We start from the raw sequence: 288,358 nt of genomic DNA on the forward strand, positions 1-288,358 counted from the left end.
CCTAATTATTTTTTCAACTTTTTTCTTATACTGATTTATTATTTAGAATAGTATATGAACAGTTTGGACAGGGGTCCTCTCTGCAGGAGCCTTGAGGTCAGAGATGGTTTGTCAAGGAGAGTCAGGCTCACTGTATGATTAATGTATGAGGTAGTGGGAGTCATCCGCTCCCCCTCCTCAGAATTTCTGCTTTTGTTAAATGTCTCTTTTGGTAAAGGAACAACAACAACTCCCCACCTTTGGCGACCTTGACTCAGATTGTAACACATACATTTGCCAGGAAATATATTTCTTGGATCCCAATGTATACGGTTGTTGACATTCGGGGATTGGCTAACTGTCACTGGAAACCTAAAATGTAACTTCCATCAGCTTATTTGAACAATGTGATCACATGATTCCTTCCAATAGTAGGGAGAGCGGGGTATTGTGAGACATCGGGTAATGTGAGACACCCCCTGTATCTAGGCAACGGAACACAATTGTGGTCATGTGACCATTATGTTTTCAAGCCCCTCCCATTCCCCCCTTGCCAGGAAGGTGAAGTTGGTGCTGGTGCTGTGGTAAGTACGTTTTTTCACAAAAATGTGTTTTTTGCATGTAAAAGTAAATTTTCTTGCTATGAACTTAATCAACTATTGTGTCAAAGCAAATTGATTCAGGTAGAAAAACTTATATCATACATGTTGATGAACTTCCAACATATAAAACCATGTGATTGATGCTAGTTGAAGATTAGCCTGAATTGCTAGAGATGTTGTTTTTTCTAAAATGGTGGCTGTGGGGTTAAGTGAGACAAATGCTGTGGGGTAAAGTGAGACAGTGTCTCACTTTACCCCACCATGAAGCACAAGTTAAGTTTAGTCTTACGCAGAGAGAAACAATATCTCTGTCCCTGCCAATTGGACAGAGAAACAATGTGCAGGTAGGCTAGGGTGTGCAAGATGTCACATGATTCTGTAGGTTAACTTAGAACAAATGATCTTGCCACAAAGCTAAATCTTATAATAATGAATTCTCTACTCTTTAGGAATAGAGTGGTTTGGCAGGTTCCTAGCACGTCGCCATCTCTCTGTCCGAACTCCGGAGGCAACATCCCTGGGAAGGGCTACAGCCTTCAATAAAACTACAGTGGGGGAGTTCTTCGGAAATCTGGCTGTAGTGATGGACAGGTGACAGAATTAATTTTTTAGTTGCAAATGTTTTATGGACCTGTAAGATTTGGTTTTGATTCTGATAAGGTTCTTCCCTTGCCTCTCTTCTTTAACAGGCACAAATTCCCTCCACACATGATTTACAATGTGGATGAAACAGGCGTCGTTACAGTTCAAAAGCCACGGCAGGTAAGCTACACATGATACACTAGAGAGCACCAGACTGATGCTGAGTGGCTTGTGATAATGACCAGTGAACCTGTGAACTGGGAAAAACGAATGGACTGAAATGAAATACAATGTACCTTTAGACCAATAGTAGCCTACTGATTGCACATGCCATTGATTCTAAACTTTCTATTTGATTCAGGTTGTGACAGAGAAAGGAAAAAAGCAAGTTGGTGAGAGAGGAGAACTGGTGACTGTGGTGTGTGCAGTGAATGCTGCTGGGAATGCCATACCTCCCATGTTTGTCTTCCCCAGAGTTAGGTTTAAGGATGACTTCATGATAGGAGCACCTCCAGGAGCCAAAGGTGCCTCCACCAGAACAGGATGGATGAATGAAGACACCTGGCCTGAGTTCCTTGATCACCTGATACAGCACACTCAGTGCACTCCTGACCGTCCCATGCTGCTAATCCTTGATAATCTTAAAGCTCACATCTCACTCAAGGCAGTAGAAAAAGCAAAGAGCAACAGTATTGTTATGCTCACCCTTCCACCCCACACATCCCATCGCATGCAGCCTCTCGACGTGACCGTGTATGGCCCGTTAAAGACCCTATACAACCGAGCTCTTGATGGGTGGATGAGGTCTAACCCTGGCAAAACAGTCTCCATCTACCAGATTGCAGGACTTGTGAATGAGGCCTTCTTGTCAGCAGTGACACCACGGAATATCACTTCTGGATTCAAGTCCACTGGGATTTTCCCATATAACAGAGATATTTTCCCTGAGGAAGCGTTTGCACCATCCATGGTGTCAGACCGGCCAAACCCTGAGCTGCAGCATGCATCCACTGGTCCACTGGTCCACTCCCTGCAGATGAACCACCTGCTGCAGATGCTAATCCATCCACTCCGCGTGGTCCACATGGATGTGCCTCGCCAGCTGGTCCTATGTTTAGAGCCCCAGACTGTTTACTAGCTGGTTCTGATTATGGGTCCATGTTCTGACCCCCAGACTGTGCACTAGCTGGTTCTGATTGTCCTTTGCTCTGACCCCCAGACACTGGCTCTAAAGGTCCTGTGTTCTGACTCCCACACTGTGAATGTTAATTAAAACATTTTGAATTATATTATGTTGTATTTGATTTACTTTTTAGTACTTTGGGTTACTTTCAAGTGTTTAAAAAAAATGTGCTTAATTGACCAATCCTCATGATTCTGATACTAGTCCGACATTAGTTTTGGAATGTGTGGTTGTCAATCTAGCTATCAGGTTTCTAATTGTTACAACATGTGTTGTTATGGTAGTTTTAAAGTGGAAAACGTAAGTGGATCAGCTTACCCCCAACTGGTTCACTTTACCCCCTTGATTTCTCTGGTCTGTCTAAGTTTACCCCTGAGCTGGGGTGAAGTGAGACACAAGACCACTTTTTTTTAAACAATCATATTTTCATTGCCCTTTGTCCTGAAAACATTCTGATAATTTCCATAGCTAGGAAACATCCGGAATTAATAGGAAATGTGTAAATGTTACTGATATATAATTTTAGCTCGGCTAGAGGGGAGCAAATGTAAAAAATGTCTCACATTACCCCACTCTCCCTATTGCAGATTTCCTGTAAGCTAGCTAGCTCACGTAGCTAACCTAGTCATTTCAAATATACTAACAAAACACTTACAATTATGAAAGACTAACTCTGCCAACAGGGATTTGTGGCCAACTTTATAATGTTTTTTGAAATTGGTGAAGATGTTTCTTCATTTGCATGTGTTTTGGCTCATCTACTTTTTTTTAATATTTGCATCGTTTCTGAAGCTGCAGCTCATTTCTCCTAATGGAGGTGTTTGGGGCCGTTGTAGGGCGATTGCCCGTGTCGCCCGTGTCGCCCAATAGCTTCACAATAACATACGATCAAGAAAGAAAAAAAAGCTACAAATTGAAAGGCAAAGTTGTAAATCAAGTTCTCTAACTCTCCAGTCAGAAGGCTCTGCTCGCTGTGACCTTATTCCCTTCACTCCTCACCATAAATCTCTTGTCACCAGCATTTGTCAGAGCCCGTGTCCTGCGGCCTCTTTCCTCCTCAGTGCCCTTCCCCACACTTTGCCCCATCCGGCTGCATAAATGAAACCCGAACAACCCCTCACGGACCCCCTCTCCTTCCCATTCGCCCAGTCGTCAGCCTCTGCAGGGCCATTTCCAGGCCAGAGCGGTGCCTTTTCCGAAAGACACTGGGGGGGTCATTTGTCTTAAGCTCCACCACAGCTCTTTCTAACAGAGGAAGGAGCTCAAACGGTGGAAGATAATAAGAAGCCTTCCAGCTCTAATCCTGCTGAGGGTAAACCGCAGCAGACCCAGTGAATCATCCCTTAATGCGAAGTGGAAAAACACACTCCGCTCTGCTGGAAATTGAGAAGCGGAAAGAAAAGGCAAACTCCAGGCCCGGGGAGGGAAGAGCAGGTCCAACCCATTTGACATGTGGAGTTAGAGAGCGAAACATACACACCCACATGGCTGCTGGGCTTTCTCTCTCTGATCCTCTTCTCTAGTTCATCCTCCTTCTGTGTGTCTCCTTCAGTCCAACACTTGCTTCTTTCTCTCAAACAAAACGCCCTTCGTGTCTTTCTCTCTCCTCTCCATCTTTGTCTTCACCCCTCCTCGTCCTCCTCTGAGCCCGGCTCATGAGTGCAGCGATGGGTTACTTCAGCGTTATCTCTTTAAGCTGCAGAAGAACACCAGCTTTGGCCGTCAGGGTCTTTGCTGCGGGAACAGAGGATCTCCTGAGCGGCGAATCATCAGCGTCTCAAAGAGGTTCACAGGAACTTCACACCCAGCTGCAGATGCTAATGCAGCTTTACTTTGCAATAATCTTCTAATTTCTTTTGTTTTTCTTCTTCTTGCTTTTGGAAAGGCTGCTAGGCGGCCATTACTGAAGGGTTAGTCTAAGGTTCGTTACAACTGTTTTTTTTCCGAACCGAATATTTAAAATCCAGCCATTACACATACTTTAAACAAATAGTTATGCTTTAAACAGCCTTACATGTTATATAAGGAGCATTTGCATCTAACTTTTGTGGATTTTAGCATTTTTGAAGACATAGAATAAAATAGAAAAACTCAAAAGGTTTTAACGCTTAGCATGGATGAATCTATTAGAAGCCTTATCAGCCAAACCCCTAAATTGGATAAATAGATATGGAAAAAAACCGGAAACTCAGATAATGAATACACACAGTATACACATCTGTAGATATTTCAAATATACGCAAGATGCTGCCGTTGTTGGTTAATGATAGAAAAATGTAATTCCTGTCATATGACGTCTTATGTCATGGAGCCACATCAAAAAGAGCCAAAATCAAGCAACACAGCATCCCACCCACTTCCTGAGTAACAACACAAGACATAGGAGACACTGTATGTACTATGCCGGTAAAGATGACAACAACATGACAGAGGAACACTAGAACATGTTGTGCTTTATATGTGACACCAAGATAGAATTATTCAATTATTTATTTTTTTCCTTCTGCACTTCACAGAGAGATGTGTCCCAGTCCTGCCTGCTTTGCACGTGTTCTTATCAATGGCAGTGACAGACACCTCCGTCTTTGAGCCTACATTATGTGAATTGAAATGAAGCAGTAGGGGGGATGAGGTGGGAAGACATTATGTACGTGCTAACTACAGTTCTGAACAGAGAAGGCTTCATTTAAATGATAAAACCCGACGCTCGCCCTCCACTTATCCTCCTTGCAATGACCAATGTGTTTGTTTGTCATGCCCAGGAGAATAACTCTAATGCCTGTTTGTGCTTTGACAAAAGTGATAACACAAAATGGATCTGACAAATTGAGCCTGGCACACAATTAGGATCCCAGGCTCTGCCCGTGGAAGCCACTTCCTCCAAATGGGAAAACAGCGAAGGGACTGGCTGGGATGTGATGGAGGAGCAGAGAGAGAGCGTGTTGGGAGGAAGTGTTTGTCAAATTAGAGCTGGGTGGGGATATGGCCACAGCACTCTTGGTTCTCTCTGTGATAGTTTTCTTATTGGGCTGACAGAGAATCCCAGCAGGACTGTTTGTTTACCAGCCTCCGTTATTTTGTCCGATTGCTAAGATGAAGGATGGCCAACCCAGTCTCACAAAAGCATGTGTAACAGTTGTAAATATGCAGTGGTGTTTATTTGTAAATCATTTAGTATAATCACACAAATTCTGTGTTTTATATTTAATAATTCTGTGTTCTTTATTTATTGAATGTTCAATACCTGACAAGGCCGGAGATGAAAAACTTTGGTCGCAGGTTCCTCAACAGTGCATTACAAGACATCTATCAATATGTGTGTACCTCCACCATTAAACTGTCGTATTCTGCACATTTCTTATACTATCTACATACATCTTATATAAGAGTATAATACATATGTATAATATCAGTTAAAATAAGTGCTTCAACATAGTTAACATTGCTGGAGGTATACACAAAGTTTTTCATTCATTGCATAACTACACCGTTTGTGAATATGTTATGTCAATAAACCTTAGAAAATCTTGAAATCTTGAAAGGGATGTGCAAAATAGTCATTATATACAGTCTTTAATTAACTATTAGTAGAGAATAACGAGTAATGAATATACTTTATAGGGATCCTATTAATATCTAATAATAAAAATAATGAAATTCAATAACATGCTTTAACCACTAGGTGTCCCTTTATATCAGCTGTGCACCTTTATGGTGTAAATACAGCCTATCTACCAATTGGATCAAATATAAAAGTCAGCCGAATTAGTGTTGATACTTCAAGGAGACGTATTGTGTGAAAAGAAATGTAAGATGTTGTTTAATGGCTGATATATTTATGATCCACGTCACGTTTTCAGTTCCTCATGTTTGTCTATAAGTCTTCTCATCAAGGCTCTATAAATACAGAACTACGGCAGATATGTAATATTTAATGCAGCCGAACCGTGTATTACAATGCCGTTATGTGATGACTTTCAAAGAGAAAAGCAAGAACACTCGGAAATAAAGTGTTTTCGGTCTGTTTTCTATGGGCTCAGAACAGTCTCATAATACACACATGCGCACAGAAGGATTCACACTTGTATTTCCGGATCCACACTTGTGTTTTTCAATGCACACACAAATGTATTCCGTTTCATATACATGTAAATAAAATCCAAATACAGAAAAAAGTTTTACATATGTATTTTTGATCCTCACATATTTGTTTTCCGTTTAAATCCTCTGAACCTGCAAACACGAACAGCTTTCTGTGCACGGATCGCTGTGCATTCGTGTGTGGGTTTTTTGAGACTCCACTATGGGCTCAGAATAGTCTCATAATACACAAATGCACACAGAAGGATTCAAACTTGTATTTCCGGATCCACACTTGTGTTTTTCAATGCACACACAAATGTATTCCGTTTCATATACATGTAAATAAAATCCAAATACATAAAAAAGTTTTACATATGTATTTTTGATCCTCACATATTTGTTTTCCGTTTAAATCTCCTGAACCTGCAAACACAAACAGCTTTCTGTGCACGGATCGCTGTGCATTCGTGTGTGGGTTTTTTGAGACTCTCCTGACGGTCAGCCGATTCGTCCTCAATTCTAAGCCAATCATATGAGCGCGCCCCCACGAGGGTAGATTTCTTGCGTTCATGACGTAGCGCTTCATGTACGCATTTTGCTCAGTCCGGAGCTGACAGCTCCATGGAGCCTGCCTGCAGGCGCTAATGTGTCAGGACCTATGGTCAGGACGCCTCCACTCTCAGTACATTGACACTTTCCGAACAGGAAATGCACGCAAATACAAGCCTTTATATTAATAAGGTACAGCGCCACTTTCCAAACCATTGATGAATGCTTGTGTACACAAAAATGGCAGGCAAAACCGTTTTAAATGTGTGTTTCCTGTATGGCGAATACAGCTGCTTTATTTATGTCTGTATGAAGTTGTTGTGAGTGTGGAGGGAGCAGCTACAGGTTAGCTTAGCCTAATCGATCAGTGCACTACGAAGCCTGTGCTAGACAGTGACCTGTTAACGGGGGGGAGCCCCGCCGGTCATTATCGGCCGATATTCACTCTTAATAGTTTGATCGGTGCTCTCTATAAAGGCCGATCAGGAGAGCTGGATCTGATCGATATGGACATAAACGCGAGTGAAGTATAACCGGACGTAAGAGAGAGATCAGATCAGCTGCTGAGTCTGATGGAGACACGCTGCTCTGCATGATCACCTGATGCTCCGCCCTCTGTTTAGCGAGCTGACCGGCATGCGCAAAATGCGTATATGAAGTAATCTTACCCTCGTGGGGGCGCGCTCATATGATTGGCTTAGAATGAAGGAGACATCTGATTGGCTATAGATAGAAACAATTACAAGTACGAATCGGCTGACCGTCAGGGGAGTCTAAAAAAACCCACACACGAATGCAAAGCGATCCGTGCACAGAAAGCTGTTTGTGTTTGCAGGTTCAGAGGATTTAAACGGGAAAGTAATAAGTGAGGATCAAAAATACATATGTAAAACTTTTTTCTGTATTTGGATTTTATTTACATGTATATGAAACGGAATACATTTGTGTGTGCATTGAAAAACACAAGTATGGATCCGGAAATACAAGTTTGAATCCTTCTGTGTGCATGTGTGTATTATGAGACTGTTCTGAGCCCATAGTTTCCGGTATTTGTGTATGTGAGATGTGAGACTGGAATTGCACAGGGGAAAATAATGTATGCCACAATTTTAGATGCGGATTTTGTTAAACTAATACGTTTGCGCTGTGGACCAACACTATACATTGACGGGGAAGGGGGTAGCAATAAAGATTACACCATTAAACTGTTACACAACATAACAGAAATAATATCGATGGCAGCGTCCCTAGCAACCACCTTGGTAACAATGAAAACGTTGTATCGACACAATTTCCTGAAGTAATCTTCGTAATAACTAGCAAACTAAAGATCATGTACATCCACTGCACACATAATCTGAAATAACAACTCATATTTCTCGCATCAAATGACATCAAAACGCATTTTAATGGCCAAACTAACTTTAAAATAGGCATTTTCCACCGAGAATAAAACGAAGTTCGGCCATGTTTTTTTTTCTGCAGGGAGAAATGTGAAGATCATGTGACATAGACGCCAGCCATTGGAATGAATGGTGAAAAAAAACGTAGAGATTTTACAATTTCAGAGGCGTTTTTGTAGAAATACTACGTCCTACGTTGTGGACCAACGTAGTTATTACACGTTTTTTTTATGAGACTGGGTTGGGATGGCTGTGACTTCTGTACGTCCTGTTATATTGCCTTAACTACTTTTTATTTTTTAACTATTTGGTCTTTTTTAACATATTTAAAAAAGGGACACTCAATAAAAGGTGTTAAGTAAACACATTATTTTTTTTGTGAAGGGAAACTCAGTCATAATATCAATTAAATTGTTATTTGCTGTTTGCTTGTGATCACATACAGATGTATCTTCCTGTCATCTCCCAGGTTTATCGTCTTACGCTTTTAAGGGCCTTGACCCACATGTGAGTCCATCCAAAGAACATAATCATTATCATATTAATCTGATTTGGACACCTGGGAAGGGCAATCACGCCCCCCGTTGGCAGCGAGCCCCCCTGAGTCTGCAGTGTTTCACCTCCGCTGGTGATTTCCCTGAAGGGGATTTCTGCTATCTGAGAAATCAGCAGGTGGAGTCTTTGGGTTCAATTAAGTCGTGCAGACTTTCAGCACCTCAGGGCACATGATGTCCATCCCCAGAGGCTAAAGCCACCTCACATAAGGCTGAAGATAGACAAGACATGTGACTTCTGTGCATCCAGTCACGCACACGTGTAGCCCCAGCTGTGCAGACACAGGCTGCAGTAAAGCAGGGAGTGATGCACCTGTGAGCGTGACCACTACATCACGACACAGCGGCAAAAGTAAACTATGCAGCAAGTTTATTTAAGTCAAGTCATGTTAAAAGTAATTTGGAGATGTTCTACATTGTATCTTAAAGAGAAGAACTTTTTTTCGTGTTGCTATAATCGGTACCTGCATGTCCAATGAGTTTTAAATGCATTTAAGCATCCTCTGCTTCTTTTATTTCTTGATTACCAATTGCATCTTTAAATCTGAATTGGCAAAGTAACCTGCAACTTAAGTAAACAAGTCCATTTAGTAGAGTATTATACAATATTTCCCTGTGAAATGTAGTAGTATAGAAGTAAGACATTTAGTAAGTTAAGTACAGTTCTTTTGTAAAGTTCCACAAGAGGTGTTTGGCATTCTGAAAGATCTACATTGTATTCTCACCAGGGAGCACCGAGCATCTGTTTCACACATCTGCAGCATAATGAAGGCTCATATTTACTTTATATAAATGCATCTCATCTTGTTTAATTAGGAAGTCACCTAATTACATTATTAACAGACATGTGGAAGCCAATCTGAATATTGAGAAGAAGATGTTACATGTATCCAGAGGAGTTTTCGAAAAGATCTTGAGAAGCCATTTCTCCTTGACACAGCATCAGAGGTCAGTCATGACAAGCTCCCACTTCCACGTCCTCAGGTGGGGCTTTGAACGCCTCGGGCTGCAGGGATTGATGGAGAGCGAGGGATTGATAGAGAGCGAGGGCTATCATAATCAGTCCGGGCTTTAAGTGTGAAAAAGCTGGGCCTGAGTTCGATGCATCATGGGAGCTGCCAGCGTTCATCACTCATCGACAGGGAGATTCAGCCATGTGAGTGAAGAGCAGCTGCCTCCGTAAGGTTCTACCAGCCGGATACTTAACCTACTGAAGACTGTCCGATAGGGTGTACATCTTCATTCATAACACAGGTTCAGATGTGTTAAAAAAAAGCTGATGTAATGCTGCAGGAACAAATATTGTGATTTTGTAACATTACTCAAAAGGATATGATATTTCTGAGTAGGTTTTTAGAATAGGTTGTTTCCAAGGCTTTTAACCAAGTCTTAGGCATTTAACTGTGTATTCATGGTTGCCTTAAATACAAGGAATTGTTATTTTGCTGTCTAAAGAGAAATAAGTTGTTAAAACATGTTAGGTCATGAGAAGCTCTATTTTCAGACAGGGTTCTTGGGTTTTTCTTTGAACTTCAGAAAACTGACAAACCAGCAACCACAGTCTCAGTATTTAGACGTATACAAGAACAGTGCTTCAAAATGCAGGATTCTAAATATAGGACACAAAACATCACTGCCAACGGCTCAAAACTATTACCAAAACTTTCATCCACACAAACCGGTCTCTTTTTTCTGAAACCATAGACCATAGCATAGCTGAAGCATGCAATGATTCTCCACCTTTGACTTAAACAGGGGTCTGTCCAATATACCTCCCCATGGCTGAACACTCTTTCCTCCTCAGGTTGCCCTAGGTATTATCCCCAATCCCCCCACAGCAAATCCCTTTCAAAACAAAATAATTTCAGCTTCTTAAAGCACGGTCGAGGGCTTCTGCTCATTTACACAAGTAGCAATAAGTTCAGGGGATAGCATTTTAAAAACTGCCTTAACACAAATCAGCTCACAAAGAATGTCAAGAGCATCAGCTTTAGCAGCTGAGCACCTGTGAAAATTGGAATCCAAATCACCAACAGACTCCACATTTGTTTACTTATCCCCCTTTACCCAATGGCTGAACTTCTGGGGATATGCTTCAGGGACCAGCTCCTATGCATTTAACACAGCCGATTTCACAGTATCATAATCCAAATCCTGCTCAGCATAGATACACCACCTGAGCTCTCCTGGGGAGGACACACTGAAGCATGAGACAGTGTCCACATCTGGACAATTTGCAATGGGTAGGCCTACATGTTTAAAGAGAGTAAATAAAGTATCAGTCTCATATTGAAACTAACCTGAGACAACCCAAGCGAAAAAATCCTTGTAGAGCGTATCAAGACACTTAGCTCCTGAACGGCATATGAAAATCCAACATTGGGTCACAGACCAATGCTTCCATGAAAGATTTAAACAGCCCTAGCAACATAGCATGTAGCCAAACCAGCACACAGCTGCACCTAATCAGTGTTCACAATCAACCCCATGCACCTACTGGAACCTGAAGCACAACACTTCAACAACAAAAGGGAGACAAACCAAGAGTAACAAGTGACATACATCAGAAAGGGCAGTGGTGTGATGTGCAAGACAAAGCATGAAGATAAACTGAGGAAACATAACCAAACCTGGACAGGTGTTCCTGGAGATGAGCACAATGAGAGCAGGGTTGCCAACTCTCACGCATCTGGCGTGTGACACACGCTTTCACTCTCAATCTCACGCTCTCACGCTGCCCAAACTATTCTCACGCCAAAAACAAGAATACCGAAGACTAGAAACGGTTTTGAAAACTGTTGTCACGTAGTGATCGTCTTCTCAATAGAACATCTTTGATAATGTCTTCTGGACAATCAGAATCAAGATAACGGCGTGGTGTTGTTGCAGGAAGTCCCGACGGAGAATACTTTTGCTGTAGTAGGCTACATCTCTATATACATCGATACAATATTACGTGTTGATAGAAATCAACACGTAATGAAATAAGACCCCACGGTTTGATGATTGATAGGTGTGTGGGCTGTCTTTCATTTTGACACACAGAACAATGGGGGCTATCCACCCTTATCCACAAAGTAAAGTCATTCACAGCCTCTTCTCTCTGTGAGGAGCAGCAGGTTCAGCTTTCAGAACAAAGTAACAAAAAACTAAAATGGCATTCCTTTTTTAAATATGTCGGGTAGTAATAGATTTATTTATTTTTCTTCTCAAGAGAGTACCAGAATGTGTATTTTATGTTAGTATTTCAAAAAATCTCGTGGGGTAGAATCTCCCCAGACCCCCTGCAGGGGTTGGGTTTTCAGCATGTCAACTCTTTCACCTGTGGGGAAATTGCAGGATTGGCTCCAGGTCGCCCTTTTTATGTACTACAAGACAAATGTGCCTTTTTATAAAATACAGTTCAATTTGGATTGAGACAGGGAAATAATCTAACCCTCACGCGTGGCGTTTCACTGTCAAGGGGAGCGTGTAATTACATTGCAAATATTGATTTGTGCCCCACCACTGTACTAGGCCAAAATAGAGTCAAAGAGTATATGAGAGTGAGAGTGTGTTAATTAATATATTTGGCAGTTTGGAGTAAGTCTGTAGATTTGTTTGTGTGTGTGTGTGTTTCATGTAGCCTACAGTATAGGCCTCTCACGATAATTAATTTTGTTGGATACATTTTCCCGGAAATTATTGTCGGCACCGGTGTATGACCATTTTAGACCACTGACATAATGATAATATTAGCAGTGGCGTTTCTATATGTACAAAAGTGGTGGGGCACAAAAAACGTAGATGTCTATATTAGGGCTGTCAAACGATTACAATTTTTAATCAGATTAATCACAGTTTAAAAATGAATTAATCATGATTAATCACCATTCGAACTATGTCCAAAATATGCCATTTATTTATGTATATTGTTGTGGGAATGGAAAGATAAATGAAAGAAGGCGGATATATCCATTTAACATACAGTATCTATGTTTATTATAACATTTTTCTGCGTGTCAAAATGAAAGACAACCCACACACCTATCAATCATCAAACCGTGGGGTCTTAATTCATTACAGTGTTGATTTCTATCAACGGGGGAGTACTTCAGGAAAGTCGACAGAGGGGGGGGGGGCGGCTCGTGGAGTACTTCTTGACCACAGAGTGTGAACGTTGTGATCAGCTGTTTTAGCACAGTTCTCAAGTGAAGGGGGGGAAGTCTCCCTCCGCAGCCGGTTGGCGTAGTTTTGGCACAATTCCGTTGTACAGACCGACGTTAACAGCAGCCCTGTCTGTGCACACGGAGACCGACTCTGTCGTCCGGTGATCTAACCGCCTTCTGGAAAAGCTTCACAAGTACCTCGGTACGCAAATGCGCTTTGTGACACAAGTGACGGTACGCATTTCAGATTACGCACATAACCTGCGTACCAGTTATGTGCACCCCTGTACTACAGCAAAAGTATTCTCCGTCGGGACTTCCTGCAACAACACCACGCCGTTATCTTGATTCTGATTGGCCAGAAGACATTATCAAAGATGTTCTATTGAGAAGACGATCATTACGTGACAAAAGTTTTCAAAACCGTGGCTACTGAAATCAATCTTACTAACTGCTGTCTGTGCAATTTACTCCGCGCGAGTTGGCAGACTTTATTTTGCTTACTTTAACATCATTTTTCATGGTGGGGCTAAGCCATTTCTTGGTATGGGTGTAGCCTACCCCAGCCATACCCTGGCGCTGCCACTGGTGGCACGTATGGGACGGGCCATTCTGCACATGCGTTAAATGCGTTAAATATTTTAACGCAATTAATTCAAAAAATTTATTACCGCCGTTAACGCGATAATTTTGACAGCACTAGTCTATATATAAGCTTCTGCAGTGAGGTTCATGGCTGGTGAGGCTCTGACTCTTCAGGTTTACAAATATTATATTTTGACCTAAATCAAATATAATATTATTTTCAAAAGCTTTTTTTTATCTGATGCTTCAATTAATTTTAAACAGACAGTTCAACAAAAGGATACCCAAAAGATGTAATTTTATCATTTACATATTTAATTGTTCTCTCTTAGTAAGATCCCATTTTCAATAAAATTGCAGTCTTACCTTGACATGAAGATTAAGTCCAGTTGCCTATCCTTCTGTACAAAAATCTCTTACTTTTTTGTAAAAGTCCTCCTTATCTTCTTGTAGTTTCAAAAGTCTATCATAAATCTAATCTAATCAATAGATTTATGATTCGAAAATTATAAAAGTAGGGTAGACATGTGGATATTATCCGGCTGAACAAAACGTGCATTTATCTAACAGGTTTGTTTCCCACAGATCTTATTTTGAGCTATTTTCTAAAATTCTATGGAGAAATATCATTGCTTTTTTGTCGAGGGAAGCCATGCGCAGTGTACTTCCGGGTTTTAGGACGCGTCACTGCAGCTCTCCTCTTCACACACCACACTTTTCGCGGCACACGTACTTACAGCCAATCAGCTCTGAATTATGTGAGATGACGTATGGTGGGGATGGCAGCTCTATGCCCCTATGGTCATTATTTTTTTGCCACACACATTACATAGGACAATACTCTGAGCATGCGCAGTGTAGTTTTTACAGTCACCATTGATTAAACAGGGAGAGGGAGGGGCAGGATCGGGTTTTGTCCCACATGGCTCTAAACAGCACAATAGGCACACACTGTAGACACTAATTAGAAGAACACTGACTAAAACAGCAATGTACAGACGAATCAGATGATTAAACATGATCTTAAAATATATTTTATATTTTAATTTCTTTTTTGCATTTTTTCTTAATCATTTTGTTTAATACTTTCTGCTGACACTAGGTGGGGCTGTGCCCCACCTGCCCCTAATGACCAGTCGCCACTGAATATTAGGGCTGTCAAACGATTAAAAATGTTAATCAGATTAATCACAGCTTTAAAATTAATTAATCATGATTAATCACCATTCGAACTATGTCCAAAATATGCCATTTATTTATGTATATTTTTGTGGGAATGGAAAGATTAATGAAAGAAGGCGGATATATCCATTTAACATACAGTATCTATGTTTATTAAAAAAAAATTCTGCGTGTCAAAATGAAAGACAACCCACACACCTATCAATCATCAAACCGTGGGGTCTTAATTCATTACGTGTTGATTTCTATCAACGGGGGAGTACTTCAGGAAAGTCGACAGAGGGGGGGGGGCGGCGGGGGCTAGTGGAGTACTTCGTGACCACAGAGTGTGAACGTTGTGATCAGCTGTTTTAGCGCAGTTCTCCTGTGAAGGGGGGGAAGTCTCCCTCCGCAGCCGGTTGGCGTAGTTTTGGCACAATTCCGTTGTACAGACCGACGTTAACAGCAGCCCTGTCTGTGCACACGGAGACCGACTCTGTCGTCCGGTGATCTAACCGCCTTCTGGAAAAGCTTCACAAGTACGTCGGTACGCAAATGCGCTTTGTGACACAAGTGACGGTACGCATTCAGATTACGCACATAACCTGCGTACCAGTTATGTGCACCCCGTACTACAGCAAAAGTATTCTCCGTCGGGACTTCCTGCAACAACACCACGCCGTTATCAAAGATGTTCTATTGAGAAGACGATCACTACGTGACAAAAGTTTTCAAAACCGTGGCTGCTGAAATCAATCTTACTAACTGCTGTCTGTGCAATTTACTCCGCGTGAGTTGGCAGACTTTATTTTGCTTACTTTAACATCATTTTTCATGGTGGGGCTAAGCCATTTCTTGGTATGGGTGTAGCCTACCCCAGCCATACCCTGGCGCTGCCACTGGTGGCACGTATGGGGCGGGCCATTCTGCACATGCGTTAAATGCGTTAAATATTTTAACGCAATTAATTCAAAAAATTAATTACCGCCGTTAACGCGATAATTTTGACAGCAATCGATAATATATAATAATAATTCAAGTACATCCTTTCAAACTGCTAGTCATATCCTCATGTAAATGGCAATTTATCGAGTTCATTTTTATTTATCGTACGATAAGTCAATTAATTGCTTATCGCGACAGGCACACAATAAAACAGTGGAAACAAACATGTGTTTGACTTTCATTAGTGAATGAAACTGTGTGTCCTTTATAGTCTGTGTCCAATATTGTGTATTTGTATATATTGTATATATCCTGTATATATGCTAAGGTCCCGCTGCTGACACGATAGCAGTCATGTTGTGCGCATATGTGTAATTAAACCCATGATATCAAAATCTCACTCCAGCCAGGTACCCAAAGTTGGCAACCCTGAGTGATTGGACTGCAGCCAGGGCTACGGTAACCTAGAAACGCAGGTGTTCCCCATCATGCTAATCAGCCACCTGCAGAACATACAGGTTGGTACCGGATCACACCACAAGAGGGCACCAGGGGTCACAGCTAGCTTACTGGCTAACAAGCTAGGCCTACAACAGGTGGATAAGTGAAGCATTTTTCTTTTGTTGTTGTGTGTTGTTTTTTTACTTCTGTACCTGAAGCTAATACTTACATCATGGACCTATTTCTATATTGCTTGTACATTGATGAATTGTTCTCATCTAATTCCCACTGAGACAGCAGAAAGACTTAAAGTATCAAGTATTTAAAATCAAAGTTAACTGCTTTATGCTAATGCTAATGTCACAGTGTTCCAAATGCACAAGTGTCAGTTTGATTAACAACATTTTTCATTTAATATTTCTTTTTATTGCAATCATGAACTGACATAAACTGTCATCTGCCTCAACACCTTCAAATTCACAATCTTGAATGTTCATGTAAATTACTTAGCATCGATGATTAATGCCAAAAAAAACGTTTTCCTTCTCCGACCGTCAAGGGTTTTTGCTCAAGGGCAACACAGCAGTTTCAATAGTTGTATAACTTTCAAAATCAAGTCAGAAGCTAGTCTTTATCCAGTGTGAGTCAAGATGAAGGTGGATTTAGGTAGACAGAAACGGGTGCATCATGAGAAAGCATCTTGTCAGGTCACAGCGTACACAAGAAGCATCATGATGCATATTCCCAGGATTAGACACATTTGTTTTAAATTGAGTATGACCTCCTTTAATCCGTCATGCCACCTCCTCAGCCTCCCCGGTGCATTCATTAAGGCCGAGAGGCGTAAACAGATCGATGGATTCAGAACAGGTAGAAGTGGAGTCTCAAACGGGGTCAAATGCAGCTGCTGCTTACATGTCGAACCACATGAAATAACCACAAATATCATCCATTATATTTCCATTCAAAAATATATTTGAAGAAAATTGGCCTTATTGTTTTCATCAAAAACTGGCTGAGGATGTTTTGTCTCAAGCTTTTGTTGAGTTCAGATTTTTTTTTCAAATTGTATTTTCTCTTTTCTTCTTATCTCTCCAGTGATGCTGGCGGCTGTTAGCTTTGTCTGTGTTGCTCTCAGATCAAAGGATAATTACAGGCTTTCCCGGCAGTCTTGAAATAGTGTTTGTGTTCGTTCTGATGTGTCTTTTGAAGGAGGAAACTCATAAATGCACATTTCCTGCATTCCAGACGAAAGAACTACTGATAATAACGTTCGTCCTGTTCAAAGCGACTGAAACAGAAGCTGAGAGACATTTCACTTTTCCCTTGTGACAATTTTCCGTATAACAACCCTAACTGAATTTATAACTCTTTGAAAGGATGTCTGGACATTTATAATGGTACAATTGAGATTATCATAGAAGAAAAAGTGTTACATTCAACAACATGCAAACATATTTGTATTGTGGCGCAATATAAGTCAGCCTCTACAATTAATTCTTACATATGTTAAATATAACCATGATTTAAATCCTCAAAGGGTGTTACGTAAAAATTAAATGACGGTTAGGTTTTTAAAATACTGGTAATGGCATTGTTTCTGACAATATGCAGTGTAAAGACAAACAAAAAACCTGAGGGAGAAAGCTGCAGCAAAATCTCCCAGAAATAAGTCAAACAGTGACACTTAACCTATGATGTGTTTGTTCACCTTCAAAACTCTTTGGTGTGTTTGTTTATGGTTAAGTAGTTTCAGTAAATGCAAGGTGTGTGGCATATCTACGACGACAACCCTGAACTTGATATTATTAAAGGTCCTTAAATGGTGTTTTTAGTGTGACCCACACAAAGTGTGTGATCACAATTTTATGTTTATATTTAATATCATTTTATATTACCTGTTTAACAATGGACAGCAGGGGGCAGTAGATGGCAGAGTAACACTGCCGTAAAGGGGTTTGTTATTATTTACGCGTCTACCGTAAAATGTCTGACGTGATGACGGAGCTGTCGTTAGCTTGCCATTCTGGCAAGATCCGCCAAACGAGCAGTAAAAGGAATTCTCTGCTCATAATTTCTCGTGTTTTACAGGTCAGTAATGTGTACAGATTGTCACAAATGTTATAAATCACAATGTCTTAAGTTTGAAGTGGTGTTTAGATGTTGTTTATTATGTTTAATGCCGTGTAGAAGACCACCTCGTGGTGGCTGTGTGTTTATGTGTAATGGCGGTCGCTAGTGATACAAGTGAATTGTTTATAGCTAAGAATCACAGAATGTTGAACCTAGCTCTGGATCTCAGCGAAACACAGATGGTCCGAAAAGGGTACCTGAACCACATAGATATAGAGTGCCATCGAGATATCATACACCAGAACAACATGGAGTTGTTACACCTGAGAGAGAAACCAGACAAGAACAACCAGAAGAACGGACTGATGAGGAAGACCTGCCTGTGGATTCTGAAGCACCGGAAGAGCATGAGTATGTACAAGTACCCTATGGCTATGACCGACCTGTGACACCTCAGGATGAGCCAGTGAGGAAATCCACACGGGACAGGAGACCTCCTCAAACGCTGACATATGACTCCCTTGGGCAGCCATCCTCCAGATCATGTGGGTCTACAGACCCAGCAAGACTCTATACTGTACAAGCCATGCCATTCTGAGGAATGCAGCCTGTTCCTATGCCACATTACACTACACACCAGACACTGCCTTACACTACACACCAGACACTGCCTTACACTACACACCAGACACTGCCTTACACTACACACCAGACACTGCCTTACACTGTAATTCTACCATACATACATGCATATTGAGAAGGAAAGATTGTTACACCCACTCTCATCCATATTGTACAGTATTCACCTGTACATTTAAAGAAGTGCCCTTATGAGAGTGTGTATAAGTGTTTTAAGTTCAAAGAGAAGGGGCACAAGTTAAGATGTTGATGGTTAATGTCGGGAGCCATTTTTCTTTGTCGGAGAGTGTGTGACCCACACAAAGTGTGTGATCACAATTTTATGTTTATATTTAATATCATTTTATATTACCTGTTTAACAATGGACAGCAGGGGGCAGTAGATGGCAGAGTAACACTGCCGTAAAGGGGTTTGTTATTGTTTACGCGTCTACCGTAAAATGTCTGACGTGATGACGGAGCTGTCGTTAGCTTGCCATTCTGGCAAGATCCGCAAAACGAGCAATAAAAGGAATTCTCTGCTCATAATTTCTCGTGTTTTACAGGTCAGTAATGTGTACAGATTGTCACAAATGTTATAAATCACAATGTCTTAAGTTTGAAGTGGTGTTTAGATGTTGTTTATTATGTTTAATGCCGTGTAGAAGACCACCTCGTGGTGGCTGTGTGTGTATGTGTAATGGCGGTCGCTAGTGATACAAGTGAATTGTTTATAGCTAAGAAGTGTTTTTGGTGTGTTTTGTATGGTCTATGGGTGCTATGGTCAGTCATAATTTAATTATTATAAATGCGTGTTGCTTGATGCTAATGCTAGCATATATTAGACCAATGCTAATACTTTGCCTGAAAAGGTAATTAACAGTGTTTGAATACAGCACCAATATCTGTTTTGAAGCAGTACATGCTTATTTGGAGTCATGATGTTAATGACACTTGGTTATACACAAATGTGTTTATTTTTGAATACTTCAAGCATACAAGTATATTTTGAAGACATGAACATGTGTTTATATTGAGAGCAGTAAAGGGCAAGGACAATTGTGTTTTGTGCCAATTGTTAATAAATTCTGGCAAGATCCGCCAAACGAGCAGTAAAAGGAATTCTCTGCTCATAATTTTCTCGTGTTTTACAGGAAATACTATCTGTCATCGCGCCCTGCATAGCGGGGCCTGTTACAGATTGTGGGGGCTCGTCCGGGATCAGCATCGTTTGAGACGACCACATGCTGATCCAGTGATATTGGACCTAAAGGACCGGACTGACGACGTGTTGCCGGAGTGAAGGTGCTTCCAGTTAGCGACTCAAGAGGTAGAGAGACCAGGTTGAAGGGGATCTACGCCTAGGAGTGCAGAACTGTTTGCCACAGTTGCCCACAACACACAGGATGGCTGACAACGAGAGGAAGAGACTAAGCTGGTCCATCAAGAAAAGACTTCATCAGCTAACAGCAGATGAAGCGTATGAAGTTGCCACACATCTCGATCCAGTGGAAGGACTTGACGCATCAAAGCTAAACAGGGACGACGAGGAGGGCTGTGTTGAGTATATTGCTGCGAATATGAACAGTATGACTCTACTAAACCTAGAAGATGAGGGAATGTCAATGTTGTTGTGTCTACAAGATACTGTTGATTTGATTATTGCAAACCGTAGCAGTGGTACCGTGTGTTCCAAAGAGGGTGAAATTGATACTTCTGTTAAGTCACCTCTGATGTTATCTGCTACTGTTAACGCTAACCAACAACTTGAGCCATTAGACAATCCAACTGAGACTGGCATTCATGACGCAGACATACAGAAACTGTTAAGGGGCTTAGAGGAGGTGCAAAACAAACTTCAACACAGTGTCACCACTCCTAGTTCAGACACACCGCAACCTCACTCTAGCCAACCCAGTAAGCAGCATACACCTAACTCACCACATACATCTACAGAAGGACTCTCTAATCCCACCCGAGAGAGCATGATTTCCCTTAAAGATCTTTCATTTCTGCATAGAAGGGAGTTTAAGATTCATGGAGGGCAGATAACTGACACTTCATCAGACATTAGCTTTAACAGCTTATGTAAACAGATTGAGGAAGGCTGCAGAGAGCAACACACTGATGACGAGATCATTAGAGGGGTGTCACGCATAATAAAAGGTGGAAACTTTAAAGACATGCTGACAAACAAGGAAGATCTTACAGTCACCGAGCTGAAGAGTTTCCTGCAGTCCCACCTTGGCGAGAAGAGCAGCACAGAGGTCTTCCAGGAATTGATGTGTGCTAGACAGCATGAAAATGAAGCTCCACAGCAATTCCTATACCGCATGATAGGACTGAAACAAAAAATAATGTTCACCTCCAGGCAGGAAAATGCACTTATTAAGTATGATGCGTCTACACTGCAGGGTGTGTTTTTGAATGCAGTCTATCAAGGCATGGGAGAGAGACATGAGGATGTCAGACGGGAGCTGAAACCTCTGCTTGCTGACCCCACTGTGTCTGATGAAACTCTGTTAAGGCCGGTTATCAAGACTACGATGGAAGAAAGTGAAAGAAAGCGCAGACTGGGACGCAGTTCCAACCGCAAGTTAACTCAAGCACACAGCATACTCGCTGAACCTGAAGAGATACTCAGCAGTGTGGGAGAGACTAAAAGTAAGGATAATGTCATCCTGAGATTGAGTGCTCAGGTTGAGGCTTTAACACAGGCAATGGAAACACTGAAACAGCTATCAACAACAACCCAGATGCCTGAGGGGCTACATCAAACCACTCACCAGTGTTGCTCTGACAAAACCAGACCAGAGAAGAAGACCAGGAGACCGTATGGGTGCCCACAATGCATAGCTCAGGCTCAACCAAACTGTAGCCACTGCTTTTTCTGTGGGGAGGAGGGTCATCGTGCATGGGCTGCTTGAAAAGACAGAAGCAGGCGGGAAACGGGCACCGGTCAGGGCAACGGGACGACCACTGACCGACCCAAAGGAAAAGTCCCACCCCCAGGAGGTTGCAGCAGCAAGACAAAGCACTGGTCATACACCTATCAACACGCAGAAAAATAACGAACAACACCCAATCAAAAAGATAGCTCCGCTAATTGGTCGAAAGTCGCTATTGAGATGTAGCATGAACGGTTACGCCATAACCGCTCTTTTAGACTCTGGGGCCAATGTGAGCATAATAGACAATGCTTGGAAAGACAGATACTTACCTGGACAAGATATTAGACCCCTCAGTGAACTCATGGAGGATGATCTCTACGTGACGGCTGTCACAGGAGATGCAGTACCTTATGAAGGATGGATTGAAGTGGTAGTAAACCTGCAGGGAAACGATGATCCAGACTTATCTATTCGAGTGCCTTTCCTAGTGAGTCGAATAAAAATAGACAGACCGATAGTTGGTTTTAATGTCATCCAGGAACTCTTTAGGAGTCATGAAAGTAGACCCAAAGTGATATCTATCCTTGTCAACTTGCTTACGGGTGCTTTGGAGATGGACAGTGCAATGGCAGAAGCTATGGTGAGTTTCATAAAGACTGAGCAAAAACAGAAACAACAGAATGCTGCAGTAAAGATAGGCAGGAAAGAAGTCACTATTTATCCTGGCCAGGTAGCTTATATTAAGTGCAGGGTACCAGTAGATATTAGTGAATCTGACTCACTTGTGCTTTTCGAACCCAATCTAGAAGCTACACCCCTGGCACAGCTGAGTGTTGGAGAAGGACTAATGGCGATCCAACAGACAGCGAGACCTTTCGTAAAGGTGCCTGTGTCAAACCATTCCAGAAGTGCTGTGACTCTGCCCAGCGGTACTGTTCTAGGCAACATCGAAACCATTGACAGAGTGATAGATAGAGACAGACAACCAAAGCAGCAAGGACAATCAAGCCCAGGCAAATATAGCCAGTTCTTCCACATCACCACACTCTAACAGTGACAAACCCACTTCTGCATTGTGGCACCCACCTGTGGATGTCAGCCACCTGAGTGATGAGCAACAGATGAAGGTGGAACAGATGTTACACGAGGAATCGGCAGCCTTTGCTAAAGATGATGGGGACATAGGTTGCATTCCCAACCTGCAAATGTCCATCAACTTAAAGGACAACATCCCAGTTCAGCGCACATACAGTGCAGTACCCAAGCCCCTTTATAAAGAGGTTAAAGAGTACATCCAAGACCTGCTTGTAAAAGGGTGGATAGTTAAGTCCAAATCTCCGTACTCAGCACCTGTTGTCTGCGTCAGGAAAAAGGATGGGTCCCTAAGGTTATGCATCGATTATAGAATGTTAAACCAGAAAACAGTACCAGACCGTCACCCATTGCCTCGTATCCAGGAACTCATCGACACCCTAAAAGGCCAAAGCTGGTTCAGCATTTTAGACCAAGGCAAGGCCTACCACCAAGGCTACATTGCTGAAGGATCCAGACACATGACGGCGTTCATCACCCCTTGGGGGCTGTATGAGTGGGTGAGGATACCTTTTGGACTCTCCAACGCCCCTGCTGCTTTTCAGCGCAGCATGGAGGAAATGTTGGACTCTCTGCGTGACAACTGCTGTATCCCTTACCTCGATGACATCCTCTGCTACTCCGACTCCTTCACTAGCCATGTTGAGGGAGTACGTCAAGTCCTGAGAGCCTTGCAGTCCCATGGTGTCAAGCTTCGACCAACAAAGTGTGAGCTGTTCCAGAAAGAGGTCAGGTATGTTGGGAGGCTGGTCTCTGCAGACGGTGTCAGGATTGACCCAAAAGACATTGATGCCATTATGTCTCTGAAAGAGAAGAGGCCAAGCACAGTTGGAGAAGTGCGGAAGTTACTGGGTTTCCTAAGCTACTATAGAGCCTATATTCAAAACTTCTCAAGCATTGCAAAACCAGTTTATGATCTGTTAAAAATTAAAGGAAATTCTACCGTGACACAGGGGAAACATAAGGTGGGAAAAGGAGCTCAGATGCCCTCAAGGACACCTGTCCTGTGGACTGATGATCACCAAAGGATTCTTGAACAGCTGATTGACACGCTTTCACACCCACCTGTGTTGGCCTATCCGGATTTCGAACTGCCATTTGTGCTCCACACTGACGCCTCTCAGCAGGGACTCGGCGCTGTGTTGTATCAACGACAGGATGGAAAAACGAGAGTCATCGCCTATGGTTCAAGAACTCTGTCTCCCGCTGAGAAGAATTACAACATGCACTCAGGGAAACTGGAGTTTCTTGCTCTTAAGTGGGCGATATGTGTGAAATTTAGGGATTACCTGTTCTATGCACCCCATTTCACAGTATACACAGACAATAATCCCCTCACATACATGATGAGTACTGCCAAGCTGAATGCTGTGGGCCACCGATGGGTAGGTGAGCTAGCAGACTTTAGGTTTGATGTCAAATACAGGCCAGGAAGAGTGAACATAGACGCAGACACGCTCTCTCGTCTCTCTTGACATTGACACCTACGTTAGAGAGTGTACTGAGGAACTCACAAGAGAAACCATCCAAACCACATGGGATGGTTGTGAGTCTGCAAAGAGGCAGGATGTTGCTTATGTTGCTGCATTGGACCTGGCTTCATGCTCAGTCACCTGTGAATGTGTCACCCCTTACCATTGACCACAGTGAGCTAGTCAATGCCCAAAGGGAGGACCATGCAATCGGTGAGCTTATCAAACTTAAAGAGGCCAAGGCAGTATTGACCAATGAGGACAAGAAGAGAGCCAGTGGTACACTCAGAAAGCTCATGCACGAGTGGGGAAAACTGCACATGGAAAATCAACTGTTGTACCGGACGGCCAGTCAGCGGCAGCAGCTCGTCTTACCATCACGATACCACCCCCTGGTACTAAAGCATCTCCATGACGACATGGGACATGTTGGGGCTGAGAGGGTCATCCACCTGGCTCGAGACCGTTTCTACTGGCCTTTCATGAAAAAGGACATTGAAACCTATGTAACCAGAAAGTGTCCCTGTATCAAACAAAAGAAACCTGTGACACACGTCAGAGCACCAATGGGCAGCATCACTTCATCTGCACCACTTGAGCTTGTGTCTATAGACTATATGCATCTGGAAACTAGCAAAGGGGGCTACGAGTACATTTTAGTAGTTATTGACCATTTTACCAGATTTGCTCAAGTCTACGCAACAAAAAATAAATCTGGCAGAACAGCTGCTGAAAAAATCTATAATGACTTTATTCCAAGATTCGGCTACCCGGCCAGGCTACACCACGACCAAGGCAGAGAGTTCGAAAATGACCTGTTCAAGACCCTGAGGCATCTGGCTGGAGTTGCTCATTCAAGGACAACCCCATACCACCCCCAAGGAAACCCAGCTGAGAGGTTCAATAGAACACTGCTCCAAATGTTGAGGACCCTGGGAGAAAAAGAAAAGAGCAACTGGAAAGAACACTTATCCCTGGTTGTACATGCATACAACTGCACCAGGCATGAGGCAACAAGCTTCTCACCCCACTACCTCATGTTTGGACGGCACCCGTGTCTCCCAGTAGATTTAATGTTTGGCCTGTCAGCCAAAGGTCAGACTGAAACAACACAGGGCTATGCTAAGAAATGGTCTCTGAGAATGAAAGAGGCTTACCGGATTGCATCTGAAAACAGTCAACACTCCAGTGCAAGAAACAAGAAGTACTATGACTGTCACATCAAGGGAGTTGTGCTCCAACCTGGTGATAGAGTCCTAGTCCGCAACATGAGTGAGAGAGGTGGACCTGGATAATTGAGGTCCTACTGGGAACAAACTGTGTATGTCGTCAAAGAACAAGATGGTGAAATTCCTGTGTACAAAGTGTGCCCTGAGACAGGTGGTGATAAGATCCGTACCCTCCATCGAAATCTCCTACACGTTGTCAATGACCTACCTGTAAACTTGCCTGAACTAACAGGAAATCCGCTACCACCTAGAGGGAAAAGCAAGAGTCATCATGTTGAGAAACAACGACAGAGAGAGACATCACAAAGCAGTGACTCAGAAAACTCTGATGATGAGGCACCTAGAGTACGATACTGGCTAAGAGTACCTCCACAAGCTGGACTTCACTCACAGAATGTTGAACCAGGATGAGCCAGTGAGGAAATCCACACGGGACAGGAGACCTCCTCAAACGCTGACATATGACTCCCTTAGGCAGCCATCCTCCAGATCATGTGGGTCTACAGACCCAGCAAGACTCTATACTGTACAAGCCATGCCATTCTGGGGAATGCAGCCTGTTCCTATGCCACATTACACTACACACCAGACACTGCCTTACACTACACACCAGACACTGCCTTACACTACACACCAGACACTGCCTTACACTACACACCAGACACTGCCTTACACTACACACCAGACACTGCCTTACACTACACACCAGACACTGCCTTACACTGTAATTCTACCATACATACATGCATATTGAGAAGGAAAGATTGTTACACCCACTCTTATCCATATTGTACAGTATTCACCTGTACATTTAAAGAAGTGCCCTTATGAGAGTGTGTATAAGTGTTTTAAGTTCAAAGAGAAGGGGCACAAGTTAAGAGGTTGATGGTTAATGTCGGGAGCCATTTTTCTTTGTCGGGGAGTGTGTGACCCACACAAAGTGTGTGATCACAATTTTATGTTTATATTTAATATCATTTTATATTACCTGTTTAACAATGGACAGCAGAAGGCAGTAGATGGCAGAGTAACACTGCCGTAAAGGGGTTTGTTATTATTTACGCGTCTACCGTAAAATGTCTGACGTGATGACGGAGCTGTCGTTAGCTTGCCATTCTGGCAAGATCCGCCAAACGAGCAGTAAAAGGAATTCTCTGCTCATAATTTCTCGTGTTTTACAGGTCAGTAATGTGTACAGATTGTCACAAATGTTATAAATCACAATGTCTTATGTTTGAAGTGGTGTTTAGATGTTGTTTATTATGTTTAATGCCGTGTAGAAGACCACCTCGTGGTGGCTGTGTGTGTATGTGTAATGGCGGTCGCTAGTGATACAAGTGAATTGTTTATAGCTAAGAAGTGTTTTAGGTGTGTTTTGTATGGTCTATGGGTGCTATGGTCAGTCATAATTTAATTATTATAAATGCGTGTTGCTTGATGCTAATGCTAGCATATATTAGACCAATGCTAATACTTTGCCTGAAAAGGTAATTAACAGTGTTTGAATACAGCACCAATATCTGTTTTGAAGCAGTACATGCTTATTTGGAGTCATGATGTTAATGACACTTGGTTATACACAAATGTGTTTATTTTTGAATACTTCAAGCATACAAGTATATTTTGAAGACATGAACATGTGTTTTCTCCGCAGGGTGGCTGGTGTCTCCCTTAGGGATAAGGTGAGAAGTTCGGTCATCAGGGAGGGACTCGGAGTTGAGCCGCTCCTCCTTCGCGTCGAAAGGAGCCAGTTGAGGTGGTTCGGGCACCTAGTTAGGATGCCACCTGGGCGCCTCCCTAGGGAGGTGTTCCAGGCACGTCCAGCTGGGAAGAGACTAAGGGGTAGACCTAGGACCAGGTGGAGGGATTATATCTCTTCGCTGGCCTGGGAGCGCCTTGGGATCCCCCAGTCAGAGCTGGTTGATGTCGCCAGGGAAAAGAAAGTTTGGGGCTCTCTGCTGGAACTGCTACCCCCGCGACCCGACCACGGATAAGCGGGAGAAGATGGATGGATGGACATGTGTTTATATTGAGAGCAGTAAAGGGCAAGGACAATTGTGTTTTGTGCCAATTGTTAATAAATTCTGGCAAGATCCGCCAAACGAGCAGTAAAAGGAATTCTCTGCTCATAATTTCTCGTGTTTTACAGGAAATACTATCTGTCATCGCGCCCTGCATAGCGGGGCCTGTTACATTAGCACTAAAATCATTCCAACCCACTGTTAAAGCTTGAATGTTCTCCCCATATGTGGTTCCCTCCTAAAGTGCAGTAAAACAAAACAAAAGCCGTAACAATGTGTGTGCAAGGTTACAATCTTCACAGGGCCTGGGTTGGGGACAGGCAGGCAGCTGATGACTTTGACGGGGGGGGGGGGGGGAGGATTTACTGAAATCGGCTATAGCCTAGCGCTTTCTCCACATCTGATGGATTAGACAAGCTGCAGCAGGGCTGTGAAGAAAAGCAACCCGTCTCACTCTGAGCAGGTGTGTGTGTGTGTGTGTGTGTGTGTGTGTGTGTGTGTGTGTGTGTGTGTGTGTGTGTGTGTGTGTGTGTGTGTGTGTGTGTGTGTGTGTGTGTGTGTGTGTGTGTGTGTGTGTGTGTGTGTGTGTGTGTGTGTGTCTTTTTATTTTTTTGCCTGTCTGCCTTTTTGATTGTGAGCATAAAAAATGCACTGCTTGCATAAATCGGCTCGCAGGCCCGTGTGATGATGGCACAATAAAGATTTCTACAGTCAATACTCCAGTATAGGCCAATAATTTGCACAGGGCCATGCATCGCTGGGAACTATCTGAATCAATAAGTGGGTAAATAAATTAAACCGGCGATGGGACAGTCGAGGAAATACATCGGCGAATGGTTAAACTGTCAGGGAAATTAAGAGAGCAAGCGAGCTGCAGAATTAATTTCAGTTTATGCCTCTTAGAACTATCCAGACAGGCTGTTAGGAGCGTGTAGGTGGGAGAGAGAACACAAACTCAATCCAGAACCATATTCCTGATGTAAAAATATGCAAATGTACATTTCTACCACCTGCAGCAAGTGCCTCCTCCACACAACATCGATCCAGCTCATTCTACAGCCCTGTCACCACTGACAACAAATAATATTTGCCACAAATCTAATTAATAAACCATCTAATTGAGGATGAAGTGTTTTGCCGGCAGAAAAATACACTCAAGCACCCTCCTGAGACCGGGGGGGGATCAATGTTGTCTACAATGGGTTTGCAAGCTAATGCTGAATTCAGGAGGAACACATTTGATGTGGCACCTTTCTGAGGCAGGAAAATCAAGATGAGTGGATAAGACGCAGAAGGAAGAAATCTATAACGGTTGTCAGGAGCAATATTAGTCGGGGGATTGTGTCTTTCCATCAACAGATTCTCAGAAAGATGGCTGAAACGTATTCCCAGTTGGACGTCTGGTTGAAGAGACTGAAGAAGACAAGGGGACTCCGTCTCAGATCAGAGTGGAGCAGCAGTGATTTGAGCGATTACCGGCGCAGTGGGAAAAGAGTTAGCCATTCTGGGTGGACTGCCAGGAATGAAAAGCTGTCTTTATTGTGTCAGGAGGAGGTCATCTGGCTGAGGAGACAAAACAGCCGAGGAGAAATAAGTGAGCCCCCTGCAGCAGCGCCATAATAAAAATGTCTGTCTACTGGGTTACATAATACTAACGATCCAACACATCCTCACTCCCAGGTCGGCCTATGTTGACGTTATGTCAAGTCCCCTGTCGGCTTTTTCCAACGCAAGGGGGGGGGCTTAGCGTCCATTTTCAACGCAAGGGGGGGCCCTTAGCGTCCATTTTCAGCTTTCCGGGATGTCCATATGCTTCTATGGACGCTCATGGAAGCACGGCATTCGTTTGTGTCGGCTGCCCTTAAAGGCAATGTGAGCGTCCATTCTCATTGGATAACGGAGAATTGTACACCCGGAAGTAAGTATTCCCCTTACTGTCGATTGATTTTACAGTGATATCTGCACTACTCATCGACTAAAAAACACCAGATTATCCTTGTTAATTACACAACATTGATTGGTTTAAATTGTGTGCAATGCTTTTGTATTTTTCCCCTTCGATTCGGAGAAACAAATATGTTTTCGGAGTAAAGGATGGCAGAAGACACTACACTACCCAGAATCCCCAGCTATCGTTTGGACTACACCATGTGCTCTGTTTGACGTCATGTGATCTTCAAATTTCTCACTGCAGAAAAAAAAAACATGGCCGAACTTCGTTTTATTCTCGATGGAAAATGCCTATTTTAAAGTTAGTTTGGCCATTAAAATACGTTTTGATGTAATTTGATGCGAGAAATATGAGTTGTTATTTCAGATTATGTGTGCAGTGGATGTACATGATCTTTAGTTTGCTAGTTATTACGAAGATTACTTCAGGAAATTGCGTCCATAACGTTTTCATTGTTACCAAGGTGGTTGCTAGGGACGCTGCTATCGATATTATTTCTGTTATGTTGTGTAACTGTTTAATGGTGTTATCTTTATTGCTACCCCCTTCCCCGTCAATGTATAGTGTTGGTCCACAGCGCAAACATATTAGTTTAACAAAATCCGCATCTAAAGATAGCCTACGTTATTTTCCCCTGTGCAATTCCAGTCTCACATCTCACAGCACATCGTCATTAACAAATAACGGAAACAGACCGAAAACATTAAAAAAAAATACAATAATACTTATTCCGAGTGTGCTTGCTTTTCTCTTTGGACGTCATCACATAACGGCATTGTAATACACGGTTCAGCTGCATTAAATATTACATATCTGCCGTAGTTCTGTATTTATAGAGCCCTGATGAGAAGACTTCTAGACAAACATGAGGAACTGAAAACGTGACGTGGATCATAAATATATCAGCCATTAAACAACATCTTACATTTCTTTTCACACAATACGTCTCCTTGCAGTATCAACACTAATTCGGCTGACTTTTATATTTGATCCAATTGGTAGATAGGCTGTATTTACACCATAAAGGTGCACAGCTGATATAAAGGGACACCTAGTGGTTAAAGCATGTTATTGAATTTCATTATTTTTATTATTAGATATTAATAGGATCCGTATAAAGTATATTAATTACTCGTTATTCTCTACTAATAGTTAATTAAAGACTGTATATAATGACTATTTTGCACATCCCTTTCAAGATTTTCTAAGGTTTATTGACATATCATATAGGCCCTACACAACTATGGTGTAGTTATGCATTGAATGAAAAACTTGGGTCGCAGGTTCCTCAATAGTGCATTACAAGACATCTATCAATATTTGTGCATACCTCCAGCGATGTTAACTATGTTGAAGCACTTATTTTAACTGATATTATACATAATGTATTATACTCTTATAAGATGTATGTAGATATTTAATCTCCGGCCTTGTCAGGTATTGAACAATCAATAAATAAAGAACACAGAATTGTTGAATATAAAACACAGAATTTGTGTGATTATACTAAATGATTTACAAATAAACACCACTGCATATTTAACTGTTACACATGCTGATGTAACGCAAATGTTCCAACTTGAGATCAATAAAGTATATCTTATCTTAAGCTGATCAATGGCTACTGCCATATTTGCAAAATGTGCCTCTGAACCTTAACAAGTGCATGTTTCAGGCTTATCAATTAATGTAATGTAATGTAATGTCATCAATTAACAACAGGGGTCACCAAACATAAGACCAGCTGTTAAATAAAGCTCTTCTGACCTTAGCTGGTATGTGTGTATATATATATATATTAATGCTGCCCATTATGGGTACAAGCAATTTTCACCCATTTATTAATTATATGTTTTAAATGTGAGTGTTTCCTATCCCCTAAACCTCCAGGGATGTACACAGTTTAATACTGGCAACTTCTTATTATGGGAAATACGAAAACGTCTTTTAAAACTACAACTCCCAGTAGAGACGTGCCATAGATACAGAACATGTTGCGAAACAGAATAGCCAGCATTTGTAGTTCTGGGGAGGGGGGGACCGGGACGCGGTGGACCCGTTCAAATCCAGTTTTGGACAGTCTGCCGTGATTCCATCCCATTTCAAGTGCTGTTCGAGGCTCGGCGTAACCCTCGGAGCACACTCTCCAATCACAGAGCTTGAGGACTATCACGAGGTTTGTCAAACAGAGCACATGGTGTAGTCCAAACGATAGATGGGGATTCTGGGTAGTGTAGTGTCTTCTGCCATCCTTTACTCCGAAAAAACATTTGTTTCTCCGAATCGAAGGGGAAAAATACAAAAGCATTGCACACAATTTAAACCAATCAATGTTGTGTAATTAACAAGGATAATCTGGTGTTTTTTAGTCGATGAGTAGTGCAGATATCACTGTAAAATCAATCGACAGTAAAGGGAATACTTACTTCCGGGTGTACAATTCTCCGTTATCCAATGAGAATGGACGCTCACATTGCCTTTAAGGGCAGTCGACACAAACGAATGCCGTGCTTCCATGAGCGTCCATAGAAGCATATGGACATCCCGGAAAGCTGAAAATGGACGCTAAGGGGCCCCCCCCTTGCGTTGAAAATGGACGCTAAGGGCCCCCCCCCTTGCGTTGGAAAAAGCCGACAGGGGACTTGACATAACGTCAACATAGGCCGACCTGGGAGTGAGGATGTGTTGAACGATCCACTATGAACGTATTATGTCTCCTCAAGCTGTTTTGTATATCTATGAATAAACAACACTGGATCAATTTGCCGAACCTCTTCATAAACAAACGTGTCAAAGAAGTGCACAAGTGTGCTCTCTCCAAACCGCTTACGGTTTGTTTACTCCACAATCATTGTCATCTGCAGAGGCACATTATTGAAGCGAGGAAGGACGTCACAAACACTGACAACGGCAATTGAGTGTTTCACTCTCCAAACCACAGAGGTCACGCTGAAACAAGCCACTCAGCTCTTCACATCAAAAGAGAGACCCCAAAGAGTGTGTGGGTGGGTGTGTGTGTGAGATACACTTGTCAGGCATATAATTATTATCCTGTATCCGTTAGCAGCATCCACCTCCATCAATCCCTCCCAAGGATTGACAGAGAACTCAAAACAAAAGGGCCATTTCTTACCAAAGCAATGCTCTCGGCTGTCCTAGCTCCTAATGAAACCTTCTCTTAACGGGTCTCTCTGTGATCCTCCAAGATAAGAAGACACTGATGGGCTCGGAGAGACACACAATGAGGGAAACCATGTCTATTAAATCAGTAATTAAGTCGGAGCCGGGGAGTCAATTGGAGAGGTAAAAACCCAGAGAATCCATGGGGCAGAAAAAAGGCGGCTGGTGTCAACTGGTGTTATTAAGTCCTTGAAGCGTAATTGCACGAGGGAATCAGGGTATTGTTGGCGTCAGAGAGGGATTTCCAGGCCTGGAGCAGGAGGGAAGGGATGGGAAATGACTGCATGTACACACTTAAGGTCGTGGAGCTAAGGGAGGAAGGAAGCCGGTCAGGGCCAGACTTGAAGCAAACAATACTTAAAGGGGACCTATCATGCAAAATGCACTTTTGTACGTCTTTTATACATGATGTGTGTCCCCGGTGTGTCAGGGAACTCACCAAGTGTCAGAAAACACAACCCTCTCTCTTTTCCTCCAGACCCAAATCTCTAAAAACGGGGCTGCAACGGAACTGATTATTATTAGAATTTTTCTGACGTCAGAAAAGGGGTGCTCCGCCTATATGGGCAACTCCCCACCTATCAGGGGAATGAGAGACCGCTCGAAAGCGCTGGAGACGCTGTAGTACATATGCCAGGCCTGTAAGTGGCGCTGTAGTCTGCCACAAAAGCAGAATCAGCCCGATGCTCCAAATATCTGGAACAAACTCCCAGAAACCGGCAGGTCCGCTGCAACTCTGACTACTTTTAAATCCTGGCTGAAGACTTTTCTTTTTGTCGCTGCTTTTAATTGAACTATTCATATCTTAGACTGCACTGTAACTTTTATCCATGTACTTTTTCTTTTAATGTTTATTTTATTAGCTTTTCTTTTTAATGACTGATTTTAAATGCCTTTTTCTTAATGTCTTTCATTTTTTGTAAAGCGCTTTGAATTGCCTTGTGTTGAAAACTGCTATATAAATAAACTTGCCTTGCCTTGCAAAAACAGGGCTGGAAAAGAGCAAATAGAGCGAAATGAGGCATGGCTAAAATGCATGATCTGTTTGGTATTTGGAAAAAAAAACTTCACAGACATGTTTTATATAGGTATGGCCCTACAATATATGTTTCAAATATAGCATGATAGGTCCACTTTAAGTTGAGAGAATTGCACGAGAGCTGAGGAGTTGAGCGCTCGCTGTTGATAAAGCGTACCATCTGTTGTTTATACCCCAACGCTACCTCGTGGGCATCCTCTGTGAAGAAAATGAGAGAAACACTTTGGAGCCGGTACATCCATTCAAATTTCTACTTTTACCATCCCCCGATGAGCTCTTGGTTACCTCTCGTGCGAACATGAATTATATTGTGCAGTTAGCAGCATACGCAAAACAACATCTTAACTTCCCACACTTGTTTTTCACAGCAGGTGTGGCCTGTCGAGAGTGAGCTGGAAGCTGGAAAACATTGGAAGTGGTTCAGGATCAGTTTGGCCATCTGCAAAGGCCACATTAAGAATATGTCTGAGCAAAAGGTCTGCCGCGGATTGGAAGGTGGCCTCGGTGCAGATGGCCACGTGTGGGTGTATATAAGCACCACTCAGTGTTTCAGTGGTGGACGTGCAGGAAATGAAGAAGCAGCTAATTTCCTGTCAATTAAACTAGATAGATATCAGAGTGTATCTCAAATGCATGACTTCCCAATTCGTTTCGGGGTTAGTGAGTAACACAGTTTTAGTACTCTGCATCAAAACATCATGAATTCTTTAAATCACCTGGCTAGGTCATTATTTCTCTGGCATGGGAAAAATGTTGACCTTCAGCGCTTTTGAATACATTCGATACGGACGGAAAATCTATTTACTTTAGTTATCATGAGGACTGCTGAAAACAGCTTTATCCAGCCGGAGAACATAACTTTGATGCTGTAACCGGGGAAATAAGCCTGGACTTCACGAGATTCAAACAGAAAGACTGAATGTAAAGACTTAAAATCATATGGTTTAGGACAGGGGTGTCAAACTCAAGGCCCGGGGGCCAAATCCGGCCCCATGACTTAATTTTCTGTGGCCCCACAAGCGCTTGCAAAGAATATAATACGTTTATTATACGGTTACGTGCCGATTTACAGAAGCACGTTGCCCATAAACTACATGTCCCACAGTGCATCTCAAATATGCCTTTTTTCTCAGAATGTTGCTGTTTTTTCTTCAAAATATGCCTTTTTCTCAGAATTGTTCTTTTTTTTCAAAATGTTACTTTTTTTTCAAAATGTCACTTCTTTTTTTTCCTTTTTACTTTTTTTCCAGAATTTTGCTTTTCTTTTTAAATCATTTTGTGACATTCTCACTGAAGAGACTTGCAATTATTTGCCCTAGACTTCTGCTTTCAGACGTAGTTAATTATGAAGTTATTACCCTATCTGATAATAATCCAATGCAGAGGCAATAATGTAATATAATACATTATTTTATATATATTAAATAGTTATATATGTATTCTTATATAGTCTTAAAGTTACAACCGGCCCTTTGAGTGCAACCATAATGCTGATGTGGCCCTCGATGAAATTGAGTTTGACATCCCTGGTTTAGGAGGTATGGCTGTTCTTATAAAAAACGCTATTAAAATGCATAACAGGAAATTAAGGACCCATCCATCAGTTAAACTATCCGTCTCTTGGGAATGAAACACTTTAAAACAAAATGTGTTCATAATCATTTCCCATTCATTGATTACCTTGTCCTCCATTTTTGTAGTCATGTCATGTAGACTCCTGAGTGTGTCCCTGTGTTTTGAACAATCTTTATAATGACTCAGTTCATTGATTTGATGTCAAATGTTACACTTTGCATTCATTTGTGATGTGTCAATCACATTTTCTAACAATACAATTATTATTAATGTCATGTAAATGTCTTACCCCCAAAACACACCAGGAGCGTCTGCGTCGCGTTACGGCCGCGCCGCGGCGGTCGTAAGGATCGCGGCCACTCTAGTCAATGGGTGCTATTACACCACACGCGCCGGGTTACGGCTCACACGCGCCGTGTTACGGCTCAGACGCGTCCCAGAAGCGGCTCGGCGCAGCGCTTCTCTAAAATTAGGATGAATCCTATTGTTGCCGCGGCGCAGCCGTAAGGTAAACTCCTCCCCCCATCCCCCCGTAGTCTTTCAAGTAGGAGAATACATGCCAGCGTTCTCCTCCGGTTTACAGGCACTGTAAATGATATATATAGAATAATTATGATGATGAATGCATATTTTTTTACCACTAAAATACAGCAACACATCTTTGATTCATGTCGTTTATAACTGGAATATTACAATTATTATTAACTGTGTCTGTAGTCTACAACACAACAAAATAGGAAATAACAACAATAAACACGATTTAAAGAGACACAAACATAAACCATTTAACTACGTATAGCCTACTTACTTGTAGAAGTACAAATGTCCAGGAAATATTCCAAAATCAACAACAACTGCGAGGCTGCACACACGACGCTCCGCTTCCGCAACGTTTTGAAACGCGTCTGGTGTGTGTTGACGCAGGAGGAGGTCGCAGCGTGGCGTAGCCGCAACGTAACGCGGCGCAGACGCTCCTGGTGTGTTTTGGGGGTTAACATTAGGCATCATCTTTAAAAACAACCCAAATGTGTTTTACTTTCATGCCAGCAGTAGTAGGAAACTCATTTTGCTCTGCTCATTTAAATCTCCCTGGGAGGTATATTCAACATGATAACGTGAGGTTTAATGATCTGCTTTAAAACTGGAGACATTTAATTCACCTTTAGAGGTACATATTTTTCCAAATGTAATCTGGCATTGGCCTCCAGAAGAAGATTAGCTTCTGGATTTCATGCACATGGGAGTAATGTTCTCCTGCATGCTTGGACCCGGACGCTATCAAAATGCTAATGAAGGCCTTCGTACTCTGAAAACCCAGCGGCCATGAGTTACTGTGCAGAATGAGGGACGCATGTATGCACAGTATACCCCCCCCCCCCCCCCCCCACACACACACACATACTAATTAACTTGTCATAACCTGCGCCGAGGGAACAATCGTGAGAGGGACAGAATAGATGTTCCTCTTCGCCTGTACGCTGAATTCGTCTGCTAAGTGAGGGTAGTTTTCTTTGGCTGTCATATTTCAATTTGTTTGATCATCCTGGTGTCGAAGCAGCTCCTGATCTGGAAGCAGAGCTCACGCACACACACATGTAAATTGTAAGGATACATTATCACTAAATAATTATGTGAGGTATACGAACAGTGGGAGGATTTCACTATTGGTGGGACATTGGGATTAAAGTTAGAGATTAAAAACTTGTAAATACTTCTTGTAAGAGTTTTACATTTTATCAGCGAATTTGATGACCATTGTTATCACACCAGACGTGGCAAAAAATACGACATTCACCTTTACACATGTTGCAATGTGTTGCATACTGAATTTTTTCAATATTATAGTTATTATCTAAGGCAGGGGCGGTTCTAGGGGGGCCAGTGCCCCCCTAACACTGACATTTGACCCCCCTGTGGCCCCCCTAACAATGAACTTTTTAAAAAAAATGTATATTTTCTGGTACTCGGTTTGCCAAAAACCGAAGGATTTTGTTGCTGTAATGTGAGATTGTGCAGACACCCTTATGTAAAGTAGAGATGTAACTGTTCATTGCCTTTATTTTTATATAAATATGGTGTGAGTGCAAACATTGCACTATAAACTAAGCTGAAGCTAACAGTAATAACTATAAGATCTATCTGAAATAAATAAGTGTACTGAAACAAATACCAATAACTGTATTGCATTGTTTTCTTATGCGCAATTACTTCATACTGTCTAGTTCTCTTTTTCGTCCTGCATTTATTGTGCCCCCCTCAGAAAATAACTGGCCCCCCAGTGGCCCCCCCAGTCAAATTGGTCTAGAACCGCCACTGATCTAAGGTACCTTGATGTTGCAGCTGGTAAAAGTGGAGATACATTGGTTCAATGTAATTAATTTACCCATATTAATACTGTTTATCATAGTTTATTTCTTGCCTTACATTTTGTATTAATAATCTGAATCTGTAAATGTAGTCAAATAAATGTAGGAAAGAAAAACGTACATATTGACATATTTGTAATGCTATGTAAAGTAACATGTATACAGGAAAGAGTATTGACTAGCATCACATGGATAATACATAAGTTGAGTACAAGTGCCTCAAAACTTAAGTACAGTACTTGAGTAAAAGTTACTTCCCACTGGTTCTGGTCCGTAAAGACTTGAGTAATGAAAATAGTTGGCTTTATCCTCTTCATGTCGCTCCAGGTCAGAATACTCCATTTTTGTAAACCTAGCAATTTTTTGCCAACACAGAACTTTGTCCTCTAATCCGTTCAAATATTTAAAGTTTGCAGTTGCCTGACACACTGTAGGAGTGTTCCCTGAAAAATTGATATTGCTTTTATTCACTCTGTTGCACACTGTCACCCAACAGTGCTTCCTACAAATAGGAACCATAACTTTTTTTTTTTTCCAGCAGGAGGAAAAGAAGTCTCATCTGCTGCCAGGCTTAAACAGATGACGGTCTCCAAAGCTTATTCCAAGAATCCATGATACATCCTCCAGAGCGCTCACATAATATGGTGACGCGAGAAAGCGGTCACTGCGACAAACTTGGACTTAAATACTGGGTGAATTTCTGACTTCCTGACTTGGATAAAAACCTGCATATTATCAGCCATGCAGGTAGGAATTAGAAAATACGTTAGCGAGTTGCATATGGTAAATGGACTGTACTTATATAGCGCTTTATCCAGTCTTTACGACCCCTCAAAGCGCTTTACATACTACATGTCATTCACCCATTCACACCCATTCATACAGAGCAGTACCACTTGCTCTAGGACCTAACATTCACACACATTCACACACACCGTTGGCCATGCCATCGGGAGCAACTCAGGGTTAAGTATCTTGCCCAAGGATACATTGACATGTTGGCTGCATGGGCTGGGATCGAACCCACAACCTTCTGGTTGAAAGACGACCGCACTCCCTCGCAGCCACAGTCGTATAGAAATGTCACTTAATTTCAAAAGTAAAGGAGCTGTGTGTAAAAGTATACTGGAGCCAGTTGTGCTATTAAATCAAAGCTGCAGATGCACACAAACAAGCTTCAATATAACACTGTTTCTTGGCTGCATGAATAGTAAAGAGAATGAAAACAGTGTGGAAATCTGAAGAGCCTTTTGCCTGTTTTGGTTGCATGTGTGGGAAGAGTTTATGTGGCGAAACACTGAATCACCACGGGTCTCCAAGGTGCCTTATATTCTGCCTGTGTGCATGAGTGGAATCTAATCATTGATCCCCTCTGGTAATCCATCCAGCAAATACTTAAACTTTGAATATTCAAAAGCTGCTCAAAATGCAGCAGTAAACATGATAGTTAAAAAAAGGAACAGCTTCTGACTAAGGAAATGATTTGTTTAAAGAGGCCCTATTATGCTTTTTGAAGATGTCTCTTTCCTGTGTGATTTGTGTGCATGTAAATGGTCTGAAAAGGCTCAAATCCCAAAGTCTCTCCAACACATTGTACGTGATTTGCCATGGGACATTTCTGACACATCTCTAAGCGGTTGACCAATCACAACAGAGACAGCCAGCTAACCAATCAGAGCAGACTGGGCTCTGGTTTCAAACAGAGGGTGAAAAGAGGTGCTGCAGCACAGGCAGTATGAGAACAAATTATATATTCACTCTAAAAACTTCAGAATAGGGACAAAATCATTGAATGGCTGTCGCAATAAAAAAAGGCAGAGCATTGAGGAAATGGCATCAACAATTTGGTTTTATCATTAGTATTCCTCAAATGGAATACATTATTGTAAGGGTCATTTGTTTGGGAGCTTTCATTTTTAAAAAAGGACCAGAAATTAATTTCCATTTCAGCTTTTCAAAAATGCAATGTACTATTGTACTGCAATGTACTATTAATCTAAATTTAAAATGTGCTGTTGTTTTTCAACAGCACATTTTAAATTTAGATTAATATGCAAAACTTTATCAAGAATAAGCTACTACGCATACATTTAAGTCATAAGCAGAACGGCAGCGTAACGCCTTTTGCAAACGCTGTAAAACGAGCAATGTTGGAGTCACGATGGTGTCCACACTTTCTCATTGATGCACTCTGAATAAAAAGCCATTCTGTGGTCATTAAAGAGAAGAAGGCATCATTAGCGGTGGCAGGTTGTGGCAGAGCGCTGCATGATGAGTGTGCAGCCTGCCACTCCGCCTGTGAGCCATAGAGCTGTTTTTCTGCAGTAAAGCCAGCTGCAATTGGTCCCTGTAGAGAGTTAATTACCTCCCTGACACCATATCAATACATATTTGAGGAGAAAAGAGGTTCCCGGGGGTAAACAAAGAGAGCCTGCTTCCTTCAACCATGAAATATGGGAGAAATAAAGCTGCAAGGAAAGCGTTTTTTAGAATCTCTTAGTGGAGATAAAAAAATAGGAAAATGAAAGAGTGTTTTTCAGGCAGTAAATGTCATGCATCCTGGACAAGTGGACGTTTGTGGTAAAGGTGAAAAGATCGATAATGGACGGAATAAAACGAAGAGTCCTTGTGATTCAGATTCAGAGCGTTTTTCTTTAATAGTTCACCAAAAACAGCTGCTGCTTGCGTCGCCATTCCACCCGACACAAACAGGAAACTACGACAGGAACTTCACGGCAGTTTTACAAACACACAGGCACAGAAATGACAAGCCTCCTTTCGTTTCTAAGCTTCTCTAGGTGTTCTTCAGAAATGTTGTACGGGGCAACTTTGGACAGAAGAGGGAAAATAAACATTACAGAGGACACGAAGGAGATTCAGAGGCCGGTTATATTCTCTCAAATCACAGATAAAAGGATGATTTATGACAGGAGCTGACCTTAGAGTTAAAGACCAAGCAGTTAAGAATAATCTCTCTTATCATGAGTGATCTTTTATGGGAGAATGTTTAATATAACAGTGAACAATACGAAAAGCAATAACCATAACAGTCTTGTACATCCTTGTTTTTTGGCAAGACATGCATTTTACAGTGTTTGATGGGATTTGACCACCTTCAGATCAATAATCTCATATATCTGCAGGGTACAGACACAAAGGGTGAAAAAAAAAAAGGTACAAACGAGGTGCATTGATTAATTACATTAACGACATTTGATTTTTGCAGAATATCAGTTGCATTTATGCCATGACAGTGATCTGTGCCCCCTGTGGAAGCAGTTTTTCGGGGTCTCATCATCTTTTGGCTGTGAGTCAAAGAACATGGGAAATATAGAAGAATGTTGTGGTGAAAGCTACAACAATCCCAGGACCTCTGGATATTCTCTTCCTTCTTTTTACCATTTTGATTCACTTAAACTAAAGGGTTTGTTGAAACAGAGTGGAAGGGGAGAACCAGCCAAAAACATTTTTACAATATAAAAAGATGTTTCTTTAAATGGTTCATTACTGATTCATAAAGCATTGAGTAATCATTTAATATAACCTTCTTTAAAGATTTCATAAAAAGTCTTCATGCTGCTTTTATATTTTAACTGGGATTTCCTTTATCTCAGAGTTATCTGGGGCCAAGGCAGACGACCACTTATACCTCAAGTGCTGAGAATGAGCACGTTTCCGCTGAGTGTTCGGAGCTACAAATATTTCAACTTTCAGCTAAGCAGAAAAACACAACGTCCAGTATCGTCCCATAGCAACAGCAGAACATGTCCCGCATGACCCATTTTATCCTAAGTTAACTCAGTGCATCTGCAAAACAAATATTTGCTCTATTGACGCGCAAACATCATAACAGAAAACATTTCTCCGGGAAGCCTAAATAACTGAAGTGTGTTTTGATTTAATCCAACAGTCTGATTTAAAAGTCCAAAATCTCTTTTCTGTTTATGAGGGAAGAAATGTCGGACTTTTCGTTGGTGAGGGAAGTTAAATTATGCTAGTATGAGATGCAAAACCAAAATAAATTAAAATCAAAAACAGAATTGGCTTATTTTTTTTAAGAAAAACATCGCTTTTCTTTTGAGCACAATAAACCGTCAGACTTTGGTTCTAGATGGTCAGAAAGAAAATCAACAACACATAATACAAATGATAAAAAATCTGTTTAAACAACAAATATCTTTCTTTTTTTAACATTCAGTCATCCATAGCTTTGATAAATAAACAAAGGAATGTATTTAAACAGGTGGATGATCATATATATACACACATCATTTTGGTAAATAACATATATTTTTATATACTAAATACCAAAATATCAAACACTGTCCTTCCTTGTTTTGTGTCACTAGCGTGTCACGCCATCTCTTAGTGCCCTGAAGTGTTCTGAATAATCAGTTTCTTTTAGAGCAAACGCACACAGAGAAAGCCTCTTCATCTCAAACCTTAACCATGTCAACAAAAGAAAGGTTATCAGAAACAAAGACATTACAATCATTCTGTACATGGCCATGCTGCAATACAAAAGAGTTCACCCTGTTTGTGTGTAACGATACAGTAAACAGACAAATTGCTTGCCTCAACATATAAAAGTGGAAAAAAAGACAGAAGCATCCATCTCTGCGGACACGAGAGATATTCAAAAGCGGATAAATCGATACAGCCGTTATTAACTGGAACCCTGCAGCGCACGCCCACTCCTGACCCGCTACTGACCCATTACTCTCTCTCTCTCTCTCTCACACACACACACACACACTCGAGCCCGTATCCAACCGGTTTTTAAATTAGGGAGGTATTAGGATGAAGGGAGGGCAATGTGTGTGGGCTGTGGTCAGGTCTTTAAAGGACGAGGGTCTGCAGGTCAGGGTGAAAAGTAGATGGAGAGTTCGATGAAAGCAACCGTGGGAAAACAAAGGCTACTGCAGAAAGAAGGGAAAAGTACAAACAAGACTGTTGCCTGCAATGTCTATTTTTCATTATGTTTATCCAAAGAAGCAGTTTGGCATTTTTGGCGTTCAATGTTCTTAGTTAACCGTCGTTCAGAATGCAAGCAGATATAGTTCCCGAAATGTCAAATTAGTTCATTTTTGACCCCGTCATTCAGTTCTAAACACAGCATTTTGAGACATTTCATGGTAGCATTCTACTTAAAAAGGAAACACAACATTTTCATAACCAATTAATGAATTATTACAATCGCAAGACAAAGTGACGTCTTCGCATTTGGTTTAAACCAGCAGTCCAAATCCCAATGAGATAAGATTTACAAAAATATCAACAGGAAATAAAGAACATCAACAAAAACTTTTTTTGCTCAACACTAAAATCATCAACTGTTTCAGCAACCTCTTAAGACTTAATAAAGAAACTTCCTGTAACATGACAGCATGAATGAACAATGCAATCCTTGGTTAGTCCTTTTTTTGACAATCCTTTCTCAAACTGCATAACAGCAACAGTTGGTTCTGAACAGGAACAGATTGTATGAAAGGGGGGGGGAAAGTCTTTTGATTTTGAGTTTCCCAGACTGCACAGTTAATTCCTGCAGCATCAGAAAAACGGCGAGCAGCCAAGTCCGAACTCTTTGTACTGCAGCACCAGCTGGAGAGACGCCGCCTGGAACCGACACTCAGCGAAACAACACTATGATAACTGATGCACTTCTACAAACCACAGAATAAACAGGCAATCCAACGGCTGGAGTCTGAGTGCCACATCGGCCCCGCGCCAAAAAACAAATCAGCTGGCCAAAAAACATTTCTGGAGTAAATCCCAAAGCGTTCGTTCAAAGGAAATGGAAGGGCAGTAAAAGGACGGGAGAGCAAAGTGAATGTTTGTTTCTGTATCCTTTTTCATTTCAGTCTCCCAAATAAAAGAAAAAACAGGTCACAATGGCAGACCGTTAGTGGATCTCCTCCCTGCCCTCTTCTTCATCACTTTCTCTCTTTGTATTTTCCGCCCATGATGTGAGTTTCCCCTCAGCAGAGTCCCATTCTGAGGAGAGGCCGGGCCGGTGGGGGGAATCCAGGGGGGGGGGGGGGGTCCGCGGCAGTCCGAGCATCCTCCTCCCTCGCTCTCAGCCGCAGGAGATGACCGTGAAGCGTTTGGAGATGCAGGACATGTTGTGCAGCACGATGCCCAGGAGGAAGAGCAGCACGCAGGCCACCAGGATCACCGTGCACACGCCCGACCACGTGGAGCCCTTCCCCGCTCCCCCCCCCGGGCCGGTGACTCTCCTCTCGCCCTCGCCTCCGTCCAGCCCCATCCCCACCGCCTCCAGCCCCATAGCCAGGCCCAGGGGCTGCTGCTCGGGCATGGTCACCACCGTCACCCCCTTCTGCTGGCTGCCGGGCAGGAAGCGGCACCCCAGCTCCCCCGACAGCCCCAGAGCCCGCTCCTTGGCGAGGGGCAGCGGCAGCATGTAGCAGCCGTTGCTCGGGAGGCGGATGAAGACGGGCGTGTGCTCCGAGGCGTGAGGGATGGCGATGACGGTGATGATGTCGGGGTCGTCGGGGAGCTGGGAGACAGACAGGCCCGGGGGGAGCTTGGTGACGCAGCGGCACCAGGGGCAGCGGATCTCCTTCTGGCTGGTGCGCATCTGGGTCAGACACACGGAGCAGCACGTGTGCCGGCAGTCCAGGAGCTTGGGCCGCCGGCGGGGGCTGTAGTAGTTAAAGCAGATCTGGCACTCCAGAATGGAATCTTGGGAAAGAGTTTCCATTTTGAAGAATATGGGAAGGTGGTCTCTTGTTGTATAAGCAATTGTTCTAGAGAGGTATGCACAACAGGTTAAGAGAAAGTCCAGGTGAAGTTAAGAAAGAAAACTGTCAACAAACGTCCACAACTCCACAGTGATGTCACAGCTTTGTGGTGGCAACATAGTCATCCATCTGCAACAGAAGAGAGAGAAAGCATGGTTGAGACACTTGAAGACAAACATCTTTAAAGACTGCAGTAAAAAATGTTTAGTACTATACGATATATTTTTTCTTTCATTAATAGAATTAGTCCTGACATGCATTTGTTGACATGAGGATGAACTGGGCAACATGTTGGTGAGTAAAGTCACACAGCATTCTTCTTAATATTTAACAGAAAGCTATATCCATCTTAGCAAATCTGGACATTATAACGAATGTCACATCTAGTCAGAAATACAAGTTCTGAAAAGGATGTGTAACAAGTTCAATACAAATTCTCCTCGATCTGAAACCGTAAAAGGACAGCAAAAACAAGTTCTCCAACACTCAAAATTGCAAAATACATGTTCAAACTTAAATCTGACAGGGTCGTTCAAAACTAAGTGTGTGCACGTATCAGCACTTTGCATTTGAAAAATACAAATGCAACACTTGAATTGAAAGAGCTAAAACTTGTTATTGATGCAAAACGTCCAAAACCTTTTTACAACTGAACTGAAACGACCCTCAGGGAGCTGCAGCGGTCAGCAATGCATCATGGATGATAGGCTCATTTTTATGTACAGCACAGCGTACATCTCCGCCGCCAGTTGGCTGCTGAGGGGCGAGTTCACGAGACCCCTGGCCTCCGTATCCGTGGTAAGTACGGTTAATTCTTTTAACTGTCTCCTTCAGGCCACAGACTCCATAAACAATTCCTGCCTCCTCCCACTCCTCTTGCATAATCACATCTTCCGTGTTAATCCATGCGGAAGTCGTGATCGTTTCCTTTTACAGATGATTAAACACCGTCAAAATAGCAGCGAGGAAACAATGAATACCAAACAGGGCCCTGCCGACATTTCGCTTTATTTTTTCCATCCAAATTGTCAAGTGTGAAAACTGCTGAAGAGGGAAGATGATTTTTTTTTGCGCTGCCATCGCAACAGAGCCGGTGTCCCTCCGGGGCTCGACTGTGTGGAGACAGGGAGAGTGAAGAGGGGGACAGATGGAGGCTAGAGATGGAGAGAAATAGTGATATAAATGGAAGAAAGGTGACCAGTGATTGTCTTGCAACACCGTACATCGCAGTCCATTATCAAAAACAAGATCTCAGGCAATTAGAGTCGTCATGGCGCCCTGTGGGGACACAGACGTGGCAATGACAGATAAGAGTGTGCTCACACCAGACGTGATGGAGCGGTTTATTCAGTCTGGACTCCTTTAGTCTGCTTTATATCGATGAGACGGCTGATCAAATTCGACCTTGGGCAGTGGTAAATAAATGCAATATGATAGGTTTGATTGCATTTTATCGAAGTGAAATCCCACATAGAATCCGCTTATCAAAACCTGAATGCTTTGCAAAGCGTTTTATCGATCGACCCATCAAATATCTAGGTCCACAACTTCATTGCAGCAGCTTTAAGGTATCCAAGATGCCCTTGTCCGCAGCCGCGTCCTCCAGCTCTGCCCGGGGGGTTCCGAGGCATTTTCAGGCCATATGGGATACTCCCTGAGGGTCTGCCCTAAGGTTTTCTCCAGGTTGCCCAGAAAACCTCCTTGGTAGGCATCCAGCAGGCATCTTGTTTAGAAGCCAACACTTTTCTTTCAGAGGATTTACTAGTTTTGACTACTATGACTAGTTTTAAGAGAGTTTATAGGAATGCATCCCCTCGTTCGCCCGTCTAGATTCTGACTTTGTTAAGTAGCTATGATCAAGTTATCCACAAAAAACTATAACATTGTCATCAAAATGTAGTGTTTCTGCAATCAGTGTCAGACTTACTCATAATTAGTTCAACGTCCTATCAAATAAAGGCTTAAAATGTGTACAAAATAGCACTTTTATTCAGTTGAGGTATAGGAATCTGTATTGATACAGAAAACACATGGCTATAGCAACCACCTAGTCTTGTAATGTTTCAATATTTTTTGATGAACTAGAATGTATTAACGAAAAAGTGATTCTTCATTTATCCAGTAAAAATCGCCAAAAATGTAAAACAATATATAACAGTAAGTCTCACTAGGATGCCTCATCAAGGTGGAATATGTGTGTGTCCATTTAGCAGTAAGACAACAGGAAGTGACCTCAGAGTTTCCTTTACAGTCATGTCAAGCGATCAATGGTAGTCTTCCTCATGTACGTCTCCTTCCTTCTCCCTCAGCAGCACCCCCAGCCCTCCCTCAGGGCCAAACATCTCCTCTCCAGACCCTCTGCCTCCTCACCCTGCCTTCCTCTGCTGACCTAGTTTCTCCGCACTGATACCGCGTCAAAGTCAATGGGAAAGTGCAGAAAAACCTGGCAGTTTCACGAAGGAGTGAGGAGAGAGGAGCGCACAGGAGAGGGAAGCAGAGACAGGGAGCTGCCCTTGAGGGGGAAGACAGCCCTGGGTATTACTGAATCCTTTTCCAAAAGATAAGGATTAGCTTTGATCTGACATAAATGCTTTGTGGCTCAATATTCCCATACACCCAGTCACTCTTCCCTTCTTCATCCTTCCCTTCTCCTGGATAAGCTTTTCCTCTTCTTCACCGGGTGTATTATTTCCCTTTTCCTAACCTCAATTTTCTTTCTTTCCACCAGTACATTTTCAGTGATTTCCTTCATTTCAAGGAGTAAAGTAAAACTGAAGAATACATACAAAAGAATATTATCAAATCACAAGAGGAAGTGATTTTTTACGTGTTACACAAGTGAACTTGGTGCTATGCAAAAATCATAACTCCAGAAATGAGCTGTATTTTCAAAAAGATTCACTCAAAATGAGCAATACGTGCATGAATTACCTCACATCAATGTGTCCAAAACAAGAGACATTATGCAGGAATAGTAGCTGCAGGGCTGCAAATGACAATTTCATTCACTTTATCAGTTATTAATTTTCTATTTTATTGATTGATTAATTATTTGATCCACGAAAAGACAAAGAATGCCCACTAGTATTTCCAAAATTGCCACGCCTTTAATAGAAAACTAAGAGAAATGTAGCAAGTATTTCTCTTTGAAATCTATTTTGGAAGATTTGTTCTATCATTATCACCGAGCTGCCATCCGAGGATGTCTTTTACAGTTTTCATTGCTGCTCACACAGAGGTGAGTGGGATGGAAGAGATCTTCTGAGGTTACGATGAAAACAAGGTCCTTCAGGGTCACTTTTCTCTGAATCCAAAGAAAGTGCATGTGCTCTTCAGGAGCCACCACGACTCCACAATATGATTTATTGGTATAACTCAGCTGTAACCAGGGCAACGTGGCTTTTCTGACCCATTTTCTATCACACCTTGAGAAACACAACCAAATACCCCTCCATTAAAGTCCGGTAGCAGCTTTAAACCAGTGATTCTGGACTGGAGACAAACATGGTCACGATATACAATAATAACTATTTGACGGAAGATGTAGGGTTTATTTTAGATGCTCTATCTGGTTTATTTTTGTAAAAGCGTGACATTTAGAGTGATTTTGTGGCTTCATCAGGAGACCAGGGAAGGACATGTGACTTGGTAATGACGCAGAGTGACCGAGCGGAGGACTAACCCACCCCTCTGGTCCACCAGGAGTAACCAACAGAAAACACACACACACTGAACGCACTGCAAGGAAACACACACGTTCCCTCAGGGCCTCCAAACACAATCAGCCGAGGAGAAAGTGCACTCGTCCTCGCAGACAGAAGTTAAAAATAACTGCCCCAGCCAGAAGTCCACACATACGCACACTTTGTACACACAATGTCCTCACAAACACACACACTCCACCCAGCTCGCTATATTAAACTACCTGCTATCGGCGGGAGGTAGGCTATGAGCAGCATGCAGGGAAAACTTGTTAATCTGCAAACCCTCAGGTGGATTGAACCGGTGAAATGTCAGCGAGACGATGATGCACAGTGTGATGTCTGCTCATATAATGCATGCGCATGCTGGGTCATCATTGGACTTGTGTGAACATCGAAGTGGAAAGCCTAAATTATGTAGCGCTTTATAGACTATATATCAAATCAGACTGATGCAGGAGTTTTGCGGCGACCATGCATATTAGAATTTCAGAAAACCTAAACAAATATATAAATACAGGGGATAATAACTACTATTTTGTTTGTTTTTTATGGTTTATCATACTTGACCTTGAAATCAAAATTCAAGTCCAAATCAGGCTGTATGCTTGTTTTTTCCAAAATGTGGTGAAAAGCTGTGGGAAAACAACTAAGTGGACCTTGAGTTAGGTTTGTTGTCATATTATTCATCTAAATTAATAAAAATAGAACAGTAAATAGTACATATCATTGGAGTGATGGTCCATGTGAAATATATTAGATTCTACTGTTACGACCCTGGTCGTTATGTGTATTGTGTGTAGAGATTTTTCCCTCCTCCTGTGTGTGTGTGTGTGTGTGTGTGTGTGTGTGTGTGTGTGTGTGTGTGTGTGTGTGTGTGTGTGTGTGTGTGTGTGTGTGAGCAAGCAGGTGGTGCCCGTTAGCTGATTAGCTACCTTCAACAGGCTGATTGGTCCACCTGAAGAAGAGGAGAGCATTTAAGCTGCAGCCATGCTGTCACTCTGCCCTCTCTCTGACTCAGCTTCTCCTGCTCCCAACTGTTGCATATTTGTATCTGTCCTTTTGTACTTCTGTCCTTGAATATTTTGTAAAACTTGAAAGGATAGACATAACTTTGACCTGTCCTTGTTGGACACGCCGTAAGTCTACGTGAAAGTGTGAAGCCCTTTTCCTTTTGGTTGATTCTCGTTCTCTCCTGTTTTTACGTCAGTGTAGGAAAGAGTCCTGTATGTTTATTTTCTTATTTGTTAGGCAAGATTTTTGTGTTCAGAGATTTGTTTGTTTTGTGGGTTGTTGCACTTATTTGTTAAAAAGAAAACTTTGGTAATTAAATTGACCAAACAGCATTCACTGTCTCATTGTCTATGTTCTTGGGAGTGGGAAAAGAGGAGAGAGTGCACACTTTGTGTTGCGCCTGGGCGTAACACTACACTTACAAACCATGAAAGTTATATCTTTAACTCGATGTGTGTACTGTACATACACATTGAATATCTTTTGAAAATATGTAGTAGTGACACCAATGTGCTCCTTTGTCCTTGGCTGAACATTAATTGAAGTAGAACGTTGGCAGGCTCTATAACATATATCAAACACACAAACACATAAACAGGACAGAAAACTCAGTGGCAGCAGTACAAATCATTTCTGGATTGATGCCCATGTTCACCTCTTCATGAGACTTTAACAGAGTCCATCAACATTTAAATTCATCACTCAACTCCAATCCACTATGCCATCTTCTATTCCCCAAACAAGCCATCTCTCCTCTATCAGATATTAAAACAGCGGTAGAGGAAAATGAGCAGCACATTTCATATGTTAAATAAAGCAGAGAGATGAAACTCCATTTGATTCGAGTCTGTCAATGTGATTTGTGGCCCGTCCATTATGCACCGAGGGACGTTCACTCATTTCCAGTTGACAGATAAGTGCACTGTGCTGGGATGCAGGGTTGCTTGTTGTGATGTTGAGCTAATTGCTTGTCAACTATGCATGCTAAAGTATGAAATGTATCTCAATATCCTTTTACTTTTCCATCAGCAAATAACAGCTGAGGTGGTAACAGAACGGTCGATAAATCCTGACATGTTTCGATCATTTCGGTCATCATTTGGCAGCAACATAAACTTTACAGCACAATATGCCAAATTAAATGTTTCCCTGCTAAGTCTTGATTGTGTGCCAGTGTGCTGAGCCAGCGTTTGCATATACTTGGTGTGCAGATTTCCTCACCCACACATTTTGGATGAGTGAACATGTATTTCTAAGTACTTGTAGGACACAGCTAAAGTATTCATGCAGGAGCGGCTGGGGTTAAAGGGCAACAGCAGCTGCTTTTCAGGCCCCACAGTTCGCCTGGGTGCTAATCCAGAACTCATCAATTAACTCGGACTGCGGCTCATTTGTCATGTACGCTCATGCTAACTGCACAGGCGAGAAGGACAGAGAGCAGTCTGTCCTTGACTGAGGGTGCAGCATGGATTCATAATAAAGTGCTGATCCTCACTTCTACTAATGTTGATGACGTTTTGATTTAAGTTTAAAGGAAAGATGCATATTGGAGGTTAGGGGAAAGCAAGTACTGTAACCAATTTCAATTCATTAAGAGATATCTCCAAAGTTAAAGAGGCCCTTTTATGCTTTTGGGAGTTTTCACTTTGCCTGTAGTTTCTTATATAGGTTTCTGTTTCTGTCTGCAATGACTAAAATCCCAAACATCGCGACATCACTAAGTAACACTCTATTGGCTACTGCTCAAACAGAGCCGGCCAGCTAACCAATCAGAGCAGACTCTGTTCTGGTTTTTGAACTTTAAACATGTCACAGTAGAGGCACAAACCACTATTATTAACATGTAAGTGAGCATGGTATGTTGCTATCTTTTTCACAATTCGACCATTGTTATAGAGCAAACGTAAGTGGGAGTAATCCCATTTATCCAGGAAATCCAAAAAACTTGAGTGGATGCTGTCAATGCTCATGGTAACATACAGTATATGTTCTTGTGTTCATGAAATGGAGTGCATTTCATGTTGTTTGACGTGTGATGCATTGTATGTGTGTGTGCAGGCTCCGCACAGATGGAGCCTCTGATAGACGCCTGTGCAGCCGACCACTGCAGGACACATTATGGCAATTTCCAGCTTGAGGAGCCAGCGAGTGTCAGGCTGCTGGATGAGCGCCGCACCGACGATCTGCCCGAGCGTGACACCAAGTCCTGCACCGCCGGGACCAACGGCCAACAGGAGGAGTGGGCTGGTGTTTATCCACTACATTTCTCCAGGTATTTGGTTTCAGCTAATCCTAAACTACAGAAGAACTTTTCTACGCTACACAACAATTTCACCCAGGGGAAAAAGAAGCGAGAGGTGGTGCAGAATGAATCACCTCAGGATGTTCTTAAACACACTTCACACAGTCCACTACCAAAGGAGATTGAACTAATATCCCAACGCTCGTATTTCACTTCTTTAGCTACACTATGTATATTTATTTTCATGTATTAGAGTAGTATATTTGTACACCTGTATGCATGTGCATTCTGTTAAACTATCCAATCAATCCTGGGCGAGGTCACACTGAGTCCAAAAACTCTCAAAACAAATCACACTTCCTCCTCGCTCTTTGATGAAAGGCATCTTCTGCTTTGAGAAATGTTCAATTTTTCCAAAAGCAGATGAAAGGAGGCCTGATCTCCATCTACAGATTCAAATAATAAATAAATAAAGCTCCTGGAGGCCTGAGATAAAGGCGAGCACAGCAGTGCTGCCAAAACTTCAAACAAACACTGACACTTTTAATTAAGCTACAAGGCTGCTTATGGAAATGAGGATTATTTAAAAACTATTAATAACTGGCAGACAATGGCGCTGTCAACATGTTGTTATTTCCGTTTCGACTAACACTCCTGAAAAGTTGAACTGAAGACAAAGACGGTTTGATGAGTGGAAGGGATATTTAGGTGACTCAGAATGCTAGCTGTAGAACATACTGTGCTTTTTTTAATGGGAAAACGTGTTTTCTTTCAAATGGAGTTCATCCCTACAGAAGAGGATTAGGGCCACTTGAGGAAAACATTTTGGGATGTGACCAAAAGTAAAGAATTCAGAGATTAAAGTCTAAAGTTAAAAACTCTTTTTGTTACTTTTGGTCACAAACCTACAAATGTTTCTCATGTTATCCTCTTACGAATTTCCCACTGTGGAACTAAACAATTGGATTTACTTAATAAATAAAAGAGTTTGCCACAGAGCCCAGGGGGACTGCTACAGAAGAGAGGTCTTACCGTTTCTCCAGAGGCTTTAATAAGACATTAGGAAATATATTTTAGAAAATAGCATGTGTTTTTTCTACCTGTGCTGGGTTGCTGCTCGTTGAGTCTGACAGGAGGCGGTAAGTAAAAACCATTCCTGGCGAGGGGGCTACCTGAGAAGACAGGTTTTAACATTGCGCATCTTTCTGCAGCTGCTCGAGTCTATGGGGCGACGCAGCAGGCAGCGACGCAGCAGGCAGCGACGCAGCAGGCAGCGACGCAGCGAACGCACCACGACCCCTGCTCCTGTGACTGAGCGTGAGATCATTCGCACATCAGCGAGCAGCACAGCGTGTTGTGTGTATGCCAGTGTGCTTGAATGTGTGTTTAGGATAAGACCCATCTACAGTTTTAAAGAACTCAGCAGGAAAGCGTTCAGGTTAAAATCACTTTCAATGGATGCTCCAAAACAGCCAGATTTCAGATTCATCACACGCACTCTCTCCTGTTCCTCTCCACTCGCACATCCATCTCACTCGTGGCGACGCTGAGAGCGAACTCTTTCAAGAGTCTCGCAGTCAATTTGAAACGCAGGCGGGTGATCTAGCATGAAGGAGACAGGAATTGTCATATCGCTGCGGTTTTGTCAAAACCACGCTCCGAGGGACTCGGGTTAGGCTAAAAGACCAGAGATGGGAGAAGTGATGAGGTGAGGGTGTATTTTTAGAGTCGTGCCCTCAAACTGTTTCATGTCACTTTGTCAGCCTTAACACCTCGATGTCTTTCACCGACATGTTAATTATGGGAAAACCCACTCATCTACTTCACAAAGCAATCTCTCCTACACACACGTCTGTTTTTCCAGGAGGAAAGTAAGTTGTCAGGCGAAGAGAATCAGTAACAAGCCAGAGGAAACAGAGGATAAGCATGTTCTTCTCTTGATAAACTGCCTGTTTTTGTGTCTTCGAACGCTTCCTGACAACTTGATTAGATTTAAAGTCTTAATTATGGAGCAACACGAATGTGGAATGCTTTTCAAATGTTGTGTAATTCAGCATTTTTACTGAACTAAACTGCCTTACAAATGCAAAGAGAAGTCCCTTCTTGAATACATAAAAAGGGTTTGAAATGTGCTGATTCTTTTCCAATTGCCACAAACTATTTCTTGATGTCCCCATATCCAAAGTTAACTCACCTAGAGTGAATCAAACTGAGCCAAACCAGGTCCAATCAGTCAAAAATAATAAATATACAATCCGAAAATGTGGGTGCAACGGTATCCAGCCTTTAGATGGTGGGGAGACAGCATGTCAACATCCGCCATTAACAAACACAACTGTCCTCTCTCTCTACTGGATGTATTGGACGCCAGAGGCAGTAAAGCTCATGTTTGAGACTATCATGTAAGTTGTTTTTGTTTGAATACAAATGTTAGGTCCCATTAAAAATAAGCCCAAACAAACCAAACCAAAGAAGTGATAATGTTAGACAATGAGCCATTACGGTAAATGCACTGCACTTATATGGACATTTCCACTCGGTGCAACCCCACAAAGGGCTTTTACAGTCTTCAACAATTCACTCACACACTGTTGGCCATTTGGAGCAGTTTGGGGTTAAGTATCTAGGCCAAGCACACAACGTTACGTTGACTGCAGGACAACCTCCCTACCTAGGCCACAGCTGTTCAGCTTTTAATTTATTGCATAAAAACAAGTAGCAATTTCGTAAAAAAACAAATGAGGCTTATATTCATGGTTGGATTAAATATCTGCCTGTATGAAAAGATAAAATGAAATGTGCATAATTAATTTGAATGTTATCAAAATGTGCAATATGGCTTATAGCAATAATACAATTGCAGTAAGCACAATAGTCTAAACTAATTATGTAAAAATATCACTGAATGAAGTATTGTGGAGCTGCAGACATATCACACCCGATCGTCTCTACATCATAATGTGTATATATTTTTTTCATTAATTATGCGAACAAGAATTATAATCTGATCTCTTTCTTATATCACAAATCATATTGCAATCAGTCAAAAATAATCACAATTAGTTGTTTTTTCCAAATCAGCCATCAGCTCTATACAAAATGACAGTGTTTGCATGTCAAAGTCACACTCTCCGTTGACCCGCAGCCTCCACCCTGTGGCTCCATTACAACATGGTGCTGCTTCAGCCTTTCACTGCGGTCCTGACAGACACGACTCATAACTCAGACAGCAGCTAGAGGTCCCTGTCAGGTGAAAGTAGTTGTGGGTCATCTCAGGAGGCCATTTCTCTGCTGACAGCCTCAATCACAATGGATCCCATACAAACAATAATACTGCAGTATTAACCATACCAGCCACCAATAAATGTCATCAGGCTATAAGAGGATATATGCTGGGATGGTTATACAAAGACAAAGCAGGAAAAAGATGGATTACAGTAGAGTTAATGATTATCCAATAATGTTCCTTAAACCTCTTCATAACTTATCCCCAAATGATCAATCAATGCATCAATGACATTGCTCCTTAGCCTGAACCATAATTATCTATCAATAGTGTTTTAAGCAGCGAGTGGACTGAAAACAGAAATGCAGAAAGTCCTTCAAGAGAGCTTTCTTTTTTTCTCCTAATTCCATCTTTCAAGCAAGCTGAATACTTATTTAATATAATCCTAAATCATTTGAGTATAAACCAATTAAGAATATTTAATCCCTCTTTATAAAGTCAATTGAAATCTTAAGAAAGTGAGGAAAGTAGTGTAGATAGCAGAAATCATTAAGTTACAGCTGCAGTGTCCCTAGAAGGACAAAGGGAAATGGTTGCGTTATAAAACACACATTCAAACGTAAGATACATTAAACAGGAGCAATAAAGGACTAACTGCTTTACAGGCTTTTATCATTAACATTTCCAAAGTCAAGTATTTCCTGTATGTGCTGCAGAAGTGAGAAGTGAGGGTTGGAGACTGCCGGCCACCTGCTACTACACTTGTTTGAGAAATGGCCGTGATGTCTTCCATCGGCTATTTTCGCACCCTCTCTCCCTCCTCATCTCTTTTAGTGAGACAGACAGCCACGAGGCTGAGGAAACATTTGACGTTGAGCCAAGGAGAGGAATATTTCACAGAGACTGATGCCAGCACGGACACCTCCGGCTGGTGAAAACACAAATGGGTCGATACTCTGATTGGCACATCGCTCTGCAGTCAAGGGTCAGGTCCTCCTCTGACGGACGGAGACAAATCCATCAGGACGGACCACACGCTGAGACTACAGGAGTCTGCTGTCAGCCTCCTGCTAATTTACTTTACAGGGGTGACCTCACAGTCCCTCTACTGCCACCTACAGTACGGTGTATAAGACAACCCGTGAATAGACAAAACATGTGTAAGTTAAGACCACACATTCCCAGCATGATGTTAATTTAGTTCATTATGGTCCCATTTAAAGTTAAACAAATGATAAAGCAGGATATGCTTTAGGGCGGGGCTACCTTGGAATTGACAGGTCGCCACCCCGTGTGTTTTCCCATCTGGGCTCTCCGTGTTTTTGTGTTAAGGACTTTAATCCTTTTTACTTTGTATTTGCCATTCATTCATGTTATTCTAACATTGTGGTCCCCTAAAATGTCTTGTTTGGCATTCGGTTGCTGCACCTGTGACAAATGTCAAGGCTTTCAAAACAGTAGTCCACAAACCAATAGGTGAGTGACTTCTCTTATTTTATTCTTTATGAGTGACATGCTTTAAATGCCAGTTGAACCTGAAGTTATTGAAGTCAGTGGCACTGGAAAATTAGCTAGATTCTACCGTTTTTGGCAGGACAACAAGCGGTTGCCAGCAGTGCCCTTGCATCCTATTTTTGTTGTATTTCTGCTTTTATTTGACAGATGCCAAAAAGAAATGGGGGAGAGAGAGAGATTTGTGACGTGCAACAAAGGTTGCAAGGTTGGAATCAAATCTGGGACGTTGAGGTTATGTGGCATGCGCTTTAACTGCTCCGCTAACAAGGCGCTCCATGTGAACAACAAATGCTTATTACAGCCATATGCTCTCAGTTTCTGCACAAACAGCCCTGAAGCTTTTGTGTTTCTCCAGAGGAAGCTGGACTGGGAACACAAAGCGGTTTTGAAACAAGATCCAGTCCTTGGGGAAGTTTTGGGAGACTTTAAATCAACATATAAAAGAAAAACTCTCTCTGGAGGAACCGTGGCTCTCTAATTCACACTTTCAAAAAGAACAGCTTTCAGTAGTTTTCTACTACAATCATCCTTCAGAAAATGTCCCCAGATGTTGCCAAATAAATACGCTTTTAAATTCCTCGATGCCTCAACCTTGGCTTGTAAGTTGCAGTCTTTAAAGAGTGTGTGACGGCTGACGGGACCTTGTGATGCCGGTAATGCAGCAGATTACAGAGAACAGTTATTCAGCTGGGTCACATGTCAGAACACACATACACATGCCGCAATGACTCAAGCTCTTTGTACAATGGACAGCGCCTCTGAGCATCCTATCGACACTCACTTAAGATAATGGCCCCTGTTGGGGGGGAATATAGATTCCAGAATGAATCTCCAGCCTCGTATGCCGGCGGATGGGCGGGCGCGGCAGATAAAGGGCTTTAGAAAGAGATTCTGCGGGAACTGTGGTGGCAATTTGTCAGGATTATAGTTGGATGGTGTCGGTCATTGTGTCCGTGTGTGTGTCCATGTGTGTGTACTGATCTGTCAGGTCAGCTAAGGATGAGCTTGAATCCTCTTCTCCTCAACAAACCGATGGTCAGATCTGACTGCATTGTTTTCTTTATCATTCATTAATGTTTATTACACGGTTGGTATATTTATTATCGTTTGGTCTATAAAAATGATCGGAAATCGTAAAATGTGTCCAACGAAGAGTTTAAATCACTAAGACAGTCAATGTTCGAGGCAGCATATCCTCACACTTGGTGGTTTAATTAACTGTCAACTGACTTACTTAATAATAATTTAATTGTTTCTGAACTAGATCTGACAATTTGACATTTTAATGAGGTCTTCTTGGGTAATTTGCAGACTAGACGATTATCCGAACAAATCATAATACATATAATGAAGAAGTTAACCAATCATTTAAATATTCATTATTTACAGCCATAGTTTGAAATTTAAAATACAACAAAGCCTATTTCACACAACGCAGACAAACAGGTTTTTATTTAGTTATGTTTTGAGATCTGGATATGTCACTTTCTGCTTCCCTTCTTCCAAGGTCTGACTGAAATACACCAGAAGATTCTACCAAAAGCTCAAGTTTCATACAGTGTGAAGTACATTTTCTTAGCAGTTCTTTGGTAGCTTAGTTCTTAAAAAATGCATTTCGAACAGGATTGTGGTGGTTTGAAAGAAGAAGAAATAAAAAGATAACAGACCCAGAAAGCCTCATTTGATTGTCTCTAATCCCCCGAGCTGAAAGATGCCCTTCACCCTGCGCCGACATCAAACGCACCCTCGCTGAGGAACCTGTGATTACCGCCCTCTCCATCTCCAAAACCACTCTCTTTTGGAGCACCATCTCTCTCTTTAAACCTCCACACTTATTGCCTGATACAAGAGCCCTGCAGCCCAGAGAACGAGGAGTTAAAAAAAAGACAAATGTCAAACATGAAACACACACACGGTGTACATTACACATTGGACAGGACTGATCTTCAACAGTGTCTCCTGGAGCGTTTACCTTTGGTAAGCAGGCTTCTGCACATGCTTTGGAGCTACACGGCTAATGAAAAGCAGAATCTGCTACAGAGCACAGCTGATGGAAAGCCCGAGGTAAAAACAGAAAGCAATTGGTTCCCACAAAAGCCATCGGACCTGCAGCTGACAGTGAGGGCTGTTATTGGAGTGCTCAACTACATGTAGCTGACATTAAAGGATCATCACGACAAAGGACACGCTGTCCTTCCCTCTGCTGAAGTTAGGGAACATGGCATTCAAATAGATTTGATCCAGCACTTCCTCCTACATGTTATGACACAAAGCCTTTGTGTCAGATGTATTACAGTAGCTATCAGAGAAATCACTTCGAACCCTTTCAGCACTAGTTTTAAAACCAGTGAGGGAGATCTACTTAGTCAACATTTGCTTAATGAGCAGTCCAGGGCCAAATGATCACACGTTTCAACATCACAGAACCATCTCCCTTTGTCCATCGATGAATCGGTTTGTAATATTATTATTATTATTATTATTCTTCTTTGTTTGGCAACCATTTTGATGCTTGTTATTCTCTTTTAGGTTGTTTTTGAGGAAAACATGTCAAAGACTTCTGGTTCTAGCTTCTCCAATGAGAGGATAGCCTATGTCATTGTACATTATTAATAAGAATACCTTTATTTGAGTAGCACCTTTAAAACAGAGTTTATAAATCTCTTATACAGGCAAAGTTTGGCTTTTAGCTTTAACATATATGCTGGAAATAACATGCCAACAAATGTTTTTCTTTTAGACTAATACGAAAAAGCACGATTAACATTAGGATGTTGTTCTGGGAAAAAGACATTCATTGGAAAGTTCATCCATCCATCTTCTCCCGCTTATCCGTGGTCGGGGCGCGGGGGTAGCAGTTCCAGCAGAGAGCCCCACACTTTCTTTTCCCTGGAAAGGTTCATGTTTGTTGTAAACATAAGGAAAACATTTAAGCTGGCTTTATTTCCTTGTGTGCTCGTAGATATATTGTTCCGAGATTCCACTTCAAACCACTGTTATTTCACATTTAACACAATGACTATGAATTATGTAGGCTACACAATATGTGACATTTCACATTGTCTAATGAATGTCTGACATTTAATATTACAGTTGCATGAAGTAGACCTACATATTGAGGGGGTTATGTTGGTTGGCTTGATTGCCAGCTGTCTCTGTCTCTCATACACAGCCATGGTGGTTTGCCACTTCTCAGCTGGATCAGCTTTTGAATTTCTGCCGGAAGCAGCTGACAAAATGGCATTGAACACACACACACACACACACACACACACACACACACACACACACACACACCACACACCACACACACAACACACACCACAACACACACACACACACACACACACACACACACACACACCACACACACACACACACACACACACAACACACACACACACACACACACACACACACACACACACACACACACACACACACACACACACACACACACACACACACACACACACACACACACACACACACACACACACACACACACACACACACACACACACACACACACACACACACACACACACACACACACACACACACACACACACACACACACACACACACACACACACACAAGCCTTAGGGCGACGTCACAGATACTGCATCGAAACATATCTTAAAAAGACAGTTATAGTTGTGTGCATCTTGACATACTTGCTTGAATAAAGAATCTCCCAGATCTTCACAATAACACACTTGACAGTGTTTTTGTTCCCATCATCACTCTCTGCTCCTGACAGCAGCACAGGTGTGGATGTTACAGTAACACCTGGCGTAGCATTCTCACAGTAACCTAAATGTTAATGACTGGAGCAGCTGGTGAGGAAATTGACAGGCTAAACAATCTCTGATGAGGCAACGCAGAGTTAATCAACGCCGGTGACCGGAGATGGACGTGGAAGGACGTCACACACAAACAGGCAGTCAATGAGAGGCAAACGCAGTCAATGGAGAGTGCAATGCAAACTCAGCAAGTGAGAACTGAGCAGCCTGCGGTATGGGGAAAAATAGTCCAGTTGTTTGCGGTCAATGTCAAATGAAATAAACCGAAATACAAAAAAAAACTGAAGCAGATGGGAAAGGAGTTTTACAGCAGGAGTGTCGGTGTGCTACAGAGGTCATAAATCAGCCGCTTGCTATCCTGTGTCGTCAGCCAGGCAGCAGAGTCAGACCGCGGGCACGCTTCAATCAGCAAGCCAACAATGGAGCTGACAGCAAGAGACGCACAAACGCCCCGGGACTATGACGAGCTCCATTAGGATAGAAGACGCCCAAAAAGATAGACATGTATCAAGCTTTTTGTGATCATGAATGGACTCTGTATAAGAGAGCATATGCAAATTGACCCTTTAAGTCAGGGATATGGGTCATTCATCTCCGGAGCTGATAATCACAGCAGCTTTAAAAATATGCTGTGCCACATACAGTACAGAGACTCATGAATTCCCAAGCAGAGTCTTTATCTGTATTTCTTTCATTTTGGCTCATCAGTCCCCCTCAAAAAGTCCTTTGTTGTCTCCATCTGTGCTCTGCTACAACAAAACAACTTTGAACAGGTGGCTACATCTGATGAAAGCATGAGAAAAAGGAGATTTTACTGTCCATAGATTATTAGAAAAAATAGATGAAACCAGAAAGTTAAAAGCTCATTTTGATTTTACGGTTGAGATGGAATATTTGCTAGATTGAAGAAGATGGTGATATCATAGAAAGCTCCAGTCAGAGATGGGCCTTGAGGTGTTTCGAGGTCATGAAATTAAACACAATGAAGATACAGTTTTAAATATAACTGTTCAAAGCTCCACAGGGTTGTACCTCATACATGCGGCTCCAGATAGAGTAGTTAACCAGAATGGGAGTCTATAATTGCTTAAAAACAAGCATTGGTGATCCAGCTCACTCAGTAACAACATTTCCTGCAGTGATGTCCAAAAAGACACCAGAATTTGCTTCCGACAAACAGAGAAATCTGCATTAGAGAAGGCTGGCACCGCCTTCCTGCTGCAGTCCTGGTGTGGGATTTAGTTTGCTCTAATTGGGCATAATTATACATGAAAAGCCTGTCTGGTACGGCATTAAGTAAACACAGCCACAGGACATGCAGTCATTTGGAGGCCAAGTGTGGACATCCTGCAGATTCAATCCTGCCACTGGGATTTCAAATATAGCTAGTGCACAGAAAAGATGAGCTCATATCGTCTCGGAGATCTAGGAAAACACGTCGATGCCACTTACAGATTGTGCCTTTAGTAAACCTGCAGCTCGCAAAATGGAAAACCCACATGCTCCTGGTTAGACGCTTTTCCCCACTGGTGGATTTTTCGACAACAAAGCTAGAAAAGTGGCGAGGTAAGGCAAGAACAGCGTTGTTTGATCAGACAGCCTCTGCTTTGCTCAGGCCACCCTGGGAGTGGACAGATTATCATCGGCTGTCTGGGAGGAAGCAGAGCTGCGGGGATCAGTCGCATGGCAAATACATTTCTGATCTTCTGCTAAATTATGAACCATCCAGATCTCTCAGGTCTTCAGGGACTGGTCAGCTTTCTGTCCCCAGAGTCAGAACTAAACACGGTAGAAGCAGCGTTCAGTTATTATGCTCCAAATATCTGGAACAAACTCCCAGAAACCTGCAGGTCCGCTGCAACTCTGACTACTTTTAAATCCAGGCTGAAGACTTTTCTTTTTGTCGTTGCTTTTAAATTGAAACTGAGCCGTTGTGTTCATCAGTAAAGTGGAACTTCTGTGTGAACTATTCATATCTTAAACTGCACTGTAACTTTTTATTCATGTATTTTTTCTTTTAATGTTTCTTTTATTATCTTTTACTGTTTTTAAATGCCTTTGTCTGAATGTCTTTCATTTTTGTAAAGCACCTTGAATTGCCTTGTGTTGAAAGGTGCTATATAAATAAACTTGCCTTGCCTTGCCTTGCCTTGCCTTGCCTTGCCTTGCCTTGCCTTGCCTTGCCTTGCCTTGCCTTGCCTTGCCTTGCCTTGCCTTGCCTTGCCTTGCCTTGCCTTGCCTTGCCTTGCCTTGCCTTGCCTTGCAGATAAAGCTTTCCTTTTTATCAAACGCCTCGCGGAGAAAACCAATCGCAAAAGCTGCAGTGTGGTGCCGCAGCACTGTCAGACTTAATGCTACAAAGTGGTTCAATCATAAAAGAGGTAATGGAAGCAGTTTCAAAGGGCACCTTATTAAAATGATGCTTTTCTTGAAGTAGCCATATTGCTCTGGTAAAAATTGGGAAATGGTTTGGTTATAACCTCAGCAGCGCTTTCAACAGAAAGTGCATTTTAAAAAGGCATTACAATGTGTCATCATCCCGACATCCATGTTCCAAAGAGCTATCTTTCATACAAATCTTCAATAGCAAGAAAAACTGCAGACATTGTGCAAGGTGATGTAAAAAATTGTCAGTCTTCAAACCAAAAGCCCAAGAATGGCGGGAGCAACACATTTCTCTGGCAACGACACATCCTTTAATTCCAATTCTTTCTTTCCTGTGAGCAAAGATATGTTACAAACACATGCCAGAAATGATTTGGAGTTAATCCGTGTTGGCTCAGGCAATGTGAATGAATATGACTGAGACTCACTGTGCAGCCTCATGCTGTTATCTAGGTTGAATTCTCCTATAAAGCTCGAGCGCAGCTTTGAAAAGTGAATTTGATTTTGTGCCACCAGTTATTTGTTTGTGGAGAATGTATCCTATTTATTTAACGTTATTTGACACACTTCTGGTAACAGTCAAGGCAACAGTCTGACTACACCAATATGCTACAGTAGATATTACATTACATGTCACTTGTTAGACGCTTTTATCCAAAGCGACTTACATACTCAATAATACTCAATACTGTGGACAATCCCCACAGGAGCAATTTGGGGTGAAGTGTCTTCAGGACACAACGACATCCTGACTGCAGTGGGGTTTGACCCTGTGACCCCCTGATCCGAACACCAACGCACAACCCACTGCGCCACACACCTCCCAGGCACTAAGATATGCTGTTTATTACTTTTATATCATTGTTAATGAAAAATCTATGGGTTTTGGTAACTTGTGATGAACATATTTTCACAATTTGGTGACAGTTTACCGATTAAACATCTAATCTATTCAACAAAATATATTTAGTAACATTCCCAGGTTTTGCGGTTGGTTTTTATGTGTAGTTAAATGCAGTTATATAGTCTCTTTATCCAAGCAAGATGTCTCATTTAGCCCAAAACTCAGGTGAACTCCTTCTAGCACCTGCTGCAGGTGCTGAATTTAAATCGAGTCCACTGAGGGAGCAGCTAGCTCGACACAGATACCAACATGGACACCTGTGGGCCCTCCTGTTGCCATGACCACCAGCAACAGTCGGTAGGGGAATCAGCGCTTCCTAAACAAATTAGCCTGGAGAGAACTGCTGAGGCCCGGACCCTTTAATTACATCAACCTGAAATCACATTATGGTGCGACTCTGCTGCGCGTAATAACCATCAAACACTCTTCCCCCCCCCCCCGCCTCCTGTCCCACTCCATCATCAGTTGGAACATTTATATCAGGGTCTTCATTCCCAGGAGACACAGAGAAATGTCAAGACAAGGGAGACATGGCTTATCCTTCCTCCCTGGCCTTTTCACTTCTCGTTCTATCACTCCCTCCATTCTTTCTGCTTTCCCCGCTCCCCCTTTTTTTTTTCATTCATCCGCCGCCACTCAAGTCTCTTTTTATCCTGTCATCTACATTGTGAGGAGCATCCGCAGTTTCCTCTGAGCCTCGGCTGTGTAAGCAGAGCAGGCGAGATGAGTAGCAGAGGTGCTGCACGCAGAATAGAGAAGCACAATATGCTGGATGGGATTCAAAGTGATGCTACCGGTGGAGCATAATGAGATACAACTGGTGGTATGCATAAAGAAATATAACAAAAACCATGTTTCAGCTATGATTCAAAAACATGCTGGAAATAATCAGCCATGAATTCTTCCTGTTGTTACATATTCATAGGTGACATTTAGGGGTTTATCACAAAATGAATATATGAAACAGGGACGTGTGGCACTGCATAACCCTGAGGCTCTTATCAGTTCATTATAAAAACATTACATTTGCAACATGACCTCCTGCTCACCTTTTCAGATGGAAAGACAAGAAGGGCAGCATTGTGAAGGCAAATCATTTTGTTTATCTAAACCATTACAGCGCCATCCAGGCACTAAGGCAATTAATTACTGAATTATACCATGCTGGTGCCCAATGAATGTGATCGGTCCTTGGGGCTTTTTTCTCATAACCAGGTACACACTGTCCTACACAAGCGAAACAGGGGAGCTTTTAATAACATTTAGTATTCAGATTAAACTCTTATATGCAGCCAAAGCTACGGCTTCCAGGGTTCTGGCTCCAAAGTAGGATCACTTTACAATCCAATTAATTCAAATTGTGTGCAAACATGCTCACAAGGAGGAAAACAATCGGCTCTCACAGTAATGGGGGTCTGGAGCTGAAAGAGGGGGGGGGGCACCTGATGTGTTAGACATGCCTGCTTTGATGCTTCAGTACACAGCAATACAACAATAAAAAGAGGCGAGCGGGTTCAAATCCTTTGCTTCTTCAATGCATTGCACTGAGTATTTGTTGTACTTTAAACGCCACTGAAAGGTCTTCCATTAATGAGTTTCATTATCAAAACAAGCTGAATTAACTACAGCTCACCACACATTGCAATGTTTTTGTTTTATTGTCACATGAAACCAATAGGACTCGTTGACTTTGAATTAAATGTATTGAAGTTCCTACTACTATAATGTCTATTTTTACAGGCACATTGTTTGTAAAAGTATTCGATATTAAATTAATAATCTAACTTATTTAGGTTAGGCTAAGGGGCGTGACAATCAGAGTTAGTTGGGCAAATTGAAATTCCTCTTTTTCAACATATAACGTGAAATAAACTCTAATAATCTGCATCTAAAATAACAAATCATATATGACATTTTGACCACTCTGCATTTTACACACACACACACACACACACACACACACACACACACACCACACACACACACACACACACACACACACACACACACCACACACACACACACACCACCACACACACACACACACACACACACACACACACACACACACACACACACACACACACACACACACACACACACACACACACACACACACACACACACACACACACACTGCCTGGCCCAGTTTGTGTGCTGCTGATTCAGACTTGAAGCAGGTAAAGCGAAAGAACAAAGGGGAGTGGGGGGGGGTCAGTGAAGCGCTTCCCTGTGGCAGTGGAGACACATTAGAGCCCCAGTGGAGGATTTGTGATGGATGAAGTAAATGGGATGCTGCTGCAGACTCCCTTGTGGCCGGGATGACATTGTTTCTGTTATCTTGTGAGGAGCATGTGTGAAATTCCCAGGGACTTTTCCTTTGACTGTATAATAAAGAAATGTATCTTTGGAGCGAGGACTGCATAAGAAAAGGGCATATATGTGACAGACTAGTCCATCACCATCAAAGGAAAATCACACACATGACATCTAATTTCCACATGAGAACTGTGTCCTTTCTGGATGGAAATGAAAAATATTCATTTCAACACCCCCCACCTCCTCCTGGGACTTGTTTTACATCCAAGAATGATCCGAGTAGCTGCTGCCAAGCGTATACATTTGGCTGCGAGGACAGGCTCATTGGCAGAGCTGGACAGAGTGAGGAGTGGTAAATCCAAAAGGCACTACGTCTTGGTGCGAATGGAAGGAGCCAAAGGAGATCTGATTTGAAATATCAAGTAGTGGACGAAGAGAGGAGGAATGGGAAAGAGAGGAAATGTGTTCCATTGACCATGAATGAATGCTATATAGTCTATCAAAAGTGTGTCATGCTGCACGAGAGAGACATTTAAATGACACAGAGGAAAGGAAGAAACCAGCATTATAGGGCCTCTTTAAATCCTGTAGTGACAATCTTTACCAGTTTGTAGTTCTAAATAAACAGAGGCTCATTGATTCATCCTCTGGGAACAATGAATGCAAACTTTCCATCTACTGATAGTTGTTAAGAAGTTTAACTTTGACCAAAGTGCTGGTCCGACAGACTGACATCAGATCAGTCCCCTGCTGCTCATCTGCCTCTGAGCCTCATGCTGTCTCACTTTTATCTGCTCTCTTTACCTTGATCACTCATCCTTCTTCTCTCCTTCCTCATTGCCAAGGTTCCATCAAACCACAATCCCTTAAGGGGTCGTGTCCTTGTGTATAGGAGGAAAAAAGGAGGCGAAAAAAACTAAAACAATCTCAATCACGGCAGGCGTGTGTTGCGACTCCTCTACCCTACAGACACAACACAGCATGCTGCCTTTTTTTCACAGAATGTCCCCAAACAAGCATCGCCTGGTTAAAAAGGGGAGGTCACCCTGGGAAAAAAATACATTTTAACAAAGACCTTCCCCTCCCAGGACACCATATTAACAATCTGTGCCTGGAGCTTGCGAGATCGTAGAAAGTAAACTCACTATAGCCCGTCTGACTGCAGCCACCGAGAGCAAGACTTTCTTTATGAGGTGAAATAGCTTTTAAATTCAATCCCCAAGTCAAATGCTTAAAGGTAGGTCGAGTGCGCTAGAATTTGAAACTACGCAGCCGAAAAAAATCTGCCACTTCCTTACAGAGCCCCTCCTCCAACACACATGAACGCGCACATGACCAATGAGGGCAGGAGACAAGTTTGTGCCCAGATGGAAGGCTGACAGGCAGGTAGGCCGTCCAGTTACTTTAGCCGGGCCGGCTCAGACGATTGGTCGTGCTTTTTACAGCGCCACGGCTTCCACAGATGAATTTGTTTTATGTATTTATTGTCAAAGAATTTCATATATTCATTGCTATCGGGATGTTAAGAGCATTCCATGGAATATAACAAAAAGTGTTTCTGAAGTGAATTACCTACCCCACCTTTAAGTAAAATGTGATGCCCAAAATCTGGACAGAGGTTGGAAGCAAATAAAAAACATCTATCTTTCATAGCCTCGGTACAATCATTAAGTCACCATATGCTGCCGCTCTTTCTCTTGATGCTTTCATGAATAGCGGTTGTCATTTCCCTATAATAAATAATGCAGGCATTTGCGAGCCGGCGGAGGCAGACAGCCCCAGATGTTGGAATAAAATAGAAGTGGGTCGGAGTGGGTCAGGTGCCTGGCTGATGATAAACACACGGCCGACGGGCAGATGGCGCTGAATATTCGGACGAATTGGGAAAACGGTGGTTAGAGAATGGATTTTGTTATGACTTTTCATGCTTTAATCCATCTGCACATGAGAGGGGTTACTTACACCTGAGGCGAGCGGTGTGCAACATCAGTCTGTTAGCTAGTTCATTAAAAGGTCGCAAGGTCAGATGCAGAGTGCTGCTACCTTTAAATGACTCCCAGGGGTCTTGTATAGCTCTGTCAATACATCATTTAATGTGCTGTGCTGGAGGGGGGGGGGACTTCACAGCTCAATGATGTTACATGAGCCCATCCATCTATAATACCACACATCCATCATCCCCCATATCTGCCTCTGATGTGTGTCCCCAGCATCCCTTTGGCATCTGATCAAAAGTGACACCTGGGTAACACTGGATCATCATGCAAATCCAACCGTTTATGACGGGCGTCGTAAATCGACCGTAAAACCTCAAGCTCGTCAATCATATCTGGGTCATTTGACGAATTACGCGCCACGCCCATGTCAAATTAAAAGCTCCTTATTCCCGGGTAATAACAACAATTTTATCTGCAAAGTTAAAGTGTCTCCGATGGTCTGTGCGCTCTCATAAAACCTGTTTGCACATGGGGTTTATGAACGAAAACAACATTTATTAACGCCTCTAAAAGGCTAACACGTCATGTCTGTGGCTGCAGGATTAGTATTCTACCCATAATGACCCTGACATGTTTATGTTCTATAATTACGACAGTTAATTAATAGTGGATGACGTTTTTTCCCCCTGCCTGGGCAAATGTCTTTCCTCTTTTTCTAAACCATGCTCGGATACAAATTAACCAAAGAAACATGCACAATACTGAACGGTAATTTTGCATGCTACTGCAGGAAGTCAAGAAGAAGGAGGCTGTATTTAGTTACATTATAATGCATTTAAGCTCTAGTCGGGAGAAAGAGCAGAGTCGAGTTGAATTTAAGGATAAAATGATGTTTGAATATCATCTTGTAAAGTGTAGGTGTTCCTCAAATTTCAGAAGTTTTGCATTTGAATCAGAGTATTTTGTTTCATACTTGTTTACATGGATCAATCTGCAGTTTGAATTTTCCTCTTTTTTAAATGAAATCTGGAGAATAAAAGTAAAGCTCATCCCGGGCGTGTCCAGGAATGATCCCTATGACGCCGAGAAGAAGTCATTGTCACTGGGGTCGATGGATTTTCAGGTGTGTCGGCGTTACATTAAAAAGGGACTTTGAAGAACCCAGAGTACTGAGGTGTAACGGCACCGTGGAGGTCCAACCTAGGGAGGATGTATGATAAAATGACGCACGTCTGGCTAAGCCTGCAGGTGACTCAGAGGAGCAGGGACTTTCATCCTGAAGGCTGGAACATGCTTCATGCACACCTGTCTGCACATAAACAAAAACACCCACTGAGGTACTCACTCACTAATATTGCCGATCGATTTGTGCTTCAAAAGGAGAGAGACGCTGTTATCTATAATATCTACAAGCTACATTTTTTTATGCAAGTGAAACGGAACATGCCCATCTGTTTGTCTACGGTATTGTTTCTACTTGCAGTTGGGTTTTTAAATGAGCAACACAATAATGTAATCACCAACAACGTGCCACACAGCTGGCACATCCACAGACTGATTTCAAGAGGCCTGCAGCAAGGTCTTTTACGTAATTGCACACTCATGCAATGATGCTAGAGCCTTTACTAAATATGTATTCTCACAATTACACATGTAACTAATTCTATTATTGTTCTAATGCACTAAAGAAACAGATTGGACGAGAACCAGCCAGTGTTTGACATGTTAAAGCAGGAAAAGAACAGGTGGCAGTAATAACAGCTGCATTCCATTCACTTATACCAGTGTCAGGGCCTTTGTATTGCTCATGCAGATTGGCATGACTTAATGTGTCTCTGGTTTCACGTTTTTCAATGTGAGGATTTGCTGCTTTTCCTTGTAGTATGTGTGAGTAAAATAAGTCTTTCAATGTTTTGGGCTGTAAATAATAATAAGGCAGTAACGTGTTCTTAAATTAAACAATCATTGAAGCTGAAGACATTGGCATTTTTGTCAGTTTCCAAAAACAATTAACTAATCATTCTTAGCTGTAGCTCTGTCAAACAATGAGTTATGCATGTTCTTTGATCTGCTGTGAAAAAGCCCCTTATCAAAAACATTGTTTTCTGTCCAAAGACATAAAAGCCATCTGCTATCATCAAGCAAGTGCACTGACTTCACAAAAACACCTCCATATATCCAGTATGGCTGCTGGAGGCTGTGTTACACCACATTAAATCACTCTAAATAGGACCGGTGAATGATGGCTGGTTAAGCTGCCAACCTGGCTGTAAGAGGAGACTAACCAACCTCCAACAGACTCCTTTTAACAGAGTTGGCACTTTGAGACATGAATTAATGCCCATAAAGGCACATGTATTATGTGAAAACTGCAGTATCCACGGATATATTCTGTCAGTGTCATGTGCGGAGTGGAACCACCTCTGCCAGACCCAACTTTTCTCCTTCTCATTGACTAAATAGATTGTGAAAGCAAGGTAAATGATTTCCCTCCGACAACAGACGATGCATTAGCCTTCGCCATTCGTCACCGTTTACAATCCATCCTGCAAACGGGAATAACGCCATCTATCATCGGGGAGACACGCACAAAACAACGGGAACACAGGGGGAGACTGTGATTGATTCAAATTGGATCTTTTTTTCAGGGATCCTGGGCAAGAAAAGAAGCCAGCCAAATGGCACCAGTTCATGGCCTTTCCCCCCCCCCGAAAGAAGCATGCAACACTGTCACTACGGATAGATGTACGAGTCAGCGGGTTTATCAATATGCCCGTTTGAATGCATGCAAGCCTCATTTTAGATAGAGGCAAACAAATGGAGTGTCAGAGCAACACGGCATCTCACAACCTGCTGCAGGCAATCAAAATACAAGCAGACAAAATACACAATAAGTGCATTAAATAACATATCTACTGATGTGTGCAATTCTCAGAGAGCTTATGGGATAACCTTGGAGGTCTAACACTGCCAGTTACTTTTATCATCTTCCTTCAATTGGCACTTTAAACCTCATCCGCTTTTCGTCTCTCCTATATCGCTTTTTTTTTTATTATGGCAAATTAAATGTACCCAAGCAATACAGCCCTGTATTTCAGCCTGCCCTCCTCCTGCTGCTGCTGAGGAGGAACCCCCGCCAGGCAGATATGAAGACCGTACCTCATTACAGAAGGTCAACGCCGGCACCCCCGTCAATTGTCAGGAAGCTCTCAAAAAGAGCTCGAAATTGATTTATCACAGATAACTCACTCTCAGGAGGGGGTCATGTGACAAAACATTATGAATAAAAATGCGCAGAGAGACGAGGAGGAGAGGTGAAGGACACAGTGGAGAGCTCTCTCACTGAGCAAGATATAGAGAAACTCCCACTGGAGGGCCCACCGGGATTGTAGCCTTTGCAGACCATTTACATGCACAACAACCTATTTAACACACTTCGGGAAAGGGAAACTAAAAAGCCAACATCATGGTTTGTTGTCGTGTGAGAGCTAGCAGTGTCTGATAAATGAAACATTTCTTTCCTCTTTAGGTAGCAACAAATTCAACAAGCGTCTCTTTATCCTGTCACTTCCTGTTTTTGTTTCTCGGGGCACTTGCTAGACCCTTATCTTTACACAGAAAGCTACTCGTGCATCAGATAAGTGATTATGAAATCAAACCTTCAGATTGCAGGAAGTGCAGGTTATGTGCTCAGAGCAGAAGGGCGCTGCAGATCAGAATAAAAGTGGCTGCAAAATAAAGATATTACTACATTGCTATCCTTCCTGTTGCCTCAGGAAGCTTCACAAATGACACAGTAACACGATGAAAACTAAATAACGCATTTTGTGCACACATTTTGTTCCAATAGCTTCACAAACGCTTTGTCTTGCAACCACGAAGATGTCAAAGCTACACCTCAATGCTCACCTGCTGAGACAATATGAAGAAAAGTAAAACAGGGAGGGAAGAAACTAAATGAATACGGCAAAACTCCTGACACAAATTACCCAGGATCCGTGAAGGCCGCTTTCTCCCAACAGATGGGAACCAATTAGCCACCTGACTCCCAGAAAGCACTTGGGCAACCGTGTGGAGCCAAGATGCAAATGAAGCAGAGGGAAAGGTGGAAGCAGTCCTGCCAACTGTCTAGGGAGAGGGGAAATTAATCGAGGAGACAACAGAGGTGCAGTTTTGGAAAATTGAAAGTAGAATAAAGTGGGAAATGATGTATGGAGGGAGGCGCGGATCTAGACTGTGCGTCCCCGGAGAGGTAACAGAAACAACCAGCGCAGGGCAGACATATCTGTTGATGGAGAATGTGGGCTAATCCTACAGGCGGTGAATCCTCCATCAGCTGACATCAACATCAGCTGGACACATTCAATCTGAGGCTAACGTGAACTCATTGATCTAGTTAATGAACAACGTGTCATATTTATTTAATGTGACGCATTGAGAAGCCCATGGTGCTAGCGTGGCAGAAAATCATGACTTTCAATCACAGTTTTTGAGGGTTGAGCCGGTTAACCCAGCTGTGCTCCAGTCTAACCCAGAACATAACGCTCTTACAGTTGTTTTAAATATAATAAATAACCCTAAACAGTATTTCTCAGTCAATTACCAACTCTTTTCTGCAGTGGAGATGGCTTAATGTAGGAGTCATACATTTTTGTTTTAGCATAAAGTGGCTACATTGAGGAAAATCAAGTTATGGCAACATTAATGCTAGGCCAACAAAACAACTGTTATGACTATGGATAGAAGGCTAGCTCTAGCAGCATCTAAGTGCCTCTATACTACAAAAAGGACATCATAAAAATACATTATGTCTGGTTATGAAAAGTGAAGACAGGGGTCCATTGTGAGCATGCTGACATCAGCATTTAAAAGCACCATTATGGCTAAGACAACCTCACAGAGAAGATGCATTTGTGCAGAAAATTGATAAAGAATCATCCTTCAGTTTTAAAACTCATTTATAAATGCTAATTCATATGACTTCACTTGAAAGAATGAAATCAAATGAATGTGCCCGTTTCATTTTTACAAATAACAAAGCTGAGATTATTTCAGTTGCCAAACTCCCAGCATCACATTTCAAATATATCACACGCTTCCAAAGTAAGAGGAATAGAGAAAGGCTGGAATATCATGCCAGGACAACTTAAGCTCTTAAGGACAAATTCAAGCTGTGCCTGTGAACGTGTCTAAAGAACCATGCCTCAGCAAACTCACAGGCAATGTTTACCTTCATTCCATCTGACTGCTCACAGAAGGTATCAGGCAGCTGTTAGATAAAGCAAAGTAAATATAGGTAAGTGTAGGTGATATGGGGTGACATATTCCTCCTGAGAATCACTGGCTGCAGCAGCTAAATGCTATCAATCTGCATAATCTGTTTCTTTCTTTCAAGAAACTGCATGAAAATAAAAGCAGGGATATCCCTCTTTATTAAACTTGGTTATTTTAATTTGAGATCTCGTCCCTTCTGCTGCTGTTTTTTTTACCATAGAAAATAAAAAGGTTGATTTAAAGTAGACAAAATATATTGCAATGTAAGACATCTTGGCTGCACCTTGGAGAAAAATAGGTCAACTGGGGTACTTTGCCTTCTCTATCCATTTTAAATCTGTTATTTGTCACTAAATAAGGTCAAAAATACATATGACTACAGGCTCAACCCTTATCAGGCTATCCTCCAGATTTGATTTCATCGCATAAAGATTTATTTTCATTGGACTACAAATCCCAACACAAGAGTCCACTCAATGTTGGCCAGGAGTTGGAGCTTCTCCTGTGTAAACCAATGGCTATAACAGTTATTTGTCTTTGAAATGGCCTCCAAGTAGGAAAAGTCTCAACATGTTAACCTTCAAATGGTTGGGCTGGTTGCAGGGCCTGATAGCATTCAGGTTATTTTGACCACTCCTAATAATACCAACATAAAGAATCATCGGGATTCCTAGTATTACGTATGTTCAGTTCCATATCTTGTTCAAACAACTTGAGAAAATGTAACGGATTCATTTGAATAACAGAGATAGATATTTTCTTTGTAGCGCTGGACCTTTTTTTCCTCTCAGTATTCTACATTTTTGCTTAAAACAAAGATCCGGTTTCTAATCCCAAACTGTACAAACAAATCCAGTGCCGAGTGCTATTCGTTTTGTTTTGACTGGCCGTCTCGCTGCCAAATTCTCTAACCTGGCAGGTTGACAGGTCACCTCAATTCCGTACAAAAATCAAGCATCTTACGGATTCATGTGACTGTTGTTTAGAGGAAATAATCAGCCAGTGGGAACTTGGCAATTGCAGGAATGTAAACCATCCCTTCAATAATAATATTCTAAATACTGGACGTACAACATTGTGCAGGCTTGACTTGTTACTACATCGTCTCCTTGTGAGTCACCAACACTAATCCCTATTGAGTAAGCCCAATACACATATTGACATAAATCAATTGTTGAACACTGGATAAGAGATGAAGATCTCCAAAATTCCACAACCAAACAAGGGTTGTATGTAATGACAATTTCACGATATTACATCTCCCATAATGCAACTCACTAGCATCTTTTGTTAAACCGTTCAAGGTTTGTAAATGTCCACACTCTTCCATTTACACATCTTTAAGCTTTTATAAAAACGTTCTCAAAGCCAAAGCCGTGACAACATACACGGATGATTACATTGAATTTAAAGTGGGTGCTCGAAGCTCCCCCCAAAACAAGCATACACTGCCTATACATAACCCAATTGTCTTCTATTGCAAGTGATCATCAGTGTACTGGGAGACAAAAAAAGATGCGGGAAATGGTTTTATAGACAAGGAGGAAGGAGCCCAGAAGGCAGTCAAGGTTTACAGCTAGCAGAACAAGAAATCAAACTGGCATAAACTCTCATTCTAACGCAGTAATCCTGCAGGCAATTAAGTTAGCAGAGAATTAAGTGAGAGTTGACACATCCTAAATGTTGGATGAAGTCCAGCAGCAGCAAATCAGGCATTACACACAAAAAAAGAAGCAGGGGGATTACAGGGCTTTTTCTAATTCATGGAGGAAGATGAAGAATTTTAATGAGAAGAGAAGAATGCAGCGTTTACAGAGTGCAACCAAACTTCAAATTTAGATAGCTGGGAATCGTCTTTGGACTCTTCTTTTTATTGCATTTTACAAAACGGAAAACAACAACAAGCTCTTTCTTCAGGCAGAACGGCTCAGCAGGAGCACTTATCAATTCTTATTGTGCAACTGAAAACACACCGGGAGAGGAAGTAAGCCACTTACATTTCATTCTCGCCTTGCACTCCCCACTACAGGAAAGATGCTTTTTTACAAAATGATATACCCTAAAAAGAACATAGGACATATAAGGAGGTGGCCAACGTGTTTTTATCCCACAAAAAGCACACATTCTTGTTTGTAGGATTGCAAGAGTAAGGTAAATCTCATCTCAAAGTTAACCTTATTGGTTTTGAACAAATCACTGTAACAATGGGTGTCAATGACATTAGAGAGAAAATGGGAAATGTGTGGTGGAGCTACAGGAATTCAGATAACAACACAAAGGACGTCTGATAGTGAAGCAACAAAGGATTCAGATAAAGCAGTAAAAAATGCCTGTGGCCTATTGTGAATAAATGTGAAATATCAGGAAATTAAGAAATGGGAATTCAAATGTCAAAATCCTCCAAAAAAACAAAACAATGAAAAGAAGCGTTTTTGTAAGTGCAGACTCTAATATGTGATAAATAAATGGTACATTCATGCATTTCGTATTGCCAGATTCACTGGACACAATGCCCATGCAGAAGTGTGCAGACAAAGCCAAACAGGAGGATGCGGCTGCCACCTTTTCACAGCCAAACAAAGCAAAACCCTATCGGAAAGAACTTTGTTGTGTTGCCTCAATGCTTCGCCTGCCAGACTCCATAGAATACATGCACATTTTTTAAAGGAGAAATGTGGAGCTCACCTTGTGTTAGTTCCAGTAAGATAGCAGTCCTCCCTGTCTGTCTGTGGGTGTCTGCTCTCCTCCGCTTCTCAGTGGATCTAATCAGGGCAGCGGCGGTGGCGAAATGTTGATGCGCGCTCCGCCTTGCTCGGTGGGCGTCGAGGCTGCTCTCATATTTAAAACCAGCGAAAACACGGAGAAGCCCTCCCACTGCCGCTTTACAGGTTCGGCCTCCCTCTGAAAGCGTACGCCCTCTCACTGTTGAGAACCACACATTACAGGCTTCGCAGAGGATGAAACCGTGTCACCACAGGCTGGGGGTGGGATGTGATGTGAGTCTAGCCGGCGGTGAGCGGACCCGAGCTAGCAGACAGCGCTACTGCTGCACCGCTGAGCTCCGCACTGCAAAAAATGTCCATCCTGTTCACATGGCTCTGTCCCTGGCACAGTTTTAAAGTGGCGACAGAGGCGCGTGCAGAGGGGCACCGCATGTCCTGCACGCGGGAGGCCCAGGTGGTTCCCATCTTGTTAACCCACTTTCCCCTGTGGTTACCCAAATGCCCCCCTTCAGAAGTAAATAGCTAACAGAATGCTACAAACAAAATACATCATGGCTGCATTACATCACACTAAGCATTCCATTTAGGTTTTAGATGTTGTTTTCCTCATAATTGGGCGATCAAACTAAAAAAACGTACATCGACCTTTAGGCAACAATTGTTTGGCGTGGACTTGTTTATTCACTTGTTAGCAACCGCCTTTTTGAAGACATGTTAAAGCTTCTGACCTCAGGTATTTACCGACATATTTAAGGTCGTAGATAAAAACAAAAATATCTCAGAGGCTTGTGTTAACCATAGACCTTATTTCGTGCATCTAAGCAAAAATCATTTCAAAAAAATCATTGACTTATGCGTGGGAACACGGAAGTGAAAAAATGCTAACTAATCTCCGTGACTAGTCATCTTGGAACCACTCTATTGCCTTTGTGTTTGGTCCAAGTGTCCTTCTGGTCACCCCCGTCCTTTCTTGTTGCTAAAACTACCCGAAATGTCCATTTGGTCCCCCGGTTGCCCTTCAGGTTAGCCAAGGGGTCAACGTTGTCACCCACAGCCACGAGCTGATCATCCCCTTTGATCCCTTTGAGAATCCCCTTTGCTGGTGCAGGTATTTCATGGCTTTCAAAGTGAGTCCATACGAGTCCCATGAGCTCAAAGGCCTCAAACCAGAGGAAACATATCCCAGTGCCCTGTGTAGCTTCTCTTTCGTAATCTAAAAGTGCTATTTTATCTTTAATGACCTTTTGCTGTTGACATTTCTTGCAGTGTGGCTGCTCAGACAGCTCTCTAAAGAAATGTTTCCTCTGAAAAGTCATGTTAGGACAGATTGGCCTTATTTGTACCAATTATCATTCAAGCATAGGCAAGGCTTAATACTATTTTTGCCTTGAGGCATATAAACCATTTAAAACATAAAGCACTGTGGATAAATATGATCAAAAATAAAAAGGGTGCCATTTAAAAAGCTAGAATACTGCTATATACCTGAAAGGAGAAGAAATATACCAACAATTATGGTAGTGTCAGGTTTAATTCTCTGAGTAGACACACTCTTAATTCTCCTTTGAAAGCATCACAGAAGTATTATACCAGTTTCTACCTGGGAAAAAGCACTGTATTGCCACTAAAAATGATGTCACCACCATCAGAGTGGCTATTATAATTCCCCGGAAAACGACAATGACGTAGGCTGAGATGGCTCACTGTTTTGGGGTTAAATTATTAAAGGGGACCCTGAGGATGCCTTTAACAAGACGCTATATTTATATATCTGTCTGTTTGAACATCTTAGAAGCCACCTGGGCTGCAGGCCTGGGCCTCGGTCCCCCTGGAGATCACGGATAGTATCGCTACAGTGTTAGCAGTCTTTGATATATTTGCTTTAATTATGGAGGATAATGAATTTAAATGTTTGATGCATAAAGGCTCTGAAATGGCAACCCACCTCTGGAGCCCGCCAATGCCTGATACTGCTTCAGGCTCCTGGGTATTTCTGGGAAATCTTAAAGAAGATCGAGTTAATTGAAATAGATGGGCCTCTGAAATGCTAATGTTGACTTTTGGTGCCTACATTTGGCTGCCACCCCTGGGACACACATCGCTGCAGAGGCCCACTGGTGCAAATACAGACACGCACCGTAACAGGGAGATAAAAGCTGACCTATAACTTACCCTCTGATTAATGCTGTACATTTTGCTCAAAGACAAATTGCTCTACAGAAACCAACAAATTGTGCTTGGGAGATCAATCGTGCAGGAAAAAAAACACTTCATTCTGTCAGAGGGCAGCAAAGCTTCACTCTGCCTACATTTCTCACCCTTTGTTTCACACAGAATGATATGAAGCGTGAGTTCTGCTCTCCGTCGACAACCATACTCGCTCAGCCCGCCCACGTGTATCCGAGCCTCTGGCAATTAATTAAAGGAACCACATGCACCGCTCAGCCGGCATGTCAGGCCTGCCAGTCATCAGCGCGCCGTGACAATGATCTGACCATCACCGGCTTAATTGGCATTCGGAGGACATTTTCTCTCTCACTGTAGGCTAAATAAACACACAGGAAGGCAGGATGCAACCTTCAGTCCTCGTTTCTCCTGATCAATAACACTGCCACACCACATCTGACAACTGAAGGAGCTTTTTTTTTGTATCTCTTATGTTGACGGAGCAGGTTTGACCCACACAATTACAGATTCACAACAGAGGAGGGAACAAAATAATAGAAACTTTTTCAGAGGGACAGTTAAGTTTCCATCCAAAGTAAGAGGCCCTATTGTGCTTTTTGGGAGTTTTGCCTTTCCTGTAGTGTGCTTGTTGGAGAAATACTGTTTTCTCCACTCTTTGGGTTGTTTTAATGCACTGATATCATGTGTGGCTCTGAACTGTAAATGACCTTGCAGCTGCCTCTTCTTGTGATAGGAGGAGGCAGGGCATTTCAGGTTGTTGATATTTATGAGAAGACAGACTTGCTGTCTCCTAAATATCTAATTTCTATGAAGCGTGAAGGAAGTACGTGACTCTTTCCAGAAGACGTCACAGATGACCCATCGCAGATGACCCATCGCAGATGACCCGACTTTCCGACACCCGCGGCTGATATTAGCGCCACCTCGATTTACGACTTTGTTGTTATCTCCTGTGTTTTGGACGATATAAGCCTGATGTTTTTTGCTGTTCCTTTGAGCAACATACCCCATGTGTGTGAGTTAACCCATATCCTTTGTATGTGATTTAACTCTGCTCCTTCTTGCAAGAATAAATTATTTACCTGATCATTGATTCTCAACCTGGTGTCGAGTGATATCTTTCTAACATATTGGTCCTTCGAGCCGGATCCAAGATCTCCTTTTTTCTCCGGGCAAACGAGCCTGACACTGTGCACAGGGAGTCGAGAGACTCTTAGAAAAAGACCCCTACCTTGTTTCCTTTACAAAGAAACAATTTGGTAAATAGGGGGGCCAAGTTACGCTGGAGAGGAGAGGAGTGACGGATCCTTGAACTACCGACACAGGAGAGAAAGTCAATACAGGCACCGTTTTGGTTTCAACCCCTTGGTTCGCGGAAGGATACCAAAAAAGTCCTAGAAAGACACAGGTAAACTTATCTAAAGTACTTTTAAATGGTTTGTGGTTTCAAACTAGAGGCCTTGGGTATAAGTAGTTTGTGGTTCAAACTATGAGGCCAGTTTTTTTAGTTTCTTAAAAAACTAAAGGATCTTATAGTTCGTGGGTGGACTATAGGGCACATTTTCTTAGTTTTACTAAAACTATTGTGTGACTTTATAGTGGGTGACTAAGTACGGCTTTGGGTATTTTCTTAGTTTTGGGGAAAACTAGGACAGTTTAGTTTTCTTAGTTTTGCTAAAACTATTGCGAGCTTATAGTACGAGGTACGGCTATGAGTATTTTACCTAGTTTTGGGGAAAACTAGGACAGTTTAGTTTTCTGGGTTTTGCTAAAACCGTTGTGAGTTTTATAGTTTATGCGTAAACTACAGGGCATTTTTACTTAGTTTTGGGGAAAACTATAGAAGTCTAATCATGGGTTCATGCTGCAGCAAGACCCGTGGGAAGAAGATAGAAACATGATGTGGTTAGCCGAAGCAAGGAAGAGAAAGGGAAAATGCTAAGGAAACAGCTAAATCAGAAAAAGAGAAATTAGAATCAGAAAAGAAGAAATCAGAAAATGAGGTTTGTATAACTTGTATCCTAATCTCCCCTATTCCGAGAAACTTGACGATCAAGTGATATGCAGACGCCGCCAGCCCCCTCCTCCGTATCTCCCTCCTGTGGGAGCTGCTGTGATGCAGGAGCAATGGATAGATGAAAACCATGCACAAGCTCAACACCCCGGGGATCTCCTCGGACCCCTGGCCTCCTGCTCGTCTCACCCCTCTGCTCCCCCACCGACTCCGCTGCCTTGGCCAGCCGCTCCGCCCTACCAACCACCTCCACACACCGACCCTCATGCTCCCGCGCAGAGAACAGCCGGCATGAGGGAGGAACCCAGCAACACACGGTCAGGTAAGACATTCAGAATGCCCGTTATGCCAGTTATGAATATATCAGGGAATGTGACTGATTTTCTAAGGGGGGCATTTAAGCTGAATGGGGTGAAATTGGCAAACAAAAGAAAAAAAAGAAACAAAAGAAAACTGCCGTGTTTTTAACACAGGATGAATCTGCTGATTACACTTCTGATGTATGTTCTGTTGAATTGCTTTTCCGAGGTGATCAAAGAGGGTGTGGACGGGGCCGTGGCAGAAGGGACGGACGAGGTGGAGGACGGGGAGGAGGAAAATTCCCGGAGGGAAGTTGCTTTTTGTGTGGCAAATTTGGACATTGGGAAAACGACTGCAGAGCAAAGAGGCCACAGGAAGGAACGGAGGACTGGGTGGAGAAGGCATGACTAGAGCCAAGTGCATCTGCAAAATCAGGTCATGTATTATCACACACAAACATAGACCCTGAACAGATTAAAAAGGTTAACGTAGAAAGTCAAACAACAGAAACAACTACAAAACAAGATAACCCAAATCAAGATGACCTAAGACAAAATGACTCAGACCTTGACGGTGACACAGAAGCAAGTTCAGATAACGTGTCTATCAGCTCATCCGATGAGGAAGTGGAGATTTTAGAATTAGGTACAGTAGAATTAATGCTGGCTCACGTAGAGAAACCATTTGTTACCTTAAAAGTAATGGGAATAGATGTAACCAGATTATGCAAAACCGTTTGTTCAAACAGCAGATTTATGACGTCAGTACTCACTCAACTACATGGGGGGGAAAATAGACCAGTGGCATTTTACTCCTCACAGTTGGACACCATAGCTCGAGCCATGCCCATTTATTTACAAGCAGTAATAGCAGCCTCCATGGCAGTACAGGCATCTGCAACAATAGTGCTTTTTAGATCCTTGACTCTAAAAGTAACTCACGCAGTGTCCGTACTATTGTTACAAAATAAACAAACCTATATGTCACCAGCTAGACATTTAGCATGCATGGCTACGTTGTTATCACAACCAAATCTTACTATCGAGAGATGTACTACTTTAAATCCAGCTACACTACTGCCAGTAGAGATAGATGGGGAGCCACATGACTGTATCGCAGAAACTGAGAACAGAGTGTTACCAAGGACAGACCTGACGGACATTCCCTTCCCAGATGCAGACATAACAATGTATGTTGACGGTTCATGTAAGAGGAATCTTGATGGAACTAATGCAACAGGTTATGCTGTAGTGACACAGACGAAACTGCTCAAGGGCGCAGCATTGCCGTCTCACTTATCAGCACAGGCAGCAGAACTAATCGCACTAACAGAGGCATGAAAACTGGGAAAAGGGAAGACTTGTTAACATTTATACAGACAGCAACTATGCTTATTCATGTATACATGTGTTTACACAACAATGGAAAAATAGGGGGATGGTAACATCCACAAACAAACCTATTACACATAAAGATTTAATCCTATCACTTTTGGATGCAGTACAACTCCCTAAGAGAGTGGCGGTCTGTAAGTGTGCAGCACACACTACAGGGACGGACCCAATTTCCACAGGGAACCGAAAGACAGATGAAGAGACTAAGAAAGCAGCGCAAAGACAGTGACAGGACAATGACCAATATATTTCTGAAAATATGGAACACATTGATCATGACATCCTAAAAGACATGCAAGCGAATGCACCTGACAAAGAAAAGATATACTGGAAGAAGAAGTTGTGTATACAGAATAAAGAGGGGTTGTGGGAAAGTACAGAAGGCAAATTTGTATTACCAAAAAGCTTATTTCGATATGCAGCTATATTGAGCCATGGGTTGGACCACGGCTCAACAGTGGGGATGGTGGAAGTAATACAGAAGATATTCACAGCCTATGGCTTTACAAACTACTCTAAAAAAAATTGTTTAGCATGTTCTGTGTGTGCACAGTATAACCCTCAGGGACAGATCAAACCAAAGAGAGGTAAAATACCGGAGCCAGTATCCGTTTCAGCACATTTGCATGGACTTTATTGAACTAAATAAATATGAGGGAATGAAATATTGTCTAACAATCATTGACATGTACTCAAAATGGATTGAAGTTTTTCCAACTAGGAATCCGGATGCATTGACAGTGGCTAAAGCATTGACAAATCACATAATCCCACGTTTTGGAATTCCGGAAAAGATCTATAGTGATAATGGCACACACTTTGTAAATAAAGTAATTCAGGATTTGACAGCTGTATTTGGAATACAATCAAAACGACATTGTTCTTATCATCCACAATCAGCAGGGTTGATAGAAAGAAATAATGGTACAGTAAAAGCTAAACTGAAGAAGATGATGGCCGAGACAGGGAAAACATGGATGAGATGCTTAGCACCAGTGATGCTAAGCATGCACATTCTACCTACTGCTAGAGGGCTATCACCTTTTGAAATGTTATATAGACCATATTATCTGCCTGAGTTAAAACCATTTGTAAGAGAGGACGAGAGTATAAGTGAAAACACAGCAGAATTTATGGCAAACATTTTGAGAAGAAAAGAGATCACAAATGTTATTGTCCCCTCTGCACAGGAAGTACCTGACACTACACAGACAGTGAAACCAGGAGAGTGAGTGTTCACCAGAGCGATAAAGAGGAAGAGCTGGCACTCGCCCAAGTGGGAGGGTCCCTACCAAGCACTCCTGTCTACACCGACTGCAGTTAGAGTGGCGGAGAGACCATCCTGGATACATCTGACTGTGAAGCTGTTTAAACCTAAAGACAGAAACTCGCCTCTACTGTGGTGAAGTCTGGCTACAAAGGGAGGTGATTCCAATAAGGGCACTTGTCTGAAACCAGTGAAGAAACCAACAGAACCCAGTAGAATTTAAAGAGTGGACGTTAGCAGGGAAACAGTAACGGGTCTGAGTGATAGAAACTGACGATGTACAGAGAAAGAATTAGGCCATGGCATCCATTCGGATTACATTAAAACATGTGCCTATACAATCTACCTACCTCAGCCGTGTGGGTACTTTTGTATATGAATTTTTTATCTTTTATAATCATTTGTATTTTTCCAAGTTCTATGTTATTCCGTAGTATAAACAGGAGGGATATGTTGGAGAAATACTGTTTTCTCCACTCTTTGGGTTGTTTTAATGCACTGATATCATGTGTGGCTCTGAACTGTGTATGACCTTGCGGTGGAGGAGGCAGGGCATTTCAGGTTGTTGATACACTGAACAAAAATATAAACGCAACACTTTTGTTTTTGCTCCCATTTTTCATGAGATGAACTCAAAGATCTAAAACATTTTCTATACTGTATACACAAAATAACCATTTCTCTCAAATATTGTTCACAAATCTGAAAGAATCTGTGATAGTGAGCACTTCTCCTTTGCCGAGATAATCCATCCCACCTCACAGGTGTGGCATATCAAGATGCTGATTAGACAGCATGAGTATTGCACAGGTGTGCCTTAGGCTGGCCACAATAAAAGGCCACTCTGAAACGTGCATTTTTGCTTTATTGGGGGGGTCTGGGGGGGTCCGAAAACCAGTCATGTGTGTGAGTTAACCCATATCCTTTGTATGTGATTTAACTCTGCTCCTTCTTGCAAGAATAAATTAGTTACCTGATCATTGATTCTCAACCTGGTGTCGAGTGATATTTTTCTAACAGTGCTATATAGGTTTTAGTGCATGTAAATGGTCTGCAAAGGCTGTGCTCCCTCCAGATTGTACTATTTGCTCAAATAAAACATCTGGAAGATTATCAATGTATTTCATAGCATGTCATCTGTGCAACAATTGTCTTCTTCTATGTTTGTTTTCACACATGTAAGTAACCAGACTAAGGTGGACAGTGTGTCAGTTTGCATCCTGTCAATCGGGGGGGCAGGGGGCGGGATTCTCCAGCCGTCAACTTGGACCGTTGACAGGTCCACAAGAATGACGGCTGCCCTTTCTCCCACGATGCACTTCCCCTCATTGCCTCGTATAAATGAGGGATAAAAACTGAGCACTTACATTCCTGAAAAATTAGGTCAGCCGTCGAAATGGAGAATGGGACGGGGGCGCTGAGGTAAAGGCGGCACACTTCTCTGGATATTTTCACCACTTCCTGTCAACTTTTACATAACAAAACATCAACCACCTGGTACTACTTCAGGCTGGAAAAAGAGGGTAATTGGAGGAAGGAGGGGTGGGCCTTTCTTCTTCCTCTGCACAATTTAAAGCCATCAGAGCCGAGTGTGCGACTGTTGTGTGATTGCGTTCCTAAGCACTGACAGCACAAAGACAAATTCTTCAAGAGTGCAGTGTTTTTCAGCGAGTAAATAAAGGTGATTGTGATTCTTCTCCTGCTGAGATCAGACTCTTCAAAAGGATCCCAGTCTCACCCCTCTCCCCCACATCCTCCCCCCTTCTCCCTTTTATATAGTGTGTTCCTGTGCTTCCATGGGAGCTTCTAATTGCCTATTGTAGTTGCTGCTCGGCTGTCTGGGTGATGCGCAGTGACAAGCCGCATCCTCAAAAAAAAGTGATGTGTGCTCCCGAGGTTCTCCGGGAAGAGCTTTATCTGTCTCTCACATGATTTCACTCCCACAGAAATCCCCCCCCCCCCACTTCGTGTCTCCTGTAACATACTAAAGTCTGTATGTCAAGTGGAAGCATAATCTATGTTGAGCGGAAAGTGAGCAGGCATGCCTTGTTCCCAGGGCAACCCACATTTTAAAAAAGTTTGTCAGTTGCTTACAGAAGTTTGTTGAAAAGTTGAGCTCAGAAGCTGTGAGCCGCTCTGTGAAGGAAGGACAAAAGAGTGTGGGATAAGCTCTCTATTATCTCCGCAGAAGGCTGTCGAGGATATACTCAGGTTGGAAAATGGAAAGGAGGTTTTAGAAGCTGTTTCTACAACTCACTGCACCATGTTACTCAGGAAATATCAAAATCTACATTATTTGTTGGCACTGTTACATCTTGCACAACAAGTATTCCTCAAAGGGGTCTTATTGTGCTTTTTTCGGGTTTTCTCTTTCCTGTAGTGTAGGTTTTTGTGCATGCAAGTAGTCTGCAAAGGCTACAACCCCCGTGGAGTTTCTCTCCAACAGACTCCCCCCCCCCTCCCTGAAATGCCTCCGTTGAACTCATTTCCTTTTACTTCCTGAAAATAGTGACATCATTATGTAACACTCACGCTTCTATTGGCTACAGCTACTAGCTTTAAGAGGTTGAGCAGACTGGGCTATTCACTACAGGCAGTATGAGAATATAAATCCCTTTTTTAATATGAAAGCTTATAAACATTTCAGAGGCATAAAATATGAATCTTAAAAAATTAGCATAATGTGCCCCCTTTAACTTCATCTAAAAACGAACATGAAAGATCAAGTTACAATGACAACCTGTTCTTCAAACGTATGAAGCATGTATTAACAACTGATTGGAATAATAGAGACATTTCCATGTACTTCAGAGTTTTACAGTCTATCGTTCAAGGACAATTATACTCTAAATAATAAGGATAATTGTTCATTTAACCTTAACTTAACTAGATAAGTCCCATTTACATTTGAAACTTCTATTAAAGACCTGACTAAGACGGCAACATAAAACGTTGTAAAACAAACGAGGACAGGCCAAAGGATAAAAAAGGCTAGATAAGAAACTCCGTATAGCAATCTGTTTTACTCTTCTACTTTATATGTTTTAAATTGCAAATTTCGAGCCCCCTAAACACATCATTAAAGAGACCAGAGATGAGTAATGCTCTCTCTGCAATCTGTCTGTGATCAAGAAAAACAACAACCTCCAGAACTGACTCCAAGAAAGGTTAATCAATGGAGTATACTACAACTCTACAAGGTAACAAGCAAATGTAGAGGACTATAAAGTAGCATATGCTATCCCTTATGTCAAGTCCTGCTGATAACATGCAACACATTTTCCAGTATAACAACTCAAAGTCAGCAGTGTGGAGAGAACTGGTGATCACAAAGAGATGAAAGGTAAAGTTAAACTGTACAAAAGCCATGATTTGTCCTGGTTCTCGCATCCAGCAGACTGAAATGAAACTCATCCGTTAAATTAGTGTAATCAGTGAACCTCTCCCAATGGCTCATCAGAGGATGCCCCCCCCCCCCCCCATCTGCTCCCTGCCAACGCTGCCCGGCCGGCTGATGGACCCGCGGGCCTGGCGCCGGGTTCAGACACCATCATGAGGATATTTACATTTTAAGCATTTGGCTGATGCTCCTATCGAGAGTGATTTACAGTCAGCAGGACCTGAGGGCAGGGGCTGACCTTGAGTGAATCACTGCTCCTTTGTTTTACTCATGTTGTGTGTTCACTGTTATCAGGAGGAGCGGGAGCTTTCTCACAACAATATTATGTTCCGAACTCTTTGTATCTCTAGAATAAATGAATCAACTGCTTCAGCCTGATGTCTTTATTCAATTGGTGTACAAAGTGTAAGTCCTTGTTCTTTCTCAGATTGTACCAGTGACTACAGCACCTCTTAATCTGCACAAACAGTGTTATACAGTGTTATTATTCCATGCCCAAAAGAACATAAGGACTACAGACCAATAGCCCTCACATCAGTGATTATGAAATCACTAGAAAGAATTCTGCTCCGATTCCTTATCAGTACAACACAAGACAAATTTGATCCATACCAATTTGCCTATAAACAAGGGTGCGGTACGGAAGATGCTGTGGCCACTTTGGTTCACATCATCACTAAACATTTAGACAAACGTAACACTTATGCAAGAGCCCTCTTCCTAGACTTCTCATCAGCATTCAACACAATACAAGCAGACATCTTGGTGTCAAAAATGGCCAAAATGGAAGTAAATCCATACCTGATTTACTGGTATGCTGCTTTCCTCACCAGTAGAGAGCAACTTGTGAAGGTTAACAAAACCCTGTTATCTGCCATCACAACCAATGTAGGGGCCCCCCCCCCCAGGGCTGCGTGAGTTCTGTGCTCTTTACTCTCTACACTGATGATTGTCATACCAACACACCAAATCAATTCATCATTAAGTACTCTGATGATACTGCAATACTATCTCTGCTCAGTAACACAGACGACCCTGAGCTGCACCAACAGGCTGTAAATCAGGTGGTCGAGTGGACTGATAGCAATGCTCTTGAGATCAACACCAAGAAAACTGAGGAAATCATTTTTGGCTCACCATCTGACTCCCATAAAGTCCCCATTGTCATCCATACAGATGAGATCAAGCAGGGAGTGTCATACAAATACCTGGGTGTAATTATTGACCATCTGCTGTCATGGAAGGATCACATTGATTATCTGAGCAAAAGGACAAAACAAAGAATTTATTTTCTCCGCCGTCTTAGGTCTTTTGGCGCGAGCAGAGACATTCTTCTGTTGTTCTTTACATCTGTGATCATGTCCATTCTACAGTACTGCAATACTACCTGGTACAAATGTCTGTCAGCAGCGTTAAAATCAAAACTACTCCACCTGTTAAAGATCTGCTCAAAGATTGTTGGTCAACCCTGTCAGAGACTCTATGACTCAGCCTATCATAACAACCTAGTGAGGCTGTCCAACAACATCATCTCCGACCCAAACCATGTTCTGAACAGTGAATATGAACTGCTACCATCTAATCGGAGATACAGGGTCCCACGATTCAGTAAAGTCAGACTGAAGCACTCCTTTGTGCATCAGTCAGTCCTCACAGTAAATACAGAGCTAAATCCCAGACCAAATGCACGCTGAAGGCTCTTTGAGCATGTTTTTCTCTCACTGATTGTGCTGTTATGTTAAATGTTTGTGTTTCATGTATTTGTGTATGCATATTTGTCTGTTGATGTTGGACATGGAGCTGCTGTGACGCAAGTCAAATTTCAGACTTGATCTGACAATAAAGTAATATCGTATCGTATCGTATACATAATTCAATGAGCTATGCATAATCCAAAAGGACTCCTTTTTCATTTTAAATAAGCGCACATTGTTGGGTGTGTTCATCCATTTTTGTAGATAAAAGTGGTTAATAACGGATAAATAGCTGTGCAAAAGATCCTTCTAATCACAATTCATGTTGAAGCTATGGTATGGACATTGTCATTCAAGCAGTCTGAGAGAAAAAAACCTACTGCAGCTGCTATTGGATCCAAAAAATAACTACACAAAAGGAAACTATAGCCATAGATGGGACACTGTCGAATCAAAGGTCATTTCAGAGAGTGGGTGTTCCTATTGGCTGTTCTACATGATAGTTCTTTCAGATACACAATGCAACATGGGCACTCCGAAAGCCATTATTTCTAATAGCAACGGCACGCCATATTTGTTTGTCTGAAAGGCTATTACAGTAGCCTCATAGCTAACAGCAACCACTGGTCATTAGAGATGTTAAGATTCACCGATTCGCATCGGTGCACCGGCATAAACGTTCAAGATGCGAGTGCACCGGTTGAAAGAGTGCACATCGGCTACAGTTTGGGTTGAACCGGGTTGAACTCGCGATGCATCGATTGCGTAGCGTCTTTGCATCGGTAAAAAACCGATTCATTCATATAAAATTCCCTAATCTTGTCAACGCTCAGCAGATACGATCTTTGATATCTTCGCCACTACGGAGACCGAGAGTCTCAGTTATCAACACACACGGAAGTCGAGGAGAAAGAGAAACACAGCGCACCGAAAAATACCTACAAATCAAACGTTTGGCAACACTTCGGATTGTTCAAGAAAGACGGTGTAATAGTCCTTTATGCTAGGCTATATAGTTGACCGCAGGTCATGGAGAGTAATAAGGTATCCGTAGACCTTTGTATGAGGTATCTTTATTACTTAACAGGTCTACAGCCATGATACATAGATCCGTCCTAGATGCGGGCTTGCATACACACAGTATCACTCCGCAGCCGCACCCCATCAGTAACGTCCTGATGGTATATGTGCGCGGCACAGACGGTCAACTTGAAAAATCGCTCGCAAATTGTTAACGATGCCGAGCCGATTTAAAGTACACAAGTAGTACGAGGAACTTAGCGACGCACATAAAGAGTCGACATGGGGTCTGCGGCTGAAAAGAGAAACCTCAAAGTTAGACATATGAGTTAAATCACTCAGTGAGGTGTTCTGTCAGAGAGAGTGGTGTTTAGTTTACAGCAGCCTGTGACGGCCAATAATAATTTAAATGTATTCCTCACTGTAAGCAGTTATGAAATACCTGTTTGTGAAAGGTTATTTGTATTATTTATTGTTCATATAGAACCCACCGCTTTCTGCTCACTGGTGAGTTAGCCTATGAATGAGTGTTAAGCACATCAGGCTGGCAGCTGTATGGGCATTGCACTATGGTAGCTGTTATTTTCACATTGTTAATCATGAGCAATGCATCCTTACATTGTTTAACTGTGAGGTGTTATACAATTGTACTCTGGAGAGCTTTTAAAGGTAAAAAAATAAACGGCATGATGGGATGTGCAGTACCAAATATGTAAAGCACTTTTTTGTTAATGTATGATTTGCTGCATATAAGGAATAAAACAAAAATCCTCTGTCGTACCAAATTGAAGTATCATTATTTTTGCATCGTGTTGAATCGCATCGTATCGCACCGAATCGCATAATGTTGAATCAAATCGTATCGAACTGTATCGCAACAGGGGTGAATCGTATCGTATCGCATCGCCTGGTGTTTCAAATGTATCGTTAATGTATCGTATCGTGGCAACGTATCGAGATGCGCATCGCATCGGCCTCAGTGATGGAGATGCATATCCCTACTGGTCATACATGCATGAGCAATGTGGATAAGTACGTTTTATTGTAAATAAATGTAACTTTTAAAGAGTGAATAATAAAATGCTCATGCAGCTTAATTGTTGCTTTACATAAACCTAACCTGCTGGGATGGATTATCTAAATTAGATTAGCAATAGCCTTTTCTATATGTAATATTTACATGCTGATATATCCGCGGCGCTGACTAACCTGTTTCCCGGATTATCAGCCCTGCAAAGAAAATACTTTGCCCCACCTATCATCACCTTCAGCTCAACATCGGAGGAGGGTGGGAGGATAAGGAGAAATGTCTAACTAAATAATCACAAGAGTGCTGTATCACCATTTACAAGACACTACTCTACATAATGTAGTCTCTTGTTGATGTTGACACCCAGGAAAACACACATATCTAAATGCAACCACACACACACAGGCTGAGGATTGATAAGGCATCTGCTGACTCATCCCTCAACTGACCACCTGCTTCACATTTTACCACCCAAAGCATTTCTCTTAAAAAAGATGGAAAGGGGGGCTAATGAAAATGCAGCTAATATACCCCCCTCCAACTTCCGCCTCACACGCTATCGCCTGATCAAATCCCCCTTTCAACCTCCGCTCGATGAGGAGGAGATAGGATTTAAGGTGACCTCGTCTGAATGCGGCCGGCGAGGCTGTATAATTGAATACACTGACATGAGATTGAGCTTATCGCAGGAAGAAAAAAAGAAACAGGTCTCAGACTGACCTGTTCTCCTGCTCTGAGATGGATGTTTGTAAATAAGAGGGATCAGAGACTGAGATGCAGCTCAGAAGCAACACTCAGTTTGAACTGCAGCGAGGAAAACACACCAGAGGTCGACTTCCTATTGCGTATTCATGGGTCGGCATCCATATATTTAAACATGCATTGCTTTAGGGATTCCATCAATTCGTTTCGGACGGAAATATTTCTACTATGACTTAACCTGCTCCTATAATGGTGTTACTCGGACATACAGAAGCACAACACATGTGCTTTTGTGTGTGTTTAGTTCAAGTGCTGGCATGCTAACATGATAAGCAAATATGCTAATCATGGTAAATATTATGCCTGCATAACATCAGCATATTAGCTTGTTGACGTTAGCATTTCAAGCATCGCTGCGCCCAAGTACAGCCTCAAAGAGTGTGACATATTCCTATTCTAAATATCAAGTTGCTTTGTTTTGTTTTTTTATCTCATTTGACATTTTGTAATTTCTTTATTTCTTTCTCCCCTCTTGAACCATATATAGGCTAACTTATCATTTTAAAAGATCTGTATGAATAGAGGTACCATTCTGGCTCACTATATGGCGAGTGGGAATAAATACATTGTGAATAACAGAATTACAGATAAAACGAACTGTTCTTGGTTGATTATTAATAATATCCTGATATATTCTAAAGTTTGGTTTTATGGCTCAGTAACCCATTCTCTGATGTAGTTTAAATCAGCATCTATGTCTTTGAAGCAGCAGAAGTTAATATGAATTGAGGGGGATATTTTAGGAGAGGTCAGATCAAACACACACACCTTCAAGCTAAATCTGATGAGGTGCAAACGAGTAACTGAATCTCTTGAAGTTTGACTATGTTTGTCAAAGATCAATAAAATATATCTCATTTACAATCGGTTTCTGCGTCTTTCCTAAAGTGAATTTTCAGTGATGACAGTGCAACATTTGCCTTTAAAGTGCCAATGATCGTAGCATTACTTGAAACCGCGGGAGTTCTTCAAAAAGCTGTAAATCCACAAAGTTCCTGTCTGTCACCCGCCTGCTGTATCTCACTCTGCAGACACACACTTCCTCCATGCTCCAGTACATATTCTCACTCGTTCGCTCTCACTTTGCCCCTCCATCTTTGTCTCTCCGCCAAATATCCTCTCATCTTTCTCACTTTCTGTCGGTCTAATTAATTCCCTCGTCTTGTCATGACCGTGGGTGATCAATGATCTCTCACTAACTTAGTTGGCACGGTGCAAAGTTGGACGCTATCTTGGGGGAGTTTGGTGGTGGCTACGTGTCTGCTGTGTATGAAATTAAGCGAATATATAGAAGGCTCTATTAACGTCTCTGTCGCAGCCCGGAAATGAAGCAGAAATAGAATTTTGAGGCCGGCCGCTTCTTATTTCAGAAGGCTGACCTTCAATTCTAACATTAAATGGAGATGGATGAATATATTATATATTGTGTATACAGAAACAGCCCGCACACACACGCTGCATACCCTTCCGCAGAGGTTTTTGGAAATGTCTGCACAGCCTCCCACAGCGCCCTGAGGTCTAATGACCTTATTATGAGATGATATCCAGGGAGAAATGTTATGCATTTTGAGATTAACCAAACCATGACAGTAAATGTGTGCACTTTCACACCTGAATGCCGCCTCTGCCCATCGGCTCCATCTCCTCCTCCACCTCTGATTCCAATTCAGCTCCAATTCAGCTCCACTAATCCACGATAGAGGCGCAGCGGGGTCTCCAGCAATCAGTGGCCGGGTCAGATATGTCCTATCCACAAGGGATTATCTGTACTTCCCTCAGGAAAAATAAGAAAAAAACCTCCATATCTTGTGTTAACAGGCCACGAAAAGCAGGCAGCAGATCAAGTTTCCACATGTGGAGGTTTATTCATGGTAGTTTAGGAGATAAGCCTATTTTATGGGAAAGCGTTACATTGGCAGGGTTACCTTGACAATCAGCTTCACTTTGCCATCTGATCAGCTGAGGAGCCTCTCCAAAATAAATCCTCCAAGTTGTTTGAGTGTCAAGATTTAATTAGGTTGCGAAAAGTGTTGTGGAAATATCGATGCCCGCACACAGCATGAGTTTTTAAAAAAAGAAAAAGAAGGACGTCTGGGAAGAGTGTTTAGTTCAGACAACATGTGAAGTTTTCATGCCATCTGTGCGTCAGTTTCATAGTGGAAATATAACAGGAGTGATCACAGGAAGAGCACTCAGCTGAAGAGGACATTATGGTATCTGACAGTATGAAGGCTGCATGGAGCAAAGCAGCAATGTGTCGCCTTATTATATAAAGTTATAGAGTGAAGTTTATATTTAAAAACACAAAACCCCTCTCGCATCTCTACATGTTGAGTTGACATGTTTGGGATTATTTCTTGAGATGAAAAATAGACTTTGAAACACTTAACACATAAAAAAGTTACTGCATTGATAAATAATTAATTATACTGTATATTTTTTCAGTGTGTTCTGATTGGTTAGCCAGCTCTGTTGTGATGGTCAACTGCTTAGAGATCTCCCGCCCCTTAGCCTATCACGTACAATGTGTTGGAGCGCTAGCCTATAGAAGCACGATTCTTACATAGTGATGTCATTATGTTACGGAAGTAAACAAGAGAAACTCTCTCTTGAGGAAACTTGGGAACTGCAGATTATTTAGATGCACTAAAACCTATACAGCACGCTCCAGGAAAGGGAAAACCCCAAAAAGCATAATAAGGCCTCTTTAAACCTGCAGAGGAGACGCTAGAAGAAGTATCAGCTATACCCCACCTTTTTTCCACCACGTTACATCCATCCATCCATCCATCCATCCATCTTCTTCCGCTTATCCGTGGTCGGGTCGCGGGGGTAGCAGTTCCAGCAGAGAGCCCCAAACTTTCTTTTCCTTGGCGACATCAACCAGCTCTGACTGGGGGATCCCAAGGCGCTCCCAGGCCAGCGAAGAGATATAATCCCTCCACCTGGTCCTAGGTCTACCCCTTGGTCTCTTCCCAGCTGGACGTGCCTGGAACACCTCCCTAGGGAGGCGCCCAGGTGGCATCCTAACTAGGTGCCCGAACCACCTCAACTGGCTCCTTTCGACGCGAAGGAGGAGCGGCTCAACTCCGAGTCCCTCCCTGATGACCGAACTTCTCACCTTATCCCTAAGGGAGACACCAGCCACCCTGCGGAGAAAACCCATCTCGGCCGCTTGTAATCCACGTTACATAACCAGGATTAAGTTATTTCGCCATCATGCATGTTATTGTTTGCTCTCCTGTAATCCTTTTTTCTGCAAATGAATGCTCAGCCACATCTGGTGCATGTTTCTGGCAATTAGGCCCGTAGGGGAACACGGCATTCCTTCATGCAGGGCCTCTGTACATGTGTTTGCAATCTCCCTCTTCCTGAATTTGGTCGTCATTGACATTCGCCCGCTGTGTTTGTTTAGGTAAAATGCCCTGAGTACAAGCCCATCCCTCTGCAGAGCTTTGACTGAATAGCCCCAAACAGCGTGCTGATTACCTCCGGGTGGGGTTGTAGCGCTGCCAAGAACTCAACCCAGGAAAACAACTCAGCGCTCTGCAATTCAGAGCGCCTCATCTCAGCGGATGTGTTCAATAAGTGAACATTGAGTGGACGATTATTCCCACAGCACAGCCTGAATTTCAGCGGCTGAGCATGTCTATATCTGTGTGTTCGCCATTCTGATATAAGAAAAATGATATATCCAAGATACATCATGACCACATTGCTACATGTTGCTAAAGTATGCAAGTTAAAAAGAGTAGAATAAATCTGTATTCGTGCTCAGGGAACTCACGTACGCCCTTGTTTGCATTAGCATGTAAAACCACCAGTAACAGATTCACTTTAAACCTTCTGCTTTCCCCTCACACCATCAGCACCACCCTCTGGTATAAACCATTACATTCTCCAACGGCTGCTTTCGCTTCCGTTAAAAACCATTCTCTCAGGATTCATTCACCACCGATGGCTGCTCCACAAGTCCCGAGGCTTGCGAGGTGCACTTTATAAACACAGGTCATTTGTCAAGTGAAAGACATTAAAGTGTAAAAGCCCCAGGTATTAAGACCGCAGAGCATGAGCTGATCTATCTACCGTCACCTCGGCTGGAGAAATGCTGAGCCTGCAGCGGGGGCCGGTTCTCCGCCTCACTGTGTGATGGACCTGTTTTACAGCTAACAAGTGGACACGCTGAACTCTGCAGCTTCTGCTCCCCTCTGGGCTCATAGCTATTACAGTACATGACACCTGGAGACCCGACACCATATTCCTTTTCACACTACACTGACTCAATATCCGGCAAAGGCCACGCTCCGTTTTGGTTGGAGTCGCAGAGGGCGGTCAGGTGGGATTTTTCTGTGTTGTTGTTCTGATGCTCTCTGGTGTACAAGTGGGGCCAAAAGGGCACGGCTCCTCAAGCTAAGAGCTGCATGATAGGGTGAATCATACCAAAATGAGGGGGGGGGGGGGGGGGGGGCCGGCCAAATGCACCCTTGACATTTACATGTGGAGATCATGAGCAGCCGTGCATCAGCGGTTTTTCAATTTGACCTTCTCGGTAAACACTTGTTCTGAATGTTTGAAAATAATAATGGAAGAAGTGGTTCGTGAGTTATTAATTTCCCTCTCATGTCCAGACAGTGAGCTCATACAAAGGAGAATACATCGGATTAAACGCATCAGAAACTCCTTCAAGCCTTCATTTTATTTAGCTTTTTTTGTTTATATTTCAGGGATGATGCTTATTTATGAACAGCGGGAAGACAGTAAGAGCCAAAATTCAAATAAATAATGATAAAATATATTCATACAAGGATATTGTTGTGCATAAATTGCAGTTTAAAATGAGAAAATATATTATATTATGAAAATATAATGCGAGTAATTTTGATTATTGTTAAAGGCCTGTTAATACTAACTTATGGGAATCTTTATGCCACAGCAAACATAAAAAACATGTTTATAAAAATCCTGTTTACTGTTGTAAAATGCACATACCGCACACTTTTGGCCGTGTACTGTATTAAAGCCTGATCATTTTGTAGCTGCTGTATAAATGTATTCAGCGTTGTGTAAGAGCAGTAACAGTCAAGGTCGTGTTTCTGCGGCTGCTGGCTGATCTACATTTCCTGCAGCTGCAGCTGACTGCTGCCAGTAACCACGGCACAGCACGACCTTCCCTGTGTTATTGCTTAATTGAGTTCATACACCTGAGTGGGTGTGGGGGAGTCCCAGTGGAAAACAAACCCCCAACCTTGCAGACGTTAGTGCCTCTGAGCCACACAAGACCACCATTTTGCTTCTCTTTTACAAATATATAAAAATATTGGAGTTGGGATAAACTTTTGGTTAAAGCTTCGTCAGTGCTCTCGAGAGGACTAGCAGAGTTGCTTTTGTTACTGCGTCAGGTGACCGATTGGCTGCACTGCCAAAAGTCAGTGTGGTCCACTGACTGAGTGATGCTGCCCTCCTACCTTCGGTCCGGAGTGGCCAACCGTGGCCGGCCCCTAATTGGCCGTCTGGATGACAGAAGGGATCCTTCAGGAGCCGCAGAGCAGCAGGACACCGGCCAGGCGTTTACCTTCCGCTGAAGGAGGAGTGAGGAACTGAAAATGTAGAAACAAAGACCTTCACTATTGTACTCCATTGAGAATGAACCGGTGCTAAGCTGTCCGTTTGTCAGTACAGCCCCAGAGTAGCTTTATGACTCAATATTTCTATTGAAATATTCATTTTTTTAAACCTCCTGTTGTGTTATGTTAATACATTTTGTGTTCTCGTTAAAAAATAATGACATAACAAATAATCAAGAGGAAAATGTATGATATTTATCACAGAATGCTTTGTGTCAAAGTTTAACAGGGGAATGTGTTTTGAAACCATTTTTAATTTTTTTAAATAGTGGCACAAAATAACATCTGTTGTGTTATCAGTCAAAAATGGCCCATATTATATTAGTAAAGAAAGTCCATAGGTCAAAAACTACTTGCACCAACTTTACCGTTGTACAAAAAAATGTTGCTAAGATGTGCCTTTTGCACTCATTTAAAATAGGTTTTGAAGTTATTAAAGGATACATAGGCCTCGAATATGCTCAGTTTAGACTGTAACTGTGTAAATACTGTGTATATGTTGACTCACATCAACTCCTATTCACCAATGCGATCATCTCGACTCTTCTCTTTATAAAAAGGACTCGAGCCCTTGAGGAAACTCTCCTCTCAAAGTAATCCTGTGAGCTGATAGCGCTTCGTCATCTCTGAGACGTCGGTTTATGATGACCATTTCAAAACACTTGAACCGTGCTCTCTGCTGTTCTCCAGGAAAAGCGACCTGACAGCTTGACATAATCACTCCAAACTGTTAAGTAGGTAGAATAGATGCTCTTACCCTCCCACAGCTTTATAGGCATCTCAAGGAACTACACACCCACTCAGAGAGCACAGAGCAGAGGGCAGGTATACACTGACATGAACTCACTGAGAGACAATATCAAGGGAAGGCTTTAAAATATGTTTCAATTCGTCTGAATACTCAGAAATAAATATATCATATGGACATTATGGAGCTATAATACATGTATAGCCTAGCTAGCTTAACATTAAACATGGGGGCAGCTAGCCTAGCAAATACACCTCTAAAGCTCACTTATGAACATGTTGTTGTGGCTCACCATGCTGCATACTAACATTATGCTTTGTAAGGACCCTACACTCACTCACCACATCTGGCATGGCATAACAAATGTGATAACAGCAAGTCAGGACAACAATGGGGTTCTAACTACAATATGCTCAGTCAATATGTTGCTAACACTGTAACAGAACGCAGTCTACTGAGTATGCAGTGAAAGAAGGCTGATTTGTGCATGTCAAGAGATCAATGTAAGTGCTTACCTGTTATACCAGCCACAATAGATAACCAGGTCTGGGCCAAAGCAGTAAACTAAGGCCAGAAGGGGCCTCTACTCTGGCCTCACCTAGGGAAATGTTTGGGGGAGGAGTCATGCCTTGGGCTGCGTTTACTAACACATAGACTCTAGAGCAGTGGTTCCCAAACTTTTTGTGCCCAAGGCACACCAAAGGACAAGTAAAAATCTCAAGGCACACCTATTGTGCAAAATAGCTCATATCATGTAAAATATCTGTAAATGTGCATAATTATTTACTAATGCCAAATAAAATGTGACAAAGACAACTATATTACTCATGAAATATTTATTAACGAAATATTTCAGAAATTAATTTGAAACTTTATCAAATTAGGCTTCATCAAAGCAGCAACACACTCATTTAAACCAGACAGGTCACAACATTAAAAATGAGGCAAAGGAAACTCAGCAGATATTCAGCACAGAGAACTGTCAATGCAAGGAAGCTGCATTGTCCATGGTCCTGAACTACAAATTATAAATGTAACATTTCAGCAATCAGCATTGAAACATGTGCTATTGTAAATATTTTTGCCGACTTACAAATTAGTGAGATACATGTGCCTGTCGAGGCGCAGAATTGTTTGAATCCTTGGTGGCACTGAGGAGAGGGCCACTCGCAAGTCCTGTTCAACAGAGAGCCGTGACCTCCTGTTGTTCTTCATGTAAATCATAGTAGAGAACGCCAACTCCAGAGATGGGGTCGTTACTAAAAAAATATAATATATTACATATTACTTTTTTTTATAAAGTAATATATTACACTACTTCGTTACTATCTATATAAAGTAACTCGTTACTTTACTCGCCGAGCACGTACGAACTGCGCGTGAGTGGCAATAACTTTCCTTACCAGCAGGCGGCGATAGTGTGTATTTGTCATTCAAAACAGACAACAACCGGAAGACAGAGAAGAAGAACAGACCACGTGATATAAACAAACAACAAATAGCTATGCGTTAGCTTCACCTTAGCATGTGTTCTTTGCAGGTGCTTGTTGAGGTTTGACGTGGTGTTTCCAGCAGTGGATAACAGCTTCTGGCCTGGACACAGTTTGCAGCTCACCGTCACATTCCTGTCTATTCTTCGGACGGACTCAAAATAATGGGCATAACTCCACCCCTCGAGAGTTATCGCTGACTCAGCCATGTTTATGCAGCACTGCACGTGGAGATGTGGACGCGCAGATTACGTACATATAAACCTACAAAGTACTGATATAGTAAATTAAAACATAATTATTTTTGTGTAGTTGTATATTGCAATAATAACGTATGGTTGTCACAAAATCCCACCGCACACCCGGACTTGCCTCACGGCACACCAGTGTGCTGCGGCACACCGTTTGGGAACCACTGCTCTAGACTAGAGTATATGACTTAACTTAAAGGTGGGGTAGGTAAGTTTGAGAAACCGGCTCGAGATACACTTTTTGTTATATTCCATGGAATGCTCTTAACATCCCGATAGCAATGAATATCTTAAGTGCTTTGAAAATCCATAAAAAAATGTCATCTGTGGAAGCCGTAATACTGTAAAAAGCACGACCAATTATTTTAGCCGGCCCGGCTGAAATAATTGGATGGCCTACCTGCCTGTCAGCCTTACATCTCGTGCACAAACTTATCTCGTCCCCTCATTGGTCATGTGCGCGTCCGTGTGTGTTGGAGGAGGGGCTCTGTAGTACTTTCAAATTCTAGCGCACTCGAGCTGGTTTCTCCATTCTTACCTACCCCACCTTTAACAAAGTATTGTAGGTTTTTCTGTATTTGTGTGATGTAACGCCCCTACAGTTTCAATTTACTTAAATACACATTGCTGAAGTTAAAAAGTTGACATATTGCTTATGATGAGCCTACATTATGTGTGTCCTCCTTACAGCCCATCTCATTGAGCTAACAGCTAATTAGCTAAAGGTGGCTAGCAGTTAGCGTTACTTTAGCAACAGGCAGAGTTTTCTGTCAATCACAATTAAATCCCACAAGTTACAGAATGTAGCCTTCAAAAAATAAAAAAATATAATTCAAACAATTTTCTACCCAAATCATGTAAGGGGTAAGTAGGAAATATGTTCTTGTTATGGTTGTTACGACCCTGGGTCGTGTGTGTGTGTGTGTGTGTGTGTGTGTGTGTGTGTGTGTGTGTGTGTGTGTGTGTGTGTGTGTGTGTGTGTGTGTGTGTGTGTGTGTGTGTGTGTGTGTGTGTGTGTGTGTGTGTGTGTGTGTGTGTGTGTGTGTGTGTGTGTGTGTGTGTGTGTGTGTGTGTGTGTGTGTGTGTGTGTGTGTGTGTGTGTGTGTGTGTGTGTGTGTGTGTGTGTGTGTGTGTGTGTGTGCCCGTTAGCTGATTAGCTACCTTCTGCATGCTGATTGGTCCACCTGGGGAGACGGGAGGATATTAAGCTGCAGCCGTGCAGTTCCTCGGCCGCACTCTCTGACTTGACTTCTCCCAACACAAATGTGCGTACGATATCTGTCCTGTTGTGCTAAATACTATTTATACCGGTTCTTCTCTTGTGTCGTGAGACTGTTGTATGAAAAGCGACTGAACCTGTCTTTGTAGACACGCTTTACTTTTTTCTTAGGAGTGCAACCCTTTTCTTTTGAATATTCGTTTTCTCCTGTTTTTACAGTAGAGTAGGTAAGAAGCCTGTATGTTTATTTTCTCTTTCGATAGGTATAGATGTTTGTGTTTAAAGGTGTGTTTGTTTTATGGTTTTGTTACACCTGTTTGGTAATCATTTTTTGGTAATTCAATTTACCAAACGGCATTCTCTGACTCAGTGTCCGTGTTCTTGGGAGTGGGGAGAGTACACATTTGGTGCTGCGCCTAAGTTCCCCTGGGCATAACATGGTTTAGGACTTCAAGTGAATTAACTAAATAATTTGTATTTGTGCCGTTTCATATAGCCTACATGTTGGGTTCATGCATTATATTAGAATATATCAACTCTCTGTAAAGGGAAATCACTGCAGTATGTTTCATCCACAGAGACTGTTTATGTCGTTCAATAAGATATGTGCCTCTTCAGGCTTTATGTGATACACGCAGCATATCAGACATCCTTCCACTACCACCTCATACTGTAAATCCCCCAGGGAGCCAATCACACCGAAGCTTTTCACATTTACCCATAATGCAGGCGTCATGAAGATGGAACGGCAGCAGGAGGAAGGAGATATGAGCTCTGTCCATCTCCTCGTTGAAACTGACAAATCTGAGGGGAAATCATGTGTTGCGCTTCAGTGCTGAAACTTTCCTCATCCCATCTGGCCTCCCTCACCACACACAGTTAGCTTCAGAGAGCCTCTCCTCTCCGTTTGCCAGAAATCACTTTAAAAGGGTTGTTTCAAATTACAAAAGCTTTTTTCGTCCGTCTCCGTTTCAAACAATGCACAAAAGCGATCCTTTATTCTCTTTGAAGGCTGTGCATTGTGTGCTTTCGGTGCAGATCTCTCCATGGAGGATGAGGAGAAAGCAAAAGCAATCTGAGAGGCAAAGCCAGCAAGTGGGCCTGTTGTGAGACCCTGGAAATCACACACACTCATCGTATCCCACATGAGCTGACGGAAACATACACTCTCAGTCATGGTGTTTACCTCCCCTGCAGCCAGAAAAGCTATTATTGCTGCACATGTCATTACATGTGTCATTTGAAACAATTTCAGTAAAATTGGTTTCATTACCTGATCTGAAAGGCCTGCTGAACACTACATACACTAATGGTCTGGCCCACAATTCATTATTTATTCAACACATCGTGTATTTGTTTCCCCTTCGGGTGCAACATATACTGCATCAGTCAATAATGGGGTTCACAGTCGCCTCAACACAATACTATGACTCTAATGTCCTTTTTGACTATTAATTCAATAGTGCAAACCTTTGTTTTCACACTAGGAACCAGTTCTAGCTGACGTTATCAGAAACAGGACTAAGAGTCATTGGAGGCTGTATTCAGCCACAGCTGCACCTTAATGTCAGCATGCACATTTTTTATACAATGAAAGCACACTAACGTTTAGCAGGTGCAATCCTCACTATTTTATCCATGCACACATTCCATAAGTGTTTTGTCTTCACCAAAAAAATCTCCCAAGTTCAGTAGCAGAAGGTGTTATTTTTCCAAATTCCCAACCTCCGAGCATTCCAGCACACATTATACAAACAAAGCTGAAGTAGACTTTTAAAATATATATGAATTTGATCAGGATTATGCCGTTAGTTACCGTCAACAGTTAAGCTACCAGCATCACTAAGAGAAGCTGTAGGTTAGAGGCTATATAAAATCTGTTATCAAAATGTCACAGCTTTTAAACCACCAGAGACCCACCATGAGACCACCAGTGACTCATGAAACACATTAACGTTGACTGACTGAAAGTTAGATAACACTGTCAGTTAAAAGGTCTTATGCAAATAAGGGATCACAGTGGCATGTTAATAATGAATCACAAGATGAAAACTGTCAGATGTTCTTTTCGGAGAGGAAATTGGTTTGTTCTAATTGACTAAAAGGAAGATGTGTCTTTTTAGGGAAATAAATGATCAGGTTACTCCAAATGACATTTAAATCTGACTTTTGTATGGATAATTTCTATTTAAATGCATTCCAAATTCCCTGTAATAATACATGGTAAATGTCCTTAAGTTATTAACGTGTAGAAAATAAATAAATAATTTTTTCAATAGTTTATCACCTGATGGATTATTTTTACAATTACAATATATTGTGGAAAATAGTTCCATCTAGTGGACAAATTAGGTTACTACATCTCATACCCCAACACATTGATGAAGCAGGTGGAAAAATTGAAATATACAATTAGTATCAAAAATCTGTGTTTATTTAAATCGTAATAAATAGTGAACATTGTGATTTATAATACAATTCATTCAAGTGGGGAATAATTTAAGTGACATTTTCTTTTAAAGCGAGTTTCTCACTTTGTTGAATTGTGCTCTCGTGCAAATCAGCATCTTGTGTCTTTTCTACAATTTCCTGTGGAGAGAAAAACAAAATGTTATGCATTTCATTTGTGCATAATTGAATTCTTGAAACGGCAACTTGAATAAAGCGTGCTCGCTCGTGCAACTTTTATGGGGTTATGAGGCATGACAATCTATATTAAATGGAAGACAAAATTGTGTATATTACTCTACTGGAAGGATAAAGGCTTCTCAGACAGAGCAGATAAATAAAATACTCAGAAAAAAGAAGGGGATCTGCTAAATGCCATTTAGTGCAGTTGTTCATGCTCTCCCCCTCAAGATAAATGCCAAAAACTAACCTTGTGATTGTGATTTCTTGTGTTTATTAAAATATGGTGATCTGGCTTCATTCTTGAAGCGATCAATGTCAGCGTTTGGCAGCACTGCTTTCCATGCCTTATCTGTCAAATAAGAAGTCGTACAGTTACAGATAAAAGTGAGTTATATGACAACATGTGAAGGGTTAACCTTCCTGAGGTAAAATACATTTGCTTACCAGTTTGCCCCCTGTGTGTCGGGTAAATCTGATCCATTATCCTCCATTTGTCCTGGAGGGAAACCGGCATTGCGCAGTTCTCATCCATTTCCTGGATGGCGTTGCCGTGGGGACAGTGGTGCAGCCTCTCCCATGCAGCATACTGGTGCGGCGGCTCATTGCACACACAGTTATTCTCCTTCAGGTTTGGGTCCATCACTGTAAAACATTTCTCAACATTTTGCTTTGAAGCCAGCGGCCTCTTGAGATCGTTGAGCTTCCTGGGAGGAGCTGGCATCCAGTTTGAGCCGAACCGAAATGAGCCGTTCTCAGAAGACTCTCCCTCACTGTAGTGTCCATGATGAGGGCCACAGACATCAAGACCAGAACCTTTTCTTATCAGCTGTTTCACGTGTTGAGATTTACAGGATTCACATGTTGGCAGGAGTGAATCATTCCACTGTTGGAAAAGAGCAGCTTTTCTTTTGAAGGTGTGACCATCGGGTCCTGGAGCAGCTGACGTGCTGGTCCTGCTATTCACTACACATCTTGAGCAAAGTCGCTCCCTCTTGGACGCATAAGGAGCAAATGCTTTCTCATTGAAATTGCTGTTAAGGCAGCATTCATTGTCAGAGAGGCTTCTCCGGTCCACCTTCCCTTTGGGTTTGAACCGCTCTTTTGACTTGCGAGCGGTAGGTTGTTCTTTGTAGACTAGGTCTAGTTTTCTCCTTCTGCTAGGCAAATCTAACCCTTGGCTGCTCAGAGGTCTGACCCGTTTCTTCGGAGGTGGAGGGATTTTGACACAATAGTCAACATTATCAAAGTCAGCAAGCCAGCTGTTAGAGGGGAGGTAGGCAGGCAGTGACTCGAATGAAGTATCCTGGTGATCATGAGCATTCATTTCTCGTCTAGGTGTGATGTTATCTGCCTTAAGAGGGGAATTGTCCAACAACTTTGCTGTGCGAGTGATAGGATCTTCTTCTGTGGCAGGAATATTCTTCATAGTCCACATCTCATCCCTAGGATCCTCCACAGTGGGGTACATTTCCTCCTCTTCATCCTCTGCCAGAGGAGGCATCTCAATCTCAGGGACGACCTCTTCTGCAGCAGCCTTCTCCCTGACGGTCAGCAGGTCGGCTGAAGGCACTTCAGCTTCAAAAGCCAGGGTTTCATCAGGAGACTCTGCGTGGCCATTTTGGATTAGAGAGTCAGGTGAGGGAATCAAAGTGTCCTCTGTTGACCATACAGTGGATTCCATCTTCCACAGCTCATCCAGGTACTTTGGGTTTAAGGGCAGGTGAGTGGCTTTGAAGTGGAAGTTATTAGACGGCGTACTCTGATCGCTGTCACTGCTCGAGTCAGAGGAGACAGAGTCTGTCTGGTTCCTGGACTCCTCCAGAGCAGGCATTTTATCACTGCTCCTAGGCGTACCGACTAATAGGATGTCAGGAGAAATTTGGAGCGCCTGCTCCGACTGGTTTGCAGGAAGGTGTTGTCCCTCGTTCTGCAGAACACGGCCCTGGAGGATGGAGCTGCTACTACACTGGACCAAGTCTTCGGAAAAGTTGTGGGATACCTGTGCAGTCTCACGAGAGTGCAGGAGTTGTAGTCCTACCGGCGTGGTGCAGCATTCAATCCTCACCTCCTCCGTCTGAATCACAAAGCCCCCATTTGGTGGCGTCCTGGTGGTGGTAGTAGAGGGTGCCTTGTCTTTAGGCTCCTGGGAATAATCCCTCTTCTGCACAGCCGGCGCTGGTGGAGACGGCTGCTTGATGGGTACAGCTTTTCTACTGTCGCTGCTGCGGGCTGAGGGGCCGCTGGAGGGCTCAGTGGTGCTGGATCCTGGTGTGCTGGTCCTCTGGGTTGCAGACAAAGGCTCAGTCTGAACCTCAGAGCTGGTCATTTCTCTGGTCTGGCTGTTGTGCTGGTACCGGTATCTACGGGAGTGGTAGGCCATGGTCTGGTAGTACTGAGGGTTGAGCATGCGTCGATAGTCCACCAAATGGAGGTTGGTATGGGGTAAGACAAAGGTAGGTGGCTCCACAAAAGGATTTGGCTGATAGTGGGGCATCACTGGCATGCTGTAACCTTAATGGCAGAAGAAAAGTAGTATCATTAGTCCACAAACACACTACTTAGCAGTTAATCTGAACCAAAAGGCACTGCCTATGCTAACAGGCTAGTGTCTAGCAGGTTGAATGATTACCTTGTTCACATTCTTAGTATGCTTTTATGTATTTAGCTATTAAAAAGATTACCTTAGTCATTCGGTATGTGGGTTTTTAGTCATTATACAGTATATAAACAATCGCCAATTTTAAATTGATGATGGCACTAGTGTAAAGATATTCATAGCAGTACATAATACTTGAGACAATTTAATCAAATTAAAACTCTTGGTGGCACCTTGCCTGGGAAACAAAAGTCTCTACAGGCCCAAAATACATTTCTGACCTCCTGCTAATGAACCATCCAGATGCTAATGAACCATCCAGATCTCTCAGGTCTTCAGGGACTAGTCAGCTTTCTGTTCCCAGAGTCAGAACTAAACACGGTAAAGCAGCGTTCAGTTATTATGCTCCAAATATCTGGAACAAACTCCCAGAAACCTGCAGGTCCGCTACAACTCTGACTACTTTTAAATCCAGGCTGAAGACTTTTCTTTTTGTCGCTGCTTTTAATTGAACTATTCATATCTTAGACTGCACTGTAACTTTTATCCATGTATTTTTTCTTTTAATGTTTATTTTATTAGCTTTTCTTTTTAATGACTGATTTTAAATACCTTTTTCTTAATGTCTTTCATTTTTTGTAAAGCGCTTTGAATTGCCTTGTGTTGAAAAGTGCTATATAAATAAACTTGCCTTGCAAAGTTTGTTCGCATGTATGCCATCAGAAAACAAAGAAAAGCTTTTAGTAAAAACTACAGGAGGACATTATTTGAAGGCACTTCAATTAATTGTGCTCGACAACATTGGCTTTTAAAGCAGTGTTTTTTGCTCCATAGCACACAGCATAAATTAAGTCTTTTTAGGGAGAATTGCACAACCAAATCAATGAGTTGCACCAAAATAGTTTGTGTGAATTGACTTACCTAAACCAGGGTAGCCATAGTATGGGTTGTAGGGCAAAGGCATGGGCACAGGTACAGGCCACTGCATGCTCTGCATAGGCATGTATGGCTGCGCAGGCTGGACGTAGAAGAAAGGTTTGTGGTGGTGCTGGTGCTGCTCCTCAGGGCGTGGAGCTCCTGAAGGCCCCGGAGTCGGCTGATGGGGGCCCTGGGCCTGTTGAGCACCGTATGGTGGGTCAGGCCCACGAGGGCCAAGACCGTAAGATTGTCGGTAGGTAGCTGTGGCTGCGGCCATTTCTGACAAAGACACAAGAAGCAAGGTCAAATAATTTAAGTTGTTTGTTCTCTCTCTGCAAACGTGTGACAAAATAGCAGATACTTTCAGTGTATCAGACAAAAAATGTACTTACTTAACAAATGTCAAAAATGAAGATCACCATTGACAAACCAACACAGCTTTCAAAGAATGTTTCAAATCAAGGTGTGGACTAATTCAGGTCAAATGCTGCACTGATTGGCTGGATTTTCGTTCCAGGTGACACTTGTCAAATTAGAGTTTGAGGACCTTCTTCCTAAGCCAATAAAAAGGTGTCTTTCCTAGGGATTCCCTCCCACTGTGGTGGAGATGTGTGGGAGGGACGAGGAGGCGAGAAGCTGATAGGCTTTAATTAACACACCTGCAGCTTGTCAGAATCATTGGCACAGGTTGCAGATATGTTGCTCAAAGTGGTTCCCAACCTGGGGGGCGCCAAAGCTTCCTGATTTAAAGTTTTGTAAAATAGCCTTCATTCCTGTGAATACAAATAAATAAAGTTGTTTGTTTTTTAAATGTGGATCATTATATATATATTACTATTACGCAAGTATGATGGTTTAAAATAAGAAATATAAACGGGACATTTGAATAAAGAATCCTAAAAATAACAAGGTAGGGAAATAATCTGCTCAAAAAGCATAAATGACCTGATTTACACAAACTGCCTGCAGTTATTAAGATCACTGTTTGAGTAAATGTACAGTTTATTTGTTGATCTGTATTGTTGCTGTATATTATATGAAATATGTCACTTTAGATAGGGGTTTTACAGTTTACTCAATGAAAGAAAAAGCATCCAATTGGGCTGGGACGCATTGCTTTACACCGTCTTAATGAGACTCGTTGTCTTGTCTTATTGCAGGTGAACAGAAAAAAAACACACTGCATGAGACCAGTTTGTTTACTAGCAAGTGATTTTAAGTATTAACATGTTTGTGTGGGAATCTGGTTTGTTTGCTTTTAGGTAAAAAAATAAAATCCCTAAAAAAGAGGGCTTTTTTATTGAATTTGAATAACTGATGAATTCTTTGGTCCATTAAATGTCAGAAAATAAGGGAAAGTCCCCAAACAGAAACTATCCACCGAGGTTACAGAAACAGTTAACACAAAACATAATGGAACATAATCTCCATGCATAATGTGAACCATTGCAACATGTAAAATGATTCAAGACAAAGTTTAAATAATGACAATACTTTTATTGGACTGGCCCCAAACTGTGGCACACCATCATGTGCAACACGACCCTCAGCCCATTTGACGTTTGTGAAATCCATAAATCATGAATAGTGCAAGACAGTGTCACTGCAGAAACTTTATACATTTTCTTAACTTGTATCTAAACAAAAACAGGTGTGCGGTGCATTTCACCTGGTGCTCTAAATATTTTTAAACTTATTATTCTTGACAATTACACCTTTAAGGGGGACCTGGGGAGGAAAGAAAACATTTTGTTAAGACGTATTTTTAACAAAACAGAAGTCTGAACATATTGCATTTCACCTACAGTTCAACACACTTTGGGTACATTAACATCTTGGTTCTCCTCTCATCGCAGAGCCTGACAAAGATAGAACACAAATTAATTGCATGAAAATAAATGTGACAGTGTTAACAATGTTATTATATTAACCTCTCTCCCAGTGTAATGGGGGTGGCTCGTCGTCATCGTTATCCTCGTCTCTTGGCCTGTGGTACATCACTTTCCGCTGAGTACTCGTGTCTGTCCAGTGGATAGGAGCAGAACATAAAACCAGGAGAGAATTCAATTTGAAGATTTCATTAATGCTTAGAGAAGAAGCATGTGTTGTATCTATGAATTTAAGAAAACAGCAATGACAAGGAAACGCCCCAGAGCCCAGAGGTTTGAGTCGTGCCTTTTTTTTGTAAGTCCATTTTTTTATAGTGAGTGTAAACTAAAGAGATTTCAAATGCTTCCCGCAAAAATTCGAACAATACTTCACCAGGTGGATCTGATTTTAAATGTGTTTTGTTCAGGGTTCATACACTTTTTCACCAATGATTTTCAATGACCTTTACCTAATTTTCCATGACCAAAAAAAAAGTACTCTTTCTCAGCGGTACCACTGAAAATTGTTTATTTTAACATGGAACAGGAAAATAAGGTCTGAAACATGTTGTGCCTCTCTAAAACAAATCAAGAAGGCTTACTAGCTTCTACACGCTGAAGCAACTCAAATCTCTCACCAGCAAAATACCTCGTCAGTTAAATGCCATTTTACGTTTCATTACGATACAGTATTTATTATCATTATAGTATTACTATTTCGGCGATTAGATAAAATATAAATTATATTTTATGCAACTTTAGTTACATTTCCATGACTTTTCCAAAACTTTGGGAAGAATATTGTTTTCCATGACTTTTCCAGGTTTTTAATGACCGTAAGAAAGAACCCTGTTTGTTATATTTAGAGCTGCAAAATGATTGACGGAGAATGAACTTGAGCTTGTGTTTTCTGCAGGATATTTGAGTGACTTCAACCTTGTCGTTGCAGGGCGGCTGCTTGTCTCCGCCTGGGAATCAAATCACCGTCTCCCCACCTGCCTGGGTCTGCCATGGCCAGATCTTCTCTGCAGGGTCCGTCTATAAAAAGGGTTAACTTATTCAGTGCATATTTCAAACATGGTTACATAATTTGACAAAGAAGGCAACTTACCCAGACATGTTCTGCACTGCAGCTCACTACCAGTCATGTCTCCGGCCTCATCGGCTGGCTCCTGCACGTTGACATCATGACCTCCCTCCTGGGTCACTGGATCGGAGGGAACTTTGTATTGGCCTCTTTTATGCCAGTGTTTTGCGGCATGTCTCAGTGGGACAGACGAGGGCTTTTTGGGTGCAGAATGCTTCCTCACAACCACTCTGATGGGCTTCTCACAGCCTCTCATTTCGTCCTCAGAGTCTCCGCCCTCATCCCTGTATATCTTGGAGCTGCGGACTTTACTCCTGGCTACTCCTTTAGCGAGGCTTTTCCCACAGCAGGCGCACATGAACCTCTTCGATCCTGGCAGCCACACTTCTTCCACTTCTTTAGCAGCTTGCGGAGACCCACTTAGAACCTCTGCAAGCCTCCTGCCTGTATACACATGTTTGGGGAAAAGATCTGCATCGTCCAGATCCGTGGAGAACATCTCATCTCTGGAGGAGAGCTCGTCCAAAGATGGACTGAGAACGCTCATCCGCTCATGGGTGGACGGCATGGACAGGTAGTTGTAGTAGTAAGGAGCAGTACGGGGGGAGAGGGAGGTGGCTGGAGCATCTCCGGGGGTCTGAACACTGTCAAAAGGCAGCTTGAGGATCTGGTAGCTCTGACAACTTTTGTGATGTTCAGCCTTTGAGACTTTGTCAACACTTCTAGCATCTTTGAGTGCCTGCTGACTGAAGGTAAAAGAGGAAGATGGAAGGATTGGATCCACTCTATGTTTTGGGAGCTCTTTGGCGTCACTTGCATTGGTTGCTGAGATATCTGACTGGACATCTGCAACCTCTGCAGGGAGGAAGTGTTCATCTGCTGCTGGCTGCTTCAACTCAGGATACTCTTCGTGAATAGAGGAGCTATCGAGAGGCAACTCCCCTTCAAATCCTGCTGACCAGCATCCCGCGGGGCTCAGGCCATCGAAGCTCCGTCGGCTGGACTCGCTGTCGTACACCGCTGTGGTGGAGTCACTGACGGTCACAGCTGGATACTCAGAATGGCGGTCATGAGGCGGCGAGGGCAGGATGGGACTCTGCTCTCCACTTTTCTTTTTTTCTCCTGGAGAAAAGATTCCAGAGGAGTGTGAGGTGACTCCCGAGTCGAGCTCTTTCTCAGCGCCATGCAGCTCAGTGGCTCGCATTTGATCCAGGCATTGAATGAGTTTGGTTATGGGGTCGCTGGGGTCGGTTTGAGCCTCTGAACAGGCCATTTCACGGCGCTCGTAAGGCTGTGGCTGCTGGTGGTGGTGGTACTGCTGCTGCTGCTGGTACTGGTGGCGAGGCATGTCATGCCAAGGAGGAGCCTGGAAGCGGGGCTCAAACATTCGCCTGTAATCCATTGGATATAGCGGGGACTGTGGGTATACAAACCCAGGATACTGCATGTACTGGTATGGCTGCATGCAGGGACGACCATAGTTTAGACCTGGGAAATAAAAAGATGCATTTAAGTGCAATACTGACGACTGACAGTAGTGGAGAGGAGAATATTAAGCACGGTGTGGACTCAAGTCACACATTTGATGACTTTAGAGTCAACACAATTAAGACAAAAACCGGACAAGAACACCAGTGACTCCTTTTGAGTTGAAAATACTTGATAACTTCCTTTCTCTAAAGACCAAATATTTAAAAGTATGTTATTTAAAGAGCCACTATTCTAAATGTATTTTCCCATATCTTAGTGCTTTGTCAAGAATTAAGATTCAATGGCTATGATATCATAGGCACAGTAGCTACAGTGCAGTCTTTGGCCGTGAACAATCACAGGTTTCTCCAAGAATGCAAAATAAACCGAATAGTGCAAGGGAAAGTGGTGCAAAAAAAAAAACTGCAGTAAAATACATTTCTGGTGAAAAATGATAACATTTAATGATAAATGTAATGATAAATGATTAAATTGGTTGATACCTCCAGGTAAGCCATACTGACTGTATGGGTTATTCATCTGCCACTGCTGGTACATGTACTGTGGTTGAGAAGGCGGCTGGACATAGAAGAAAGGTCTGGAATGTTGTATTCTTTGTTGTCCGTTCCCCTGTGTGTGTGGTTGTTTGCTTCCATCTACAGGAAGCAGCCGTTAAACAGTTAGATAATATTGTTTTCAAGCAAGTACTGCCTGCACATTGGGGTTAATAAAACACGGTTAAAGTTGGATATGCAAGAAGGAATCTTTACCGTCCATTTTCTTTCACGTGCTTGCTCAACCTGTTAGAAATAAAACACTGCAGAGGAATGAAAACAACCAAATAAATATCCCCTGGCTTCGAAAAATGAAAGTTCCGTTTAACAGTCAATTTTTCGACAAACAAGCAGAAGCAGAAACACTTTTTCGCTCAGGTCCACATAACGTTCTGCTTACACAAAACGAGGCCTCACTGCCAATTAGTAATATAGGAAACAGCTGCTGCTGCTAGCTAGCAAATTAGCTTCGAGTTGTAAAAGTGTCAGTTAAAAAATAATGAAATGTATCAAACGTATCAGCATTAAAAGCAAAAGAAAATGGAGACTAGCATAGAATCATTTTTCTATGTTTAAAAATTGTTTTATGTTGTTGACAAAAGTTCCAAATTGGCAATATAAGAAGATTTTTAGCCACACATTAAACACACTAATTATGTTCAGAGGTGGGACATAACTTATTTACTTAGGTTCTTTACTCACTTATTTGAGTAAATAAAACGACTTCCTCCCATGTATATTCTCTATTTGTCCAGCAGAGGGCGCAGTTACTCTGTTAACAAGTACTGGCCGCTTAGTCTGGACGCATGCGCAGTATCCTCATTTGGCCTCTAGTTCTTTCAGCGCTTATGATGCGCTGAAAGGTTGTCCGTTGCTCGGCGCTTCAACACAACTGTTTAATGTCTAAATTCGGCTTGAGGAGCTTACTTGACACTTTCTGATCACCAGAGAAGCCATCGCGACGATTTACTGTGCGTGGAGTCCGGCTACAGTCACTGTAAGGAAGCGTGGATGTTGATTGTTGGAATGGTTAACTTGAAAAGTGCCTCTAGCTTACGTTTATTTAGCTCGTTTAGCAGCTAGCCTCTTAGCTGTGTGCCTGCTAGCAAGCATGATCGCTCGTTAAATGTGTTTGCTGCAGAGGGTTTGTACCTTTTTGATGGCCTTTCTAAAACCATTCAATAATTGACCAGATAATGTGAGACCCTTGACTGTCCAGTATGTGTGACCACCAGACAGGGGCTAACAACTACGTTACCCCGGAACTGTGGAGCTAAAGTTGCTAACTTGCCGCGAGTGACAATCAAGTGTCGCTACATGAGCTAGCGATATAACATTATATCGATGCTAGCTGTTAAGATGTATTGGTCAGTTTATCAAAGCCAAGGGTTGTTTTACGTGTATTTTGAAACAAATGAACATGTATTACTATCTTTGTCGCCTTACCCAACATCAGCAAGATGTGCATTTTGCAACAGGCCCGCCTGTCTAATGTTACTTTGCCATGTTTTAGATGGCAGGCAGGGTTTGTTTTGGAAATGGTGGGTAACGGTAACTTGCTAATTTATCTGTCCATCCAGGATCGGGCACGTCCAAATTAATTGTAATGATACAAGCTTTATAAAGATCAGCCTTTACTTCAGTGAACCGTTAGTAAGCAGTTTGTTGGGGTTAAATACGTCACTAATGTACAGTCGTTAGCTTGCTAGGTAGCTAGCCAGTTATCTAAGCTAGTGCGTTGGAAGTTGATGTATATAGATGGACTAACGTTGTAAGGATGTGTCATGTGAAAACCTTAACTTAGCTATATCATGTACACGTTGTTGGTAAACTGTAGGCCTAAACAGTAGTACAATGTATTCGAATTCAAAATGACTGATTTGCATTTTACTTGAGTATCTCAAATGTTCTGCTACTTAATCATTCTACCACATCTCAGAAGTAAATAGTATACTGCAGTTGTCTGACGGCTTAATGTTGATTGTTTTTCTGATAAAATGAAGGATGACGTTTTTCTTTTGGATAGATAAAGTCCTCTTATTTCTAAGACTCAATTACCATTCGGAAAAACCGTCTTGGATCAACTTAAAAATGCATCATCACAAAGCTGGAAACAGAAATGTGTTTTGTCTGAGCTCATGAGGCTTTTTAGAGATACTTCACATGGTTCTCACAGGGAACATTACATACATGAGTTAAAACATCTAAAGCAGTCAAATGCATCATACACATGAATGTGGCAGTTATGATGCATAAAGGAAACACTGATAGTAGCAACAAATACATGCTTTTACTTAAAGGGGACCTATTATGCAAAATCCACTTTTCCATGTCTCTTCTACATCAACATGTGTCCCCTCTTCTTCATGTCTCTTCTACATCAACATGTGTCCCCTCTTCTTCATGTCTCTTCTACATCAACATGTGTCCCCTCTTCTTCATGTCTCTTCTACATCAACATGTGTCCCCTCTTCTTCATGTCTCTTCTACATCAACATGTGTCCCCTCTTCTTCATGTCTCTTCTACATCAACATGTGTCCCCTCTTCTTCATGTCTCTTCTACATCAACATGTGTCCCCTCTTCTTCATGTCTCTTCTACATCAACATGTGTCCCCTCTTCTTCATGTCTCTTCTACATCAACATGTGTCCCCTCTTCTTCATGTCTCTTCTACATCAACATGTGTCCCCTCTTCTTCATGTCTCTTCTTCATGTCTCTTCTACATCAACATGTGTCCCCTCTTCTTCATGTCTCTTCTACATCAACATGTGTCCCCTCTTCTCCATGTCTCTTCTACATCAACATGTGTCCCCTCTTCTTCATGTCTCTTCTACATCAATATGTGTCCCCTCTTCTTCATGTCTCTTCTACATCAACATGTGTCCCCTCTTCTTCATGTCTCTTCTACATCAACATGTGTCCCCTCTTCTTCATGTCTCTTCTACATCAACATGTGTCCCCTCTTCTCCATGTCTCTTCTACATCAACATGTGTCCCCTCTGCGGAAAGAGATTCTGAAAGTTTCAGGAACAAATATTTGCTCACTTTTTGTCCTGATCCATTTCTATAAAAACCTGTCTGAAAACGAGCTGATCAGATTTTGGCCACTTTATGATGTCATAAAGTTTTTTGGCTTGTGTAACCCCCCCTTATCACCTGAATCTCCTCCTAGAGCACCATTGTGTTCTTTTTAACCAAATGTCTCTCAGAGGGGCGTGGGGAGGGGCTCCTTATTTTCATCTAAAGTCAAAGACAGAGAATCAGCACTTTGGAAACAGGGCTGAAACAGAGGGGATTATGGGATGCTACAATGCATGATCCGGTTGGTATTTGGAGCCAAACACTTCAGAAACATGTTTTGTATATATATCTGAGACCTATAAAGTAATGAAAAACAGTATAATAGGGGACCTTTAAATAATGTATTAAATGCTTTACATTTACACACGATCGAAGGTTGTCTCGGGTGTTTGTCAGTATGGGCATCCAGCAGATCTGATTCAGCGTGGAGGTGGCTGTAAAATGCACCATTTGAGATAAATATTCTTCCCAGTACTTTGTTTTGATAAAATCAGGAGTTGGAAAGTGTTTTGTTCCCATGTATGTAGCGCCCTTCTAGTCAATCTGATGTGTTGTTGTGCCATCATTGCACACAGAAAGATCTAGGCCCGAGAAAGGAGATGATGTTGTCACGCTATGAAGTTGGGGCATCTTTGTTAATGAATCAGAATTGTGTTGCAAAGGGTTATTTTCTCTGTCCCTCTAGTTTCCATGGATTCTTGACTCATCACCACTCGTTTTGTATTTCTCCTGTGTTTTTCAGACGAGCGCTGATGTAGCAGGGTTGCAACAGTTGTGGTGCTCTCCCTCTACCTCCGATCCTCCCCGGTGCCTCACTGCATGACCTCAGACATCCGATAGATCTACGAGAGGACACAACCCCTTCCTCACCCAGGACCCTACCCCCTGGACTCCTGACTGCGACACTCGGTAGCCATCTCCTCTTTCAACTAATCTCCAGAAGAAGGAGCAGCGCATATTTTTCCACATAGCAGTTGAACACCTCCACTTTGGTCAGTGGAGGTGTTGAAGACCTCTGCCCCCACGCCCCCTCGTTAACCCTCTTGGCTTTTTAAAAATATACATTCTCCCGGTTGGTTTGAGCCCGGTTCTGCCGGCCGTGTGACTTTTCAAAACTGGGGCGCGATTCATGGGATGCAACCATGTCGGATCTCAGTGAGCGCAGGCCGGTCAACACGGACTACGCTGTCTCCCTGCTGGAGCAGCTCAAGTTCTTTTACGAACAGAAATTACTGACTGATGTTGTGCTGCTGGTGGAGGACTCAGAGTTCCCGTGTCACAAGATGGTCCTGGCAACATGTAGCTCCTATTTCAGGTGAGTGCTGCAAGTGTGGAATAACTTGTGTGTTTGGGACTTCTGTTTGGAATGACTATTTTAGTGGTGATGCTTTGTGTGGGGGGGCTCTTCTGAATTAGACTCCTACAGTTTCAATGAATCATGCAACACAGTGTTTAAAGAAAGCAATTATTCCCTTCAGTGTCATTTCGACGATATGTTGTCATTATGAAGCGAGGTTGTTATGTCTGCAAGTGCTCACCTCCTACGGTTACAATGAATAATGCACAGCGTCGTAGAGCAAGTGTTATACACTCTTTACACGCAGGAGGGAAAACAAGGGGATGGTGTTTCCTTAAAAGCCGGGCTCCTTCTGCGCCAGTTATTCCGTGTCGGATGTATTTCTCACAGAACAAATGAAGCAATCGCTAACCTATAGTCGTACAGAAGCATCCCTCAAGGCCCTGAGGAGGCCTCATTTGAACGCACAACATTGCATAATGAAGTGTGTGCACTGCAGTGAATATGACAGAGCAGCAGCCTCGGCTCTGGGAAGAGTCCATCTGTACTTGACAGGGGCTTCATTTGAACACGCCGTCTTACTCTGCGTCCAACCCCTCCCTCTCTCACTGCACACACGCTCACACATGCATTCCAAGAAAAGGTCCTGACAACTTGATGCCTCTCTCACACCCAGCTCTTACACGATCCCCTGTTTCCCACACTCTCGTGATCTGGTGCGAACATGCAAAGCATTTCCCCGGCAGGGTTCGGAGGTGTCGCAGGCTGCGCTTCCTCCAAACTACTACTCCTTCCTTTTCTCTCTCTGTCATGCTGCCTGCGCTTCCACCTCCCCTCGCACGCCTCCCCGCTTCAGGGAAAGAGGGGAGAGTCTGGGGAGTGCTGGTGTATGGAGGGGAAAGTCTGGTCACGTAGGTCTTGGGGAGAGATGTAGAGAAAGGGGAGGGGGGGGGGTGGGGTGCAGGGGTATGCCTGCAGGGTTGTGTAACACAGCCTGGAAGGTTTAGCCCCTGCTGTGAGCAAAGCACAGTCGCACCCCCTCCAAACTCCATACAGGAGGACAGAGCGGTTTTGCAGGCACATTATTGCAAGTGACAAAATGACAAATAATTCAGAACTTAAAGCTACACCTTTTTAAGTATCCTATACAAGAGTACAAATCACGAACACATGTTCTCTAAGGAGCTGGAAATAGTCAACATTTGGGCTTTAAATCCTTAGGATTAATTGATTACCTTACATGTCATTTTCTGACAATCTGACTCTGGCAAGTGCAGCACAGAAGCATCAGTGCACCAAAGACGTTGCCATAATAAATGCAAATGACCAGTTTAAGCCAATAACAGTTCTACAGATGCATAACATTTGAGTAATAGATGCAGTAAAAAGAGGTTTAGGCAGCTCTGATGAACGACTACGTGGAAGTGCAGGCAGCCCACATGGAACTCAAACAGAGAGGAGTCCAGCTGGAGACAAACTGCGCAGTAAGCCTACCAACCAGGGGGGGGGGGGGTCTGTCACTTGTTGTCACTAATGAGAGAAACTGGCTTGGTTGGGCATGCTAATCAGTGTACACCAGCTGTAAAGCATCAAAATCAGTTGTGACATCTTCAACTACGGCAGAATCCTACAATCCTGCCATTTTCTTAAGAACAAGAATCTGTTAAGTATAAGTTAAAATAAGTGTTATGATGTGCCAATTTGCAGTTTTCTTCCTAATTCAGTAACTCTGTGTACTGATGGATGTTCCTTGGTGTTCCTGCAGGGCGATGTTCATGAGCGGCCTCAGTGAGAGCAAACAGACCCACGTCCACCTGAGGAACGTGGACCCAGCCACCCTGCAGATCATCATCACCTACGCCTACACGGGCAACCTGGCCATCAACGACAGCACGGTGGAGCCGCTCTACGAGACCGCCTGCTTCCTACAGGTCCGTGTAAACCAGTGTGAGAACAAGTTTTTAGAGAGTACTTGTCCATGGACAAGTGAGTTTGAAAATTTACTTGTCCGAAGACATTTTTCACTTGTCCAGCATGGACAAAAATTGGGGCCACTGGAATCTTCTTCTTCGCCATCGTATTTGACATTTTTCCACGTTTTTTACGACACCGCTAACGTAAGTGAGCGGTAAGATTTTACTGCATCACACATAGGGTTGGGTATCGTTTGGATTTCAACAATTCCGGTTCTGCTTTTCGATTCCGGTTATTTTCGGTTCTGGATTCCGGTTCTTTGAGAGGGTAAAAATAAGTCAAACTGGGAGAAAAATATATTTATGAAAACATTAAGTCAAATCTGTATTCCTATTTACAAATCACTTCATACTGTTTAATTTCTTACAGTTATTGAATACAATTATATAAATTAATCTCTGCATTGTTTAGTTAGTTCTAAGTGGCCCAGTCTCCTCTGATGTTACACTGCAACCTGCCTGTGAGACAGAGTCCAACCACACATGTCCAACACATAGGACATAGCCTAATAATAATAATAATAATACATTATATGTATAGCCTATAGGCCTAGCGCTTTTCTACAACTCAAAGACGCTTGCACGCTTACACATGTCCTGCAATACACATGCTGCAGCTGCCCAGCTGCTCACTGTTTGTAAAAGTAAATAAATAGTATTTTCATTTCAATAATGTAGCTACTTTCTATACCCTGCTTCATAAACAATACTGACATCCCTGTGCTCCTCCGAGTCTGGGGGTCCGGGGATGTGAGGACAGCGCGAGGACACAGACAGGGAGGCTGCTTCACTTCATAAAGGAAATGGCGTCAATATTAACAACACAGGAGCTAAAACGCTTAATACCCTTCATTACGTGTTAGAGAAAGGACATAAGAACGTTTGACAAAGATGAGGCTGTTAAACGGGCAGCGGATCTGCTGTGTGCAGAGAGAGGGAGAGAGAGGGAGGGAGAGACGCTGAGCTGCACCATGCAGCGATCAGCTGATACGGAGCATAGAGAGAGAGAGCTGCGGTCTGCGGGGCTCGGCCTCGCCTCCTGTCCTCACAACTCTTATTAATCCCGGTACCGGACAATTGTAATGTGTTCCTACTCGGAACCGAGTTTTGCTTCCAAACCCAGCCACTGTGCTACACTTCCCGCCCCGCCCCCTGTACAGAAAGCGGCAAGATGCATTTCCTTAGGAATCGACAAACAGAACCGAAACTAACACTTCTAAACGAACAATGGCGGACACGTACAATTTGCGACTGAATTCTGCCTTTTGTAAACTGAATGTATCAATAATTTGTCAATAAAACAGGCCGAAAAACGTCACTTGTCCACCGGACAAGTCAATTGAAAGATCTACTTGTCCGATATTGTAAATAACACGTCCTGGACGGTGGGACGTGTACTTTTTCGCACACTGTAAACACTTGCTGTTTTTATTCAAACACTATGTAAATCTACCTAATTAGATTACCCAATCTTCCTATTTACATCTTTAAATTACTACGGTTGTGTCAGTCTCTACTCTTGTAGCCGTGTCCTTTGATTCTGAGTGAAATGTCTTGTCTGACTGTGGTCTCTTGTCCCCTGTTCAGGTGGAGGATGTCTTGCTGCAGTGCAGAGACTACCTGGTGAAGAAGATAAGCGCTGACAACTGCGTCCGCATGCTGAGCATCGGCGACCTCTTCAGCTGCAGCGAGCTCAAGCAGAGCGCTAAGCGTATGGTGGAGCACAAGTTCCCCATGGTGTACAGGCAGGAGGCGTTCCTTCAGCTCTCCCACGAGCTGTTGATCGACGTCCTGAGCAGCGACAACCTCAACGTGGAGAAGGAGGAGACGGTGCGCGAGGCGGCCATGCTGTGGTTGGAGTACAACATGGAGGCCCGCTCGCAGCACCTGTCCTCGGTGCTCAGTCAGATCCGCATCGACGCGCTGTCCGAGGTGACGCAGCGCGCCTGGTTCCAGGGTCTGCCACCGAACGACAAGTCCGTGGTGGTGCAGGGCCTCTACAAGTCCATGCCCAAGTTCTTCAAGCCTCGTCTAGGCATGACCAAGGAGGAGATGCTGATCTTCATGGAGGCCATGTCAGAAATGCTGGGTGACGGATATGTGATGGCCGGGGGTCTGCCTACCAGAGTAGTGTGTTACAGCCCGCAGGCGGAGAAAGTGTACAAGCTCAACAACCCCCCAGGAGACCTGCAGAAGGTGGGGACTCTCGTTACACCAGACAATGATGTGTTCATAGCCGGGGGGCAGATCCCTCTCAAAAACTCTATCACCAACCACGGCAAGAGTGGAAAGCTACAGGCGGTGTTCCGCTCTGTCGACAGCTTCTTCTGGTTCGACGCCCAGCAGAACGCCTGGGTTCCTAAAACCCCCATGCTGTGCGCCCGAATCAAGCCCTCCCTGGTCCACTGCGAGGGCTACATCTATGCAATCGGAGGAGATAACGTCGGAGGAGAGCTGAACAAGCGCACGGTGGAGCGCTACGACTGCGAGAAGGACGAGTGGAGCATGATGAGCCCCCTCCCATACGCCTGGAACTGGAGCACCTCTGTGGTGGCGCACGACTGCATCTACGTGATGACCCACGACCTGATGTACTGCTACTTCCCCCGCGCCGACACCTGGGTGGAGATGGCCATGCGCAAGACGAGCCGCTGCTTCGCCTCCGCCGCTGCTTTCGGGGACCTCATTTTCTACATCGGCGGCCTCCACGTGGTCAGCAACTCTGGCATCCGCTTGCCCACGAGCACCATCGACGGCTCCTCTGTCACCGTGGAGATCTACGACGTCAACAAGAACGAGTGGCGCCAGGCCGCCAACATCCCTGCTAAGCGATACTCTGACCCCTGCGTGCGGGCGGGGTGGTTGCTGCTCAACTCGCTGTGCATCTTCATGCGCGAGACCCACATGAACGAGAGGGCCAAGTACGCGATCTACCAGTACGACATAGAGCTGGACCGCTGGTACCTGCGGCAGCCCGTGTCCGAACGCGTGCTCTGGGACCTGGGCAAAGACTTCCGCTGTGCTGTGGGGAAGCTGTACCCCTCCTGCCTGGAGGAATCCCCCTGGAAACCCCCAACCTATCTCTTCTCCCCCGACGGAGCCGAGGAGTTTGAGGTGGACGGGGAGCTGGTGACCCTCCCTCACGTATAGCTCTTAACCTCCCCTCCCCTACCTCGCTGACTGAACCAGGAATCTGTAACGCTGAGGGATGAACATGAAGGGGGGGCGGATCACTTCTCTGATATGAAAGGGTTTGACGTTCTCTCTGTTGCGGAGGGATCTCCTCACGTGCAGCCCGGATTGAAAAGATGCCCCTCGGAAACACAAGTAATCTGAAAAAAAATCTTCTTATTTTGTCATTTGTGACATCTGTTAGATATTATTACAAGTCTGTCATACTGTTTCTACAATGTGATAATCTCAACTTATTTTGTGATGATAATGCACTTAACTGGTAAACCTTCTCGGAATGACAATGGCAACTGTACCAAAATCCCCTAGCCCCCCCCCTCCCCCCTATCCCTTCTGATCGTGGCTTCCCCCTCTCCTCTTTTTCTCTTCTCTCACCACTGATAAATGAAAACTCTATCTCTTAGAGTATAAGGCTCTTGGAAAAGTTATTAGTTTGCTCCTTTGTGGAAGCAGCAGCTGTCGTTACAATGGCTCCCCGACTAGATCCACTAACAACATGTTCCATAGAAACTTCTCAAAACAATTTAAAGCATGATATTGAGCTGGTAGTTTGTCAAATAAAATATGCAGCACAAGGACCATTGTATGAAAATGTTCTCAATCTCACATCTCATGGCCTTTAATCTCTATTCTCTTCCCTTAAAACTGAGGCTACAAGAAGGTCCAGAATATTTCCAGTATGTAGACATAGTGCTAAGATTTGTTTTGTAAAACTACTGATAAATGTTAAATATTCAACCTTTTTAAGCTACTTTTGTCGCATAATAACAATTAAAACATCTGTGTGGCAACTGAGCAAAGAGGATGCTTTAAGATACATGTCTGAAAGCTGGACCTTGATGTTTGGATACATTTAAGCAGAGCTGCTTCCAAACCGTATTTTCATTGAAGACCACAAGTATATAAAATAAATGAATTGTCTTGTAGTCTATAAGATGTCATTTTAAAAAGCTCAAATTGTCTACCCAACACAATTGTATTGCTGAAGTGTTTAAACTTCACCTTGATATCTGTATCCGAAGTGTTCTTCTGACTTGACGAGCGTTTATGTACATTTTCCATTTCGTACGCATTTGAACTATAATCCCGTCATCACTTGAATGCAGCACTAATGTAATGATAGTAATTTATATCTGCTTTGTAATTTTGATCTGCTCCAAAATATATGATAACATTGCTTCACCCTTCTAGCAAATTCCTTAAAAATTTGGCTAGTACTTTTTATTGAAATTCTGTTGACAAACAATAATGAAAAAACGCATTAGTTGCAGCTCTACTCAAATGATGAAATGATTGACAGTTGTCCTTTCAGCACTGGTTCAGACATGTTTGCTTGCTGTCGTCTCCATTTAAATCCATGTTTACTACAACTACCCTCCTCCACAAATGAGCAAAAATAAGTATTAGATTACCTTTTAACAAACGGGATCCGTGTTTTTCTTCTGAAGGCCCCCGCAGACGAGAGGAACAGGGGCTGTAGTTTTTGGGAGGAGGGGGAAACGAGTGAGGAGAGGATTTAAGAGTGGGTGACTGCAGGTCCGGTCACCCTCACCTCTCCTCTGTCCTCCTCCCCCACCTCTGTCTTCCACACAGCTCGCAGTTTACACCTCACTCCATCCATCGTCACATGATCATGAACATTTTTCTTTCCACAAGGGTCTCTACAAAACTCCACTCTGTAGGTTTCGGGCTCATGCATTTTTTTTTTCTTTTTCCCCAAGCTGCTGAAATATATATATAATAAAATATATATTTTTCATATGTTTAAAAGACAACTGTTTTAGTGTGGGGGGAAATAACCAGGTCTATTTTGTATTAGTGTCTTTTTTTAATTTAATATCAAACATTACTGTAGTGTGATTGTGGGTAGATGTCCATTTTCCGATCAGATTGAATTTTTTCTCAAGTGAAAATTGAGGAATCTTGCTGCTGATTGGTTGTGAGAAGAGAGGGCTGGCCCACGACTGTTGCTATGGAGTTCGTCCCGGCAACCACTATCAGTAGTGGAGAGGGCAGGTTATAGTTGGGGTTGGGGATGGGGAGCAGGGGTCTTCCTCCTACCTTTAAAAACATGAGCACAGGTGCTTCATGACAAACCTTACTAGCATGTTTGGCTGCATCATATTCCTTTGGCACTGTATTTTGAATGAACGTTAATTTATTAAAAAACATACCAAAAACGTTCCTGAAACTGACTCCCTGCTTCTTTTGTTTAGACTTGGTGTTTATTTATTTTGTAACCCTTTCATGCATAGAGGTCACTACAGTGGACAGCTATTCAAAAGGTGTTTTATATGCATTGTTGCACCATCAGCCACTACATAGGACTCTATTGCATCATCCCATACACTGCTACTCAGTGCCAAGTCAGTGTAAGTGCATGATAAATGTCTCTAAACCAAGATGGACGACAGAAAGTCACATGGACCAAGTCACCCATCTATATTTTGCCAATCCTTTCATGGAAAGCGCTCCCTGAAGGTATAAACAATATGGTGACATCAAGTAACAACTAAGGAATCATATAATTCATAAATTATCAAAGTATTGATTTTATGTTTGCAGGAAATCATGGTTAACCACCTGTCCACTACAGTGGACGTCATGCATCACTACAATTCATACTGGTACTGCTGCTGTTGTTCCCAGGGCCGTCCCTCCCTACTGGCAGATCGTGCAGACTGTGGGGCCTCACCTTGCGGAGGGGGGCCTCATCTGAGGCGCGCGGCACGGTTTCACCGCTGCGAGGCTCCAGTAGCACTCATCAAATAACTGTGGGGCCTCAAATTGGCCCCTGGCTTTGGTTATTCTTGAAAATACTTAATCTGCAATATATTTGTGGGCCGTAAATCAATATACTTGTGTTATTATAATGTAATTTTAAGTTTGCACATCTTTGACTGAGGTTTTCATAATTCATGCATGAAACGGGTTAAATGTTTAACTTTCTTTGTCAAAAAAACTATCAGATATTGAACTGTTTTTGATACTTAAAGGTGGGGTAGGTAATTTTGGAGAAAGCAGCTCGAGTGCGCTAGAATTTGAAAATACACAGCCGGAACAAATCTGCCACTTGCTTACAGAGCCCCTCCTCCAACACACACGAACGCGCACATGACCAATAAGAGATAAGTTTGTGCCCAGATGGAAGGCTGACAGGCAGGTAGGCTATCCAGTTATTTTAGCCGGGCCGGCTCAGATGATTGGTCGTGCTTTTTACAGTATTACGGCTTCCACAGATGACATTCTTTTATGGATTTGTTGTCAAAGCATTATAAGATATTCATTGCTATCGGATTTTAAGAGCATTCCATGGAATATAACAAAGTGTATCTCGAGTCGGTTTTCTTAAACTTACATACCCCACCTTTAACACTACAAGTATTTTTTATTGGTTACCAAAAAAGTTTTTGGACTGTGGTGTTACATTTCTCAATAGATGTGTAGCTAATATGTTTGAGGTGCTTTATGGCTAAGGATACATGATGGGAAATGATTAATAGTTAAAGATCAGAACACTACACAATGCCAGTTCTGTAATGTATCAAGAAAAAACGGATACAAAATAATCCCTTGATATATTTATCTAATTAATCAGACGTAAGGACAATTAATTCAAACAAAATCAGTGTGTAAAAATAAATTAAATATATAAACAATCCCTCTGTACTGTGACTTTCTGCTGATCTTGCCGTGTCCCCATGATGTTGACGAATTGTTTTCGGAAAACACATGGGTGCATTTTTGTGCTACCATGTGCCACCACCACAACAACAACCCCCTCTAAACACACACACACACACCACTTTGTTGTTCTGACCTACATTCGTACCCAGACACAAACACCCAGAGGGATAACAGAAAATAACTGATCCCATACCACAGTCTCTTAAAAAGTGAAAGCCTGTTATTATTTATGTTTTTTTAATACAGCAATATAGTAGAGGATCACTTATTCTCAAATACATTAAAAGCATCTGTCAAGAAAATATTCTGTGAACTGTCATTCACAATACATTCATATCTGTTAAATATAAAATGAAAATATATCAGAGGATAAAAAAAAGGCAGCTTTTAACAGCTGATATCTTCTAATCCAGAAATCTAAAGAAAATTCCCGAAATGACTCAATGGCCAAAGAAGGTTTAAAAGCATGAAGAACAAAGGGGACATTAAAAGAGTTTTAAAGATGGGAAGGGAGGGTGACACTCATTACAGCTGTAAAACTGGACTGAACAGAGCATGCTCACTGGACCACTTTGAATCCAACTGTTGTTGAATATCTGAAGCATGGAGGGAACAGATCCTGAAAGCACCTGAACATCACAGTCATACCAGATAAGAGTCACATAAATAGAATATGATGGCCGCTCTGTGCAAATACACACAGTGGTCCACACACAGTGGTCCACACTCAGTTCCAGTGTTTTCATGATAAAAACGTGGATATTCTACACAACAAATAAATAACTTTAAACTATCTTCAGATGTACTAAATATAGGTCTCCCAATATATATATATATATATATGTTGTATAAAAAGGCCTGGGGGGTTAATGACACCCGGTCAAACACAGCTGGGTGCAGGTTCCTTCATAGTTAAGAGAGGATTTCAACAGGAGACAGAATCAGACATTTAGTACACGAGGGTCCATGTAACAACATTATGGTGAGCGCAGTAACAGCATTCAGATTGTGTTATTATTTGTGTAGTGGTTTTTTTTTGTCAAATGAGTTAAGAGTGCAGTTTTAGAGCAAATTGAAATTGCCATTTGTATCTATTTTTTAAGATTATATCATCTTACATTTAATTGGATAAAACTACTAAATTAAAGGTGTAAGAAAATGGTATCAGACAAGTCAAAAATAACACTGAATATATAAATAAATAATATTATTGCAATACTTAACATTGAAACTACATTTTTTTCTTTAAAAACATTTGGCAAAGCAAATGAATAGGTAAACAAAATAAAGTTGTTTGTGCTCAAGAATGTTATTTGTCTGATAGTGTTTTATGTCTCACTATTTCCTCAAATTAACCAGTAATTATAAAACAAATCATAATCAATACATTAATTCGTTTCAGCCTTTCTTAATCACTTATTTAGTTTCATGTATGCAGGAATTGATGCCATTACTGCGACCACCACCATGTTGCTCCATCACTGAACAAGAGCCAGGCTGAAAATCTGAACCTTTAAAATGTTTGAGGTGCCACAGCTCATGCTGTTCTGTCAAATCCTGTGGCACCGATGAATCTTTGATCTCTCCAAAGAAATGAGCCTGAAACTGTCAGCAAATATAGATACAGGCAAACTCTAGAAATACGCAGCAGGGAGAGTGACACGGCAAACCGTACTTTAGTGTCTTACAGGAGAGGCATCCAGCGATACAAAGGGCCGCTCGGACATGATGCAGCCGGCGGAGATTTCTGGGTTTTTGATCAAAAGCACTGGCAGTCTCTGCCTCACAGTGGAAATGGACTGTACAGTTATTATAACGCGGCGCTGCCTTCCTGTCATGATGTCACCCGGAGCCACCAACCTGAAGACGTCACACTCTTTTTCTCTCCTCCTTCATAAAAGCAGCTCCTGGTCCACTGAGCCTCAGGGTTCACAGCAGCCAGAGGGTGAGCGGACGACGACAGAGTCACACACAGAGTGGGGGGTGGGGGGGGGGTTAGGGTTGGACCTCTGTGGCGGCCTCCACGTACTCTGGAGCGGCTACAGCTGCAGGCTGGGCCAGGGTGGAGAACCAGGAGGACATGGCCGACTTGGCGCTGGTCAACGCTCCGCCCACGGACTGACCTGAGAGCAGAGGGGGAGAACGGGGACCAAATAGGTAAATATGTCTTTTGAGTATTACTTGCTTTACTGTTTTTAATATTTGATCAATTTTGGACCATTAAAGGGCATTTTCTACTATTAATTAAAGGAAAGGTGTGGGTGATGTTGAGGTACACCACACATATTGTAAATAAACTGACCTTTCTGTGTATTTATTGGTTGTTCCCCTGAATAATGTTTTCCCTCGAACATTTAATTTAAGGAGCGTTGTGTGAGCTTTCTTACCCACTGCCTTCCCCGTCTGCACCACGCTGCGGCTGGTGGTCATCATGGCGTTTCCGATCTTCTTCCCTCTCTCGCTGTTCTGCACCGAGCTGCAGTGGACATAAAGAGAAGGAGAAAACAAAGGGTTCAAAAACCACGCATGCATCCAAGGTGTGACATTGCGGGGATTCTTCCGCATTTCCAGGAAACAAACCACACAAAAGCGGCGTGGCTAAATGTTGCGTCAACCTGTTAGAGGGGATTATGTGACGGCTGAGCAGCAGGTGCTGTGTCGGGAAGACCTGAGTGAAAGCGAGCGGGATCTGTTTCACAACAAATGCACGGCTAAATGCGGCTTCATTTGAACAGCAGCCTGGTGCGAGTCCAACCTTTCACACGGATCCCCACTGACCTGACATTCAGCAGGAATCATCTGGACAAACAGCAGCTAGAGACACCATGAGGATGCAGCTGCCTCTCTGCGCCTTCTCACCCCCTAATGAGCCAATTATTCCATCTGAAAATAAACCGGGTCCCTGTGAATTGACTGCACTGCTGCTGCCCTGATGGACACAACAGAGCTGTCGATCAGTGTGTGTGGTGAAATGAAAATGGGAGGAAATACATACATGCATGTTGTTTCTTTTGTTTGGGGAAAAGAAGACAACGCTGGTTTGCCTTTTCAAATGCAATGACCTTGGGTAAATACATTTACGTTAAAGTCAAGGTTATTTTAAGAATAAAATAAAGCAATTGTGTCTCTTTAATGCATTTTTAGCTGGTTGGTTTAGTGTAGATTGAGCTGTATTATGAACATTTTTGGAAAGGAATGATGTCGACAAACGCAATCATTTAGCACCACATGGCAGCCCAACATATTTAATATTGTAGAACAATCCATCATATCTGGATGATGTGTGTGTGTGTGTGTGTGTGTGTGTGTGTGTGTGTGTGTGTGTGTGTGTGTGTGTGTGTGTGTGTGTGGTGTGTGTGTGTGGTGTGTGTGTGTGTGTGTGTGTGTGTGTGTGTGTTGCCTGCAGACAGATACAGTGTTTTTGTGACTGCAGCATCAACATGGCACCCCCTCTGGGCGTCTCGCAGTCAGACGGACGTCCTGCGGCGCCGTCACTCCACCAAACAAGCTGCGGTTGCTAGGCGCCCGTTGCTAGGATCAGTGATCCGGCTCCGGAATCTGTCCTCCGTGCCAACTTCCTTTTGTCTTCCCTTTCAAAGTAAGAGAGTGGCTGCTGTGCATTCCCAGCGATGCTCAGAGGGCTTAGCGTGTTTTTGTCATTCTGTTTGAAGCCACTAGGTGTTTTGTTCTGATGCCATTCTGTTTGTAGTAAATGTGTATTTTTTTACATTTTATACAATATATTTTTTGTATAAACATAGGGGGGCTTTGAATATTATTTTAGCCACTCAAAAACACAGTATGACTCACTCTCATTAGGTATAGACTAATCATTATGTTAATCAAAACCACTACCACATTAAAATTACAAAAACTTACATTTTTTTAATGTTTTTATCTCTATTACATAACTTGTGTTTTATCATTTTAATTACATTTGAGAATGGCTTTAACCTTTAATTGATTACTGATCGTAATGCTTGCTCATATATCCAAGTTACATTACTACAAAATGCAAAATATGCACAAGTCTAGAATCATATTTTCCTCATTAGACTCTTTTTGTGACTGCATAGAAAGAATTGTATTAATGTTGAAGCTGTTAAAGGGGAAATAATGGAACTTAAATCCAGATACCATCCAGCCTCATGGTAACAGAAAGCAGTTTGTCCTCTCTCTGGCTGACCCAGATAAACATCTCCTTATGGGGCACTGCTCTGACAATAAAGAAAGACCCTCTAACAGCCAGAGTCCGCCTGCAGCCGTCACATGACTCCTGTTTTCTGAGAACATCTCTGCCACCGGCTGCTCTTTGTCCGAGGACGAGGGAACATGAAAAGGGCCCCCGTCCCCCCAGAGCATCCATAACACACATGCAACACAGCACATTCACAAGGAAGTCAAGCGTAGGGCCTGCTTTTGTTTTTGTGTGTGTTTTTTATTCCCAGGGGAGTAAATAGAGAGGAGGTGGCATGGCAGCAGCAGTGGGACAAAGAGTGATGAGCTGAGCGAATGGATGGACTCAAACAATAACATCTGGTCAATAGGGACAAATCACTGTGTGCCAGGAAAACAGCCCCATGTTTACATCTTCTTCTTTCCTTATTTACTCTTTCTTTCTGGTTTATACTGTACCTCCAGTGTTATATGTTCAAGTATGGGTCCTAATCAAGATCTAAATTGTGTTCTTTAAAAGGTAGGGTATGTAAGAATGGAGAAACCAGCTCGAGTGCGCTAGAATTTGAAAGTACACAACCGGAAAAAAATCTGCCCCTTCCTTCAGACTTCCTCACAGAGCCCCTCCTCCAACACACACACGAACGCGCACATGACCAATGAGGGCACGAGATAAGTGTGTGCACAGATGGAAGGCAGGTAGGCCATCCAGTTACTTTAGCCGGGCCGGCTCAGATGATTGGTCGTGCTTTTTACAGCGCCACGGCTTCAACAGGTGACATGTTTGTATGGATTTTTTGTCAAAGCATTTAATATATTCATTGCTATCGGGATGTTAAGAGCATTCCATGGAATATAACAAAAAGTGTTTCTGAAGTGAATTACCTACCCCACCTTTAACTGTACAACTAAATTAGAGGTGTATCTGTTTCTGCTGTCACTCACTCATGAGATGACTCAACTTGCTTCAGTTCATGGTGAGGAAAGTGTCCAAAAACAAATAGATGATGCATCTATGGATTTAGCAGCCATGGTTTAATGACTGCCTGTTGTTCTTGTGGTCCGGGTCAGCAGGGGGAGGGGGAGTGGGACACACAACACACACACACACACACACACACACACACAACACACACACACACACACACAACACACACCACACACACACACACACACACACACACACACACACACACACACACCACACACACACACACACACACAACACACACACACACACACACACACACACACACACACACACACACACACACACACACACACACACACACACACTACACACACACCACACACACACACACACACACACACACACACACACCACACACACACACCACACACACACACACACACCACACACACACACACACACACACACACACACACACCACACACACACACACACACACACACACACACACACACCTGGTTTAGAGGCTCTGACACAAAGCGGAGGCAGGAAATGAGATGTGTTTATTCCTGAGAAGACTCTAATGGCTGAGTGCCAAACTTCCTGCTGACACCCCCACCCCTCATCACCCCTTAGCACCACCATAGCTCCATCCAGAGTTTTAGAGCACAGTGAAGACCGTGCCCCTTCACCCCCTTCCTGCTCCATGAACCAGCAATTTTCTAAAATGCACCATAAAAAACACAATTAAGGCATTTCAGATGAACTCAACTAAACCCAGTTTAAGGTTTCGTCCACAGTTTGTTTGTCCGTGTGTTTGTTTGCTGAGCATTTACGACAAAGTTCATAGTGGCCATGTCACCAAACACCCTAAAGTAAAGTGAGAGAGCTGAGGGTACCGGGGGCCAACCTGCGCGTGTACTCATCGTAAAGCTAAGTTAGGGATGGAGCCAGTTTAGCTGTGTGTGTGTGTGTGTGTGTGTGTGTGTGTGTGTGTGTGTGTGTGTGTGTGTGTGTGTGTGTGTGTGTGTGTGTGTGTGTGTGTGTGTGTGTGTGTGGGCATTTATCAGACGCGTAACTCTAGAAGCGGAGCTCTGAGGTCTGTGGTCGGAGTCACGTTTCATCCACACTTCCAGGAGGGAACCGGAGCTGCAGCTGAAGAAGTCTCCAGCTCTGCTTTGTTTGAGAGTGAACTAGCTCATAATTAATGACCTCAGCTGATACAAACCCCCCCCCCCCCAACCACTATTAAGCTATATCTATCCACCCACAAACACAGCATGGGGTAACACACTTCTTACCACATACAGTACGGGTGCTAAGAGGGCACAACTCTTTGGAAGTGTAATCATTTATGGTCTAAAAGGAGGTAAGACAAGATAACAGTTACTGTACTGAACTTTTTAAAGAATTGAACAAATCAATTTCTATTCTTTATTTTAAACTAACTCATTGTTTCGTGCTCTAAGGGATGGATCCGGATTACCTTACATGTTAAGAATTTCTTTTTGAATCCAGCCCACACATTTAAATAATTCCCTCTTTAGAAATGTTCTCTAATCATTTGTTTTGAAACGATTATAATATTTAGGAAGTACAAAGCTTTGTCAGCGGCAAGAAGGACACTCCAACTAACTTGTGCCTTTAACATCATGTCCTCTAATTGATAGTAGAGAACATATCATTTTCATTTTGGCAGATGTTTAAGGAGAGTTGTAATGTCTTTCTTTCAAAGTAAAAGCACAGGGGTCAGAGATCAAACACTGTCCCTAATGGGTCGACATGTTCTTAAATTAATAAACAAAGTCTGAATTAGTAATTGAAAAACACTCGGTTTAAAGAAAGCCACATTCTATAAACACTTCTCAACATGTCAAATGTCTCTTCAGTGTCCTCCTCTCCCCACATGAGGGCAGCAACATGTTTGTTTTGGTGCGCACTGCATCAACTGAGCCACAGCGAAAGCACTGATAAGATGAAGTTTGAAAGAAACAGAAATAGGTCACGGCTCTGCTGCTGAATCTGCACTTTCCCTTTCCTGTTATTTCTGTTTTACATGTTGTTCCGTGACTTTATCTTTAAGGTGCCGTATCTTACAGAATAGATAAAGTACTCACTGCGAGAGTCGTAGTTTCACATCAGCAACACTGTACTGGCCCTGGAATGGATGTCTACAACAGAGAAGAAAGGCAGGCATCAATTCAAGCTTTCCTTTTCTCATGTTAGCTTCAGACATATATGAGGTTTTGGATCAATTCATCCTGGAGTTTAAGAATTAGTCGATGGCTGGGGAAAAAGCCACAACAATATACCTGCACTCCAAGTTTTAAATATGATATTGGAAGGAATCACATTATGGCTGTTCAAAATGGCCCCTTTGCAACAACTTGAGTTTTGAGACCAGATTACATCCGGACTCATTGACTCTTCATAACTTAGAAATGATACATTTTGTCACAGCTGAGATAACAGGAGTTTCTGTTTAAGATTTTCCCTTCTTGGTGACCCTACCCAGGGGTGATGGCGGCCATGGCGGGATGCTTGTTGCTGTACCACACCCGGTAGTTGTGGGTAATCTTCCAGGCTGCAACGAAAGGCGCTCCGTAGTCAGCCAGCAGCCTCTCGTTATCTGAGACCAAAAGAGAGATGTTTGGAGTCAGTGAACACGATTAGCAGCATAACTGGATTTAATGTCATTTACTCCACAAAGCTGATTTAAGTGTGATGATCAGTGTGTGTGTGTGTGTGTGTGTGTGTGTGTGTGTGTGTGTGTGTGTGTGTGTGTGTGTGTGTGTGTGTGTGTGTGTGTGTGTGTGTGTGTGTGCAACAATTACAGCCCCGATCATTATTAGTCATGCAACGAAGATAAGTCACCGTGGAATCTAACTTAATAAGTGAGTGAGCCCCATATTTAAAGAAAAAGGAACTGTTTTCAGAGTTATGATAGATACAATCAGAAGAAAAGATAAGAAACTGACTTTTTACAATAAAAATAATGAACAAATTGTGAAGAACTGGTCAAGTTTTTGGATTGAATTGCATTGTTTTGCATTAAATACAGCATAACCATCAGGCTGGGACCCTTTTTGTGAACCATCATTATTATTTATAATATTAGTATTTACTACAAAGGCTAATAGTGATAGCTATTGTTCTTCCCCTTGTTTAATTCAAATATTTATATACACTATTAACACATTTTTAATACAAAAAGAGTCCAAAATTGTCAAAAACATGTCTCAAGACCATTTCAAATTCTTTATGTATGGTCTTTTAAAGTGCGTTCATGAGCATCACTATAATACAATGAGACTGTACCACTATTACATTCTTTATTTAGATCAAATGTATTTCAATTCTATTTTGAAGCCTGCAGATACGCTAGCCAGTAATGGGTAATTAAGAAAAACAAGCCCTCGATGAAGCCATGAGAGGGAAGGAGAGGTTACAGACAGGAAGTGGCTGGGGTCCCCCACCTTGCTGCAGAGCGGAGGACAGTAGTGAGTGGAGGTAGAGTGTGAACTGGGCTCTGATCCATTCGTCTCCCCCCTCCCAGCCCGTGCCGTCCAGGAACACGTCGTCGCGGTTCTCCGTCACGTGCTTCACCAGGTAGTCGGCGAACCTCAGGTCGGCCGTCGTCAGGTTGAGGGTCTTCCGCAGCTCCAGGTCCTGGATGTGGACCAACGCTTCCTCCACCTACAGCACAAAACATTATTTAAACACTAGATTTTTTTTAACCTTTACATTGTGATTAAATCTTTTACAGCACCGACCTCCACGATAGCGTCACTGAGGTGCCTCTGCTGGCGGAAGAGGATGTTGGTTGCCCCGGCAACGAAGCCACGCACCGTCACATCTGACAGGAGGTGATGCTGCTGCAGCGCCATGTAGGGCATACACAGGTAACCCTGGCAACAAGAGGCAAAGGTCACTGTGTCACTATGTGAGTTTATATCCTGCGGAAACTCAAACACACAGTGGGGATTATTGGATAAGGGCGGGGGGGGGCGGGGGGGTTGAACAGAGATATATATATTAAAATCTTTATAAACTGCTGCTGATCTTTTATAGACTCTAAAAGTGGAAGGAAACATGACAATATATCACATATTTAGCATTTCCCTCCAAAACAAGCTCTTCGGGGCAAAAACTCCAAGGCTGAAGATGCAATTAAAATGCAGTTCATTTACTTGAAGGAATAAGAGGAATACAAAATATATTAACTGCAGAAAAACCTATAAATCCATGAGATGGGAAGACTGACTTTTCTACTAAGACTTAAATATATATACTTCACTACATGGAAACATTTGAACATATATAAGTATATTATTTGTATAATCAATAGAAATTGCATTTGGTTTGCCTTTTTCTCCACACACATACATGATTTACATCCACATAGGAAGAAAGTATTGGGCCTTGACAAATATTAAGATAAGAAAGACATTACACTGTCAAAAAATAGATCTAATAATCGGTCCATGTAGCTTGAGCTCAGCATGAGGGATTTGTCCGGATCCTCTCTGAGTGAAGATGCCTTACATCTGACTTACAGTTAATGATTCACAGTGTAACCGTTACCTTAGTGAAGATGGGGAGCGGCAGGCCGTACTGGTCCTCCTCCAGCCCTGACACCAGCCCCTGGACCACCCCGCCCTGGCCGTTGGCGGGCAGCGGCTGCACGGTGATGGGCGTCCCCGGCTCGGGGTCGAAGGCGTCCGGGAGCTCCGCGTCTTTCCCCTCGGCTGCCTCCTTCTTCTCAGGACTCTCCTCCAGCACGCTGGGGTCCAGGGTCTCCCAGTCGCTCTCCGAGGAGTCCGGCGAGGTGCGAGACGGGGGTTTGAGGAGGTGGGTGTCCCCCTCGGTGCTGTCCCCCGAGGACAGAGGCTCTGCGGCGGGCTGACCGCTCTCCTGCAGCTCCGGGGAGGTGCTGGCGATGTCGGTGGCGGACACGGAGACGAACTCCTCGGCCCCTGAGACGCTCTCCACCAGACTGGGGTCTTCCGACACGCTGCCCTTAGGCCTGTAGTGGGACGAGTCCACCAGGCCGTGCTCCATCATACCTGCACAGAGGACATTGAATGTGAGTTTATTTCCTTTCTGTCTCCATTTTCCATTATAACCCATTTTGACGTCCGCTAGTTTTTTGTTTGACATAATAAGGGTTTCTACAATTCCAACATATTTCTGGATGTGTCAGCTTGAAATGTAGTCATTTAAGAACAAGTAACACACACTACAGATACGCTGAGAGGCAAATAGTTAAAATATTTGAAAACATGCCTTGACTTGGGTAGACTTTCAGAACCTGACAGTTCACAATCTTTTTGCTATTTTAACATATCTTTTGTTTGGTGTCAATGCTATGATATAATGCAATGCTCATTACTTCTGTGCACTATCCTTACAAATGCTTAACTTTAAAAGTGGAGATTGTGGAGTTGCTGACCTGGAAATAGTGATAAAACTGTCATCAGAGCTCCTACTAGTCTGTTGACAGGAGACACGTAGAAAAGGACCTGCAAACATAAACAACAACAAAACAGACATACAGCGTTATTTAACGTGGAATGTTCTGGACTACTAGAAAAGAGAATACATGTTTCTAATCGTACCTTCTTCTCCAGCAGAATGAGCTTGAAGAGGATAAGAACCTATGAAGGATCAAATTAAACGAAGTGTTTACATTTTAAAGAACAATTATAATAAACACTTTAAAGCTTATCATTGTCGTTCAATTTGTGATTGTCTTACCTTGTGCTGAAAGTGAAGAATTAGATCTCTCGGTGATAACCCTGAAGAAAGAAAACAAACACACTTCAGCAAATGAGGAATTTGAAAAATGCATAGTCATTTTTATGAAGTCAGCGACAATTACACGACACAAAGTCCCATTAAGCACAAATATGGTCTGCATTTTTTGCAACTAATCATAATAAAATCAATCGTTTTACTTCTTTAGTGCGTAACTTTGAATGATGAAAAGCTATTATCATAAAATTAAGAAATTAACTTGAGTTTTACTCTACAAAATAATACATATTCCAAGTTAAAATGCATGAAATCAGTCCACTATTTTTTGTCACAAGTACTGTACTCAACTTGTCTTTTCAGCTGTGACATGCCACTGTTCTGCATGTCATTATTAATGATTATGAACGCATGAAGTGAGAATTTGACCCACCTAGATAGACCTGCGACCCCTCGAGAGTGGAGCCCCTCAGGGAGCCGTTCATGTGGTCGTACAGTTCCTGCAGTGCGGAGGAGGGAGGTCAGTGCTGTTGTAAACAGAATAATAAAACTGATGGTTTCTAATGGAGTTTTTCTAACCTTTAAAATGGAGATCTGGGAGAAGTCTTTCTCCTCGAAGTACGCGTGTGTGATGAGCTGCAGCTTCGCTTGAAGCAAACCGAAGAGAGGCTGGAAACCAAGACAAACGCTGTCAGCACAGATCAAGTGTTTACAGTATGAAAAATCATTGCCTACTTCTGCTCATAGGGAGAAACAGCACTCACACATGACTCCTGTTTTCCCTCAAATCTTTTCCCCTCTAAAGCAGGAACTGTCCGGACATGATAAGATCTACTGTTTTCAGTTCGTCCTCATTTAACCCCCTTAAGATTAGAGTGAGAGATAAAGACTGAACTAAAGTAGCTCTTGCACAATTTTATTGGAGTTTTTTTATTTCCTTTTGTATGTAAAGTATAGTGTGTTGCATTGCTGGACACCCCTGTGACTGTAGCTATTGTGCATATGAAAATAAAGCCTTTGAATAATTAATCTTGTATTGCAGTTGGTTTTCTTGGTAAGGGCATTTGCTGCATTTCGAAAAATGTTTTCTTTAAATTATGAAAATGTCCTTCCATTGACACTATTAAACATTGAATATTAATAATATGTCACAGAAGAGGCACAAAATACAAATATCAAATCTGAAAATGAGCATAATAGGGCCCCTTTAATAACATAGAGGATTACAATTCATTTCCTTTTCCTAAATGCATTAATAAAAGATGGGAAATAGCTCAATCTGTTGCAGTAATTCACTGAAAAATGATGGCTCATCCAGTGAAGTATATTTCAGATTGTTCCAAAGCCCGAAGTCTCATGATGAATTTTACAATGTTAAAGCGTGACTGTAAGTTATGTAAATCTCTGTGGGGACGCATGAAATGGAAACGTCCGTCATGTTAATTCTTTTATCCCATCTTGTCTCCCATATTTCCATTCCTCTTCCACAAGATCATGCTGAGGTCACAGCTCAGAGAATTCATTTCTTTCCAGCATGAAAAGCTACTGACACTAAAATGTTTTTATGTCATAAAAGACGGCTTCCTGACTGACTGACTCACCACTCGACTGAGGACACACACGCTCTTCTGAACCGTCTCCCTGGTGACGTCAGCCTGCCGGACCTTCAGGGCCTGCAGAGGGATCAAAGACATTCAGATATTTATTTATATTAATACCACAAACGCTGCGAGGCCAGAGAGTGACTAATCGCTATGAAGAAATGATGTGATAAGGGACAAAAATAGAAACGGGAGATGATGCCATTTTATATCCTTCTCATCCAATCAAAACAAACACATTCACTTTAAATGTATCAAGACTTTTCTTCGGCTTTTTTATTGTTCTTTCACATGTAAAAGAATGGAAGTTAATAGGGTTGATTAATTGATGTATACATGGTCATTTTCTCGGTGGCGTATACCCTCATTCAATTGAGTATTTATCCCACCATATGTGCATGCATGCTTTTGGCTATACATTTACTGAGCTAGATAACAAAATCCATGGCTTTTTAATAATTAAGTAAAGAAAATAAGATGACTGACCTTTGCTTCTATTTGGCGATAACAGGAAACTCCATAGACACACTTCATGTCTTCACCGAGGGGCGGCAGGTGGAAATACACAGTGTCTGCAAAACAAAGTCACATTAATAATGTACCTTTATCTGTAGACCTGGGTTCCCTGGCTCAGTACACCAAGCCCACCATTACGAACCTTGGCATTAAAATGGACCGTGAACTAAAACTTGAGTCAGATTAAATCTGTGGTAAAAACAAGCTTTTATCACCATAGCTAGCCAAAGTAAAAGCTTTCTCTCCAGACAGCAGTTTGAGACAGTAATCCACGCCTTTGTCACCACTCGGCTGGATTACTGTAACTGTCTCTACATGGGGGTCAGTGGGTCCTCCCTCGCTCGTCTGCAGCGGGTGCAAAATGCCGCAGCAAGGCTTTTAACTGGCACACGGAAATATGACCACATTTCCCCCATTTTGGCTTCGCTCCACTGGCTGCCAGTACATTTTAGGATTCATTTCAAAATCCTTTTGTTTACTTTTAAATCCCTAAATGGCATGACCCCACCATATCTTTCTGAGCTGCTACACCCTTACACGCCCACCTGCCCTCTCAGGTCAGCGGATCAACTGCTCCTGAATGTGCCCAGAACCAAGTCAAAGCTCAGAGGGGCCGTTGCTTCTCCACACTGTGGAACCATCTGCCCCTGCACATCAGACAGGCTCCCACACTGTGGAACCATCTGCCCCTGCACATCAGACAGGCCGCCACACTGCCTGCTTTTAAATCGCTTCTTAAAACCCACCTCTTCTCCTTAGCGTATTAACATATTTTACAGTGTTGCTTTTATTGCTTTAAATTGTCTATTGTTTTTACTTGAACTTGTTTTATGGTGTGTGAGCTGAGTTACTTTTTGTATGTTTTGTTTTGTTTATTCGCCGGCACAGCACTTTGGTCTGGAGGTTTAAAGTGCTCTATAAGTAAAGCTGTATTGTATTGTATTAATAATCAGAGTCATGCAATCTTATATACAGCCTGTCCATCAGGAGCATCTTGGAGCAAAAAGAAAGGGATACAATATGTGTTAGCTTAGCGCCACTCTTGCAGGATTTGCTCTGCAGAATAAGCTCACTCGTTAGACAGGATGGTTATGTGAGAGAAAAGGTACAAAAGGGAGAATTCAACTCAGAGTCATAACAGCTGAGGAGAGACAGGTAATGGGTTATTTAAAAAAAAAAAAAAGGCTTCAAACAGCAGCAGGACAAACTGGATAACCCTGCAGCCGCCTGTCAATCAAAACTGACCTCTCAAACTTCAGTTAGAGAACCAAAGCCAGTTCTGCTGCATGTTGACACATTTACTAAAACCATTGGGGGACAGATTTTACACTTTACTGCATTTATCTGACAGCTTTGGTTACTTTCAAATTAAGATATTTGCACATTATATATATGAAGACTATGAAATGTGAGGTTTTGTTTTTATTTGGTTGAACTACCCAACAGTAACAGCTTAAATAATCTGTCAAAATTAATAGTTTTTAAATGATTGATCATGTTTCACAATTGTTGGCGCAGTTTTTTCTTTCAATAATTGTAATTTCTTTGTAAAAATGTAGATGTTTCTACTAAACAAAGATTATGAAAGTCTCCCTTTGGACTCTGGGTCATAGTGAAAAAACATTTTGACTATTTTCAGATTTTTTTTAAACGCTAACAATCAATCAATTAAGAGAGAAAACAATCAGCAGATTCATATATAATATATATTTTGATACATACTTTGAACATGCTTCCAGTCTCTGTTGTATATCATTGTTAATATAAGCTGTAGCCCCTAATCCATTTAACATGAGTTGAGGGTGATGTCATGCTGATTTGAGCAGGATCTGCAATAATAACAGATCAACGTTGGTGCGTTCAAAGACACTCTGGACATCTGAGACGTTATGCTTTGAGCTGTTATAAATGACCAAATCTCACATCATTCTTAAAGCTACATTAATGTTTGTTTATTGTTTGTCTCCAGGGAAATATTTCCAAATAATTCAGCTCATGAATAAAGTGCTGTTCTGGCAGCTGATTTTTCTAATGTCGTATATTTAGAGTTTACCAAAACTCAAAATGAAAAAGCAGAAAGAAAAGTCCTGCAAGAAAAATGTTATACTTTAGTGAATTGAATAGAAACTAGCGTGTAGAATAAAGGAAATCAGTCTTAAACCTTATGTGCAATGACATGGAAAACATTAGGTCAAATATGATTTACTGTCCAATAATACAAAATACAACGTCATATCAAAGATTGCCTGAAGCCCCTAACATGAAACGTCTCTGGGAACAAGCAGTGCACAAAATGCCACAACTATCCGTCTTCGTACCATGTGAGGAGAGGCGTTTCATAATGTGGCGCATGAAGATCTCCTCAGGGAGCCACAAAGGTTCAATGTGGACATCAGAGATTAAGCAGAGCCTGGAGGAGAAGGGGGGGGGGTCCCGGCTGGACAGAGCCTCAGCAGCAAGACGCCAAAAACACAGCCTTCAACTCTCAGCTTCACAGCAGGAAGCTCTGCTGGAGATAAGTGAGGCTGGAGCAGCACACTGTGATTTACTTACAGCCATTTTTGGTGAGGTTTCTTAAGATTATTTAAATCTGAAGGGTTTATTTTGTGAGATAATACGCAGGTCTTCAATTTCCTCTGCGCATTGCATTGGGGTCCAGATGTGTTGCTTTTTTTTTACGGTGAACTGGACATGTTTAAAACCTGCGTAGAGATATATTGTATTGTGAAAATAAGGAAACCATTTTAGTCCAGCACTGTGAAGCTTTTCCTTATCCATAAACAGGGGGAAATAGCAAAATAGAAACATATGTGAGGGGCAAAACTGCTCAAAAACAAAACATTAGCTTGTCCAAAACGATGCAAAACGTTGAATACAAAACAGCTACAACGACTACTTTCTTATTGGAGCTCTGGGTGTTTCTTTGATGATTCTCTTCATCTTCAGTAGTGTTCCTCTCCCCTCTGTAACCAACACCCGGCTCTCTCAGTGTCACTGCTGCTTTTATGAGCCGCAGTGCAGAGGGAGTCGCTCACATCAATGCTGCTTTCATCAGCTAACGGTCTGCCGGAGCGGCACAAACAAAGGACACAAGAGAAGAAGAAACTCACAGCAGGAGTTCATTCAAATATTCTACATTTAGAAATGCAGAAATGGGCAAAAACGCTGCCTGTGAGTGAGATCCTGAGGGGCTGATTTTCTACTGAAGTGAATTCAAAGCAGAGAGTGTTCTCCTTGATTCAGAATACATCTTATGATCTGGGAGCTGAATGCTTACAATAATATATTCACTACAGAGTAACGTCAGCACAATAACAATAAGGTTTGATGGCTGTAGTTTTAGTCGGACTTTGACTCAGTTCTTCCTTCACAGGGAAGTCTGAAGGGTAGCGGTGAACCACAGGAGGGTCACATGACTGCAGCCCAACACACGGGACACACACAGAGTCCCACTCTCTCTTCACAGTGTGGATACTGTTTCCCTCTGCAAAACCTCAACTTAAAGTGGACCTATCATGCTATATTTGAAACATATATTGTAGGGCCATACCTATACAAAACATGTCTGTGAAGTTTTTTTTTCAAAATACCAAACAGATCCCCCATTGTAGCCGTGCCTCATTCTGCTCATACCCCTCTTTTGCAGCCCTGTTAGAGAAACGCAGATCTTGGGTCCTTAGCTTGAAAAAAAGAAAAGAAGAGGAGGCGGAGCTAATGCCTAATCAGAATTCTACCGGAGATAAAGTTAAATTCGGTTGTGATAAAACGCCATCCTGTTCTAAACCACATCAAGGATTGTTTCTGAAATAGTATGGAGTTCAAATGCTTTTTCTCTTGCGGGTTTATCACAAGGTGAGTTCATTTTTTTATTTCCTGCTTTTCAAACACATGTGCTCTCCAGTACAGGTTAGCTCTGAGTGTTAGCGACGCTTGCTAATGTAAACAAAGACGAGATTACGTCCAAAACACGTCAGGCATTGTTTCTGATAGCAACTTTCTGTGGGTCCGCTTCCGATTTGACGTCAGATCGGATTGGAATCTGTATCCGCTCGTTGTACACCCGTTTTTAAAAGATTTGGGTACGGAGAAAAAGAGAGAGGGTTTGCGCGAGTTCCCCGACTCACCGGGGACACATATTTATGTATAAAAGACATCACAAAGTGCATTTTGCATGATAGGTCCTCTTTAAACAAAACCAACCCTGAAGTCATCCCTTCAATGTCAGCTGGGTGGGAAAAATACAGACAAGCAAATAAAGCCGCAACTGACAATTAATTATTAACCATTAGTGTGCTACATACAACCCAGAGAGGAATGAAAGAAAGGCCCATTACTTGTTCAAAAAGATCAAGTTGACATTATAACTTTGCTTGAGGATGAAAACCAGCTAGTTCATAATTTTAAAGAGGAATAGTAACTAACACTACATTATTGTCATCATTATCGATAAGTGTAGTTGTCTTTTGATTCGTTACTTCTATTAAAAAATATATTTTCAATGTTTGGATCATAATCAGATACAAGTTAGATTGATTTAATTCCATGTAAACCAGAATACAGAATGGATTTGCCTATATATATATATATACAGTTTTTATAGATGTGCCTTCCCCCTCCACTACTGACACCCAGTGCTTTAAATGTGTTAACAGTGTGTGTGTGTGTGTGTGTGTGTGTGTGTGTGTGTGTGTGTGTGTGTGTGTGTGTGTGTGGGGGGGGGGGGGGGGGTCGTACCTTCTGTGAAATTGTGTGCCCCGTCGGGAAGAGCCAGGAAAGGGAGGTACTTCCACTCCTCTGGCAGGAGGTTTACTGTCGTGACCCTCATCTGGCATCAGAGGAGGGTAGGAGAACTCCACCTGAGGGGGGAGGGGGCAGAGAGTCAGCACATTTACTTATTATAGGATGCTTTAAAATATGACTTCATTCCTATGACTCTGCATTGTCTCTTCTTATTATGCTTTCTCATAATACATTAAAATGAATACTAAGAATCCAGCAAGCGAATCTTGGTATTTAACTGCATTTGTCACAGTGACACACATTGGAGGGAATTTTAAGGACATACATCAAATAGTTGTTGAGAAAATCAGATGATGTTAGAGCATGACTAAAAACACAACTTGCATCAAAATCAATCACACATTTTATTTATTTAAATCACTATATTATGACTGAGCTCAAGGAAAGAAGGAAACACAGAACAGCTCCTGCCAGAGGTAACAGTTAACAGCCTCCTAAAATATTGGCATAAAACTGGCCGGCCCTGAACGCCACACACACACACACACTAGAAAATGTTGCATTGCAGCAGATTAAATTAGCCAATATATAAATAAACATCTACAGCTGTAAAAACACAACATACACATACATGTAGCAATAATATGAACCCTTAAACATCATATATAATAGTGACAGGGAACATCTACCCTCACTATATTTCATACTTAAGCTATTTGAAGCCGAAAAGTACTTTAACTTAAGCAATGTTTTGAATGCAGGACTTTTACTGAAGTTAATTATCTGAATCCTTCTTTCCATGTCACCTTATTAAGCTTCCTGCCAGAGAAACAGATGGGAGGCAGGTGAATAAGAGAAGGTGGCGACTAAAGGAGATAGACGGATGAAAGAGCCAAACCCCAATGTGATACCCAGCAGGAGATGGCTGGCCCCTCTCAGATAACGCCCAGAGGCAGCAGGCTGAAACAAAGCCTGTGCACGGCCCTGTCCACTCTCATTTTTGCATACAAAAGTGTCTGTTTTATCTTTCGCTCATACAGCAGCTGCTTCCAAACCTAGTGAGTCGAGGTTAACAGCACACAGAGAGACTTGGCAGATGGAGAGCAGCAACAACAAGGAGGAGGAAGCACAGTGTTTGCTTTACTGCAGCCAACCTAGCCTGTTAATCGAATGAATTTTGAGGTAGAGGAGGCGATAATTAGAAGATGCATTCGTGGCACTTGTGCTGAAAGTCTTACATACGCGTGAGGAGTCAAAAGGCCAACCTGATTAAGGGCCTTGGCTTTGCAGTTAGATATTTGTATGACAGTTATGTCTCAGATGTATAGCTGTCATAACAGGCTTTGATACTTCAATTCATGGCTTCAGACTTTATTTTATGAAGGCAGACTTTGGCTTATTTTCTTAAATAACAAATACTGTATAAAACAAATGTCCCAGCTATTACAAGCTGCGTAAAGGTTGAGTGATGCTCTGACCCCAAGAGGTAATGAAATAATTATAAAGTGTTGAAGCATGATTGATGGGAGGACACTTTGTTCTCATGTTTCTCTTATTTTTACCTATTTTTTTTGTCTGAAGTCATTTTGTGATAATATAAAAGCGACACAAATTCTTACTTTTGAGAAGCGTTAACATGCGTTGGTATCAATACAGGAAGTGAAGAAATGTTTTGGTAATAGCATTTTAAGAAATAAATACTCATTGCTTTTTCTATTTGGAAAAGTTCATTGAGATCAAGATCTTTTTTTAATAGTAAACTATGGAACAAGTTACACAGTCAAATATTTTTAACATCAGTTTAACATCTAATACTATTGTTAAATATTCATTACTGAAGTATTCAAATGTCAATTACTATTGTTTTGCAGTTCAGCCATTAGACAGTTGTTCTTGGGTATAAGCTCTCTAGACTACAAAACAATGCCCACAAAACACACATATTACATACTGTATCCAAGCAAACAGTCATACCATACTGTAGATTTCCTGGTACTAAATCAGCAAGCTCTTTAAATAACAGAGAGGGAAGATAAATACTTTTAAACAAGCTTCAGCCTGCTATAAAAACACAGTCCTCGCTGTTGAATACACTGAAGTGGAAAGATGCCCAATTTGGCAGCAGAGCACATGTTATATAACCCTGAGAGCCCAGAGCAAACAGCTGATGTTAACTCTCTATTCAATGCATGAGGAAATGTATCATCCCCCCTGCAGGATTTATGTATGCACTGTCAGAGAAGAAAATACGCAGTCATTGAGCCAGATTACAAGTCGATCCATACAAAAATATAGTGGAAATGTGCCTTTATTATGATTTCAATGGGAAGCCCTGGTTAGCAGTTAGCAACATTAGCATGGAGAGAAGGGTCTACGTACCTGACAGCCCTTTTTGTGGTGAAAACCAACCACCACGATATGCAGCACCGGTCCCTTTGGATCGTCCCTGCCGTTAGACTCCATTCCCCCCGGATGTTCTGTGTGTCCTGTGTAGTTTTTACCTCCGGTGTTGGATGTAAACACAGCCAGCAACGCGTTTTCCCTCTGAATCCGCAGTAGGAAGACAGCAGGAAGACAGGCGTTCACAACACAAGCAGCAGCGCGGAGATGATTCTCTCTTCCGCCTTGTCCCAGTGTGTCAAAGAGTAAACACAGTGGGATGGTACACTGCAGCGCACTTCCTGATTCGTCAAGGTTTTGTTTTCATTATTTAAAATTATATTCACAATTACTTGCCCTTAATACAATAATTCCCTGTGTGTTGAAAGGTAAGGGTAGACTACATCTTTTAAAAATTGTATAAGTGTTTATTTTTGTAACACAATCTATGTAAAACATGTAAGAACCAACCTGATTAAAACTGAGATACATTCATGTACATACGTTTATAATACATGAATAAATCAAACAACGACTAACACGATACATTATGAATAAATAGCGTACTTGTATTTCAACACTACAGAGATGAGGTGGGGACTTATCTTGTCAAAGTAAAAATAATTACGTCATGAACTCACGCGCTATGGTGTGGACATTTGAAATTACATAATTAAATTAGATCGATTGCTTTTGCCTGTCCACTGACTTTCTTCTTTCCATTGGTTCTGACTGGTGCTCATTCTTGAATGAACATGGCGGCTACTCCAGCAACAAATCCTTCCCAGTTGCTCCCACTTGGTTTGTACATTTTAAATATTGTTCCCGTTCTGTCTTTAAATAGTTGCCTGTCAATTATAAAGCAATAATAAAAGGCAGATTGCGGTGTGTCGACTAGAAGCGAAGGTTCAGATATGAGATATGTTTGGTTAGCTAGGTAACGTTAGCATCATGCTTCCAGCTGCGGTGAAAACGCATGATAGTCGTTATTAAAACATTAGCTATCTTTGCTAACAGTACAGATTGATGGTCTTAGATAGTTGTATGACTTTCATAACATGTCCATAATGTACTGAAAGGTTTTTGGATAGAAATGTATTGCTTTAAAAACCAGACACATTTTTAAATAGTGAAATGAAACCAAATACATTAACTCGAGTACCATAACATTTGTACTACTTTTTGTTTAATTTGTAATTACCTTGAGGCCTTTCGGTTCCATCCACTACTTTTCCTCCACTAAATGTATCTGCCAGCTTTATTCACTTTACGCATAAAACATTTGCTACAAAACGTAAGAAGAATGTGTAAAAAATGTTTAATGATTTTTCATTAATTACATTGTTTAGTATAGGTTAAATTATGAATCAATGAATAATTAACCAGTGGGTCAATTAACAGAAAATACATTGGGGACTATTTTGATAAATGTAATGATTAATGCATTTAAAAAGGTAATCTATTAATTGTCTGTTAATTAACCTAACATTTCTGCCTAATACAAATTGGTTTGCATTTCTCACATATCTTTGTTTTTTATTCTTTCAGAGCTTGTGGACAAATGTATTGGCTCCCGAATTCACATCGTCATGAAAACCGACAAAGAAATCGTCGGCACCCTGCTTGGTTTCGATGACTTTGTCAGTATCCTTTTCCAGATTTCAATCTAACTCTGAAAGAAAACACATGTGTTAAATTGTCTTCACTATATTGCCGTTTGCTCTGAATCATGTCCCAGTTTTGCTCTTAACTCAGTGTTTTAGACATGGTCCTGGAAGACGTGACAGAATTGTACGTATACTTGTTGTTCGTTGCATGATAGCATATTGTAAGGGACCTTTCGTTAAATTAATCCATACATTTGTATCCATGTTTTAGTGAAATCACACCGGAGGGAAGAAGGATAACCAAACTGGACCAGATCCTCCTCAATGGCAACAACATCACAATGGTGAATACCTTGCAGTTTTGACTATTTATTCCGCTTAATACTCAAACAGGTGTATCGTACACACTCTACCTTCCCTTTAGACCTTTAATATTCTTGTATTTTCTTTGATTCGCAGCTCATACCTGGAGGAGAAGGTCCTGAAGTATGAGAGGAGAGTCCTCACCAATGAAGGCTGAGGAGTTATGCCTTTACCTTGTTGTGTTCCTTAGTTGATATTGTTATTTGTCAGTCATTCCCTCTTGATCTTAAGTAAGGTAAATATTTTTGTAAGATTTCAATTGAGTATTTGTTATAAAAAAAAAAAAGAGGTTGAATTCAGAAGTGCATCATGAATCACTCAAAACTGTTTTTCTTTTTACAAATAAATGCAAATCAGTTTGAAAAAAAAAGACTTCTTTTATTACGTTTTTTTATTTGTAGTTGTACAACTTTAGTGCAAGTTACGGTACGAAAAAGTGTCATCACAGATCAGAGATAAAACTTGTATTGTTACCTTTTTGAAGAATAAGCAACATTTAGTAATGAACAGACAGAGATGATTATTTGTGAATGCACCACATGAATTGTAGTATCTGCCCCATGCCTCAGTACATGGAAGGTTTCTCCTCTCCCTTTGGATTGGTCACCTTCTCCAGATTCTTGTTGATGATGTCGTAAAGCTCGGCCTACAGTGAACAGATAGACAGTTATAGCTTCTTCGATGACACTATGGTGATAAATAACTTTTAACTTACGTAGAAGCCGCGAATGTCGAGAACCATCACTTTGATCTCAGAGTACATGTCCTCGTCCTTCTCGCTGACCAGCCTGCGGTAGTCCATCTAGAGGCAGAGAAGGTTATGTTAAAGATATTTCCAGTAATATTATCAAAGCTTTAAAGAGTTTCATTAAACAATCAGGAGGACATTTGTAGGACTATTTTCATCGTAATGTGGGGCTTTTAATTGTGGGTTTTTTTGTCTACAGGACAGTTTGTGGGATTGAGTAAAAAAACCTACAGTGGTAATGAAGGGAAATGTCCTCCAATGCCACAGTGTGTTTAATAATGGATATCACAAAGGAAGATGATATCAGTATTTGATACACACACAATACTTGAGGCTGTTTGTTTTATTATCTTTTAAAAGGAATTAGTTGACAGTAAGTTAAATGCAGATAATCACCAGACGCATCCTTTAAGATACGTTTATACTCACCACATGAGTGTCCTTGGAAGCCTTTCCTACAGCATCTCCTCTCTCTAAAAAGTACCTAAATAATTCAAGAAGAAAGGGGGTTTGTAAGCGACAGGAATGTTCCCATGAATATCTGCTGTTAATCTAAGAAATACTAAAATAATAAATATTTATTTTGTAGTGAAGAGAACGTCACACTACTTGTTGATGTTGGTCTGAAACCCGTCGACTTTGGTCTTCACTACAGCGATTCTCTCCAAGATTTTCTCCTGTAGTGGGAAATACACGATTAATCAAAACCTGACCAAACGTTGCAGCAACACACAGCCACATTACACACATGCATAATGTACCTGCACTGCAACCCCAAAGTCATTTCCATCCTCGATTTGTGGGATGAGGTGCTGAATCCAGCAGGTGACCTGTAACACAGAAGAAGAGTGTTACATAAACGCCATTTCAAATGACTCTGTTTTACACAACACTTCATAGTGAGAGTGCTTCACTTACAGTGAGGATGGTCTCTCTAAGAGCAAAGATCTCTGGTTTCACCCTCTCCAGAAGCGTCATAATCTTCTCATTCCCCGTGATCAAGCCACATTTTGGAGCTGGTGGAAAGGGAGGGGGAATTAGACTTGTTATCATGTCATGTATATTCTGGACAAACACAAAACAAAGATATCACTTTACCTTTCTTTTTTTTTTTTTTCATCCTCTTCATTCTTATCCGTCTCCATTTCCTGTGGGGTCACATTTTAATGGTCAAAAATTTACAAGTGTCACAAGATCTTATGGGCTGTGTATGTGAGAAAAAGTGTATCTTCACACTTGTTGATTTAAATGCAGAGTAAACACAATTAAATCAATTTAATGAATCCTACCAAGTGGGAATTAGTTACAGGTAGCGTGTACACAGTAACATACAACTAGCTAATGTGGAATAAAATATGTCAATGATGATAGACAAATAAAAAACAATGGGGCATTTCAAAGTGTGACTTGTAATCCAGTTGTATTATTTAAATGTTTCAAAATGGATCACACTGCAGTTACTGGACAGGTTTTGCTAATTTGGATGTACTCACTCCTTTCAGATATATTAAATAATCATTATTAGCTAAGTTCTACAGGTTGGTTCATGCCCTATACAGTCAGCACAGAACTAGTAGTGGTAGAAGTGAGGATATCAACAAGCCAAGTTATCTCAGGGAAAGTAATGAACCCCTGTTTGTGTATTTTTGTAAATGTATGTTATGATGTTAGAAGCTGTGTGAGACCTCACCTCCTCCTCTGGGGAAGGTGGGTCTGGGATGGGGATGTCCAGGGGTGCCTTCAGTAAGGACATGTCTGTGATACTGAGGGCGTCATCCTGAAAACACACAAAGGATGAATTAAGACCTGAAATAACAGGTGAAGGGTCCTTGATTTGTGTGTTGAAAATCTGAAGTTGCTGACCCTCTGCAAGGCATCCAGCTGTGCAATCTTCATGGGGATGTAGTTGGAGAACAAAAGCTCTGCCTGCAAAACAACAAGAGAAAAACACTTACAAAATATGCAACATAATACAAAAACACAAGAATAAAGTGGGACTGAACAAACCTCCTGATACAGGGACTGGCGGAAGTTCTCCACCTATGGAAAAGGAAATACATTTCTGTCAATAACATGTCATTTTAGCTGCTGACTCATGTTGCACAAGACGGTTGGATTTACTTTCGTTTTTCTTTCACTCGGGGACTTTCCCCTGCTTCACCGAGTGGACTACAATTGACTTTATTCTTTAACATGTTTGAAACAATCTGCTTACAGTTATCAGTATTTTAAAGAGTATTTTAGCAAGTAGCTGCTATCGCATGTAGCCTACTGTACCTGCGCATTAACACGAGATCAACCCACCTTCTCTGCATTCGCTCTGCTGATTTTCAAACACGCTTTCGGCATGACTGAGCAGACGTTTTACCGTAAGGACAAATAAATACTGTCCGTTAAAGTGTTTTAAATTAACTCAAAGAGAACAGGTGCACGGCAGGACAATATGGCTTCAAGTGAGACTTTTTACTATTTCCTCTTCAAGTTTGCTTTCGATTTAATGTCGGTTGATGAAGTTTGCGCCTCCCACTGTATCCCTCCTCCGCGGAAAGTAGGACGTTACCTAAATGTTCAGCCTTTAAATTCAGCTTGCGTGATTCAAATACAGAAGAGTAGATTCTAGAGACACAATAACATATCAAGAAATACCATAAATGTGTTGGTGAGTCACGAGGTGATAGGATTTAAAGATTGATTTGTAACACATGTACAAATGGCTTAGATACAATGTTATTGGCTATTTTACGAATGTGCACATTTTGGGTTGTAGGTAGGTGCAATGTAAATTAGAACAATTGTGCAAAATAGGTGTACTTTAAGGCAACTTTACTACATCTCAGATACACATATTGTACTTTGCTGCACTACCTTTCTCTCCTAAGTACATTCTGAAAAGCACTTATAATCTAATTGTACCATAACTGGTTAATTCAAGTGTTCAGAAACAAATAAAAAAGGTTAAAGACCACTTTTAAATTCATGTTACATTGTGGGAATTATACTTTTATATTGAAAAAATAAAATCGAGACAGGAAGTGGAGCCGGAACATAAAACGTACAACTGTAGTTTCCGCATTAGCTCCAGAGACAACAAACCCAGTGTAGGTGAAATATTAACCACTGACATGGGTTTTTAAAGAGCTTATTTGTATTAATGGAAACTTAAATACTTTCGACGTTCACTCCGAAGCAGGGAATAACCGTCTAAAGTCGTGACGAAGGTTTCTACATTGAGCAGGTTTGTGAGTTACAAAAACTTTCGGTTTCAACTTACGTGAATTGTTGTTATCTTGTTTTTCTTGCTAGCTTCAAAGCACCTGACTGACACCGTTAAACCGTGTTGAATAGGATTATACCCTGGAGAAACATTAGTAGCAGAGTTGTCAGTTAATGGTTTAAAATGTGGTTAACGTCCATTGGAGTGACAGTAAGATGAGCCTGGGCTTTCCAACAGTTGTCATGATTAAAGGTGCATTTTTAAAAGTCACTTTATGAAATATTAACATTTGTTTTGCTCTGAAAATGTATTCATAAAAGAAATGGTGGACTTTTACATAAAATATTTTACCCTGCACTTATTTAACATTTCACACCTGCCAAAATATCCAATCTCAGTCAGTTATCGTCCAAGGCAAGTTTATTTTTGAAAAACAAATCAGCCACATAGGTCATTACTAGTGCTTTATATAAAGTATAAGAATAACAACTAATTACCATTAAAACAATGACAAGAAACAAAAGGTTAATAAGCACGTACAACCTCAATAAAACCTATATCACCACCTTCAAAACACTTACAAAAACTCACCTCTTCAAACTGGCTTTTAATGTGTGATTGTTGTTTTATTGCTCGATTTTAATGTGACTTTTACTATATGTATTTGTTGTCCTCTTTTACTACCTCTGTAAAGCGACTTTGAGCACCTGAATACATGTATTATTATTATTATAAAAATGCAGTATAGTTAAAGGATTTAATATATTTATTTTTAAATATAAACTGTTGATTTATTTTGTCTTTGCAAGATGCAATCCCTGCAATTTGTCTTAATGCATTACAGTTAAAATAGTAGAACTTCCTCACATAATGTACAACAGAGAACACAGCACATTCTCCCATAGGAGTAACAATCATGCTTTGATTTAAACACTAAATATATCCACTTCCCTCTCTAACAGCGATGAGCGGTGGTCCTGCATCGGTCCAGATGGACGAGGTCAGGATCAGATCCCAGTCCCCTCCTCTCCGCCTCAGGTGTGGCCCAGGATGTGAAGGCGGAGGTCCAAACCATGGCCACCATCGCCCTGCCTCTGTCAGAGAAGTACCGTCACATCGGAGTGGAGGCCATCTTGAAGGAGAACACAGCGTGCCGCAACAAACAGGAGGTAAACATTTCTCCATCTGGTGGTGCTGCTTGGATAGACATTTCCTGACAAACCCTAAATATACAAAAGCTGATATCATACAAGTATTTAGCTGTGACTATCCACAATATTTGTAATCAAACTAGACTGCTCATTTGTTTTTATGAACTGAAATGAACTCAACTGCATTCACATCACCTCATAGTAGAAAGAGAATCACTCAACTTGACTGTTTTGTAGGTATAGTATGACATTACTCTCATTCATTTTGCCTCTTTTTCAGGTTCTGGAGTCCTTGAGTAGACTGATCAAGGCCTTCAGTATCCTGGAGAAGTACGGCTGTAATCTGACCAGTCCTGCTAGGCCCAAATACTGGAGGAGCGTCAAGCACAACAACCCTGTCTTCAGAACCACTGTGGATGCCGTTAAAGTGAGCAAAAAATACATTGATCAAATCTAAAGAAACTGTTGTGAAGTGCAAATATTATATATATATATATATATCAAAACCTGATATATATATATATTTCAATCCTCATTTTCTTCCACAGGGAGGCCGGAGAATCTTGTTTCTCTACGGTTACACCAACCAGCAGATCGACGGCCTCAGTTTCCCAGATGAAGTCGATGGACCAGACACGGCTAAAGTTGCTTCGGTGACGCTGGAGGTCATGACCTTACGCACAGAGGTGGACATGGTCATAAAGGTTGGCATTTGTTTGAAAGCAGTCATTTGAATACCTTGAACATCGTTCGTGCGTTCGTGTGTGTGTGTGTGTGCGTGTGTGTGCAAGTGCAAGGATTTCATTGTTTTCCATGTCTTTTATTTATGTTTGTTTAGGGCACACATCCTCACATAGAACACTTCAAAGATATCATCCCATTCATCATCCAGCAGGTCTGTACAAACGTTTCCTGTTGCTTTACATTTGAATCTGTTTAATCTATTAGCATTTTGACTTGGCTGGATTTTTACTCTTGAATTTTATAGCAGCTTTGAAGAAAAAAAAAATCTATAACTTTTGGATTGACACATTTTTGTATACTTAAGTATTTATTTTATTTATGAGTTACAGAAATTAAATAAACAGATAAATTGTTTCCAGAAATGAGCTGTGTATTATTTTGTGCACATGTATACACAATCATGAAGAGAACATTCATTAAATATTAAAAAAGTAACACTTAACAATGTTTTAGTATAAAGTGTATATTTAATAATACAAAAATGCAAGTCAATTGACATATTTAGCTCAAATCTTTATTCACTATATTTGTCTTTTGTCTGTTGCATGGTAAAGGTTTAAAAGTGTTGAATGTGATGCTTTCTTCAGGATAATCTGGTGAATGATGCTGTGGTGATCCCGCCTGCAGAGGAGCAGCCGCTTCTGGCTCTTCCTCTCAAACCCACTCCAGTCCTCGTAGCACAACCTCCGACACCATCAACAGGTGAGCGGCCACCACCACATATCCTACAAGTCTACCTTTTTCGTTTTTCAGAGAGACAAAAACATATGTTTGATCAACGATCTCTTTTACAAGGGAGACCTGCCGCACATTGGTTACACATGTAACCGAAAACAAAAAGCACACATACAACATAATGACAGGGGTACAATTTACAAACATATTCACAAAGACAGTTACCAGGAGTATCAAGTATCAATTCATCAATCTGTGCTTTAAAATGATGCAGGGGAACCAAAATGCTCATTTTCAATATGTTTTGCAGAGTGTTCCATGCTAGAGGAGCTGCGCACATAAAAGTTGTTGTGCCTAAAACAGTCCTAGCACTTGGTACATGTAATAAAAACACATCCTGGTCTTAGGCAATAGCTACTTGCGACTCTCTGTGATATCAGTGAGCAGATGTAAGGCGGTAGTTTACCCAGCATGGCTTTATAAATGAACATGTACCAATGACTGAGTCTCCGAACAGTAAGTGATGATATAAAACAGTTTTCTAGTTAATGTGTGACATATTTAGCCTTTGTTAACGGCATACATTTAGATTCAGCAGGGTATATGCAGGAATCCTGAAGTCACATGTAATACCTTTTTAAGACCTTTTCCATACATTTTAAGACCTCATCGGCACTTCGAGTTCTAACCGGTTACACTGGCGACACACTTTACCTCACATTGACTATATACAGGGTTCATACACTTTTTCACCAATGATTTTCCATGACTTCTCCATGACCTTTACATAATTTTCCATGACCAAAATAATGACTCTTTCTCAGCGGTACCACTGAAAATGGTTTATTTTAACATGGAACAGGAAAATAAGGTCTGCATATGAAACATTGTGCCTCTCTAAAACAAATCAAGTAGGCTTACTAGCTTCTACACGCTAAAGCAACTCAAATCTCTCAGCAGCAAAACACCTCAACAGTTAAATGCCATTCTACGTTTCATTACTATATGATACAGTATTTATCATCATTATAGTATTACTATTTCGGCGATTAGATAAAATATCAATTATATTTGATTAAACTTTAGTTACATTTCCATGACTTTTCCAAAACTTTGTGAAAAATATTGTTTTCCATAACTTTTCCAGGGCCTGGAATTAGCTTTTTGAATTTCCATGACTTTTCCAGGGTTTTTAATGACCGTAAGAACCCTGTATATACAGTATTGATTGTCCTTCCTCCTTATCTTCCAACCATTTGGACGCAAACTTGCATTTCCCCATAACGATGTTGTTTAACAACCGGCGTAAACGGGCCTTCGCGCGCTATCAAGCAGTGAGCGCGCGATGTCCTGTTCAGATGACGTCAAATCCAACGGGATGCCATCAATAAACTACACAGAATCACACGACATACCTACGCCATGATTACATTCAGGCATACTGTAGAATACAACCTCTTTGGACCATTTATATACTTATTGAAAACAAGCTACAAAATGTAATACCTTGGAAAATGCAGTTTAATACTTTTTAATAGCCTTAATTTTCGCTAAATAGATTTATCAACTTTTAATACTTTTTAAGACCCCGCGGACCCCCTGTTCAGTCTCTGATTGCATGTATTGTGCACTAAACATGCCTCTTGTTCATCATCTATACCTAAACATTTAATTTCTTTCAGGCTCTTCTCCAGCGAGTAACTGTAACCTGTGTGGTGCCACAACAACTCTGTTTTGCCCGTCTTGTGACAATCAATCTTTCTGCGATGCGTGCGATGGCCTCTTTCACCGCCACCCTTCCAGAGCCAATCACAAGAGAGACAAAGTACAGAAAACCAGACAGGGTAAGCCAGATTACAACCTTTTAAATAAGTAATACAGCATTGTTTTGTTTCTGTTGACCGCTATGTTTTTGTCATTCGCTTCCTGATTGGCTGTAGAGGCCTGCACCATCTGTGGGTCTTCTGCTCACGCTGCGTGCTCCACCTGCGACCAGAGGCTGTGTGAGAACTGTGACAAGCTGTTCCACTCTCACCCCGACCGCATAGGACATCACAGAAGTATTATTACACCATCTAAAACATCCAGGTGAGGAGAACAGGAACTTTAATTCACAGTCACTTCTTTATTTGGCAAACGTGTACCAAGATTTAAGGTCACAGGTTAGATTTTTTACTATTCTTTTGTGTTTTCCTTAATATTTTTGAGCATCCATTCAAGATAGCTGCTGTTCTGTGAATATGGTCTCCCCCCGATGGTAAACACTCTCACTGTTAGAGGTGGGAAGACTTCAATCTCAGCACTCAAACCTTTAAGCAACTTAATTCCTAGCATTAGCAAACCCCCAAAAAGATGTATGCAAAAACATAATATGCTCCAGCAAACTCATATAGATATGAAGAGTAACTTCCGAAGATTAATTGTCCACTATTTTGATCTGAGTGAAAACTAGATATTTAACTTTGATATCATACTATTGTGTTTTTATTTGATCTAATGATAGTTTGCCACTTCCTCAGTTGTATCCTTTATTTAGGTTTGTGTTTGTCTAACACTTTGTGCTCATGCAAAATGAAGTGAATGCAGGATAAGTGAATGAAGGATTTATGATGCTGTTGCAGTGCTGTAAAAGAAAGGAGAGAAGCAGCTTGACTATACCTTGAATGTGATTGTATTGCTTTACTGTCTTCCAGTCCCTCTCTGTCCCCTTGGGAGTGTGCTCACTGCACCACAGTGAACGAGATGCGAGCCGTGCTCTGCTCCACCTGCGAGCGCCCACGCCTCTCTACAGCTGCATCCATCGCTCTAGAGAGCCCCATGTTGGTCCCTACATCTCCCAGCACAGGTGAGACCAAGAGATAACTCAATACAAATACACGTTACTTAAACTACACCTTTCACAACAAAACTACAAAGTTAAACTTGGCAGTGAAGCTGGAAGAAGTCTTGAGTTTTGCAGGACAGTTTAGCACCATTTGTTGGCTGTGCTAATTACTTTTATCACAGCATATTTTAAAGAGTGTATTTTACATGTGCAATAAGCATTAATAAAACCCTGAAATGAAGGTATAAGAACACAATTCCCTCAAGGAAACAAAGTCACTTCATGTGTTACAGTTTGATTGAGCTGTGTCTTCTCACCCCTCAGATTGGCAGTGTAAGAGCTGCACAGTTGTGAATCAGGGCAGCAGCATCCTGTGTGAGGTGTGTGAGCGCCCCCGTCTGGCCACTCGCCCGCCTGTCGCCTCACTTCTGTCCAGCCTAGGGTCTCTGGTCAGCCCAGGGTCTCTGTCCGAGTCTGGGACAAAGGTTTGTCTTACTGCTGCTGATAAAGCTTGATTCAACTCTTCATTTTTACATTTGAAGACATCAGCATGTTGTTTGGGTTGTTTTGCGTTCCTTAAATTAGAAAGGGGAAGATACAACAATGTGCTGTTCAATGTTTTGTTCACAAATTGTTTCTACTGTGTCTTTTTTTCAGTCTGTTTCACAGTGGATGTGCGAGTTCTGCACCTACGTCAACACACATCCCGTGGTGGTGTGTGAGATGTGCAACCTGTCAGGTAAAGACTCAGCCCAGCCGGCTGCGTCCAGCCCCAAAGAAAAACCCAAGGTGGGAGTAAAGCCTCAACCCAAGCCCAGAGTCAACCTGGATGTCAAAAGACAGAAGATGATGAGAGACGACGGCCTCTATCTCCTCCAGCAGATCAGAGTATGTCAACACAAACACATCTCCCATTTCCCCCCCAAAAACTGTTCAAAGCCCCAAAGATATTTAGTCTACTCTATATATTAAAACAGGGAAAAGCAGCAAATCCTCGCCTTCAGTATTGAAATTATTTGCAGAGATTAAATAAAACTACCAGATTCGCCCTGTTTCTCCTTGGTAGGAAGCAGAAAAGCGCGACATCAGTGCTGAGGAGGTGTACGCAGCCATCGGCCTGTGTGGCGGCAGCAACACCAACCCCTGTGATTGGCTGACGTCAGAGCTGCCTCACCTGCTGGACCAAATCTGCGCCATGGCTGCTTCCGTTCAGCAACCCGCGGAGAAGAAAGTGGGTGAGGAGGAGCAGGAGGAGCACGGCGGGCAGAGCGTCGCAGGAGAAGGTGTGAAGCTGTCCAGAGCCGAGGCCAAGCTGGCCTGGCTGTCTGCAGGAGGAGACATAGACAAGGCTGTGAGACAGCTGCTGAGGGACAGACGAGCCAAGGTGGGAATATTAAAAATGACTGCTTAAACATAGTATATTCAAAAGGTGTGTTCCTGCTGGAGGATGATACGTTTAAGCTGTCATTTGTAACTTTTCTGTACTTTTTTCCTTCTTTATCACATGCTTTTAAAACACAAGCAGAAATACAAGACCCCTATGCCTTTATTAAACAAATGATTAATATCCTATGTTTAATGAAATCTGGAACTGATAACATCACTGGATTTGACCGGCAACCAAAACTAAGCTTGCTGGTTATTGCTCCTTTTTAGATCTGATTTCTGATCCTGCAGGATGTAAGAACATCATTGAATATTATCTCCTTAGTAACAACCATCATTTATGTTTGGCTACAGTCAAATAAATGAAACAACAATACTCAGTGACTGCAAAGAGGTCAAATAAAAAGCTTGAGAAAACCGGACGCCTCTCCTGGTTTTATGTCCTTGAACGATAACACAGAACAAAGGCGGTCTGTGGTGTGTTGGGAGTGATGTGTAGGAGTGTTGTAAAACTCTCCTTAACCAGCAAACTTTAAATCTCTTTTGGGAGACACAAAGTTTGTCTCCTGGAGAGAGAACAAGATCACGTTCATATGAAACAAATCCGATTTTCTCTCTGTGTGTTACAGATGAAGGAGCTGCACTCTCTGGGCTTCAGAGACGCGCTGCAGTGTGAGGAGGCCCTGCGTCTGAGTGGAGGAGAGGTGAAGGGGGCTCTGTCTCTGCTGCAGCGCCCCCTGCTGGAGCCTTTCCACCAGCGAATCTGGGCCAACCAGGTCGAGCCGCCAATAGATCCTTCAGACCCGGACAAACAGGTTAGGCTGCAAAACACCTGAGGGCATTCAGTGAGCATTTCCAATAAATCACGTGTCTTCATGTCATGCTATTGAATCTCTCCGCAGAGGATGTGCAGGCGTCTGCTGGCGCTGTACGAGCTGCCCAGCTGGGGGCGCTGCGAGCTGGTCCTCTCGCTGCTGCAGGAGCCCGACGCCACCTACACTCTGGAGGACGTGGTGCAGGCCGTGAAGGAGTCCCAAGACAAGGACTTCATCAGGCGTGTCCTCAAGAACGAATGCCCCTGCTGTCTGAGCAGCTTCCCCCGCAGCAAGGTGAGGGTCGAGAGGTTACACCACAGCGTTTCAGACACAGTGTAACAGTGCGGACTGTGGGGAATCAAAACTCAAACTAAGACGCTTATACAGCACATTGCATTTTTATTCAATTATATTTATCTTGTCAACTTCTTTAAATACATGACTTTTTCTAATTTAAATCATATATGGACCAAAACACTGAATGGCATGGTGAAGCAATAATAGAGCTAAAAGAAAGAAACAAATTAGTCTTTTCTAGGAATATATTCAAGTTATTTTATTTAGCAGTTTGCATAATCGTCAGCTACTTATTTCTTCTTCTTCTCTGTGTTCCAGATGCAGTCCCTGACTTCCTGTCAGTGCTCCGTGTGCCACGAATGCTTCGGGTCCTACTTCAACATCACCGTGAGAGACAAACATATCCGAGACATGGTGTGTCCCATCTGCAGCGAGCCGGACATCAACGACCCCGAACAGCTGGACAGTTACTTTTCCACACTGGACATACAGGTACCAGGCGAGAGAAACATGAGGACATCACTGTTTATAACGAGAGTCCTGTTTGGCCGCTTCACTTCAGGTTTCAAAACTGTCTCCCTTTAAGATGTATCTTCTAAAGAGGATTCATTATTATTATGAATCCTCTCTATATTATGTAAAAATAACTCGTGATTTAACCATGATTTTAACATACAGTATATACATGAAATACAGCAGTGACGGTACGTTGATAACAAATATCAGCTTAACTATTTAAAACCTCTCGGACGCTGAAAACGGGGCTGTTTAAGTTCTCACAAAGCTACAAACATTGGATGATCGTTGAGAATATTTAGCATTCTCTATAGATGAATCTACCCTACAGGATATAAAGGGGAAACACTGGGGGAAGTAATAGGGACAGTAGGGAAGTAGTAAACTGGTTATGAGATGTATGCTAATTGTTGAAAGTTTTTGACGTTTTGTTTTCTCAGCTGCGGGGCTGCCTTGAGCCAGGCGTGTACGATATGTTCCATAAAAAGCTGACTGAGCACGCGCTGATGAAAGACCCAAAGTTCCTCTGGTGCTGTCATGTGAGTTCATCACGATCTGGTGTTCCTCCCCGTTACCAGCCTTCAGTCTGACTCCCTCCTCCACCTGTAGTTTGCATGCTTCGCGTACAGATTTGCCTTTTAATGAGTTCTATTTTTAGCTCTGTTGGACCGCCGGAGCTCAGAGTAGTTTTAGTCACACTGTGATTTGAAATGGAAAAGTTATGGGAACATACAATTCAATGTCAATGGTGCAGGAAATTAGTTTACGTAAAAAAGTGTAGTAAGCATTTACTACTATAAGGATATCAACTAAGAGGGATCCTACATGAAAGAAAAAGCAAAGCTCACTGAGGGAATTTTTCCTTCTGATAATTTAATTTGTTTTTGTCCTCACAAACAAATGAAACACTCTATTATTTCACATATCTTCATTGAACAAGTTTGATCCATAAAAATGCATTCATCTCAAAAAGAGATTGTAATTGATAAGAGTATAATAACGTACATAAAAGGACACTAAATCATGCGTATGTACACTAAAGGAGGAGGTGTAAATATGTGTTCTTCCTCCTCAGTGCACCTCTGGGTTTATCAATGATGGAGACCAGCTGAAGGTCACCTGCCCTCATTGCAACAAGAGTCTGTGCGCTCGCTGCAAGAAAGCTGTGAGTATAACTGAGTGTGGAATCATTCGCCTTCCCGTCTAGCTTCATACTGTTTAGGAATTCAGCCTTGAAACGTCGGCTGCTCTTCAGTGGACTGACTTGGAGGAGGCGCTCTCTCATGAAGGCTCTGTTTTCTCTGCTGTCAGTGGGAGCCCCAGCACCAGGATCTGTCCTGTGAGCAGTTCCAGCAGTGGAAGAGGGACAATGACCCCGAGTACCAGAGGCAGGGCCTGGCCGGGTTCCTGAGGGACAACGGCATCAGTGAGCACACACACAGACTCACCACATAACCACCTGACCTTTGTTTATACATCAACCACCACACTCATTGATGTCCTTTATGGGTGGTTGACACACAAATCTAGCCACTAACACTCCTTGAACAGGTTAATTAAGGACAAAATGTATATTTAAAAGGCGTGTACTTAGAAAAAGCCATACAGCAGTTTGTATCCATTATTTTGATTTAGTTTTCTGTTGAATTCAAGTGGAGTAGAAAGTGGCACAAAAAGTCTCAATTACCTTAAATCTGTATATAAGTAAACGACTTGATAATGTACTTTGTTACATGACACCTCACCACTGTTTGGAATACATACAATGACAGTATGTGGTGTTTTCTCGCAGCCTGTCCTCAATGCAAGTTCCAGTACGCTCTGACCAGAGGCGGCTGCATGCACTTCAGCTGCTCCCAGTGCAGGTACCAGTTCTGCAGCGGCTGCAACAACCCCTACCACAAGGTGAGCTTCTCAAGAGACACGTCTTCATTCAAGTTTTAACAGACTCCTAATTGATTTATGTGCTTAAAAATATCAGAAATAATTAGACTTGAAAAAGGCAATATCTACATTTTTAGAGACACTTTTTAGACGTATTGTTTGGTGCAGCAATGAGGTCAGAAACTGTTAAGTGTTGTCTGTTCTCTGTCATGTCTTTAGTTGCATGCTTAGTTGTGTCTTCATTTTTGTACAAGATGTTAAACATCTGCTAGTCTCTCAGTAGTTTTTTATCTGGCAATCCATTTCAATTTGTTTTTCTCTTGGAAGGACTGGAACCTTTTTTGACGGCATCAAAACATGCTCCTGTATTTTTTGTTGTAATTCTCTTGCAGACAATTTGTAAAACGCCCCGTTGCAATTACAACGGCCTGCATGCTCATCACCCCCGGGACTGTCTGTTCTACCTCAGAGACTGGGAACCCCCCCGACTGCAGGCCCTGCTGCAGGTACACATACGTTGGCTTTTGTCACAAAATATAATATCAACCACAACATCTTTGAAAATACAACATCAGTGTTTCCCATACATTGATTTATTTGTGGATCTCATACAAAAATAAATAATTATAAATATTTTTATTTTGGTGGTCTAATGGATAGTGAGGTGGGCTGATGATCGGAAGGTTGCGAGTTCAAATCCCGCCTGGAACACCACTACTAGTGTGCCCTTGAGTAAGGCACTTAGCCCTCAGTTACTCCAGAATGTCCCTGTAATTGGTCATTGTAAGTCGCTTTGGAATAAGGCGGCTAAATGCCTACATTGTAAATTGTAAATTATATTTTTGGGAGAATAAACCCCACAGATCCTCAGCTCCGGTGTGTCTCACTCATTAACAACGCAACACAGAGCAACAAGAACGTTGTCTGCTACAGTAGCCATGAACTCCCATGTATTTTCTTATTTGAGGGGGGGTGGATGCGTGGGCCACCCGAATAGGTTAAGGTGCCTTTGGCTTTTCTTGCCGTGGGGGTGCAGTGCGGTGCCCCCACAAATAGAATCAAATTCTGTGGGAAACACTGAACATTACATTGGAATATTGATGCAAAACAAAGACGGAAAAGAAGAAAAAACTCACAACAATAATGCTCCTCCTGTTTTAATAAATAAATGACCAGCTGTTGTTGTATTGAATGTTAAAAGGATGTTTGTTAATTTGCCTTTTCGTTCCTCAGAAGCGCGCTGTGGAGTTCAACACAGATCCCTCTAATGGAGCACAAACTGGTAAAACGTGTCTATTGTCTACCTTTACTTTCACCCAAATCTATTTCTGAGACAAAGGTTTCCTTGAGCCACTTTTCGATAATACTTTAACAATAAAATAAACATGTTAATCTCCAAGTCGTTCCCTTTTAAAGTAAATGTTTTGCCTCCTTTTTATTTGTGTGCCTCCTCTGAAAAGCTCCTTTTTGTTTGAATGAATGTATGTTGCCTTTGCTTCTCCTCTGCCACCCAGATGTCTGTGGTCTGATGGAGCAGAAGGATGAAGCAGGGCAGCAGATTGATTCCCCGTGTGGACACCAGACTCAGCCGGGACAGGCCGGACTCTGCGAGTGAGTGCTTGGAGCGCTGCACCAACTACTTTAACAGGACATTACCATTTAAAATAATATTACTAAACTATGTGGTATTGTAACCGAAAAGGTAATTAATTTGAATTAACCTTAAACTAGTTTGTTCAAATTAACACATTTGACAACATTCAAATATTTCCACATACTATGACTTTTTTTCGACATAGTATTTTATGTAATTTGCAAAATGGTGAGTTTTTAGCTGAGATTTAAAAAATTCAATAGACTCAGCAGTCCGGATATGTACTGGGAGGCTGTTCCACAGTCTGGTAGCTGCAACACTAGGCGCGTTCACCCGGTGTACTTTTCCCACTTTAGTTCCGATATAGTTCCAAAAAGAGCCGGAACTAAAATTAGTTCATGAGAACCTTTTTACCCCCTTTTCCGTCCCTGCTAGAGAGCAGGGACTTTCGTGGGAGAAAAAGGTTCCTATGTCTGATTGGCTGGGCGGATTGCAAACCACGCCCCGTAAAAAACTCCCAAAAAGTTTTGTGAAGCCGCCATTTTATTATCCTCGCATTGCATTATTAGCATTAGCCCAGCGCAGAAACGGAGAGAGACTAATTTATGGCAACACAAAATAAAACATGGGAGCGGTGGAGATGAGGAGGTGTCGGCGTTCTGGCGATTTACTCGGAATCAGTCCCCAACTCCGGGGACTTCCGGCCGGGGAATTTGGGCGGCAGTCTACGCCGTGAAGTTGTTTGCGGCCTGCCAGTAAACCCAAAGAAGAAGAAGCGACGTCAGCGTCTTAATTTGCCTAATCCACCCCCAGGGACTTATTCCGGTGTGAACGCGATCTGTACTCAGTTCATGAGAACTAAAGAGTTCTGATTAACTAAAGTGGGAAAAGTACTGCGGTGTGAACGCGCCTACTGACAGCCCTGTCACCTCGGGTTTTAGTATATGTTGTTTCTAGGGTTGCCAACTTCCAGAAATGGAGAAACGGGACACATGCATGTGTCCCCCGCGCGCCCGAAGAATTTCGGGTTTCTGGCGGATTTAGTTACTTTTTTTTGTTACTTTATTTCGGTTTTAGGGTTAGGTTAGGGTTATGTTATTTAATTATTTTGGGGGATCCAGCCCCTAGGGTTCGAAAATGTTTTTGGGGGTCAAACCCCCAAAACCCTCAAAATGCATAGAAAACTATGCATACCTATAACACAATACAAACACAATGGTTTTACACCTGCATTAGGCTACTACATCACATTGTACATCAGCATGTTCAAATCGGATAGGTGGGCACTAGGACATCTGGGCACCTCCATGTACAATTGGCTATTTTCTCCAAAATGTAAAAAAATAAAATATTTGAAAAATTGTATTAAGTAATGCAAAGTATACATGATGTGAACATGCACGGTACATCATTACTAGACTTAATGTTATCCTTCAACCAACCATTTCCCCAGCATTTTCCCATCAATCAGCTGACTGACTCTCTCACACACACACACACACACACACACATTGTGCCTGCCCTGTCAACTGAGCGGTCCTAGCGCCCTTCGCATACAGCACACAAACACACAGGCACGCAGCCAGACACACTGCATTGCGCGCAAACAGAAACATATTTTTTATGTTTCCCTTTACACGGGAGTCACGTCATGGGGGACCCTGATGTAAACAAGACGAAAGTCTTTCTCTGGTCTGCATCCCCTTAACAATTGTATGTTTTGAGCTGTTCTGTACTGTACCCAATATACAAGCTGTTAATAAACTTTTCAATCAATCAATCAGTCCGGGACAAATAAAGTCCTGTACGGGACACGCCCCTTTTGGCTCAAATACGGGGCGTCCCGGCTAATACGGGACGGTTGGCAACCCTAGTTGTTTGTCCTTTTTATCGACATACTCAAACATCGCTCAAACCACAAGATGCAGCTCGGGCTGATTTTAATGATCTGCAAAGTCATTTACAGTCACTCTGAAAACATGTGTGACTCATAGGAGTGTCAAATGAGGAACATTTAATTGGTGACAGCTGTTTCTCGTTTGATCTTTTATCTTCTCTGAAGCCTTTGTCTTTTTTCAACTTGCTATAACAAGCCTTATAATATATAAGCCTCCACATAAAATACTATGACCTTTTTTCAAATGGTTCGACATTTTTTACTCACTTCATTTACTACTTTTTTGCTTTCACATTTCTTAACTTAGTCTTTAACCAAAGGTCTGTGTTCCCACAGGAGACACTACAGGGAGTACCTGGTGAGTCTGATCAACGCTCACTCTCTGGACCCCGCGCTGCTCTACGATACTCCGGAGCTCATTCGAGCCTGTGAGAGATACCAGGTGGACGAGCAGAAGGGAGAGAACGAGGACGATAATGTCTACCAGGCTCGACTTATTAAGGTGAGAGGCATCTTTCTCCTGCCACAGAGGTCAGGGGGATTGGTCCAGATCGAACATTTTAAAAGAAGGAACGTTCTGCAGACACTAAAAACATTACATCACACTTCGATGATGAAGCTGCTAATCCGATTCAGTGCAGCGGTTCCATTGTTGAGCGCAAAGAATGCACAAATGTGTTTAATCGTTAATGTCAGATATGTACTAAGTAAATAAATGTGTTCCTGCTCCAGATTAGATTCAACTTTATTGTTATTGCACATATTACAGGTACTGAGACAACGAAATGCAGTTTAGCTTCTAACCAGGTGCAACAAGCAGTAAAGTGAAATGTAATGTACACAACCTATAGAATAAAATATAGAATGAATTGAATGATGAATAAACAGTGAGGGCTATGAATACACTAGATATACACAGCAGCCTGAGAGCAGTATGAACAGTGTGTATGAATATGCTAAGATATATAAAGTATGAAAACGGTAAGCAGTGCAAGTATATAATATATGGATATTAATTTAATGATAAATATTGTGAAACAATGATGAAAAATGGGAATGGATGTGGCGACGTAAAACTGACACAAAACAACAACAAACTTTAGCCGAGCCAATTGGAGAGTTTCATCAGCAGCACGTGGTAAAAACCACCAATGAGCGCTCAGCTCGAGATACCAGCGAGTCGTTTCCCATCAAGCATTTAGCTTCCGCAGCCCGTGGAGAGCAACTGCGCCGCCTCGCCTCGCTCTCAAGGCTGCGGGCGTCTTTGTCCCGCGAGATTTCAACGTCTCATGTAGGCGAGCCTCCAGAGCAAGTAGGACAAAATTACTAACCATCATGCAACGCACTAGCAAGACGTTGATCGCAATTGTGCAGGTCTGCGTCGGTCTCGCTTGTCTCAAACAAGCCTATTTACAGCCTGGCATATGTACTACAGCGTCTCCAGCGCTTTTGAGCGGTCTCATGTGAACGGACACGTTTCTGGTGCGTGTGGATGGAAGACTTTTTTGATAACGATTGCGGTCCGTTTGCGTTATCGTCCTAGTGTGGCCGGGGCTTTATTTTCCCGTCTCTTCTCAAGGTTCCTACAGAAGAAAGCATTAGTGTTAAATATGTATTGCAAAGAAGTGGCTATGATGTTTTCTATGTTTTAAAACTTGGCATCTGTTATTTTTCTTTGTTTTACAACACAGAAACTGATGGAGGTCCCTCTTGGAGAAAAAGTTCCAAGAAACAAATAAATGTCTGGAAAGCAAATCACTCAAACCACAAGATGCAGCTCGGGCCGATTTTAATCTGCAAAGTCATTTACAGTCACTCTGAAAAGATGTGTGACTCATAGGAGTGTCCGTGTGACAAAACAAAATGAGGAACATTTAATTGGGGACAGCGGTTTCTCGTTTGTGATCTTTTATCTTATCTGAAGCCTTTGTCTGTTCCTTCTCTCACATTTGAAGATGAAACATGTTGATACTCATGATAAAAGGAATATTTTGTTCCTTGGTGATTTTCATCTCAATTTATCAGACAGTTTTTAACATTTTTATAAATGTAAAGGAATTATATGCAGGATAGGGTACACGATCTTATATGAATATGACATTTAGCCGATTTATCTTTTGCACTTTAAAGAAGAGCCTCTTTTCGGAAATGTATGTAAAATATTGTGCAAAATTATATATTAATAGTAAGAATGTTGATACTTTTAATAAAAGACACATTAAATGTTCTGCTGTCTGTTTTGTTCCTTTCTTCTTCATATATAAAGAATACAAACAATAAACAAATTAGTTGGTTAGTTTGACATTCCTGAGTCAAGTTATAATGGGCCTGCTTCTCCAAAAATACATAGTATAGTATGTCGTAAATGAAAGAAACGACATACTGTACGTCAAAACATATAAAAAACATTCAAATTACAGTGTATAGAAAATCAGTATGTTAAAAGATAAAATATAGTATATCCGGAAAAATGGTGACAAACGTTTTAAAATCATATTTAAAAAGTCATCGTAAGTCATCGTACATTTAGTATGTCGAAAAAAAACTTGTGGTCATGATGTATCATGTCAATAAAAGGAATGAATTTCAGTGTATTATCTGTAAAGTATCTGGTTACCTTTGTCGCCCCCTGGTGGATGACACAAAGGGTTTCCTCAAAGTCACGTGATTTCTGGGAAAAGGAGCGCCTCGCGGAGAGACAGCAGCGTCCAGACCGCAGCCCGTGAGCAGTCTCAGTCCGCGGCACGGGAGGAAACAAAACCGAGGTAAACGAAACTCAAAGCTACTTCCTTATAACACCTATCCGTCTATATTTAATATATGTATTCATATCACAGTCAGTTATAATTTAGAAGCATGTTTTTGTTCCTAAACAAACCTGCATGTAATAAAAGCGCAGGAATATATTTATTGTGTGATATCTGTTTGCTTATAGTCCCGGGGGTAGAATAACACTGTACACACGAGTCCTAAGTCTATATTTGCATTACATCAAATCGACGTTTACACTTTTCACTGTTATATTTGTATCATTATATGTTTTTTGTAAATGCTTAAGTGTTATTAAAGTGTCAAGGGAAGGATATGATGGGAAGTAACACGAGTCTGGTAGTGGTTTGTTATTGTGTTGTCTGTGTTTTCAGTCTTAAAGAGCCATGGCAGGAGCGAGAACACGCTCCACGCGCAGACTGCGCTCGTGGATCGTCGAACAGGTGTGTGTGTGTTAAAAAAAGTGTGTTTTGTTAAAAAAGTGTGTGTGTGCGTGTTGTTTTGTTAAAAAAAACGTGTGTGTGAGGCAGAGGGAGGGGGAGACGAAATAGAGAGATAATGGGCTCTAGTGACATTAAACAAACAATTAACTGCATCAGTGTTGGAGCCTGGAAAAACACTGCATTTCAATTATACTTTACTGAAGTACTCAAAAGTAGTTCAATTATATATTATGTTATAACTTATTATTACTCATGCTTAATGTAAAGCAGGATTTCAGTGTTAGGTTGAGGTCAAGCTAATGTTTTAACTATTATCAAATGATTACTTTCATTATGGATTCATCTGTTAATACCATTAATACTCATGCAGTATTAGTTGACTGGTTTGTAGAAACAGTTGGAAATGTTGTGAAACCTTAACAATGCTTGTTTTGTCCAAGCACCAGTCAAAGTCTCCGCATTATTAGTAATCAGTTCAAATGAGTTAAAGGGAAAATACCAAATATGAACCCTTATGACATGAAAAATGGTTGCCAGTCTGTCAATCAATTAATTGGTGCCATACTTCAAATATGTGTTGGTAAAGTAACAATAAGTAGTTTTATACTGTATATGACTTAAACTAAGGATTCCTTATCTTCTGGATTGGTTAATTGGTGTTTACCATTTAAATTACGAGTTAAACAAATAAATGAACAACCTTCAAAAAGATAGATTTAGAAAATGTATGCATTTTACATTATAAATAGGTTTCTGAGATTGTATAGACAGATAGATTAACAATGAAAATAACAAAATAGAAAACATCTGGCTTACCTTTTGGCTGCAGGTCAGCAGTGAGAAATTCCCAGGGCTGATGTGGGACGACGATGCAAAAACGATGTTCCGCATCCCGTGGAAACACGCAGGGAAACAGGACTTCCGTAAAGACGAGGACGCCGCCATCTTCAAGGTCAACAGCCCTCTTAAATAAATCACCTAATTCATAATCCAGAGTCTCTGAAATGGCACTCAACAGAGTTTTGTGGCGTCTTTGTCTCCGCAGGCGTGGGCCGTGTTCAAAGGCAAGCTGACGGACGGGAGCCAGGACAACCCGGCCTCCTGGAAGACGCGCCTGCGCTGCGCCCTCAACAAGAGCACCGAGTTCATGGAGGTGATGGAGCGAGCCCAGCTGGACATCTCCGAGCCCTACAAGGTGTACCGCCTGGTGCCCGTCAGCGAGCAGAGTGAGACCTCAGCCTCCTACACACACTATTTCTACACACACTGCACAGATTTAGAGATCTCAGACTTTGACACACAGGGATGGAGATTAAGATTTACCAAAAAAGGGCGCAGTGGGGAAAAGCGTTTCAAAGTGACTGCTAGTAATGCTTCATTGGCTTGCTGTCAATAAGCAACAAATACATCATATACAATATTTGCAAAGTTAGAAGAGTTTGCAGCAAACGCTCTGCTATAAAATACTTACTTTTAGACTTGCTACCTCCAACGATAATGGTTTTTATATGATAATGGTTAGTTTCAGCACATTTTTGGGAACTGGTTGATATTAGTTTGTGGAGTTACAGTTATTATCTATTTGATTTATTTATTTTCAGAGAGTTATTACATTTCTTTGAATGTTGGATCAGACAATGCAATCATTTGAAGCTCTGAGAAAGGGTAATGGCCCTGTTTTCTAACACTTTGAGGTTTTATAGACGGATGAATGAACAAACAAAATATAAAACATGTGGCTTACCTTTCGATGCCTTCTTCACCTCCTCCTAGCAACGTCCAGATAAACATGGACTGACCTGCATGAGGTAGAGACTGAGAGGTTGTGAGCACGAATAACAGAGAGGTTATCTTAATGTTGTTTACACTGTAGCTTCATAATGACTGTGCAAGTTACAGTGGAGAAAGAAGATATTTGAGTAAAGTAAAAGTACTAATACCACAGTGTAGAAATACTATGCTACATGTAAAAATCCTGCATTCATTTGATTTAAGTATAAACATATTAGCATTAGAACATAATGAAAGTACTCATTACTCATGTCTTTTTACAGAACAATATAAATTAGGTTATACAAGTGATTGTTTAATGTTGCATCTAGGTTCCCTAAATAGTACCAGTTGACTTGTATATTTTGTAATGATAATCTGACTCTGCAAAGTAACCTGTTACGACAAAACTAAAAGTATTGGGACAACATTTGCTTTCAAAAAGCAGAAGAGTGATAAAACAGATGTAGGAAACCAGTTTGAATGTTCTTTTTTATCAATTGTTTTCTCTCCATTTCGGATGAATGATGATTCAGATGTCCTTGTATTACAGTGGCGAGCCGTGACTTTTATACCTAGGCCCTCTGACCCCCCCTTCCCTCGAAAAAAAAGAAGAGATATTACGTCTCAACGTAGACTTCAGCGGAATATCAAAACAGTGGTCCGGGGTGCAAGACGCATCAATGACAGCGACCCTCTACCACACAAAACAACATCATTTATATAAACACCTATCATGACAGGGCACCCACAGCCAAGTAGCAATTACAAATGAATTAAGTCGGCACGGCGGCCCGCATTGAAAATGACTTAGGCCTACCTCTGATGATAAATCACTGAAACACAAAGTCCATCCTCCTGTCCTTTTGGATGAAGCACTTGCGGGTCATTCAGCTGATCCTTTGCCACTCAAGTTTATCATTGTAACTCAATCTTGAAAATGACTCGGTTAATAATTTCGCAACGATGTCATCACTATCACTGAAGTGAGCCATCACCTATCGATCATAAATCTATCGATTAGATTTATGATTCAAAATAATAAAGTAGGATAGACATGTGGATATTATCCGGCTGAACACAACGTGCATTTATCTACAGGTTCGTTTTCCACAGACCTTATTTCGAGCTATTTCCAAAATCCTATGGAGAAATCCCGTTGCTTTCTGTCGAGGGATCCGAGCGAAGCTTACTTTCCGGGTTTTAGGACGCGTCACTGCACCACTTGCATAGACCTCACAGCGGGCGGAACTTGTCATAAAGTCCGCGAAAATAAAGCCCGCCCATTTAGAGGGAAGATATGATTGGTCAATTGTACTGTCATTTGACATTACTCTCTCATTGAGTTACTATAGCGGGCCCTCTGTGAATGTAGAGAGGGACCAACAAGCTCTCCCGTCTTCACAGTAACTCGCAGAGACGGCATTTAACCCTTCACATTCCAACAGAAACTGAACAGGCGGATTCGAAGGATTTATTTCTTTGGAAATATTATTTTAAATACAATTAAATCAAGTTATTTTGGTAAAATTAATGAAAAATGTAACAACAAAAAAATATTTTAAAAACTATTAAAACTTCTAGGCCCTCTGTGAGGGCCCTGACGGCTCGCCACTGTTGTATTATTTAATCTGTCAGGGGGCCAGCAGAGGGGAAGGATATATTTTGATAAGACTATCAGCAGCAACATGAGGCTTGAAATGCAACGTGTATGGAAAAAAACTGCCTCAATATTAAGGCAATTGGCTCTGCGTGAAAAAACCCATTCATGCATGAGTCTTAACCATAGACTGTATATATAAGGTCTTAACATGCAAATGATATGGTATATAATAGTATACTAGTCATAGGGGACATGTTTACACGTTGAAGGCATTTCAAAGTGCTTTACAAAAATGAATAACATTGAGAGCTAGAAACTTGACCTTTTGGTCTCAAGCTATTTTTCGTTTTGTTAGCCAATCTGCAGCTTCATCCTAAGAGGGGGACATATTTGATATTTGCAGGCTGTGATTACACTTGTATTCTTAGCCTGTTGCCACTCAGCACACAGACTCACACCCTGTTAACATCAGCACCAAACACTCATTTCAAGTGACACAATGTGACTTTAGAAACCTCTCCTGCTTGTGTCGCGATGGACTTCCTCCCGTCACTCCCCATCTGTTACTGTTCTCATACAAAACCTCTTCATGTTTTCCCACGCTGAATCACGTCCACTCTCTTCCTCCTTGTAGCTCTAATACTCTTGCTTTAGCCTTTGTAGTTATTCAAACGTTCCACAGTTTCAAGAATGAAGCCAGACGTTTTCACCTGGTGCTTCCTTGTGGTTCAGCCCTTACATTCAGCTCATTGTAAGTCAACAACAACAATATGTAAAATGTCTGCAGACCTGTGGTCCACCTGACATCAGCTGGAAGCTTTTTACAAGCTCTGCTGTTTGCTCTGCGCTCTTTAATGCCCTCGTGTAAAACATGCTCCTCTGTAGTACTGACCTTTACCTCCTCTCTGTTTAAATCTGTTTTATTGTGCATCGAGGACTTATTACGTAAGGCTTCGCTCTTTAGTTTGAAGCTGTACTATTACCATGAGTTACTGTACATGGTAACCCAGGGAGAAAGGGGCAAAGTACAATTCAGATTGCTTTACCTTCCTTATCAATGATCTGGCTTCTCACTTCAAATATTTGGAGAATGGTTTTGGATGGAGTTGTGCCGTCTTAAAAGTGTCACCATCTACTTTGCTTACTTTACTATTTCTTGTTTTCCTGAAATGTATCTGCACTCATGATACATTAAACCACAGGAAGGCGGATCAAGTGACTTCTCTGTATTATCACGTTGGCTGTTTTGCTGAGTCAGCAGGGGAGTGAATTTTCTTTCTGAGGTGAAAAGTTCAGCCAACTTGGTCTTCTGGGACAATAACGTTTACTTTGACGACAGCAAACCCTTCTTTCCGTATTCATAAACCCCTGACCTACTGGTTGTGCTTTATTGATATCTTTGACATGTATCTGTTTAGATGTGATGGCTCCAGAAAAGAAATGCAGAGCAAAAGTCGCCAAGAGGTCTAAGAGGAGGAGGAGGAGCAGCAGCGACGACGACGACGATGACGAGAGCAGCGACGCCAGCCAGGTCAAGCAGATAAAGGAGGAGGAGGTCACCTCACAGCTGGTGAGATGATACATACTGCTCTCTGCTACTTCTACTCTATATCTCAGAGGCTACATGTATCTGAGCTCAGGTTACTTCATTGATTAAGGATTTGCATAAACACAACATTTGATCAAGTTATAAAATATGATACTAATCAAAGTACTTTTACTTTATTGCTTTGAGTACATTCTGCTGTTAATACTTTTCACTTCTTAAAGAGGCCCTGTTGTGCTTCTTGTTGTTCCCCCTTTGTCATAGTGTGTTATATAGCTTGATTGCATGTTTACTGCAAAGGCTACAATCCCTCCAGAGTCACTATACACGCGTGCTTGTATTGGCTAGCGCTCCAACACATTGTACATGATAGGCTAAGGGGCGGGACATCTCTAAGTGGTTGATCAATCACAACAGAGCCGACCAGCTAACCAATCAGAGCAGACTGGGCTCTGGTTTCAGAAAAGAGGTGCTGCAGCACAGGCAGTATGAGAAAAATACAGAGCTTTTTGAACATTAAAGCATGGAGACATGTAGAGACACTACATACTGATATACACCTGAACATCAGCAGGAGAGGACTCTTTAAAGTAGATACACTACATACTGATATACACCTGAACATCAGCAGGAGAGGACTCTTTAAAGTAGAGACACTACATACTGATATACACCTGAACATCAGCAGGAGAGGACTCTTTAAAGTAGAGACACTACATACTGATGTATCACCTGAACATCAGCAGGAGAGGACTCTTTAAAGTAGAGACACTACATACTGATATACACCTGAACATCAGCAGGAGAGGACTCTTTAAAGTAGAGACACTACATACCTGATATACACCAAACATCAGCAGGAGAGGACTCTTTAAAGTAGAGACACTACACACTGATATACACCTGGACATCAGCAGGAGAGGGACTCTTAAAGTAGAGACACTACATACTGATATACACCTGAACATCAGCAGGAGAGGACTCTTTAAAGTAGAGACACTAACATACTGATATACACCTGAACATCAGCAGGAGAGGACTCTTTAAAGTAGAAACACTACATACTGATATACACCTGAACATCAGGCAGGAGAGGACTCTTTAAAGTAGAGACACTACATACTGATATACACCTGAACATCAGCAGGAGAGGACTCTTTAAAGTAGAGACACTACATACTGATATACACCTGAACATCAGCAGGAGAGGACTCTTTAAAAGTAGAGACACTACATACTGATGTACTACCTGAACAATCAGCAGGAGAGGACTCTTTAAGTAGAGGACACTACATACTGATATACACTCTGAACATCCAGCAGAGAGGACTCTTGTAATAGAGTAGAGACATCTACATACTGATATACACCTAAACATCAGCAGGGAGAACTCTTTAAAGTAGAGACACTACACTACACACTGATATACACCTGGACATCAGCAGGAGAGGCTCTTTAAGTAAGAGACACTACATACTGATATACACCTGAACATCAGCAGGAGAAGACTCTTTAAAGTAGAGACACTACATACTGATATACACCTGACGATCAGCAGTAGAGGACTCTTTAAAGTAGAGGAACACATACATCACTGAATACACCTGAAACATCAGCAGAGAGAGGACTTCTTTAAAGTAGAGAACACTACAAGCTGATATACACTCTGAACATCAGCAGGAGAGGAACTCTTTAAAGTAGAAAGCACTACATACTGGATATACACCTGAACATCAGCAGGAGAGGACTACTTTTAAAGTAGAGACACTACACTACTGATATACACCATGGAACATCAACAGGAGAGTCACTCTTTAGTAGAGACTACTACATACTGATATACACCTGAACATCAGCAGGAGAGGACTCTTTAAAGTAGAGACACTACATACTGATATACACCTGAACATCAGCAGGAGAGGACTCTTTAAAGTAGAGACACTACATACTGATATACACCTGAACATCAGCAGGAGAGGACTCTTTAAAGTAGAGACACTACATTACTGATATAACACCTGAACATCAGCAGGAGAGGACTCTTTAAAGTAGAGACACTACATACTGATATACACCTGAACATCAGCAGGAGAGGACTCTTTAAAGTAGAGACACTACATACTGATATACACCTGAACATCAGCAGAAAAGGACTCTTTAAAGTAGAGACACTACATACTGATATACACCTGAACATCAGCAGGAGAGGACTCTTTAAAGTAGAGACACTACATACTGATATACACCTGAACATCAGCAGGAGAGGACTCTTTAAAGTAGAGACACTACATACTGATATACACCTGAACATCAGCAGGAGAGGACTCTTTAAAGTAGAGAACACTACATACTGATATACACCTGAACATCAGCAGGAGAGGACTCTTTAAAGTAGAGACACTACATACTGATATACACCTGAACATCAGCAGGAGAGGAACTCTTTAAAGTAGAGACACTACATACTGATATACACCTGAACCATCAGCAGGAGAGGACTCTTTAAGTAGAGACACTACATACTGGATATACACCTGAACATCAGCAGGAGAGGACTCTTTAAAAGTAGAGACACTACATACTGATATACACCTGAACATCAGCAGGAGAGGACTCTTTAAAGTAGAGACACTACATACTGATATACACCTGAACATCAGCAGGAGAGGACTCTTTAAAGTAGAGACACTACATACTGATATACACCTGAACATCAGCAGGAGAGGACTCTTTAAAGTAGAGACACTACATACTGATATACACCTGAACATCAGCAGGAGAGGACTCTTTAAAGTAGAGACACTACATACTGATATACACCTGAACATCAGCAGGAGAGGACTCTTTAAAGTAGAGACACTACATACTGATATACACCTGAACATCAGCAGGAGAGGACTCTTTAAAGTAGAGACACTACATACTGATATACACCTGAACATCAGCAGGAGAGGACTCTTTAAAGTAGAGACACTACATACTGAATATACACCTGAACATCAGCAGGAGAGGACTCTTTAAAGTAGAGACACTACATACTGATATACACCTGAACATCAGCAGGAGAGGACTCTTTAAAGTAGAGACACTACATACTGATATACACCTGAACATCAGCAGGAGAGGACTCTTTAAAGTAAAGACACTACATACTGATATACACCTGAACATCAGCAGGAGAGGACCCTTTAAGTAGAGACACTACATACTGATATACACCTGAACCATCAGCAGGAGAGGACTCTTTAAAGTAGAGACACTACATACTGATATACACCTGAACATCAGCAGGAGAGGACTCTTTAAAGTAGAGGACACTACATACTGATATACACCTGAACATCAGCAGGGAGAGGACTCTTTAAAGTAGAGACACTACATACTGATATACACCTGAACATCAGCAGGAGAGGACCTTTAAAGTAGAGACACTACATACTGATATACACCTGAACATCAGCAGGAGAGGACTCTTTAAAGTAGAGACACTACATACTGATATACACCTGAACATCAGCAGGAGAGGACTCTTTAAAGTAGAGACACTACATACTGTATACACCTGAACATCAGCAGGAGATACTCTTTAAAGTAGAGACACTACATACTGATATACACCTGAACATCAGCAGGAGAGGACTCTTTAAAGTAGAGACACTACATACTGATATACACCTGAACATCAGCAGGAGAGGACTCTTTAAAGTAGAGACACTACATACTGATATACACACCTGAACATCAGCAGGAGAGGACTCTTTAAAGTAGAGACACTACATACTGATATACACCTGAACATCAGCAGGAGAGGACTCTTTAAAGTAGACACTACATACTGATATACACCTGAACATCAGCAGAGAGGGACTCTTTAAAGTAGAGACACTACATACTGATATACACCTGAACATCAGCAGGAGAGGACTCTTTAAAGTAGAGACACTACATACTGATATACACCTGGAACATCAGCAGGAGAGGACTCTTTAAAGTAGAGACAACTACATACTGATATACACCTGAACATCAGCAGGAGAGGACTCTTTAAAGTAGAGACACTACATACTGATATACCCCTGAACATCAGCAGGAGAGGACTCTTTAAAGTAGAGACACTACATACTGATATACAACATGAACATCAGCAGGAAGAGGACCTTTAAAGTAGAGGACACTACATACTGGATATACACCTGAACATCAGCAGGAGAGGACTCTTTAAAGTAGAGACACTAACATACTGATATACAGCTGACCATCAGCAGGAGAGGACTCTTTAAAGTAGACACTACATACTGATATACACCTGAACATCAGCAGGAGAGGACTCTTTAAAGTAGAGACACTACATACTGATATACACCTGAACATCAGCAGGAGAGGACTCTTTAAAGTAGAGACACTACATACTGATATACACCTGAACATCAGCAGGAGAGGACTCTTTAAAGTAGAGACACTACACTACTGATATACACCTGGAACATCAGCAGGAGAGGACTCTTTAAAGTAGAGACACTACATACTGATATAACACCTGGACATCAGCAGGAGAGGACTCTTTAAAGTAGAGACACTACACACTGATATACACCTGGACATCAGCAGGAGAGGGGACTCTTTAAAGTAGGAGACACTACATACTGATATACACCTGAACATCATCAGGAGAGGACTCTTTAAAGATAAACACGACATACTATGATATACACCTGAACATCAGCAGGGGAGAGGACTCTTTAAAGTAGAACACTACATACTGATATACACCTGAACTCAGCAGGAGAGGACTCTTTAAAGTAGAGACACTACACACTGATATACACCTGGAACATCAGCAGGAGAGGGACTCTTTAAAGTAGAGACACTGATATACACCTGAACATCAGCAGGAGAGGACTCTTTAAAGTAGAGATACTACATACTGATATAACACCTGAACATCAGCAGGAGAGGACTCTTTAAAGTAGAGACACTACATACGATATAACACCTGAACATCAGCAGGAGAGGACTCTTTAAGTAGAGACACTACATACTGATATACACCTGAACATCAGCAGGAGAGGACTCTTAAAGTAGAGGACACTACATACTGATATACACCCTGAACATCAGCAGGAGAGGACTCTTTAAAGTAGAGACACTACATACTGATATACACCTGAACATCAGCCAGGAGAGGACTCTTTAAAGTAGAGACACTACATACTGATATACACCTGGACATCAGCAGGAGAGGACTCTTTAAAGTAGAGACACTACATACTGATATACAACCTGAACATCAGCAGGAGAGGGACTCTTTAAAGTAGAGACACTACATACTGATATACACCTGGACATCAGCAGGAGAGAGGACTCTTTAAAGTAGAGACACTACATACTGATATACACCGGAACATCAGCAGGAGAGGACTCTTTAAAGTAGAGACACTACATACTGATATACACCTGAACATCAGCAGGAGAGGACTCTTTAAAGTAGAAACACTACATACTGATATACACCTGAACATCAGCAGGAGAGGAACTCTTTAAAGTAGAAGACACTACACACTGATATACACCTGGACATCAGCAGGAGAGGACTCTTTAAAGTAGAGACACTACATACTGATATACACCTGAACATCAGCAGGGAGAGGACTCTTTAAAGTAGAGACTACACACTGATATATACACCTGAACATCAGCAGGAGAGGACTCTTTAAAGTAGAGACACTACATACTGATATACACCTGAACATCAGCAGGAGAGGACTCCTTTAAAGTAGAGACACTACATACTGATATACACCTGAACATCAGCAGGAGAGGACTCTTTAAAGTAGAGACACTACATACTGATATACACCTGAACATCAGCAGGAGAGGACTCTTTAAAGTAGAGACACTACATACTGATATACACCTGAACATCAGCAGGAGAGGACTCTTTAAAGTAGAGACACTACATACTGATATACACCTGAACATCAGCAGGAGAGGACTCTTTAAAGTAGAGACACTACATACTGATATACACCTGAACATCAGCAGGAGAGGACTCTTTAAAGTAGAGGCACTACATACTGATATACACCTGGACATCAGCAGGAGAGGACTCTTTAAAGTAGAGATACTACATACTGATATACACCTGAACATCAGCAGGAGAGGACTCTTTAAAGTAGAGGCACTACATACTGATATACACCTGAACATCAGCAGGAGAGGACTCTTTAAAGTAGAGACACTACATACTGATATACACCTGAACATCAGCAGGAGAGGACTCTTTAAAGTAGAGACACTACACACTGATATACAGCTGAGCATCAGCAGGAGAGGACTCTTTAAAGTAGAGACACTGCATACTGATAAACACCTGAACATCAGCAGGAGAGGACTCTTTAAAGTAGAGACACTACACACTGATATACAGCTGAGCATCAGCAGAGAGGACTCTTTAAAGTAGAGACCACTACAACACTGATATACACCTGAACATCAGCAGGAGAGGACTCTTTAAAGTAGAGACACTACACACTGATATACAGCTGAGCATCAGCAGGAGAGGACTCTTTTAAAGTAGAGACACTACATACTGATATACACTCTGAACATCAACCGGAGAGGACTCTTTAAAGTAGAGACACTACATACTGATATATACCTGAACATCAACAGGAGAGGACTCTTTAAAGTAGAACACTTACATACTGATATACACCTGAACATCAACAGGAGAGACTCTTTCAAGTAGAGGACACTACAACTGATATACACCTGAACATCAACAGGAGAGGACTCTTTAAAGTAGAGACACTACATACTGATATACACCCTGAACATCAACAGGAGAGGACTCTTTAAAGTAGAGACACTGCCATACTGATATACACCTGAACATCAACAGGAGAGGACTCTTTAAAGTAGAGACACTGCAATACTGGATATACACCTGAACATCAGCAGGAGAGGACTCTTTAAAGTAGAGACACTACATACTGATATACACCTGAACATCAGCAGGAGAGGACTCTTTAAAGTAGAGGACACTACATACTGATAATTACACCTGAACATCAGAGGGAGAGGACTCTTTAAAGTAGAGACACTACCTACTGATATACACCTGAACATCAGCAGGAGAGGACTCTTTAAAGTAAGCGGACCACTACATACTGATATACACCTTGAACATCAGCAGAATATTTCCTAAGCAATTCTTAACAGTATAATACTTATCAGTGTAGTATCCGTTATGGTTCAAGGCTTTTATTAGTCATACGTTTAATCATACGTACATAGCTACAGTGTAGTTATGACGATAACAATCTGAGGTCACAGGCTCTCCCTACAGCGCAACACAATAAACAGAAGAAAGACAGAAAAATAGTGCAAGTAAATACAAAGTAGTAAAATAGTGCAATAAGAGTCTATATACAAGTGATTGGGAATATGATATATGAGATAAATCATTTCTAAGTTGCAGCCAGATGAATGTTATGGATGTTGTTTCAAAAGTTCAGGTGTTTAATGTGAATGTATGCTGTTTAAGGTTGATACTAAACAAAAGTATTACCATCGTTTAACACTGCAGGAAGTTACACAATAAGTGTGAGGTGAATAAAGCTGTGACTTTGAAAAGCTAGTACTAATTTAAGTTCTCAGAGACATCGAGCAGACTCAGAGACAGTTTTATCCCACAGGCCATAAGACCACATGCTGAGCTTGCACTATTTTTATCGTTGTTGTTTTTTTAAATGTAATTGACATCCTGTAAATGCACTGTTGAGGAACCTGTATGCATTACATACTACACCATAGTTGTGAACATGATATGAAAACAAACTTTGGATATTTAACTTATTTGATATTTAACTGTGTGTCCTCAGTGTGTTGAAGAGGATCTGTGGACGGTCCCGCCCTGCAGAGACAGAGGACCCCCGCTCAACCACACCACCAGCAGCACCACACACAGAGACGGTGAGCTAACATGAACTCCACAGGAAGTCACAGACTGTCTGCTCTAACACTGACACGGATATGTTTGAGATCAATGTCTTGACCTCAAGAGAGTTCTCTGCACAGAGTGTTTTTAGTAAAAGGACAACATGCAGCTGACCTGAAATGACTTGACCTTATTCGACCCACTTTTTTTAACAGTAGTTCAAATCATGCAACACTCATATAAAGTCATTTTCCATCCCTACTAGCTAATTTTAGATCATCCAAACTTAGATGCAAACTACTTATTGGAAAGAGAGGCTATTTGCTTTCTGCCTCAGGTGTTTGGGTGCTTTGCATTGGACAGGATTATAAACCTGATCTCAGCAGCTAAATGTGTCCACAGCGTGAGAGAAGAAATGAATAAGGAAGCTGTGCTGCTGCTGTGATATAAAAGGACAAAGAGGATATGTAACAATGCTTTGGAGGCTTACCAAAACGGAAACACCCAAAGTAGTGGAAACAAATCAAGAAAGCCACATCACCACTGCAGTTCAAAAAGGTTGTAATGGCAATTTTAATGTTCCAATGTCCTATATCCTTTTGCCATTACTTCACAGGAGGGTTTAGAGGGATCCTGACGCAGACACAAACAGATGAATTGCCGGTCTTTTGCTGCAGTTTAGAATGATGTTTTATTGCTTTACATACCAAGGTTTAAGTACACTGTGTCAATAGTTGTGGTGAGCATCCGCCGGGGCTGGTAGAATCGGTATGCTCTTCCTCCTGTGTCCTCGTCATCTCCTGTCACCTATGACCGCTTTTATACACCCGGTGCAGCTAAACCCCGCCACCAAGTGTTCAAAAATAATATTGCACTATACATATAAATTAAAGTAAACTGAGACACCAACAACACCCATAAAATGGCTCCTACTAAGGTTATGCTTTCAAAATATGGGGAGAAATGTAATCACTGCATGTATACCGTTATTTACAGTAACAGTGCAGATGTGTGAAACCCGCTTCATTGCATGTCATTGCATCCTGTTTAAACCAAATCTGACCACAAAACAAACTGTCGCTGATCATCCCTTTTATTTCCCTCTCTGCAGTGGTTAATGAATTTACGTTGGACGTGCGGTTCGAGGAAGCATCTCTGCTCCAGTAGGAGGTAATTTATCACTTTTTTTTTTAGTGCGATTGCCATAGAAAGTTGCTCTTACAAGGAGGAGGAGTTTCTGACTGTTATAACTACATTATCTTATTTGGAAAAGTCTTTTTGTTATTCTTATCTTAACTACACATGCCTTAATTCTCCCTCTCCATCATTGTGTTCCCAGATGAGGATTCCTTCGGTGTGGTGGTTCAATATTTAGGACAGGAGGTTCTTAAACGTCACATCCAGAGAAACGACATCAGGATTCTGTACTTGCCTCCGTCCTCGGTCCCCCCAGCGCCGGCCGTCCTGAAGGGCCGGTTCCCTCGCGTCCCGCTGCCGAAGCCCCCCCCCTCGCTGCCCGCGGGCCCCGAGCTGCAGGCCCTGTTCACCCTGCTGCCCTTCATGGAGAGGGGGGTGGTGCTGACCTCCACCCCGGGGGGGGTCTACGGCAAACGCCTGTGCCAGGGGAGGGTCTTCTGGACGGGGCCGCACTGCACCACCCCGGGGCTGCACAAGATGGAGAGGAACACGGAGCCCGTGAAGCTCTTCTGCAAAGAAACGTTCAAACAACGTGAGTTCCAACGCTGAACCTGAAACATGTAGAATGACAGTCACCACATGAGGGGTTTAGTCTGCATGTTTTTAGTTTAGAGTATGTTAACACGGCCTGTTCACCTTTTTTAGAACTTTTTATTTATTCCACAAATATATAACATGCATGGAGATGTGCATAAAAATCACACCCGCCTGTTTACAGTCCACTCAAATCTACATGTTATTGCTCACATACATTAATTACGCCTTTCCTTCTAAGTCTTGGCAAAGTACACAGAGACATTCATTTCTCTGAGCGTTCCCTGGGTAGTCGGTACAGACAGGTTCTGTTCACCTTATCCAGATAGCTTGTCTTCATCCAGAGTCAGACCATAAACCAGTGAATTAGTTTAAACTCAAATGTCGTCTGATCTCTGTGCTGCACTATTAATTATCAATTTGTTTTTCCCATAATCAGAACTACACAACTCCCGTATAAGCGGCGCCGATCCTCCTCAGTGCGGCATCACTCTGTGTTTTGGAGAAGAGCTGAGTAACAATGAAGACCCGTCTAGCAAACTCATTATGTTCAGGTAAATGTCCAAACTCTCGACTCTGTAGCGACTCAGACGACTGGATGATATTTGTTTCTAAGCATTTGTACTCTCAACTAGTCATGAACACCAGACGTTAGCTTGGATCTCTGATTGGATTTCAACACCAAAGGGATTCATTCTGCCCTTAAACATATTTGTACAATGTATACACTTTTACCAGAAACAATTACAATAATAAATAACATGCTATAAATATATTTGTATATTAAAATTGGAATAAAATTGTATACATGTTTCTTTCAAATAAATCCTATCTGAAAAAAACCTTTTGCACTGCAGCATGTCTTTTAGTTTAATAGAGAAAAAAATAAAAGCACTTATTTATAACAAACAATTAATTCATTATGTATTTCCTAAAACACAGTATTGGGAATTCATTTTTTTGTATTAAAACATGTTAATTACATTCACATGACTTATTTAAATATGTTTAATAAATGACTATTCTTTTTCAATATGTATTTACTGAAAATATTAATTAATTTTAATATTTCAAATATTGATAATTTATTAAAACTAATATAGTACACATAATTTCTTAATTAAAAAGATTATTAATGAATTTTAACTTACAATTATTATTACTCACATAAAACTATTGAACTTAGGTTGAACTATTAGCTTTTGAAGAAATTACAGGTACAAAAAAATGTCTAAGTAATTTTCATTGGAAAGAATCATGTATTTTTCTTTAAATCATTTTACTTTTTCTACTCCAACAGAAAATGAAATGTGAAAATTAAGCATTACAGAAACGATTAAGAAAATAAATGTAAATTGTAAGTGACGCAATCAAATAAAAATGCTGCTGTGACCTGCTGTCCTCAGATCAACTTCCCCTGGGCGGAGCAGCAGGTGCAGAACACGCAGGCCTTATTCGAGTCCCTGAGCATGCTGCACTCTCTGGCCTCTCAGTCTCCTCTGGGGGAGATCACTCTGAACCTGGTCACCGTGTCGCCCTCCGACCCCGACGTCTTCTCCTGTGGGACCGACTGAGCACCGTGTCTGCACGAAGGGGGGGTGTAACTCCAAAAAAAGAGTATACAGGGCTGAGCAACATGTCCACATTTAACCTTATCGTCTCAAATGGTCAAAACTCCTGATTAATCACAGAGTCTAAATTCTCCCAGAAATGTTTTTGATATCAAAATAAGAGCTTGTTTTGTAATAACAGACGTGTTATCGCTCTGTCCTTATATACATATAGCACAAATCGCACTTATGAAAGCTTAAACACTTTTTTTAAACTGGAGATAAAATCTTCAGCTTTTTTTGGTTTTACCCTGAGTTTGTGAACTGGAAGCACTACACATTTAAACAGTCTTCAGAGCTGCACTAAAAAGTAGATCCACAACATTTTCCATTTCTATAAATCAGTGAATTCTTTCCGTTATTCTTCACACAAACATTTTCTGATTCCAGCTTCTCAAATGTTACTATCTACATGTTCTCTTGATATGGCTGTCGTGGTAGTATCTTGGACTGTTATCGACCAAAACATGTAATAACTTCAATATGTTTTTGTTTTTTTACAGTGTTTTAACGTATGCTACAGACTTAAAATGTAATTTGAAAAATATCATAAATGCAGCTTTAGTTATAGTAAATATTAAGGGAAACATACCCTACTCAGATAAGTTACAATAAAAACACCAAGTAGTTCAGTAGAGTAGTGAACAAGAATATGTAACCGAAATAATAACCACTTTTTTTTAATGTTATGTCTGTTAGTTAACTCCCAAATCTTAGGGTTCTCATTCATCATGTTAGGTTGTTGTAGTTAAACACAAACAGTTACACATTTACGATAACTGGGTTGTATTTTTAAAGGTCAAAAAAAGTTTTTACACTGCTGTTAAAAAATATGTTATCAAAGTTGCCAAAATGACAAGTTGTACCCCAGTTAACCTTAATGTACCTTTATGGAGGGAATACGATTAAGCTTGGGATTAGTTTTTTGAGAGTCCTGACTCTGCTCTATGACATGAAACTGTTTTACAATAGTTGTTAGGTAATGGAGAAACAGAAACAGTCCTCCGTTCCAATACAAAGTCTTGCAGTACAAACAGTCTGCTGACGCGTCGAATATTTAGCATTTAATATATATTGTTTTAAAATATAGATTTAAAGATAATAACTATCAACTAAATATCCTGGGTTGTACACTATGCCGTAACTGTATGCAGATATAATGGACATGTTTAAGTGTTTATCAATGTTTTTAGTATTGTCAGTACTTCTCCTTTCAAGACATATTTTTTATATACATGTGTAGGTAGTCTGTTTATACAGGAACCCCCCACTCTTGGGTGCCACACAGGAAGTCATATGTTTTTGACAAATACATATTAATAAACAATTAAAAACTACTGTTTAATAAAGGGTTTTGTAGGAGCATTTAAAGTGTTTGCACAAAGAAATGCTTTATTGAAAGGCTCAGCATCACCCTTAATCATGATAACCTGAAACACTCATAAAAGTTTTGTTTAATGCAAGTACTTTTGTAATTTGAAGGTGTTTCGGTTATTATGTCCACCCCCTGGAGCCTGTAATCAACATAGAAATAACAATTAAATATAACAAAGACAAAATACCACAGGTGCATTGCAATATGTTAAGGTAAATGTTTCCTTTAAATCAGAAGGGCTGCAACAAGGCACACTCGGGGGGGGGGGGGGTCTACAAAATGTAAATATGTTGTTATTATGCATGTTCTATGTTATGCCCTGTTCAGTCTAATAAAATATAAAGCAAGCTCTGTGTGGTTGTTATAAAAATCACATGTTGGGTCAGAACATCAATTCATCTGCACTCCACACACACGGCTCCACCTCGGTCTAGATGTTCCCTTGGCTGGAGAGGAGAGCTCGGCGATCTTAGTATTCAGTTTCTGATTGGTCCAGTCCTTTGTGATGTCATCCAGGTGGCTGTCGAAATCCACCAACAGCGAGTGGTCGCCCGACTCCAGCATCTGAGTGGCTATCGACCGATCTCGTCCCACTGTCTCAGCATTATCCTGAACACAAAGACAAGTCAGTGTTCATGTTATTTAGACATTTATATTAAGCCAGGGCTGCGTTTCACTTCTCTTATTTCTCATTTCCTCGCTCCTCGGTCTCACCGGAAGTTGATTTGTCTGCGCCATCTTGAGTAGCGTCCCAGTGGCCTTATTTGTGCCGGAGGATGAGGAGCGATAATGGAGGTAATGGAGGAACCACCAGTCCATCCTCCGGTGAATTCCTCAGATACTCGCCCCCCCCTTACTGTGTATCGCTCACTGATTGGACGATGCAGTGCATGCACTGATCCGATGCTTCTTGACATGAGAGCAGTTTCCCAGCGGAGTGAAGAAAATACATGAAACTCACGAGAGTCACTCCCTCAGTTTATACAGAGTTTTGATTCAATTAATGTTTTCATTAGTTACAAATATGTGATATATCTGAAACAACAAAGTGGTCAAATCATTCATTTATTGGAAACATTTTCATGATCGCTTGTTTATACAAATGGCGTTTATCCTTTTTTGAGAATGAGTTCTTATTTTATTTTATGTATTTGGGTCTACAACAGATGATACAAATGTTTGTGTCAGTATATGTGTACTAACAGAGGCGGGGGTGTTTGTGAAAACAACGGGGACAGAGCTGCTGTCAGACGACCAGCTGTGCGGTTGTCATCACAAACGGACGTCGCTTCACGTGACGCTCCGGAGGAAAGGACGTCCCATTGCTCTTAAAACCCATTCCCTGCTTCTCGTGGTTTGCATGCTTCCCTGGTGGGAGGGACTAAACGCAGGGAAACGACGCAAGTGAGGGACGCAAGGATTCCATTTAACCGAAGTGAAACGCAGCCCTGGAGTTTTTTGTTTTTTTAAATCAAGGAACTAACAATTTGGGGGAAAAGTATAACAGAAAAATATATTTTAAATCAATGTTACAAGTCAAGAAAAATAAGAATTCAATTAATTTAATTGCACAGAAAAGAAACTGCTGTCCAACTACTTTTGGGGGATTTTATAAAATGACCTAAGTTCTACTGAATGAAAGCATCAAATAATTAAGAACTAGGAGCTTTACCACTTCCCACAGTAAAAGGTTCAAGATGAATGTGTATGGTAACGTGTGTGAATTATGAAGCTATTACTTGTCATTGACTTGATCATGACAGGTGGTGAAGTAAAAATAAAAGAGGTATCTAGGGTTGGTCGCAGCTCTAAAACAAGCCACATCGATCAAGCGGTTTGGACCAAAGAGAGTTATGTTTGAAACGTGAAAGTAGAGTCAGTTTTCAACTCAAGAGGCTGAACCCGTGACAAAAGGTCCCCTTCCGTCCGGCTGTCACTCACGTGTGTTTGTCTTTGAGCAGCCATCTTGAATCTTTGCGCTCGTACATCACGATGGGAGGAACCCGGTCTGAACTCATCTTACTGCCATCAAGCTGTGGAGCAAAAACAAGCATTTCTAACAAATCAACAAAATCATATTAGTGACATTGCAGAGAGAATTGCAGGAGTACACTTTTTAATCCTCTGATCATCTTATTGTTTCACCACCACTAACTTATTTCTCATCTCTACAAACAGTGTTAAAGAAGACCCATCATGCAAAAGCACTTTTGATGTCTTTATTACAAAAATAGGTGTCCCCGGTGGTGTGTCGGGGAACTCACACAGCGTCAGAAAATAAAACCCTTTCTGTTGGGGAATACATTTCCCTGCATGTCCTCCTTCGCCCTCTGACGCAGCTGAGCAGCCGTTATCATCCCATAAGGAGGGGCTGCCCTAGCATATTGTTGATGTTGCCAGTTTGTGACCGGGCAACCCTCGGTCAGAGATAGTTATTGTTGTGGGACACCTGGAACATCCTTCTCGGGTAGATGAACCCGAGCCGTAAGCGACAACAAATGTGATTCAGTGTCCTCAGCGGTTTAGTCTATCGATGAACAATGTTGATTATTACACTCTGAACTAGTTAAACCCTGGAGCTACAGGAGGGTTCTTCAGAATTGATTGTGGCTACCGTGTGGTCAACTCGTGGCCCGTGACATGTCTTGTGAATTCTCTCCGGCCGAAGCTCCAAATAAACCGTCAGTGTTTGCCATCAAAGCTCCAGCTCTCTGTCTTGACTCCACTTGCTTCAGAAGTTTTCCCCCACCTTCTCTCTTTTCCTCCGTACCCAAATCTCTAAAAACGGGGCTACAATGGAGCTGATCCAGATTGCGTCCGATATGACGGAAATGTAGGCTGGCTTTACACCCACTGCCCTATCAGAAACGTTGCTATCAGAAAAATGCCCGACTGTTTTGGGACGTAATATGGTCGGTGCATATTTACATTAGCATCGCTAACCAGGCCCGTTCTACGGGGGTGCATAAGGGTGTAACTGTAAAGTGAACAAATATATATATATATATCTATATTGAAAGTGAAAAATTTACATATTAATAACATAAGAAGAGAAGAATATAGTTGAATAAAATAAAATTGTAATTGTGGTTAAATAACATTGTCTGCTGCATTTATTTGTCAATTTAAACGGTAGCCTAAGTAACGTTTAACATGATTATGTCAGGTGCGCGTGACCTGTGCCGCTGCGCGTTCGTCATCTGCAAGGTGCTTACACAGCAGTCAATGATGGACATCAGAAAATGGTTAAAACAACCAGCCCTTATCGCCAGCAGTAACACTGCATCTACTGCAGGTATAACATTTTAGATCATGGGGACATTACTTACCCCGGCCGCTGTCGTGGACACTAACGTCCTCCCGCCGGCTTTGCCCGCCTCGCCCACGGAGGCAGAGCAGCCGCAGCCGTCTTCGTTGCCCCAAACACCGCCACCCCTCGGCGGCCCGCAAGTGCCAGAGGACCTGGACAAAACAGAGCCTGCCCAGGTATATTTAAAAAAGTACCCAACTCACCTGTACAGTGGGGTAAGGCACTCATTTTGCAGCTCATGGTTTCAAAACAGAGATTGGCTGGAATATGTAAAAAAGATGCCATCTTCTGCTATGTATGTAGACATTTCGGTCTTAAAAGGGGAGTGATTTGTAAAATATCCATAAAGAAAAAGTAAATCTGTTTACAGTTCTGTTTCATATGGGTGTTGAGAGTATCTACAGATCTCTTCATTTGCTCTCAAAGTGCACCAAATTGATGCTTTTAACTTCAATATTTAAAAAAAAAAATCTTCCCGGGGGGGTGTTAGGTCTACTAGAGGGTGTTAGGTCTACTCACTCCTCACTTATAAAAATAGCACTTTACCACTGCACCCTCTAATCTCTAATCTCTGAGTCATTTTGTTCTGGAACCGGTGTAGTACCAGATATGTTCGGGCTACCAGATATGTTCGGGTGTATTTCCGTCGTATCCGTCATCCGTCATATCCGTCTACTCACCTCCCTCTGCTCCCAGCGCTCTGCTGCCACACACCGGCCGTCTGCGGAACTGCAGCCGGAGGAACTCGGTACAGCTTGTTATGTGTGTGTACTTGTGCACATAAATAATGTTTCTAATTATTTACAATTAAAAAAAATATATTTCTGCGTTACTTTAGCCAACACTTTTATAATATATAAGCCTGATCATGTCGTTGAAAGCAAGTACAGATGTTCTCCCTTTTCCACAGTTCTGTGTGAACTTCATCTAAGGCAGATGCTTTGCTTCTGCACCAGTTTAGCAGAAGTCTGTTTTGTAAGACTGGTTTTGTTGCAGTCTGTTCATGCTATGCGTTTCTTGCGTAAGACTATATACACACGGAACACATGTATTACAGGGCTGTACCCAGTGTGCTTCATCAAACATTTTTGAAGCTTATTTTTTTTAATTAAGCTGTTTCCATGTTATAACAGCATCTCGTTAAATCAATATCGGAAACAATAATTGTTTTTTTGTGGTTGTTTAAATGTAATTTATGGTGCTGTTAGAGTGCTTATAGACTGACCCGTTAATACAGATGCCTCCCCCCTTTGTGTGCGGTGAGCTGGGAGAAGGCAGTCTATTTATTGTGGTGAAAATGTTGTTTAAAAAAACCCTAACATATATGGATTGAATCAGAATATTGTGTTGGATCAAAACATATTGTACATTTTGAGAATTCTTACATCCATTACAATACAGTTTGAGCTTTGGACAATGTTTGGATCAAACGAGCCAGAAACAACCTTAAGCAGCCACCACTGGAATATTATTGCAGTAATATTATAATACTAGTAGCCTTATATAAATCTGGTTCTGCCTGCCTGCCTCATCGCACTCTGCCCTGCTGCATTACCATGTATAGTATTTACATTCATAATGATCCTTTTTTGTTGCAGAGCTTTAGAGGCTTTAAGAGACTAACTGTCAATGATGCCAACTTGGCGACCTACAAACTAGATATAGCAATCTTGGAGCTATTGTGGCTAGCTACTTTCATTGGAAAGAGTCTCTAGTTTTTTTCGCGGTCATTATGGGGAAGCGGAGGGATCTAGATCGTTCACACATAACAAGCTGTACCGAGTTCCTCCGGCTGCAGTTCCGCAGACGGCCGGTGTGTGGCAGCAGAGCGCTGGGAGCAGAGGGAGGGAGTAGACGGATATGATGGATGACGGATGCGACGGAAATACACTCGAACATATCTGGTAGCCCCCGAACATATCTGTACTGACACCGGGCCTGTCGCTTAACCACTCAGAGCTAACCTGTACTGGAGAGCATGGCCGTTTCTCAATCGCGAGGATGCTGGCTTGGTAGTCGCGTACTTCCAAGTCAGTTCCTTCAGAAACGACGCAAGTATGCTTCCAAGCCACGGCTTCGGAAAACGAAGAAGAATGGTAACAGGCTAACAAGTGTGCCACTCTCTCTAACGGTTTCAACCATAAACTGTACCGAAATAAATACCACTCACGATGTCTATCTAATTATGAACTTGCTTTTACTTTCACGGAACACATTTTTGGTGATAACAAACAAATGTAACCAAAGTCACATATTTACCACACATGTTCTACGCCACTACATACTTGCATTTACATGTGTTGCTGCGTCGGTTCAGCCATTCTCCGCCATAGGGTTTTTTGAAATTGGTCTGTGCGCAAAGCATTGTGGGGATTTTAAGGACGCGTAGTCGACCCATGTGCAGCCTCGAAATTTCCCCCAAACCTAAGGACGCGTTATTGTGGTATACCGGCAAGAGAGAAAGCCTTTGAGCTCCAAACTGTTTCAGAAATAATCCTTGATAATTCCATGATATGGCGTTTCATCACGGCAGCAGTATTTAGTTTAGACAGTAGCTGCCGGGTCCTCATGAGCTCAGCCCCCTCCTCTTTATTTTTTATCAATTCTTTTATTTTTAAAGCTTATACCCAAAATCAGCACTTTTGAAACAGGAAGTGAATAGAGGGATATGAGGCCATGGCTAGAATGAGTGATCTGTTTGGTATTTTGAGCAAAACACTTTATAGATATGTTTTTTATATATCTGCGACCTATGCTATTGTCTAACATAGCATGATAGGTGCACTTTAAATCTCTTACATTAACAAAACTGCATCTGTCAAACTGCTCAGAAATCTTATCCGCTATCTTCATTGCACATGGTGTCGGGCTGTGGGTTTAAGGGAAAACACAGATTTAACAGAAAGTTAGAAAGGTTAACATTTGACCAAAATACTGAACCTACTTACAACAATTTGAACATTTTTACCTAAACGTTCAACAGTAAAAAGCAGGAAACTAACCTGCTGTCTGTCACCACAGGCGTTGGCTGATAGTATCCCACTATCCTTGCTTAGTCTGTGAACACCACACATCAACCTGAATCCAGAGAGCAAACCAAAACATTAAGACATCCATTATCTCAAAATGCAAAACTGGAAAACTCTTACACAACTACAGCTTCGGACAGCTTCAAAAACGGTTTCCAACGCGTCTGCCCATTCACTTTGAATGGGTTGGTGACGTCACGTTGCCTCGCTTTTCGCCGAACTGAATTTGGGTAGCGTAGCGGTCGTTCTCCGGCGTAACAGCCGCCAGCCAATCAAATCCCGTTTCTGAAAATCTGACAGCTCAAGCCGTTAGCCAATCAAACCGCGTCTAAGCTGGGAGAGATATCCCGCCGTTCATTTCTATATTCAAAAAAAGATGGAGGAGAAAATAATTATCGCCGTAACAAATCACCCGGTTTTGTATGAGCAGGACCCCTCTTCACCTACCGGGATACAAACCGGAAGAGAACCAGTCATGGAGGGAGGTGGACAGAGACAGTGGGTGAAACTGGTAGGTTTTCGCCTGTTTTGGGGAGTTTATATATATATATATTGCTTGCATAAATCCCCGGGGTTTTTTTGCTTTGTATGTCGGGGGCGGAGAGATTCATGTGATTGGTTTGTTGGTCGCGTTGCTCGAATAAAATCCCCAAGCTTCAGACACGACCCAGCTCCAAGTTTTTTTTAAGCTGTAGTGTGGACGCTCCGTTCCAGAAAGAAGTTTTGGGGACTCTTCTCATCACAAGAAAGCCTTTCTCTGCAGCACAAGAGCCAGTAAAGTCATTTGATCTGGTATAAAAACCTATTAGAGTTAGTTTCACAAGTTAATAATTTATTCTCCATTAATATGGGTAAAAGGTCCATCCATCTTCTCCCGCTTATCCGTGGTGGTCGGGGTCGCGGGGGGTAGCAGTTCCCAGCAGAGAGCCCCAAACTTTCTTTCCCTGGCCACATCAACCAGCTCTGACTGGGGGATCCAAGGCCTGCTCCCAGGCCAGCGAAGAGATATAATCCCTTCACCTGGTCCTAGGTCTACCCCTTGGTCTCTTCCCAGCTGGATGTGCCTGGAAACACCTCCTAGGGAGGCGCCCAGGTAGCATCCTAACTAGGTGCCCGAACCAAAGGTATAGTCAATAAAACACTAATTAGAATTTAGAGTGAAACATATTTGAAGGAGATGAAAGATGGGACACTTCATATCGATTTAAAAGTCAGCTGTTCATTGACTGAGATTCATTGACCCCCATTTTCCTTTACCATTGCCCAATAGTTAATGTTGACTAGATTACACAGCATGGCACAAAGATATTAGAAAATCGGAACATTAAACAATAGATGAGGGCTGAGGATGTTTTTGGAAATTGTTTTAACTTGGCTCTAACTCTGCAAAAAGGACGTGTGTATTTTCCAGCTACCTGAATAAGTCAAACTTTGAAGTTGTAGCATCCCCCAGTTTGGAATTAGTATGATAACTCAGTAAGGGGATCTGAATAGTTCTTTCACCACTGGATGTTCAGCATGAGTCCTCCTACCTGTGTCAGGGCCAGCTGGGTGATGGGAGCCAGGGGGCAGGTGGGAGTGAAGCAGCGGGACACAGTCTGTCACACACACAGCCCCGCCTGCAGAGCTGGAGGACAGCAGCAGCCCGTTGATGCTTGCACCGAGGGAACAGAGAGGCGTGCAGGAACATCTTCACATAGGCCCGACAAGACAGCTCCACCTCACCCATGATGACTTACTGAGAGAAGAACACAGAGAGACAACGACAGTAAAAACTGGCTTCAAAAGACGCCCAGCGGAGGCTAAATGTACGTATACATCACATGTGAACAAAACAGATGATTCCCAACAAGTAGTAGTCAACAAATTCACACCATAAACAAGGAAAATAAGCCCCCCCCCCAGACCTTGTGTTTATTTCAATGGATGTAAACGTTAGCTCAGGGATCAAGCTAACCGGCTGCTCCTTTAATATATATTAGCATTAGCATGCTAGCAAACCAGAGCTGAATTAAATCTTACCTTCTGAGATATGAGATATAATATAGTAAGCGGTAACCTCGACAACAGATCCGTACTTTGGCAATTATCAAATATAGCTGTTCATACGGGTTTAGAAGCGGCTGTAATGTTTTAGGAGAGCTGTTACGGCTCACTGTTTTACTTGACAGAAATTGTCTGAAACGTGTGTTTCCGGTTCCGCCCATTGGAGTTTTCTTCTTCCGATTGGCCGATTCTGTGATCCAATAGGCGCTGGGCTACACGCACTAAGGTTCGTGACGTATACTGCTAATTGGTCCAACAAAGTGCCGATCATTAGCAGCTGACTTTTTACAGCAGTTGTGACCTCTGTTAGTGCTAGACTATACAGCCTATGTGCTAGATCGTTAGATGCGTTTGATTTCGGATTACAGTGACACAGTACGAGGTTTATTTTAATAAAAAAAGGGGGGAGATTTGTTTACGAGTGTGCTCCCTCTCACTCCTCTTCACTGTTCCTCCGGATTCCTGCGGGACTCCCAGAGTCGCGAAGAGCTCATGCAAAATTAAATTAAATGTGTCTACTTTTACTACCAGATGTGCTGTCAGTTGCTGCAAAAGTTGCCGACTTTTCGCTTCTCATCCACGATTACGTCACTTTCCGCCGCCTAAAACCCAGGAGGTATACGATCTAGCACTAACCGTGTGACCTCAAGTAGAAAGATATCATTTATGATAACAATTAATTCTGCGTTGTAATAAAAACGGGATTTATATAATTCGAAAAGTGGGTGAAATTAGATTAAACTGAAAGTACTTTCCTCTGCAAACAAATTCTTTAGTCAATTTAGGAATATCTCATTAGGGCTGTGTCATTATGCTCAATAGCAACACTGTAATAGTGTACATTATATTAATGCAAGTAATATAAATATAGGGAAGAATAAAAGTGCAATAAATGCTGATGGTAAACCATTATGTAAAATTAAACATTTACATTCAAATACTGCATATTGTAATACATAAATAAAATGCTTTTAGACTTAGATGTTAACGTTTTCTGCCAATTTGTAAATCTTTTGGTAGGTTAATCTTCAGCATTACAGAATGTCTGTAGTTGTGTTACCGTCCTGAGGAGAACGATGGATTTAAGTGAAAACAACTTTTCAGTTAAAAAAAATTAAAGCCCCTTCAGCTTTTGAAAATACTTGCTCCTTCCGTTCATCAAAACAAACGAATGTTGTAGAGACAGGATTTTGATTGTATGAGGGAATAAACAAAATAGTAAACAATGAATTGATAAACTTTTTTTATTTTGAAAGGGCAATACAGGGCTCAGTTGAAAGCAGTCTTTGACGAACCTTCAGTGTCACCTAAACACAAAAACAGACTTTGTAAAATCAGTATTTAAAAGCTTGAGTCATATTACAGAGTTCAAATACATACCCTGCCCATTGCTGCTCTGGACTTGAGCAAGTTCATAGCCTCTTTCGTCACCATTGGTACTGTACCTGGAAGAAAGTCAAGGTGGCCAGATTACACAGATTCTGTCTATCTTTCCAATTAAAACAGCATTAGCTAAACTTACCCATTTGAAGCCATTTGGGAAGCAACTCCTTGGGCAACAGTTTCATAATCAATGAGGTTTGGCTGCCGCTTCTTGTTCATGAACTTAGGCAGGTAACGCGGCTGCCAGGGCAACTTCTGCCAGGGCAACTTCTGCCAGGGCAACTTCTGCCAGGGCGGCAAACTTCTGCCAGGGCAACTTCTGAGATGGGAAGGAAGGCATCGGTAACCGGTTAGCCCGTCTCTGCATGTACGAACCATAGATCTTGTTCAGGTTGTCTGACAAGTGCTCCGGACCTGCTGCCGGGGCGGGGGAGCCGGACTGCTGCTGCCGGGGCGGGGGAGCCGGACTGCTGCTGCCGGGGCGGGGAGCCGGACTGCTGCGCCGGGGCGGGGAGCCGGACTGCTGCTGCCGGGGCGGGGAAGCCGGAACTGCTGCTGCCGGGGCGGGGAGCCGGACTGCTCTGCTGCACGGGGCGGGAGCCGGACTGCTGCTGCCGGGCGGGGAGCCGGACTGCTGCTGCCGGGGCGGGGAGCCGGACTGCTGCTGCCGGGGCGGGGAGCCGGACTGCTTGCTGCCGGGGCGGGGAGCCGGACTGCTGCTGCCGGGGCGGGGAGCGGACTTGCTGCTGCCGGGGCGGGGAGCCGGACTGCTGCTGCCGTGGCGGGGAGCCGGACTGAGGGCCGGGGCCGGGAGCCAGACTGGGGCAGCGGGGTAACTGACGCTCCGGTTGCTGGGGAGGGTAGCTAGGCTGCTGGGGCAACTGACGCTCCGGCTGCTTGGGAGGGTAGCTTGGCTGCTGGGGCAACTGACGCGCCGGCTGTTGGGGGAGTGGTAGCTTGGCTGCTGGGGCAACTGAGGGCTCCGGCTTGCTTGGGAGGGTAGCTTGGCTGCTGGGGCAACTGAAGCTCCGGTTGCTGGGAGGGGTAGCTTGTCTGCTGGGGCAACTGATGTGGCAAACAGTCGCTCTGGTTGCTTGGGAGGGTAGCTTTGCTGCTGGGGCAACAGTTGATCCGGCTGCTTGGGTGGGGTAGCTTGGCTGCTGGGGTAACTGACGCTCCGGCTGTTGGGAGGGTAGCTTGGCTGCTGGGGCAACTGAAGCTCTGGTTGCTTGGGAGGGTAGCTTTGGCTGCTGGGGCAACTGAAGCTCTGGTTGCTGGGGGGGTAGCTTGGCTGCGGGGGCAACTGAAGCTCCGACTGCTTGGGGGGGGTAGCTAGGTTGCTGGGGCAACTGAAGCTCCGGTTGCTGTGGAGGGTATCTTGGCCTGATGGGCAACTGAGGCTTCTGGGGAGGGTAGCTTGGCTGCTGGGGCAACTGAAGCTCCGGTTTGCTGGGGAGGGTATCTTGGCTGCTGGGGCAACTGAGGCTTCTGGGGAGGGTAGCTTGGCTGCTGGGGCAATCTGAGGCGTCTGGGGAGGGTAGCTTGGCTGCTGAGGCAACTGAAGCTCCGGCTGCTTGGGAGGGTAGCTTGGCTGCTGGGGCAACTGAGGCTTCTGGGGGAGGGTAGCTGGCTGCTGGGGCAACTGAAGCACCGGTTGCTGGGGAGGGTAGCTTGGCTGCTGGGGCAACTGAGGCTTCTGGGGAGGGTAGCTTTGCTGCTGGGGCAACTGAGGCTTCTGGGGAGGGTAGCTTGGCTGCTGGGGCAACTGAGGCTTCTGGGGAGGGTAAGCTTGGCTGCTGGGGGCAACTGAGGCTCTGGCTGCTTGGGAGGGTAGCTTGGCTGCTGGGGCAACTGAGGCTTCTGGGGAGGGTAGCTTTGCTGCTGGGGCAACTGAGGCTTCTGGGGAGGGTAGCTTGGCTGCTGGGGGCAACTGAGGCTTCTGGGGAGGGTAGCTTGGCTGCTGGGGCAACTGAGGCTCCGGCTGCTTGGGAGGGTTAGCTTGGCTGCTGGGGCAACTGAGGCTTCTGGGGAGGGTAGCTTGGCTGCTGGGGCAACTGAAGCTCCGGTTGCTGGGGAGGGGTATCTTGGCTGCTGGGGCAACTGAGGCTTCTGGGGAGGGTAGCTTGGCCGCTGGGGCAACTGAGGCTTCTGGGGAGGGTAGCTTGCCTGCTGAGGCAACTGAAGCTCCGGCTGCTTGGGAGGGTAGCTTGGCTGCTGGGGCAACTGAGGCTTCTGGGGAGGGTAGCTTGGCTGCTGGGGCAACTGAAGCTCCGGTTGCTGGGAGGGTAGCTTGGCTGCTGGGGCAACTGAGGCTCCGGCTGCTTGGGAGGGTAGCTTGGCTGCTGGGGCAACTGAGGCTCCGGCTGCTTGGGAGGGTAGCTTGGCTGCTGGGGCAACTGAGGCTTCTGGGGAGGGTAGCTTGGCTGCTGGGGCAACGAGGCTTCTGGGGAGGGTAGCTTGGCTGCTGGGGCAACTGAGGCTCCGGCTTGCTTGGGAGGGTAGCTTGGCTGCTGGGGCAACCTGCGGCTTCTGGGGAGGGTAGCTTGGCTGCTGGGGCAATTGAAAGCTCCGGTTGCTTGGGAGGGTAGCTTGGCTGCTGGGCAACTGAGCTTCTGGGGAGGTAGTCTTGGCTGCTGGGGCACAGAGGCTCCTGCTGCTTGGGAGGGTATCTTGGCTGCTGGGGCAAACTGAGGCTTCTGGGGAGGGGTAGCTTGGCTTGCTGGGGCAACTGAAGCTCCGGTTGCTGGGGAGGGTAGCTTGGCTGCTGGGGCAACTGAGGCTTCTGGGGAGGGTAACTTGGCTTCTGGGGCAAACTGAGGCTCCGGCTGCTTGGGAGGGTAGCTTTGGCTGCTGGGGCAAACTGAGGCTCCGGCTGCTTGGGAGGGTAGCTTGACTGCTGGGGCAAGTGAGGCTTCTGGGAGGGTAGCTTGGCTGCTGGGGCAACTGAGCTTCTGGGGAGGGTCGCTTGGCTGCTGGGGCAACTGAGGCTCTGGCTGCTTGGGAGGGTAGCTTGAGGTTGCTGGGGCAAACTGAGGCTTCTGGGAGGGTAGCCTTGGCTGCTGGGGTAACTGAGGCTCCGGCTGCTTGGGAGGGTAGCTTGGCTGCTGGGGCAACTGAGGCTTCTGGGGAGAGTAAGCTTGGCTGCTGGGGCAATTGAAGCTCCGGTTGCTGGGGAGGGGTAGCTTGGCTGCTGGGGCAACTGAGGCTTCTGGGGAGGTAGCTTGGCTGCTGGGGGAAACTGAGGCTCCGGCTGCTTGGGAGGGTAGCTTGGCTGCTGGGGCAACTGAGGCTCCGGCTGCTTGGGAGGTAGCTTGGCTGCTGGGGCACACTGAGGCTTCTGGGGAGGGTAGCGTGGCTGCTGGGGCACTGAGGCTTCTGGGGAGGGTAGCTTGGCTGCTGGGGCAACTGAGGCTTGCTTGGGAGGGTTAGCTTGGCTGCTGGGGCAACTGAGGCTTCTGGGGAGGGTAGCTTGGCTGCTGGGGCAACTGAGGCTCTGGCTGCTTGGGAGGGGTAGCTAGGTTTGCTGGGGCAACTGAGGCTTTCTGGGGAGGGTAGCTTGGCTGCTGGGGACAACTGAGGCTCCGGCTGCTTGGGAGGGTAGCTTGGCTGCTGGGGCAACTGAGGCTTCTTGGGGAGGGTAAGCTTGGCTGCTGGGGCAACTGAGGCTCCGGTTGCTGGGGAGGGTAGCTTGGCTGCTGGGGCAACTGAGGCTTCTGGGGAGGGTAGCTTTGCTGCTGGGGCAACTGAAGCTCCGGCTGCTTGGGAGGGTAGCTAGGTTGCTGGGGCAACAGTCGCTCTGGCTGTAGTTGAAGCTGCTGGGGTTTGTAGTTCTTTAGTTGAGGCTTTTTGACCGTACACTGTCATCTGTGGCTTGTTGAGGACAAAAATGTACCTTTATTATTATTACTCTTAGCTTAAGTCTGAGACCATTTTACCCACCTAGAGACTATGGGAACATTTTTATCTGTGCTGTTTTACATCCCACCCAATGGGAACGCATCTTTTTGAAACGAATTTTTGAAGTGAACGAGATTAACTGATTCCTCCCACCAAAACGATTCGTTTGTTTGAGTCGCCCGCCTTCCGCCAAAAGCTAAAGAGAAGCTGTTCGTGAACGACGAACTTAAAGAACTGGCGGAAACAGTTCTGAACCGTTTCCTACAGTTCTTTTATCTTATATCCCTTTCTTTCAAGAGGAGGGTCCCGTTAGGGCCCCTCCGAAATACTGGATGTTCCATCTACACAGAATTGAACTCAGTTTGACAACTACCACAATACAATGAAGTACTTTACTGTTGGACTCAGTACTAGTTGGACTTCTACCACAAGTAGGCTACTATGAAGTTATTTTACTGTGTACTTTTTCAGTTATTCTCTGTCAAACTCCTGTGGCAGAAAATCATTTTATCTCTCATCAAATATAGCAGAAAACATGCAGTTTGACAGAGGATTAAAACTGTAATCAGAGCCCTCTAATCTGAGCTCCGTTACACACACAGCGTTAGCGGGACATTCTCCTCCCCCTCGGCCCTAAAAGCTTCAGAGGGCGGATAGCTGTGCTCCGTAGCGTCCAGCTTGCTTAGCTAAAGGTAAACATAGATGGGTACATAGAATATGAATAAATGGTCACCGATGTAGAGGATATATTTTTGTATTCACTTTGAACTCGGCCAAATGCTTTGGGATTTCAGTTATGCCACATAGTACGTGCATGGGTTTGAAAGTATAACGTGCTAGCCTGCTGTAATACATCGTATAGTCAGGCACAAATGTATGAGAGATTTAACAATGGCCAATTATATTTCTTAAATAATATGTAGCCTATTCCCAGAGCATAATTCATGGGGCAACAAGGTGAGGTGTAAAATGTGTTTTAATATCATACATTTTACTCCAGCAAACTTCTTGTACGGACTTCGGCAGTAGTGAAGACTCACTGAATTAAGTACAAAGACGAATCGTTCGCGAACGTGCAAATCACCAGAAGTCGTTCGCGAACCGGTGAACGAATCAGTGAACGAATCTTTAAAGTGAACTGAATCAAAAGATTCGTGTCCCCGAAGGGAATCGAAATGCCCATCACTACGAGGACAGCTCCGTTTAGCTCCAACCGCTGGAGAAGCTGCAGTACATATGCAGGAGCCTGTACGTGGCGGTGTAACCTTCCTCCACAAAAGCAGCGAAGAAGCATGGTTGTCATGGTTGCCCTTCTGTTTATTCTCCGCGGTGGGGGCCGAGGGAACCGGGCAGAGTTTTTCGCCAATCAACGTGAATTAAAGTTTAAATCTTCCGGACAAAATTATAAAAGTGCCGGTCAAAGGTCTTTGTTATTTATTGAGCTTTAAAACAAATGAATAACGAATCTATATAATATAATAATAAAAATACACGGAGCCTCTCTTTTTCCTCCCTCTCTTCGGACAGCGTCAGTATCTGTTTCATGCAGCAGCTGATCCAGTAATGAGTGACCCGGCCGACAGTAAAAATAAACATATTTATAACTAGTTTAGGTATTTGAGAGGTGTCCCTCCGTCCTGTCAGATTAGACTTCACTCGCGTTTATGTCCATATCGAGAGAAAGATAAATAATCTGAATTCAGTGTGCAGTTTACTTTGACGCGGGGTGAGCAGCAGAGGTGGGGAGAGTCGGGGGCTATTGCCTCATCATTATCAGAAAATGATCGTATAGGGCGTACATACAGAGCCGTTTGACCCCCCAGAGCGTTGCGTATGCCGTTCTAATCCATCTTGGGACCCGTTATCGTTTCCCGCAGTCGTTTAGTGCCGTATTGGTCGTCCTCGTGTGGCCGAATGGTCTATATGACAGTAACAGTAACGCAAACGACCATTTTCGTCCTCGTGTGGCCGGGGCCTAAGAAGGCCAGTGGGCCAGAACGGTATTTCGGCACTCTGCTGAAAACGTTGCAGCTGAGCTCACCCCTACCTGGAGTCCATTACTCCAGCTGACTCGGGAAGCATCCCTCAAATATGGAAGAAAGCTGTCATCATACCAGTTGCAAAAAAAACCATGCCCACATGACAACGACTTCAGACCAGTGGCTTTGACCTCAATAGTTATGAAGTCACTAGAACGGATTATTGTAGGGAACTTGCGAATTGAGGGGCAACACCTCTTGGACGCCTACCAGTTTGCGTACAGCGATGGTAGAGGTACAGATGATGCTCTGACCTCTACAACTCACTTTATTCTAAAACACCCTGAAAAAATCCTTCAGTTTAAGCTAGATTAATGTTCATGGACTTTTGCCCAGCTTTTAATACTATTCTTCCCCAAATTATGTTAAAAAAGCTCAAACAGATGGATGTGAACCCTTACTTAATCAGATGGTATCACTCCTTCCTAACTGAAAGACAGCAGCAGGTGAAAGTAAACGCGACCCTCTCTGACACACAGGTCATAAGCACCACAAGGCTGCATTAGCTCTCCTCTTCACACAAATGAGTGTAGGAGTCAGCACACACACAACCACATTATAAAGTTTTCTGATGACAGCCATACTTAGTCTACTGACTAGAGACTCAGACATTTCTATTTATAAACTTGAGATTGAAGAGGTCGTGAAGTGGTGTGAGGCGCACAACCTGGTGTTAAATGTTAAAAAAACAAAGGAAATGATCTTTGACCCCAAGTCAGTAGGTGATCACAGCCCAGTCCTTATCAACAGGGAGGGAGTTGAGCAGGTCACACATTTTAAATATTTGGGGATTTATTTTGATGCTCAGTTAGGCTGGGCCCATCAGGTGGATCAGGTATGCTCAAAGATAAGCCAGCACCTGCATTTTTCTGCGTAGGCTCAGGTTCATGGAGTGGATACATGCATCATGTTAATGTTCTACAGGGCAGCAATTGAGTCTATTATTCGTTATGGCATCACAACACGGTTTGGTAACTTGTCAGCTAAATCTAAATCACAACTCCAGAGCTTGATAAAAAGGGCTGGAAAAATAATTGGCGTGCTTCCACCATCCTCTCTTCAGGAGATGGTGAGAAAGCAAGGCCGTAAAATCACATGCGACCCCAAACACATCCTGTAGAGAGTTTGAGTTGCTGCCCTCGGAGGGCAGAAGGTATAGATTACCAAGCTGTAAATTGAATAAGTATAAGTTTTCCTTTGTTCCGCTGTCAATCAAGCTGCTGAACAGTCAGAAACAATTGTGATTATGCTGTGTTAGGAGTTGTTGGGAGGTGCAATGTTTACAGTGTAGTTTGTGCAATCGAGAAGGTTAAATAGGGGAAGTGCATTATGTGTAAATAGATATGGACATGTGCAATTTGACGGACACTATGCATAGGTGCAATAGGGAAAGTGCAATATTGATTTGTGTATGAATACAGTAGGGAAGGTGCAATATTTGATTTATGTATAAATACAATAGGGAAAGTGCCATTTGATTATGTATGTGCAATAGGGATATGTGCAATAGGGAAAGTGCTGTACCTGTATGTTTCTTTGCCATGTGATATGTGATCTCTGTTCTGTATCTATGACTGATTGACCTGAATGTTTTATGTGTATCATCTCGATGCCCAAGACATATTTCTCCTAAGGGAGACAATAAAGCTCTATCTTATCTTTATTGATACCCACAGGGAAACTCAGGTGTCTCAGCAGCAACAGAAATGAAAAGTTAAAAATGCGTAAAATGAAAGGTGTAACATGTATAGTACAAGGATGAATTTAGGATTCCAGGCAAAGATTGGAAGATAAGTTGCTGAAATACATTTTTAGATGGTAATTGGTAATGTGTGGCATGTTGTAGCTGCTCACCTTGTATGCATTTGAGGTTGAAGCAACACCGTGCGGCCAAGTGCTAGATGAAGACCAGTCTCCAATGTTGAAGCTACTTGAGTCTGGGCGATAGCCTGCAACTGGCACATCATCTCCATACTCCTCAGTAGATCTAATAACGCGAACTGCAGAACAAACGTTTTTTAGCCCATGCAGAAAAAACCAAGCAGCTTCACAACGTGACTAAACTTACAATTTGCTTGATTTCCCCAACAGCTAGCAAGGACATCAGCAACCATCTAGACAAGAAAATCCAAGTTACTATCATATACTGTAAGAAATAATGAGTTTCACAATTTAAATAATTACACAAACATTTTGTAAAACTCACCTGAGGCGGAACCCCATAGCGACAGCTAGCAGAGTCACTTTGTCTGAACACCAAACACTCAACTGAACCAGTCAGAAAAGAAGAAGTGACTGCAGAAACTCAGGAGCCCTTTTTAAGCTCACCCATCTTTCCTTGTTGATTAGCTGGACATATGAGTCATTAAAGGCAGGTGTGTCTAATTGGCTGAGGTCCACTGCATTATGGGAACTATTCAGAGGCCATTTGCATGTCACTCTTTCCGTATGTTTAAAAAGGTTGTTGCAAAACGTTTGGTATCCTCTCCTGAAAGTACAACAGCACAATATACTTTTTGTAAACGTATACCTTGTCATTATTATGTTATTTCAGCCACACTTAATATCATGACTTAAAAATATACAGGATAAATCACAGGCATTATAAAACAGACACATATATCTGTTTGTTATATGGCTCTTAAAACTTCCAATTTAATATAATATATATTTGATGAATATTTGATGAATTAGACCAAGGAACGATAAACATAACCAATTATAACTTGAGAATATATAATGTATCTAAATGTATCATAATAAATATAATTTAAGCATTTATATATATATATAAATCAAAGGTGTCTTTTCTATACATAATATGTTTTCATTAATAAAATAAACTACATTTCCCATCAGCAACCACATTACCTAATGCATAATCTACTTCCTGGAAACAATTTTCAAAATAAGAGAATGTCCCTATTCTGTTTGCAGTTGCCGCTATGAGATTGACTCCAAATCTTTAAATCAGCTTTTATTTTGTAATCGGGGTCATTCCTCCGTATGTTGTCAATCCCTTGCGGAGACACCGATCGCCTGCAGCCGGTAAAGTGTAATCCGTGTGGAGAACGGTGGGCTTTAGACAGGTAAACTAACGCCGCGATGAGGCTCCGTTTGGCCGGTGCCGTGCTGCTGTCGGCGGCCGCTTACTATGTCTACCTGCCGCTACCGAGCGGGGTGAGCGAGCCGTGGAAGCTGATGCTGCTGGACGCGCTGTTCCGGAGCTTCATGCAGGCGGTGTGAGAGCCGGAGGATAATTTACACTAAACAGGTTGTTGAGAGGGGAACAGCGAGCCGTCAGGGTTATGGAATTACAAGAAAACACAGTATCCACAACAGCCACCATGCACATCTTGAATTGGTATACTATCCTGGGTTTATGTCTGCCCTTGTAGTATAAATCTATATTTCTCTTGCTGCTTTTTTTTTTTCTTGTATAGAACATTTTCAATTATCCGGAATATTTTATATTGTGTATTATTTGTGATATATGTATTTTCTACTGTAGATGTGTTTTTGCTGTATTTTATTATGTCTATCATTTATTATACCTTTCAAATAGTGTAATGCCTGAACACACTGCTGCTGTAACAATCATTTCCCAACTTTTAATCCATATCTAATCCATATATCTATTTAGAAGTGAGGAGAGATGAATGTGACAGTACATAAACATTAACATGGAGAGGTGACGGCAGCACAACATTTATTAATAGAAATGTTGTATAACATAAAAAATGGTACGGTAGTATTCAGCTAACTGTCCTTAAACATCCAAATCCTATAATCTTATGCAGCATTGTGAGGCAACAAGTTTCTACTCTAGTTCAAAGTGCAGGGCGGTTTTCACACCCTGCACATTCTTTCCATCCAGCCTGTCAAGCTTTGTAACGGCAGGGAGGGGCTCCAGACTCAGAGAGAGATCACACCTGATTTACATTTAAATTAATGAATAAATACTAAGTTATACGCTTAAGGATAAAACATGTATGGAAGTTACGTTGTCACCAGAAATGTTCTACCAATACAATTTTGATTTCAGTGTCTTTTCTTTACCCAGGAATGAAAACATTGTTCTCTCCGGTATAGAAAATCCTTGAAATAACTGCCATGTGTGTTTGTATTTTCAGAGTGACGTGGCCCACGCTCTGGGTGTGTGCCATCGGATCCACCTGTTGAACCACGTGGTGTCCTGGGTGGAGGAGATTGAGGCTCGCTCCTGCCCCGCGGTCCACGTGACGGACACCGTGCTGGGCGGCGTGCCGACCCGAGTCTTCCAGCCCAAGGGAGGCAAGCAGCTGAAGAGAGGAGTCATATATTTCCACGGTGGAGGATGGGCGCTTTGCAGTGGAAGTGAGTGTTAAAAAGTTGGAAAGATGCCCAAAGAAAAAGGAAGATTGACAATGAACATTTCAACTTTTTGGGTTAACATGTATCACTGTGGAAAGCCAGTGGGACATGTAATAATTAGAGTATTGTTGACATGATATCACTTATCTGCCTCACAGGGATGCGATCATATGACCATCTTTGTCGTAAAATGGCGGAAGACCTGGACTCTGTCATCATGTCTGTGGAGTAAGTTCTGTCACATTGCAGCAAATGTAATCTTGTTATTAATTGTCAATATTTAGCTGAGTATAAAAACCACAATCATTCCAAAACAGAGAAAAAAGTTCTTAAAAATAGTGTATTGGAAAACATATTTCCAAAGGTGCCTTATTATCTTCAGTTTTTAATATAAAACAGTTAGTTATCAGTGTTTGATTAATTTGTGAGAAAAAAACCGAGTTATTTATTTAATGAATTACTTTAATTAATCAATGAATCTACCTTGTTTTCTTTTTGTCCATCTCTTGTCACTTTTTACTATACATTTTGAAGCATAATCTGAGCTCTAGTTAATGCAAACAATACTTTTTGTGTTACAGTTCTACTTACATCAGCATTAATGTAAGATGCTTGCGGATATTAAATCTGGAAGAAAACATATTTTTAAAACTGAAAAATTGGATCCCACTTATAAGTGCCCCTGTGTCAATTAAACAGAAACACCAGACCTGCCGTATCTTTGAATCATGTTTTAAAGTGTTGCATATGTTACGGGTCCCAAAAGCTTTGGTAGCACAGCAACAATAAATGATATCTGTAGAAAACAGAAAAGTGCAGCAGCAAGAATTAGACACAGGATCCGATTGATCGTCTGGATTGCTTCTCTCAACATTCAAAGTACACATAGTTACATTCAAATAGCTGTACTTTACAAACATATCACATTTCTCCATTGAAGTTATCCGTCTGTCACAGTCAATTACTGTATCTCAAGGAGAAATTCAACAATAAACAATATAAACACATCACGCTATCAAATAATACTTTCTATCAATATATCTATCTTTACCAAATATAACATTATGGAGCTCACATAAATACACTGTCAGTGTTAATAAACAAAAAACAAGGCAATGTGCCTGCAAGACTTCGCTCAGGTGAACAAAACAGATTATCCGTGCGCAGCAGCTAACCTGCCTGCGAGCCTTCGCTCAGGTCACCTTTACACATGGTGCGGCTGAAGCCCGCGAAAATGGCATCGTTGCCGACAGTTTAGTATTTTTAAAATACCGTTACTATGTCAAACTGACATGCTCAAAACTTTCTGACACACTCTCTTAAACATCTTTAACATTATATCTCATTTACACAAGTTAACATCGATCATTTTTTATCATGTACTGACCTGTAGAAAACAGAAAAATGCAGCAGCAAGAATTAGACACAGGATCCGATTGATCGTCTGGATTGCTTCTGAGTAGAGATGGGCGAGTCCTGATTCATCCGGATCATTAACCCGGATCCTAGAAATGAGCTGGTCGTGACGATTCTCCCCTCTCCATTAACCCGAGTCCTTTGAGTCCTACACCTGGTGTGACGTACAAATTAAAACTATACATTGCGTCACTCGCTACTCTCTTTATAACACATAGCCGCGGGAAGTCATTTTGCTCAGGGGGTGCTGCCAAAAGTGGGAGGGGGGCCGCTTTTTTAAAAAAAAGAAAAACCGCGGTGCCCGGCTGTCAGCGGCAGGCAAAAACATCGTTTTTCATGCACTGGTAAATGTTGAGATGTTGTGCTATTTTGATTCCATAACATGTTTTCTTTCAGGCTTTTGGAAGGAAAACGTACAAAATACACATTTAAGTGTTTATTTTACTATAGTTTGTCTATTTGCGTCTGTAGATTTCTCCTAAATTCACCAAAGTTAGCATTCTAACGTAACATAAAGTACCCGCGACCGTTGTTTGTACCATGTCATCAGAAGTATCGTTGGAAAGCTCCGTCTCTCCTGCACAATCTCATCGGATCCAAATATGGTCATTCCTTTGTATCAGCAACCAATCGTGAAAGTACAAAAGGGTCTTAAACCAAGAAAACGAAATCTCATTGGCTGGTGTCAACTTCTGACAACGTGATTCGTTCAGATGCGTCACGTGGTGTGCTAAAACACTCCTGGTTAGCTTTCCGCTAGACATTTAAATCTCAAAAACGGCAAAAGAACGGCGACAACAATTGTCACTTGCACGAAGCAAGATTATACAAAAAACAAATGACCCGGAACATAAAATACCTTCACGGAGTGCGTCGATGCGCAAGCTGTCATCCAAAGAACAGGAGGGTTTAGCTAGCGCCTCACTGCAATCTTTAAAAGGTTGTTTTCTCAAAATGAGTTTTTTCTCCTACTCTGAGTTCGAAATGTCCACTTCAGTAGCACGTAGATACACCAAACCTTCCAGTTATATTCCTATCAATATTATGAAGGCTTTTAATGAAGGGTTTGTTCATATATCATTCATAGCCTGAATTATACAACATTGTATACCTAAAAACATGGCGAAAATTTATATTTTAGGGCGTATGACAGTATTTTCTGATTTATGGAGTGATAAAAAGAGATATCCAATATCCCTTCTGTAAAAGCCTTAGATACTAATATGACTACGAAAATAAACAAGAATTTTGAACCTGGCTTTATCCAAAATTCAGATTTTGGTTCCTGAAATGTGTTAAAAATATGCGCATATCTGGATTGCTTCTGAGGACTGGATGGGGCGGAAGTGTCCCCCCTAAATAACCCCGGCGTCACCGCCTCCCCTGCCAAAGGTTCCACCTTGGCGCTACTTACTATTACTGTTTCTCAGTACAGTACAGATAAACCATAAAATGATATGAATGTCACCAAAATAAATACAGATAATGTTGAGCTTTTCAAAACAATAAATTCACTGTTTAGCAAAAATAAATAAAAGTAAATACACAAATAATTGTACAATTTTTGGGGTGTACCACACATACAATTATAATCTTGATTTTCTTGTATTTCCTGTGGCCTATAGTTACCGTCTCGCTCCAGATGCGGTGTTCCCGGCGCAGTATCACGATGCGTTAGCGGCGTCCCGGGCCTTCCTGTCTGCTGAGGTTTTGGAGCGCTACAGCATCGACCCGGAGAGGATGTGTGTGTCGGGGGACAGCGCCGGGGGGAAACCTGGCTGCTGCTGTGGCACAAGAGGTAGAAAAACAAACACACAACATAATAATATGACATATTAGCAGTAAGTTAAATCTCCTTCTAAAAGATGAAACAAGGTGCTCTGTTGTTGTGTTAAACTGTCAATTGCTTCAACTATTAGCAGTCCAGAATGTCATGAGTTTAGGTTTCATTGATGAGTTGTAAAATAGCCCCTGCCTTTGTCCACAGCTCAGCTCTGACGACGCTCTGACGGTGAACTTCAAGCTGCAGGCGCTGATCTACCCCGTGCTGCAGGCGCTCGACTTCTACACCCCGTCCTACCAGCAGAACCGGGACGTGCCCATCCTCTACAGGCCCATCATGGCTCGCTACTGGCTGCAGTACCGGGGGGCCGACACCTCCCTGGAGCCCCTCCTGCTGGCCAACAACCACAGCTCCCTGGACCAGCCGGCCCCTCAGTAGCAGCATCCGCTCCAAGCTGGACTGGACCCGCTCTGCTGCCGGCCGAGCGCAGGAAGCACTTCCCAGCCGGTGGTGAGAGAAACGGGATCGCCGCGGGTCATGGGCGAGGTTCCCCAGCTGATTGACGTGGAGGGCGGCACCGCTGCTGGCGGAGCAGAGGGTTCTGGGTAGGACGCCCAAGCATACGTCATGACGTGTGAGTTTGACGTGCTGAGGGACGACGGGTTGATGTATGTCAGGCGGCTGCAGGACGCCGGCGTCACGGTGACAAGCGATCACTACGAGGACGGTTTTCATGGGCTGCATGGTGTTTTGCGTATCTTCCGATGATGTCTAAGGTGGATGGAGAAGCATGAACAACTACATCCACTGGCTGGACCAGAATCTGTAGACGGAGATCTAGATCCTCCTGAAGTCGTGGTTGCACCAAAGGTGGACCAGAGCAGTGAGGCTGGTACTTGAGAGCTCCTTCGAATCGGTGATGAGGAGACTTTGATGAAATGGTGGTTTAGGTCAAAACAATCCTGACCTGTAACACAGAACATCAAAGGTTTGATCTACTGTACCCTGAGCAACACGCCAAACAAGACATACAACTACCTACATTACAACTATCTATCTATCTATGAGCATTAATGTAAGAAAACATGCTGTTTCCCTGGAGGACTTAACAGACACCTGAACATCTTCCTTGAGCACTTCTGCCACACTGTGCACAACAAACAAGTCTTTAAAGCAAGTATATCTACTCAGTGTAACAGAACTTCACCCGAACCTGAAAACCAAAACATTTCCAAAGAAAGGAGTACCTGAATTACTTTTCCAAAAAATAAAAAAGTTCTATGCAGTTTGAGTCGATACTAAATAGCAAATTGTAGGAAATATTTTCATAGTCAGCTCCAATTTGTTTTTAGATCCTTTCAAGTTGTTTTATCCCAATTTTAAAATGTATCTCAAATAAATAAACACACACACCTGCCATTTACAGAACTAAAAGTATATAATATATATATTTATAACGGGTTCAAAAATTGTATTTAAAACATAAAATATACAAAAAGTATGGGAGAAAATCTAATAAAAAAAATACCAATCGCACCCAATGTATGGATGTATTATGTTATTTATCCATGTATTTCTTTATGTAACCTTTAGGGATAATCACACAGCTTTCCATGTTTTTTTTCCAGCTTGCACACACACATAACAAAGCCTGTCAAGATTACAGAGTGTGCACGTGGTAAAAGTATGCTAGAGTTCACAGCTGCTTATACTTACTGTATTGTGCAATATTGTATGTTTTGAACGTGTCCCTGACTTTCTGATGACCACTGTACTGCAGAGCCAATGCAATGATGTTAATGACGATGATAGCTGTGAAATGTATGCGATGAATTACTGTATCACCGAGAGAGAACAGATCCCAAAATGGACTATCGTGTTTCTGCTGCTGGCCCAAAACGAATACAACGAACCGACGACAGCGAGTGACTGACTGGTTTCTGGCTTTGGGCCCAAAACGCTGCGAGCCAGCAGTGCAGCAGAAACACTGAGGGGGGTGTCATTACTTCACATTTACCAGGAAGAAATGTTGAAATTGTAACACTGGCAATCATTTTCTCCTTTTCTTTTTTTAGAGGAAAGTGGATTTCTGTGAGGAATGTCCCAACCATACTCATGCACATGTTTTGTACACATTCCAGTGACTATGTTTAATATACTTATTTAGGCAAATATAATATCATTTATAAAGAAATTAGCTAACACAATTAGTGACAACACAATATTTGTATAATGTGCTGTATGTGTTTTATCATGTGGGATTTATCTTGGAGATTTTTCTGTCAGGGTAAGACGAGAACTTATGGCAAAAGTGTGTTTTTAGTCACAATTCATAACGAAACGTTTTAATATATACATTAACGAGTTGAAGCACAAAAAAAGAATTAACTGAATATATAATGGGGAAAGAATATACAGATTATCATATTATAAATGACATTTTGTGAGATCTATCCAAATGATTCAAGAAGAAAAACTGAAGTATTAATGATATATTAGGGTAACTATGCAAAGTGATGATACAGTATGAATATTTGTAAAAGGTATACAGTTACATATAAAATATATGATTGTCTTTTGTTGTTTTTTGGCTTTAAGAAAAGAACATTTGCAGCTAAAATTTGTTTTTTCTTAATAAATACACTGCTGCAACATTTGAGTCTCTTAGCAATTAAAACTTTAGAAGAATAGTCACATTTTCAAATAATTGTAGACTGATTTTTTTTAATTTTCTTACACTTTGTTGACTAAAAGCACATTTGTCAATAATGAAAACAATCTCACCACAGGTCCATCGCTCTTGTGGAGGTGTGAGGATCATGTGAAGCACAAGACGTTAGACTTCTTCTCCATGTTGACTTCAAATGGACATTTGACATTATATATATATTTTATCAGATGATGGATTCACATTTTAACGTCAATGTCAAACAATAACATTTCTAAACTGACAAACTTCACTGGGAGAAATAACACAAATAATGAGAGCAAAATATCTGCCAGAAAAGAGAGTATTGTTCTGTTAGCGTAAACTTCAGGTCCTTACCACCCTGTTATGTTATTTTGTTTGTTTACTTGTGCTACTGGAGCATGTTCACTTCCTGTGGGGGTTGCAGTGTTTATAACATGCAAGCTAATGTGAGCAGAGTTCACTCAGTCACCAGATGTTGTTGCTTGAACTTGAAATGACAGTAACTTGATTCCTTTTTGCTATAAAAAATGTTTGATATCTGTGAGGGTTCGAGGGGGTAATTAAAAATGTTCATACTCTGCTATTTTGCGATTTATTTATGAGGAAATATTTATATTGAAACACATATTAAAATGGTTGTGTTTCCTTGTTTTGTGAAAGATCACAATTCACACATATTAGTGAGGAAATCATGTGTCTTGTTCATTATAACATGTTTGAAATGTAGCTGTCCCCTTCAAGCATCAAGTATAATAAAACAAAATAGAGTTTACTTGAAAATATTTAATTTATTTATCATACTTTTAAATGAGGTATTATTAATGTATAACTTATGTTACTGATTATAATTAGTTGCCATAGGTATTCAAACATAATAAATATGTTCATTATTTAATTATATTATATATGTGTGCAACTAGTTTTTGACAAGAAAAGCTACTGGAGACTTCTAGAATTGTGTGAGTAACACTGTGTTTGTAGACTTCTCTGTTTCAGTGGTGTACTCTGTATCAATGCTCTGTAGTTGATCTGACTGGAATTGTGTTTTTAAAAACTCAAAAACCGCTACAGCATCGGTCAGACAGAAACTTGGGAAAAGTCATTTGACTGAAACCTTAAAAGTGATCTAACTGACTACTAGGGTTAACTTTGATTTAAACATTTGTAGAATACTAAGAGCTTTATTGAGTAGGTGTAACTGTATTAAGGGTTAAACTCAGAACTTTATAACTTAGGGTTTAATGTAATTGACTTAAAAGACAATAACACATCAGGACGAAGCCAGTCTAGATTTCCTTTTGAGGGCCACCAGCTGCAGAGTTAACTAATTAAAGGGACATTGCCCCACAGCTGTGAGAACTCAGCAATCAGGTGTCCATTTTAGGTAGCACTTTCCTGGAGCGTTAGCTTCAGCGTCAGACAGGCTAAGACATTAGAGTCCTGCGGGAGTAAGACTGACAAAGACATTAGAGTCCTGTGGGAGTCCTGTGGGAGTCCTGTGGGAGTCCTGTGGGAGTCCTGTGGGAGTCAAATCCTACTTTGATTGAGCTAAGTATCGCTGGTGTTTTTTAAATTTTGTTTCATTTTATTTGGTTGTTTAGCCCCTCATGCTATAATCATGTGTATTTTCTCCATTCCTGTTCATGTGTCTTCTCGCAATTATCACTGGCCCCGTGTATCTCGTCATCGATATAACCGGCCTGCTCTCATCTATCCCACATGCTCCACTGAGATCCAAACATCTAGTTTCAGGTGGCCTGTGGAACTGCCAGTCAGCTGTTCCTAAGGCTGACTTCATCTCTGGCTACGCCTCCCTGCAGTCTCTGGATTTCCTTGCTCTCACTGAGACCTGGATTACTCCATCCAACACATCCACCCCAGCAGCTCTCTCCACAGCATATTCCTTCTCCCATACACCCAGACCCACTGGCAGAGGAGGTGGCACTGGTCTCCTGCTCTCTCCCAAATGGAGCTTTTCCCTCTTCAAGCTACCTAACTTCACTCCTTCCACCTTTGAATTTCCATGCCGTCACAGTAACCCATCCTATACAGTTAACCATTGTTGTTCTCTACCGTCCACCAGGCGCCTTGGGGGACTTCTTGGAGGAATTAGATCATCTCCTCTCACACATCCCTGAAACTGGCCCTCCCGCTGTACTTCTCGGAGACTTCAACCTCCAGACGGGGAAGATAGACGAACTAACATCTCTGTTAACCGCCTTTGCTTTCTCACTGTCTCCGTCCCCACCGACTCATAAAGCTGGCAATGTCCTTGATCTCATATTCTCAAGGAACTGCGCTACTTCTAACCTCTCTGTAAACCCGCTCCACACATCCGATCACTTCTTCATTTCATTCTCTCTACCTCTTTCCAAACATAACAAACTAATCTCTTCTCATCCTGCACTTGTCCGCCGTAACCTTCGCTCCCCTCTCCCCCTCTACCTTTGCCTCGTCGGTGCTCTCAGCCCTCCCTTCCTCTGACTCGTTCCAACTCCTGCCTCCAAACTCTGCTGCAGAAACTCTCCTCTCTACTCTCTCATCCACTCTGGACTCGCTCGTCCTCTCACATCTCGGCAGGCTCGTCAGTCCCCTCCTGCTCCCTGGCTAAATGATGCACTGCGTGCTAATAGAACCGTCCCTTAGGGCAGCAGAGCGGAAATGGTGGAAATCCAAACACCTGTGACGACCTCCTAACCTATCAAGCTCTCCTCTCCTCTTTCTCTGCTTCGATCTCTCAGGCAAAAATCACTTTCTTTCAAGATAAGATCCAATCTTCCTATTCCAATCCTAAAAAACTATTTTCCATCTTCTCCACCCTCTTGGACCCCTCCAAAAGCTCCTCCCCCCTCCTCACTTCTGTCAAGCGACTTTGTTACCCACTTTGAAAAAAAGGTTGATGATAGTCGCTCTTCTTTTTCTGACTCACCTTTACTCACCGCTGGGTCACCAGACCCTCCTTCCACCAACACACTTACCTCCTTTTCCCCTCTCTCTCCAAGTGAGGTTCTTACCCTCATTACCTCTGCCCGCCCTACCACCTGTCCTCTGGACCCTATCCCTTCAAACCTCCTTCAGACTATCGCTCCTGATATTCTACCGTTTCTCTCCCATTTCATCAACACTTCTCTAACTTCTGGTCACTTTCCAAACAGTCTCAAGGAGGCAAGAGTAAACCCTCTCCTAAAGAAACCCACTCTCAACCCGTCTGATGTTATAAACTACAGGCCTGTCTCTCTACTCCCGTTCCTGTCTAAATCACTTGAACCCGCTGTCTTTAAACAACTCTCCTGTTATCTCAATCAGAACAACCTTCTGGATCCGCACCAGTCTGGTTTCAAGGCAGGTCACTCCACAGAAACTGCTCTCATTGCTGTCACTGAGGAACTGCACACTGCCAAAACTGCATCCCTCTCCTCTGTCATCATCCTGTTGGACCTGTCTGCTGCATTCGACACGGTGAATCATCAGATCCTCCTTCGCACTCTCCAAAAACTTGGAGTTTCAGGCTCTGCACTTTCCCTCCTCACCTCATACCTGAAAGACCGTACCTACAGGGTAACTTGGAGAGGGTCTGAGTCCGATCCTTGTCAATTAACTACAGGGGTCCCTCAGGGCTCTGTTCTTGGTCCCCTCCTCTTCTCCCTGTACACAAACTCGCTCGGATCAGTCATTAGCCCGTATGGTTTTTCATACCACTGCTACGCTGACGACACCCAATTAATTCTGTCCTTTCCCCGCTCAGAGACCCAGGTCGTCGCACGCATCTCTGCTTGTCTAGCTGACATCTCTCAGTGGATGTCTGCTCATCACCTCAAACTCAACCTTAACAAGACTGAGCTGCTCTTCCTTCCGGGAAAAGATTGTCCCACTCTTGACCTGACAATCAACATCGGCACCTCAGTTGTTTCCCCGACTCAGACTGCAAGGAATCTGGGTGTGACCCTAGATAACAACCTGTCCTTCACTGCAAACATCGCTGCTACAACCCGTTGCTGCAGATACACGCTTTACAACATCAGGAAGATACGTCCCCAGCTGACACAGAAAGCGACTCAGGTTCTGGTCCAGGCTCTCGTCATCTCACGCCTAGACTACTGCAACTCCCTCCTGGCTGGTCTACCTGCATGTGCCATCCGACCTCTGCAGCTCATCCAGAATGCAGCGGCTCGTCTGGTCTTCAACCTTCCTAAATGTTCCCACACCACTCCGCTCCTCCGCTCCCTTCACTGGCTTCCGGTAACTGCTAGAATCCACTTCAAGACACTGGTTGCTTACCATGCTGAGAATGGATCTGGCCCTTCCTACATCCAGGACATGGTTAAACCGTACACCCCAGCACGTGCACTACGCTCTGCATCAGCCAAACGACTCGCTGCGCCCTCGCTGCGAGGGGGACCCAAGTTCCCAACGGCGAAAACACGTGGGTTTGCTGTCCTGGCTCCAGGATGGTGGAATGAGCTCCCCATTGACATCAGGACGGCAGATAGCTTGCACATCTTCCGGCGAAAACTGAAAACTCATCTCTTTCGACTCCACTTCGAGCGATATAACTATTAACGAAGCACTTTTATACTAATAAAGGACTGGCTTTTCTAAAGCCAGTTGAGTAGCACTTGAAATGTTTTTGCTCTATGAAACCTGATGTACTTATATGATTCTGTTTTCTTCAAGTTGTATTTTGTTGGACGAACGCACTTATTGTAAGTCGCTTTGGATAAAAGCGTCAGCTAAATGCAATGTAATGTAATATTAAAGATATGTCAAGTGTATTGTGTCTTTTTAGTTTAATACAATAATAGTTTAGTGAGTTATATTCATCATATTAATGGTACAAATATTGATCCCTTTAGATCACTTTAAATTGCCGTTTGAATGTGAATTATTCCTAATGATCATTATAGAAAATTAAATACATTTTTTAAATACTTTTATTCAAATATTTATTATTTAAAAATGTTTACCTTATGCCAATATAATTTGTCTTTATAGTTTTTGAGTGATTTGTTATTTAATTATTAGTTATTAATTTAAAGAGTAATGGTATCATGTTTTTTTTAAAATAATTTGTTAATACAAGTTTGACACAGGAGATGGCGCCAAATCCTCCTCCTGAACACCATCTACCAATCAGGAGGTCAGTTGTTATAAGGGAATGGAGATATTATTTATCACCTGAATCCATTTTTGTATTCTCTTTCTTCTTATTCGTATTTAAAGATTTATGAACATCATAAAAGTTTAGGGTTTTTATGTGAAGGATTTACACTTCAATCGTTTTATTAATTCCTGCACATAACAGCCTTTGCTTTTGATTTACATCTGCAAGGTGAAGTCCTGCGATATTTTAGGGTAATAAAAACACTTACAGAGCAACAGATTTCTGCCTCACTTTCTCCATCTGTCTGAAAAATGGCTTCAGCATGGATTCCTCACCTCTTCACTGGATATCAAAGAGTTGAGTCTGTCTTGTGTTTGTCTTCTCACACAAACAGTCCTTCAAGTCAAAGCCTGCAGAGAAACAGAAACCATGAGATGGTTGCGTGACAGAATGCAACATGCCTGTCGGATCATGTGAGCAGAGAGGTGAAGCAGGAACAGGCCGCTCCTGACAGACAGGTCCGTTTGCTATTAGCATCATCTTTAAACCTGCATCTGGAGCGCCACAGGGCACACTCAGTGTTCCTCTGCTCATTTCAACTATTGCCCATCAGGACTCAATTACTCAAATGTGTGTTTGTGGGTGGTGGAGCAACAGTCTTCTGCCAGACAAGCCGCATGAAGAAAAGAGTTCTGTGTTCACTCACCAATTGTCCTCCTCACAACCACTTAATCCCATTACGAGTCACAGCAGGGCACAGTTTACCCTGGCATGAACTCTGTCTACAGAACAGGTCAACAAGTCTCAGAGTCAAATAAATGCTAAATTAGAGGAAACACCTGGTTCATCCTTTGCAGACCCTCAGTATCCCATGATTAACTCTGCACTGGCAATACTTAAATGTTCCGTTCAGGGGATTCTTGAAATCTGTATGCCGTCCCAAATATATATACGCCACAAAAATGGACCAAAGACAACACCCAATATATTTTTTATAGTGCTCTTGATCACATCTGCATAACATTAAAATAAACTGGCGATTGCAAGAAGATTTTTAGAGTATTACATTGCGTTAAATGGGCAGTGTGATTGGTGCACATATTGGATCATTTACTCTCAGTATAAAACAGTATGGCATGTGTTGATAATTCTTTCTGCAGACAGAATGTACCTTGCTATGCATAATCAATTACGTATGTTAACGCCAGAAAACATCACAAACATGTTTACAAGGTTCTCACGATGATGTGGTTGTTGTTAAAAAAGCACCTGCAGGATATAACGAAAGACAGCCAAAATATAAATTCCCCAGCATCTTAAAAGTGTTGCCGCTAAAAATGTGCTTAGATGAACTCAAAGTGACCACATAATTGTTTAAGCGAAACATAATGGTGCCACCTGTCAGGAGCTGTGTCCACTGTACTTGAAGGCTGTTTGAAAATGACAGGATAAATAGTTAGGGGAGAAGATAGACACATTTAAACTCTGGGTCTAATTCGCAGACATGCAGCTCAGATGGGAACTTAAAGAAACATCAAGCTGCTTTTTCCTGTTCACACCAATTAAAAAAGGTATGACTGACATGTGAGAAGATAAAAACAGTGATGAGACCACGGCGTGAACATGTAGTGGTGTGTGTGTGTGTGTGTGTGTGTGTGTGTGTGTGTGTGTGTGTGTGTGTGTGTGTGTGTGTGTGTTGTGTGTGTGTGTGTGTGTGTGTGTGTGTGTGTGTGTGTGTGTGTGTGTGACCCGGTGGAGGCCTGACTTCCTTCCAGCCCCCCGGTGCTACTCGTTAATCACAGGGTGATCATTTCTAAGGAAAACAGAGGCGCCGGGAGCGAAAACAAACCGGCCAGAATGTGAAAGGAAAGCCGGAGCGGCGGGGAATTCATGCGGGAGAATGTTATCGCTGCGCCTAAAGGTCATATTGTTCACTTCTTCCTGACAGGCAGAGGGAGAAGGGAGTGTAAGGCAATTTGGGACGAGGTGGAGGGAGGCAGGGTGAGACTGCAAGAAGGGGGATCAGAGAGGGAGGGAGGGAGGACGGAGAAAGATTGGTAGGGAGGAAGAGAAAACCACAATGTGGGCCTCAAACTGCACAAGGACACATTCTGTGTTTCACACACAAAGGCATGGGCATAGAAGCACACACTGCATGGCCAAAAGTATGTGGACACCTGAACATCATATCTCATTGTTAAACATTGGATTGAAAGACTATGGCCTTCCTCTGCTATAATAGCCTTCACTCCAGATGTTGGATTGCCAAGAAGCTAAGTTTATACTTTTTTAATCAAAAACACTCCCGTGAAAAACAAAGGAATCTCAAGGATAACACAACATTGAGTCTAACTCTCAAAACACAGAGAATATTCGCATCCCTCAGGCCAAGATCAAAATTAAATTGTGTTCAATTCAAACTAGACAGTGGCATAAGGTTGATTACTAAGGCTAGATCCTGACAAAGAGTCGTACAATTGTGTCTACAAATAGGTGTTTTCCCTCAATTACAGACCCCAAGCGTTGATGGCAAAACCATAAAGAAACTGTCTCGTCACCAAGGAATTTGGACTACATACGATTTATATGCAGTACTAACGTTCAGTGCCAATCAAGTGGCAACCTCCAGTGTTAATAATGACGTTTTGCAGAATAGTTCAATATTAATGTTCTTACTTGGTGTTGGTGTCCACATACTTTTGGTCATGTAGTTTAGGGAAAAAAAGGTGCACACATATGTACACTTAGACCCTGACATAAATCTACACACTCAAGAACGCTTTTGGACACGAACAGGCATGTTAACACAAATACACACACATGCACACACTTAATAATTGTATCTGGAGGGGGTCTCTCTTGGGAGTCATAGCCTTCTGATCGTTAGCATCATACATTATAGAGACACACACACATGCACGCACACAAAAAGTCGAGCAAAAAAAAGTTTGGGAAAATGTTGGAAAGTCCCCAAAAGTTTCCTGTTTGCTTATTTGTCAGTTCTCAGGTTTCCTGCAGCCCCATTGGCCATCATGGTTGTCCCACCTCTCCTTTCCAAAAGTGTGTGTGTGTGTGTGTGTGTGTGTGTGTGTGTGTGTGTGTGTGTGTGTGTGTGTGTGTGTGTGTTGTGTGTGTGTGTGTGTGTGTGTGTGTGGTGTGTGTGTGTGTGTGTGTGTGTGTGTGTGTGGTGTGTGTGTGTGTGTGTGTGGTGTGTGTGTGTGGTGTGTGGGTGTGTGTGTGTGTGTGTGTTGTTTGGGCCATATTAGTGATATTGTTCAGCTCTGGTTACTTTGCTTGTTTTAATGGGAGGGATACAATTAACACAATGTGTGTATGTGTGTGTTAGCAGGGAGTTTACCTTGGCATGCACTCAGAGAGAGAGAGAGAGAGAGCGAAACTAATACCTCATTTCAACTGCAGAGTTAGACTCGACTCAACTCACTTTTGGCAACATGCAGGGGCCTCATTTATGAAGCAGTGCAGAGGATTCGTACTAAAAGGGTATGGACACAAAAGCCGAAAATATTAATATTTTAAAAAACGGTGACACACACACACACACACACACACACACACACACACACACACACACACACACACACACACACACACACACACACACCTGCAGGCAATGTTCCCTGTATAAATCACTGCACTCTCTCATATCCCGCCCTGTACATTGAGTGTCAATGCAAAGCGCTTCATGAATGTTGGATGGTAGATGATATTTGATAGATCCAAACTCCTGTGGCATTAGCTTCTCTGAAGTGGTAACAAAAACATTATAGTATTTACATGTATTTTCTGAACAGATAATGTCTAAGATCATATTCATAATATTTACATAACATAACAGAAAACCAAGTATAACAACACATATCTAATAGTTTAGTAAGAACAGCTTTTACACACACTCCTTTGTTTACTTCCAGAACATAGTGACTAATACGTAACACTTGTGCTTCTATTGGCTAGCGCTCCAACGTATTGTACGTGATAGGCTAAGGGGCAGGACATCTTTAAGCGGTTGACCAATCACAACAGAGCCGGCCAGCTAACCAATCAGAGGGTGAAAAGAGGTGCTGCAGCACAGAGAGTATGAGTAAAATAAAGAACTTTTTGAAAATTAAAGCATGGAGACATGTCCCAGTAGAGACACTACATACTGATATACACCTGAACATCAGCAGGAGAGGACTCTTTAATGTAGAGACACTACATACTGATATACACCTGAACATCAGCAGGAGAGGACTCTTTAAAGTAGAGACACTACATACTGATATACACCTGAACATCAGCAGGAGAGGACTCTTTAAAGTAGAGGCACTACATACTGATATACACCTGAACATCAGCAGGAGAGGACTCTTTAAAGTAGAGACACTGCACACTGATATACACCTGAACATCAGCAGGAGAGGACTCTTTAAAGTAGAGACACTACATACTGATATACACCTGAACATCAGCAGGAGAGGACTCTTTAAAGTAGAGACACTACATACTGATATACACCTGAACATCAGCAGGAGAGGACTCTTTAAAGTAGAGACACTGCACACTGATATACACCTGAACATCAGCAGGAGAGGACTCTTTAAAGTAGAGACACTACATACTGATATACACCTGAACATCAGCAGGAGAGGACTCTTTAAAGTAGAGACACTACATACTGATATATACCTGAACATCAGCAGGAGAGGACTCTTTAAAGTAGAGACACTACATACTGATATACACCTGAACATCAGCAGGAGAGGACTCTTTAAAGTAGAGACACTACATACTGATATACACCTGAACATCAGCAGGAGAGGACTCTTTAAAGTAGAGACACTACATACTGATATACCCCTGAACATCAGCAGGAGAGGACTCTTTAAAGTAGAGACACTACATACTGATATACACCTGAACATCAGCAGGAGAGGACTCTTTAAAGTAGAGACACTACATACTGATATACACCTGAACATCAGCAGGAGAGGACTCTTTAAAGTAGAGACACTACATACTGATATACACCTGAACATCAGCAGCAGAGGACTCTTTAAAGTAGAGACACTACATACTGATATATACCTGAACATCAGCAGGAGAGGACTCTTTAAAGTAGAGACACTACATACTGATATACACCTGAACATCAGCAGGAGAGGACTCTTTAAAGTAGAGACACTACATACTGATATACACCTAAACATCAGCAGGAGAGGACTCTTTGAAGTAGAGACACTACATACTGATATACACCTGAACATCAGCAGGAGAGGGACTCTTTAAGTAGAGACACTACATACTGATATACACCTGAACATCAGCAGGCAGAGGACTCTTTAAAGTAGAGACACTACATACTGATATATACCTGAACATCAGCAGGAGAGGACTCTTTAAAGTAGAGACACTACATACTGATATACACCTGAACATCAGCAGGAGAGGACTCTTTAAAGTAGAGAACTACATACTGATATACACCCTGAACATCAGCAGGAGAGGACTCTTTAAAGTAGAGACACTACATACTGATATACACCTGAACATCAGCATGCAGAGGACTCTTTAAAGTAGAGACACTACATACTGATATACACCTGAACATCAGCAGGAGAGGACTCTTTAAAGTAGAGACACTACATACTGATATACACCTGAACATCAGCAGGAGAGGACTCTTTAAAGTAGAGACACTACATACTGATATACACCTGAACATCAGCAGGAGAGGACTCTTTAAAGTAGAGACACTACATACTGATATACACCTGAACATCAGCAGGAGAGGACTCTTTAAAGTAGAGACACTACATACTGATATACACCTGAACATCAGCAGGAGAGGACTCTTTAAAGTAGAGACACTACATACTGATATACACCTGAACATCAGCAGGAAGAGACTCTTAAAGTAGAGACACTACATACTGATATACACCTGAACATCATCAGGAGAGGACTCTTTAAAGTAAGAGACACTACATACTGATATACACATGAACATCAGCAGGAGAGGACTCTTAAAGTAGAGACACTACATACTGATATACACCTGAACATTAGCAGGAGAGGACTCTTTAAAGTAGAAACACTACATACTGATATACACCTGAACATCAGCAGGAGAGGACTCTTTAAAGTAGAGACACTACATACTGATATACACCTGAACATCAGCAGGAGAGGACTCTTTAAAGTAGAGACACTACATACTGATATACACCTGAACATCAGCAGGAGAGGACTCTTTGAAGTAGAGACACTACATACTGATATACACCTGAACATCAGCAGCAGAGGACTCTTTAAAGTAGAGACACTACATACTGATATACACCTGAACATCAGCAGGAGAGGACTCTTTAAAGTAGAGACACTACATACTGAGCAGGAGAGGACTCTTTAAAGTAGAGACACTACATACTGATATACACCTGAACATCAGCAGGAGAGGACTCTTTAAAGTAGAGACACTACATACTGATATACACCTGAACATCAGCAGGAGAGGACTCTTTAAAGTAGAGACACTACATACTGATATACACCTGAACATCAGCAGGAGAGGACTCTTTAAAGTAGAGACACTACATACTGATATACACCTGAACATCAGCAGGAGAGGACTCTTTAAAGTAGAGACACTACATACTGATATACAGCTGAACATGAGCAGGAGAGGACTCTTTAAAGTAGAGACACTACATACTGATATACACCTGAACATCAGCAGGAGAGCACTCTTTAAAGTAGAGACACTACATACTGATATACACCTGAACATCAGCATGAGAGGACTCTTTAAAGTAGAGACACTACATACTGATATACAGCTGAACATGAGCAGGAGAGGACTCTTTAAAGTAGAGACTCTACATACTGATATACACCTGAACATCAGCAGGAGAGGACTCTTTAAAGTAGAGACACTACATACTGATATACACCTGAACATCAGCAGGAGAGGACTCTTTAAAGTAGAGACACTACATACTGATATACACCTGAACATCAGCAGGAGAGGACTCTTTAAAGTAGAGACACTACATACTGATATACACCTGAACATCAGCAGGAGAGGACTCTTTAAAGTAGAGACACTACATACTGATATACACCTGAACATCAGCAGGAGAGGACTCTTTAAAGTAGAGACACTGATATGAACCTAAACATTTGCATAATATGACCCCTTTAACACATGTTTGTCTCTTTTATGTTTTTTTTGGGTAATTTGGGGTAATTATGAATTTTAAAAAGCCTTCTTGACTCCCAGTGCTCAACAACATTCACATTTTAACTTCAGCTCTAACTTGCTGCCTTGAACGCAGTACTAAGTATGCACCACCTATCTCTAAACGCATCCAAACTGTTAGTCAGAGTCAAAGCTATTAAGGCCCACCCTGACGCAAGCTGCAACCAGTTCTGCCAGCATCTTCTTTTCTTCTTCTTACAGAGTATATAAATGCAAGAGGAGGTATTTGTATGCTGTATTTAAATAAACCACAAAATCTAGACATATATCACATCACACGGTATTGTTCCCCTATGAGCGGTACACCTGGGATGCAGCTGGGCCAGATACCTGTTTGTAGTCAAAGAGCCATGAAATATTATGGTTCTCACTTTCAGAATGATTATATGTACATTGTAAACCTTTTACAACGTACTTTAGCTATACTGTGCCCACTCATGGTCAATAGAGAAAGGAAGGAAGAGAGGCAGAGGGAACAAATGCGGGTTAAACGGAAAGAGATGGGTGGGAAAAGGCAGGAAATAAAAGACAAAGGGTAAGAAGAAAAGATGGAAGGAGACAAAGAGAATGAGGTAGAGGGAGAACGAGGGAGTGGGAGACAAGTTTAGAGGGTGACTAAGGAGGGAGGGAGTCCACATTGCGGGGGAGTCGGTCAGTTCTTGTCTTTGTATCCCTATCAAAACTTGGCTGCCGTTCAGAAATACACTCAGTGTGTGTGCTTAAACCTGTATGAACCACAAAGTGGGGACTGAAAATCTGTTCACATTGACGGGCCACAAAGAGATTGTACTTAAGATTTTCTTAAAGGGTTACGACTTGGTTTTGGGTTCAAGGTTCAAGGTTAGGGTTAATGATGTCTCTCTCCCTGTTCTGAGGATGCTCTCATTGACCCTCACATGTTCTCTTGTGCTCTTCATCACACAAACAGTTTTTCCATCTGCGTTACCCCCAGCAGGCCCTTCAGCCAGAGTGAAACCTAAGCGGAGAGCGTCTCCCGGGGGGCGTAGGAGCCAGATTGAGGCCAGATGTTGCAAATGTAGAAAGAGAAGGACCAGGATCCATTTATAGGCTTAGCTTGCCTCACTGCACGACAACGCAATGATGACAATGCAATCCGAAGCTGCTCACAGCACTGCTTAACGTCAAGGAAAAACACATACAAGATCACACAAGATCTTTTTGTGGCGACTCGTACAATGAGATGTACTTTTAAAATATTTGTTGGATGTGCTCAGAAATGCGTGGGCAGTCAATCTAAAAATAAATCTCCTTTTCAAAGTTGAAATGTTTTTGTGACACAAGAGCAGAAAAAATTGCAGACACTTTAAAGTTCTAAAAATACAAAAATGTCTGAAGAATTGGATATTTGTGGAGAGATGAGGAGTTTTAAAAGTCAACTGTTATATGGTAAGGACGAGGATTAGGTCACATGTGATGTTTTATTTGAGATCCGTCCAAAGTTTTATTTATTTTTTCAGTTCTTTTTTTAAAGTCAGAATTCTGAGTTTAAAGTCAGAAGTAAAAAAAGAAATGCTGGTGGTCAGATCTCAAAAACATGTGGCTCTAATCCTCTTCTGTAAAAGGGTACTAATAAGAACAATTGCAATATATCACAATTTTAAATATATACAAGATCATGATAAGAGAAAATATATATAATTTAAATAAATAAAAATGTAGCAAATCAAAGGAGTTTCATCCCATTGATGCAAACATATATAAACCCAGACATATTCAATAAGAGATGTTGTGTTAAAGAAAATAATCTCACGGTATGTTTCGTAATATTGCTGAACTTTATGTCTGACCTCATACTGTATCTGTCCATCTAAACCTCCAGTGTTGAATTTTTTTTTCCTTCTATATTTCAAATTCAATTTAGAATGTAAAAGCCAGAGGGGAAATGTGAAACGGTTGATTTAACAACTTCTTTCCAATGTTTATTGTAATTGATATGCTGTTTTCTCTCCGCTGAGTTAGATTTTTCCATCACATGGTCAACACTGTGAGACAAAGTGACAAATGTGGTAACAAGAGTGTTGTCTTTCACTCTGACACCTCATCATCTAATATCGAAATGTCTGTCCAGCGTGCTTTTTCCTTCAACAGGGCGGCACCGATGTTAAAGGGAACATCGTGTTTTTGTTATGTTGCCTGATAAAGACTGAATACTTCCAGGAAACTCACATCATCAAAGAGTCCTCACATCAGATATCTGTCCAAAAATATACCCACATACTTATAATACCAGTTCAGGTTTCACTGATATGAACTTTAAAAAGATTCATAAAAATCACTATCTTACCTACAGTATTGTGTGTCCTTAAAAACTTGTAGTAAAAGACACATGATGGATTTACAGTAAACGATGAATGTGCAGAGATCTGGATCTAAAAGAGAAAAGCCATGTCTGTTTTGTATCTAAACAACTTGACATCTTGGCTAAGGGCTGCAAACAAGCCAAAGCCTAATTTATTGTTTGCTCAACTCAAAACCACTTGGCTATATAACCTAAATCAAATGATTGCTTTTCAGTGTGGCAGAATATATGAATCATGTCAAATAATGTCAAATTGGTTAAAGGCAGTGGTGGAAGAAGTACTCAAAGTAAAAGAAGCAATTCTACATTTTAAAAGTATTGCATTTACAAGTAAAAGTCCTGCATTCAAAATGTTACTCAAGTCAAAGTACAAAAGTATCGGCATCAAAATATACTTAAGTACTCCTTGTGCTCATGGCCCCTTTCAGAATTGTATATATTGAGTTACTGGGTTAATAATATGATTATTTATCTGTTTTGATCACATCTGGTTCATGTAGAGCAGGGGTGTCAAACTCAAGGCCCGTGGGCCAAAACCGGCCTGCAACCTCATTTTATGTGGCCCGCAAGAGCTCGCAAAGAATATAATATACAATACAATTGGTGTAATTGTTGAATATTTTCTTTCACTTATTTGCCTAGACTGCTTTCAGACGTAGTTATTTATGAAGTTATTACCAGAACTGATAGAAATCCAATGCAGAGCCAATAATATAATATAACAATTATTTAATATATATATATAGGTATATTTATATGTATATTTATATAGTCTAAAAGTTACAACCGGCCCTTAGAGTGCAACCATAATAATGTGGCCCGTGATGAGATTGAGTTTGACACCCCTGATGTAGAGCTAATTTAAATAACTGTATACTGCTGCTCAATATATTAACCTGTAAATGTATATCAAAGTGGTTTAATAATTGATTTATATTTATATGAACTAATAATTCAAATGTAACTAGTAACTAAAAGCTGCAAATAAATGCAGTGGAGTAAAAAGTACAAAATGCACTTCTAAAATGTAGTGGAGTAGAAGTAAAGTAGCATAAACTGAGAATAAGTACCTATATTGTACTTAAGTATCATACTTGAGGAAATGTATACTTAGTTACTATCCAGCACTGGTTAAATGGAGTTGAACAATGTAATACAAGTCATGTACGTGCTGCTGTGCCACTCACTCATATAAGACATTGTTAAATCACATGCTAATGTAAATGAGTTTTTCTCACAGTAAGGCTCAGTGCACAGATCCCCCGCACAGATATGAGGCTCACAATAAACCGCAAGGCTATCTGTGTTTGTCCAGCGCAGAAATGACACAATAATCTCTCCAGGAGAAATTCAAAGAGGAAAAAAGTTCACCAGGCCCGACCCGCCTCCTCCTCCTCCTCCTCCTTCTGGGGACGGGGAGGGTAGCAGTCAAGAAGTCAGCTCTCTGCCATTGTTCTTGTGCTGGAGGTCTGAACGCGGCACGGGGACGGCGCTGGTTGGGGAACCGGACGGCGGTCTGTCGTTATGACGGGCTCCGGTCCGAAGCTCGGGGTGCTTCTGCTCGTGGCGGTCCTACTGCAGACTGTGGTCGTCACCATCACCGTGCTGCACTTCTCCACGGCTCTCAACTCGGTAAGGACAAAAGTGAAGGCTCGGAGTGACGAGCCGGAGACGCGCGGAGACTTTTTACGCATCGCCATGCAGTGCGCAACGAGAGTTGTTCGGCTTTTGAACGCAGCTGTAAAAACACCTTTTGCGGACTTTTAAAAATTAATGCAACGTCTATAAACTCTAGGTGGTCATTTATAGTTGACAGATTTAAAGGAGCTCGTTTGTATGCGCCCTGGTTCTGTGGCTGCGCTCCAGTGCACGTCTAATTTACGTCCCCTATGTTTTGCACAAAGCAATGCAGGCCTCATATTTTGCGTTTGCTGTAAAATAATAATCGTTTGTCCAATGCAGTTTCATGCAATGTGACACATTTATTTTCTGCATTTGAAAACAGAAAAAGGACAGGACGTATTGAGCTCTGGTTGCAGAGGTGCAGCAACTTTTATGATTAGCTGTGATTATCAGGAAGGTGTGTGTGTGCAGGCTTGACTCACCCTGCTTGTTATGATGAGGCCAGAGTCCTTGTGTTACCTGGATTCAGTCCAGCTCCACTCTCAATCTGTGTTTACGGGAATTAATCATAAAATTATATGAGATGAAGCAGAAATACATGAGGAAATGAAACGTCAACGGATGAGGATGGACACAGGCCAAGAAATTATGTTGCCTGAGGTTCCCGGAAAACTTTATCACAGGGATTATAAATGTGTAAAAGGATGGTTTTAGGGTTGGAGATGTACATGATAGTTTTTGGAATATATCTCGTATTAGAAGAGAAATGTAAAGAGACATTTGTTCTTATGGTTCCATGTTCTTCTTGACAGATGAAGGAGACATTTGCCAGGAGCAGCGTGTCCTGCCTAATGGGCGCTGACCTGCAGAGCTTCACGGCGGTCCGGGGGGATCCTTGTTGGCAAGTCACTCAGCAGCTCCACCTGCTCATCGAGAAGGTAGGAGAAGACCCAAAAAAAAACACCCACTGACGTCCACACTTAGAAACTCACATGATAGATATCCAAAACCAGATCATAAATCTCAGAGCTGCTTCATGCATGACTTCATCACCTTATCACACAGAATGACCTGTACATATCAGTATTTGTTGATCAGCACATAATGGCTCAATGAACATTTGGCCAGATGCTGAGATTTCTGGCTTTAATTTCTCAAAATTCCCCCTGGTCTGTTGTGGATCAAAACTCCCCCACCCCATAGGAGTTTGGAGACATTAGTAATCCCCCCACACTTAATCTGAAAAGGCCTGCAAAGCAAATAAGCGTTAATATTATCATTAGAGTATTTTCACGGGGTCTCTTATTGACCTGACTTTTAGTGCTGTTTTAAAGTATGATAAATATCCAGTACAGTAGGATCGAGATCAACCAAACAAATAGTGCATTAGTTGTTCGACTATTTTGACAGTTGAGAATTGATTCAGTCATCAAGCAAGAATACCAAAACTTCTCTGCTTTCAGCTTCTCAAATGTTTTAATTCAATGCTTTTTATTTAAGAAACAACACTACAGATCTTTATTATACTTCACACAACTCTCTCTGGAGATTTTAAAGAGTCCAATCCCTTTTTTTAACACAAGAAAGCGCACTTTAATGCTATTTTCTGTAACTTTTCTGTTGCATTACCAAACATGAGCAAGATGTCTCCGCAGGTGCATCATTTGATACTCAAACTTTACTGTACAGGGTATATAAAGATATCATATTTTATACAGTGGTTTCTTCCCCCCCATTTTTGGAAAGACTTGTTAAGAAAAGGTGAATACAGTTCCCATATATGTGACTAAGCAGGATCTAGGTATTTCGGCTTTTTGCCTATTGCCACTGTGATGACATGTTCCTTCAATACCATGAAAACAAACCAAATGTGGATTAATCCGCCGCTGAAAGTAGTCCCAGACGAATGAGAGACGGACTAACACATTGTGGTTTTCCTGAAATGTGTGTAGGATTTAGTGACTTGTAGTATATTGAAACATATTATTGCTATATAATATGTTTAGAGCATTCCTGTGCTGCTTATCTCTGAACAAAAGCAGGAGCAGAAAAATGCTGAAATTATCCAAAATCACTGTCTGCAGTGGAGACGCACAATGAGCTCCTTCATAGCTGGAGATGTGAGGTGATCCTGTGTGGTTTAATCAGCACAGGAATGTGTTCACCTGCTCCGCTCTCACACACACACACACACACACACACACACACACACACACACACACACACACACACACACACACACACACACACACACAGTACATATATTTTCTTCCTTAACTTGATGCGTATTATTTGTTTTTGTTTCCTTCTCTCACTGACTTTGCTGCTCTCTTGAATAACACATGCCGGGTATTTCCTGACTCAGCTACTTGATTACATTAAGCTCAGTAAAAACACGATGCTGGGACATTTTGAAACGGAACATCAGCCTGTGCTTTCAACCCAAGACGCAGAGTGAAAGCACATTCAAGGCTCTGGTGAAGTTTAATCTTGTTTTGTGTTCTTCTCTTATTAATATGATCCAAAGATCTGTACAAATGCATTTTGTTATTTTCAAACCAGTTTCATTGCCTTGATACCAGACCAATGGGATTTGACATGTAGTTAAACCATGATTTAAAGTCACTTCAGAGGAATGAAATCCACAATAAATGGAAGAAACAAGATGACTTATAAATATACGTTATTAGAGACAGGAGGAAGGATTTTGTTCCTATAAGTCATGGGGAACAGGAGACATTTTGATTATAGTTTAAATTTTATTTTAGTTTTAGACAGAAAGACTATTCTCTGATTAAACCTACAGGTCTTTCTTTGTATTTCATCCTGAGGTCCTGTGGAAATAGAGTCTTGCGGGCCTAAAGAAGAACAATAAAAACAGTCTGAGAACCGTTACAGTATCTGTTACCCATAAATGTGGGTTCTCGCTGACTGACTGCAGGTGAAATTAGCTCACTAATGAGTTGTTTTCCTTTCCCCTCTCTCTCAGTTATTGCTGAAGCTGTTAAAATATTTTTAAAGGGGGTATTTAAACCTTTGCAACCTCTACTGGCAACCATTAGGAACCGCAACAACATAAGCTATTTATTAACATATATTGGAAACAAAAAGTCTTGTCTGTCCTCCCTTCTGTAATGCTTTCAAAATGTTTAAGGTTTTTCAAATTCTCTTAACATTTCTGGAAACAAACTAAACAAATATCAGGGTTCGCTACAGCTAAATAGTTTTCATCAGTTTGGCAGATGTTGCATCTTTTTGGAGCCAATTCGTTGGGTGAAGGAACGTAAAACAGAAGGAAGTGGGAGAGGGCTCGATTACCAACAACGAGCTGTTACCAACATGAAGTCTGCTCTGTATTCCTGATGCTAATGTCAGCTGAAGTTCAGGCTTCAATTCAAACGAAGGGCTGCTGGGTACACATGTGGAAGGAGCTTCTTGGCAGAAAACAAGTGTTGCGTTTGGAGTCTTTTGTTTTATTAAATGTTTTCTCCTGATCCCCCTGCAGTCTCTGTCTCAGCGTTACCAGAAGCAGATTTCGTCGGCAGTGAGAGGTGAGAAAAATGTAAAACACAATGACCTTTGACCTTCTGTATGTTAATCAGAGGACCTGGTATTGCTCAGCATTTTACTAGTGCAAAAATAAATTCCCCACATTGCCTTGAAGATGCAGTGTTGTTTTTGATAACTCCTGTTGTTGCTACCTGGGCACATTCTCATGTTTCTTCTTGTTTTCTTCCGCATCAGATGAAGTTTCTCGGGTGCTGCCCTCTCTTGTGATAGTAGACAGAGGTTCACCTCGGCCCAAAGTCGCAGCACATGTCACCGGAAGCTTTGTGCCCAAACTGGAGCGAGAGGGAGGAGGTGAGTCCTGCGGAAACTAACGTTGGAGTCTGAATTTAACAAAATAATGTAGGCTGTTTGATTTTAAACTAATCTCTAAAGGTATGGATTGATGATCTTTGAGAAGTGATAGCCTACAGACTTTCATTAGATTTTGGTGGATTTGACTAGACTTAAGATGTAGTTATTTGCTTTAGGGCTTCATTCATAAGTACAGATCTAATTGTCTTTGTAATATAAATCAGCACCAAAGTACATTTTAACTTGAGCCATTTCAATTCAGTCTGATGCTCAACTAATGGAGGTCTGCATACTGAAAGTCAGACTGTCTGAGAGGCCCTAATAAAATGCTGCTTTTCTAAGGAAATACAGTAAAAAGATTAGGTGACACAACAAACTTCTTACAAATGAGATTTTAGACATTGGGTTAAATCACAAATTTGTCTTAGAAATGTAATATTTGCTTAGGGTTTCTGAATGTTGGCTTGCAAGAGGAATTCTTTCATTGCTTTTCAGTAATTTACTCAATTGTGACTCACTCTCATAACTGAGGACAAGAGCTGAAAATGGGCTATGGCTAAGCAAAACATCACATTGGTTACATTTGATTTAAATTTTAAAATCTCTATATTTATCGCCCCAATCATATTAATGAGTAAATAAAACAAAATACATTTTGGGGCATTCTACTTCCCATTTTCTCTTGTACATTTATTCTAAACACATTTTTATTTTGTACCTCCACAGCTCCAGTGTCGGCTGGGCGCCGGGTTCAGGGCCAGAAGATCTCCTGGTGGGAGGGACAGAAGGGGCTGGCCTTCCTCCAGGACGTCCAGCTGGTGGACGGGGAGCTGGTGGTCCCAACGCCCGGCCTCTACTACGTCTACGCCCAGACGTACTTCAGACACACCCACTCCCTGGAGGAGGAGGGCGAGGACGAAGAGGAGGCCCAGGACAGAGGGAGACCCCTGCTGCAGTACGTCTATAAAAAGGTGAGGAGGGGGACATCATGTTTTATACTCTCGCATGATGTCGGGTGATTCTGCAGCTTATCCCTCAAATGTTTTTATCATATGGCTTTACCTTCATTTGACCCTTGTGGATTTTCTGACTCGCAAGTCATTTTAATTTAAAATGTAACCTGCCCTTTCCCTCGTGTAGATGTGTCACATAGTTATTCTGCAAATTCCTTCATCACACTTTGTTTAGCCTTTATTCGACCTGACAGTAGAGACACAGACATGTAACATAAGGAGAGGCAGGGAGAGGTTGTATGCAACAAAGGGGTCTGGACAGAATTTAATCAGACTTGTTTTACATGTAATGCAAGTTGCCGTGCACATTTAGAACGTGCTCCTTTTAAATTAGTTTTTGTGACTGAACACGGCAGACTGATGATTCAGATATTTTGACAAATGACTAATGAATCCAGTCATTGAAAGCATCTGTTGTCTCACCACGTGGCAAACAGCCAAAACAATCTCTTTCTGCTTTGTCATGAGAAAACACAGGCTCTATTTAAAGCTGTTAAAGTAAATAGTTTATAATCACAATGATAAACAGTTATTGTGAAGTTTCCCAATGATGTAATACAATGATGACCCAGCCCAAAAGTCAGTGAGGTGAAGCCAAATTAATTTGAGTTAAGTTAGAACAATAATCTAGTTCTTTTTTCATACTTAATACGTTTTGAGGGAATTCTTGGACCGAATAATGTTGAGGAAAAGAAATAATTAAAACTAAACGCACATGATTGAAGACGATAAGATATGTTCATAGTTTGGAATGATGCCAACTGGCAATCAATCAATCAGCTGATTTAGAGATGGTAGTGGTGCACGGGCGATGCTAGTTTAATAAAAAGAAGGTCTTTTAGGTCTTATTCTCAGTATCTCACCTCACTCACCTCTCCTCCCCGTCAGATGGGCTCTTACCCAGTTCCCATCCTGCTGATGAAGACGAGCCGAACCTCCTGCTGGTCCCGGGGATCCCAGTTCTCTCTGCACTCGGCCCACCAGGGGGGGCTGTTCCCGCTCAGCACCGGCGACCGCCTGTTCGTCACGGTTACCAACGCCTCCGCGGTGGACATGGACGAGAAGAGCAGCTTCTTCGGGGCGTTTCTCATCAGCTAGACGGTCAGATCCGGGACTCTAAATTGAGCGATCTCGGTCGTAAAGCATCGGTCTGGAAGAACCTGCTGCCGCCTCTAGACCCCTCCTTACAAGGAACACAAATGAAAAACTGCAGCAAGTAGCATGGAGAAAAGCTCTTTTGTCAGGATCTCAAATCAAAAATATATTTGACAACACTGGTTTCACATGCGATGTGAATGTCTAAGAGCTAATCGATCAACAAATATTTGTTCTTAAATGTATTGAAGTTGATGCGGCTAGAACTCAACAGAGATTTGAGTTTCTGTTGTACCGACATTTCTTTAAGGCATACTTCAACAATTTAAAAATGTTATTACTTAACGAAGTTCCATTTGGTCTAACTGGTCTCGAATAGCTTTAGTAAAACCTTAAACAAAATATTTTTTAAAAGTTTACAGAACTTACTTTACGCTTAATTCACGCAGGTTAGCGTCCGTACGCTATTTTGAGCTGAGCTTTCCTAACGGTGTGATCGGCTCTCAGATTTTCCACAAGAGGGAGCTGTTTTTACGGCTAACTTTCAACTTATTCAGTGACATTCTCACATCATGCCACCTTTAGGAAAAGTGAGTTGTAGCAGTTTAGACTTTTATGCTTTAATTAAACTCAATCCATTTGATTGATTTATATCAAATGCCCTTAAAGTTGGAGTCCCTGCCTTAAAGAATTGTTTGTATGAATCTTCAATCAGCTGAATATCAGTGATGATCTGAGTTCCTGGATGTGTTTGTAAAAATATGTAAATATTGTGCAATATTTTGTGTTTTTTATTTTTCTAATAAGTTTGCAAAAATCTGGGTCTTGAGGTCTTAATGATCTATTTTTCTCTCCTTAATGTCCCCTCAGTAAGATGTCAAACATAAGGCTTAAGCATGAACTTCTGAGACAGTTTACTGACCACGTGCTACTGCTAACATTAAAACCGTAACAGTCACATTGAAAGATTAAAGGTAGAAAATCACCACCTTTTTCTTGATGTGCTTTAAAAAGTTTTACAATGTTATAACGGTGCTCCTTATAAATCAGGCTCTGTGTTTTGGTTGGCAGCAGCACCACAGTCTCTCTGCTGTTGGCTCTTCCATCCTAACCCCGCTCCAAATGGTGCATGTAATGCTCCCTAAATGGTCGGTTTTCTGTCATTCGGCAGATGTGACCTGCAGACTTGGAAAACAATCACGCGCATCAGCATCCAAACAGCAGGAATGTGGGATGTATTGCTTTTGTGATGTATTCAACAGTTTGTAATAAATACTGCAGTAAAGCAAAAAACTAAAAGGATGTCCACAATAATGAGTTCCAATTAAGTCCTCCTTTTTCTATTTACAATGACATGAATGCAGCATTCACTGTCTGTCGCACTTGAGTCACAACAAATTACCTTTTTTAATTTCTTGTTTTTGCAAAAAAATTATAGCGGTTTTCAAGTTGTTTCCATCATCAAAATTAAGTGAGAAATATCAATATAATTTCAAAAGGTGGTTTGAAGTTGATAAGATAAGGGCCTTATTGTGAGGTTATCAGCACTGTTTTTTACACCTGAGGAGTGATTTAAATGCAGCCAGTACCTTGGGGTATGCTCGCCATCCATTGGATAACCTGGAACATCAGTCAGCCTTTTTTGTAGCTTGGAACACCTGAAAAAAGGCATCAAAAATAAAACCTGTACACTCATGAGGTTGTAAACAATCAAAAACTGAATGTGAATGTAAATAAGCATGTGGTTTTGTCTGTGAATATGTGAAATAAAGACACTGTCAAAGTCCTCTGATGCCCATAGAGAAGATCATTACCATCATCTTTTTCAAACAGATTTGTATTGTTTTATTTGAGTGAATACTAGGTTCATAGGTTTTGAGTTAACAGTATTGAAACCTTTAAAAAGCAGATGGCGAGGGTTTTGTAGAGTTTATCATTTTTGAAATTCACACTATTACTTAAAAAATGCAACCTCAGTTGAAGGATATAAATGTGGACCTTTGCTGATTAAAGCATGCTGTAGTGAAGAATTGTGCAACGTGCATTAAGCTTTAAGAGCCCTGCAGTTTGTCAAAATCAAGAGATCAAAGCGGCAGGGACTCAGTCAGCGAAAGCCTGGAATATTTCAAATCCAACTCCAAAACACCACGGATCGGTCTTTCATCTGGATCGCTTTCTTCCTAGATCTCTAAAAGCTTTTGTTTTAAATAAGTCCCTTAGTAGTTGGTGCAGTTAATTTACCAGATGAACAATACTGTAGACTTTGGAAGGATTTTTGTCACTTATTAAGGGTTTTGTTCCAAGCTACTCAAAAAGGCGAGATAATTAGGATGTGGACAGAATAAAAACCTTCCTTGCTCAGTCTTCTTAATAAGATTTGTTGGAAGTTCGCTGATGTTTGAAAGGGAGTTCTGCCTTCTAGTAGCTAATGATTGATTATGCAACATCAGGGTATATGCAGGAATCCTGAAGTCAAATGTAGTGCCTTGTAAGACCTTTTTTAAGACCCTTTCCATACATTTTAAGACCTCATCGGCACTTCGAGTTTTAACCGGTTACATTGGCGATACACTTTACCTCACATTTACTATATACAGTATTGATTGTCCTTCCTCCTTATCTTCCAACCATTTGGACGCAAACTTGCATTTCCCCATAACGATGTTGTTTAACAACCGGCGTAAACGGGCCTTCGCGCGCTATCAAGCAGTGAGCGCGCGATGTCCTGTTCAGATGACGTCAAACCCAACGGGATGCCATCAATAAACTACACAGAATCACACTACATACCTACGCCATGATTACATTCAGGCAGACTGTAGAATACAACCTCTTTGGACCATTCATATACTTATTGAAAACAAGCTACAAAATGTAATACCTTGGAAAATGCAGTTTAATACTTTTTAATAGCCTTAATTTTCGCTAAATTGATTCATCAACTTTTAATACTTTTTAAGACCCCGCGGACCCCCTGAACATAAAGCGTAATGCTGCCCTCTAGTGGATTGATTGTAGCTTCTCAGGAAACTGCTGTCAGGAAGCTTCAGACTACAGAAAGAGGGAAACAAATAATGACACAACACTTTTGTAAATTTTTGATTTTCTTTCTTTTCTGTGGAAATATGTTACAGTTATATTACAGGTATTTAAATGCCCGAGGGAGAACAAAAAACGTTTTGGAGACTAACACTAAGAAGGAGACAGCAACTTAACTGAGACAGAAACAGTCCAGACTGAATCGACACATAACCGGTGTTAAGAGATGTCCAATAAATACTGCAAATGTTGTTAACGCAACTTATTAAACACAGAAACTGAATAACAGATGAGGAAAACAGGGTGTGCTGTCCTTCTAGTGTCCTCTGTGGTTTTTAGCAGCATGTGTGAAACCCAAAACTTGTGAATAACAATGTGCAGAGCCTGCAATCAACCAGAGTTTTAAACACAGAAGAACATGTCAGAAATACGGTGGTTTTAAGCTAAGTGAGAAAAGTGCTTAATACAAGAACACGCAAACAGGACAACTTGCATCGTCAACATATATACCAGCAAACCAGGGACAGAAGTGCTGTCCCCCACCAGCCAAAATGGTTGGTTTACTCCAAAAATCACGACTTTTTCAGTTTCATATAAGTTTTTTAAATATACAATAACATTTAAGAATAATGTTTAGATGTCTGACAATGACTCACAGAGTATAAACATTCAACAGACGACACTGAAACTGAATTTGGCTGGTGGTGTGAAATTCATAAACTGGTACTTGCAGCAAAAGATATCAAAAATGTTATAACTGTGAACGTTTTTAACTTTAACAGTTATGTTCAGGACTTTTCTTTCATTTATAGTGGTCTACTGAATAGACAAAATACAATCTACATTTTACCCGTGTGAAAATATTCTGGTTGAATCCAGGTCTCCCCCTGCACCATCGGTTTTGAATGTAACTTATAAAATATTTAATAAAATGTCTTCTTAAATGGGAACTGATTCCTCCATGTACAAAAAGTTTCTTTATATAAATTACACAAGTCTCTGATGATGTCTTAGTTTCTGCTAATACAGTTCATCTCCAAACCAAAGCCTTCCCCTAACACATACACACTCACATGCTCACTCACACACATACACTCCCAACCTAGCTACACAACATGCTCTACACATGACCCATAGTAGAGGAGAAAACGAAAACTATCCCACTGAAAGGAAATCTCTGCGCATACAGTAACGCTACATCTCCTCCTCTCTCTCTCTCTCTCACTGTTTCTGTATGCAAGACCACAAGCATGGCGCAGTTTCTGACGATGGACGGAGGACGCCTCCTCAGCCTCAGCTGGTGACCCTCACCATCGCCTGTCACTGTAGCTGCCTTCTTCACGCCCAGGTGAACGACCCCCTGCTAGCGGGGCGGGGAATGTGCGTAACGACTGCCCAGAGGAGGGCGGGACCTCAGCAGTCAAAACGCATCTCCAGTGAATCCTCAAAGGCCCTGTTGTCGTGCCCCGCCCCCGATAAGAAGCTGGCCGTGACGGGCGTCCCTGTAGCCGTGGTGACGTTGAGAAGGGTGTTGCCGGGGGAGCTGGTGGCCGGGCGGAGGGCCGCCGCGGTGATACTGGTGAGGTTGATGCCTAGCGTGAGACGAGTCTGTTCCAGAGCTTTCTCCGGCACGGCGAAGGCTTCCAGCTTCTTCTCTCCGTTGGCCATGTAAGAGTTCTGGCAGCCGCGGCAGATACAGTCCAGACATGCCTACAGAACAATGATCATAATTAATATCAGCAGTTACGTAAAAGTCAAGAATGAGCCGTCAACAACAATTAAGCCGAATAAGGAATATTTGTTTTTGAAGCAATTGCAGTAAAGTTTGAACTTCTACAGCCCTGTGAAAAAATCAGCATTATATATCTGCTGACGTGGACCATGGGTCGGGTTAGAAGCTCCAGAACAAGCAAGTCAATAAACCTTGATTGAGCAAGTTTTGTAAAAACAAAGTAAAAAGGTTCCTGGCGCCCTTGTTTATTGACAATCTCTACGGTTTCACCACATTAAAAACAAGGCAACTGTATCATTACATTCACAGAAAACAACAGGTTACTTTTGTTTAATTTAAACATCTGCAAAATAGTCTTCAACAGTCATAGAAAAGGTCATGTTTTCTCTCCCTGAATATTTAAATGTTTTTAAAAATATCTTTATGTTAGTTAAATATTTTATGTTAGTTAAATATTTTATGTTAGTTGAATGTTGTTAAACTAAATTCAGACATTCATGGTGTCATTTTTAGCTGAAACGATTGCACGTGTGTTGAGTATGTGTGGGAGTTTGCAATGAAAAGAAAATCACTATTAGAGGTAGCTTCGGTTTTAAAAGTGTGGGAACTACTTCTATAGAGGACTCACTTCCCTAATAGCCAGAGCTCTTTATGACTGAGTCAACAATCATTCATCCTCATGCCTGACTGCCACAGAAACTATACATCAGTTAGCTGTAATGAGCCCCTTGGTGGCAATTAAATCTGTTAATATGTATGCTGTTAGCGGTGAAGCATATCCAAACATTAGTGGTTTTAACAGCAAACTGGAGTGTGTGTGTATGTGGGGGGGTTTTCAGCATTGTGCTCACCTTGCGGTTGGAGTAGCAGGGGCAGCGCTGCCCTCTACAAGTCAACACTGAGGGGTTCTGTGTGGCTCGGCCGCACTTGCAGCCTTTCTTTTCCACAGGCTTTTTATACAGTGGCTTCGAGGGGCTGGGTGGGTGTGTCAGAGGGTGAGCATGGGGGTGTTGGGGTATCCTGTCACGGGTTTGTGTACGGGGTTTGGGGGTCCCTTGCCTGGCCTTGGTGTAAGCCTTCTTGGGGCCCCCGTGATGCTCCACAGTCTTTTTCAGCGCCTTGTTGGAAACGAGCACAGTCTTGCCCACCTTGGGAGGACCACCATTCGGCACCGGGGCCAGGTGTGGGTGAGGCGTGACTGCCGGGTACTCAGGCTCCTGTTTGGTCGTGGCACCAGGGTGAGGGTGATGAGGGGAGCTGTTGGCACCGAGGGGAGGCCCCCGTAACAAGCTGGAAATGGGGAGGGGCTGCACCTTCTCGCTGTCGCTTTCTGAACGGGAGCGCTTGCGGTGGTACCGAGGGGGGACGTGGGGGGTGACAGTGGAGGGCTGGGGGGGAGGCTGCAGGGAGGGCTGCGGGTGAGGTTGGAGGGGGCGAGGGCTGTTCCCTTGAGGGAGGCAAGTGATGAGGCGGGAGGAGTCAGGTGGAGAGTGAGGCCCGTTGAGGCTGGACTGAGGTACTGAGGGGGGGCAGTCCAGATGGGGGAGGGGATCAGGGTCTGTATCAAGAGTCCTGAGCACCTCCTCCACGCTCAACAACAACGGCCCCCCACTATGTTTCAGGTCATCACCAAAAGTGCTGATTTCACAGAGCCCCGCCTCCCCTTTGACGCTCACACACACAGGAATCTCCTCCGATAAGCTCTCCTGCTTTGCAGCGCCTACACCCGTCTCTATGGTGACAGGCTGCAAGGAGTCCAAACTGACCAGACCGTTACAATCATGCAGCCCGTTCACACTGACGGTGCTTGGCTCCTCCACCTTGAGCTCCTCCACCTTGAACTCCTCCACCTTGAGCTCCTTTGTAGGCGGAGCTTCATCAGGCTGAACCACGTTGGAGCTGGAGGCCGTGGGCGACAGGCTGGCTGAATCTGAAACGTCCTCGGCCTCCGGCTCGCTCTCAGCCAACGTGAGGCCCTCGTTGAGGATGGCCTGGAGGTCCGGCGAGTCGCTGGCGGCGCTGGCTATGTGCGGGGCGAGCGGCGACTGCGTGATGTAGAGACAGAGCTTCTGGTAACAGTGCACCAGCAAGGAGAGCTGCCTGTTTTCCTCAAAGCGGGAATAGTCTTTACACCAACTACATGACGGCTTCAACTGCATCCTCTGACCCTTACAGCCTCGACAGACGTAGTGCTGACATGATGAGTTGGTGGGAGCGATAGGGTCCTGCAGCAGATTACCTGAAGATCAAAGAGAGAAAGAGCAAATGTTTAAAACATGAATACATACACAGGAATAGTGCAGAGCAGCTCCCACTGATGATTAATTCACAGATGATCACAGGAGCCAGTTAAAGCAACACAGCCTGACATCAATAGAAGTGTTATCTAAGCAACAAATGTCACATGAATGTCCAAACAAACCCACATCCAATACATTATAACCGTGGATTTAAAACTGTCAGTGTAGCTGCATTTTTTTGCGGATTTACAAAGCTTGCTTCCTCATTTGATGTTTTTTTGCTTCGTAAACTGATGTGTATTTGTTAACCTGAGCGGTGCCTGGCAACTTGCCAGACTGGATGACAACCGCTCTTTGAGAGGAGCTTCCTTAGCAACGCTGGTCGCTAGGTAGTGCAGCTGCAGATTGGGGGAAAAAAGCATGAAGGTCCATTCATGAGAAACAACAAACCTTACACTCTACACGGCCTGCCTGATAAATCCCACATAACTGCATATAATCTATATTTAACACGATGTCTGGACTGCTTTTATATTGATTTATTATTTATATAGTGGAGGAGGTTATGTACGAGTCCTTTAATAGAGTGGTAGCAATCACAACAAAACACTCTGCTTTACCCTTTATGGTTAGGGGGGAGAGTTACTACATTATGGATGAGCAGTGAAAACCATGCATTAGATAAACCACCAAAATAAATCAAAGATGAGTTTTATTCACAGAAAAAAGGCTCCCTCGCTCGAATAACAGACAGTTTTATATTACATTTACAGACAGTAATATATCACGGTTTGATTAGACCCCGTTAGGTACTACTCTACTTTTTGTTGAGCACATATTTGATTTGGTTGTGTATTTGGGGATTACGAGGGTACGAAAGAGATTAGGTGCATGATATAGTGTGAGGCTATTCAACACGATAAACAGAGAAACGCCCCGATGCTGCCTAACAGAGGGGGGTGTGTCACGGTGGGTGTTGCTGAGAAATATGATGCGTTCAGCGCGCTTCGGAAAACGTGGTTTCGTCTCATCATAAACATGACCTGTAATTCATTTAAGTGAAGCTGCTATGACGTATAGTCCAATGCTTGACAACATCATTCAGAATGAGTTGATTTCAATTCGATGTGTGTTACTAGTTGATGTACATTTAAGCAGCAATGTATTGTTGCAGCTGGTTTAGGGAGAATATCATATGTATTCTGTATTAGTCGGTGAGTTTTATAGTAATAGGATCAATTACTATCCAACAAAACATGTTATAAGGCAACATAATTCCACCATCTGTCAAAGCAAATGTTTAAAAACATATTAAACAATGATTTCCTATTATTTATTTTGCATTGCTCAATTCAATATATTTTACTGCATTATTTATTCCATTTGTTTTCTCCTATTTGTATCGTTATTATTAATTCACCACAATAATACTGTTTGCAAGTACCTTTAACTGAAATGAGTACTTGCTTGCTCCACACCACTGTGGATTGTTGGTTTATTTGTCATTACTAGTTCCGATTTATATATTTCCGACTGTAAGTGAAAGCAGCCTTTTTTTAAAGGTTCGCTCCCACTGCAAGCACAGCTGACAACAAGGCACACAAAAAACACCTTTCTCTCCACTATCACATTTGTAAAATTAATAAAAATCCACACAAACTTACCACAGACAAGGCAGGAAAGGGACTGGCGGAAGAAGGGCAGCAGCTTGCAGAGCTCCGCGAGGGCCCGGGGGTCTCGGGGGTCGCACTGCAGCACCGAGCGGCTCGCGGACACGTAGAGAGAAGTCGCATTCACCGGGTTCATCTCAGCTGCCTGTCCCGGGGCTCCGGTCCGATGTATTAATACGTTAAAACACCAAAATCACACAAACAAACCGATGGAGGCAGCGGTAGAGCAGCGACTCCCGTGCTCTGTGCGCTAAAATCACTGTTTTTGTCAATGGAGTCTGGTGGCTTTGAAGAGAGCATAGATGGATGTAAAGGGCTTCAATTCCAAGTTGGTAAATCCCACATATGTAAGAGTCTGCGCAAGGAGCAATCGAGGTTACTCATCCCAAATCACATACTCAAAGTAATGTCCCAGCTCTGAAAGTACTGCTGCTTTTGATCGGAAAGATTAGAAATGCATCCACAATCAGGCCGATCATGCATATAAACATCGGCTCATCCACGTCGATGTGTCTTGTTTCCATACAGTCCGTGAGTTATGATTAGACAAAGCATCATGTGGCGCTCTTTCCTCCGTTAGTGGCCTTACTAACGTTGCTTACAGCTGGATGGCTAGCAGCAGACACTCGGAAATTCAAACAGGGGCTTTCGTGGCAAAGTGCTCCGGTTTGCAGTGGTTTGCCCCGATAATGCCATAGTCCACATGCATGCTGGTCCCGTGCTCTCACGTCGGTCCAGAGCTGGTGTCAAACAAAGCATTTATTATCTCACACGGAGGCTCCAATTTGGCCAGGCAGTGCAGCCCCAGCAGGCTCGTTATGGTTGTGTTATTGTTCAGATTCAAGGCGGCTTGAAAACAAAACAGGCCGCCTCGGCTCCAAATGGTCCTCTTGGGTGAAACACATCAACAGCAGCACGTCGACATGAAGCGGGGAAGCTCGTGAAGAGGTTGTGGTTAATAAAACAAAAGTAATGTCAAAGCTCTAACGCTTTTTTTTTGGTGTTAAGAAAAATGAACCAGCACAAGCACCGAGCTCTGGTGACAGTGCTTGCCGCCTGAGGTGTACCAAAAGCCGGCTACAAAAGAAGGCCGCTCCCCCTCTTCTCGGGATTAGCGAGACTCTCTCGTACTCACTAGTCGCCTACGCGGGAATGTAACAGCAAAATCAAGTGTTCGGACGAAATTATGTCCTGCTGCAGCTTTTGGTAGACCCCCAGAGTGCCAGGGAAGAGCGAAAGTGAAATAAATCCGTATTTGTGTACCTTGCTATCGTTAGCCGCGGAGTATTCCTCATATCTCCCGTCGCTTTTCCACACACAAACAAGGGGGCGCTGTTGCTCAGATCTCGCGAGAACACGTAACGCGGTCATTTTTAAAAATACAATGGAAAGGCCACACATGGTGGAAACTATTTTTAGATGGAGTAAACACATTTATTTCACAATGGCAACAGTAAGCAATGCATGGTGTCACGTTTGTATTAGTCTTTTAAAACAGATACTTTTATTGGTGTTAAGTTGTTATTAGTCTTTTAAAACAGATCATTTTATCTGTAATATTACAATATTGTAAATTGTATCTATTTCTTTAACTGTTTCAAACGATATCCGGGAATTCTACATTGTTTGAATGTAAACCTTTTTTTTTTTAAATTCAAAACTGTCAAATGTTGTCAAATAAAAGAGAACAAAATCAGCCTGAATCATTCAACATGTCCCATTAGTTTGTGTTGTGTCATCTCCAAGTCATTTAGTCATTATGAACCCCCCAAAATTAACATAATAATACAGAGGAAATTGTCTTTAGTGGTAACAAGGTTCCAGCTTGTTTAAATGTGATAACATTATGCAATTCAAAGAAGAGATCGCTGTGAGGTGCTGTCAGAGAAAGAACAAGGTGAACACGTAAGGTGACAATATGAAAAAGCTGAGTCACCATGGAAACCTTTAGCAAATTCTGTTTAACTGTTAAAATAGCTACAGACAAACGCCCTCCCAAATGTATACTGATAATAATGTTGACACACTTGCATGATGCAACACACATATACTATCTATCAATGAACCTTGCCCATATCTTTCTTCCTCTTTTTCTTTTGTCTTGACTCTGTTCATACGTGAGGCCGCTGACCAGCAGGGACTTTCCACTTCAAGGGTGTAGTTTAGGCAAACAATACCCCACATTGTTAACTATGTGTTGCTTTTGAATGACATTAGAGCTGCTACAACTAGGTAACAATTACTCAACTTATCAATCAACTTAAAGGTGAATTATGTAAGTAAATTAATTAAATAGTTTTCAGGTCAGACAAATCAAGCAAGTTTAAATCATAAACATTAGCTTGCAGATATGTAAATGATTAATTGAGTTATCGGTGGATTAATTAATAGTTGCCCCAGATTTATAAAAAATATGCTTTTCAGAAGTACGCACTAATCTTCATAAATCACACTGAATTTTATTAATTATATGTTGAATTTTGCAGCAAGATATTTGAAAGTTTTCAGTCCAATTCAGTCAGAAAAATATGACATGACACTGGTGACTTTTACAGAGAGTACAAATTAAAACATATCGCTCGTAAAGACTGTGAGATGCTGGTGAAAGCAAAGCAAACTAAGTGGACTTTTGAATAAAAAAACGAATTGGTCGAACACTGTTAGATAATTTCACAGGCCTGGACAAGTACTTTAAATATTTTTGGTTGAAGCTACATTCCATGTATGCGAGTAATTCCTCTTTTCGGGTTTCCAGAAGCCTCTCGTGCTTTTATGACTGTTTTAAGCTATAGTGGTAACAGTGGATGTATAAATAGAGTTAGTGTGTGAGTCAATGAGAGTTATTTTAAGTGTGTCTCCATACAGGCTCATACATGTGGGTTTCCTCTCTTCTTGCTCACAACAAATTATAAGAAAACCTGAATTGTAATAATTTCCACCCTACTGAAATAATGCACGTAATTGGCTTTATGACCTCATTGTTCATTAGAAAAGAATTAGTCAACATACTTAACTATTGCACTCTATGACCTTATGTTACACAGTAGTAGCTGTGGTATGAATCAAGGCACAGTCATTCACCAAATATGGCAGGAGTTGACACCTGTCATTCAGCTGCCTTAATGAAATAAAAACTGCTTAACAACAATCTAATTATTATCTTGTGATTATAATTTTTTTGTTGATTTTCTGTAACTGAGAATGACCTTGAGTAACACGAATGGCGCACGTTTGATTATGAAATGTCAACAAATTATTTCATATTAAATGTTTTTAGTGTTTGTACATCAATAGTGTGAATGTTGGTGGGGATAGTGAATGAACAATATGCTCTTACCTGCGTCAATAACCACTTTGGAGGAGGTACTTGGCACCCAGGTTTAGCAGTTATTTCAGTACCACAGGAAGAGCGTAAACTGGGTTCTGCAGGTTTGAAAAAGAAAGGGTTGGAAGAAACACAAATCAGTTAAAAATGAACATAATTGTGCAAATATCTTAAACATTTTTCTTCTACTGACACATGAAATAGTTCAAATTAATCCTTGACTTCCCTTTCTGACCAGTTCATAGTTACGACACAGGAAAACGTACATGTAGGTGTAACCGCCCTAGTTGGGTTAAACCTCAGTGTATGAGCTCTTTTTCACAAGAAAATTACACAATACATTTTAAACTAATTAATTCATGACCTTATTCTGACCTTTAAGAGAGCTCAAGCGTCTCCTGCTTTACGTCACTTGTATTTTGTTTCCCTTAATACATAATACTGATATTAAACATCATGATTTACAATTATTGGAACTAGGAGATCGTAAGCATAAAAAATAACCCCAAATAAAAGGTATGATGACAGATGTGCAATGAGGTGTTTTGTATATCATCGTGTCATTTCGGTTCAATTTTGATACAAGTATTAGTGAGAGGGGGGGATGACAAGTTCTGCAGCAACAACACAGAGAGAACAAGCACACTTTATATGGACATGTTGGAAAAACTACTACCTTTTTTTAGCATAAGACCTTCTGCCCCCCCCCCCCCCCGCCTTGTCACCTCCGCAGCATTATTGTTTCCATTCTAGGAACATGTGCATGACTACAATGGTTCCTCTTTTAGTGTGAAACTGAGGTATATAAGATCCCAACTGTCCAGTTCATTCATCATTACACTCCGTAGAGTTACAGAACTACAAAGCGCTTTAAAGCTGAGATCCAGAGTCACTTTGAAGATTTGAAGATGAGTACAACGCGATCTGTCACCCGTTGGATTTTGCTGCTCACCCTGGCTGTTGTGATGCTCCTCTCTGTATCAAAAGGTAACACTGAACTTAATTGAATTTAAACCTCTTTGAATGTTGATTTATGTAAAACGTGTGTCTTAGAATTTGAAGAAATTTGATTTGGATAATCGGACAATAAGAGGAATTTAGGATGTCCTAATTGGCTCTTAGAAAATCATAATAATATAATATTAACATTTTCTGAGATATAATTGGCAGATTAATTCATTAAAATAATCATTACCATCAGCCCAGTCAAAGTGGCAGTTACAGAATCCAAAGATATTGAATACATAATCCAAAATGGGTGTTGATACACCAATTTATGGATTCTAACGGCATCAATTATGATGAAAATGAAGGGAAAAAAAGTAAATATACAACATTTATATTTTCTTCAAGTCAATCAATTTACTTTCATACATTTTAGTCTAGTTTATCTAGTATTAGATTAACAACTGAAATAAAATAATAGAATAGAAAAAGTGTTGTTAGTTTAAGCCAAATTTAGTAATAATGCTATTTGATTCAGCCATAAAAAATAATTTGCAGTAATTCAGGGAACTGTAACCATGGCTACAGTGCGCCTTGGAGGAATCTTCTAGTGTGACATGTTTCTCTACACTACTGATGTAACGCTGAATAACAACGTATCTATTGCGTGTGTGTGTTGTTGTAGTGGGGGCCTGGGGTCAGCCTTTAACCTGCTGGAAAAAGTGCACCAACTTCAAGGTCCAGCGAATCCAATCGTGTGTTGAACAGATGCAACGAAGGAAATGCAACCACGCCTTCGTGTAAGCATTACATCTGATTACAACTCAGTAACAACTGCTCTTTTCTACTCTTTTTGTACCGATTTCATACAGGAAAACATTGATTGTATTACCAGATTGTTGTACAAATCGATGTGTGAAAAAACAAAATGAATTGTGAGAACTGAATGTGGAAGTATATACTGAAGGAAGTTGACTTTTCAGGATCAAAGTTTCAAACCATCTGAATTCAATTCCTTTTTATAACATTTAGTTTACATTTATTTGGGAATTATTTTCCCAACTAGCAATTTCTGCTTTTAATATTCATCTTTTTCAATATTTTTTCAAGTGACACAATGCAAATGAAAATGATGTGATTTGAAATTCAGTTGCTAGTGACACATACAGTATTACTGCCCGTATTGAACTTCATTTAGGTGTAATTTGGTGACATATGGAATTATGTGAAATGGTAAATGTTTGCATGGTTCCCAAACATTCAGATAATGAAAATGTGTCTCTGTTTCCAGGGTTACAAACAAAAGGGGTACTCGTTGCATCAAACCAGACGCTGTGTGGCTCAAAGAGATGATAAATAAGGTGAGAATCTGACAAATCACACAATAAGTCACACAAGCACGAGAAAATGAGGTCATTCAGGAAACCAAATGTTTACGTTTTAAATTACAGAGCGAGTGAAATCGCTCTAACAATACAGATAATCACTCAAGCATCACTCAAATTGTTTTCTAAATCTTTGATTATATTTTCGATTGGGCAACAACAGCAGTTTTAATCAAATAAATGTTTTAAATATGATAAAAAAGCAGGAGTTTCAAAGTACGTACCCACTGGGAAGACAAGTTGAAGCAACTATAAAGCAACAGATCAAATATTAAAACAAATGAATAAATATTTCCTTATGGACTTGTCTAATTGTACACTTCCTGTTCCCTCTCCTTCTCCACTGCAGGGAGAGCTACACTGTCCTCCAGATATTCACCTTTAAAAGGAAGATGTCCATGAAGAAGAAAATCGTCCCGGCGAAGCAGCTACTCTGAACCTTTCCTGATAATTTACTATTTATTCCTTTTAACTAAATATTTATTTATTTGTAACTTATTTTTCTATTTATCTTTATACAGCCATACATAGTGTGGCATTATCTTGTGAATGTGTCAATGACAGTAATGGCAGAGTTTGTATTGTTTGAACCTGGAACTAAAAATAAAATGATGTGAAACTGATAGAAAATGGGAATGGCTTTTGTTTTTCCACATGTGTGATGCTTTGGCGGCAGAGCAGTGAGGATGCATGGGGACTTTTTGGTTGACTCAGTGTCACTTTTAAACCAGACAGCAATGGTTGTTATAAAAATAGGGGGGGAAAAGAAAAGACAGAGCTAAAGCAAAGGCATGAAAATAGAACATATAAGAATGACATTACAATAAAAAACGGAAAGAAAGAAACATTTTATAAACTTGAACAAATCTGTGAGGGCAGGCCACCAAGGCCAAGTGCCCATTTTTGCAAATAATCTGACTGAAGGTAGTGCAAAGATAGCTAACATGCACATTTAAAAAAGGAGAAACGGATTTACACTTTTCACTAGAATTGTCTCTAATCATGATGTTGAAATATCAGTATTTTTGCACACGGACTCATTGTAGTGCAAAACAAAGCTGAACATATATGGACATGATCCACAAACTCCTCCACCTTCAGGGTGTGAGTGTGTCCAGAAACACTGCGCATGACAACAAGGGTTCCTCATTTAGCGTGGAGCTGCAGTATCTCCCCTCCCTGGTTCACTCATCATCACACTTTGGCGAGTTGAGCTGTTAGTCAATAAAGAAACAGTTTTCAGATCAGTCTTTGTCGCTGTGAATGGTTTGAACATGTGGACGTCTCTCTCCGTCAGTCGCTGGATCTTTCTGCTCACCCTGACCGCTGTGATGCTCTTCTCGGCATCAGGAGGTACTTTATCAGTAGAGTTTGTCCAGTTAATATGACATCCTTTATTTATTCCGTCATTATTCTATTTGTATGTGAAATGCAGTGATGATAATATATATTGAAAAATCATGCTGATGAATCTTAAATTAATCATTTTCTCTGGGTACCTCGTGCTGTGTGTCTTCATTGTTATTTTTCCAAAAGAAAAACACATATTAATGATCTCTCTCTGTCTGTTGTAGTTGATTCAAATACACACATTAAATGCTGCAAACCCTTCAGACAACCTGAGATTAATCCAATCAAGCATTGCTATAAGCAGACACAGCGACATCGCTGCAGGCACGATGCCTACAAGTAAGTCCATCTCTGCTGTCATCTCTAATGTCAAATGTGATTCTAGTTCAGACGTACCTCAGGAGACCCGAACACACTCAGCGACATCGCAGCAATTTCTCCTCCACTTGCTTCACTTCGTCTTAATCCTGAAAAAGGAAATAAACTGTTATTCCAATTTAAGTCATTAGAGGAAAATGTATGTACTGTGCTGTACCCTCTCCACACATTTAAAAAGTGATAGTTTAATGAGGGTTAGTTCAAGAAGAAAAGCGTCAACATTCAGGCATTGATGAACGTGCTTAATTGTTGTATTTCCCTGTTTCTAGGATTACAGATGAAAACGGTCTACTGTATTGTGTGAAACCAACACCTCCATGGCTCCAGAAACGTCTGAATGCGGTGAGTATCAGTGATAAAAAAACAGGCAGCATGACGAGCTACAGTGTGAATAATTCAAGAATGAAAACCGTTGCTAGCCCTGCAGGATGACAGCTTTACAAAATGTTTCCAATTGAGACGATTGTGACGTTCCTGAGATGTTGTTTACTTCCATTGCTGGTTTGCTTGCATCAGGCAATAGATTTGATCAAACTAGCTCTGAGAAAGAAAAGAAAATACTTTCACAGCTAAGGTTTGTTTCACATTTACAGAAAAATGCAGTGATCATATTTATACTTTTAATATATAAATATTTCCTGGGTAGAACTTTGTCATGTGGTGCCAAATGAAGAAAAAACAATAATTCCCGTGAGAAAGAATCTCTATATTCTATTGATTATACTAGCGTTTATTAACTTGAGTCAATTCCCCCTTTGATTTGTATCAAATTACATCGTTTTTTGTATTATTAGTTAGCCACATAGGCGTAAAATAATGAATTACCAAAGAAAGCATCACAAATCAGCAGTAAAACTCATCACAAGGATATCATTAATTTAATTTCCTTTTCTTTCCTTTACCCTTTTCGCTCTCGACACACAGGGATTAAACTGTTCTCCAGATATCTCATTCAATTTGAGAAAAAGATTTGAAGTCCTGGATGAAGATGAACTGGAATAGCAAAAAGGATGCAGCATGGCAGCTACTGGGGAAATGTGCTGGATAAAACATGCAGGTCATTTCCTACCGCCTTAAAACCATTTTGAGGACATTTGGACAAAGTCATATGTTTTGTTAAATGCGCCTGTAAACAAAATAAATCATTTGTTGGCTTTTAAAATGTGACTGAACCTTGATTTTCTGCATGTTCACGGTATATTGTCATTATACTGCAGTACTGAGTAGTGCATTGATGGGGTTTTCTGTGTAATAAGTAATAATGGAAACAGTGAATCCAGAAGAACTGTGTGATGAGTCAGTACGCTTTATTAATAACTGTCTGTACTTCAGTGGACAACCCCTCTCTGAATGAGTACTTGTAATTACATTCATGTGTTTTATGAAGGGAGTCATATTATGAATTACCCAAGCTCTTGATACTCCCTTTCTTACATTGAATTATCTGAAAAGGCCGCTTAAATGAAACCAAAGCCAAAAGGTTCAGATTGTTTACTTTCATTAATTTAAGAATTGTACAGTGAGGGGTGGGGGCTTTTTATTTAGTTCAAACCAAATTAGTTTTTTCTGCAAGGTGGATTAAAAAAATGCTCTTCCGCAGCTAAATAAGACTGCTAAAAATGTTAATCATATCAACTTGTCACCGATGTGTTCAAAACGTGTTTGTGCTGCCACCAAGTGGACAAATACATTATTGTTTTGCAGTGTTTTAATATCCTCCTTTCCAAACAAGTGTCAGAGTGAGTGATGCTACATACATCTGTCAGCATTTTCTTCTAAAATATATATTTAGCTTGTTGGTTGGACAAAACAAAACATAAGATAATGCCATGGTCTCTGGGAACCTAAGATACACATTAAATGCTGCAAACGCTTCAGTCAACCTAAGATGAATCCAATCAAGCATTGCTATAAGCAGACACAGCGACGCGGCTGCAGGCACGATGCCTACAAGTAAGTCCATCTCTGCTGTCATCTCTAATGTCAAATGTTATTCTAGTTCAGACGTACCTCAGGAGACCCGAACACACTCAGTGACATCGCAGCAATTTCTCCTCCACTTGCTTCACTTCGTCTTAATCCTGAAAAAGGAAATAAACTGTTCTGTTCTGTTGTGTTCGAAAGCTGTTACCGTTCATGTGTTCGCGGGTCAATTTTGACCCATGATTTATCTCAGTCCAAAACATACACAAAAAATGACTATCATCCAATATTGTTTTAACTACATCATAACTAACCTATAATGCCTTCATAACCGCACAATCCTGTTGTAATTTTATTTTATGACCCCAAAACACATCACACCACATATTATACCACATGTGTGTGTTCAGGTTCAAGTGTTAGTGTACATATTCTTTGAGAAAGGTCGAGTTCCCGTGGGGGGAGGGGGGCAGAGGGAGGGGAGACCAGGTGCATGTTGCGAAAAATTATTGTTACAGTGGATGAAGGGGGCGGGGGAGGGGTGTCTAAAGTCAAAGATGAATCTTGATTGGGCCAAATTTGACCTCGAGTCACCCAAAACAATTCTGCCGGGTCTCCCCAGACCCGAACACCAAATTATACTCTTTTTTTTTTTAGAGACCTTCAGACTTGGCAAAAATGGTCAAAATCTGTTTTGTAGTGTTTATATAGCTGCTGTGGAGGATATCATGAAGACTTGTTCCGATGCAAAAAACTAGAGCGTAGTTATTATATCATTTTAACTTGAAACGGGTCACGGGAGACCCGAACACAACATAAGGGTTAAGTAATCAGAGGAACAAGTAGATCTAGTATTAATAATGATAAAACATTTCAATGATAAAGCACTTTAGGTGCTCAAAGGCACTTAACAGTGATACAAATAGATACATAAAATAAGCAAAATTACAATGGAGTTAATTAAACAATATTTAACTAAAGTACACAGCATTAAAAGTCAGCCTGAAAAGGTGAGTTTTTTTAAATGTAAACTTACTTCAATTGTACTTAAAGTAGTAAATGTATGTTCACCAGTGGAGTTCAAAGCCTTTCATGCACTGAATTGTAGGAAATGAACATGTTTTATTGTTTTATTTCCCAGTTTCCTGATTCTAGGATTATTACAAGCGGTCAAATGTATTGTGTGAAACCAAAATGGCTCGAAAAACGTCTGAACCCGGTGAGTATCATCCATCCATCCATCCTGCTGAGAACCGAGTATCATGTGGTGCCAAATGAAGAAAAAACAACAATTCCCTTGAGAAAAAATCTATATACTGTATACTCTATTAATTATGCTAGCGTTGTATTCATTTGAGTGAATGTGACTGAATCTTGATTTTCTGATTGGGGTTTTCTCTGGTGAGTGCAGTAAAAATGGAAACAGTGAATCTAGAAGAACTGTGTGATGAGTAAGATTTATTAATAACTGTCTTTACTTACTTTGCTTTGTATATACTTGTAATGACATACATGTGTTTTATGGTGTCTTTTTATGAATTACTCAAGCTCTCGGTACTCCCTTTCTTACCATGAATAATCTTATATGGCTGTTTAAATAAAACAAAAGCCAATCGTTTCAGATTGATTACTATAAATAAGTTCACAGTGAGAACAGGGAATGGGTGCCTTTGTATTTAGTTGAGAACTACATTTGTTTTTTCCGGGAAAAGCAACTTAATAAGCAACCATTTCCTAAAAAGGTTCATCATATGAACTTGTCAGCGTTGTGTGTACAACTTGTCAAGTGGCCAAATAAATCGGTTATTCCAAGGGTTTGAATATCCTTGCTCTGACAGATGATATATTTATATTATATATGCAATATGTAAATAAGCATATAACTGGGGACTGTTTCAGAAATCAATTTCAATTAAAACTGAGGTTGTTCCTCATGCGGTTAGGGAAAATAATTTGCTTAAAATGTTGCATTTAAATAGTTTATCCGCCTTAAAATAAGCTAACTGATGTCAGTAGTGGACACATTGCCAATGAAATAAATGCCGTCACATTTTCTGATGAAAAAAAGCCAGATGAAGGTGCCTTAAAGATTTAAAATTGAGCTGAAAAGAAGATCATCTCCAGTCAATTATCAAAAACACTCTCTTTCAGTTATCTTATCCTGATACATATCTTGCCTTAAACTACAGAAGGATTTAGGACAGAAATATATATATATGACAAATCTGTATGTAAATGTGTCTTTTCAGAAAATGGCCTTTCGTTCTACTCAAGAGTAATGCATAATGTGTGTAACTGTAATAGCCGGGAATGAAATTGTATGAGAAAGCGATAAACTTCAAGCTTCTTTTAATCACCTCCAGTCATTTCATTTTCATGTTTTTATTCCAGTCCAGTGTTTCCCTATCTACAAATAATATTTTTTAATTAAAATAATAATAAGTGGCACCCCCTAGCGCTCGTGGCAACTTTGCGCGCCACCGATACGCGGGAAAGCTGTCAATTTGAGAGCTGAAGGAAAGCATTAAATGATCCTGCTTGGGGATAAGAGGTGGAGAGGGGGGAGGGGAGGCACAGACCCTTTTTGATTGTTTGTTATGTGGATTTGTAGTATTTGTGTTACTGTATGTTCAATAAAGGTGTATTTTTCTAAATCTTGAGACATTGCCACTGTAAGTACTAGGCCTCAAGAGCCTTTCTTGTGCTGGCAGACACATAGAAACATATTGGCGAGGCGCACTTCGCACGCACACACTAAAAAATTCCACGCACTCCGCGCTCACATTTGGCTGGCCCCGCGTGCCTTAGCCCCGCTGCTATGACTCCATCCTAGGGGAAACACTGCAGTCACATAACGGTTCTTTGGTTTTCATTTAATCGGCGTATTATTATCTACCTATATGACATTTTGTGTACTATCTGTAAGTAAAATGAAACTTTTGCAACAGTGAAATGCAAAAAACATTTGATCTATATCAGTTTGCACCGACAGTTAAGGGTTCTATTTAAGTAAGACCATCTGTACAGAGAATGATGAGGCTTGTTCTTGTTCATTGGATAAAAATAGATAATATATTATGCAATGCAATGTGAAGCAATACAATTTAGCAATCTTAAATGACATGTCATACCAGTGTGTTTATCATGGTTATAATCAGGGTGGGACATCTGTCAGTTGCTAATTCCAATATTTCAAAACAACCCAATGCATGACATGAGGCTTTACACTAAAACCTTGAAACAGGTTAGCCAAGTGGCATGTTGTCGCTTTTATAGAGAACCCACAGAAACCCTGTGTCATGGTGAAAAGACGAGATGAAGCAACAAGAAAGAGGAAGAGGAGTTTTGGGCTGATCACAAGTTGTGATATTTAAAAAGGCGGTTGCTTCATTTTCATTTAATTGTTTATTTGGCAGGGACAATGCAATGAATGAACACTTAAAACATTCAAATGTATCAAACAGTGCCAGATTTAGCTTTGAGCTAATTTCCATCCGCAGTCCCTCACATAAAACATTTAAGAAAATTACATTTTACAAATATAGCAAAAACAAAATACATGATATGCAAAAAGTGCAAAAGAGCAAGAGTACACAAGTATTCATGACATGGTAATACAATATAGCAGCAACGACATATAAAGTGCAAGAGAAGATACAAGAAATACAGTACCTAAAGTGCAAGAGGAGATACCCCTGTATTAAAGTGCATTTAGCGATGATTGCACGTCTGTTTGTTTCTCAACCATTCTTTGAGTTGACATTAATGTCGGTTTGTATGAAGGCTGTGTAAACCAGGGACTGCAGTTAAAACCAGAATTATAATCTACTGAATTTAAAGCCAGGCAAACTAAGAAAGAACATGTTTAGATGATGTTAATCCCATTAAAAAATATCTTTAAATATTGCCAATTCTACATAGAAAGGAAATACTTATTATAGTTACCCTACATGTATATACATTTAGATTTATAAGAGACTGTTTGTACTTTAGCATTGTAATTATTGTGCCATCATGGTTAGCATGGTGCAGTATCACCCAGTTCTTGTGTAAGCTCGAATACATTTCTACACCCACACCAAATCATGGCATCACATCCCCCTCAAAGAACTCCACTGGCTTCCCGTTTCTCACCGCATCCACTACAAACTCCTGGTCCTCACTTACAAAGCCCTCAACCATCTGCCCCCCCCCCCCCCCCCTACCTCACTGACCTCCTCATCCTCTACCAAGCCCCCCGGTCCCTCAGATCCACCTCAGCCGGTTTGCTTTCCATCCCCAAGGCCAAACTCCGGAGCTTTGGGGACAGAGCCTTCTCTGTGGCAGCCCCGAAGCTCTGGAACTCCCTCCCCCAAGACCTCCGTGAGTCTGAGTCCCTCACCCTGTTCCAGTCCCGCCTCAAGACTCATCTCTTCAACTCTGTATACCCATAAACCCCCCCCCCCCAAATCAACTTCCTCATGACTGCCCTTTCTGCTTATCTTATTTTATTTGTTTTGTTTTATTCATTTATTATTATTTTTTGTTTGGTTTTGTTTTGTTGTTTTTGCCTGTCCTTGTTTGTCTACCCTCCCCCCAACTGTAAAGCGTCTTTGAGTTAGAGAAAAGCGCTATATAAATATAATATAGTATTATTATTACATGATATGCAGGTTACTATACTTTTGGGCTTCGATTGGTCCCTCTTTGGAATGAGTAAATACTTGATTCAAGAGCAGCCCCCGCTTTCAGTTGGTAAACCAGCTGTCATATAATATTCCAACATGCATTCTGTAAACCTCAGAGCCAACTAGTTTTCTTGTCGTAAACTTTCCTTATAGAACTTTACTCTTTTCTAAATGTGGTCACTTTGGCAGCAGGTATCATTTCCCCCACTTGAGGGCGATAAAGCCGTGCTAACCACTGACCTGTAATTACAACCACTGATGTCTGTTGTTTCCAGACAATTGTATTTTTCATGTTTGCTGATATATGAAACACACAGGCCCAGACTAAAGATCTTTCAGGTCTCCAGAAAATATCATTATGCAAGGAAATAACTGATTAAATGAATAATAATGAAATAAAATGTCAAGTGAAATCATACTGAAGTGAAAAAACTACACAGGTCACACTTTTCTGAGGGACATTACTAATATATAGAAATCTACACTAACTGCAACATAGACACATCATCAGACAAAAGATTTATCAGACCTAAAAGGAGCGACTGTAACAAGTGCATCACATCCACAAAAAAAGGAGAAGTTTGTATTTAAATTAGTTTCGGCTGCCCTTAGGTGGCCAGAAGAATCAGTGTGTGTTTAAATGAAATACTTTTATACTGTCATTTAAATTCTCCTATGTTTTGTTCCCCTCCAATTGATTCAGATACAAAATCAGTGAATAGGATTACAAAATGAAAAGAAGACATTGAATAAAAATCATTATGGAATTGATTCTCATGGCCTTTTTGAAAACTGTGTCTTTAGAAAACTCGATAGCAGAAAAGCGGCTGGCCCTGACAATGTCTCCCCCTCCACCCTGAAGCTCTGTGCTGATCAGCTGTCTCTGGTGTTTACAGACATCTTCAACACCTCACTGGAGACATGCCACGTCCCAGCATGCTTCAAAACCTCCACCATCATCCCGGTTCCCAAGAAAACAAGGATCACAGGATTAAATGACTACAGACCCGTCGCCCTGACCTCTGTGGTTATGAAGTCCTTTGAGTACCTTGTCCTGTCCCACCTGAAATCCATCACAGACCCACTCCTGGACCCCCTGCAGATCGCCTACAGAGCCAACAGGTCTGTGGACGACGCTCAACATGGTCCTTCACTTCCTCCTCCAGCACCTGGACACAGCAGGAACCTACGCCAGGATCCTGTTTGTGGACTTCAGCTCCGCCTTCAACACGATCATCCTGGCTCTGCTGCAGGACAAGCTCTCCCAGCTACACGTGCCCGACTCCACCTGCAGGTGGATCACAGACTTCCTGTCTGACAGGAAGCAGCACGTGAGGCTGGGGAAACACGTCTCTGACCCCCGGACCATCAGCATCGGTTCCCCTCAAGGCTGCGTTCTATCCCCTCTGCTCTTCTCCCTGTACACCAACAGCTGCACCTCCAGTCACCAGTCTGTCAAGCTCCTGAAGTTTGCAGACGACACCACGCTCATCGGACTCATCTCTGGTGGGGACGAGTCTGCCTACAGGTGTGAGACGGACCATCTGGTGACCTGGTGCAGGGACAACCACCTGAAGCTCAACGCCCTCAAGGCAGTGGAGATGGTTGCGGACTTTAGGAAGAACGCAGCCCCACCCGCCCCCATCACTCTCTGTGACTCCTCAGTAACTGCTGTGGAGTCTTTCCGCCTCCTGGGCACCATCATCGCCCAGGACCATCAAAAAAGCACAGCAGAGGCAGCTGAAGAAATTCAACCTGCCAAAGACGATGATGGTGAACTTCTACACCTCCATCATCGAGTCCATCCTCACCTCCTCCATCACCATCTGGTACGCTGCAGCCACAGCCAAGGATAAGGGCAGGCTGCAGCATGTCATCCGCTCTGCAGAGAAGGTGATCGGCTGCAATCTGCCATCCCTCCACCACCTGCACGCCTCCAGGACCCTGAGGCGGGCAGGGAAGATAGTGGCCGACCCCTGCCAGCCTGGACACAAACTGTTCACCCCCCTCCCCTCTGGCAGGAGGCTACGCTCCATCAGGACCAAAACCTCTCGCCACCTGAACAGTTTCTTCCCCTCCGCTACCGGCCTCTTAAACAAGGCCCGCCCCCCCCCCCACTGATACAACGTAGTCATATGCATTACATTAATGCACACAATGTTCAAATACTGCTTACTGCACATATTCTTATTTCATATTTTACATTCTATAACTCATTGCTTTCCATTTAGCTGTAAATTACTGCTTTATTTTATTGCTATTTAACTAATGTCCTTAAAGATTTTTTGTTTTATATTAAATGTTTTGTTTTATATTTTATGCATGCACCATGACATCAAGTCAAATTCCTCGTATGTGTGAACCTACCTGGCAATAAACCCGTTTCTGATTCCGGTTCTGATTCTGATGAAAAAGTCCCATTTTATATTTTTCTCAGTTGTATAAAGTTTAAATCTGATTTCTGCTATCCCAATGTTGTTGGGAATGAAATGATCCATTAAGTTGTCTTCATAATTTCCAACTAACATATATATCTCAAATTTTAAAAAGTGTCATTCTTGACATTGGAAAAAATTGTTTGCTAACAATCCAGCGTCGAGGTTCCCTTATTTTTTCCATAGCTTTCAATTGTATCACATGGTCTCTATGTACTGATGAAGACCATGTGATTTGGGAAAAAACTAGTAAGTGGGTCTTGAGTTTTGGATGGGTTTTCATTTTCAACACTCTTTATATCAAATGTGTTTTGCTACCAGAATTATGTTATTCACTGACTTGTGTAAACTCAGCTATAAAGAGGTACATCTTTGTATACAAAATATAATTTCACATTGTGCGAAATAGACATGTGATCAACCAGCAGCACGGTATGAATGTGAAACATGCTGATGTGTGCACTTTTATTTTTAGTTTATCTTCTGACCACTTCCAGGAGATTATTTGATGTCTCAACATGCCCCAGACAGTTTGGTTGTTTCAATGACAAGTTGCCAGGAACAAAATGACCGTCACATCCTGTGAAACAGAGGTGAGGAGCATGACAAGGCATCATTCTTCAGTACTGAAAGCATTAGTAAGACACTGAATGCTGATATCAAAGCTGGGTTCATGGAACTGGAGTATGATCAGTGCAGCACGTGACCTCGTCATCCCTGCACCCCCGTCATCAAACTTCCCGTCTTCTGTATTTTCTACAGCTTAAAGCAGATATTGGAGGAAGGATGGCAGGATGCAATTGAGCTGCTTCACGAAATGTTGTCCTTCTTGAAATAAGGAAACCATGTCACGTATTAGTTTCCACTGTAGAATGATATTTCTTTCAAACCCGACCATCTATTTATTAATCTGGTTTTCAAACTATCCATCAATAAAAGGATATTATACAGCTCCATGGTAATACGAACAGGTCAAACTAAAGCAGCCTCATTTTAGGTACATTTTAATTGAAATAAATATCTTTTTCATATTTGACATTTGATCATGTGCAGCTGACAATTGAGCGGCCCAGACCAAGCAAGGAGGCAGAGGGAGAACGTACAAAATACAACCCGGTGTGGGCATTTATTACGTCATAAACATGACACAGCATCAAAATCTGCTGCCCACGTGAACACAGTCACCAGCCACCACCAGGATCTCACACACACTCTCCCTCAAACAGAAAAACCCCAGAGCCTAAATGCACAACCCAATCAACCCAACAGGACACAGGTGAGGGGGGAGGAGACAACACAGGGCACCAGGTGCACACAATCAACGGCAACAGACATGGGGAAAGGGGAACACATTTCAAAATAAAATACAATAAACACTACATCAATAAATTGTATAAATTGTATAAAAATGCCCGAAGCCGTCAGTTCACAGTGACGAAGTTACCTTAGTCACATTTCCTTACCCCTCTCCCCAGGAAGCACAGTGTCTTAACAGTCTTGGCTTCGGGACAACCAGTCAGCCACCCGGTTTGACTTCCCTGGCCGGTACTTAACCGCAAAGTTGTACGGCTGCAAGGCACCGGACCACCGCGCGATGCACAGAGGTATCCAAACTAGGGCCCGGGGGCCAAATGCGGCCTGCGGACCATTTTGAATCGGTTGATAAGAAAAAAGCCCAATAACAAATAACACATAACATAACAAGCTTGAAATATACCCTTCATATTTCTTCTCATTATAATAAATCTGAAGCTTCTGTTTTAAAGGTGCCATGTCATGCTTTTCCTTTTATTACCCGTCCCCTTGTGTGTTATGAAGGTTTTTATGCATGTAAACGGTGTGCAGAGTCAAAACCCTCAAAGTGCACCCTGTAGCGAGTAAAACTCTAAAACAGAAAATACCTCCCCAAAACGCCTCGTTGGAGATACGTCACTGTCCATTTGATTCTTCCGGGTACATCATGATGTCATGTCGTCCCCGGAACGAAATGGACCAATCCGTGGAGCCGTTACGTTACGTCCGCGGAGCCGTTACGTTAAGCCCGCGGAGCCGTTACGTTAAGCCCCCGCTGATTGGTCCAAATTGACCAATCCACAGACTTCCTCACACACTCAGTGCATGCAGCTCTGCTGATTTCTCCTCCCTGGCTGCAGGCTGATAACAGACAGTTGGGATCGCGGCGAAATTCTCTCTGCAGACCCATTCTCACAGCGTTTATCAACCTTTTTCTTACTCAATATCAAGCCACACGTATTGTTTTTACTTCCGCTGTGACTTTGTGTGTGCTCAGGATGAGTTTGGCTGTGTTTCGCTGTGTATCGCTAAACAAGGAAATCACACCTCCACGGAGCTTAGCGCGATTCACAACGTCCCGACTGGTCCCGACCAATCGGAGCACACTGGGCTCACAGGGAGGGGGGGGGGGGGGGCAAGAGCTACAACCGTTTAGTGGAGAGAGTGAATACTGCTGAATACACATACTTTACAGCAGGGGTGCTCAACCTTTGTTGAACCGAGAGCTACTTTTAAAGATGCCAGTCTGCCGAGATCTACCAGTCCAAATAGAGAGGCGTAGCCATTACTGACAGCCTACTACCAGGTAAATACACACTTCTACTTCGTATAAAACTGACCTTCGTACAATTAATACTCCATAAAATAATGCAGATCCTTTATTTTACCTCTTTCTAATCTACACACATACAAGTATTTAACTGAAGTTACACAACAGTGTTGTTGATACAGAGTTTATTCACACGTCACTACAGTGGGTAATGTTTTCAAGAAACATTGAACAGTGCTGCCACATATGACATAGGGAAAAAAGAAAAGACTCTGAACCCTTTCTTTGCCATTATATAAAAATAGTGTTGCTACAAAAGTATAAATTAGGCTTACTAATAAGACAACTCAGATCTAAAGTTACACAGGAATCTGCTGCCAAAGTGCAATAAAAAAGACAAAATTAATAGAATCAAACCCTTTTTTTGTTGTATTTTAGTCGAGTATAAAAAGAAATGCCTTTTTTAAAATAGGATGCAAGCAACACTAGTTTCTTAACCTCAATTGATAATAGACTATAATCAATTTAAGTTTGCATTCTTATACCATTTTGTACAATAATTATAATGAATAAGTTCAAACAAACTAAAACTTACAGCTGATTAATAATGGTATCTAACTTGAGTTTTTATCAAAAACCTGTTGAAATGCTACTGTTTTTTTACTGTCCCCCAAAAGCGCGTCGCAGCCTCCAGGAATGCTTCTTTCACCACTTCGCCGTCTTTGAAAGACTTCATGTGTTTCGCAAGAACGTGACTGACACGATAAGATGCTCTGGTAGCAGCCTTGCTCTTGTTGTTGGGCCGGATGGACTGCTGTGCATTTAGCTGTCCTTTCAGGCCCCTCCCCTTTTGGGAGCGTAGGGCAGAATTAGGAGGGAGTTCCGTCTCGTAGCGTTTGTGCACTGTTTTGAAATGCCGCTCCGAAATTACCCTTCTTCGATAAAGCTACGCTCGCATTGCAGATGAGACAGATGGACTTTGAATTGGAATGAATACAAAAATAATCATCCTCCCACTCGGAGTTAAAATTATATATGTTTTGCTTCTGCCATAATTGCGGTCTTGTTTGTGTGCGGACTGTCACTCCTGTTGACACGGACAACGTTAGCGAATTAGTGCACTGCCCACTAGCCACGCCCCGACACATGGGGTCACGCCGGCCAATCACAAAGCTTTGATGCGTTCAAGTGCATTATTCTGGCACAGGAAGATTATGTTATAGGACATTAACGATAAAACAGAATATTGTTGTTCTATTTTTAGACACATCTCGCGATCGACTGGGAATCTCCCCGCGATCGACCGGTCGATCGCGATCGACTGGTTGGGCACCCCTGCTTTACAGAGATGCTGTATGCGAAACCAATGTGAGTTTGGAAAATGGCACAGTATACATCTATTCTAGTAGACCTCAACAATGGAATTATGATCAGTGGAAATGGCCATGACATGTGACCTTTAAGGGATGAGCTGCCAACACTCACAAGCATTATTTACCTACATTAACTTATAACTGAACTTATGAGGCAAGATACCTCTAGTGCAGGGGTGTCAAACTCAATGTCATCGCGGGCAACATTAACATTATGGTTGCATTCAAAGGGCCGGTTGTAACTTTAAGACTATATAAAAATACATATATAAATATTTAATATATATAAAATAACGTATTATATTACATTATTGCCTCTGCATTGGATTATTTTCGGAATACGTCTGAAAGAAGAAGTCTAGGGCAAATAATTGCAAGTCTTTTCAGTGAATGAAATGATTTAAAAAGAAAAGCCAAATTCTGGAAAAAAAAGGAAGTGACATTTTGAAAAAAAGTCAAATTCTGAGAAAAGGGCAACTACTAAGAAAAAAGGCATATTTGAGTTTGACACCCCTGCTCTAGTGAGTGGCCCAGCCCTTTGTAAATGTTTCTGTATGTGGCCCTCGTGAAAAAAGTTTGGACACCCCTGATCTAGAACTATTTCCCGCAATCAGTGTTTCTGTTATATCTATTGGTTAAAATCAGCCCATAAAATACTGGAAGATTTTTGGAGTTATTTGCATCTCTGACATCCATGATATCCAGCACGGTATCTCGACATCAAAGGCCCATTATTTTTCCTTTCCGTAATAGAAAGTCATCTTTTGTAAATGTATGAGTAGGCATGCAGGGACCAGCACTGGACTTATCACTCAAGCATGTTCCCAGGCATTAGTCTTGCATCAACTCGGTATTTGTGAAGCTGTGGAAATATGTGTGAAATAAAAAAATGTCATACACACAGTATAAACAAAGGGCTCCTAATGTTTAATGCCAACTCAGTGTTGCCATTCTGCGGAAAATTAAAGTATAGAACTGCTCATGCATAGTCGGGCTGCACGATTTGGGGAAATAATCTAATTGCGATTTTTCTGACAGATATTGCGATTCGAATTGCGATATTTGTTTTTAAGCGACCCAACGGAAGTTTATTGTAAAATACGGCCATATCTCCGGCTAGGAAGGTCGTATCAACGTGCTCCCGTCTCTAGCACCCCCGCAGCCCGAGCTACGAGTGAAAGAACTAAACTTACATGAAACTTCCGTTGGGTTGCTTTAAAGTCGAGCTTCAGTTTCAGATTCACCCTGTGATAGAAACATGTGATGGAGCACTACTAACCTGACTCAGATGGTTTGTTTCACCAAACCATCTAAAGCTCCACTTTCAAAAATGCTTGGCAGGTGATTGGATCAATCTGTCTATCACCTTCTATCATGGGCCACTTCTGATTGGTTAACAATGGCTGGTACATGTGGAGCACAGCACTTCTGATTGGTTAACAATGGCTGGTACATGTGGAGCACAGCACTTCTGATTGGTTAACAATGGCTGGTACATGTGGAGCACAGCACTTCTGATTGGTGTGGATGACTGACACACAAGAAAAAAGAAAATAAATTGCAGGCTTTGCGATTTGATAATTGTATCATTTCAAATCGCGATTTCGATTTAAAATCAATTAATCGTTCAGCCCTAAAGTATAGGTTTAAAGGGGTCTATTTTCAATCAGTTTGGCATCTCTAAATGTTGACTATGGTCACTCACTCTGCACTGCACTGAAAGAAGAGAACGGAAAGTCGTGAATGGTTTCATGCAGAGGATGTAAGCTGCTTGAAAGAGAAAAGAACACCTTGTGAAGTCTACAGACAGGGTGTTATAAACATAGCAGATATCTCTTAGCCTCCCAAAGGTTATCTGCTTCTTTGTAAACGTTTCACTTAGAAAGGGAAGGTAGACGTCTTTATATTAGGTTGAGACAAAAACAAATAATCAGTCAATATTAGACTCATATTAATTGCATTTGAGTTTTTAAATAATGTCAAACACAGGCTTCACATTCCTTCCATGCTGCTCATTTTAAATATGTCATGAATTGAATGTAAGATCAGGTTAAAATAGCCCCTACTTAATATTGCGAAATCACATCACTTAAAAGGACACTATTTGAGGAATGCAACTCCTCCTCTGGTATCAGCTCTTTGCTTACACAATACCAATATTTTTCAAGATAAATTAGTTTTAGACTTGGATTGAGAAATGAAGCTCAGGCTTCCTTTCCAAATAGTATTTTTATAATGGGAAACTCTTTGCAAGTAAGTCAAAACCGAGAATGGGAAGTGGTTTGAAAGTAGGAAGGATGTTTGGTTTATTTTGGGGAATTTGAATCTGAAGACAACTGATTTCCTCGGTCTATATCTCTGTCTGCTAGATAAACTGTCACATCTGAAATATTGGGCATTCAAGGTGAGAAATGTGTGTAATTATGATGGCACTAAGAATATAATAAAGCACACCCATTTGTAATCCATTTTCAGAGCTTGATCACTTAATCACAACCTTTATACCTTATAAGTCTCATGGTTTTGCTTTGATTTTAATGGCCTTTTTTCCTCACACAAAATTGTTTCAGACAAATATCAAGGTTTTTCTGATACGACCAAATTGTTTTTGCTTCACCACAATGCAACACCTATTTCTCAGAAAGGTCCTGTCACCAAAACCCCATGTATTCCTCACTCCTTCTACAGAGACGATGACAATGAACGAGTATAAATACTTTGGGGACAAAAAGGAGTCAAGAGGTTAAGTTGGCTCTTAATGAATCACCAACTCTTAGATACCACACTCAAACAAAGAAATGGTCACTCAGCAGGGTGCATCATTTTTAATCATGCAGTCGTTTTGTTCTAAACCTTTAGGAACAAGTTGGTCTTAAACTGCAGGTTGGCCTGTTTTAAGTAGAGAAAATGCACCCAAAGACGCTGTTTCTTTTCATTGAGATATTAGGAGAACACAATGAATCGAAAGTATACTAAGCGTTTAAGGTTCTGCTTTTATTCTGATGCAACTCCTGGTCATCTTTTCATTTGGTTGAATGAGCAACATGTGTCCTCGTTCAGTACTTCCTCTACGTCTATGGTGCAGTTCTAGGTGTGAGCTTTCCCTTCTCTGTGTAACTAGTTCCAGAAATGACATTTTAAAAGCTTTGAGTTCAATAAAGAGAATCAATGTGCCTCTCTGATATGCGAATACTACTTTGTCATATAGTAAATTCTCTTGCAGGGCTATTGAGCACTACACCACAAATTGCTGAACACAGTATGTAATGTATGGTCATCCACGTTGAGTAAAGTCTAAGTCACAGTGCAAGCCCATTGCGACCTCACAATGTAGCAACTCCTATGAAGAATGATTGCAAAATGACTTGACATTATTGCCACAAAAGATGTCAAACCACAATTAAAGCCCTTTCCTCTTACAGAGAGAAACTTAAGGGCGTTGTTGGTAGAAATGTTTAATTGTCTCAAAACAGGCCAGACTAACTTGCATTGCTAATGTTTTCTTTGTTAATGCTTTAATTTCTAAAAGGTGCTGATAAAGGACCGGTGGCTTTAGGATGACCTTGGGCCTAAGAGGGATTCCCTATCACCCCCGCTATCAGACAATAATGAAAAACCCTGACTTGATTTTCCAAACTAAACGCTATGAAGAAAGTTCCGTTGGTCATTTTCTGGAAGTCCCCCGTAATCGGCTTGTCATTCATTAAAACTAAGAGAGAGAGGAGTGGAAACAAAGTAGAAAGATGACTAACCGGAGGTACCGCTTCTGCTTTCCAGGCCTTAAATATCAGATGGCTCCAGACATTTGTCAGTTCACCAAGCCCTCTGGAGAAGAAAGAGCAACATTTAGCACTTTATTAAGTATTTATCTATTTAATTTAATATCTTTCACCCTTCTTGAAAATGGAAAACTGTGGAAGCATGTTCAAGGGAGTTCTGGTCGCCATCGCCCTGGTCGTGATGGCTCAGTATGGATCGGCAGGTAAGACTAAGATGCTGATTTTATAAAGGACTTTTCATCCTGTGAACTATTGTATTGTATTTATTATTAACTCGTACATGTTTCCATTCATGTTTAGCAGAAAAGCTGGATTCCTGCTGCACAACAGTCAGCAGAAAGAAGATAACTGATCCAATAATTGGGTACTATACCCAGAAGCCTAACCCTCCATGTGTCACAGCCATCATGTAAGTACCAAGAGCACTTGTTTGTTCCAAGTCAAATAATTAATCATTTCTAAATCAAGAAAACAGTCGGAAAGTGTAAAAAAAAAGCTTGCATTCTAAGACAAAATTACTAATCACCAATGTGTAATTTGTTTGTCATTCTTGCAGCTTTCAGACGGAGAAAGGTTATTTCTGCAGCTACCTGAAGTCTCCCTGGGTTCTTCTCAAGATCAGAGCATTCAAGTAAGTTCATTATTACCGTTCCTTTACACTCATTGTTCAACCCTTCAACCCCAAACTTGTTGTCTCATATGTTTTCTCTTATCTTTCTCACAGTAACGCAGTAGCTAGGGATGCTGCTTTGTCTACGGCCCCAGCATCATCTACTGTCTCCCTGCTGTCCATCATTACACCCACTGCAGCATCCTCCACTCCTCCTCGTTCTTCATCCCCCACTCCTCTCTCCTCATCCTCTTTTCCCTCTTCCTCATCCTCATTTCCCTCTTCCTCATCCTCTTTTCCCTCTTCCTCACCCTCTTTTCCCTCTTCCTCACCCTCTTTTCCCTCTTCCTCATCCTCTTTTCCCTCTTCCTCACCCTCTTTTCCCTCTTCTCTCTCCTTCTCCTTAACATCGGAGATACCTGCTGGTGAAAACCTTTCAGAAAACGAGTCGAGCAACGAGTAGCATCGTCTCCACCTCCAGCGAAGAGTGAATTCATCAAGGAGTTCAAGATAATAGCCCTTTCAAATAGCACTTGAAGATGATGTTAAATTATTATGTTTAATATTTAGTTCTGTTAAATGCATTAAGAGTGAAGTTATTTATTAGTTAATTGAACAGTGCTTATAGAAGTATTCATTTATTTATTACCAAATGTATTTATCAAGTTAGTTACTGTATACAAATTCATGGTAATAGTCCTGAGAAAAGGTATTGAGCTATTTATTCATTTAAAAACTTGTTGTGAAACCATGAGATATTTTAACAAATACATTTTCCACATCTGATCCTGCATCCTGTGTTTTTCTACATATTATCTGGCATACTTCTGACATTTTGTCTGCAAAAGCAAGAACCTAAGATTGAAGAGTTTTACACAGCTAGAGATTAAATATGAACCATGCCTCGTGGCAGCTGTGGTTAGTGTTTGGTGTATTTATCGAGCCATAATGAAAGAAAGTTGATAAATGTGTACCAGCTTCATTTTAAAAACAGCATATTTTTTATTATCATCCAAATGGTTTTTTTCCTGTCTTAAAACTACTTATACAAATGACTAAATAACATCAGAAAAAATATAAAATAGTTAACATTTTAAGATTGAATACCAACAGCTCTGGGCTTAAAATGTCATTAATTCTAATTAATTTAAAATATTTTTTAAATGAGTTCTCACAAGTGAAATACTAATAATTTGCAACATTAAATGCAATTGCATTGGTCAACTTTTTGGATATACGACCTCACAAGTTTAAAAATGGCAATAAAATGTTTTAGCTAGATGTTAGCTGATGCTAACGTTAGCTTCCAGCTGACTAGCTAACTTGTTTTTAGCGGCATAAACATGTAACGCTAGCTAAAGTTTTGTTTAAGTTATTCAACAGTATTTTTTTAAAGGTAATATGAACACTATTTAATAAGAGTGTAACATTCATATTATCTTAAATGAATTGTGATGTATATAGTGGCGAAGTCCCTCCCCTTCCGGTGGACCTCCATGGGACCTTATTTCGGAAAAAATATGTATTGAAGTCAATGGAGAGAGAAAGATTATCTTTCGATCCCGTTTGAATTGTGCCACGAATTACACATATGATATTTGTCAATTTAAAAGATCATTTTGCCAGTCAAATTTTTTTTCGTAAAACTGTGAAGTAACAAAAAAATGTGTGTGAAACGCTTAATGAACAACATCTCTGGTCTAGCAGACTCTCACAACAACACATGTCACAAAGATGACCGTCACTACTGTCTTGTCAAAAAAGTGATTGTCTACCCTGCCCTCACTATCACCACAATGAAACACGTCCACAATAATGTCATGCAAAGCTGCCTGCCTTCCTTTGATTCTCTCTGAACTGCCTAGTCTTTTTAATGTTTAATGTCAACCATTTGTGCAGATAGCATGAAGTAGAACAGATCGCCGATGCTAATGTAGCGTTAGTGTTAGCATTTATCCCCCGGGCTTAAATGGTGTATTATAGAATGATCACACCGGTGTGACAGTACTCTTCAAAGGGTTCACGAAATATGACTACTACTCTTACTGTTTAACATTTTGGGTTACTTGATGTTAAGGCTAATACAAATGACAAGGCTAAGACTGTAATGCTAACTAACGTGCTTGCTACTAGCTAGGTAGCTAACTTGATCCAGCCACTCCTGGTCCTTTCATCAGACGGGAAGCGAAAGAACGAGCAAGACCCATTGCTGGTATGATAACAACCTGGTACTAAGCACACAGGCATCTTGTTAAAGTTATCTTAGATCTTAGCTATCTCTTATATTTAGCGGAGGAAAACAATTATGACATCACTTACTCTGGGATTTGTAGTCTTTCTAGTTGCGTATTTTCCATAGTCTTATATTTCAACAGTTTTACCACAAACTGTGACTTTTTTGACATGGAAATGTTTTTTTAAGATTGACAAACATAATATGTGTAATTCGTGGCACAATTCAAACGGGATCGAAAGATAAGTTTTCTCTCTCCATTGACTTCAATACATAATTTTTCCGAAATAAGGTCCCATGGACCGGAAGTAGATGGGCGTGACTTCGCCACTCTATTGGTTAATTTCTTACCACAAACGTCTTCACGAAGTTGTAATGACTGTTAACATGACAGCGGTTGGTTTGGGGCTGGCCAATCAGGTGTCTTGTAGGCGGGACTTTGGTCACGCGACAATCATTACCACTGACATCTACTGATATTTGCTGATGTGTATAAACTAGGGCTGTCAAGTTAACGCGTTAATAACGCGTTAACGCAAAAAAAAATTAACGCCACTAATTATTTTAACGCGATTAACGCATGTGTATTTTTTTTCCTCGGCCACCCCGTAGTTTCAGAGCGCATCGAGTTTAAAATACCATCTACAAGCTGATGCTGACAGCCCCGCTCCTGCCGCCCGCTTGTGGCTGACCACACTTCCACGCTCACCGGCAGGCACCGACTGGCTATTGGGAGGACCGGGAGGGTGTGTGTATGTGTGGCTCGAGCGAGCGAGAGAGAGACCTTACGTGCATTGTTGTTGTTAGCATCTGGTGCTAGCTAGCTGCGCTAACAGATATAAGGAGCTGCTTAAATGAAAACAGAGGAGCGACATTTCGCCGACAACTGCGCCGAGCACTTGACTTTATGCAGGAAGCCAGACAGTGGGACATTGTACGAAAAGTCAGCACACTCAGCACGGATAGTGCGCAACAAGATTGCAGCGTCTAGGCAGCTCCCATTCGAGCATATGCCTTGAGTTACACATAGCTCCAACGATCCATCTCTCTCTCTCTCACTCACACACACACACACACACACACACACACACACACACACACACACACACACACACACACACACACACACACACACACACACACACACACACACACACCATTTTTATTGTATTAGGTTCCAGGTTGAATTGAGGCGAGTATTTGTAATGTTCAGAGGTTGTTGTGTTTAATATTCATGAGAATATTTGTCATTGTTCAAATGATAATAAACATTAGCATAAAGCATATTTGTCCACTCATATGTTGATAAGAGTGTTAAAAACTTGAAAAATATTCCTCTAAGGTACATTTAAAACAGATCAAAAATGTGCGATTAATTTGAGATTAACTATGGACAATCATGCGATTAATCGCGATTACATATTTTAATCGACTGACAGCCCTAGTATAAACTGTATTTATGTGTAGCTTTGGTTGCATTTTACTGCAGATTAAAGTTGTGCTAATTTTAAATTGTGTATAAACTGTTGGGAAGTTTAATCAACATCAATGTATCATATTCCACAAAATGATGCTATGTTTTCAGCGTTGATGTCCTTTGAGCAACAGCAGGCTGTCTCCAAAAATGAAATTCTTCATGAGCTCTGTGATGATGAATGTTCCAGTTGAGCCAAGAGGACTTTTTATATTGTTGATTTAGCTTTTTAGGAGATTTTCTCAACCCATAAATCATTTGTCAGTTTATCAGATCTCCAAATCACCAAATTTGGAGACACATAGTTTTACGAAACTGTAGAAGCAGAATATGGAAAGTAACAAACGCAGTCAGAAATGTGTAGTGGACTAGGACAAAATGCTTCTTATATTTAATATCAATAAAAACAAGTGAGAAGGGGGAATTGCTGTTGTCAGTTTAATCAATGTATAGCTAAACTATTAAACGCATTTTAAGATTTTCCAAAACTAAACGCTATGAAGGTCATTTTCTGGAAGTCCCGAGTAATCGGCGTGTCATTCATTAAAACTAAGAGAGAGAGGAGTGGAAACAAAGTAGAAAGATGACTAACCGGAAGTACCGCTTCTGCTTTCCAGGCCTTAAATATCGGATGGCTCCAGACATTTGTCAGTTCACCAAGCCCTCTGGAGAAGAAAGAGCTACATTTAGCACTTTATTAAGTATTTATCTATTTCATTTAATATCTTTCACCCTTCTTGAAAATGGAAAACTGTGGAAGCATGTTCAAGGGAGTTCTGGTCGCCATCGCCCTGGTCGTGATGGCTCAGTATGGATCGGCAGGTAAGACTAAGATGCTGATTTTATAAAGGACTTTTCATCCTGTGAACCATTGTATTGTATTTATTATTAACTCGTACATGTTTCCATTCATGTTTAGCAGAAAAGCTGGATTCCTGTTGTACAACAGTCAGCAGAAAGCAGATAACTGATCCAATAATTGGGTACTATACCCAGAAGCCTAACCCTCCATGTGTCACAGCCATCATGTAAGTACCAAGAGCACTTCTGTTTGTTCAAAGTCAAATAATTAATCATTTCTAAATCAAGAAAACAGTTGTGTATTCTAAGAAAAAATTACTAATCACCAATGTGTAATTTGTTTGTCATTCTTGCAGCTTTCAGACGGAGAAAGGTTATTTCTGCAGCTACCTGAAGTCTCCCTGGGTTCTTCTCAAGATCAGAGCATTCAAGTAAGTTCATTATTACCGTTCCTTTACACTCATTGTTCAACCCTTCAACCCCAAACTTGTTGTCTCATATGTTTTCTCTTATCTTTCTCACAGTAACGCAGCAGCTAGGGATGCTGCTTTGTCTACGGCCCCAGCATCATCTACTGTCTCCCTGCTGTCCATCATTACACCCACTGCAGCATCCTCCACTCCTCCTCGTTCTTCATCCCCCACTCCTCTCTCCTCATCCTCTTTTCCCTCTTCCTCACCCTCTTTTCCTTCTTCCTCATCCTCTTTTCCCTCTTCCTCATCCTCTTTTCCCTCTTCCTCACCCTCTTTTCCCTCTTCTCTCTCCTTCTCCTTAACATCGGAGATACCTGCTGGTGAAAACCTTTCAGAAAACGAGTCGAGCAACGAGTAGCATCGTCTCCACCTCCAGCGAAGAGTGAATTCATCAAGGAGTTCAAGATAATAGCCCTTTCAAATAGCACTTGAAGATGATGTTAAATTATTATGTTTAATATTTAGTTCTGTTAAATGCATTAAGAGTGAAGTTATTTATTAGTTAATTGAACAGTGCTTATAGAAGTATTCATGTATTTATTACCAAATGTATTTATCAATGTTAACAAGTTAGTTACTGTATACAAATTCATGGTAATAGTCCTGAGAAAAGGTATTGAGCTATTTATTCATTTAAAAACTTGTTGTGAAACCATGAGATATTTTAACAAATACATTTTCCACATCTGATCCTGCATCCTGTGTTTTTCTACATATTATCTGGCATACTTCTGACGTTTTGTCTGCAAAAGCAAGAACCTAAGATTGAAGAGTTTTACACAGCTAGAGATTAAATATGAACCATGCCTCGTGGCAGCTGTGGTTAGTGTTTGGTGTATTTATCAAGCCATAATGACAGAAAGTTGATAAATGTGTACCAGCTTCATCTTAAAAACAGCATCTTTTTTATTATCATGCAAATGTTTTTTTTCCTGTCTTAAAACTACTTATAGAAATGACTAAATAACATCAGAAACAATATAAAATAGTTAACATTTTAAGATTGAATACCAACAGCTCTGGGCTTAAAATGTCATTAATTCTAATTAATTTAAAATATTTTTAAAATGAGTTCTCACAAGTGAAATTTGCAACATTAAATGCAATATACATTGGTCAACTTTTTGGATATACGACCTCACAAGTTTAAAAATGGCAATAAAATGTTTTAGCTAGATGTTAGCTGATGCTAACGTTAGCTTCCAGCTGACTAGCTAACTTGTTTTTAGCGGCATAAACATGTAACGCTAGCTAAAGTTTTGTTTAAGTTATTCAACAGTATTTTTTTAAAGGTAATATGAACACTATTTAATAAGAGTGTAACATTCATATTATCTTAAATGAATTGTGATGTATATAGTGGCGAAGTCCCTCCCCTTCCGGTGGACCTCCATGGGACCTTATTTCGGAAAAAATATGTATTGAAGTCAATGGAGAGAGAAAGATTATCTTTCGATCCCGTTTGAATTGTGCCACGAAATATGATATTTGTCAATTTAAAAGATCATTTTGCCAGTCAAATTTTTTTTCGTAAAACTGTGAAGTAACAAAAAAATGTGTGTGAAACGCTTAATGAACTACATCTCTGGTCTAGCAGACTCTCACAACAACACATGTCACCAAGATGGCCGTCACTACTGTCTTGTCAAAAAAGTGATTGTCTACCCTGCCCTCACTATCACCACAATGAAACACGTCCACAAGAATGTCATGCAAAGCTGCCTGCCTTCCTTTGATTCTCTCTGAACTGCCTAGTCTTTTTAATGTTTAATGTCAACCATTTGTGCAGATAGCATGAAGTAGAACAGATCGCCGATGCTAATGTAGCGTTAGTGTTAGCATTTATCCCCCGGGCTTAAATGGTGTATTATAGAATGATCACACCGGTGTGACAGTACTCTTCAAAGGGTTCACGAAATATGACTACTACTCTTACTGTTTAACATTTTGGGTTACTTGATGTTACTTGATGTTAAGGCTAATACAAATGACAAGGCTAAGACTGTAATGCTAACTAACGTGCTTGCTACTAGCTAGGTAGCTAACTTGATCCAGCCACTCCTGGTCCTTTCATCAGACGGGAAGCGAAAGAACGAGCAAGACCCATTGCTGGTATGATAACAACCTGGTACTAAGCACACAGGCATCTTGTTAAAGTTATCTTAGATCTTAGCTATCTCTTATATTTAGCGGAGGAAAACAATTATGACATCACTTACTCTGGGATTTGTAGTCTTTCTAGTTGCGTATTTTCCATAGTCTTATATTTCAACAGTTTTACCACCAACTGTGACTTTTTTGACATGGAAATGTTTTTTTAAGATTGACAAACATCATATGTGTAATTCATGACACAATTCAAACGGGATCGAAAGATAAGTTTTCTCTCTCCATTGACTTCAATACATAATCTTTCCGAAATAAGGTCCCATGGACCGGAAGTAGATGGGCGTGACTTCGCCACTATTGGTTAATTTCTTACCACAAACGTCTTCACGATGTTGTAATGACTGTTAACATGACAGCGGTTGGTTTGAGGCTGGCCAATCAGGTGTCTTGTAGGCGGGACTTTGGTCACGCGACAATCATTACCACTGACATCTACTGATATTTGCTGATGTGTATAAACTAGGGCTGTCAAGTTAACGCGTTAATAACGCGTTAACGCAAACAAAAATTAACGCCACTAATTATTTTAACGCGATTAACGCATGTGTATTTTTTGTCCTCGGCCGCCCCGTAGTTTCAGAGCGCATCGAGTTTAAAATACCATCTACAAGCTGATGCTGACAGCCCCGCTCCTGCCGCCCGCTTGTGGCAGACCACACTTCCACGCTCACCGGCAGGCACCGACTGGCTGTTGGGAGGACCGGGAGGGTGTGTGTATGTGTGGCTCGAGCAAGCGAGAGAGAGACCTTACGTGCATTGTTGTTGTTAGCATCTGGTGCTAGCTAGCTGCGCTAACAGATATAAGGAGCTGCTTAAATGAAAACAGAGGAGCGACATTTCGCCACAACTGCGCCGAGCACTTGACTTTATGCAGGAAGCCAGACAGTGGGACATTGTACGAGAAGTCAGCACACTCAGCACGGATAGTGCAACATGATTGCAGCGTCCAGGCAGCTCCCGTTCGAGCATATGCCTTGAGTTGCACATAGCTCCAACGATCCATCTCTCTCTCTCACTCACACACACACACACACACACACACACACACACACACACACACACACACACACACACACACACACACACACACACACACACACACACACACACACACCATTTTTATTGTATTAGGTTCCAGGTTGAATTGAGGCGAGTATTTGTAATGTTCAGAGGTTGTTGTGTTTAATATTCATGAGAATATTTGTCATTGTTCAAATGATAATAAACATTAGCATAAAGCATATTTGTCCACTCATATGTTGATAAGAGTATTACAAACTTGAAAAATATTCCTCTAAGGTACATTTAAAACAGATCAAAAATGTGCGATTAATCGCGATTAACTATTTTAATCGACTGACAGCCCTAGTATAAACTGTATTTATGTTTAGCTTTGGTTGCATTTTACTGCAGATTAAAGTTGTGCTAATTTTAAATTGTGTATAAACTGTTGGGAAGTTTAATCAACATCAATGTATCATATTCCACAAAATAATGCTATGTTTTCAGCGTTGATGTCCTTTGAGCAACAGCAGGCTGTCTCCAAAAATGAAATTCTTCATGAGCTCTGTGATGATGAATGTTCCAGTTGAGCCAAGAGGACTTTTTATATTGTTGATTTAGCTTTTTAGGAGATTTTCTCAACCCATAAATCATTTGTCAGTTTATCAGATCTCCAAATCACCAAATTTGGAGACACATAGTTTTGCGAAACTGTAGAAGCAGAATATGGAAAGTAACAAACGCAGTCAGAAATGTGTAGTGGACTAGGACAAAATGCTTCTTATATTTAATATCAATAAAAACAAGTGAGAAGGGGGAATTGCTGTTGTCAGTTTAATCAATGTATAGCTAAACTATTAAACGCATTTTAAGATTTTCCAAAACTAAACGCTATGAAGGTCATTTTCTGGAAGTCCCGAGTAATCGGCGTGTCATTCATTAAAACTAAGAGAGAGAGGAGTGGAAACAAAGTAGAAAGATGACTAACCGGAGGTACCGCTTCTGCTTTCCAGGCCTTAAATATCGGATGGCTCCAGACATTTGTCAGTTCACCAAGCCCTCTGGAGAAGAAAGAGCAACATTTAGCACTTTATTAAGTATTTATCTATTTCATTTAATATCTTTCACCCTTCTTGAAAATGGAAAACTGTGGAAGCATGTTCAAGGGAGTTCTGGTCGCCATCGCCCTGGTCGTGATGGCTCAGTATGGATCGGCAGGTAAGACTAAGATGCTGATTTTATAAAGGACTTTTCATCCTGTGAACTATTGTATTGTATTTATTATTAACTCGTACATGTTTCCATTCATGTTTAGCAGAAAAGCTGGATTCCTGTTGTACAACAGTCAGCAGAAAGCAGATAACTGATCCAATAATTGGGTACTATACCCAGAAGCCTAACCCTCCATGTGTCACAGCCATCATGTAAGTACCAACTACCAAGAGCACTTCTGTTTGTTCCAAGTCAAATAATTAATCATTTCTAAATCAAGAAAACAGTTGTGTATTCTAAGAAAAAATTACTAATCACCAATGTGTAATTTGTTTGTCATTCTTGCAGCTTTCAGACGGAGAAAGGTTATTTCTGCAGCTACCTGAAGTCTCCCTGGGTTTTTCTCAAGATCAGAGCATTCAAGTAAGTTCATTATTACCGTTCCTTTACACTCATTGTTCAACCCTTCAACCCCAAACTTGTTGTCTCATATGTTTTCTCTTATCTTTCTCACAGTAACGCAGCAGCTAGGGATGCTGCTTTGTCTACGGCCCCAGCATCATCTACTGTCTCCCTGCTGTCCATCATTACACCCACTGCAGCATCCTCCACTCCTCCTCGTTCTTCATCCCCCACTCCTCTCTCCTCATCCTCTTTTCCCTCTTCCTCACCCTCTTTTCCCTCTTCTCTCTCCTTCTCCTTAACATCGGAGATACCTGCTGGTGAAAACCTTTCAGAAAACGAGTCGAGCAACGAGTAGCATCGTCTCCAGCTCCAGCGAAGAGTGAATTCATCAAGGAGTTCAAGATAATAGCCCTTTCAAATAGCACTTGAAGATGATGTTAAATTATTATGTTTAATATTTAGTTCTGTTAAATGCATTAAGAGTGAAGTTATTTATTAGTTAATTGAACAGTGCGTATAGAAGTATTCATTTATTTATTACCAAATGTATTTATCAATGTTAACAAGTTAGTTACTGTATACAAATTCATGGTAATAGTCCTGAGAAAAGGTATTCAGCTATTTATTCATTTAAAAACTTGTTGTGAAACCATGAGATATTTTTAACAAATACATTTTCCACATCTGATCCTGCATCCTGTGTTTTTCTACATATTATCTGGCATACTTCTGACGTTTTGTCTGCAAAAGCAAGAACCTAAGATTGAAGAGTTTTACACAGCTAGAGATGAAATATGAACCATGCCTCGTGGCAGCTGTGGTTAGTGTTTGGTGTATTTATCGAGCCATAATGACAGAAAGTTGATAAATGTGTACCAGCTTCATCTTAAAAACAGCATCTTTTTTATTATCATGCAAATGGTTTTTTTTCCTGTCTTAAAACAACTTATACAAATGACTAAATAACATCAGAAAAAATATAAAATAGTTAACATTTTAAGATTGAATACCAACAGCTCTGGGCTTAAAATGTCATTAATTCAAATTAATTTAAAATATTTTTCAAATAATTTAGTGAAACCAAACACAAGTTCTCATAAGTGAAATACCAATAATTTGCAACATTAAATGCAATATACATTGGTTTACTTTTTGGATATACGACCTCACAAGTTTAAAAATGGCAATAAAATGTTTTAGCTAGATGTTAGCTGATGCTAACGTTAGCTTCCAGCTGACAAGCTAACTTGTTTTTAGCGGCAACACATGTTAGCTAAACTTTTGTTTAAGTTATTCAACAGTATTTTTTTAAAGGTAATGTGAACACTATTTAATAAGAGTGTAACATTCATATTATCTTATATCTGAATTGTGATGTATTGGTTAATTTCTTACCACAAACGTCTTCACGAAGTTGTAATGTTAACAGGACAGCGGTTAGGCTACATAGTTTTGCAAAACTGTAGAAGCAGAATATGGAAAGTAACAAAAGTGTGTAACAAAACAGAAATGTGTAGTGGACCAGGACAAAATGCTTCTTATATTTAATATCAATAAAACAAGTGAGAAGGGGGAATTGCTGTTTAATCCATGTATAGCTGAAAGATTAAACGCATGTATTTACTTACTATACGTTGTGGCACCTGTTTGGTCATTTTTGCTCAAATAAAATTACAAAAACATTAAAAAAATGCATTTATCATGAATATATATCTTAGAACATATAGTGTATGCTACTGTATGTGAGAGCATGAAGGAAAAACAAACATGACTCTGTTTCACTGACAAAAGTATTTATACATAAAACATATACAGTCATAGGTTTACAATTTATGCAAAAGCTTATAAAACTCCTTCGCCCTCCTGTACATAAACATTAACACATTCACGTTTTTTGTATTGAAAACTACTGGATCATTTAAAAAAGATTCTAAGGGTTGCCAGTAGATGTTGCCTAATTTTAAGAGGTTACAAGCCAAAACATTTTCACATTTACTTTTTGGGTTATTAATTCAATAAAACAATATATTTCAATATATATTTTCTAATACATTCATTTATTTTTGGGTTGTTTAAATATTCTTTGTTTTGAAGACTCTTTCATAATGAAAAAATAAAATATATCATGACCACCGTGAATCATGAAATCCAGACTTATTATTAAAGTCTAAAGTTGTCTTCAATGTAACAGATGATATCCTCTCCTTTTTCCAACGTTAAATCAGATGAAAGAAGATGCAGGTCTGTGTTCTGCTGGATTTCAGCATGCACTCTCTCATGTGCTTTATGAATTAATAAAATGAGAATCAGGAGGCACACGCGGTGAAACCAGAAGTCCTTCGCCTCAGAAACTTCTGCAGGAAACAGGTTCAGTCCCTGCAGCAGCGAACGATATGTCTACAAGAGTCCTTGAGTGAGAGTGTAATTCAGATGAACTCTGAATGTAATCTTCAATTCTGAATGTCTTTATATAAAAACAGTTTTTTCTCCCGGTCAGAGCACCGTGGTCTCAGTCTGCAGGATGGACTGAGCTCGAGAGTTTCTGGGGAAGTGGGCAGAGTTTTCGGTGCCGTTCCTGCTCATTGACATAGCATGTGGTCTGTAGTCCCGCCCCACGTAGCGCTTGAGAGATAAACTCCTCCACGTCCTCCTCAGCTCGCTCTGGACCTTTATACACATACACAAAGTAGAATTTAGTTTCTGTGAATCAGAGAATGTAATGTTTAATGTGTGTGTGTGTGTGTGTGTGTGTGTGTGTGTGTGTGTGTGTGTGTGTGTGTGTGGTGTGTGTGTGTGTGTGTGTGTGTATGTGTGTGTGTGTGTGTGTGTGTATGTGTGCGTAGGCTCACCTCGCTGTTTAGGAAACAATAAAGGACAGCCACAATTAAACCCTGAAACACACCACGGTTACTGATTAGCATTATCTTAGCATAGTTTTGTTGGTTTAAAATAATGACATGTACTTCATTCATTAGGCGATAACACGACTACTACATAACATTAAATGTGTTTTGTTCTGTAAAAAACTTGAGCTTGAGTTTTAAGGCGATCAAGACACAAACAAATAGCAAATAAAATTATAGTCAATAACTAATAGTAGACTAAAACAGGCAATTATGAACGGTCATGTCAGGAAGGACATTTATAGACGTCCATAAAGTTTCTACTTTAGATATACGGAGGCGTGTGGTGCAGTGGGTTGTGCGTAGGTGTTCGGATCAGGGGGTCACAGGTTCAAACCCCACTGCAGTCAGCATGTCGTTGTGTCCCTGAGACACTTCACCCCAAATTGCTCCTGTGGGGATTGCCCACAGTATTGAGTATGTAAGTCGCTTTGGATAAAAGGGTCTAACAAGTAATATAGTTCTGAATTAAATCCTTTAATAGTCAATCGTTACCTGGAAGGATCCGAGGGCGAGGTCAAAGAAGATCTTGATGTGATTCATGTTTTTGTCAGTGGGCTCCACCAGGTAGACAAACACCACGTAGTTCACTCCAAACAGAGGGATCAGCAGGAGGGTGGACTTGGCCAAACGTCTACAGAACACAAACACACACATAGTTACACACTCAATACATAACATTTATGAATGGGCTAAATGTGCTATTGGCAACACATTTGTTTGCAGTGTTTTGTTTAGTGAAAGGGCAGAATTGTGTTCCTTCTCTCCATCAGAAATTGTAGGATATTGTGTTTAGTTTCATTATAAAACATTTTTTAGGCTGCCAGAAAGTTACCTAAAAGCCCTCTTTAAATAATATACCTGTATTGTGATTGCTCATTTCCTCCGACATCAGTGCAGCGCAGTTTCTGCACCAGGATGCGGATGATGCTGATGAACAGGATGAAGTTGATCTTGTAGAGAAACACGAAAGAAAGGGAGACAAATCTAAACCTTCTAGTAAATAACGTTTTTTATCCAACTCCAGAAAGACCAGGATACTAAATAAGTGATTTAATGGACTAAAAGGATAATGAGTAGCAATAAACAAAAATAAATCAAGACACAAAAACTAAAGTTATAACCTTAAGATGTTGGTGCAAAACTCACAATGACAGACGCCATGATGGGCCAGTTTATCAGCCGGTTGGGGATAGGGTTCTCATTCATCTCCCAACACCTGAAAACAAGAACAAATATCAGTATTGTTACCCACCTCAAATTATCAAATATGTATCTTTATTTACATTAAACCTTAAACATCTGAGAAAGTTCATCCTAAATTTGAAGTCTGCATTCATTCCTTAAGCAACAACACTATAATGTATCTTGTTTTTGTATGACCTGTATTTCATCATTTCAATTATTTGTAATTTTATCTAATAAGGTTTTTCTACATGTTTTCTTTAATCTTGTGTGCAGCGCGGATAGAGGCCACCAGAGGCTGACAGGCGTCACAGACTCACCGCGTGTCCTCCAGGTTTATCCTGCATATGATCCACGCTACCATGAAAACAAAAGGGATTCCTGAGGGAGGAGAGAAAGTCTGTTTAGACTCTCAGTCTGCACAACCTCACGTGGTGCCAGGCAGAAAACATGACGTCTTCGCGCACACACACACACACACACACACACACACACACACACACCACACACACACACACACACACACACACACACACACACACACACACACACACACACACACACCACACACACACACACACCACACACACACACACACAACACACACACACACACAATGTATACATCACTTCAGGGGACATTGCATTGACTTACATGCATTTCCTGGAGACTTATCCTAACCTTAACCAACACATGCCTAACCCTAATCCTAAACCTAACCAAGTCTTCACCCTAAAATTAATGATTCCCCTCATGGGGACCTCCATTTTGTCCCCATAAGGGAAGCCAGTCCCCACACGTGACTATGTAAACAGATTTAGGTCCCCACAAGTATAGTAATGCTAGACCACAGTCACCCACACACACACACACACACACACACACACACACACACACACACACACACACACACACACACACACACACACACACACACACACACACACACACCACACACACACACACACACACACACACACACACACACACACACACACACACACATACATAAACATCTGGAGCTGAATGTTGATGCTATAGGGAGGAAGTGTTGGTAAAGTGGTGATGGATGATGGAGGGAGGAGTAGCATGGCAGCAGAACAGACCTGAGCCAACACAGAGGAGCCAGGAGAATGTCTACCACCCGACCTTTTCATCAAATACATCAATCTGCTGATCTACTGATATGTGTACACCTTTGCAAGGATTTAACAAAGAATATGTAACATGTTTATTTGAATAAAGAGATGTTGGTGTGCAGATTTTTTTAACAATCAGACGGAGCTGGGCCAGCTTTCTCCCACTGTTAGTAGTTTTTATACTAAGCTAAACGAAGCAGCTGCTGGGTATCACTTTACATTTACAATACAGGCTTCGATCTTCTCATCTTAGTCAAGAAAAATCATATGTCTGAGAAGGTTGTGATTGAGTTAAAACCATTATGTGTAGATTTGTTCTTGGTGATTATGACACCTGTCAAATCAACCTGGGTTTTGGTTTATAGAACAATTAAAATGGAAGCAGTGTATGTGTTATTTATAAATGCATTCATTTCTAACTATATCCACACTTAAATCTGAGTCTAGATAAGTGAGTTTCAGGTCATCCTAATCCATTGGACATTTCTTCCTGCAAACAACAACATCATACACCATCTGGCTTGCAGTCTGTACAGTAGTAGCAACCGCATTTTTAAAAATAGTAACTTTGATATTAACAGTCCATATTAAAACAATAGAAAGACTAGAACACTCGTCATTATATATCCTGTAGTATAGTAAGGAACAATGAAAACAGGCTAGTCTGGCTAATCACTATAAGATTTTAAACATATTTTCCCAACACCAACAAACATATGAAAACTAAAAACATGTCCCAGAGCCCCTGCTGTGGTGCAGCGTACCCCAGCCGATGAGCATGTAGCTGGAGAGGCGGGTGGAGTAGCGGTGGATGACGAGCAGCAGCGTGTGCAGGTACAGACCCTCCACCAGCAGCCAGAAGAAGTTGGCAATGATGAAGTAGTTGAAGAAGATAAGGCTGGCCTTACAGCCCACCTACAACAACAACAACACACTTCATTACAATAAAAGACAACAATAACACTGAATATAATGATGTGAATGTGTGTGTGAGGTCACCAGCGAGGGCTGCGTGCTGCAGTCTGTGTTTTGGTCGTCTGAGAAGAGCAGCTCGTCTTTAATGAGCACGGCAACGGCTCGCAGCATGAAGGACAAAAACAAGTTCAGATGGATGAAGTTCCTCGTGCAGTGGAGCCTCCTGTATGTGTGCACACACACACACACACACACACACACACACACACACACACACACACACACACACACACACACACACACACACACACACACACACACACACACACACACACCACACACACACACACACACACACACACACACACACACACACACACACACACACACACACACACACACACACACACACACACACACACACACACAGGCATGAGGAGAAGTGTGTTTGTGTTTACAGAGGGTGAGGGATGTGCTCTCTGAACAGGTTGATAGCAGCTGAGGGAACAGCTGGAGTTGATCCAGCGTGCGTCAGACTCTACAACAAACTGTTATCACCCTGAGAGCTCTGTGTGTGTGAGGAGGACACACGTGCGTTTAACACTGTTTATATTATGAATCCTTTATATAATATGAGTTAAAAGTGTGTCTTACTCATCTGTTCAACATAGCCTTCCAACAATAACTCACTCCCCCCCCCCCCACTGCAATGTTACACTTCCATTTCTGCCCCCTGTTTTTATGTCTTCTCCTTATGTTTCTTTGTAAAGCGACCTTAAGGTTATGAAAGGCGCTATATCAATTCAAGTTATTATTATTGCTTTTGACAGTCAGAAAAACACTAGGGTCTGTGCACAGTATTTGGTGTCTCACACAAATATTGAACTTTAAACTGTCAACTATCATTGGAGATTTAAATGTCAAATTAGCATACATTAATTAATTAAAGTCGATTGGCTGTTCTATAGTAAATGGTGACATTTACTGCTTTTTGGATATCTAATGTATCAGACGTGTTTGACAACCTTTTGTTTTTCAGCTATACATGTATATGGAATTATAACAAATCAATGGAACTGAAAGCATGCAGGATGATTTTGTTTAGGCAAAAGAAAATGTACGGAATATTCTTAAAATAAAAGTATACAGCGTACGTAGAAGACACCTTTGTTGTTTTATTCATATTCAACCAGTTTTATGGTTGGAAATGTGGGTATTGTGTGTGTGTGTGTGTGTGTGTGAGTGTGTGTGTGTGTGTGTTACCTGAACAAGCAGATGATGATGGTGCTGGTGAGCAGAGTGATGAGGGACAGGCTGTGGCCCAGAGTGGAGAGGATCCTCACCACTCTGTAGAAGATCAGCTAAACACACACACACACACACACACACACACACACCACACACACACCACACACACACACACACACACACACACACACACACACACACACACACACACACACACACACACACACACACCACACACAACACAGAGTTAGACAAATGTATAAGTAAACAACTATTACAATTAAGTAGTTTAAGCTCAACTGCATCAATAGTTAATGGTTTTGGTTAAGGACAATTACAGCCACTGGAGGGCGCTGCTCTCCATCATCTATTCTCTCATCCACATACAGTAGAAATAGCTGCCTGAATAATTATTGTTTACACCTCCAACAAGTAAACAAAGCTGTTGCCTGGTGACAAAAACATCAGGAGCATTGTGCGTTTATAGATCTGATGATGAGGGCTCCCCTTCAACCTGCGGCCAATCAGAAACGAGTATTCTCTGTGATTATGGATCTTTTCTCATGCCTCTGAGGAATAGATCCACGGCAGAGGTTTCTAAAAATTACTTTCTTAGCATGTTTGATTAAGTAATGATCTTTAGATGAGTTCAGGTTGATTCCCTGCCAAAAAAGACAAACACATCTCCTCAGTTCAGCCATTTCCAGGCCTGTTTCCCACACAGTGATACAACTGGAAGATGAACAAGTCATCATCAACATCACTCATTGAGCTTCTGGGGTCTCATGTGTCTTTTTACAGCAGGGAGCGGCTCGTTCACAATAAAAACAGCATCGGGATAGGATTCTGGTCCATTTCAAAACGGCTCTAAAACACGCAGACACAGAGATGGATCTATACTTAAGAGCCTTGAATTACTGCCTGGTGTGTGTATGTGTGTGTGAGTGAGTGAGTGTGTCGGTGCCTGCCGTTCATCGCTCTCTCATCATGTATAAACAACATTCCCCATGCCTGACACCATCTGGCAATAAACCGGACATTCACACACTCTCACTCAGTGTATACATTTGGACATGCATGAGATTGTGCACACACACACACACACACACACTAACGGTTACCCCCCTTCCCTTTAACATGCTTTTTTATTTCATCCACATCTTTAAGACCCAGACACATGTTTAGAACCTCCAATAAATAATCATCAATACATACAAAGCATTCATGTCAAAGATAGGGTTAAGATAAGGTTAAGATTAAGATAAGTCATACAAGTACATGCAACTTATATATAGAAGTCTCGTGTTAAACAACCAAAATCATTTAAACTTTTTTCCCCTTTCAATAACACATCTCGCACTATTGTATGTGTATAGTATTCTTTGTTTTGGTAGTAAGATGGTCCATTACAGTGCAGTCCAACATATTCTGTATATTTTATATTGTGTAATTTATAGATACTCCATGGATATTCATCTTTCTTTGTTAATATGTATATATTATTTACACAAGATTACACAAGTACTGAGACAAGCATATACATATGACAGAAAAAGGCTAAAGTATATACAGTATGAACAGTATTTATGGGTATTAACAGTAGCATAGAGCGTATACACTATACAGCCGGTATAAATAAAGACAGTTATGGACACTGTAGAGAGAATACATTTACATACACTATAGAACGTAAATTACACTTTTGTATACAATATGAATAAATATGTGTATGCTACAGAATATGTTGCATATTCTATTTATTTTAATATGCAATGCCATGCTGCTTTAACAGAAGAATTTCACAATTTGGGATTAATAAAGTAAATCTAATCTAAGATAAAAGGAAATTCCATTGTGGCATTCCCAGTTTCTGTCCACTCTGAACACACACACACACACACACACACACACACACACACACACACACACACACACACACACACACACACACACACACAACACACACACACACACACACACACACACACACACACACACACACACACACAACACACACACACACACACACACACAACACACATCACAGCACACACACACACACACACAACACACACACACACACACACACACACACACAACACACACACACACACACACAACACACACACACACACAACACCAACACACACAGACACACACACACCACACACACACACACACACACACACACACACACACACACACACACACACACACACACCACACACACACACACAGCCTGGCATCACAGTCTCATTCCTGCCTGTGATTCTCAGGCATGAGGCGGATGATGACCTGCCGGCTCGGGTCACTACAGCCACATTTCCTTCTATGTCCAAAACACGCCTCCCTCCATCCTTCTGTCCTTCCCTCTTTGACACCGCAGAATGAAAGCGATGCTCAACTGCAGGCTGAGCAGCTTCCTGGCCGCGAGAGGAGATTAAATCTGTCGACTGACTTGGTGTTCTGCTCCTGTGTGCCGTCTACGGTTTTAAATCAAGGCAATTGATTTGAGTAACAAAATAATAGTCATGTATCCTAGAGGGGGGGCATGTAAATAGTAGCATGACCTTAAAGAAGCAGAAAGGGGTGGGGGCTGATATCGGAATGAGGATTATTAATTAAAAGTATCAATGAATTAATACTCTCTATTTGTCTAATCCCTCAAACGCACACGCACACGCGCACACACCCAATGTTTTAGTTTTCTTTTGTTGTCTCCATGTATATTTTGTAATTTGTTTTTTGTCTTTACTTGTAAATGCCCCTTACTGTCTTCTGTATATATGTGACACTGTACTTGTATGCACTTGTCTTGTATTGTCTTGTACTCCTATATCACTAAATACAAAAAAATAAAATAAATTAAATCAAGGCAATAATCCATATAGATAGGTTTCTCTGACAGAAAGCCTTAATGCTTTATCGCATAAATCATATTCAAACAAAGGTATTTCCCCAGCATGGTGACAACAGTTTGGGGGAAAATGAACAGCATATATAGTATGTACTTTTTTTTTTATAGTATAGAAACATATCAGAATCGGAATTAGATTTACTCTCAAGTAGGTTTTCACATACAAGAAATGTGGGGTTTAATATCAGCTTCACACTTCCTGGACACATTTTAATCTCTTCTTAAAAAGGTTAAAGTTCCAATACATCCTCTCATGTCTCCATTGTTCGAGTCTACATGTGTGAACGCTTGTTGATTAAAATGTATTCTGTGATCAGAGAGGACAATCCTCTGTTTCCACAGTGTGTGAAGTGTGTGTATCTGTGTGTGAGTGCCAGAGGTGACGTCTGGTCTCAGCTGAATGTTCTCCAGATGGAAAACCTCTGTCTCTCCAACAGGAAACAAAAAGAAGCTTCAGTGAGAGAAAGAGCGGGAATCCCACACCTGAGGGCTCTGGAGAGGATCAGTCTGTGTGTGTGTGTGTCAATATTCATCTTTATGTTCTACTGTTTTCCGTCATGGTGCTCTATGTTCAGCTCATGATCTCATTAGTGTCTGTACTATTTCTGTATTAGCTTTTCTCTGCTTCAATCAGTTTTAATCCCTTAAATTAAACAAATAAAAATATATCGCTCATCCTAAATCTGTATCTATGACACAGGCTGGAAACACAACAGCCGCTTGTTGACACATTATTAAAACCTCCAATGAGTTTAAACCATGGTTTAAACATACAAAATCTCAAGTGCAAAACATCGTCCTGTTACTATCAGCCTACTTAGATTAGGTTTCAGTGAGAATGCAAGTGTTTGGGAAGAAGTTAGTTAATGACAGGATAAATGAGACTTGCATTATACTGCAATAGTCGTGTGAGAGTTTTACATGAACGTCTGATATCAGTTTCATCCCATATTTAATTCAAATCATGAAAAATGTTCTGATTCTTTATTCTTTCTTCACTGTGTAAGCATGCACGAGTAAGAAATTCATAAATCTGAACAGAAATGGTCAGTGTTCCGCCAAAAGACACCGTAGGATTCCCACAAGCTGCTAACTATAATAATAATAATATATTTATTTTGTTAGCGCTTTTACAGGTGCTCAAAGACGCTTTACAGATATAGTGAAAAGAAAAGAACAACACATAAATATATAGTTAAAGTTAAAGTCAAATAATACAAAAACAATCACACATTAAAATCCAGATTGAAGAGGTGAGTTGTTGTGAGTTGACTAGCTAACTATCAGCTTTCACTTGGATCCCCTAATGGCCGCTGAAGAGTTTTAAGAAGTCAGCAGTCAATAACATGTTTCTGAAAAGAGTAAATCATTGCACACACACAATATCGTAGAGCAATAGTACAAAATTAGCACAACAAATATGTGTTTGATGGGCCCAGCAGAATGCCAGATGTGCTGTGGACAGACAGCAAGTGCACACATCTCACAGCTAAAACAATGTTTAAAGTATCAGCTTGATCCAAATTTAAATCTTGTGAAGTGCCAATTAAAATAACGGTAGCACAACGAAGGAGTTCCACTTCCTTTTCTACTCACAGAAAATGAGAGAGCGCTGTGTGGCCTCAATAATGGTTTCAGGATGTTCCCGTGAACCTGGATATTACCTGCTTATTTAAAGCTCGAAATAATCCAAAGGGTCGTGGAATGCAGCTGTGAGTACAAGCAATAACAGGGACGGTCAGAAGATAAGCTCCGTGGCATC

The 288,358-nt window shown here is 41.6% G+C and overlaps 15 protein-coding genes, 1 long non-coding RNA gene and 2 pseudogenes across 23 annotated transcripts; 9 read left to right on the forward strand and 9 right to left on the reverse strand.

The window, feature by feature from the left end:
* Positions 1 to 40,354: 40,354 nt before the first annotated feature.
* Positions 40,355 to 93,301, reverse strand: rnf152 (ring finger protein 152). 4 transcript variants are annotated; one of them, XM_034203151.1, is made up of 3 exons: positions 75,493 to 75,799; positions 72,764 to 72,802; positions 40,355 to 44,612 (listed from the first exon to the last, which is right to left on the reverse strand). In XM_034203151.1, the coding sequence occupies exon 3, from the start codon at positions 44,441 to 44,443 to the stop codon at positions 43,799 to 43,801; it is 645 nt and encodes a 214-aa protein (XP_034059042.1). In that variant the 5' UTR covers positions 44,444 to 44,612; positions 72,764 to 72,802; positions 75,493 to 75,799; the 3' UTR covers positions 40,355 to 43,798. The 4 variants fall into 4 exon arrangements, with proteins under 4 accessions (XP_034059042.1, XP_034059050.1, XP_034059032.1 ...); XM_034203159.1 differs by lacking the exons at positions 72,764 to 72,802; positions 75,493 to 75,799 and adding an exon at positions 92,210 to 93,301; XM_034203141.1 differs by lacking the exon at positions 72,764 to 72,802 and having other exon boundaries at positions 75,493 to 75,796.
* LOC117537795 lies at positions 78,934 to 82,838 on the forward strand. The gene is made up of 2 exons (XR_004567774.1): positions 78,934 to 79,125; positions 82,616 to 82,838. It is a non-coding gene; the product is annotated as an uncharacterized LOC117537795 (long non-coding RNA).
* Positions 93,302 to 102,381: 9,080 nt separating the features above from the next.
* LOC117537874 lies at positions 102,382 to 106,561 on the reverse strand. The gene is made up of 5 exons (XM_034203257.1): positions 106,468 to 106,561; positions 106,079 to 106,354; positions 103,006 to 105,072; positions 102,809 to 102,910; positions 102,382 to 102,519 (listed from the first exon to the last, which is right to left on the reverse strand). Exons 2-5 carry the CDS (start codon positions 106,350 to 106,352, stop codon positions 102,491 to 102,493), a joined length of 2,472 nt encoding a protein of 823 aa, XP_034059148.1. The 5' UTR covers positions 106,353 to 106,354; positions 106,468 to 106,561; the 3' UTR covers positions 102,382 to 102,490.
* A 1,069-nt stretch (positions 106,562 to 107,630) lies between these two features.
* On the reverse strand, positions 107,631 to 111,437 carry buc (bucky ball). The gene is made up of 7 exons (XM_034203232.1): positions 111,271 to 111,437; positions 111,004 to 111,156; positions 109,055 to 110,518; positions 108,880 to 108,981; positions 108,007 to 108,096; positions 107,881 to 107,934; positions 107,631 to 107,803 (listed from the first exon to the last, which is right to left on the reverse strand). Exons 1-6 carry the CDS (start codon positions 111,275 to 111,277, stop codon positions 107,903 to 107,905), a joined length of 1,848 nt encoding a protein of 615 aa, XP_034059123.1. The 5' UTR covers positions 111,278 to 111,437; the 3' UTR covers positions 107,631 to 107,803; positions 107,881 to 107,902.
* Positions 111,438 to 111,893: 456 nt separating this feature from the next.
* kbtbd2 (kelch repeat and BTB (POZ) domain containing 2) lies at positions 111,894 to 122,790 on the forward strand. The gene is made up of 4 exons (XM_034203239.1): positions 111,894 to 112,051; positions 114,880 to 115,452; positions 117,200 to 117,365; positions 118,995 to 122,790. The coding sequence occupies exons 2-4, from the start codon at positions 115,280 to 115,282 to the stop codon at positions 120,555 to 120,557; spliced, it is 1,902 nt and encodes a 633-aa protein (XP_034059130.1). The 5' UTR covers positions 111,894 to 112,051; positions 114,880 to 115,279; the 3' UTR covers positions 120,558 to 122,790.
* A 1,716-nt stretch (positions 122,791 to 124,506) lies between these two features.
* On the reverse strand, positions 124,507 to 144,467 carry avl9 (AVL9 homolog (S. cerevisiase)). Its single transcript, XM_034203085.1, is given in 17 exon segments — positions 124,507 to 126,409; positions 126,674 to 126,762; positions 131,511 to 131,564; positions 131,905 to 132,022; positions 132,870 to 133,089; positions 133,167 to 133,301; positions 133,978 to 134,459; positions 134,846 to 134,915; positions 135,012 to 135,050; positions 135,151 to 135,191; positions 135,581 to 135,647; positions 135,727 to 135,816; positions 136,749 to 136,820; positions 137,235 to 137,320; positions 141,999 to 142,071; positions 142,073 to 142,120; positions 144,384 to 144,467. Coding segments are annotated over 17 exon segments (1,896 nt in total). The 3' UTR covers positions 124,507 to 126,281.
* Positions 144,468 to 145,041: 574 nt separating this feature from the next.
* Positions 145,042 to 146,716, forward strand: lsm5 (LSM5 homolog, U6 small nuclear RNA and mRNA degradation associated). The gene is made up of 5 exons (XM_034203096.1): positions 145,042 to 145,184; positions 145,932 to 146,027; positions 146,147 to 146,174; positions 146,262 to 146,334; positions 146,450 to 146,716. The coding sequence occupies exons 1-5, from the start codon at positions 145,133 to 145,135 to the stop codon at positions 146,480 to 146,482; spliced, it is 282 nt and encodes a 93-aa protein (XP_034058987.1). The 5' UTR covers positions 145,042 to 145,132; the 3' UTR covers positions 146,483 to 146,716.
* Positions 146,717 to 146,726: 10 nt separating this feature from the next.
* psme2 (proteasome activator subunit 2) lies at positions 146,727 to 149,661 on the reverse strand. The gene is given in 11 exon segments (XM_034203110.1): positions 146,727 to 146,999; positions 147,069 to 147,155; positions 147,531 to 147,585; positions 147,711 to 147,778; positions 147,863 to 147,931; positions 148,020 to 148,117; positions 148,195 to 148,249; positions 148,792 to 148,878; positions 148,965 to 149,027; positions 149,109 to 149,141; positions 149,406 to 149,661. Coding segments are annotated over 11 exon segments (741 nt in total). The 5' UTR covers positions 149,451 to 149,661; the 3' UTR covers positions 146,727 to 146,918.
* Positions 149,662 to 151,279: 1,618 nt separating this feature from the next.
* LOC117537740 (E3 ubiquitin-protein ligase RNF31-like) lies at positions 151,280 to 166,325 on the forward strand. The gene is given in 24 exon segments (XM_034203073.1): positions 151,280 to 151,336; positions 151,338 to 151,484; positions 151,747 to 151,893; positions 152,015 to 152,170; positions 152,305 to 152,361; positions 152,798 to 152,912; positions 154,568 to 154,729; positions 154,826 to 154,973; positions 155,579 to 155,730; positions 156,034 to 156,194; positions 156,367 to 156,597; positions 156,776 to 157,093; positions 157,725 to 157,910; positions 157,998 to 158,204; positions 158,526 to 158,699; positions 159,164 to 159,262; positions 159,799 to 159,888; positions 160,035 to 160,149; positions 160,516 to 160,628; positions 161,000 to 161,113; positions 161,841 to 161,889; positions 162,122 to 162,218; positions 164,435 to 164,600; positions 165,790 to 166,325. Coding segments are annotated over 24 exon segments (3,309 nt in total). The 3' UTR covers positions 165,838 to 166,325.
* A 276-nt stretch (positions 166,326 to 166,601) lies between these two features.
* On the forward strand, positions 166,602 to 184,822 carry irf9 (interferon regulatory factor 9). Its single transcript, XM_034202965.1, is given in 11 exon segments — positions 166,602 to 166,863; positions 167,242 to 167,310; positions 168,140 to 168,262; positions 168,356 to 168,536; positions 172,102 to 172,253; positions 180,113 to 180,203; positions 181,280 to 181,315; positions 181,318 to 181,338; positions 181,508 to 181,897; positions 182,339 to 182,452; positions 183,304 to 184,822. Coding segments are annotated over 10 exon segments (1,335 nt in total). The 5' UTR covers positions 166,602 to 166,863; positions 167,242 to 167,253; the 3' UTR covers positions 183,474 to 184,822.
* Positions 184,174 to 192,952, reverse strand: emc9 (ER membrane protein complex subunit 9). The gene is given in 9 exon segments (XM_034202975.1): positions 184,174 to 185,468; positions 185,471 to 185,493; positions 186,826 to 186,917; positions 190,994 to 191,063; positions 191,197 to 191,245; positions 191,248 to 191,272; positions 192,756 to 192,791; positions 192,793 to 192,879; positions 192,881 to 192,952. Coding segments are annotated over 9 exon segments (648 nt in total). The 3' UTR covers positions 184,174 to 185,274.
* Positions 192,953 to 195,002: 2,050 nt separating this feature from the next.
* LOC117537675 (proline-rich protein 36-like) lies at positions 195,003 to 202,811 on the reverse strand. Its single transcript, XM_034202985.1, has 6 exons — positions 202,795 to 202,811; positions 202,443 to 202,575; positions 198,088 to 198,494; positions 197,790 to 197,989; positions 196,380 to 197,753; positions 195,003 to 196,294 (listed from the first exon to the last, which is right to left on the reverse strand). The coding sequence occupies exons 1-6, from the start codon at positions 202,809 to 202,811 to the stop codon at positions 195,003 to 195,005; spliced, it is 3,423 nt and encodes a 1,140-aa protein (XP_034058876.1).
* A 628-nt stretch (positions 202,812 to 203,439) lies between these two features.
* Positions 203,440 to 211,412, forward strand: LOC117537867 (annotated as a pseudogene).
* A 15,515-nt stretch (positions 211,413 to 226,927) lies between these two features.
* On the forward strand, positions 226,928 to 234,893 carry LOC117537879 (tumor necrosis factor ligand superfamily member 10-like). The gene is made up of 6 exons (XM_034203270.1): positions 226,928 to 227,146; positions 227,950 to 228,075; positions 230,643 to 230,688; positions 230,882 to 230,998; positions 231,725 to 231,969; positions 232,900 to 234,893. The coding sequence occupies exons 1-6, from the start codon at positions 227,039 to 227,041 to the stop codon at positions 233,107 to 233,109; spliced, it is 852 nt and encodes a 283-aa protein (XP_034059161.1). The 5' UTR covers positions 226,928 to 227,038; the 3' UTR covers positions 233,110 to 234,893.
* Positions 234,894 to 236,197: 1,304 nt separating this feature from the next.
* msl2b (MSL complex subunit 2b) lies at positions 236,198 to 243,096 on the reverse strand. Of its 3 annotated transcripts, none has more exons than XM_034203296.1 (4): positions 241,782 to 243,096; positions 239,834 to 240,116; positions 238,729 to 239,536; positions 236,198 to 237,855 (listed from the first exon to the last, which is right to left on the reverse strand). In XM_034203296.1, exons 1-4 carry the CDS (start codon positions 241,921 to 241,923, stop codon positions 237,559 to 237,561), a joined length of 1,530 nt encoding a protein of 509 aa, XP_034059187.1. In that variant the 5' UTR covers positions 241,924 to 243,096; the 3' UTR covers positions 236,198 to 237,558. The 3 variants fall into 3 exon arrangements, with proteins under 3 accessions (XP_034059187.1, XP_034059178.1, XP_034059173.1); XM_034203287.1 differs by adding an exon at positions 240,427 to 240,515 and having other exon boundaries at positions 238,729 to 240,116; XM_034203282.1 differs by having other exon boundaries at positions 238,729 to 240,116.
* A 22,861-nt stretch (positions 243,097 to 265,957) lies between these two features.
* On the forward strand, positions 265,958 to 267,306 carry LOC117537707 (putative protein TPRXL). Of its 2 annotated transcripts, none has more exons than XM_034203031.1 (4): positions 265,958 to 266,113; positions 266,211 to 266,319; positions 266,467 to 266,541; positions 266,635 to 267,306. In XM_034203031.1, the coding sequence occupies exons 1-4, from the start codon at positions 266,035 to 266,037 to the stop codon at positions 266,981 to 266,983; spliced, it is 612 nt and encodes a 203-aa protein (XP_034058922.1). In that variant the 5' UTR covers positions 265,958 to 266,034; the 3' UTR covers positions 266,984 to 267,306. The 2 variants fall into 2 exon arrangements, with proteins under 2 accessions (XP_034058922.1, XP_034058931.1); XM_034203040.1 differs by having other exon boundaries at positions 266,214 to 266,319.
* A 3,583-nt stretch (positions 267,307 to 270,889) lies between these two features.
* LOC117537721 (putative protein TPRXL) lies at positions 270,890 to 272,191 on the forward strand. 2 transcript variants are annotated; one of them, XM_034203053.1, is made up of 4 exons: positions 270,890 to 271,049; positions 271,150 to 271,255; positions 271,385 to 271,459; positions 271,553 to 272,191. In XM_034203053.1, the coding sequence occupies exons 1-4, from the start codon at positions 270,971 to 270,973 to the stop codon at positions 271,857 to 271,859; spliced, it is 567 nt and encodes a 188-aa protein (XP_034058944.1). In that variant the 5' UTR covers positions 270,890 to 270,970; the 3' UTR covers positions 271,860 to 272,191. The 2 variants fall into 2 exon arrangements, with proteins under 2 accessions (XP_034058944.1, XP_034058940.1); XM_034203049.1 differs by having other exon boundaries at positions 270,896 to 271,049; positions 271,147 to 271,255.
* Positions 272,192 to 278,065: 5,874 nt separating this feature from the next.
* LOC117537699 overlaps positions 278,066 to 288,358 on the reverse strand; it is a 27,781-nt pseudogene continuing 17,488 nt past the window's right edge.

The sequence above is a fragment of the Gymnodraco acuticeps genome, unplaced genomic scaffold (assembly GCF_902827175.1).
Source record: "Gymnodraco acuticeps unplaced genomic scaffold, fGymAcu1.1, whole genome shotgun sequence".
Classification (NCBI taxonomy): Eukaryota; Metazoa; Chordata; class Actinopteri; order Perciformes; family Bathydraconidae; genus Gymnodraco; species Gymnodraco acuticeps.

Excerpts from the sequence above, each read along its gene's own strand:
- rnf152 (XM_034203159.1), bottom strand. The coding sequence starts at position 44,443 with ATGGAAACTCTTTCCCAAGATTCCATTCTGGAGTGCCAGATCTGCTTT.
- LOC117537874 (XM_034203257.1), bottom strand. The coding sequence starts at position 106,352 with ATGGCCGCAGCCACAGCTACCTACCGACAATCTTACGGTCTTGGCCCT. Across the intron at positions 102,911-103,005 it reads GACACACAGGGGGCAAACTG|ATAAGGCATGGAAAGCAGTG; the intron begins GTAAGCAAATGT and ends CTTATTTGACAG. Across the intron at positions 102,520-102,808 it reads CAAGAAATCACAATCACAAG|GAAATTGTAGAAAAGACACA; the intron begins GTTAGTTTTTGG and ends TTCTCTCCACAG.
- buc (XM_034203232.1), bottom strand. Across the intron at positions 108,982-109,054 it reads GCAGTGCAGAACATGTCTGG|ACGGACCCTGCAGAGAAGAT; the intron begins GTAAGTTGCCTT and ends CCCTTTTTATAG. Across the intron at positions 108,097-108,879 it reads AGCCGCCCTGCAACGACAAG|ACACGAGTACTCAGCGGAAA; the intron begins GTTGAAGTCACT and ends TCCACTGGACAG.
- kbtbd2 (XM_034203239.1), top strand. The coding sequence starts at position 115,280 with ATGTCGGATCTCAGTGAGCGCAGGCCGGTCAACACGGACTACGCTGTC. Across the intron at positions 115,453-117,199 it reads ACATGTAGCTCCTATTTCAG|GGCGATGTTCATGAGCGGCC; the intron begins GTGAGTGCTGCA and ends GTGTTCCTGCAG. Across the intron at positions 117,366-118,994 it reads AGACCGCCTGCTTCCTACAG|GTGGAGGATGTCTTGCTGCA; the intron begins GTCCGTGTAAAC and ends TCCCCTGTTCAG.
- lsm5 (XM_034203096.1), top strand. The coding sequence starts at position 145,133 with ATGAACATGGCGGCTACTCCAGCAACAAATCCTTCCCAGTTGCTCCCA. Across the intron at positions 146,175-146,261 it reads CTGGAAGACGTGACAGAATT|TGAAATCACACCGGAGGGAA; the intron begins GTACGTATACTT and ends TCCATGTTTTAG. Across the intron at positions 146,335-146,449 it reads ATGGCAACAACATCACAATG|CTCATACCTGGAGGAGAAGG; the intron begins GTGAATACCTTG and ends TTTGATTCGCAG.
- LOC117537675 (XM_034202985.1), bottom strand. Across the intron at positions 198,495-202,442 it reads CAACCTCAAATGCATACAAG|CCTCAACTAAAGAACTACAA; the intron begins GTGAGCAGCTAC and ends ACGGTCAAAAAG. Across the intron at positions 197,754-197,789 it reads TCAATTGCCCCAGCAGCCAA|CCAAGCTACCCTCCCAAGCA; the intron begins GCTTACTCTCCC and ends TTGCCCCAGCAG.
- LOC117537879 (XM_034203270.1), top strand. The coding sequence starts at position 227,039 with ATGACGGGCTCCGGTCCGAAGCTCGGGGTGCTTCTGCTCGTGGCGGTC. Across the intron at positions 230,689-230,881 it reads GATTTCGTCGGCAGTGAGAG|ATGAAGTTTCTCGGGTGCTG; the intron begins GTGAGAAAAATG and ends CTTCCGCATCAG. Across the intron at positions 231,970-232,899 it reads TGCAGTACGTCTATAAAAAG|ATGGGCTCTTACCCAGTTCC; the intron begins GTGAGGAGGGGG and ends CCTCCCCGTCAG.
- msl2b (XM_034203282.1), bottom strand. The coding sequence starts at position 241,923 with ATGAACCCGGTGAATGCGACTTCTCTCTACGTGTCCGCGAGCCGCTCG. Across the intron at positions 240,117-241,781 it reads CCTTTCCTGCCTTGTCTGTG|GTAATCTGCTGCAGGACCCT; the intron begins GTAAGTTTGTGT and ends TTTGATCTTCAG. Across the intron at positions 237,856-238,728 it reads CCTGCTACTCCAACCGCAAG|GCATGTCTGGACTGTATCTG; the intron begins GTGAGCACAATG and ends ATTGTTCTGTAG.
- LOC117537707 (XM_034203031.1), top strand. The coding sequence starts at position 266,035 with ATGGAAAACTGTGGAAGCATGTTCAAGGGAGTTCTGGTCGCCATCGCC. Across the intron at positions 266,320-266,466 it reads CCATGTGTCACAGCCATCAT|CTTTCAGACGGAGAAAGGTT; the intron begins GTAAGTACCAAG and ends TCATTCTTGCAG. Across the intron at positions 266,542-266,634 it reads CTCAAGATCAGAGCATTCAA|TAACGCAGTAGCTAGGGATG; the intron begins GTAAGTTCATTA and ends TCTTTCTCACAG.
- LOC117537721 (XM_034203049.1), top strand. The coding sequence starts at position 270,971 with ATGGAAAACTGTGGAAGCATGTTCAAGGGAGTTCTGGTCGCCATCGCC. Across the intron at positions 271,256-271,384 it reads CCATGTGTCACAGCCATCAT|CTTTCAGACGGAGAAAGGTT; the intron begins GTAAGTACCAAG and ends TCATTCTTGCAG. Across the intron at positions 271,460-271,552 it reads CTCAAGATCAGAGCATTCAA|TAACGCAGCAGCTAGGGATG; the intron begins GTAAGTTCATTA and ends TCTTTCTCACAG.